Raw genomic sequence first — 288,358 nt, 5'->3', positions numbered from 1 at the left:
GGGAGGCTGAGGCAAAAGAATTGCTTGAACCAAGGAGGCAGAGGTTGCAGTGAGCAGAGATTGTGCCATCACACTCCACCTGGGCAAAAACAGCAAAACTCTGTCTTAAAAAAAAAAAAAAAAAGAAGTTCACTTAGTATAAAATCTCACATGTAGGTAGAAAAGGAGCCTGAGACCATCACACCACTGCAACAAGATACAGAGTTAACAGATCAGAATCCAACTAAGCTAAGGCTCTGGCAAGCACACGACTCAGCAGTGCCTGCACTGAGACGCCAGAAACAGAATCACTCTATTGCCGCTTCTGTGAGATGGAGACTCAGTCAAGGCAGCCACTGCCAGGTAATCATGTGTTTACGGCCATCTGTGCAAGAAGAGCAGGAAAACCTACAGAAAGAAAGGTAAGGAGGACCTCTGGTCTGTCTCACAAAGGTTCCCCCAAAGCTTAGTTTTCTCCAGTATGGCATGGAGGATGAGTCCACACCCAGTCTCTGAAGACACACAGCCCTAGGTTCAAATCCCAACTCTTTAACGCCTACTATCTATATGCTCTTAAGCAATCATTTAACCTCTCTGAGCCTCAATTTTTTATTTATAAATGGATAATATAATAATACCATCCTACAAGGGTTGCAGTGAGGATTGAATAAAACGATTTACATAGGCCAGGCCTGGTGGCTCTTGCCTATAATCCGAACACTTTGGGAGGCTGAGGCGGGTGGATCACTTGAGGTCGGGAGTTCGAGACCAGCCTGACCAACATGGAGAAACCCTGTCTCTACTAAAAATACAAAATCAGCCAGGCGTGGTGGCGCATGCCTGTAATCCCAGCTACCCAGGAAGCTGAGGCAGGAGAATCGCTTGAACCCGGAAGGTGGAGGTTGCAGTGAGTCGAGACCGTGCCATTGCACTCCAGCATGGGCAACAAGAGCAAAACTCCGTCTCCAAAAAAAAAAAAAAGATTTACATAAAGGGCATAGCCTGCTTATACCTATCACATGTCACTTCAATGGTCATTGTAGTCACTGTTATTAAAAATCATTATATTGTTGCTGCTATTATTAGAAAGACCAGCCTTAGAGTGAGAATTATGTTATTTTAGGAGGAGAATTTCCAAAATCCCCCCCTACCTACTGCCTAATGCCTTAAATCTCTTCAATGAAATAAAGACTTTTATTTTAGAATCAGCAAAGCATCTTAAAATGAGACTATTTCTCTGGAATTGTGACACATTGATTTATTTATTTTTATTTTTATTTTTTAGAGATGGAGTCTTGCTCTATTGCCCAGGCTGGAGTGCAGTGACATGATCTCGGCTCACTGCAACCCCCGCCTCCCAGAGTCAAGCTATTCTCCTGCCTCAGCCTCCCGAGTAGCTAGGATTACAGGCATGTACCATCATGCCTGGCTAATTTTCTGTAATTTTAGTAGAGACGGGGTTTCACCATGTTGGCCAGGCTGGTCTCAAACTCCTGACCTCAAGTGATCCGCCTGCCTCGGCCTCCCAGCAAGTGCTGGGACTACAGGCGTGAACCACCGCACCCAGCTGTGACACATTGATTTAAAATTTACACAAAGACTTAAATGCCTACTGTAAAATTCCTCTTCTGAGTGGAGATTTTAAAAAAGGATGTTGTATTTGTCAGCGTTCTCATTCAATTCTACAGGCCCCCAAGATCCTTAGGATGATATTTGAGCCCCCAGGGCTAAGCTGGGGAAGGGGGGAGGTGGAGGGAGACCAACAGGAGCTAACATCGGGGCTCTTGCATAGGTAAGGGTCCCTGGTTGCTCCACTTTCACACTACTGAATGTGGCCCCCAGGAGAGAGGGAACGGTATCCCAAAGGGAATTGAGGCATTTCTAGTAGCTCAAATGTAAAAAGAGAGAATGATCTATACAGTCTGAGAATTCCAAGATTGGGGGTAGAGAATGCAGAGCAGGCAGGAAAAGCATCTTATCAACAGCAAAGTTCTATTTGCAGAATAATAAAAATAATTAACACTTAGTATGTGCTCACTGTGTGCCTAGCAGTGCTCTAAAGGCTTACTTCCTTTAATCCTCACAATAACCATACCAGTATTTGGTAGTCTTCTCCTCATTTAAAATTTGAGAAAATAGATGAACAGAAAAATTAAGTAACTGGCTGAAAGTTGCACCGCCAGTAAGTATTAATAGCAAAGGCAGGATCCAAAGACAGACATGCTGGCACTGGAATCTAGGTGGGCTAAACCATAAGGATAGCAAACATTTATTGAGACCTAGGCTCCAGGAATTGCACTAAACATCTGTTTTACGTGGATCATCTCATTTGATGATCATGGTAACCCATATGGCATCGTTAAACCCCATGTCGCAGATGAGTTAACTGAAGTTTGGGTACATCAAGTGACTTGTCCCAGATCCCAGAGGTCTACTTAGTCCAGGTTTACAAAGAAGAAAGCTACTAAGTGGAAAGAACCTTTTTGCCATTCCATATCACAAACCAGAAATTTTGGTTTGAGTAGACGTGAGACAGTTTTGCAGCATCTACTTCAAGGGAGCTTCATTTTTGTTGTTTATGGATATCAGGGTGTATTTAAACAAAAAGGATCTATTTCAGGAGACAGAGTTTTCATGATATGCTTTTTTGTTTCACTGTTCAGTAAAAATCCCATCTGTTTATGCTGCATCACACCATGATTTTATTTTTTTTTTTTTGAGACGGAGTCTTGCTTTGTTGCCCAGGCTGGAGTGCAGTGGAGCGATCTCGGCTCACTGCAAGCTCTGCCTCCCGGGTTCACGCCATTCTCCTGCCTCAGCCTCCCAAGTAGCTGGGACTACAAGCACCCTCTACCATGCCCGGCTAGTTTTTGTATTTTTAGTAGAGATGGGGTTTCACCTTGTTAGCTAGGATGGTCTTGATCTCCTGACCTCATGAGCTGCCCGCCTCAGCCACCCAAAGTGCTGGGATTTCAGGTGTGAGCCACCGCACCCGGCCACACTATGATTTTACTTTGCTACTTCTACCCCAGATGTGAAAGACATTAGCTAATGAGGACTGTGCTTATGTCAAAGACGGAGACTTAATCATTCCTTAGAACTGTTCTATTGGCAACATTTTCAGCTTCCTCTGATCATCCAAAATCCATCCCACCTAATAAATTTTGCCTATAGTAAATGAATCCAGTTTTCTTACTGACAAAACACAAAGCAACTCTTAAATTGTCATGCTTGCCCTTTTTTTTTTTTTTTTTTGAGACAGGGTCTCGCTCTGTTGCCCAGGCTGGAGTGGCAGTGGCAGTGGCATGGGCAACAGAGCAAGACCGTGCCTCCAGAAAGTATGAAAATTTAAGAGATGCTTTTTTTTACTGCAGCCGCAACCTCTTGGGGTCAAGCGATCATTCCACCTCAGCCTCCCAAGGAGCTAGGACTACAGTCATGCGCCACCACACCTGGCTAATTTTGTTTATTTTTTATAGAGGCGCAATCTCCCTATGTTGGCCAGGCTGGTCTCGAACTCCTGGACTCAAGCGATCCTCCCATCTCGGCCTCCTGAAGTGCTGGGATTACAGGCATGAGCCACCGTGCCTGGTCAGATTTCCATCGTTTTGATGTATTTCTTATTTTTTTCTGTCTGCAACTGGTCTTTGGCTGCTCACAGCCACTCCTCAGACATGTTCTCACTCCTCTGTGGCTTGCTCAAGAGCCGTGAGGTTTTGGTATTTTTGGTTTGGAGTATGAGGTAGGGGAAGTTTCAGGGAGGAAACAATGAAACGGTCCAGTGATTTCTTCTTAAGTCATGTGCATAATTGACATTGACTCTGAAAAAAGAGAAATTCAACGCAAAGGTGGTCAGCTAGGCCCGCCTGGCTCTGACGTAGGACTCTGAGGTAAGCCCCACCAGAAAACATGATTTGCAAAAGACACGACTGTGCTTGAGGGTAACTTCATTTTGAAAAGGGAAGAGAAATATTGTTTGGGAGAGGAAGGGTTTTCTTGGGATTTTTTCCCACGGGATCCAGTGAGATATGTCAGGTCATCTCCTGAAGATCACTATTGCTGATCTTCTGTAATTCCAAAATCATGCTGGGCCTTGTCCTAAACACTCAGACCCCCAGCCCAGCTCCGGCAACCTGCAGGACCCAGACATGCTGACATCGCCCCCATACGCCCAGCACCTTACCATTGAGAACTTCTTTCTGGTGCCCAATAGCCCTTGGATAGAACGAAAGATTAGGAGCCAGACATGCCAAAGAAAATCAGTCTGCTCTTGGAGCTCAAGAAAAAAAGCAGGACCAATAAATGGTCTCAGCATTTTCTTTTTTTTTTTTTTTTTTTTTTTTTTTTTGCAATGGAGTCTCACTCTGTCGCCCAGGCTGGAGTGCAGTGGCACGATTTCGGCTCACTGCAACCTCTGCCTCCTGGATTCAAGCAATTCTCTGCCTCAGCCTCCCAAGTAGCTGGGATTACAGGCGTCTGCAAGCAGGCCCGACTAATTTTTGTATTTTTAGTAGAAATGGGGTTTCACCATTTTGGCCAGGCTGGTCCTGAACTCCTGACCTCGTGATCCCCACCGCCTCGGCCTCCCAAAGTGCTGGGATTACAGGCATGAGCCACTGCGTCCGGCCCAGTCTCTGCATTTTCAAACCCCTTTGCTTCCATTTTCTTTCCCCAGGCCTTTTTCCTTCTCTCTCCTTTATAGACCACCTTCTCTGTGCTTCACTTCTGGAAAAAAAGACCTCTTTCTATTCCTTGTCTGTGTTCAAGTCAAGCGAAGGAACATTTACCTAAGGCTAGGCCCTATGGGGAATGCAGAAGTTGATGTGAAAGAGCCCCTGCTCTCAAGGGGTATACAAACCCACTGGGGAGACATGGTGAACACAAGGGTAATACTCAGGGACAGCCAGGGCCAGCACTAATCCACTGATGTTTCCTGAGAATTCAGAAAGGCACCAGGGATGCTACTGGCATGGAGAAGGGAGCATGGGCTGGGTCTCCGCTCCCACTCAACTCTTTGGCCAGGTGCCCTTGGGCAAAACAAAAAATGCACATCCATGGGGTACAACCCTGGGAAAAATAATCACAATGTTCAGCCCATTTTATGAATGTAATCCCCTGCAAACAGGCATGGTACAGAAGCTGTCTGGCACAGTCCAAAAAGGGAGACATAAATGTTGGTTAGTTTTATCAGGAAGACTTTGTGTAAGAGGTGGAGTTTGGACTGGTGGGGTGAGCTAGAAGGTCACTACCCTGGATAAGGAGTGCATTCTGAAGAGAGAAAACTGTATAAGCAGAGACACAGGGATGAGAAGGAAGAGGATGGCCGGGAACGGTGGCTCACGCCTGTAATCCCAGCACTTTGGGAGGCCGAGGTGGGTGGATCACAAGGTCAGGAGATCAAGACCATCCTGGCTAACACAGTGAAACCTCGTCCCTACTAAAAATATCAAAAATTAGCTGGGCGTGGTGGCGGGCGCCTGTAGTCCCAGCTACTCAGGAGGCTGAGGCAGGAGAATGGCGTGAATCCGGGAGGCGGAGCTTGCAGTGAGCTAGGATTGCACCACTGCACTCTAGCCTGGGTGACAGAGCGAGACTCCGTCTCACAAAAAAAAAAGAAGGAGTTCCCATGCTTCTTCAAGCCCTTTCTTTCTCCTTTTTGCTCTCATTTGACTTCATTTAATTGCATTAATTCATCTTTTTTTCCCCAGATCCCATTAGTAAGGATAGGCAGGCACTCTGCATGAGGAAGCCTGTTCTGATTGTGTCAGTGCTAAACCTCCTCAGTGGTAAATAAATCACACCAGTCTCCATAGTTACTAACCTCGATCGTGTCATGAGCTTCAGACACACAGTAAAAAATAAAGATACTTGAGGATGCACAAACATCAGACTTGGTGAGCTTTTGAGGTGACCTCAACCCAGACAGCTCAGTTCCCAAAGTCTGATTTTTCGTAATTATTCTCTTGTTCTTTGTCTCTCTGTGTAACTGGTATTAAGAGACATGGCTGAAGTATAAGAGAAATCAACACCAATGTACTATGACTAGTAAGTAAACAGAATTAAGATTGACAAAAACATATCAATGAGTCATTCATCTGCCACCCAGCCTGAATAATATTTTTCAAATGGAATTTTGTTTTCAGATTTCAGCCCTAGTTAGCAAACTGATAAATGAAAACACAGCAGGTTGCCAGCATATTTATATGTTTGTTTCTTTCCCAGTCTAATACAAATAAAATAACAGTTATGGAAACCAGTAAGATTGTCCAGTGTCTTTTTCCGTACTGGAATCTTTGCTACAATACCCCTGAAGGACGATTATCTAATTTCCACTGGAAAAGTTGACAACTTTGGGGGGCTAGCCCTTCCATTATTGGAAAGTTCTTGCCAGTTTTTTTGAAAAATTTTTATATTGAATTCACTGCCTTCTGCTTCACTAACACCCATCGGCCCTAGGTTCACTTTCCACAAAAGCACAGGATGTCTTATGTCATTGAAAGAACACTAAACATAATTCAAGCGGCCTGCATTCTAGTCCCAGCATCTCCACTTAACCACCATGCTACTTAGAGCAAAATGAAGTTAATCTCTTTGAGCTTGAGTTTCCTCCTTTATAAAACGGCTTACCATTTTATAAAGGTCTACCTCACAAAGCCAATATAAGCATCAAATTAAATAATAAAAATAAAGGTGCTTTGGAAATTGTGAGGTGCTACCTAAGTTAAAATGTTACCATTATTCACACGTAAGTCCTCCAAGTATTTGAAGGCAGCTGGTATTCCCTTGGTCTTTCCTGGCATTATAGTTTCTAAATTTATTTTCCATGCTCATTGTCCTAATCTACAAGCCTCTCACTTGTCTTTGTCTCTTTTAAGCTTGGTTCTCAGAATAACACCCCAGAGATGGTAAAACTGGAAAGGAGAAGAGAGTGATTCTTTTCCCTGGCCCCCAGGCTGAACACAGTATAACACTTCCATTACATTGCATTGGTGCATCTAACAGCCTTTACAGACTGTTGCTATATATTAAGTTAAGGTCAATTAATACCTCTCCTTTTTTTCCTTTTTTAACAACTGTACATTTTAGAGAAGCTTCAGGTTCACAGCAAAATTGACTGAAAGGTACAAAGATTTCCCATATTCCCCCTGTCCCCATACATGCATTGCCTCTGTGTCTTTTTCACATGAGCTGCTGTCAAACCAGGCCTACCCCTTCCTGAACCCGTTTAATGTTAGGGTTAACATCAATGAACACTTTTATATTTATGTGCATTGACTTTATCTCTGTTGAATTTCATCTGATTGCTATCAGCTCATAATCAAGGAATAGAGGACTATTCCATTATCCTTCAGCTACTTCAGCTGACCTTTGTGTATGGAAAGGGGGTTTCTGTAGCAATGTGTCACAGGAAGACTTCTGAGAAATCTCAAAATGTTCAGTAAACAAAAACACTTGGAGAAAGATCTATGGATTGCAGAAGGAAATCTCCCTAACCAAAGTCTCATAACTAGCATTCCTGTGGTGAGAAAAGACTGTTTTAATAAGCTTTTATTATTAAGATGATTGATCTAGTATTTTTAGCATTAATAGATATCTCTATTTCTAGAAAGCTGCAAACATAATTGCAGTTCCAAAGTTTGAAAATACTTTTCTATGTTCTGAACATTTAACATGGATTTTTAAAAATTAAAACACTTTTTCAATAAAACAACACCTACAGATGCATATTATCCATCATGTGAAACAGAAGTGTTGAGACTTTTTCCAAAGGATGCACCAATTATTGAGTGTAAAAGCATGGGTGTGCCAGGCATGGTGGCTCACACCTTTAATCCCAGCACTTCAGGAGGCTGAGGCAGGAGGATTGCTTGAGGCCAGGAGTTTAAGAGTACCCTTGGCAACATAGCAAGACCCTGTCCCTACAGGAAAAAAATTTTTTTAATTATCCAGGCATGGTCATACCTGCCTGTAGTCCCAGCTACTTGAGAGCCTGAGGCAATAGGATGGCTTCAGCCCAGGAGTCAGAGACTGCAGTGAGCTAGAATCACATCACTGCACTCTTCCCTGGGTGACAAAGCAAGACCTTGTCTCTAAAAAATAAGTAAGTAAATAAAAGCATGGCTGGGAGTGCTGAAGGGACACGGAAAAAGGCTACTTTATTTTTGGCCTCTCCTAAGAAAGTTAGAGGTGGCCAGCAGATAGGACATGGTACCCTTCACCTTCAACAGACAAGGATTAACCAGGCATCCTTTGGGTGCAAGTCACATAAACCCATTAACAATGGCTTATGCAAAAAAGAATGCATTGATTTTGCAGTAATTAAAATGTCCTGAAGTTAGTATTAGCAATTCCATTTCTGTGTATATCCCTAGACCTGCATGAAGATGTCAATGACAGCATTGTTCATGGTAGTCGGAGCTTTAGTGAACCTAGGAGCTCTACTCACAGTTGGGCCAATGGGTTATACAGTAATGTGGTGGGAACTTTAAAACACAGTACTGGGTTAAAAACAAAAGAAAGAATCTCAGTGAAATCTATAATACAATGCCATTTGTATTACCTTTTTATTTAAATTTATATTAAAAACAAATATATACACAAAACGATGCCAATATATGTTATTGGGTATGTATGTATCTTTGAAAAATACATAAACCCATTTAAGTGGTGCCTGTAGTAAGAGGAGAATGAGAGAGGGAATGCTGGATGAAGAACATAATTTTTTAAGTGAATGGTGTCTTTTACATACCAAGTAGTGATGTACGTCAAGAACTGAGGAGTATGAGTTACTCAACTCCGTGCAACATTGGTCCAAGACTTTTAAAAATAAAAAATAAAGGCCAGGCACAGTGGCTTGCACCTGTAATCCCAGCACTTTGGGAGGCCGAGGCAGACGGATCACGAGGTCAGGAGATCAAGACCATCCTGGCTAACACAGTGAAACCCTGTCGCTACTAAAAATATCAAAAATTAGCTGGGCGTGGTGGTGGGCACCTGTAGTCCCAACTACTCGGGAGGCTGAGGCAGGAGAATGGCGTGAACCTGGGAGGCGGAGCTTGCAGTGAACCGAGATCGAGCCACTGCACTCCAGTCTGGGCGAGCGAGACTCTGTCTCAATCAATCAATCAATCAATCAATCAATAAAACAGATCCCTGAGTCTTTTTTTTTTTTTTCCATCAATGCAATCATGAATCAGGTGGACTCTGTTTCTGTCTCTCAACTCACTTCTCTCTGAATTGGCTTCATTCTCCAGCAAGCTCTCACCACGTGAAGGGAAAGACAATTCTGGACGCAACAAGTATGCATAGTGTTTACAGTTCATGATCTCAGGAAGAGAAAGACTTTTGCCATTCCTAACCCTCTCTAGACAAGGACTCTGCTTGGCCCTGCTTGAGTCATGTGCCCACCTCCGGACCCATCACCGTCACCTGGAAACAGGTTGTCCTAATTGGTCAGCCTGCACATACACCTACTTTTGCAATGGGGGAGGCAAGGCCCTTTGACTGGCAGCCCCACTAGTGGATGCCACCTCCCAGCTACAGTAAGGCACCTCTAGCACAGTTCCAGGGGTAAAGAAGCCCTAAGCAGTCCGAATTCAGAGATAACTTTACTCTGACAAAAGCTTGTTTATTAATCAGGTGGGACCCCATAAAGTGCAGTCAGAAAATGGCTTTATTTTCTTTTTCTGCCATGCTTGTGCTTCAGACTTGCTCTGTCCAATCTCTCTTTCCTGACCCCAGACAATACCTTGAGCAAACCCTGTAACTTTTCCAGTGCTTTTCACTTTTGTAATAATCTTATTTCAAGATACTACATGGGACCAGGTACGGTGGCTCAAACCTGTAATCCCAGCACTTTGAGAGGCCGAGGCAGGCAGATCACTTGATGTCAGGAGTTTAAGACCAGCGTGGTCAACATAATGAACCTCATCTCTACTAAAAATACAAAAATTAGGCATGATGGCACACACCAGTAGTCCCAACTACTTGGGAGGCTGAGGCAGGAGGACTGTTTGAACCCAGGAGGTGGAGGTTGCATTGAGCCGAGATGGCACCACTGCACTCCAGCCTGGGTGACAGAGTAAGACTCCATCTCAAAAAAACAAACAAACAAACAAACAAAAAACAAAAAAAGATACTATACAGGTTCAGCCTTCTTCAATATCCAAACTTCACTCTTTCCTTTTCCTCAAGTCTTCCTCTCTTACAATCCAGGTCAGGTCTTACTGGGTCCCAGTAACCTGCAGTAGGGAAGTGGAGCATGTTCTTATTCCAGCCACACCCCAGTCACTCTGTGGTTTGTTGTTCCTCCCCAGTGAGGGATAGAGGAGAAAGGAGAAGTAAAAAAGCAAAAGGTTCTTCATTATTTAGCTGGTGCTGTTTTCTTTGGCCGTTGGTATGTTCTGTGGGACAGATGTTCAAATGCCAGCTGACTCACTCTTGAAGGGAGCTTATGTGTGTTTTTTAGAAAAACCCTCAACCTCCACTGGGGATCTCCAACACTTTCCTTTTTTTCTCAGATGGAAAATATACTCCCCTGCTGACCACTCATGATTCTCCCCTAGCTCTGGGTCAGACGATAATGCACCACACAGATAGTATTCTTGGGCAAGGTCTCTTCAAAATGGTTGTGTCTTCCACAGTGTCCACTCTAGTCTTCGGAAAACACAACACTTACCCTGATTACTGTAGAATTGTGGCTTACTCCCACTACAGTCTCGGCTCTCCTCTTTGCTCTAAGGCGCAGCTCCAGCCAACCCCATGTCTAGGGAACAGACTTCATACTCTATGCTCAAGGAACAAGCTTCAGGGAACAAGGTCAAATTCTCCTAAGACCACAAAAAAAAACATGTAAATGAATGTTTATAGCAGCATCTTCATAAGAGTCCCAAAGTGGAAAAAATGCAAATGTCCATCAACAGATGAATGGATGAGTAAAATATGGTATATCTTTACAAAGAACTATTATTCCACTGTAAAAAAAAAGTGAAATACTGATACACACTACAACACAGGTGAGCCTTGAAAACATTATACTTTTGTTTTGTTTTGGTTTGGTTTTAATTATGGATTTTGAGACACAGTTTCATTCTGTCACCCAGGCTGGAGTACAGTGGCATGATTTCAGCTCACTGCAACCTCTGCCTCCCGGGTTCAAGTGATTCTTGTGTCTCAGCCTCCCAAGTAACTGGGATTAAAGGTGCAAGCCACCATTTTTGTATGCCAGGCTAACTTTTGTATTTTTAGTAGAGACAGGGTTTTGCCATGTTGGCCAGGCTGATATCAAACTCCTGACCTCAAGTAATCTGCCCACCTTGGCCTTCCAAAGTGCTGGGATTACAGACATGAGCCACCACACCTGGGCTTGAAAACATTGTTCTCAGTGAAAGAAGCCAGGCACAAAAAGTCACATATTGTATGATTCCATTCAAATGAAACATCTAGAACAGACAAATCCATAGAAACAGCAGATTAGTGATTGGCAGTGGCTGGGAGGAGAAATGGGGAGTGACTGCTAATGAGTACAGGGATTCTTTGGGGGATGACAAACATGTTCTAAAATTAGACAGTGGTGATGGCTGCACAACTCTGTGAATATATTTTAAATCACTGAATTACACACCTTAAAAAGGTGAATTTGATGGTACGTGATTATATCTCAATAAAGTTGTTGTTTAAAAAAAAAATCTGCAAAAGAACTCTCTTGTCTGAGGTGGGTGGGGGCCACAGGTTGTAGAAACTGTTTTGGGCACCTGTTAGCAAGCCCTGATGTTAGTCTAGATCCTTTCCATGAGATGGGGAGGTACTTGTCCCCTATCGTGCTCTGCTCTGCAGTCTCAAGCTGAGACCACAGGAAATTCTCCTCTAGCAATTTTATCTTGGTTCCCTTTCTGGGCTCTCAGGATAATCAAGATGCTTATGGTATCCTCACCAACCTCCATATGGGATACTCACTTCTCAAAATATTCAGCAAAGGAACAAATTCTTGCCCATACAGAAACTATCACTATCTGTTCAAAAGCCAGGGACACTCCACTGCTTTGTGATCTCAGAAATAAAGGCAGGATATTCACTAAAGAATGATGTTTTTTGTTTTGTTTTGTTTTGTTTTTTTTGTCTTGAAACAGGGTCTTGCCCTCAGACCCAGGCTGGAGTATAGTGGTTTGAACATGGCTCACTGCAGCCTCAACCTTCTGAGTTCAAGAGATCCTCCTGCCTCAGCCTCCCAAGTAGCTGGGACTACAGGTGCCCGCCACCACGCCTGGCTGATTTTGTTTTTGTATTTTTAGTAGAGACGGGGTTTCGCCGTGTTAGCCAGGATCTCCCGACCTCGTGATCCGCCTGCCTTGGCCTCTCAAAGTGCTGGGATTGCAGACGTGAGCCACCGCGCCCGGCCGCACTACACCTTTTCAAGAGCAAATCATCTCTTCCTACATGCTCAGTTCCCTGGTTCTCCCAGCCCCCTCACTTCAGGATTGCTTATCTCAACTCTTGGGCCCAAAGGAGTCCTTGATGTATGTGTGTGTGTGCACGTGTGTGTGTGTGTGTGTGTGTATTCCTCACCTATCAGCGGTTGAGTAGGGAAGGTTAATATGAATATGCCGGCTTAAACAAACATCACACAGACTCAGAACTGCAAGAAACCCTAAATTTAAGTCCCTCATTTTTCAGATGAAGAAACAAACCTTGAGAGTTTAAGTAACTTGCCTAGAGGCATGCAGTTCATAGTCAACAATGCCAGAGCTGCAAGCAGTGCTTAATCATCAGGCTCCTTCTCTTATGCACTTTTTACTTTATTCTCCCACAATCTTTTTCCGTGCCATTATTTTCTCGTCTGTAGCATAGGCATAATAACAGTTCTGTCTACCTCACAGGATTGTTGTGAGAATTAATGAGATAGCATATGTGAATGTGCTTTAAAACCTTTGCAAATGTCAGATGCTATTTAAAATGAAAATTATTTCGATCAAGAAAATAAATGCATACCATAAAAATGGATAATAAAATAATTCACAAATGAGAAATACTCTGCAGATGACTTCTAGCACTTATAATTAAGTTTGCAATTAACTGTAAGTACCAAATAGAGCTGAAGGGAAAATAAGATCGTCTTCTGTGCATGGGGCTAAAAGATATCAGTGTGCGCCTAATGGAAATAAGGCAGCTACATGGGACTGAATGAAAATTAGGTTATGTTGCTAAGAGCTGGGGATTATATTATGCCCTTTATTCCCCTTCCACTATTGACTCACTTTCATGACACCTTCGTCAGTAATGCAACTTCGAGATTATTATCGTAATTGAGATGATTAGGTTTTCTTATGCAAGACAAAAGTGGCCATGTTCAACAGAAGTGATTCCAGGTAAAGGGAAATTCTTTGGGCTGACATTGACTATAACCAAGTTTTGGAAAACTCTGAGAGGTAAAAATAGGAATGATGGGGAGCAGAGGGGAAACCATGACGTCCTAGAATGTTTAGCCTGCATGCAAACACTAAGAATGAAAAATACGTAGAAAGTACTGAACTTGAAAGCCCAGAACCACAGTATTATGACTTCATTAGAGTAATTTAGCAGCAGTGGGACCGCACATAAAACTGATTATTCAGGGAGGACTGGTTATTCAGGAAGATAAATTAGTAAAGGAATTTCCTTAACTGGGGCATCAAGAAGAGAAAGTCTTCACAAAGGAAACTTTGTAGAGAGCAAGCCCCTCCTAATTACACATGTGACTATGCATAGTTATTTATGATAAGCTACCCCCAATAGATACACCCAAAAATTCCTTGGTAAACTAAACTAGGTCACTTGATGAGCAACACAGAGTGTCTCACTCAGCCGTTCTTCCTTGCCACCTTCTTTCTCGTCAGTAGGGAAGATTAAGTGGTGGCCGAACAAGGCATAAGTGAGATGATAAGATCAAACACCTGTCCCTAAGGGCCAGGCAGCCACATGGAAAACAGGCAATTAGAGACACCGGCCGGGTCAGGTCATAGTGTCAAGAGAGTAGAATAATGGGCAGATGGGTGGCTAAATGCATGGAAGAAGCATAGCAATGGGGACTCCTAGAGCAAGTAATATTCAGAAACTCAGGCAGCAGGCAGGCCTGGCAGCTGGTAGCTGGAACTCTGCTTGGAGAGTGGAGCTTATGGGCAGGCAAATTAGCAAGATCAAGGCAGAACCTCTGTTCCAGAAGAACTGAGGACTTGACCAGAAATTAAGGCAGAGACTAAGGATGCAGGAAAATAGGACAAACACTCATTTACTATGACAAAGATACCAGGTAGAAATTTGACCCAAGGAAAAAGACATTGGACAAGGTACTCCTATAACACCCTGTATATAGCTCGATTGCTGCACTTATTTACTTAAATGTTTACATAGCACTTACTGTGTTTCAGGCACTCCCCTACATAGTCATAAATATTAACTCCTACAACAACCCTAGGTACAATGACAGTTGCCACTTGACAAATAAGGAAACTAGGCATAGAGAAGCGAAGTTGCTATGAAGTCCAAGGTCGCACAGGTAGTAAGTGGCTGAGTAAAAATTTGTACCCGAACACTCAGGCTCAAAGTCCATGTTTCTAACCATGACCCCACACCATTTTGCTACCTTTGTCATATCCACCTGTGTTTCTCTTCACCTCCAGAGTCTAATATGTGGTCATGAGGTGCTATCAAGACTTTAGTCAGGCTAAGCATAGTGGGTAACATAGCAAAAAATAAAAATAAAGGGCTAGCTGCGGTGCTGTAATCCCACCATTTTGGGAGGCCGAGGTGGGTGGATCACTTGAGACCAGGAGTTTGAGATCAGCCTGGGCAACATGGTGAAACCCCATCTCTACTAAAAATACAAAAATTAGCTGAGTGTGGTGGTGCCCACCTGTAGTCCCAGCTATTCAGGAGGCTGAGGCACAAGAATCACTTGAACCCAGGGGCAGAGGTTCCAGTGAGCTGAGATTGTGCCACTGCACTCCAGCCTGGATGACAGAGCGAGACTCTGTCTCAAAAAAATAAAATAAAATATTAACTGGGAGTCTTAGTTACTTGGGAGCCTAAAGCAAAGTTGTGGGGAGTGGGGAGAGTTGGGGGAGTCGCTGAGCTCAGGAGGTTGAGGCTGCAGTGAGCTATGATGGTACCACTACACTCCAGCATGAATGACAGAGTGAGACCCTGTCTCAAAAAAAAAAAAGAAGAAGAACTTCGGTCATATTTACATTCCCAGTGCTTAATGCAGTGCCTAGTGTATAGTGGGCCTTAATACATGCCTAAGGGATGAATTAATAAATGAATATCTGCTCCACATATTAAATCCACAAACTACAGGTCCTTGACAGAGGGAGCAACAAGGAGATACTAGATTCACTTAGCATAATCTCCAACACTGTATGACACAGCCAGCCTCCAAGACAAGAAGTGGCTACTGGAGCTGCATGGAGGAGGTGCTGGGGTATGGCTCATAGCAGAGGCTGTGGGTCAGTACCTTAAAAAAGTAGCTGAGGTCAGAGGAGGCTGGGGCACAGGAAATGGTTGTACAATGATCTGCTACTTATAAATGCCCCACCTCCCACTCACTGTGATATTTTAGAGGTTCTGCCCCACCCCTGAGAGAATATATGGATTTAGTCAACCACAACTTGTGTACAGAAATGATTGTTGCCATAGATCATTTTCAGTAGTCTTACATGATTGGCACAGGACCACCTATGATTAAGAGTCAGCTATAATAGGCACAATTTGAATTCAACCATCAAAAGGACAGAATGATATTTAAATATAGAATTGATCTGCCTAACAGCATAAAAGCCAGGAAAGTCTCTTTTGAGAAAAGTCTTCATAAATGTGTGAGCATTTAATGGGCCTTTTTTTTTTCGGCTTTTATACACAGATATGGATACACCTAGAAGTAAAAGTGGACAGATGGCACATCCACACATTTCTCACTCCCTTATAAATCCCTCACCAGCCAGAAGCATCAAGCTAGACAATGAGCCAGTAGTCATTGAGCATCGCTTGTAATTTCAAGAGAAGGAGAAAATAAAAACAGCTAACATTATTGAGCACTTACTTGTTCCTGAGTATTAATCTAAGTGCCTCACATATATTAACATTTCAGAGGCAGAGAAAGAGGTATAGTGAACTTATGCAATTTGTCCAGGGTTGATTGCCAAACAATTGGTAGAGGCAGGATTCAAACTGAAGGCAGTTTGGCTCTAAAGACTCTGCTTAGAACTATAACTTGTATAAATAATCCACTTTGTACAGCTAATATTTGAATGACTAGAATGAAAACTGACTTCTAACATCCACACTCAACTCACCTTCAGACACCCATTTGGAGCCCATGAACTGTGTAGATAAATGCTCATGACCATGCTAAATTACCCAAGTTGCTTATCCTCTTGGTTTAATAGATGCAAAGGAGTGTAAGAATTTCAAAGGGCTTCCATACATGCAAGTATAGTTTCAGGACAGAGCCTTTTCTGGTTAGAGGTGGAGCAAAAAAAGATCCAAGAAATGTTCTGTCCAGGATATGACAATGAACTTTGCTCCATGCTACTGGTCAGCACAATCTACTATTTAAATCGACTGGTTTTGTTTTTTTTTTTTCAAGGCACTACTACCATGCCTGCAGCTCTCCAACATACTTTCTTTAGGTCAACTTTATTCTAATTAGAGGATGTCCAGACAGGACTAGGAAGCTTTTGGCACTGAATTTCCACCTTGGCAAGAAACCAGAGTAAGAAAGTCCTCCTCAGCCAATGAGGACCAAGCACATCCAAAGCAAACAGTTCCCATAACTGTTTACAGTAGAACAAACTTCTTCCTTTAAACAGGACGAATGTGGAAAATCACCCAGCTAGACACTGCTTGTTATTTTAACACTTTTGAAATTCAAGGAGGAGAGAGATCTAGCCCTCTAGTCAAAAGATCTAACCCTCTTCAAGAGGGAAGTGCGCAAATTTGGAAGCCAATCAAATATCCTATCAGAGGCTATAAAGATTTCACTGTTTCTCTAAAAGCTCCTTTTTATATAATCACTTAAACTGTGATTATGTTTAATATCTCTACCTAAATAGCACCTCCTGGCCCGGCTTTGAAATTCTCCTTGCTTTTCTGTGATACTGCCCAGAGGAATTTCATAATTTGCCTGTGTTCCTCTGGCTTGGCATTGGCAAAACCAGCAAAAGACCATGGTGAGTTGCCTCCTATTCATTGGCTTCCACTGTTGGATTATCCTAGTTTTATTAGTGATAAATAAAGACTATTACATTATTGCTGAAATATTCTAAGGCAACCCGTAACATATGCTAAATTATCTAAGAAAACATCTGTGGCTGGGTGCTGTGGCTCACGCCTGTAATCCCAACACTTTGGGAGGCTGAGGCGGGCAGATCACGAGGTCGGGAGATTGAGACCATCCTGGCCAAGATGGTGAATCCCTGTCTCTACTAAAAATACAAAAATTAGCTGGGTGTGGTGGCACGTGCCTGTAATCTCAGCTACTCAGGAGGCTGAGGCAGGAGAATTGCTTGAACCAGGGAGTGTCGGAGGTTGCAGTGAGCCCAGATCGCGCCACTGCGCTCCAGCCTGGTGACAGAGCCAGACCCTGTCTCAAAAAAAAGGGAAAGAAAAGAAAAAGAAAAAAGAAAATATTTGCAAGTATTCACAGACCAAAGTCTGAAATGTGGTGAGCCAAAACAAGACATCTGGATGATATGCAAGCTAGTTGACAGTTTCATGAACCACAGGGTAGAGTCAGGTTAAGGACTATGGCATAGGCCAGTACATGAATGATTTGAATGAAGCTACATGGATTTGAACCGTTGTTGTTTTCTAGTTTCCCAAGTGTCAGGAATCCCTGATGCAACCTTGATTGAGCCTTTGCTACTTTAAATTCTGAAATGACTAGCCCAATTAAAATAATTGACGGTATTAAATATATTGGGAATAGCAAAACAATATTCAATTCTTATTTATAATTCAATTCAATTTATAATTTCTGGACCTGTTCCAGAAATGAAAAAGACAGTATACAAAGAGAAAAATTACCCACTTCAATCACCATGTTGCTACATTATTAAAAGGGAGTGGGTTGGGGGGATGGGGCGGGCAGCATGAAACAGCAATCTTTAAGAGGGTTTTACTTATTCAGGTTTAAAATAAAGTAGGCATTCATTCAGATGCCTTACAGGGGTTAATTCATGATTACTTGAGATCCTGACAACTAACCATCCAGGAAAAAGGAATGACCATGGGAACCCCTGGCTTTACCCTTCTACGTGTTCAGCTAAGAATGAGAAGGCCCTTTGGCATCATGTGCCTTTCTTTGCCCCGAAAAGCTGAGAGTAGACATCAGCTCTGCTGTCAGATTGGCTAATGAACGTGCTGGCATGAGCCAGCGGCAGCTGCACGTGCTTCCAGAAAACTCTCCTCCCCACAAATCAGCCTTTGTATTCCTAATCCTGGGAATCAGGGTGCCATGCGTGGAACTACAGCCGCTGCTGTATCAGTCTAGGAAATAAACAGCACTAACTCCAGGCCACAGAGCTGTCGATCTGTTTATAATTCCAAAAAGCCCTAAAAATGCTAATATATACCTTTTTATATGTCTTTTACATAAGCATTGGTTGAAATGTAAAAAATGTACTTTACTCAGATGTTGCTGCTCTTTTCTTTTTAGAGAAGATAAATTGTAAAGAGCCTTGGCTATTTTTTTAAATAGAATTTTTAGTTTCTTTTTGTTGTGTTTTTATTTGTTTGTTTGTTTGTTTGTTTTTTTGAGACAGAGTCTCACTCTTTCGCCCAGGCTGGAGTGAAGTGGCACGATCTCAGCTCACTGCAACCTCCGCCCCAGGGGTTCAAGTGATTCTCCTGCCTGAGCCTCCCGAGTAGCTGAGATTATAGGCATCCGCCACCATGCCCAACTAATTTTTGTATTTTTAGTAGAGACAAGGTTTCACCATGTTGGCCAGGATGGTCTCAAACTCCTGACCTCAGGTGATCCACCTGCCTCAGCCTCCCAAAATGCTGGGATTACAGGCATGAGCGGCCACACCCAGCCTGGGAATTTTTAGTTTCAAACAGAGGGGAAGCATTAAAAAAAAAAAAGTTTACAATAAATGCTAGATTATTTACCATTACAAACAGAATTTGCAGGCATATGCAATGAGTAGTTAATACTGTAATGTCTATTATTGGCATGTTTTTATTTTGTTTTGTTAAAACAGTTCATACTTGTCTCTATTCACTATTGAAGGAAATAAAAATATTTCACCCCAGAATATATTTATTTGACATATTTTGTGATGGCTCTTCAGAGGGCCTGCAAACAGAAGTAGCCCTGGAAGGCTGTCTATTGTGGGGAAGATATGCATCTGGAAGCTATACATTGCTGCAGCCAGGCTTTCTCTGAGACTTTTCCTTGGCTGGATCTAGGAAAGATTAACTGGAAGTCTGACACCTTCAAAGGTCTGAAGGAATCATTTACCTTCTATTCTCTCTGAGGGCTGCTACCCGGCAGGCAAGACTACCTTTGCTAGCCAGGCCTGCTCTTCTCCCCATCCCATAACCTGTTTTGTCACCATAAACTGTTTTGTCACCATAAACTGTTTTGTCACCATAAACTGTTTTGTCACAATCCAAGGCCCCCTTCTTTGTGTAAGCTCAAGACGGCTTATAAGGTTCTGAACCCCACTGAGGGATCAGGGTAATCACTCTGCAGTTCTCGTCCATGTACACATTAACACATTTATATGCCTTTTCTCCAATTAATCTGCTTTTGTGAGTTGACTTTTCAGCCAACCTTCAGAGGGCAAGGGGGAAGCTTTCCCTTGGCCCCTACACTGCCACTTCGTACCCTTATTTATAGAGCACTGTCATAATCATTCTATTAATCATATGATTAGTGCAAGTCCTCGACACTGTACATGATATTTTTAGACAGTGTTGAACAGTGATTGCAATCTTTTAGTAATTTCATAAAAGTAGAGACCTCAGCTTTCTCTCTTGGGCTACATTAAATACATTCACCACATCAAACCAGAGCCACAAATTTCAGTTTGAGTCAGTTGTGTTTGTTTTCTGTTTATTTATAAACCCTGCCTCTTCCCAGAAAGGATTTGAGGCTGTTCTTACAGTTGGTTAGTCACACCAGTCCTTCTGAGACCAACTGTTGGTAGAAACCAGTATTTCTGGTTCCTTACTGCCTGTGGAACCTTACGAGTGCTGATTCATAGCAATCAGGGACCTGTGCAGGCTGGCTCAGATAACCACCAGTAGAACTGGCCATGCTGGCTTGCTTCATCAGCCGAGAGAAGTGCCAGCCAAGGTCTTGAACTCTACAAAGCCTATGTCTTTCTTATCAGTATAGAATAGGCAATCACTTCCACCTCGGTCTCTTACTCTACTAGGAAAAAATATACCCAACTTAAGAAGAGTTTCTCAAAGACATCATGTCCTGGGCTCTGACTGTCAAATGTCAATATCGTCAACATAATCACACTGCTGCCAACTCACGGGATACACATCTGTGTTCTGTCATCAGTGTACTTTCTTCTCATACAGACAGCTTTCCAAATCTAGCCTTCCCATTCACATATTTATACTGTTCATTAGGAGCCAGAGATTTTTAACGGAATACCCTGCTAAATGGCTGGATGGGTGATCAATGTTTTGATAGCCCAGAGACACAATGTTCCTTCTGCGTTATGAGCTTGTCACCCCTCATTTAACTCTGGACAGTTCTTATATAAGGGCTTTCAGAGACAGAGAGAAAGATCTGATTCCACAGACTGGGGTTGATGATCCAAGTGGCAATTTTCTCCCTTGAGTAAGAATTAAATCAACACACTAGTTGAAACATGACCAGTCCTGGCATATTTTGATTTTCTGAAAATGCACCATTGCTTGAAACCAACACCAGAGTACTTTCAAGGTTTTCAAGGAAAACTCTTCCCCTCAAAATTATATTATTTCTTTTCTTCCCTCAGAAAGTCTTTCATGAAAGAAAGCAACTCCATGTTCCCAGATCCAGTACAATATCTAGTACATAACTCATAGTGGTATCAATAAATGTTAAAGGAATGGATGACTGAAAGAATTCATGAATAAATGAGTCTCTTCCTCTTTAACTGCCCCCGCCCCTGCTTTTATCTCCAATCTCTTGAACATCCCTTCTTTAACTCTAAATACCTCAAACTGTTAATCCACCAGGTAAGGGCTTTTATAGAAGAGTTGCCAAATTGAAAGAGCGAAAATATCTTCAGGAATAAGATAAAGTCAAACTGTCTCACTGTAATCCCTAACAGTGTTGGAACATTCCACTTTCAGTGTTAATTTTAATAAATAAAAATAATTATCTAATTTTACCCCAGTGATGTTTCCATTGTTTGTTTTTTTACATATAGTATCCATGTGGAGTGTTTACTCTTATGTATATCACGGATTGTTTATCTAATTATCTGATCTCTATCAGCACTTAAGGTTGTAAAAAAAAAATAGTGTAGTAATATTGTCTGTCTACATATCTTCAATCCAAAGAAGAAAAATAGCCTTAAAAAAGAAGACAGCATTTACAATCGTGCTGAAAGTCAATAAACAGATTATATATTCTCTCTGCGTATTTATTCCTATCCAAAAGATCTCTGTCTATCCCCACAGGACTGATTTGAGGTCAAAAGGGAGCATGCATGCAAATGGCTTTGAGAGGTACAAAGCAATACAGAAATAAAAGATATTGTGGGCATGTCGCTAGTCCCAATTACTAGCAAGGCTGAGACAGGATGACTGCTTGAGTCCAAGAGTTGGAGGCTAGCCTGGGACACATAGCAAAATCCTATCACTAAAAAATAATAAGTTTTAAAAAAAGAAATAAAATATATTATTGTTGCAATCTTCTTTTGTTTCCATAATCATCAGCTAGTTAATTCTACTGAAGAAGGCAAGAGGGAGGTTTGTCATACAGTTTTGTAGCGATAGTCCTATTGTTTCATCTGTAACCACTCAAAAACACCATCAAAGACAAATGCTTGGAGTCCAAAGAGAAGTGTACACCAACCCAAATGCCCATCAATGATAGACTGGATAAACAAAATGTGGTATACTGTGCTGCCATAAGAAGGAATGAGATCATATCCTTTGCAGGGACATGGATGAAACTGGAAGTTATCATCCTCAGCAAACTAACACAGGAACAGAAAACCAAACACCACATGTTCTCACTCATAAGTGGGAGTTGGACAATGAGAATACATGGACACAGAGAGAGGAACAACACACATCAGGGTCTGTTGAGGGATGGGAGTTGAGGGTAGGGAACTTAGAGGACAGGTCAATAGGTGCAGCAAATCACCATGGCACGTGTATACCTACGTAACAAACCTGCACATTCTGCACATGTATCCTTTTTTTTTTTTTTTTCCAGAAGAACTAAAGAAAAAAAAAAAAGACAAAAATTTAAAAAAAAGAGAGAGAAGTGTACAAGTCAGAAGGAGAAATTGGCACTCCAAGACAGAAAAATCAATGACTAAAGTAGCTTCATACTAAACCCTTTGAAGTGGAATCTTCTCTGCTATGTTTCCTGATCTACTCCAGACATCCAGCACTTCTGGTGTCTAGTGATACCTGGTTGCTATTCCATTGTATTAAAAAGTGTGAATAGCAAGTGTGAAGACCAGCCACTCCATTATCTCAAAGAAGGGTTTACATTAGCACGTGTGAGAAAGACTCAGATAACCTCCCCACATGGCGTGTGTGTGTGTGTGTGTGTGTGTGTGTGTGTGTGTGTGTGTGTGTTTGAGACAGAGTTTCACCCCGTCACCCGGGCAGGAGTGCAATGACGCCATCTCGGCTCACTGCAACCTATGCCTCTCGAGTTCATCTGATTCTCCTGCCTCAGCCTCCTAAGTAGCTGGGATTACAGGCGCACACCACCACACCCGGCTAATGTTTTGCATTTTTAGTAGAGACGGGGTTTCACTATGTTGGTCAAACTGGTCTTGAACTCCTGACCTCATGATCTGCCCACCTCGGCCTCCCAAACTGCTGTAATTACAGGCGTGAGCCCGGCCGGCAATGTTTTAATGCTTAATCCATTATGGAATAATTTTCCCTTGCTGTTGCATTATTTCCCTGACATTAAAGCACAGAGCAGTTGTCCTAACAGGAAAACTTGTGATCTTTATGTCATTTGTTTTATATACTTCAGCAAATGTTTAATAATTAATCTAGTTTTACCCCTATCAATCGCTCTCTTATCAGTCTCTTTCTAATCGCTAAATCCATTTTCTTCTGTCCTCATCCTCCTTCAAGCTTTCAATTGCAGTCCTCAGTGTTGCTCAACTTCTTCCTGAAATCCTTTCTTAAATGCTATATTGCACTGCACGCTCCAGTTTCTCCTACTACTCAAACCATTAATTCAGGATCTTATTATCACTTCCTCTTCTTTCTCCTGTCCTCTAAAATTGGGTTTTCCCTAAAGGTTTCCAGTGCTCTTTTTCTCTCTATGTAGTTTTTCTTGGTGATCTCACCCATTCCACAACTTCTACTATTATCTCTGCATGTCTATCCACATTCCCAGTCTCAAATTCTCTCTAGACAGGATTTCACCTACCTCGAAGACATTATACCCACCATATTTCACTGAAATCCCAAACTTGACGCATTCACAGGCAAACATGCTCTTCCTGCCAACTTCCCTATTTCCATGAATGGGGCCACCATCTTCCCAGCACCCAGAGTTTTGAAGACACACACCTATTTCCTCCATTTAACATTTCCTGGACATTCTTCTGCTTCAAGTCCCCATGGTGTACGGCCTGCAGGCTCACTTACGGCATGGAACATATCTCCCTGGCGTGGCACACAGCCTGTCTTGTAATCCAATCAACTGCCTTTATCTTATGTTCCCTACCAGATACAAGCTCCTTAAGAAAAAGACTATGCTCTACTCAATTTTGTACACCCTGCAGAGTCTAGCTCAGAGCCTCATACATAGTACATATATTTAGTTAAAAAGGTAAAAGCAAGCATTATTTGATGTATTTATTCACATTTCCCACTATCCTTTGCCATCTACAATCAGCAACACTGAGCTAAAAATTATACGTCACCTCAATACTCTGGGGAAAACAACCAAAGAAACATTCTAAGTAATACTATAACATGCGGAGTGCTCGCTACACTGAATTTATTGTGTGTGTGTGGCCCACGTTTTCAGTCATTGGCACCACATGAAAAAAAATCTGTATTTGGAAGGGACACAAATGTGTGGGGAAAAATTCATGTCTTGTGTAAAAGCTATTCCCTTGGTCTGCTTCCTCAGTAGTGGAATCCCTTCTCAAGTTCCCTATAATTTGCTTGTCCTATTATTACTCCCACACTTGGTTATGGGAGCTCTGTGTTGGTAAAAGCTACGTTCAAAACACTGCAACTTTAATTCAGCGAAAGCATGCACCTCTGAGGATGAATCATCATTGCAATGGTGCACCCGCTCCTGCTTTTGCTGATCGCTTCACCGGCCTGGGGTTGTTGTTGCCTGAACTTAACTAAGCACATGCAACAATTTTTGAGTTTAAGGGTTTTTTTGTTTGTTTGTTTGTTTGATAACAGAACCAGCACCCTCACGGAAGGCAACATGGTCAAGCTGTCTGATTTCCTGGTCTGCATTCTAGTGCCAAATGCATGGCTTTAAATCCACCAAGAGGAAGACAGCAGATGTTGGGTTTATCATACATAGCCTGGGGAACTGAAAAGAAGCTTGCACTAACCTGCGTTCTGCCACAGACAGAGGTTTAAGAAAATTTCAACAAATCATTCCACTGGTCTCATATTGCTGAAAGGGATATAAACAATGAACAGAGCTCTACCTCTGTCCTGAGCATTTTTCCATATTTATCATTTTTATTTTTATTTTATTTATTTATTTTGAGATGAGATCTCATTCTGTTGTCCAAGCTGGAGTGCCATGGTGCTATCTCAGCTCACTGCAACCTCCGCCTCCTGGGTTCAAGCGATTCTCCTGCCTCAGCCCCCCAAGTAGCAGGGATTACAGGCACATGCCACCACGCCTGGCTAATTTTTGTATTTTTAGTAGAGACGGGGTTTCACCATGTTGGCCAGGCTGGTCTTGAACTCCTGATCTCAGGTGATCCACCTGCTTCAGCCACCCAAAGTGCTGGGATTACAGGCATGAACCACCACGCCCGGCCCAGATTTATCATTTCATAGGGAAAAAATATTCTATCCATGCTTGAGGCATTTTCAAGAGAACTTTATCCAGCTCACAGTATTTTTGTTTGTTTGTTTGTTTAAATGTCTGGCTAGTGGACAATATAAAGCTAACACATATATACCAACACCATTCATCTGTGAAAAGTTTATTAAGTCAATCAGGAATGCTACAACTACAGAATTAAAAATGCATTTACAACCCAAATTTGGTTCATATTTAACGGCAGACAACATCTCAAGCTAATTTAGTGTTTGGACATTCGCCAATTGTTTAACATTGGCTGAAAATAGATTTCGCCCTGAAAGAGTGCTACCAGATTGTTTTTAATAAAGCAAAGTTCAGGTGGTATCACTCATCTGTTTACTGCTCCTCACTTCCTACTGCCCGAAGTCTCATTACTTCTCCTACCTTATTTCCAACCCTTCCCCTTCACACTCCCACATCCAGACAACTAAACAATTCACTTTTCTCCCTCATGGATTTTTGCTTCTACGGATTTGATATATGTGATGCGCCATTCTCTGATCTCACTCTCTAATCTCAGTTCAAACGTTACCTCCTCCAGGGACCATTCCTTGACTCTCCTTCTGACCAGTTATTCTCTTTATCTGTACCTCTCAAATAATTTTTATCACTTTCTACTTTATATTTTTCTTGTTATTTCTGCCTATCTTGATTTCCTCTGCTAACATGTAAACTCCCTCAGGGCAAATTCCAAAGAGAATTCATTTTTGTATTTTTAGAGCATATGCCACAATTTTTACATATAGAAGTCATTTTAAAATTTTTTTAATTTTAATTTTATTTATTTATTTATTTATTTATTTATTGAGGACTCTTGCTCTGTTGCCCAGGCTGGAGTGCAGTGGCGTGATCTCAGCTCACTGCAAACTCCACCTCCTGGGTTCAAGCAATTATCATGCCTCAGCCTCCCAAGTAGCTGGGATTACAGGCTCGTGCCACTACACCTGGCTAATTTTTGTATTTTTAGTAGAGACAGGCAGCCGGGCGCGGTGGCTCACACTTGTAATCCCAGCACTTTGGGAGGCCGAGGCGGGTGGATCACGAGGTCAGGAGATCAAGACCACGGTGAAACCCCGTCTCTACTAAAAATACAAAAAAATTAGCCGGGCGTGGTGGCGGGCGCCTGTAGTCCCAGCTACTCGGAGAGGCTGAGGCAGGAGAATGGCGTGAACCTGGGAGGCAGAGCTTGCAGTGAGCCGAGATCGCGCCACTGCACTCTAGCCTGGGCGACAGAGCAAGACTCCATCTCAAAAAAAAAAAAAAAAAAAAAAAAAGTAGAGACAGGCTCTCACCATGTTGGCCAGGCTGGCTCAAACTCCGGATGTAAGGTGATCTGCCCGCCTCAGCTTGTCAAAATGTTGAGATTACAGGGACAAGCCACTGTGCCACGCCAAGACATCAGTTAATATACCTTGGTATAAAAATATAGGCTGGGTTCTGTGGCTCATGCCTGTAATCCCAACACTTTGGGAGGGCAAGGTGGGTGGATCACCTAAGGTCAGGAGTTCGAGACCAGCTGGCTAACATGGTGAAACCCCATCTCCACCAAAAATACAAAAATTAGCTGGGCATGGTGGCAGGTGCCTGTAATCCCAGCTACTTGGGAGGCTGAGACAGGAGAATCGCTTGAACCCAGGAGGCTGAGGTTGCAGTGAGCCAAGATCGCACCACTGCACTCCAGCCTGGGTGACAGAGCAAGACTCTGTCTCAAAAAAAAAAAAACACAAAAAAACCCAAATGCTTCCAAAGTTATAAATGAGAGTAGAAAATCCTTGGTGGTTTGACTATACCTTGCAGGTCAACCATCTATGAGTCCTCCCCTTGGGTTAACCATCATTGATACTATTAGCATGGTCTCTTAAGACTTTCTTTCCTTATAAGGAGCCACTTCATGTTTGTCCTGTGCCAGGCTTCTTCATTGTCAGTGGCTGTTCTTCAGCGTACAGTGGCGTTACTACATAATTTCCATAAGCTGTGTCATAAACAAGCATGAGGCACATGTTTTATAAGTTGCCATAAAAAAAGAGCAAAAAAGGCTGGGCACGGTGGCTCACACCTGTAATCCCAGCACTTTGGGAGGCCAAGGCTGGTGGATCACCTGAGGTCAGGAGTTCGAGACCAGCCTGGCCAGCATGGTGAAACCCCATCTCTAGTAATAATACAAAAATTAGCTGGGAGTGGTGGTGCACTCCTTTAATCCCAGCTACTTGGGAAGCTAAGGCAGAAGAATCACTTGAAGCCAGGAGGCAGAGGTTGCAATGAGCCGAAATTGTGCCATTGCACTCCAGCCTGGGGAACAAGAGCGAAACTCCATCTCAAAAAAAAAAAAGAGCAAAAAACTACCAGTAAGTAGCAATTTCATTCATTCTTCCTAAGGCAATGCCAGCAATCTTGAAGCAGCCAGCACACAGTTACTAATGTCTTGCCAACTCTTCTTACATTGTCACCTCCACTGATATCAAAGCCAGGCATCATAATTGTCTCCTATTTATTCAGTTGCCACAAAATGCTTGGCATCATACTAAGCACTTGAGTAAAAATGTACCTGAATTGTCAAGAGTACAGTGCTTAAGTTCTTGGAATTTCTTTCTTAGACCATGTTGGCATGAACTATCATTAATAAGTTATAAGACTGCATTTTCATAAATGAATTAGAAGTTAAATTTCTAAAGCAGTTACCTTGGAAAGCAGTGTCATTTCAATGATGTTGGCATTGCCTGAAGTTATTTCAGAATTCCACTTCTGATTTGTTTTTAGAGTCAATTTATGTGCCATATTCATCATAATCTTTTATTCTATTTTATTTTACTATTTTACTTATTTATTTGAGACAGAGTCTCACTCTGTTGCCCAGGCTGGAGTGCAGTGGCCGATCTTGGCTCACTGCAAACCTCCACTTCCCAAGCAATTCTTGTGCCTCCGCCTCCCTAGTAGCTGGGACTACTGACGCATGCCGCCACACTGGGCTAATTTTTTGTATTTTTAGTAGAGATGGGGTTTTGCCATGTTGGCCTGGCTGGTCTCGAACTCCTGGCCTCAAGTGACCCTCCCAAAGTGTTGGGATTACAGGCGTGGACCACCATGCTCGGCTTTTATTCTATTTTATAGTTATCAGATTTTGTTTTGTTTTTACCTCAAATGGAACTATCCAACTTGACTATCAAGACTTGACTTCAAATGACCATTGGTGATTTTTTTTTTTTTTTTTTTTGAGACAGAGTCTCGCTCATTCACCCAGGCTGGAGTGCAGTGGCGCGATCTCGGCTCACTGCAAGCTTCGCCTCCTGGGTTCACGCCATTCTCCTGCCTCAGCCTCCTGAGTAGCTGGGACTACAGGTGCCTGCCACCACGTCCAGCTAATTTTTTTGTATTTTTAGTAGAGACGGGGTTTCACTGTGTTAACCAGGATAGTCTCAATCTCCTGACCTCGTGATCCACCTGCCTCGGCCTCCCAAAGTGCTGGGATTACAGGTGTGAGCCAGTACATCTGGCCGACCATTGGTGATTTTTTAAAATCACATTCATCTTCAAAAGATGAAGATTTTTCATAACTGAGGATATTGCAAAGAACATTCCAGAGGCCCTAAAGGCTATTCTAGAAATACTTTGAATAATAGCAGCATTAATAGAATAAATGTATAATCTTACTGGGAAGGGAAAAAACTTATGGCTGGGCACAGTGGCTCACGCCTGTAATCCCAGCACTTTGGGAGGCCCAGGAGGGTGGATCACAAAGTCAGGAGTTCGAGACCAGCCTGGCCAACGTAGTGAAACCCTGTTTCTACTAAAAACACAAAAAATAGCCGAGTATTGTGGCTTGCACCTGTAGTCCCAGCTACTCAGGAGGCTGAGGCAGGAGAATAGCTTGAACCCAGGAGGTGGAGGTTGCGATGAGCTGAGATTATGCCACTGCACTCCAGCCTAGGTAACAGAGAGAGACTCTGTCTCAAAAAAAAAAAAAAAAAATTAACTTATGTGGGAGCCAAAACATTGAATCTGAGGTCAAACTGGACTCAGTAAAACCTTCAGGCATATCTCACAGGAGTGGAGCTGTTGGAGAATGGTCCACAAATGCTAGCTGTTTCTTATGATGGGGTTTAATTTGGTTTTGATGCTATAGGATCCCTCTCTTTTTCTAAATCATGCCCAAAGTTTAATGAATTAACGCCTTCAGCATGGATGTTTTGCATCTTTGCAGACATTCTTCAAACCTGGCACATAAGCACCTGAACCTTAGCTCTACTTGAAATATGGGGACATTAAGGTGACACAATCTCTGCACCCCACAGGGTATTTGAGATACCACAGCTGGATCACACCATTTGACCACATTATGCTGTGACATGAGGGGAAAGATCAAGGACCACAGGTAGAAAAACAGACCCAGTTTCTGGTGTAATGTAAATGTGTATTTTACAGGCATGTGTTACAAATGCTTTTAGCCTTTTTTTTTTTTTTTCTTGAGGTAGACTCTTGCTCTGTCACCCAGGCTAGAGTGCTGGGGTGCCGTGATGTGATCTCCACTCACTGCAACCTCCACCTCCCGGGTTCAAGCGATTCTCCTGCCTCAGACTCCTGAGTAGCTGGGATTACAGGTGCACACCACTATGCCTGACTAATTTTTGTATTTTTAGCAGAGACGGGATTTCGCCATGTTGGCCAGGCTGGTCTCATACTCCTGACCTCAGGTGATCCGCCCACCTCAGCCTCCCAAAGTGCTGGGATTACAGGCGTGAGCCACCGTGCCCAGCCTCCTTTAAGCTTTTCTTTTCTTTTCTTTTTTTTATTTTTTTTTTTTTTGAGATGAGTCTCACTCTGTCACCAGGCTGCAGTGCAGTGGCCTGATCTTGGCTCACTGTAATCTCCGCCTCCTGGGTTCAAATGATTCTCCTGTCTCAGCCTCCCAAGTAGCTGGGATTACAGGCAGGTGCCACCACACCCAGCTAATTTTTGTATTTTTAGTAGAGATGGGGTTTCACCATGTTGGCCAGGATGGTCTCTATCTCTTGGCCTCGTGATCCGCCCGCCTCGGCCTCCCAAAGTGCTAGGATTACAGGTGTGAGCCACCGTGCCTGGCCCTTTTATTTATTATTATTTTTTTTTTTTTTTAGCTGGAGTCTTGCTCTTATCACCTAGGCTGGTGTGCAATAATGCGATTTTGGCTCACTGCAACCTCCACCTCCTGGGTTCAAGCGATTCTCCTGCCTCAGCCTCCTGAGTAGCTGAGATTATAGGCGCCCACCACCACGTCCAGCTAATTTTTGTATTTTTAGTAGAGACGGGGTTTCACCATGTTGGCCAGGCTGGTCTCGAACTCCTGACCTCAGGTGATCCTCCCGCCTCGGCTTCCCAAAGTGCTGGGATAACAGGTGGGAGCCACCATGCCCAGCTTAGCCTTTTCAACTGTTTAGTTGAGCTAATCGAATATGAGGACCCTACCTAGGACGGTAAAAAACATCTAAGTTATGAATAGGCTAAAGAAAGTCCTACAAGTAATATAGTGCAATTGGAAATGTGCAGAATTATTATTATAAATATTATCTTTTTATAAATGATGCCTTAAGAAAACATCTTCAGTATTATAAAGGTAATTATTTGATGAGGCATTTTAAATCTAAACTAATTATAATAGTTCCATTTACCATGCACCTATTCTGTACCCATAGTGCATACTTGCAGGTAGCTATTAAGTGTCCTCATGTGACATGTGGAGCAAATGAAACTCAGAGGCACACAGCTGGCAAATGGCAAGGTCTATGATGTTTGTCTAGACCCAACATGAAGGTCTTCCCTGATTTCTATAAATCTATCTCGGTCCTCAAGAATAATAGGGGTGGTAACAGGGGAAAGAAGGAAAGAAGAGAAGGAAGGGAAAAAAGGAAGGAAAAGAAGAATGGGGGAAAGGAGGAAAGGAAGGAATGAAGAAAAGAAAAGAAAGGAGGGAGAGAGGCTGCAACACCATATCTGTTGTAGATACCCTATCCATGGTTTGAATTATTCCATCTGTGAACCCACAACGTATATACATGCTATTAGTTTTTGTTTTTGCTAAGCCCAAGGGAGTATAGAGCCGTTTGCCAAAGTGAGAAGATGGCTGTGGCTGGTATAAAACAATGCTAGCTCCATATATTATGGTCCCTGTCTTCCGGGAGTTTATATTCTGTGAGAGAATATGTCTGTTTTCTCACTAACATGTCCCCAGCATTTGGCACAGTGCCCATCACAAATTGTGCCCAATAAATACTTGTCACTGAAAGCATATTGAATGGAGTTTTTTGAGGGGAATATGAATAAATTTAGGGAAATGGCTGCTTGAAACAATCGAAGAGCAACAGAAACTGCTGCTATCCAAAAGAACCTCTCAGAGACATTCTATCACTCAGAGGCCTAATTGTGTTAATATATTTCTCTTTGAAGAGGTAAGCATAGCAGTCATTCACACCTTGGTGTCAATGCGTTTATTAGATAAGCATCTTTGTGAGGGGGACATGGGAATAAAAGAGATGGGGATTAGAAAGTGAAACTAAGAAAAAGTAGAGGGGTTCACACCTGTAATCCCAGCACTTTGGGAGGCCGAGGTGGGTGGATCACCTGAGGTCAGGAGTTCGAGACCAGCCTGGCCAACATGGTGAAACCCTGTCTCTACTAAAAATACAAAAATTGGCCAGGCGTGGTACTGCGCACCTGTAATCCCAACTACTAGCAGGGGCTGAGGCAGAAGAATGGCTTGAACCTGGGAGGTAGAGGTTGCAGTGAGCCGAGAAGGTGCCATTGCACTCCAGCTTGCATTCATTATGATAACCTATTTCCTCTTCTTCCTCCAACTTCGTGCCCACTTCACTTCCAACTTTTAATGAGTCATCTCCTTGGGCAAGACAGTCCTTTATTAAACAAGACTGAAAACCATCTGGTAGCATCATCAATGCTACAGTAAGAAGGTATCTCTTTTCTTGGTCAATAGCTACCTTTATCTGGACCAGACACACACAGATCAGATAATACTACCAACAATCAGACCAATATAGTTTGTGAACAAAATGGACAAAACCAGAGATAACTAACTGGGACCTGTTGTTTACTATCTTTTTTTTTTTTTAGGGTTGGCCCTGAGTACAGATTTAGAGAAAGATAATGGAACACCAAGCACTAATGTGCTTCTTAACCTAGGTTTTCTAATCTAATCTTAGCCTAGATTTTGAATCACCATTCACTGCTTACTATTTTAACCATTGTTTTAATTGTATAGCAACATCTATGTCTGAAGCCGTGATTCTTAACAAATTATTTTCCCGTGTACACAGAATATAGATATATATAGTTATTGGTAATAGAAAACATGGTGCAAGATAATTTGCATTCTTTAAAATAGAAATTGGTTTGTCCCAAGGCTTCAGTGGTATCATGTCAAAAGTTCATAAATCTTCAAGTCCTAGTCCTCTATTTGTTATGTGTTTGACCTTGAACACGTCATTTCTCCTTGTCTGTAAAGTTTCATAATAACGCATACCTCACAGAGTTGTTTGGAAACAAAAGGTGATAACATGTGGGTAACTGCTTTGAAAACTATAGAGCTCTGCACAAATATAAGGTACCATTACTATTTGAAGAAGCGGAATTATAGGAGTTAGATAAATTTGGGTTCCAATCCTGGTTCCACCACTTTAGAGCTGTGTGACATTAAGCAGTTATATTATCCAAATTTTCTTCATTTGTTAAAGTAGAGATAATAATATATCTCACAGGTATGTTGTGAGGTTAAAACAAGAAAATGTTCCTGGAATACTGCCTGGAACATGGTAGGTGCTCAGTAAATGTTAGCTCCTTTTCCTTTCCCTGCTGCAGTTCTAAATGCCTGTATTTTCCTTAAATCAGAATAACTTCCACCATTCTTTGTTGCTCAAGGATAGCCAAAATGAGGCATGACAATAAAATGAAGCAACAAAGCAACAAGTCAACAATATGTTAAATATGATATGAGCAATATGATAAATCATGGTATTTTCCCATCCAGTCATACTCTCTAATTTTGCCGGAACCATCGACAGCAAATTGCATCAAATGCCAAATAAACAGCCAAGGAGACAGCAAGAGGCAACCATAGCAAGGTAAACCAACTTGGAAAATTACCATAAAAATATGAGGGATAACCCTGGAAACATCCTTATTTATACTCAAAAGATAATTGCAAATTGCTTAAGCAAACAAGTTATGTTCAATTAGAGTCTTGAAATTCTACCAGACAAATGGTTTTGGCTTCCTAAGACCTTGTGATGCACAAAGCTATTGTGCAATTAATCTGGAATTGTTTTTTACCACAAACAGTCCAAAAAATGCATAATATTGCATACTCTGCCACTAAGCTCTATTGTGTGTTATTTCCTAATTAAGGATGCAGACAGGCTGCGCAGTAATGATGATGGATGTCTGCTGCATGTCTTAGTGAGGAGCAAGGTGAGAATGAGCATTAGCTCCAGCCCACAGGAGAAAGGAGTGATTGCTATTGCTCACTGCACTGCAAATCACATCTTCCTGGAATTACAGAAGAGGCACTTAAGACTAGAGAATGATCTTGCATAAAATTGCAGTTTTGCTCATCCTGAGGAACAAGCCTAAGAAGAACTGTTTTCCATTAATTTCAGTAGGTAAATTAATGACAATGTAATTCTTATTTCATTTCAGTTGGGTCATCAGAATACCAACAATAATAATCATGGTTTATTTTTGACTTACTGACATGGACTTCTTTTCATCTCCTGTGTTTTAGACTTATCTTTGTGTCTTGAGATTTGTCGGTCTTTTAGTCTGTACTTACACCTGCTAGCTTGAAACCAGCTATTTTAATGGTAATGGTAATGGTAATAACTGTCCTTGAAATAATGAGAAACAGTCAATGACCAAAAAGCAAGTTTAACAGTCAGGCACTGGATCTTGGCCTACTCCCACCATCCTGTGGCTTGATGTCTCAGTAACTCACTTCTTTCCTCAAAAATGAAACACATTAATTACCACCAATTAACAAATGCCAAGCACAGACAATACATATAACTGCACCAGGTATCATGTCGATTTCACAGCATAGGGAAGGTTTGCCAACAGAGACAGTTCCTGTTACTTCCCCAAGAAGCACAAAAAGGGGTCTTTGCTTAGAAGGAGATCTGTATTCTATCCAAAGCTAATCTTGTAAAGCAGACTTTCTAAAAAGTGTGGGTTCTTATCTATCCTCTCTGACTTATCCAACTAAGAAATAAAAAGTGGCCGGCCGCGGTGGCTTACACCTGTAATCCCAGCACTTTGGGAGGCCGAGGCAGGCAGATCATGAGGTCAGGAGATCGAGACCATCCTGGCTAACAAGGTGAAACCCCGTCTCTACTAAAAATACAAAAACTAGCCAGGCATGGTGGCGGGCACCTGTAGTCCCAGCTACTGGGGAGGCTGAGGCAGAAGAATGGCGTGAGCCCGGGAGGCGGAGCTTGCAGTGAGCCGAGATTGCGCCACTGAACTCCAGCCTGGGCAACAGAGTGAGACTCCGTCTCGAAAAAAAAAAAGAGAAAGGAAGCAGAAGTGGGATGAATGGAAGAGCTCATTTATATATAGAGAGAGAGAGGAATAGGAGAAAAAATGTGAGTACATGTGTTGGATGTTTCTATGGATTGAAAACATCTGGAAGGATATAAAAAGAGGGTCTTTGTACATCTTCATCTACTTATTTGCCTTGTTCACTTATTATTATTTTTTTAATCTGAAAAAAGTGGGGGCAGCTTGGGTCTATAGTTCTCCAAGCTCTGCAAATCAGTTTTACCCTACTGCTGCTTTGATCAAGAACAAAAACTCTGTTCCAATACGAATTCTGTACTTGTTTGTTTTCTCCCATGGAGCACACTGGTGAACGGACAGAGGCAATAGGCCTGGCTTCTTTCTGATCATGACATGAAGTGTCAGAAAAGGTGTTTAATTTACATTTTGCCTAATGATTTTCAGAAATCAGAACGAACACAGTATCTGGATTTCTTAAGGAGGCTAGCTGGTTTTTTAAGGGCCAGGGATGGTGGTTGGATAAACTGGCTCTACCATTGGAAGGGGTCCTGAGTGAATCAGAATCAGCCTTTGGTAAACTCAATGCTCCCTTTAAAGGACAATTTTGTCCCACTCTGAAAAGAAAGGAGAGAGGAAATCAGGGATGTAGAGCCCCATAGAGCAGATGAAATTGAGGCATTTGGGGCTATTTCATGCTCAAAGAACAGAGTGTCATTAAAGAGTAAGTTCACAGACATGTTTTTAAAAATTTAAAAGCTGAGTACAAGCCAGGCTAGGTGCGGCTCAAAGTGGAGCAAATCTAACCACAGGGATTTTGCTCCTTGATCTGGAACCACCAATCACCTGAGGCAACTCAAGACTAGGCACAGAGCTGAGCAGGAGTTAGAGAGTTGCTTTGGGAGCAGGCCTTTAAGCATTCTCCCTTTACAGAGACAAAAATGTCAGGACAGCAAGACTCATTGTTACACTTGCCCAGTTTACCTCACTTTGCCTGCTCTTTCTTAGCAGAGATGTGGAAATTTGGAGTAGAACAATCCCCTCATTCTACCAATGTGTAAAGGCAGGCTGGGGAAGGGGAGTGATTTGCTCAAAGTCACACAACTAGCTATTAGTACTGAGTGGTAATTAGAGTTTTGATGCCCTTAGTCCCCTGGCCAGCTCTGTCTACTGTATCAGTGGCCTCCTGTGCTTAGGTCTCCTAATGTTTCCCAAAATGAATGAATTGCTTATTCCTAAGGTGCTAACAGCAGGCAATGGTCCAATGTTGCATTTCATCCAGAGGCTCCTGCATTTTAATCTGCCACTCCTGAAATAAAATATTTTACTTCAAAGGAGTGAATATCAAATGATGAGAAGTCTAGAGTAGCACATCTGTCTATTACCAGGGCTTCCTTATATTTCTTTGCCTGCATCCACTGAGGTTACACAGCCAGCAGTGATGTTAACAAATTTGTACTTAATTGAGTTGGAGGGCTGATGGCATGAGTTTCCACAAGCAGTTCCAGACTTCAAGGTTGCACAAATTATGTATGATTTTGTAACTAGTGGAGTTTCCAGCTGGTGCCAGTATTCTTTTTCTGAGTCAGTTTTATTACTTGGAAAATACATAAAAGAAGTATTTTTGTTTTCAGAGATATAATCTTAAATTCAGATGTTTAGAAAAATGTCTCAAAAAGCAACTGCAAACAGATACAAAATTATAGCTAGATAGGACAAATAAGTTCTAGTGTTCTATACCACTGTAGAATGACTATAGTTAACAATAATACATTAAAAGTTTCAAATAACCAGAAGGAGGATATTGGATGTTCCCTACACAAAGAAATTATAAATATTTGAGATGATAGATTCACTAATTACCCTGATCTAATCACTAAACATTATACATAAGAAAACATCACTATGTACCCCCATGAGTATGTACAATTATTGTCAATTTAAAAATTAAATTTAAAAAACTGCAGACAAAAAACAGACATTGCATATTAGCATTCTCAAGCAGAACAGGGAAAAGCTATTTTTTTCAATAAGGGATTTATTTACACATGGAGAAGAATGACTGCATATTGACATTGTTCTTTACTATAATTAGAATCATATACACAAAAAGTCTAGATGTCAGACAAAAGCAAACTTAAAGCACTTCTCTTTCATGTGTACAATAAGAAATGATGCCTTAGAGTAGCGTGTTACAAATATGCAATCCTCATCATTCTGAATTAGCAAAAATTATCCAAGATTCTTCATCTGTAGAAAGATGATCTCTAAGGCTCTCGAGCTCACAGGCTTCTCTTTCTTCCATGGGGAGGGGAAAAAGAGTTTGCCAATTAGATAATTACAATGAATCAGTGGCAATATGACTTTTACCTTGGGCAATTCTTTTCTATTTTGCCATGTTAATAAAGTCCCTGAACTTAAATGAAAACCCAGATGGTTTAATTTGTACCTTAAGAAATAGGAATAATATTTTTTCCCTTATAACAAGCCATTTATCTCAGAAGGCAGGATATCTGAGAAACTTCCAGATCTTTTTATGCTGTTTTTATAGCTTCCATTGTGTTAAAATGTATTGATTAATGATTCAAATAGAGTAGTGTCACAGAATAGATCCCCTTGTAGATCATGTGGTGTTCAAGAAACATAGAAAATCATTTTTGGTAAGAATATTGCCTTCCCAAAGCAATACGTGAATTCCACTCCCATAGAAAAACAGAACCATTAATGCAGAAGGTTACATTCTTTTGACCATTTCTGTCTTTTCCTTCCTATCATGCTTGACTTTCTTTTTTTCTTTTTTTTTGTTTGTTTTTTTGAGACGGAATCTCGCTCTGTCACCCAGGGTGGAGTACAGTGGTATATTCTCGGCTCACTGCAGCCTCTGCCTCCTGGTTCCTATGACTCTCCTGCCTCAGCCTTTCAAGTAACTGGGATTACAGGCATGTGCCACCACGCCTGGCTGACTTTTGTATTTTTAGTAGAGACAGGGTTTCACCACTTTGGCCAGGCTGGTCTCAAAATCCTGACCTCAAGTGATCTGCCTGCCTTGGCCTCCCAAAGTTCTGAGATTACCGGTGTGAGCCACTGTGTCCGGTCGGCCTTCAAAATAAGTACTGAAGAGTGTTAGTTTGTTTAATATACTTCCCACACAATTAAATGCATAGCCTAGGTGGAAGGAAACTTACTACCATCCCAAATTTTGGATTGCAAATATAATTATGATGCTAATTTGGTGGAGGGGAGAATAAACTTAATAATGCCCTATAGCTTCTGCGATGGTTTGAATACAGTTTGTCCCCACCAAAACTCATGTTGAGGCAATCTGCCCTGTTTATCTTGAGGGTAATAGGGATTCATTGAATGGTTTTTAAATCCAAACTTCTTACCATGCCACACAAGGGTTTTCTTTGGCCACTCCCTATTTTTCATGTAATACTATACCTAAGTAATAACAAACCTTTATCATTTTGTTATATGCCAGGCACTATTCTAGGCAATCTAAGCACTTGTATGTATCAGGTGTATTACTCCTCACAACAATCCTATAAGGCAGGATCTATTATCATTCCTATTTTACAGATGGAGAAACTAAGGCAAAAAGAGATTCAGTATCTTGCCCTACATCACACAGCAGCAGTCAGAATTCAAACTTAGGTGGTCTGGCTTTGAGATCGTGATCTTAACTACTATGTTATGCTGCCAAACAGAGCTACTTAAGAGCTCCTGGAAGATGCTGTGCTTCATGTATCCTCTGGCTTACACACACCACACACACACACACACACACACACACACACACTGTCTCTCTCTCCTTCCTTATGTGCTTAGGTAACTCCTACTTATCCTTCATCTTTCTACAGAAACCAACTCTTCTGGGAAGGCTTTTCTGACCACTCCTCCACCCCAACCCAAGGTTGGTGCCTCTCCCAGGTCTCCGAGAGTCCCATGCATGCCCCTGTCACAGCCATGGTTGGTCATTGGTTAACTTGCCCATCTAACTTTCTAAACCTAAAGGCTCTCAAGGTAAGGACTGTGTCTTGGTATGATGTGTCTCCAATACTTCACACAGTGCCTGGCATATGGTAGGGGGTGGGTGGTAGGGGATGGTAATTGCCGAATAAATACAAGGAGAGTGTTAAAATGGCATCAGCAGACAGGCTGGCTTGAGGCTGAGTTGTCTAGATACTGGCCTAAGACTCTTTAAATTCTCCCAGCCCTGACAGAGAGTTGTTCCCAAATATAAACATAGGGCTGAGCCTACAAGTGAGGGCTTCAGGATCCCAGCTGTTGGAGCTAAAAACAGGAGATCGCAGAGAGCCAGGAGGAGACTAAAGCATTAGCCCTGATGGAAGCCTGAACAGATCTTATAAAGTGGATTAGGCTATAAGAACAAATGAAAGCAGATAAGCAGGAAGGAGAGCAAAGGATTAGAGAGAACGTTATTCTGGGAGGTTAGAATCAAGGGAGGAGTGTGGGAATTTGATATAGAAGCTTGATCTAAATTTAAACTAGATAGTTTAAGGTTCCCAACCCCACACAACTGATTTGGAAAATGCAACCAACCCAAATAGTAGTCACGGTGCATTTAGAGTAAGCATTTTTGTGTGATTTGGAATGTGCTCTGCTAACTTGTAACTATTCAATTCTTGTAGGTCTGGGCAGACCTGGTATTTTCTGTTTCTTTGCCACTCTAGAGAGAGTTGGAGTCAACATGGCAAAAGATAAAACCCCTGTTCTAGTTGAAGTTCCATTAGCAACCCTTGGGTATGCTTTCTGGATGAAGATTGATCTTAGGTTATAATCACTCCATTCACTAACTCTCTTAATAGGATGTCTGAGGTCAGGTGCAGTAGCTCATGCCTGTAATTCCAGCACCTTGGGAGGCTGAGGCGAGAGGATTGCTTGAGCCTAGAAGTTCAAGACCAGCCCAGGCAACATAATGAGACCCCTCATCTCTACAAAAAATGTTTAAAAATTTTAAATTAGCCAGGCATGGTGGCATGTACTGGTAGTCCCAGCTACTCAGGAGGCTGAGGCTGGAGGATTGCTTGACCCCAAGAAGTTGAGGCTGCAGTGAGCCAGGGTTGTGCCACTGCACTCCAGCCTGGGCAACAAAGCAAAACTCTGCCTCAAAAAAAAATTATTAAAAAAAAAAGATAATACATAAAAAGCATTTAAAATAGGCTGGGCGTGGTGGCTGGCACCTGTAATCCCAGCACTTTGGGAACTCGAGATGGGCGGATCATGAGGTCAGGAGTTCGAGACCAGCCTGACCAACGTGGTGAAACCCCGTCTCTACTAAAAATACAAAAATTAGCCTGGCATGGTGGCTCGTGCCTGTAATCCCAGCTACTACGGAGGCTGAGGCAGAAGAATCGCTTGAACCCGGGAGGTAGAGGTTGCAGTGAGCTGAGATCACACCACCGCACTCCAGCAGGGGTGACAGAGTGATACTCTGTCTCAAAAAAATAAATAAATAAAGTCCAGCAGAACATCTTATTGGAAATTTTTAGTAAATGACAGTAATAAGGGTACTTGTATTGCTGGGGTACCACTAGCTGCTGTAACTAAGAAACTTCTATTGTCTTACAGCTATTACACATCTTGGAGCCTATTTTGCCCCAAAATAGGTTGACAGGCAACTTTCTTCCAGATGGTGATTTGGGGACCCAGGGTCTATGCATCTGTGGCTCCACTTCTCTAAAGCCCCATCATCATGTGCCTCCAGTCAGATGAAGGAGAAGGAAGAGGAGATGGCAGAGGATAGAAAAGGAATATCTGCTTCTTAAAAGTCTTGGCCCAGAAGCGACATTGGTCACTCTTGCTCACTTTCCATTATCTAAAACTATCGCATGGCCACACCTAGATTCAAGGGAGGCCAGGAAATCTAGACCCTGACTCAGGAGTCATGTCCCAGTAATAGCTATAACTGTAAGAGGGAAAGGTTTTGGGGGGACAGCTGGCCATCTCTGCCACAGAACTTGAAAATAATGTCTAAAAACGTTTAATATTAATTTCAGACTTCTTAACAAATCAAATTGGCATTCTCTTCAGTAAAATGTACTGCAATTGGCAATATCCTACAAAGTTACTTTAGAATTATCTTTTCTTTTTTTTTTTTTGAGACAGAGTTTTGCTCTTTCGCCCAGTCTGGAGTGCAGTGGCGCGATCTCAGCTCACTGCAACCCCCGCCTTCCAGTTTCAAGTGATTCTCCTGCCTCAGCCTCCCGAGTAGCTGGGATTACAGGCACCCACCACCATGCCCGGCTAATTTTTGTATTTTTAGTAAAGACGGGGTTTCACCATGTTGGCCAGGCTGGTCTCGAACTCCTGACCTTGTGATCCACCCGCCTCTGCCTCCCAAAGTGTTGGGATTACAGGCTTGAGCCATGGCGCCCGGCTAGAATTATCTTTTCTTACAATTTTTTTCCTTATACTTCTGTCATGTCCTTCATTTCCACATAGCGTACTTTTAAATGTGATTTAAAATGATTCAAGGATCACACAACTCTTTTCTAAACATTAATATATATGAAGCATTCAATAGTGACAAAAATGGCCTCCAATACTTTTTTCTAGCTATAAAAATGTGTCATTTCATACTGTGCTCACAGCATATGTTGAATGTGCACAAGGAAAAATAATGTCAGCCAAATTTCTATTTAATTGATACAGAATATTCACTTATTTAAATGTCTGCCTTTGGCTTTCACATCAAATTTATAATGCAGTAATTTTTGGATAAAAGATACACTTTAAAATATGAAAAAAAATCATTTGCTCAAGGATTAAAATGGAAAATAAAAACTCCTGAGTTGGCATTGAAGGTGAGTTCCTAAGAAGTAAAAGTAAATGGAGTTAGGGCATCACAAATGTGAGGAGAGAGGATGGGACTTCCACTTCCTCCTATTTGAGAAAGAGATTGAATCAACAATTTGGGTGAATCATCTGAATTTGCTTATTTTGTAGGTTTCTGTCATTAAGTAATATGTGCATTTGTATTGTCATCATTATCATTTTAGTTAGCAGAAATAACAATTAAGGCTGGGCACAGTGACACATAACCGTAATGTTTACCCTTTGGGAGGCTGAGGCAGGAGGATCACTTGAGCCCAGGAGTTTGAAACCAGCCTGGACAACAGAGTGAGACCCCGTCTCTACACAAAATTGAAAAATTAGCTGGATGTGGTTGTGTGTGCCTGTTGTCCCAGCTATTTGGGTGGCTGAGGTGGGAAGATCACTTGAGCCTGGGAGGCCAAAGCTGCAGTGAGCCATGATTGTGCCACTGTACTCCAGCCTGGGCAACAGAGCGAGACCTTGTCTCAAAACAACCGACTACAACAACAACAACAACAAAAAATAAATAGCAATAACAATGATGAAATAGTAGCTTACTATGTAAACCTGGACCAGTTCTGTTTGGAATGAAACTGCTTTTTAGTGAAGTTGTGATTTAAACTTCGCTAAAGTTTAAATCACAACTTTTCTACATAATAAGTAATAATAATAATAAATAATAATTTTCTACATACTTTTCTTCATAATAAGAAGTGTGCATTGTGCAACTGAAAAGCAATATTCTTGAGTAGAATAAATGACATTTGCCTTTAGAGTCCCCATCTCCCCTCTCCCCATTTTTTTTTTTTTTTTAAGAAGGAGTCTCACTCTGTTGCCCAGGCTAGAATGCTGTGGTATGGTCTCAGTCCGCTGAAACCTCTGCCCCCTGGATTCAAGCGATTCTCATGCCTCAGCCTCCTGAGAAGCTGAGACTACAGGTGCATACCACCACACCTGGCTAATTTTTTGTATTTTTGGTAGAGGCGAGGTTTCACCATGTTGGCCAGGCTGGTCTCAAACTCCTCACCTCAGGTGATCCGCCCGCCTTGGCCTCCCAATCATCTCCCCTTTTAATAAGACTCATTCCAGTCTTCCTGTTCTATGTAGACCTGTCTTCACCTCATCATCCACTTCAAGGAGTCATGGCTTCCGCCAAATCAGTCACTTAGGCTCGTTAATTAATTGGCCTATCACTGTGGTATGAATGAGCTTCAGTCAAGATACCTCTTCAACGAGGCATTTGTCTTTTATCTCTAATTGTCAATGAAAAGAGCTGTCAAGGAAAGGAATTTCAGCATAATCAAGCAGGTAAAGAGATCTTTGTGGGGACAGGGAGACTCTGGCATGGCCTATGCGTACTCTGAATGAAGAATTAATTATTTTCCTGTATGATAAATGTGTCAGGGTCTCCACAACTAAATGCTTGTTCCTGGCCTTGAAAGAACAATGACTTTAGACTGAGGATTCCTCTGACAGGTGGAGGACAAGCCTCCTCAACCAAATTACCCAATCTCCTGAGAAAATGGTCACTTCTGTGCAGCTCCCGTTTAGGCTTGAAGATAAGGCCTCCCTTTCAGTCATGTTTCTGATCAGATTTCTGGTTGGAGCCAACCATTTGGTCAATAGCTGAACATTGGCTGAAGAGCTCTTTGGGAAACCCATTGAAAGAACGAAGTCTGAAATAGAGTAAGGTCTTTTTAACAACAAAATGACTTTGCATGGATGTAAAGCCAACCAACTAGGTCAGACTTTCTAGAAATGAACTTCAGTAGAATTTAAACTTTGTTAGAGACAATTCACACGTCAGTCTCTATCCAGTGGATCAAGCTCTTTCTGGATGAAGCTCTATGTATCCTAGTAAATCACAGCTTTCTTTGGGTGGGCCTGGAAGTTTGATATCAAGAATAACCAGCCTGTAATCCCAGCATTTTGGGAGCTGGAGGCAGGAAAATTGCTTGAGGCCAGGAGTTCGAGACCAACTTAGATAACATAGCGAGACCTTGTCTCTACAAAAAATAAAACATTAGCTGGGCATAGTGGCACATGCCTGTAGTCCCAGCTACTTGGGAGGCCGAGGCAGGAGGATCACTTGAGCTCAAGAGTTAAAAGTTGCAGTGAGTTATGATCATGCCACCTGCACTCCAGCCTGGGTGATGAGTAAGACCCTGTCTCAAAAAAAAAAAAAAAAGAATAACCAAAGTCAGGGGAGTAGTCATCTATCCAAGATTGAGCCCAGGCAGTCATCAGGGTCCCTCTGTATCCTAGACCTTCTCCCTACCCACTTCTACACAGGCTATGTCCTCACTTCTCAATCCTAACTTTACTCTTTCCTTTTATTTTATTTATTTATTTCTTTATTTTTTGAGATGGAGTCTCACTCTGTTGCCCAGGCTGCAGTGCAGTGGCATGATCTCGGCTCACTGCAACATCTGTCTCCCAGGTTTAAGTGATTCTCCTGCCTCGGCCTCCCGAGAAGCTGGAACTACAGGTGCCTGCCACCACGCCCGGCTAATTTTTGTATTTTTAGTAAAGACAGGGTTTCATCATGTTGGCCAGGATGGTCTCGATCTTTTGACCTTGTGATCCGCCGACCTTGGCCTCCCAAAATGCTGGGATTACAGGCATGAGCCACTGTGCCCAACCTACCTCTTCCCTTTTTTTCCCCAGGATTCCCAAATATAGATAGTGGATTTCCAGAATATTTTCTTTTATTCCAGTTAGAATTTAATTACATATTCAGATGACAAGTCTTATTTTGCTACATTTTATACCTCCTATATACTTTTTTTTTTTTAAGGCAGAGTCTCACTCTGTTACCTAGGCTGGAGTGCAGTGGTGCAATCTCGGCTCACTGCAACCTCTGCCTCCCAGGTTTAAGCAATTCTGCTGCCTCAGCCTCCCAAGTAGCTGGGATTACAGGTGCGTGCCACCACACCCGGCTAGTTTTTGTACTTTCAGTAGAGACAGGGTTTCACCATGTCGGACTGGCTGGTCTCAGACTCCTAACCTCAAGTGATCTGTCCACCTTGGCCTCCCAAGATGCTGGGATTATAGGCGTGAGCCACCGTGCCCAGCCTCTCCTATATACCTTCTACTTTTTAATAAGAAAGGCTTTAATCATCTTTAAATGTGATTCATTTTCCTTGCTAATATAATACTATATTTATTATTATTGTCATATTTTTCTCAGCTGAATCACAGGGCTCCATAGGTGTTAGTTCTGTAAGACCTCTTGACTCTCATTTTTGTAATTTATATCAATCACTTTAACAGGTATTTTAGTCAATCTATCAATGAGGAAATACACGTTGTGATTTTCCAAAAAGAAAATTAGTATTTATTTTTTGGTTTGTATGATGAAAGACATGATCTTGGAGCTTTCAAACAATGGGATAAAATTTTAAGAGAAATTTGACAATAGAAGACACAGATTTGGCTCCTTCTCTGCCCTCGAAACTCTCCATGCCTGCTGGGCACAGTGGCTCATGCCTGTAATCTCAGTACTCTGGGAGGCCAAGGTGGGAGGGTCACTTGAGCCCAGGAGTTCAAGGCCTGCCTGGGCAACATAGTGGGACCCCATTTCTACAAAAAACTTTTTTAAATTTTTTTATTATACTTTAAGTTCTGGGATACAGAATGTGCAGGTTTGTTACATAGGTATACACGTGCCATGGTGGTTTGCTGCACCCATCAACCCATCATCTACGTTAGGTATTTCTCCTAATGCCATCCCTCCCCTAGCACCCCACCCACCGACAGGCCCCCGTGTGTGACATTCCCCTCCCTGTGTCCATGTGTTCTCATTGTTCAACTCCCACTTATGAGTAAGAACATGCGGTGTTTGGTTTTCTGTTCCTGTGTTAGTTTGCTGAGTCTCCAGCATCATCCATGTCCCTGCAAAGGACATGAACTCATCCTTTTCTATGGCTGCATAGTATCATATACACCATGGGATACTATGCAAAAATTTTCTAAAACTTAGCCTGGGACAGGCATAGTGGCTCACACCTGTAATCCCAGCACTTTGGGAGGCTGAAGGTGGGCGAATCACCTGAGGTCAGGAGTTCAAAACCAGCCTGGCCAACATGGTGAAACACCGTGTCTACTAAAAATACAAACATGAGGCCAGGCGCAGTGGCTCACACCTGTAATCCCAGCACTTTGGGAGGCCGAGGTGGGCAGATCACCTGAGGTCAGGAGTTTAAGACCAGCCTGACTAACATGATGAAACCCTGTCTCTACTAAAAATACAAAATTAGCTGGGCATGGTGGCACATGCCTGTAATCCCTGCTAATTTGGAGGCTGAGACAGGAGAATCACTTGAACCCAGGAGGCGGAGGTCGCAGTGAGCCTAGATTGCACCATTGCACTCTAGCCTGGGCAACAAGAGCGAAACTCCATCTAAAACAAAACAAAAACAAAACAAACAAACAAAAACAATTAGCTAGGCATGGTGGTGGGTGCCAGTAATCCCAGCTACTCAGGAAGCTGAGGCAGGAGAATTGCTTGAACCATGGAGCCAGAGGTTGCAATGGGCTGAGACCACGCCATTGCACTCCAGCCTGGGCGACAAGGGCAAAACTCTCTCAAAACAAAAACAAACAAACAAACAAAACACACTTAGCCAGGTGTGGTAGTGTACACCTGTAGTGCCAGCTACTCGAGAGGCTGAGGTGGGCAGATTCCTTGAGCCTGGGACATCAAAGCTGCAATGAGTTCTGATTGCACCACTGCACTCCAGCCTAGATGACAGAGACCCTGTCTCAAAACAAACAAACAAAACACCTCGCCATGCCCTAATCTAGACGCTTTACCCCTCTCCCGGGTTCTGAGCCCAACCCTGTTTGGTCATAGGGTATCTAAGAAACCTGAAAATCAGCCGGGCGTGGTGGCTCATACCTGTAATCCCAGCACTTTGGGAGGCCAAGGCAGACAGACCACGAGGTCAGGAGTTCGAGACCAGCCTGGCCAATATGGTGAAACCCTGTCTCTACAAAAAATACAAAAGTTAGCCGGGCATGGTGGCGTGTGCCTGTAGTCCCAGCTACTTGGGAGGCTGAGGCAGAAGAATCACTTGAACCCAGGAGGCGGAGGTTGCAGTGAGCCAAAATCATGCCACTGCAATCCAGCCTGGGTGACAGAGTGAGACTCCGTCTCAAAAAAAAAAAAAAAAAAAGAAATCTGAAAATCAGCCTTCTGCCTGTTGTGCTCTGCCTGATCCTTATCACTGAGTTTCACCCTAGTTTCCTGCATCTCTCATCTCTTACTCCCACCTCAATAGCTAAATCCCCACAGCCATCTCATTATTTTCCATAGAGTTTTAACCTTGGTTTCTATTTCAATTAGGTATATGTTTGACAGGAAGCAACAGAAATCCCAATCGTGGCTTAACCAAACAAGTGTTCCTTTTTTTTTTTTTTTTTTTCACTTGACAAGATGTCTGGAACAGGCAATCCAGGGCTAGGACTATGGCTGTCCAATGTCAAAGACCTAGCCTGCTTCTCTCTTCTTCTTCCACCATCCTTGGCTTGTTGCTTTTGATCACTATATACTACTGCAGCATGTAGCACGCTCATATTCAAGGCTGGAAAACAAAAGTAAGAAAAAATGTTCTTGCCAGGAATGCTTAACCCTATTTATCAGGAAAGCAAAAGATTTCTCAGAAGCCTGCCCCTTACTCCCAACAGACATCTTTTAATAGTTCTTGCATTAGAATTGGATAACATGGCTACCCCTCACAGCAAAGGAAGGAGGCTGGGGAAGCTTTGGGGTGGTAAACAATACTATCCTTCGTAGTTCTCACCCTAGGTACTCTAGGCCTGTGATCCATCTGGCTCTTGACCTCTTGGGAAAAGGAATAGCACTACCACAAACCAGGGCAGTGCTACCCACTTCCAGGCCTCCCTACTACAGACCACCTGCCTGAGATTCTACTCTTTGCTCTGACATGACTGCACGGCTGTTACTCTCAGGAGACTGTCTGGTTGAACAGCTTCCCATTGCCTTAGCCCTCAAAGCACCCACCCTATGCCAAGTGGTCAGTCTGAAACTCAGAGCTACCTTCCCTCACCACCACCACCCCAAACCAAGTTAGTTAGTAGAATTGAGCTCCCACAGTGACCATGGGACACAATTCAGCATTTTGGCTGTAGACTGCATTTGCTTTTATACTTCTAAGAATATACCTGATTCATAGTAAGCTCTCAATAAAAGTTTTTTGGTGAATCAATACATGATGGATGAAGATTAGAGTGACAGGTCAGGCAAAGCCAAAAATCCAGAAGAAATTATCTATGGTAATTCTTTGTTCTGTATAATACTCTAGGAGTACACATTTCTATGTGATAAAAATTTTGATGTAGATGATTTGTTCTTCAATTGCTATGCCACTTAGACAATGCTGGAGGAAAAAGGTTTTTCTCTCCTTTCTTGGAATCTTAAGGAAAAAGTCAGACACACATCCTCACGTTACACTGACAGCTAATTGCTGGCTTCCATCTGTGCAGTTTTAATGTCCCAGATTCTATGAACCATGATATATAGACATGGGTAATTAGTGGCAGATGTATATATCTTTTTCTTTAGAATAAGTTTAGGGAAATATAATTAAGGAATAGTTTCAACAAACATTGATATTTATTTGTTTTATTGTGGGGTTTTTTTTTTTTATTTGAGACACAGTCTCACTCTGTCACCCAGGCTGGAGTGCAGTGGCGCCATCTCAGCTCACTGCAACCTCCACCTCTCAGGTTCAAGCGATTCTCATGCCTCAGCCTCCCAAGTAGCCGGGATTATAGGCACGTGCCACCACGCACAGTTGAAACACTGATATTTAATTAAAAGCCATGTTCCCTTTAAATAATACTTAAAGGAAATAATGTTTCTGTTAAATAAAATTATAAAATATAAGTAAGAAAAATGGTAAAAATATTTAGGAAAGAAATCTTTCACTTAGCACATGGTAGGGATTTGACAAATATTCTATGTAGATGGCCCTTTAAATAGAAAAATGCATGGAAAGCCCTTGTGGTTTCCCATGATTTGTTGTGGTAACAGCAAAGAATCTCTGTTTCAATATATATACATATACACACACACACACACACACACACATATTACTCATCCTACATTATCATATATTCTAATTATAACTTTTACTTAGCATTGTTATCATATGCATAAATGTATCCAAAACTAAAGCAGAAGAACAGAGAAGTCTCCAGACAAAATGGGGACTCCTATGTTTCCCTTTGTCAACGCATGAACTTCTAGGAAAAGAAAAGCAATAATTACAGAGCAAAAGTTATTACAGAAGTTGCAAACATATCACTGAAGAAACTGCCTGTAGTGACTTGCCTTGCTCTTTACCAGATTATTTTAGGAAAAAAAATCAGTGGATGTAAGTTAAATGTAAATATACATGAGAGTAGTTACTACAAATCATCAGGTGATTCTTCTTACAGTACAATCGTAACTATCTAAATTACATTCTCATTGACATTTTTAAAGGTAGAGTCATGCTCTGAAAGGACAAAATACCTACTGGAATTTTCTAACTTTATCAATTGACCCTGATTACAGGTGCTCATACTTTTAATATTTTACCTACTGGAATTAAACTTGTAGGAAAAATAAATGTAAACTATGAAAACAATTTTACACACCCATTTTATTCCTCTGACCTTTGACTTTTCTTTCCCAATCAGAATTTCTAAGTGAATTTGTAGAGGAGGATAGGTATCAAGTATAATAGCTTACTGGTGATTGACCTGTTTGCAGGTAAAAGAGTCTCCCTGTTAACTCAGCTGAGCAAGTTTGCGCAATTTGACTGTGTGAGAGGATGGAGCTTTTGAGAGGTATTTATGGTGTTCTCTGTGTATTTTCCTCTTTCTTGTCCCATATTCAGGAAGATAGTAGGCCCCGTGGTTCTTTGCTGCAGGGAATATCAGTACGTCACAAGGAGGAAAGCAGAAGTGGCTTGCAAGATACTTCCCTTCTTGGTCTTTTTTTCCAAACTCCTAAACACAAAGAGAGGTCTATGCTGGATTCCATGAGGGAAAAAGAGAAGTGGGTTTGCTTTTGGGGAAAAAGAGAAGTGGGTTTGCTTTTGGGGAAAAAGGTGGGTATGTCTTGACAATGAGAGATGTTTGTTTTTCTGTGTCATTCTGAAGTCCTACTAAATAAGAAAAAAATTTTTTTAAATACATGACAAATTAATATAAGAAATTTTAAATTTTTTTTAAAAAGAGAAAATGAGAGCTGTCATGCACACTTGTTCTTCTCCTGCACTTTCATCCCTGGTAGTGCCTTGAAGATGGGGCCAAGCATTTCTGGCTCGCCAAAGGCTCTTTTACCCAACGGTGGTATAAAAGCAGCAGAGTCCTTGGATCTGAGGGACTCTGAGGACTAAAACAGCGGGTGCCTTCCACGGAACCCAGTGTGGGCAGATGAAGGAAGGGACCTCCCTGTGCTTGAAGATATGTAAGGCCTCTGCAACTCCCTGGCAGGGGGTTGGGAACAACAGGGGAGAGGAGCCCCAGGAATGACTGATCTTGAATTTCTAACTGTCCTTGTAGAAGGGGAGACTTGGAGTCAAAGTTAATTTAATTTGTGAAAACTAAAAAATATGACATTTTTCACCCATGAGAGTTTGAGGATTGAGATTCATAGCCAGAACAACTAAATAGAGACGCTTGAAAGCATAGAAAAAGAAGATATACCTCCTTTCCCTACTGAAAAAGGGTAGTGGTCCCTTTCACCAACAGCTGGTATTCTTTAGAACTAGCTGTGTTCATCTGAGAATGTGATCTTTAAGTATATATGAAACATTAGGTGTACCAGTGCACACCAAATGTATAATATACATTTATATGTTAAATGTATATATTTATACATACTATATTTATAATATAAATGTATAAATACCTGATATATTAAATATACAGTCCTGTGTCATTCCTCAAACCACCCCATTCATTCAAGCAATTATTTCATTCCCCCCATTCATTTGTTCCCTGAGCTCACAGACAACATTCATTCCCCAAGTGTATTCTCCATTACATGCTCCCATAGAACCGTTTTACTTGCCTTTGGTAATACTTACTGTCTAACTTTTGTACTTGGCTGTAATGTCCATAAGAAAGGGCTTTGAAAGGAACTATTCTTTCTGGAGAACTGGTAAGCCCATTATTTGTTCCAGTTTTAAAATACAGTGTAATGACAAGAACAGGGAATGAAAACACTTTATCATTATCTGTCCATGATCCAGCTTTGATGCCAATATTTTTACCCAAATAAAGGTTGAAATGGATACTGAGTTGTTGCTGTAGAAATAGAAGTAGAAAAGGAAAGGGTAAAGTTTGCCATAAGTATTATAAGTTACTTATGGAGGACAATATGGTGTTCTCCCCAATATTGGCACAGACTGAGTAAGCAAAGTCACAAAAAATATTCATGGCTTCAAGTTTAATTTATTTCCAATGAAACTCTGGTCATTACAGCAATAAGATTTTTTTTTTCTTGGATGCTTAAAATGTAGGAGAGACAGTTTACTACAGATAGATAACCGTTATGCATAATATTCTTAACAAAATATAGCAATATAGTTATTTTATGCTTCCTTTCTTTTCCCCAACTAAGTACTAACTCAGGCGTTTAGAATTACTTTTTTTTAATAGGCTATTTTTGGAGCAGTTTTAGGTTTACAGAAAAGTTGAATGGGAAGTACAGAGTTCCCATATTCTTCCTTCACACTTCCTTCCTAGCTTCCCCTTTTATTAACATCTTACATTACTGTGGTTTATTTGTTACAATTGATGAGGTAATATTGATATGTTATTCTTAACAAAAGTCCATGGCCGGGCGTGGTGGCTCACGCCTGTAATCCCAGCACTTTGGGAGGCCGAGGTGGGCGGATCACGAGGTCAGGAGATCGAGACCATGGTGAAACCCCGTCTCTACTAAAAAATACAAAAAAATTAGCCAGGCACGGTGGCAGGCGCCTGTAGTCCCAGCTACTCAGGAGGCTAAGGTAGGAGAATGGCATGAACCCTGGAGGCGGAGCTTGCAGTGAGCCAAGATTGCGCCACTGCACTCCAGCCTGGGCAACAGAGCAAGACTCCGTCTCAAAAAAACAAAAACAGAAACAAAAAAAAACAAAAGTCCATAGTTTACATTGGGGTTCACTCTTTGTGTTGTACATTCTGTGGATTTTGACAAACGTGTAATGTCATGTATCCATTATTACAGTATCAGGCAGAACAATTTTATTGCTCTAAAAGTGCCCTATGCATTACCTACTCATTCCTTCCCTGACCCCAGCCCCAGATGTGGGCTGGGGCATATCATTGGTGCCCTACTGGTCCTGATGCACAGTACTACACAGAGTTGGGCTCTGTTTTGTGTTAATGTTAGAATTATTGGGGAAAGGGTATCATTGTCCAGGCAGGGAATATTGTTGAGTGTTTTTAATACCTGATTTGGACTTAAAATTTGTGCTTCCACTTGATGCAAAAAAAACAGATATTAATATAATTTCATAAGCAGAAATATGGTTACGACTGAGCCTAGTTAAGTTTTCCCTTAGAAGCAAGCAGATAAATAGATCAAGCAAAGGTTTTTAACTTATCCCTATATGTATTTGGAATAAGAGATCCTCCTTTTGTGGAGAAAATGATATAAGCATCTGCATATGGGGAAACATTTAAAAACTGTTCTCCCTTCTGCATAAAAGTCTTATAAAGTAGATTCTCAGCGTTTGTAAGAAATTTTTGTGGCCATCTTATTCCTTATTTATTTTATTTATTTATTTTTTTTGAGATGGAGTCTCCCTCTGTCACCCAGGCTGGAGTGCAGTGGTGCAATCTCGGCTCACTGCAACCTCCTCCTTCTGGGTTCAAGCAATTCCCTGCCTCAGCCTCCCGAGTAGCTGGGATTACAGGTGCCCACCACCACACCTGGCTAATTTTTGTATTTTTAGTAGAGATGGTGTTTCACCATCTTGGCCAGGCTGGTCTTGAACTCCTGACCTCATGATCCACCAGCCTCGGACTCCCAAAGTGTTGGGATTACAGGTGTGAGCCACCACACCCAGCCTCAATTCCTTACTTTTAGGCAAAATTACCCTTAAGCCATTTTAAAAAGACTTTTTTAGAACTACCATAGAAATACATTATACAGGCCTGGGATGGTGGCTTACGCCTGTAATCCCAGCACTTTGGGAGGCTGAGGCAGGAGGATCGCTTGAGGCCAGGAGTTTGAGACCAGCCTGACCAACATGGCCAAACCCTGTCTCTACAAAAACTACAAAAATTAGCTGGGCGTGGTGGCACACACCTGTAATCCCAGCTACTCAAGGAGAATTGCTTGATCCCAGGAGACGGAGGTCATAGTGAGCCAAGTTCTCACCACTGCACTCCAGCCTGGGCGATAGAGAGAAACTCTGTCTCAAAAAAAAAAAGAAGGCCGGGCGCGGTGGCTCAAGCCTGTAATCCCAGCACTTTGGGAGGCGGAAGAGGGCAGATCACGAAGTCAGGAGATCGAGACCATCCTGGCCAAAATAGTGAAACCCCGTCTCTACTAAAAATACAAAAAAATTAGCCGGGTGTGGTGGCAGGCGCCTGTAGTCCCAGCTACTCCTCGGGAGGCTGAGGCAGGAGAATGGCGTGAACCCAGGAGGCAGAGCTTGCAGTGAGCTGAGATTGTACCACTGCACTCCAGTCTGGGCATCAGAGCGAGACTGTGTCTCAAAAAAAGAAAGAAAGAAAAAGAGAAAGAAATACATTATACAAAGTTCAGAACTCATTTTATTGTTTGACACCCTTGTGGTGAAAAATCTATCTAGACATACTTAAATTTCGTCATGTGATTATATGCTTATGCCCCACCTCATTCTTAATTCCTGAGGAGGAAGAACGCTATCTTCTGGATAGCAAATTTCCACAAATGTTAAGATTGTCAGGTCCTCTTCCACTTCTTCTTCTCACAGCTAAATAATTCTGGCTTCTTATTTCCCCATCAGGTCTTACTTCCCATTCTTAAATTATCTTTGTGGAAATGATGAGAAAGCATACAGCATAAGAATAACAACTTAGTGTCATGAAACTGTCCTCCAATGTACTAGGCCATTTCTCACTTACAAATGTTCACAATGTCCACTGCACTTTCTTCCACAGAGGACTCTCCCTTAATATTTCTGAGCTTTTTCTTTTTCTTTTTTTTTTTTTTTTTGAGATGGAGTCTCGCTCTGTTGCCCAGGCTGGAGTGCAGTGGTGTGATCTCGGCTCACTGCAACCTCTGCCTCCCGGGTTCACGCCATTCTCCTGCCTCAGCCTCCTGAGTAGCTGGGACTACAGACGCCTGCCACCATGCGCGGCTAATTTTTTGTATTTTTAGTAGAGACGGGGTTTCACCGTGTTAGCCAGGATGGTCTCGATCTCCTGACCTCGTGATCCGCCCGCCTCGGCCACCCAAAGTGCTGGGATTACAGGCGTGAGCCACCGCGCCCGGCCATTTCTGAGCTTTTTCTTAACATGTGATTGAATTAATCAGCATGCACAGGTAGCTCTATGAGTGCAAAATGTAAGACATGGTATAGTTCTAGTCCTCATGGGGTTTATAATTTCTTTGGAGTGACCTCAAACCATAAAAAGTGGGCATAAGGGCCAGGCACAGTGGCGCACGCCTGTAATCCCAGTACTCTGGGAGGTTGAGGCGATGGATCACAAGGTCAGGAGTTCGAGACCAGCCTGACCAACATGGTGAAACCCTGTTGACATGTGTGATGTCATGTATCCATTATTACAGTATCAGTCAGAACAATTTTATTGCTCTAAAAGTGCCCTATACATTACCTACTCATTCCTTCCCCAACCCCAGCCCCAGATGTGGGCTGGGGCTTATCATTGGTGCCCTACTGGTCCTGATGCACAGTAGGTGTGCATCACCTACTGATTATTAGCTGGGCGTGGTGGTGCATGCCTATAATCCCAGCTACTCAGGAGGCTGAGGCAGGAGAATCGCTTGAACCTGGGAGGCAAAGGTTACAGTGAGCCGAGATCATGCCACTGTACTCCAGCCTGGGTGACAGAGCAAGACTCCGTCTCAAAAAAAAAAAAAAAAAAGACATAGGTGTGGAATGTGGAATGCATGATATAGACCTTGCATATTATAAACATTATGAAAGGGAATTCTGTGGCTGATTTGGTGAATGTTTCATTGATGTGTACTGGGAGTGGCTGGGAAGGTTGGATTGGATTTGGATGGGCAGGGAGGGGGAAATGAAGATAGTCCTGACAAGGAGACTAACAAGAGCAAAGCCACAAAAGCAAACTCCATAAACTGAGTAAGAAAAGATGAGGTCAGCTGAGTGGAGGCAGAGAAGGAGGGGGTTATGACCAGCTTTGAAGCCAGTCAGAGGAGCTAATTGGAAACTGTTACAAGAAACAAGGAATTGTTGCAGGCTTAAAAACATTGCTATTTTAATCCTCACTCTTGTTGCAAATGATACAAACAGCCAGTTTTGGCAGAAAAGGGAATCTATTTGTTTATATATCCAAACCTAGGGAAGGAGGGAAATAGAATTAGTCCTCCGACAACCTGAACCAAGGATGCAAATACAGATAGGATTCTCTCTCTCTCTGCTTTCCTCATCTTTGCTTTGCTCTCATGTTTTCTATGCCATTAGAGCCATAGTCACCAACATTTTCTGGTTTGCATTTTCCTGAGAGTCTCATCATAGAATTTGTTTCCTAATTCCAGCTGAAAGATAGAGAGAAGGAGGAGGAAGAGGAGGAGAGAGAGAAGGGGAGGAGAGGGGAGGGGACGGAAGAGGGAGGGAGGAAGGAAGGACAGAAGGAAGGAAGGAAGGAAGGAAGGAAGGAAGGAAGGAAGGAAGGAAGGAAGGAAGGAATGTGGGAATGCCTTTGGTTACCTTAGTGTGGATCACATGTTCTCCCCTACAACCAGGGTAAAGAAAGAGGTACTCTGATTGGCAGCATCCCTAAGAACTACAGGGTTGAGTTAGGGGCTGGGTTGGGAGGAGCAGTTCCAAAAGAAATGTGCTGTCTCCAGAAGAAAAAAGAGCAGGGCAGAGGAAACAGCAGATGTCCCCTATAGTAACATTTATTGAATTGTTTTTTGTTGTTGACGCTCTCTATAAATACAAAAGTTATGCAAGATCATTTTGAAAACGAAATATTGCTCAAACACAAAGAAGTAAAAATTAAAATCACCTAAAGTTATTAACTTAGAAATCATCAACCCATTAGTATTTGGTATACTTTCAGTTTGTTTTTTCACGTATACTGTGCATTGGTGTGTACCTGTGTATGGGAGTGATAGACTAATGCCCCACCCCACAAAAGATATCCATATTCTAATTCCTGGAACCTGTGAATGTGGGTTTGTTTTTCATGGCAAAAGAGATTTTGCAGTTGTAATTAAGTTAAGAATCTTGAGTTGGAAAGATTATCCTGAATTGATTGGAGGGCCCAGTGTAATTGCTACTGTCTTTATAAGAGGGAGGCAGGGGGGCAGGCGTGGTAGCTCACGCCTGTAATCCCAGCACTTTGGGAGGCCGAGGTAGGCAGAGCACAAGGTCAGGCATTCGAGACTAGCCTGGCCAACATGGTGAAACCCCGTCTCAACTAAAAACACAAAAATTAGCTGGGCGTGGTGGCAGGTGCCTGTAATCCCAGCTACTCAGGAGGCTGACGCGGGAGAATCACTTGAATCCAGGAGGCGGAGGTTGCAGTGAGCCAAGACCGTACCATTGCACTCCAGCCTGGGCAACAGAGTGACTCCATTTCAAAAAACAAAAAAAAGAGGGAGACAGGGAAGTCAGAGTCAGACAGAAACTGGAAGATACTATGCTACTGGCTTTGAAGATTGAAGATGAAGCCCTAAGCCAAAGAATACAGACAAACTCTAGAAGCTAGAAAAGGCAAAGAAAGGAATTTTCCCCTAGAGCTTCTAGAAGAAATGAAGTTCTGTTGACACCTGAATTTTAGACCACTGAGACTGATTTTGGACTTCTGACCTCCAGAACTGTAAGATAATAACTGTATTGTTTCAAGCAACTGAGTTTATGGCAGTTTGTTACAGAAGCAATAGGAAATTAATACAATAAATATATATTCGCCTTTATGGGCTTGGGTTTTTCGTTTTCAACAATATCAGACTCATACTGTACATGGTGTTTGCTGACGTGTACTTTTCAAAATAAAAACATTGTACATCTTTTTTGTTGTTGTTTTTTTAACAGAAAAATGGTGCGAAAGTGGTCCCAGTAGTGCCAGATTGATTAGGAGTGTTTCACAGGGAGGACCAGCCCACAGGCTTCTGCAAACCCCTGGTATAAGATGACGAAGGTTTCAAGAGAGGTGGTGGCAGAGAGAACAGTGAGGAACAGACAGTCTAGGGATATTTGAAAGGCATGACTGATGGGACTCGGTGACAGCACTTAGGTGATGTCACGTTCTTTGGCATAGCCTTGCCTCAAAGTGTATAACTGAACAAAAGTTCTAGTGATCAGTTATGCATCTGTTTACTTTGTTTGTTTTTCCGTGATATATTTTTCAAATGACCTTTCTCAAGTAGTTCAAAGAATCATACAAACATGACCATGAGGCACTTATCACTCCTCTAAATGAATTATAAAGGAAAAATGTGTTAAATGCTAAACGTATAATATTAGGGGAACCTAAAAATGCTTTTCATTAAATAACAGGACTTTGAAACTTCCATAAAAGCACATTTTGCTTATATGTTGCATATATACAGGCTGAACATAAAATCTGGAAACCTAGATAATACTTCATTTTTTTTACAGATTGAACCTCCATGATTACTTCTTCTGGGGTATACTAAAGATAGTATACTTGGCCAGGTGCGGTGGCTCACGCCTGTAATCCCAGCACTTTGGAAGGCTGAGGCGGGCAGATCACCTGAGGTCAGGAGTTCGAGACCAGCCTGACCAACATGGAGAAACCCCGTTTCTACTAAAAATACAAAATTAGCTGGGCATGGTGGCACATGCCTGTAATCCCAGCTATTTGGGAGGCTGAGGCAGGAGAATCGCTTGAACCTGGGAGGCAGAGGTTGCGGTGAGCCAAGATCACACCATTGCACTCCAGCCTGGGCAACAAGAGCAAAACTCCATCTCAAAAAAAAATTATAAATAAAAAAAAAAGATGTACATTTATTCAGTGAAAATCTCAGACACAAATCATCTGAAGCAAAGAATCTCTGATGAATATGCAGGGGTTGATGAAAAGACTGCGTTAATGAGCCACATTCATTGCAATTTTGTACAGTGCATTTACTTATTATTTTTTTAAATGAATCAATTTTATTCCAATTCTTCAAAATTTATACATAATATGCTGTTTCCAAAATGTAAGTCACCCTTTATATAATAGTTTTATTATTTCATCTTTCATTTATAGTTCTTTTTTTTTTCATCTTTTCTTTATGGTTCTTCAGTAGAAGCCAGAATCTTGAGTTGCCCAGTTAGGAGCCTCTGACCTGCTATTCTGATTAAGTTTCTTCTCAATATTCATGGCCAACATCTGGCTTCTAAAGGAAAGGCTTTTGGTCTTTTCAATCACTTGCTGATAGGGTGAGACTGCATTGTTATCCATAACCATATGACCTAATTTAGACTCAATCTTGGCATCCAGTCTTGCATTTCTAATTAAATTTATAATCCACCTTTCAGCTTCTTCTGGAGTCATGTTCAATTTATCTGCCAACATGTTAATGCTGATACATGGTGGATGCGACAGAAAGTCTCAAATATGAAGAGACGGGCATTTTCAATGAAATCCTCAAGACAAGCCACCAAGAAGAAGTCATTCACAAGCACTGATTCACATTCCCTCAGCTTTTTCTGAGCCCCATCAAAGTCAAAGTTAGCATATAAACATTCAACAAATTCTGTAATTGGGTCTTTATATGTGTAAGACTCCTTGAATAACTTTAACTAGATCTTTTAGAACCTGCCGACGTTTTCGAACATCCTTGTTTGTTATGACTGCTGTAGTCAGATAGCGAAGAATGTGTGGACACATTGTCTGAATTGCATGAAGATATTGTGGCTGATAAAGGAAGAGGTCAATAATATTATCGCGACCTTTGGGGTGATTGAAGAAAACAGAGACTAGTGAATGAGCCATGTTCTCTGCTGAAGAGACTGAAGTGGAGAACTCACAGAATTATTATCTATGGTCTCTTTTAACCGTGTAAGGTCTTCCATGGCTGCATCCCAATTCTGCATTAAGATTTCAGAGGCCAGCTTTCCCCAGAGTGAACTTAAAGCATTTCTATCTGTTGCTGGAACCAGCACTCTAAAAAAATAAAGATATTCTGCTGCTCCTGAGTAATTCCCACATTCGTACTGGAATTTTGCATATCTGTAGAGGGTATCTAAATATTACTGCCTAAAACCATGTTTGTCCGCCAGGTAGTCAAAGAGCATCCTACCATCCCTGGTTGACTGCATTTGCCTTGTAGTTTCTGGATCTTCAAACATCTTCACAATTGGTTCTGTTTCTGCCTGAAGCTGTTTCAGTTGTGCAACCACTGTGGTTCTTTTCTCTCTCAAAGCATGAGGAATATCATCAGAATAAAGGTTTTTGTATACATCCATAGCAAAGTCTACCATGTCGGTATCACTAAGAAGGTCCAATTTACCTTGTAATAATTCCTTTTCATTATATATCTCCTTTACAGAGAGAAACTCAAGAAGCCGAAAGACTAGATGCCGATCCAAAAAGTGCGCGATGCGAGTAGTCAAGTCGTACTCCGCCATCTTGCCAAAGAAAAGGGAGTCTGTCTACTTATTGTTAATAAGGAACAGCACTTTAAACATATGTAATGTCATTGAACATATCATATATCAATAAACCATTTATTATATAGACTATACATGTATATGTGTACCTGTATTTCCAGTCTTTACGGCCACCATCTATGGGTATTTAACTCTTCATTCTTGACTTTTCACCATGGAAACACACCCTTCAATTCAACAATCTTTATTGGGTAACTGTTACAAGCTGAATTTTGTCCCCCCAAAATTAGTTTGCTGAAGTCCTTACCCCTAGTACCTCAGAATGTGACTGTATTTGGAGATACAGCCTTTAAAGGGGTAATTAAGTTAAAATGGGGTAGGTGGGGTAAGCTCAAATCCAGTACTATTGGCATTCTTTTAAGAAGAGATTAGGATACAGAGACACCAGACACATGACTGCATAGAGGGATGATCATGTGAAGACACAGGGAGAAGACGGCCACCTGCATGCCAAGAAGAGATGCCTCAGAAGAAACCAAGCCTGCCAACAGCTTATCTCGGACTTCCAGCATCCAGAACTGGGAGAAAGTAAATTTCTGTTGTGTAAGCAACCGAGTCTGGGTCTTTTTGTTATAGCAGCCCTAGGAAACTAACCCAGCGATGTCTTAGACACTGTGATAGATGGCAGAGACTGGATATTCAGTGATTAAAAAGACACAATTCTTAGCCTTGAGGACAACCCAGTTCTTTATTTCCAGCAAGCTAAACAACAGATCCACTTGGATGTTCCACCATTACTTCAAACACAACTTGTCCAAAACTGAACTCATATGCCTCTCAGCTGTCCTTATGGTTAGCAGACACTTCCCTGTGGCTTCCCCATCACTCGGCACAGTGCCTTGAGCTCGACAAGCACTTGGTATCTATCTGTTGATTCAGTGATGCTGTCAGTCCTCTGCTTTCAGTATTCTTCTCTGTCGCCCAGGCTGGAGTGCAGTGGTGCGATCTTGGCTCACTGCAAGCTCCGCCTCCCGGGTTCACGCCATTCTCCTGCCTCAGCCTCCCTAGTAGCTGGGAGTACAGGTGCCCGCCACCGCGCCTGGTTAATTTTTTTTTTTTTTTGTATTTTTTAGTAGAGACGGGGTTTCACCGTATTAGCCAGGATGGTCTCGATCTCCTGACCTCGTGATCCGCCCACCTCAGCCTCGCAAAGGGCTGGGATTACAGGCGTGAGCCACTGCACCCAGCCGGACTTTTCTTCTTCTCACCCTTGTCCAATCTGTCACCTATGTCTGTCAGTTTTTCCAAATGTAATTCAATTTCCCTGGTTTCTCATTTCTCATCATTTCATGCCTGGATTAATACAACCAGCCTTCTGATTGTTTTCCTTACTCCGATCTATCTTCAAAATGTTGCCAGACTTCTGCTGGGCACGGTGGCTCACGCCTCTCATCCCAGCATTTTGGGAGGCCGAGATGGGTGGATCACCTGAGGTCAGGAGTTTGAGACCAGCCTGGCTAACATGGTGAAACCCCATTTCTACTAAAAATACAAAAAATCAGCCAGGCATGGTGGCGCACCTGTAATCCCAGCTACTGGGGCTGAGGCAGGAGGATGGCTTGAACCTGGGAGGCAGAGGTTCGCAGTGAGCCGAGATTGCATCATTGCACTCCAGCTTGGGCAACAAGAATGAAACCCTGTCTAAAAAAAAAAAAATATATATATATATATATGTGTATATATATATGTGTATATATATATATGTGTATATATATGTGTATATATATATGTGTATATATATGTGTATATATATATGTGTATATATATGTGTATATATATATGTGTATATATATGTATATATATATATATATAGCCAGACTTTTCTTAACCATATCTCTCATCATCCTTTTCTTGACAAATACTGCTGAACTTTTCTGTGTACAAGACAACATGCAAGGTGCTTAAGAAAATATATGTCTGAGTAAGTCACAGGCTTTGCCCTTTGAAGAACTCATGGTTTTTCGGAGGACTCGGATGCATGCACAAAACGTTCTAATACCAATGTGCAAAGTTTTTTGAGAACATATCATAGGATGTAGCAAATAGCTTTATCTAGGGGAACTGGGAATGAAGGAGGAGACAGCTGAACTGCAGTGAGTAGGAGCAGACCAAACAGAAGGAAAAAAGGACATTCTAGACAGAGGGAATGAATAGTCATTGCAAGGGTGTGGAGTTGGGAAAATGGCTGGCACATTTAAAAACGGATTCTACTGCATTGATTATTAGACCTCTTCAGCTCTAATAAAACAATTTTTCCCAGTGTTTACTAAAAAAACAAAAAAGATGGAAGTTCAGGTTCTGCCATTCTTTCCCACTGCAGGCATTTTTGAGATGGGTGTAATATTTTTGGTTTATTATTAGGTACTAAACACAAGTCATTCACTCACTCTAATATGTATAAGCTAATACTACTAGTAGCAGTTTAGTTATCACCTTGGAAAGCTGGCTTAATAATTGCACTCTAACTTGTGTGTGATCAGATAATTGCTGAGTTCTGGTTGGTTGAATTCATTTGTGGTCTGACTGGTATGGACGTCAGAACATTCACAAGGGTTCAGGTTATTGTGATAACTGCTCTTGCATAATAGTTTGTATTAGTTCTAAGTAAATACCTGGAAATGTCCAGTTTTATAGATTTTGCAGATAAAAAGCCTCCCCAAAAGGAATACACTTTTTTTTTTTTTTTTTTTTTTTTTTTTTTGAGACGGAGTCTTGCTGTGTCACTCAGGTTACAGTACAGTGGAGTGATCTTGGCTCACTGCAACCTCTGCCACCCGGCTTCACACGATTCTCCTGCCTCGGCTTCCTGAGTAGCTGGGACTACAGGTGGCCTCACCATGCCCAGTTAATTTTTTGTGTTTTTAGTAGAGATGAGGTTTCAGCAATGTTGGCCGGGCTAGTCTTGAGCTCCTGACCTCAGGTGATCCACCTGCCTCGGCCTCCCAAAGTGCTGAGATTACAGGCGTGAACCACCGCGCCTGGCCCAAAAGGGCTACTCTTTAGAAGAAAACAGCTAAAATAATTGTTTTATTAGGTGTACGTATGTCATACTCTGTTTACTACATATTTATATTATGTAGGGTATTTAAATCTCACATGCAAGAAGCAGAAATATACTTAAAGGCAAGGATCAAGTGTTCCACAGTTGTTAATGTTTGACTGGGAGGAATGAGACGTCTGTGATTTGGGCCATAGGAGGCCCTTGATTCACCCCTCTATTACTACCCCTAACTCTGTTTCTCTTCTTGGCATTCAGATTCTAAGTGTCAGCTAAGTATCATTTTTTTCCATGAAGTTATCTTAACCTGCTCTAACGTCTGCTGAATTCCCTCTTCCCTTAACTCCTACTGTACTTACAGTCTGTATCAGAGCTTAATATTTAGTTGTTCTCTGGTTATTTCATATGTTCTCGTCCCATGGTAAAATTTCTTGAATGTAGAGATCCCCTTTTAAAGTAAAATCAGCTGGGTGCAGTCGCTCAAGCCTGTAATCCCAGCACTTTGGGAGGCCGAGGCGGGTGGATCACGAGGTCAGGAGATCGAGACCATCCTGGCTAACACGGTGAAACCCCATCTCTACTAAAAATACAAAAAAATTAGCCGGGCATGGTGGTGGGCGCCTGTAGTCCCAGCTACTTGGGAGGCTGAGGCAGGAGAATGGAATGAACCCAGGAGGCAGAGCTTGCAGTGAGCCGAGATCGCACCACTGCACTCCAGCCTGGGCTACAGAGCGAGACTCCATCTCAAAAAAATAAAATAAAATAAAATAAAGTAAAATCAACTATTTTTAAATAATATACATTTTATATTGTTGTTTTCCTCAACATTTTAAAAGAGATTTATCTTCATAAATATTGATTTAGTGCAATTCATTTAATTGTCAATTAAAGAATACAAATTTGTTGTTAAAAGATAAAGTAGGAAAAGAAAGTACCATAATCATACCACTCTGCAATAAACACTTTGTCATCTTGAATTTCCTTCTAGGTTTTTCCTATATGTTTTCTCATGGGTTCATATTGTATATAATGTTTATAACTTTTTTTTTTTTTTTTTTGAGACGGAGTCTTGCTCTGTCGCCCAGGCTGGAGTGCAGTGGCGCAATCTCGGCTCACTGCAAGCTCCGCCTCCCGGGTTCACGCCATTCTCCTGCCTCAGCCTCTCTGAGTAGCTGGGACTACAGGCACCCGCCACCACGCCTGGCTAATTTTTTTTGTATTTTTAGTAGAGACGGGGTTTCACTGTGGTCTCCATCTCCTGACCTCGTGATCCGCCCGCCTTGGCCTCCCAAAGTGCTGGGATTACAAGCGTGAGCCACCACGCCCGGCCAATGTTTATAACTTTTTAATCAACATATTGTGAACATCTTTTCATATCAAAAAATTCTACAAATCATCATTTTCTTTCTTTTTTTTTTTGTTTTTGAGACAGAGTCTCACTCTGTCATCCAGTCTGGAGTGCAGTGTGCAATCTTGGCTCACTGCAATCTCTGCCTCCCAGGTTCAAGCAATTCTCCCACCTCAGCCTCCCAAGTAGCTGGGATTACAGGTGCATGCCACCACACCCAGCTAATTTTTGTATTTTTAGTAGAGATGGGGTTTCACCATGTTGGCCAGTCTGATCCTGAACTCCTGGCCTCAGGTGATCTGCCCACCTTGGCTTCCCAAAGTGCTGGGATTACAGGTGTGAGCCACCATGCTCAGCCTTCATTTTCTGTGTCTTTTTTTTTTTTTTTTTTTTTTTTTTTGAGACAGAGTCTTGCTCTGTCACCAAGCTGGAGTGCAGTTGCACGATCTTAGCTCACTGCAACCTCTTCCTCCCTGGTTCAAACCATTCCCCTGCCTCAGCCTCCTGAGTAGCTGGGACTACAGGCATGCACCACCACGCCTGGCTAATTTTTTTGTATTTTTAGTAGAGATGAGTTTCACCATGTTGGTCAGGATGGCCTCAATCTCCTGACCTGGTGATCCGCCGGCCTTGGCCTTCCAAAATGCTGGGATTATATGCATGAGCCACCGCACCCAGCCACAGCCTTCATTTTCTTAAACAACCTCCCATGGCTAGACATTTAGGGGCTTTCCAAATATTTGCCATCATCCCACAATATCCTAGCTAATGTTTTGTTCTTACTCCTTTGAATATGTTGCCAAACTGCCCTATAGAAAAAGGTTGCAATGATTTATATTCCCACTTGCAGGTGTGAGAGTGCCTATTTCTTCCCATACTTGTGAACAATGGGTGGAATCATTTTTAAAAATCAGAGACTATTTCATGTATTTCTCTAGTGATTCTAGACACAGCTGGAGACACAGTGAACATTAAATAAATAAATGCAATTGATTTGATAAATGGATTAATAATAGTGTTTTTGCACTGGGCGTGGTGGCTCACACCTGTAATCCCAACACTTTGGGAGGCTGAGGCGGGCAGATCATGAGGTCAAGAGATTGAGATCATCCTGTCCAACACAGTGAAACCCCGTCTCTACTAAAAATACAAAAAATTGGCTGAGTGTGGTCGTGCGTGCCTGTAGTCCCAGCTACTTGGGAGGCTGAGGCAGAAGAATCACTTGAACCCAGGAGGCAGAGGTTGCAGTGAGCTGAGATCATGCCACTGCATTCCAGCCTGGTGACAGAGCGAGACTCTGTCTCAAAAATAATAATGGGCGCAGTGGCTCATGCCTGTAATCCCAGCACTTTGGGAGGCCTTGGCGGGCAGATCACGATGTCAGGAGATCAAGACCATCCTGGCTAACATGGTGAAACCTCGCCTCTACTACAAATACAAAAAATTAGCTGGGCGTGGTGGCATGTGCCTGTAATCCCAGCTACTCCGGAGGCTGAGGTAGGAGAATGGCGTGAACCTGGGAGGCGGAGCTTGCAGTGAGCCTAGATACCAGCACTGCACACCAGCCTGGGTGACAGAGTGAGACTCCGTCTCAAAAAAATAAAAAATTAAAACAAATAAATAAAATAAATAATAATAATAATTGTGTTTTCTCCATGACTTATAGCTACTGAAGTTTTAAAGTAATTAATTACTGGCTGGGTGTGGTGACTCACACCTGTAATCCCAGCACTTTGGGAGGCCGAGAAGGGTGGATCATCTGAGGTCAGGAGTCAAAACCAGCCTGGCCAACATGGTGAAACCCCATCTCTACTAAAAATACAAAAACTAGCTGGGCATGGTAATGCACGCCTGCCGTCCCAGCTACTTAGGAGGCTGAGGCAGGAAAATCGCTTGAACCTGGGAGGCAGAGGTGGCAGTGAGCTGAGATTGTGCCACTGCACTCCAACCTGGGCAACAGAGTGAGACTCTGTCTCCAAAAAAAATAAAAAATAAAAAATAAAGTAATTAATTATTCATTCACTCAACATATTTACACCGCATATGATGGTCTTGATCTGCCTACTAAAAATGAATATAGCATTCAGAAATGAAACAAATACTTTATAAAGTACGAAACATAAATTAAAATGCTGATAACTTGTTTCAAAGGTAATGTGTATAGAAGCTAGCTACTCTTAAAATTTGTCCCAGAGTCCTAAGAGGTCTCCTGAAAAAAAAAAAAAATTGTCTCATTTTTCTAAGAATAGGAAGTACTAAAATTCCTCCTTTGAGAATTAAGAATATGAATTTAGGATAAGAAAACTCTCTCACCCATTAGCTATTAGAGTTTTCAGAATCAGGGGAATTGTGCCAGAGAGGAAGTCAAAATCTGGTGTGGATTTTCATAGTACCAGATATTTCCTTCCATGTGCAGGTGGAATAAAATCAACACTAAAATTTGGCCAGGTGCGGTGGCTCACGCCTGTAATCCCAGCACTTTGGGAGGCCAAGATGGGTGGATCACGAGGTCAGGAGATCAAGACCATCCTGGCTAACACGGTGAAACACCGTCTCTACTGAAAATACCACAAAAAATTAGCCGGGCGTGGTGGCGGGTGCCTGTAGTCCCAGCTACTCAGGAGGCTGAGGCAGAAGAATGGCGTGAACCCGGGAGGCGGAGCTTGCAGTGAGCCGAGATCGCACCACTGCACTCCAGCCTGAGCGACAAAGCGAGACTCCGTCTCAAAAAAGCAAAACAAAACAAAAAAAACTAACATTTTTGGGGAGAGTTTTAATGTTTCTATCAATTCCTGAAAGCTTATTTTATTTAAAGCTACTTCAGGGATAGGACGACTAGATGAATGTTCTATTTAGTTAGGCAATTTAATTTTATAAGTCTCCTGTTCAATTATCAGAAAGATCATATGAAGGTGATAATCGGTCCCACTTCTCCAATGTACAAATCTTTTTATCTTATGTAAAATATTAACCATTAAAAATTAGCATATCTTTAAAAATGACTGATTGGAAACATCATTTAAAACGATATATTCCATAATTTTTTATTCCTCTCCCTATGATTGGTAGAAAGTGCTGGAATTGAGTTTGTAACTCGTAAAGCAATATGTACTGGAAAGAGAATGTGACTGGGGTCAGAAGATACTGGACCTTAGTCCAGTATCTTCTAGTAATAGCTGTTTCACTTTAGACAAGTCACTTCATGCCTTAAGCTACAGCTTCCTTTACTATAAACCAAAAATCTGGTTTAGGTCAGCATTTCCCAAAGTGTGTGCTGTGGAACACATGTCTTATAAGATGTTCCATTGGAAAAAGGGTTTCATGATTGAATACATTTGGAAAGCGCTTGTATATAATATCTACCTCAGAAATTCCCAGTGCGCATTAAAATATTAAAACCACCAGAAACCTCTCTAGTTTAGAAACCCATTGAACAGTTTGGCATTCTCATTTGATTAAAGGAACTTAAAATTTTGAGGGGGAATCACACCTACTAAAATCCTGTGGGACTAGAGTTCCAAAGAACACACTTGGGGAAATGATGGACTAAGGTGCCTGGATTTATGGTACTATTCTTTCTCATACAGGTATTCAGCCAGTTCCCTGAAACCTGCTCTTTTCCCATGCTCTTTATTTCAGAGGTCACCACCATTCAGTCACTCTTCTAAACCAGAATCCTGAGGGTCATTCTAAATGTCTCCGTTGCATTCACTCCCTCATATCCAGTTATATATTCTGTAGATTCTACCTCTTTAACATATCTCCCATCTAGTCCCTCCTCCCCATTTTATGACCTCTTGCTTTTGTTGAGACCTGCAGCACACATCTCATTAGGATTCAGGTTGTTGACATCACCTCCTAATTTTCTTCTGCTCCAGTCTGGTCTTCTTGGTCTCCAAAACACAAACTCAGTTGTTCTGGAGTTAAAATACTTCAAATATTTTATTATTTACTACATTTCCCAGAGTATCAAATTCAAATTCCTTAGTTTAACATGAGCCCCTTCATGAATGAAGCCCTTCCTACCCTTTCCTCCAACCTCTTTGACTCTTCTCTATGCCTGTTCTGACAAAATGGAATTACTTACTAATATGGTTTGTCTCTGTGTCCCCACCCAAATCTCATAGCTCCCATAATTTCCACCTGTTGTAGGAGGGACCCAGTGGGAGATAGTTGAATCATGGGGTGGATCTTTCCTATGCTGTTCTCGTAATAGTGAATAAGTCTCATGAGATCTGATGGTTTGAAAAATGGGAGTTTCCCTGCACAAGCTCTCTTTTTGCCTGCTGCCATCTATGTTAAGATGTGACTTGCTCCTCATCACCTTCCACCATGATTGTGAGTCCTCCCCAGCCATGTGGAACTGTAAGTCCATTAAACCTCTTTTTCTTCTCAGTCTCAGGTATGTGTTTATCAGCAGCATGAAAATGGACTAATACACTTATGATGCCTCTAAAGCATGGTGATGCTTGGTGCTTCCATACACCTGCATAGATATTGTTTTCTTTGTTTGGAATGCTTGTTCTCTCCTTCTTCTTGTTAGCTCCTCCCTATCATTTAACATTCAGTTCAAGAATCTCCCCATCAGGAAGGCTTTCCTGATCTGGGAATGGACTTTCAGTCTAACAATGACTTCCTTACCTGCTTTACCCACTAGACTGTATGCTTTTTGTGGGCAGGAAGCATCATGTCACATCCTTCTTGTCTTTGTATTCCTGGGCCTTAATTGGAGCTTAATAAACTCCGATTGAATGAACGAATGATTTAATGGTTTAAAGAAACTGATGAGAACACTCTTTTCTCAAAGACTGAAAGTGACCTTTTTTCTCTTTTAATTAGCCTTGATCTTAGGCTAAGCACTTGGAGGAGAGTTGGCTAAGACCTATGTAAAAGGCACTCAATGGTCTATTTTTGTGTGTGTGTGTGTGAGATGGAGTCTCACCCTTGTCACCCAGGTTGGAGTGCAACGGCACGATCTCGGCTCACTGCAAGCTCCGCTCCCAGGTTCAAGTGATTCTCCTGCCTCAGTCTCCTGAGTAGCTGGGATTACAGGCACCCGCCACCATGCTCGGCTAATTTTTGTATTTTTAGTAGAGATGGGATTTCACCATGTTGGCCAGGCTAGTCTCAAACTCCTGACCTCAGGTGATCTGCCACCTCAGCCTCCCAAAGTGCTGGGATTACAAGTGTGAGCCACCACTCCTGGCTTCAATGGTCTATTTTTTTAAGGAGGTTTAAATGAATCATCTTCCTTGTAAGGTATCACAAGTACATTTAATGACAATAGGATTCATTAAGTTTGGCACCCAGCTGTGTCTAATGTCAACAAACTTGGTCTCAAGGGAAATGAGGTGAAAGACTAGATACATTTGTATAAAATTATCACTTACGAAAAATTTTAAAGCATTTAATTTATAAATACTTATAGTGCAAGATACTATGCTAGATATTGTGGAAGATATAAGGATGAATAAAGTGTTGTATTATATTCACTTTTGGAGGATAACTTCTTGAAATAATTAGGTGGCAAATAATGATTTCCACAAGAAAGGAAGAGAAGTCTAAAAGAAGTTGGTCAGCAGGATCATCTTCATTTATAAGAGATAGTATTATTCTTTTTTATTGTTATTATTTTTTATTATACTGTAAGTTCTAGGGTACATGTGCACAACGTGCAGCTTTGTTACATATGTATACATGTGCCATGTTGGTGTGCTGCACCCATTTATATTAGGTATATCTCCTAATGCTATCCCTCCCTCCTCACCATCCCCCTGACAGGCCCCAGTGTGTGATGTTCCCTGCCTTGTGTCCAAGTGTTCTCATTGTTCAGTTCCCACCTATGAGTGAGATCATGCAGTGTTTGGTTTTCTGTCCTTGCAATAGTTTGCTGGGAATGATGGTTTCCAGCTTCATCCATGTCCCTACAAAGGACATTAACTCAACCTTTTTTATGGCTGCATAGTATTCCACGGTGTATATGTGCCACATTTTCTTAATCCAGTCAAGAGATAGTATTATTCTATACAAGAATATTGACATATCTACTGAACTTAAAATACAAAAGTGCAGTTATGTTTCAAAAGTACAGATATCTAAAGTGTGAAAGGCAGCCAGTATCTGTATTGTATGGTTCTAAATACCAGTTTGAAACAGATTGTGTACCAGTTTGGAACAGATTGTACAAAAAAGACTGAAACCACTTGAAAGTCCTCAAGAATATCAGGAAGTAAGAATGTAATTAACCAAACCAGGATTTGGCCCCGGGACAGAGAAATGAACACTATCATTCTTAGAGAGGGAGCTAGGATTTCAGGAATGTACAGTCAATGCTTTGTGAAAATTTAAGATAACAAATTCTTAGCAAGCAGATGGGAAGACACGAAAAAGCAATGTTCATTGCAACCAATTTCAGGTCACATTCCCAATTTCTCAATTGTTTTAATGCTGTCAACAAACTTGCTTTGCATGTAGCCAAGCAAACATAACTTAGTTCCATTTGTTCCTTTCTTTGATCAACTTTAGGTGAAGGTCAAAATAAGGACATAACTTAAAATCTAAAAGTCTGCCAAAGTCAAGCCTGCATCTAAAGAGGCAGCAGCTGAGCTTAGCGATAAGGAAAAATGCCGACACCTTACTATTACACAATTCCGATGGGGTGGGGGGAAATTAAGGAGGCAGGATTAACAGATTTCGAAGTTTAAAAAGTAAAGGTCATCGAAATGTCCCGTTTCTAAAAGTTTCCCAATACATTGCATGAAACTGCAGAGACTTTTTGGCCAATGGGATTTCCTAAAGAAGGGCCTCACAGATCTCAAGGAGAATGGTCCTGTAAGTGACCGAGCCAACCCCGGACGCGTTTCTGGAGTCTCTGAATACACACACGGACAGCGTATAAAGGTGGATGCGTACAGCTCCCTGACAGACCTGCTCGAGGCTGCTGTGCCTCCCAGGGCGCTAGGACAGAGGCTGCTGGGCCCGCTTCCTAGGAAAGGCGAGCAGGGGGTGGGGCCGCACTGGGATTTTCCTCCGTACTCATTCATTCTCTGATTCACTCGTTCCTGGAGGCGGCTCACAGGGACGTGCGGAGGAAAGGCGAGGCACGAGCGGAGCCGCGGCTGGGTGCGGCCGGGCGCCAGAGGGGAGGACGGAGGGCGGGCTGGGGGCGCGGGCTAGGGAAGGGCGGCGGGCGCGGCGGCCTGCGCCGGAAGTGAGTGGTTGGCGGCGGGCGGGGGCAGCGCGCGGTCCCGCGCGAGTCGGCCCTACAGTCGGCAGTCCGGCCCTCAACCCCGCCTTCTGCGTCTCGGCTGGACGCGACCACACTCGGCTCCGCCGCCGCGGGGTGCTGCGGCCGCCCCGCCCTCGCCGCCGCTCCCGCCGCCGCCCGCCAGTCAGTCAGTCAGTCAGTCACCGAGCGCGCGGCGCGGGAGCTGCTGGCACTCGCTGCGTCTCTGGCGACGGAGCACCGCGCCTGGGGAGGAGGCGGAGGCAGCGGCTGGAGGAGCGCGAGCGGCGGTTTCCTTGCCGCGACGGTAACGGGGGCCGCGGGAAGGCCGACCGGCTGCCACGGTGAGTGGTTCGCCTCGCCCTCGGGGCCAGGGGAGGGAGCCGGCTGGGCGCGGGGCCGTGAGGCACTCCTGCCGCTCCCGCCTCCATTTTCCCGGCGCCCGGCCCCGCCATCCGGGTGCGGTACGGTCGGCGGCAGCCTGGGGCGGGGTCGTTGCCAGGTTGGGGCTCGGGCCGGGGCTGGCTGGACCGCTCCCGGCTGGTGAATGGAGGTCGGTGGGGCCTGGACTGCACCCTGCTCCCCTGGGGACCGCGACGGAGGGAGACAATGAGATAAGGGGCTGCCTGGGAAGGGTGCGGTTAGGCTTCTCCGACCCAGCAGCCGGGGCTGGTGGCCCCGGACCGCAGGGAGGAAAGGACTCTCCCCCGCCCAGCTGCAGAAACCAGCTACTTGGTTGTCGGGTTGCTTGGGTTTCGATGCCCCCATCTTTCATAGATGAGTTCAGTGCAGAGATTTTGAAAGGCGGGGCGCCTTCTGTGTCTTCTTTCTAATTAAACAGGCTAAGTAATTGCTTCATTGCTTTTTAACCCCGTCTCCTCTTGCGGTGTGTATTATACATTCCCGCCGGAAATCCAAACTGCAATTCATGGCGGGGGGAGGTGGACGGAGGGAGGGGGCAGTGTGATAGTATTAGGATGCCTTCGTGTTAAGACAGGTTGAAAGATAAGGTTTTCTTAAGGCAGTGACTTAGGGTGTCCTCACTGTGTGAGCTGGAAACCGCACAAACCTTATTGCTTATAAGCTCGAAGACATGGTTTAATATGAAATAAGAGCCTTGGGGGAGGGTGTAAGTGTTACATGTGTCTTGCGTGTGTGCATTTATTAAATTCTTTGGGAAGATCCGTTGGGGAAATCCGGGAGAATGGAAAAGTTCTTCACTCAGTCTTCCAATAAGGGTTGATGTTGTCTGCAGCATTTCTCAGGGAAATGTGGAGAGCTGCTTACGTAGGTAAAGTCCGCCGTTAAGGAACAGTAAAGGTAACGGGTTAGGGATGAGGCGTGATCGGATTATTAAAGAGTCAGTTCATGGGGATATTAAATTCAGGAAATATTTATGGAATACCTACTCCGTCATTTAGGCTGAGGGACACCAGGTGAACAAGCATGGGGTGGTGGAAAGAGCTCTTCGGAGTGGGGGAAACCGTACGCCCTGGAATTGGCTTGCAACGTGATGTTGGATAAGCTATTGAACTCTGCAGTACGTTCCCTATCAGTAAAATGGGAAAACACCACCTGTTTACCTACTCAGATGTTTTTCATGTAGATTAAATGATATAATGTATGCAAAATGCCTCGCACCTTGCCTGGCATAGAGGTGTTTAACATCACCTTAAATTCCTTTCCTCTTCGGGGTGGTTTTTTTAGGGGTGCGGTGCGGGGGGCTAGTGAATGTAGGTAATTGTAATACAGTGCATTATATAATAAAATGTTGAGGTGTAGAATAGGAGAGCGAAGAAGAGAGATTAATTCTAAATTGAGGGAGGAATGCATGGAAGCGTCGGCATTTAAGTGAAACCTTTAAGGATGAGTAGGATTTCAGCAGATTCAGATGGGGAGGAAGACATTTCACATGGTGGTGCTATCCTTTGAGAGCCGAATTGAGGGGGAGGACCTTTGGGGGAGGGGCAAAATAGAGACGCTCAATAGCTTTTAACTCTTGTTGAGTCTGACCTTCAAAGATTGTCTCCGTTATTTTGCTTTTTGTGTGGTGAATTTCCCAGAAACCAGATACAGCCCTACTCAAGTAAGTACAAAAAGCTTAATTCATGATTTTTTGGATTAATAATTTTGTATAATTTAGATTGCTGTCTCCTGTTTGAATTTAATAAAGAATTATTTGTAGATGTTGCCTTGTGATAAACATTAGCTTTATTTGGTAGAAGCAGCAGCTTATTTTTCAGACTCACTCTGTCTCACTAAGATTATAGAGTATGTAACTGGGTGAAAGGAGTGGAGTAGTGGGCACTATTGAGTGTGTTTTCACAAATATTTAACACTATTTTCCAAAGAGGTGTTTTTAACCATTGTCTTTGAGGATAATTATGTCTTTTGGTTTTGCTGCCTTTTGGTTCTCACCCCATAAATACTTATTAGATTGGCATCGTGGATAACTGTCACACTATTCACAGATTCTTGGATACACATTATAGAATCTCATGGCTTTGGTTGCCTTGGTTTGGAAGTAGTTGAATGTCAACATTAGTATTGTTAATCCCAAACACTTAATTTTAGGAAAATTAATATTAGTGAAACAAGATGTGACCTCAGGCAGATAACTTATCTTGGACTCTTAGTTCCTTTACCTATAAAATGAGAAGTTTGGATTAGATCACTGCTTCTTACTGTTTCACTGAACTTGAGAATTTCAAAGATTCTGCAGATGTTTGACTTAAATCTCAATAAAAATGTATCTTAAACTTGTAATAATATAAAGTGGCCACTATATGACATACACTGTTTTAAACACTTTATATGTGATAATTTATTTAATTCTCACCATAACCCTATAAAATAGAGTCTATTATTTGAGAAAATAGGCACAGACAATAAGTTGCCCAAAGACTGCAGAGCTATAGTGGCAGAGCTGGATTTGAAACCGGGCAGCCTAATTCTTAAGCTTGTATTCTTAACCATGTTTTTACACTGCCACTAAAGCAACACACGCATATACTCTTTGAAAGAAATGTGGTAAAGTATGCATAACATACAATTTACCATTTTAACTATTTTTAAGTGTACAGTTCAGTGGCTTAAGTACATTGTTGTGCCATCATCACCACCATCTCCAGAACTTTTTTATCATCCCAAACTGAAATTCTTCCCGTTAAACAGTAATTCTAGAAGCCACAGTGTGCTATGATCATGCACACTGGGTGACAGAGTGAGACCCTGTTCAAAAACAAAACAGTAACTATTCACTTCCCTCCCTCTATCCTACCCGACTAGTAACTTTTCTACTTTTGACTCATACAATATTGATTCTTGTGTCTGGCTTATGTTACTTAGCATACTGTCTTCAAGGTCATCCGTGTAGGATGTATCACAATTCCATTCCTTTTTCAGACTGATTAATATTCCATTGTATGTATATACCACATTTATGGGTATTTGGGTTGTTTCCACCTTTGGGGTACTGTAATGCTGCCTTGAGTGTTGGTATACAACTGTCTGAATCCCTGGTTTCGGTTCTTTTTTCAGTATTTCTGTATACCCAGAAATGGGATTGCTAGATTGTATGCTAATTCTATATTTAAGTTTTGAGGAAGTGCCATATTGCATTCCACAGCAGCTGCACCATTTTACATTCCCGCTAGCAATGCACAAAGGTTCCAGTTTCTCCGTATCTTGCCAACACTTCTTTTCTAGTGTTTTTTTCTTTTTATGTTTTTGATAATAGCTCTTCTAATGGGCTTGGGGTGGTATTTCATTGTGGTTTTGATTTGAATTTTCCTAATGATTAGTGATGTTGAGCATCTTTTCATATGCTTATGTCCACTTGTATATCTGCGGAGAAATGTCTATCCAAGTCTTTGACTCATTTTTAAAGTAGGTTGTTTTTTGGTGAGTTGTAGGAGTTCTTTGTACACTCTGGATATTAACACCTTATCAAATATATGATTTGCAAACATTTTCTCCCATTTTATGGGTTGTCTTTTCACTGTCTTGATAGTATCCTTTTGCACAAATTTTTTTTTATACTTCAAGTTCTGATGTACATGTGCACAACGTGCAGGTTTGTTACATAGGTATACGTGTGCCATGTTGGTTTGCTGCACCCATTAACTCGTCATTTACATTAGATATTTCTCCTAATGCTATCCCTCCCCCAGCCCCCCACTCCCCAAACACAGAAGTTTTAAATTTTGAAGAAGTTCAATTTATTTTTTCTTCTGTCTGTGCTTTTGGTGTCATGTCCAAGAAATTGTAGCCAAATCCAATGTCATGAAGGTTTTCCCTGTTTTCTTTTAGGAGTTTTATAGTTTCAGCTCTTATGTTTAGGTCTTTGATCCATTTGGGGTTAATTTTTGCAAATGTGTTAGGTAAGGGTCCAACTTTATTCTTTTGCATATTCAGTTTTCCCAGCTATTTGTTGAAAGGACTGTCCTTTCCCCGTTGAATGGTTCTGGCACTCATACTCATTCATATATACGCATGTGTATATTTATATGTATGCATGTGTGCATATAATTTTTTTTTTTTTTTTTTTGAGATGGAGTTTTACTGTGTTGCCCAGGCTGGAGTGCAATGGCACAATCTCAGCTCACTGCAACCTCTGCCTCCCAGGCTCAAGCAATTCTCCTGCCTCAGCCTCCCGAGTAGCTGGGATTACAGGCATACACCACCGTGCCCAGCTCATTTTTGTATTTTTAGTAGAGACAGGGTTTCATCATGTTGGCCCGGCTGATCTTGAACTCCTGACCTCAGGTGATCTACCTACTTCGGCTTCCCAAAGTGCTGGGATTACAGGTGTGAGCCATCACGCCCGACCTAAATTTTTTTTTAACACATTGAAGACCATAGTGCTACATGGTTATACGTGGTTAATTTTGGGGGTGCGATGGGCCAGACATTCCTAAGAATAAAGCTTTTCCTTTTATTGTTTAAAACATTTGGATCAGTGTATTTGAAGAGTATCCTGAAGACTGTAGATGGGACTGTTAAGAGCTGCAACTGCTTACCTGGGTGAAATCAAAGCATACAAAAATAAATGGATTGTTTAACATCTCTAACCCTTAATTTATCTCTTTACTTGAGTTTACAATAAAATAACAATGTATTTGAACATAAAATAGCAATGCTTTTGCCAGCTTTATATATTTGAGAGGCTGTGTAAAATTTCATCTGGTTGAGTTTTGTTGTGAAATAGTTTTTAAAACCCCAGATTATATGATCTCTAAAGCTTTTTCATATGCTCTTCTTGCTATTAAGGTATTTTTCATGCTTTAAGGCAGATGTCTTAAACTATATCACTTATGTCTTATAAATTGGCTTTTTGAAAAGTATATATGTATTTGCTCTTAATAAAATGCATACTGTTTTTCTGCTCTAAGCAGAGCTACGCATAATAGAGAAATCTAAGATAGGTATTCTGTTCTCCACAATAGAGAGGATGCCAGTTTAGGTATAAAATATGAGGAATCAGTAGAAGATGACACTGAAGAAGCAGGGACCACAAAGAAGCAGAAGGGTCTATGAGTTGAAAATGGGTGAACAGATAAGGTTTAGAAAAGGAGGAACAAGTCATCCCTTTAGATGAGAAGAAAAACAAGATCAGGAAGCCAAGGACTTACCATTGTGTTACACTATTAAAATTTAAGCCCTGTGATGAAGAATGGTGATAGCTAGCAAAAATTGGACTGTAAACATATTCAGTAGGCCCAGTATTATTGTAGAATCTTAAGTCAATTTTGCAATGGTATTTAAAACTTTGGCCGTGTGCGGTGCCTCATGCCTGTAATCCCAGCACTTTGGGAGGCCGAGGTGGGTGGATTGCCTGAGGTGGGGAGTTCGAGACCAGCCTGACCAACATAGAGAAACCCCATCTCTACTAAAAATACAAAAAATTAGTCGGGTGTGGTAGCGCATGCCTGTAATCTCAGCTACTTGGGAGGCTGAGGCAGGAGAATTGCTTGAATCTGGGAGGTAGAGGTTGCGGTGAGCCGAGATTGCGCCATTGCACTCCAGCCTAGGCAACAAGAGCAAAACTCTGTCTCAAAACAAAACAAAGCAAGTAAAAAACTTGGATGCTTTTTTGGAAATTAGTTTTAGAAGGATTTTACTGAGTTTGATAAGTGAAGAAAAGTATTAGCTAAATCAGTAGAGCAGGCCAGGTGCGGTGGCTCATGCCTATAAACCTAGTATTTTGGGAGGCTGAGGCAGGTGGATAGCTTGAGCCCAGTTTGGGACCAGCCTGAACATGGCAAAACCCTGTCTCTACAAAATATACAAAAATTAGGCAGGCATGGTGGTGTGTGCCTGTAGTTCCAGTTAACTCGGGAGGCTGAGATTGGGAGGATCACCTGAGCCTGGGAGGTCAAGGCTGCAGTGACAGAGTGAGACCCTGTCTCAAAATAAATAAATACAGCAAAACAACCAATAATATGACTTGAAAATATATTCTTTATATATCCCAAATTTTGCATGTTTCCCAAATATAATTTGTTTTAATTTTCCAATAATGTTTACTTTATAAAGAATAATTCTTTCTTGGCTCATTTGGTTTATTTCATATTGTAACAAATGACATTGGAAACTGGTAAAGGAAATCAGTGATCCTACTTATCTGTGAATAGTGTACTTAATAAACAGTAATGGTTCAAAATGTTTTTTACCCTAAGTTTTTAGAATAAACATATACAGTTTAAGGCAGCAGCAATGAATATGAAACATTATATTTGAAAAATCTTGGTTATAGTACTCATTAACACAGAAATTTCCAAATCTGGCTCTTGAATCTGTTTATTATGTTACTGGTTTTTAATGCTTCTCTTAGCTGACAAGGCAGCTCATGTAGGAACATATATCCAAAAAGAAAAAGTGCCTCTTTGGCTGTACTTTCTATTAGGAGATACTGTTAAGTTTGTATCCATCAATTGTGCAGATTGGGCTAGTACAAAGTTTGCTCTCCCTATTTGTCAATCAGCTATTCTTGCAAATCAGTGTGAGGATTTGTATTTATAAATTTTTAATAAATGGATTCAAAATCCACCAAAACTGTGTTTGGAAGGCATTTAAAAAGTTAGAAATGGCTTCTCTGTTCTTAGAGTGTGCAGATATGAGTATTTTAAGATGACATACTTTTTTTTTTTTTAGAATACAGCTATTTTCTTACCAAGTGTTAAAACGTCTCATTTACCTTTAAGGTACAGATGCATTAACCGTGTTTTTGTTTTTAAAAACTGTGTCTAGGTAGCATACTGCCACAGCACAGCCACTTGTCAGAGAAATTCAGCAAATTTAGAACTCTACTCTTTTTATAAAAGATAAACGCTTACTTCATCTTTAAATTGCACAATTTTTTTAATGATTTGCCGTGAGACAAACCTGTTTGGTACAAAATACCATGATCACTCCTTAACAACATCAGTAACAACATCCTTTAACACTTGGCTCTGTTCTTCCTTCAGTTTCTCTTTTGTTCTGCTTTGCCCTTGGACTTAAACCTTACCCTCTCCTCCAACTTTGTTTCATTGAAGTCAAAGCAGCTGCTTCATGAAGGATTATATAATACAGTTTTCTATACTTTTTTTTTTTTTTTTTTTTTTGAGACGGAGTTTTGCTCTTGTTGCCCAGGCTGGAGTGCAATGGCACGATCTTGGCTCACCGCAACCTTCGTCTCCTGGGTTCAAGCGATTCTCCTGCCTCAGTCTCCCGAGCAGGTGGGATTACAGGCATGCGCCAATACGCCTGGCTAATTTTTTGTATTTTTAGTAGAGACGGGGTTACTCTATGTTGGTCAGGCTGGTCTCGAACCCCTGACCTCAGGTGATCAGCCCACCTCAGCCTCCCAAAGTGCTGTGGTTACAGGCATGAGCCACCGCAGCCAGCACATAAAACGTTTTTATTGAGGAAATCATTTACTGTTGAGAATATGTCTTCTCTGGAATACCAGTCTCTTGTAGAAGCTTATAAAAGGGTAGATCCTTTATTATTGAAAAAGAATCAATATATCAAAATAGTAACTACTATCACTCTGGCCTCACAATACCTAGAATTATTTAATACCAGAATACTTATGTTACTTTATATGATGTGTGATTCTGTGACAGGTGGCCATGGTGAAGACACCAGTGTCTGTATGTTAAGGATAAATATGTATTATATATAAAATACATGTGTGTATTAAGATAAGGATTAAATAAAAATAGAACTTCTAATAAGAGTTCTTATACCCCAGTGAATCATCACTCATACCTTCTGGGGTATAAATGGAGGTAACCACTTTGGAAACCACTATACAGTCTTACTGAAGTATTGTTAGGCCAGGGCACGGTGGCTCACGCCTGTAATCCCAGCACTTTGGGAGGCCACGGTGGGCGGATCACCTGAGGTCAGGAGTTCTAGACCAGCCTGGCCAACGTGGCAAAACCCTGTCTCTACTAAAAACACAAAAATTAGCTGGGTGTGGTGGCATGTGCCTGTAATCCCAGCTACTCAGGAGGCTGAGGCAGGAGAATTGCTTGAACGTGGGAGGGAGAGGTTGCAGGAGCTGAGATCGCACCACTGTACTCCAGCCTGGGTGACAGAGCAAGACTCCGTCTCAAAAAAAAAAAAAAAAAAAAAAGAAATATTGTTAATAATGAGCTTTTCATATTAAGTTCCACTTCATAGTGTATAGGTGTATAGTATTCTTTTTTTTTTTTTTTTTTTTTTGAGATGGAGTTTCACTCCTGTCTCACTGCACTAGGCTCACTGCAACCTCTGCCTTCTGGGTTCAAGTGATTCTCCTGCCTCAGCCTCCCAAGTAGCTGGAATTACAGGCGCCCACCACCACACTCGGCTAATTTTTGTATTTTTTGGTAGAGATGGGGTTTTACCATGTTGGCCAGGCTGGCCTTGAGCTCCTGACCTCAGGTAATCTGCCTGCCTTGGCCTCGCAAAGTGCTGGGATTACAGGCCTGAGCCACCTCGCCTGGCCAGTGTATAGTATTCTTACATGAAGTCATCTTAAAGCACTTGGGACAAGACATTCTGGTTCTAATACTAATTGGAAAGTAATGTTTGTGGAAGAAAGTAGATAATTTCAGCAAAGTGAAATCATTCCACATTATATCAGAAATCGTAGTATCACTTTGTACCCCATAAATGTATATACCTATAATTTTTCAACATACACAGTAATAAAACGTTTTTTAAAAAACGTTAGCAAATTGAGACTTTAATAAAATTTATTCTTCAACACAGTTGAAATTACAGGCTTATTTCAGAAGCCTAAATTTGAATTTTGCATTATCTTTTTAGGACTTATTCAAGGTGAATTTAAAAGGACCCTTAATTAAAAATAAAAAATTAAGTACTTAACTTAGTAATTGAGTAGTGTTTTATAGGCTCACAATTTTTTCATGTCCATAGTATTTTTTTTCTGAACACCTCTAGCAAGGTATACAACATTTTCCATTACCCTGCTCTTTATCTTTTCCTTCTCTCTGCTTTCTTTGCCTATCCCCAAAGCAACTGCAGTCATAGTTGCGTAAGCACAGGTAAGTTTTGCCTGTTTTATAACTTTGTATTAATTAAATCATAACCATGCTTTGGTCTCCAGCTTCTTGCATTCAGCATGTGTATTTTTTGTTTTGCTTTGTTTTTCTGAGACAGAGTCTCACTCTGTCACCCGAGCTGGAGTGCAGCGGCCCAATCTTGGCTCACTGCAAACTCTGCCTCTCAGGTTCAAGCAATTCTTCCACCTCAGCCTCCCAAGTAGCTGGGATTACAGGTGTGCGTCACTGCGCCCAGCTTATTTTTATTTTTATTTTTTTGTATTTGTAGTAGAGATGCGGTTTTACCGTGTTGGCCAGGCTGTCGGCATATTTTTAGATTCATCCATGTTGTTGCTTATATCAGTAGTTCCTTTTTAGTGGTAATATTCAGTAGTAGTAATATTCAGTTGTATGAATATGTTAATATGGCCTGGCGTGGTGGCTCACGCCTGTAATCCCAGCACTTTTGGGAGGCCAAGGGGGTGGTGGATTGCCGGAGGTCAGCAGTTCAAGACCAGCCTGACCAACATGGTGAAACCCCGTCTCTACTGAAAATACAAAAATCAGGCGTGGTGGCGGGTGCCTGTAATCCCAGCTACTCTGGAAACTGACACAGGAGAATCGCTGGAACTCAGGAAGCAGAGGTTGCAGTGAGCCGAGACTGTGCCATTGCACTCCAGCCTGGGTGACAGAGCGAGACTCTGGCTCAAAAAAAAAAAAAAAAGAATATGTTAATATACCAGATTTCTTATCCATTTTCCTGTTGGTGGGCAACTGGGCTGCTTCTAGTTTGGGACTATTCTGAAGAAAATGGTTATGAACATTTTTGTACAAGTCTTTTTATGGACAGATGTTTCATTTATCTTGGATAAAGGAGTGGGATTGCTAGGCCGTTTAGATAGATGTTCTTCCCTTTAAAAACTTTGTATTGAAGAACAATACATAATCAGAAAATTGCGTATATCAGAAGTGACTTCTAATTCTGCTATAAAGTCTTTTAGGTTGCTTGTTTCTTTAAAATTTCTTTATTGCCTTACTGAGGTATAATTTCTATATAATAAACTGCACATATTAAAGTGTACAATTTGGTAAGTTTTCATACAGCCATGAAACCATCACTATAATCAAAACTGAACATTTCCATCATCTCCCAAAGTTTCCTCATACCTCTTTGTAATTTGTCCCCCTCTACCCCTGTCTTATGGCAATCTGTCACTATGGATTAGTTTGCATTTTCTAGAATTTTATATAAATGGAATCATACAGTGTCTTGTTCCCTTCTCCTCCTAACCCACCCAAGTCTGGCTTGTTTTCATGCAGAATAATAATAATTTTTAGATTCTTCCATCTTGTTGCTTGGATTAGTTCCTTTTTATTGCTGAAGTATTCCATTATGCACATATGCCACATTTTGTTTTTCCAGGCACTTTGATAAACATTTAGGCTGTTTCCATTTGTGGACAGGTTTTCATTTCTTGAGGATGAATACCTATGAGGATGTGTTAGGTTATAGGGTAGGTATATTTTTAACTTTAATTTTAAAAATGGGCAAATTTTTCCAAAGTTGTATCATTGTATATCCAACAGCATTATATGACACTTATAATTGCTGTATATCCTAAGACTTGGTATTGTCAGTCTTTCTCATTCTAGCCATTTTAATGGGTATGTAATGATATAATTGTAGCTTTAATTCACCTTTCTCTGATTATTATTGTTGTTGAGCAACTTAATGTTCTTAGTCATTTGGGAAGTGACAGCAGGTCTTTGCCCATTTAAAAAATAAGATTGTATATCTTTTTTAAATTTAGTTTAACAATTATTTACTATAGATACAAGTTCTTTATTGGATATATTTGCAAATATTTTCTCTTGTCTGTAGCTTAGCTTGTCTTTTATTTTATTTTATTTTATTTTTGAGACAGAGTCTCGCTCTGTTGCCCAGGCTGGAGTACAGTGGCGTGATCTTGGCTCACTGCAACTTCTGCCTCCTGGGTTCAGGGGATTCTCCTGCCCCAGCCTCCCGAGTAGCTGAGACTACAGGCGCATGCCACCACACCCGGCAAACTTTTTGTATTTTTAGTAGAGGTGGGGTTTCACCATGTTAGCCAGGATGGTCTCGGTCTCCTGACCTGGTGATCCACCTGCCTCGGCCTCCCAAAGTGCTGGGATTACAGGCGTGAGCCACTGCTCCTGGCCGTCTATTTTTTCAATGGTGTTTTTCAAAGAGCAGAAGTTTTTATATTGGGCTTCATCAAAATTACCAATTTTTCCTTTTATGGTTAGTGTTATCTGTGCCCTAATAAATGTTTGCCTGCACCAAAGTTCAGAAAGTATATTTCCATATTTTCTTCTTGGAGTTTATAATTTTAGCTTTTACATTTCAGTCTACAATCCATTTTGAATTAATTTTTGTTTATGAGTGATATCGAGGCCTCTCCCCCATTTATATCTAGTTGTGCCAGTGTCATTTGTTAAAAAACACCTTCCTCATTGCCTACTTCAGTTCTGACATCCTTTTTTTTTGAGACAGAGTCTCGCTCTTTCACCCAGGCCAGAGTGCAGTGGCGCAATCTCAGCTCACTGCAAGCTTTGCGCCCCCGGGTTCACGCCATTCTCCTGCCTCAGCCTCCAGAGTAGCTGGGACTACAGGTGCCTGCCACCACGCCTGGCTAATTTTTTGTATTTTTAATAGAGACGGGGTTTCACCGTGTTAACCAGGATGGTCTGGATCTCCTGACCTCGTGATCCGCCTGCCTCGGCCTCCCAAAGTGCTGGGATTACAGGCGTGAGCCACCGCGCCTGGCCTCTGACATCCTTAATGAAAATTGTTTGACATTTTATGTGTGGGTCTATTCCTGGACTTTCCATTCTGTTACATCGATGTGATTCTCTATCCTTTTGCCAGTACTACATTGTCTTGATTATTCAGCTGGATAGTGAGTCTTGAAATCAGGTAAAATTCGTTCCTCCCCTACTCTTTTCAAGGTTCTTTTCTTTCTCTTTTCTTTTTCTTTTTTTTTTTTTTTGAGACAGAGTCTTGCTCTCTTGCCTAGGCCAGAGTGCAGTGACACAATCTCAGCTCACTGCAATCTCCGCCTTCCAGGTTCAAGCGATTCTTCCACCTCAGCCTCCCGAGTTGCTGGGATTACAGGTGTCTGCCACCATGCTCAGCTAATTTTTGTATTTTTAGTAGAGATGAGGTTTCACAATGTTGGCCAGGCTGGTCTCGAACTCCTGACCTCAGGTGATATGCCTGCCTCGGCCTTCCAAACTGCTGGGATTACAGGTGTGAGCCACTGCACCCAACCCTTTTCAAGGTTCTTTTGGCTATTCTAGGTCATTTGCTTTTCCGTATAAATTTTAGAATAATTTTGTCAGTTTCTGTAAAAAATGCCCACTGGGACATTGGTTGTAATTACATTGAATACCTAGTTCATTTTGGGGGAGAATAGGCATTAATAATATTGCATCTTCTAATCTATTAAGATGGCATATCTGTCCATTTATTTAGATCTTACACAGCAATGTTTATATTTTTCAGTTGCCTTACAATATATTACATAAACACTGCATGCTGTCCTATTTCATTTCCTACAGCCAAATTATTATTTACACGTGGCTTTATTTTTATGATATAAATCGAGATTTGGTATGGAGATTTTTCCATATGATAACATTTAATGCATAAAGGGACCATCTACTCTGATGTGACAATGCTAGAAATACAGGAGACTGAAACAGATATCTTTTGTTATGCAAAAGTAGAAGTTTAAAGCTGTATAGTTTATTGGCACAATTCTTTTGGCTTGTATGGTTTTGGATATTAATATTTAAAGAGGCCAATCTTTAAAGATAGTCTGATACTTTTAGAATCAGAAGTAAAGTAGAATCTTGTCAGGTGAATTGGTGCATAAGTTTTTACCCAATGATGATTTTGAGTTTGCATTTTGTAGTTTCCTTTTTTCTTTCTTTCACTAATGATATTAATGGAAATATGCAACACAGAGAAATGTATAAAAAAGAAAATAAGACTTAATCCTACCATTCAGAAATGACTACAGTTAAAATTTTTGGTATATTCTCCTCATATGTGTGTGTACATTTTATAGTTCATTGTTGCATGCACAATTTAGTTATTTAAATATATCATTAACTTAAAACATCTGCCTTATAATAATATAATGTGGGGGAGTGTTCTCTTTATGCTTCCATGTTTAAAGTTACTGTACAATAAGCATATGTTACATTTTTATTTAGAATATTTTTTAAAAACAGAATTTGTGTTGAAACATTTTAAATCAAAGTATAAAACATGATAGACATCTACATATTCACCACCAGTAGTAGCCAATTGTTATACTTTGCTCCAAATAATTTCCTTTAAAGAGGTGTAATGTATACACAGTGAAAATCTTCCTCCAGGTAATTTGTGGTGTTCCCACCATGTTTTAGTCCATTTAATACATCCATAAAATTTTACTTAATATTCTTCTGTGCTTTTGAATTTTATATAAACAATATATATTTATATTTTTCAAAAATCTGCACTTTTGGCTGGGTGCAGTGGCTCATTCCTGTAATCCCGGCACTTTGGGAGGCCAAGGTAGGCAGATCACCTGAGGTCAGGAGTTCGACACCAGCCTGGCCAACATGGTGAAACCCCGTCTGTACTAAAAATACAAAAATTAGCTGGGCATGGTGGCACCTACCTTTAATTCCAGCTACTCAGGAGGCTGAAGCAGGAGAATCACTTGAACCCAGGAGGCAGAGGTTACAGTGAGCCAAGATTGTGTCAGTGCACTCCAGGCTGGGCAACAGAGCAAGACTCCATCTCAAAACAAAAACACAAAAACCTGCATATTTTACTGATCATATGATTGACATGATTTATACTGGTTCATAGATCCAGTTCATTCTTTTTATCAGAATGAGCCGATTTTTCCATTCCCCTTTTGGGGGACAGTTAGATAGTTAGGATGCCCCAGTGAACATTATTTTACATTTCTCCTGGTGCTCCAGTTGGACACTTAGAAGTGGTATTGCTGGTTCATAAGATATGTGATTTTCAAATGGCTCTCCAAAGTGATGAAGAATATATGTCCTACCAGAATGTTCCTATTGTTCCACATCCTCACCAACCCCTGGTTTTATCACACTATTTTTGCCAACTTTATGAGTCTGATGGTTTTTTTTTTAAACCTTCTTTAGCATGTTTCTAGAAGTATGGTTATTAGAAATCAGGAATTCTGTAGTTTTTTTTTCTTTCCGAGACAGTTTCACTCTTGTTGCCCAGGCTGGAGTGCAATGGCACAATCTCAGCTCACTGCATCCTCCACTTCCCGGGTTCAGGCGATTCTGCTGCCTCAGCCTCCCGAGTAGCTGGCATTACAGGCAAGTACCACCATGCCCAGCTAATTTTGTATTTTTAGTAGAAATGGGGTTTCACCATGTTGGCCAGGCTGGTTTCGATCTCCTGACCTCAGGTGATCCACCCGCCTCAGCCTCCCAAAGGGCTGGGATTACAGACGTGAGCCACCATGTCTGGCGTGTTTGTTTTTTTTTTTCGAGACAGGGGCTCACTCTGTCACCCAGGCTGGAGTACAGTAGTATGATCACAGCTTACTGCAGCTTCGATTTCCCAGGCTCCAGTGATCCTCCCACCTCAGCCTCCCAAGTTGCTGAGACCACAGGTGGGTGCCACCAGGCCTGGGTACTTTTTTTTTTTTTTTCTTTTGGTACAGATAGTGTTCCACCATGTTTCTCAGGCTGGTCTCGAACTCCTGAGCTCAAGCGATCCACCCACCTCAGCCTCCCAAAGTGCTAGGATTACAGGTGTTGAGCCACTGTGCCTGGCCTCTGTGGTATATTTTTTAATCCGTGGAAACAGTATTATTTCAAGTGTCATTAAGAAATTCCAATCACAAAGCTTTTAAAAGAATTTTGAATAAAAGCACTGTTTATGTTTATTCACTCACTGTAGGGTTAAAAGTGCTTTCTCTAAAGAAAAATGTTAGCTGTTGTGGCTGTATGAGTGTTTGATACTGGAGAATTGCCTGAAATGCATTAGCTCCCATGTTGTGACATCTGTGTAGATAACTTAGATGATTATTTGTCAACAGGACCCATGGCTGCTTTTTTTCCTGTCATTTTTTTGTTGCGGAACATATTTAATTTTTGGTAATCATGGATACTTGAGTAAAAATATCATTATGGTTGGGCTTTTATTTTATTTATTTCCTTTTATTATCTTATTATTATCTTGTTATTTCCAGTATGATATTGAAAAAGAGTGGTCAGAGTGGACATCCTTATCTTGTTCCTGATCTTAGTGGGAAAGCTTCAAGTTTCTAACCATTAAGTGTTATGTTAATTGTGGGGTTTTTTTGTAGATATTTTTTATCAAGTTGAGGAAGTTCCCCTTTATTTCTAGCCTACTGAGAATTTATGAATGAGTACTGGATTTTGTCAAATGCTTTTTCTACGTCTATTGATATGATCATGTAATTAAAAAATTTTTTTTAGCCTTTTGATGATGGATTGTATTAATTGATTTTCAAATGTTAAGCTAGCCTTGCATACTTGAGATAAATCTCACTTGGTCATGGTGTATAATTATTTTTATACATTGTTGGGTTCAATTTGTTAGTATTTTGTTAAGGATTTTTGCGTCTATGTTCATGAGAGAGAATGGTTTATAGTTTTCCTATAATGTCTTTCTCTGGTTTAGGTATTAGGATTATGCTGGCTCATGAGTTATGACGTATTATTCCCTCTGCTTCTATCTTCGAGAAGAGATCGTAGAGAATTGGTATAATTTCTTCGCTAAAGTTTGATAGAATTCACAATGAACCCATCTGGGCCTTGTGCTTTCTATTTTGGAATTATTAATTATTGATGGAGTTTCTTTAGTAGGTACAGGCCTATTCAGATTGTCTGTTCTTGTTTGAGTTTTGACAAATTGTGTCTTACAAGGAATTGGTTCATCTCATCTGAGTTATCAGATTTATAGGCATGGAGTTTGTTCATAGTATCCTTTTTTTTCTTTCTTTAAAGAGACAGGATTTTTGTTCTGTTGCCCATGCTAGAGTAGAGTGGTGGGATCATAGCTCACTGTAACCTTGAACCGGGCTCAAATGATCCTCCTACCTTAGCTTCCCAAGTAACTAGGACTATAGGCACATGCTGTCACACTCAGCTAATTTTTAAATGTTTTTGTGGAAAAGGGGGTCCTGCTATGTTGCTCAGGCTGGTGTTGAACTCCTGGCCTCAAGCAATCCTCCCGCTTGGCTTCTCAAAGCACTAGGATTGTAGTTGTGAGCCACCACACCTGGCCTATAGTAGTTTTTTGTTTTTTTTTTTTTTTTTGAGATGGTGTCTCACTCTGTTGCCCAGGCTAGAGTGCAGTGGTGCAATCTCGGCTCACTGCAACCTCCACCTCCTGGATTCAAGCAATTCTCGTGTCTCAGGCTCCCAAGTAGCTGGGATTCCAGGTGCCTGCCACCACACCTGCCTAATTTTTATATTGTTTTAGTAGAGATGGGGTTTCACCGTGTTGGCCAGGCTGGTCTCAAACTCCCGACCTCAAGTGATCTGCCCACCTTGTCCTCTCAAAGTGCTGGGACTACAAGTGTGCACCGCTGTGCCCAGTCTTATAGTAGTATTTTCCTTTTAATGTCTGTAAGATCTGTAGTGATGTCCCCTCTTTGATTTCTGATATTGGTAATTTGTGTTCTCTTTTTTTTTCTTAGTTAAGCTACCTAGAAGTTTATCAATTTTATTGATTTTTTTAAGTTAAATTTTATTTTTTTAAGAACCAGCTTTGGTTTTGATTTTTCTCCTTGATTTCCCATCTTTGGTTTCAGTGATTTCTGCTCAGATTCTTATTATTTCTTCTGCTTATTTAGGATTTAATTTGCTCTTGTTCTAGATTTCTAAGGTAGAAACTTAGATTGTTGATTTTAGGTCCTCTTTTCTAATGCAGTCATTCAATGCTATAAATGTCCCTCTAAGCATTGTTTTTGTTGCATCCCACAAACTTGGTAAATTGTGTTTTCATTTTCATTTTATTTAAAATATTTTTAAAATTTCTTTTGAGATTTCTTCTTTGACCCAGGTGTTATTTAAGAGGTTGTTGTGTAATCTCATGTATTTTGATATTTTTTTCCAGTTATGTTTGTGACTGATTTCCAGTTTAGTTACATTGTGCTCTGAGAGCAGACATTATATATGGTTTCTATTCTTTTACATTTGTTAATGGTGTGTTTTATGGTCCAGAATGTGATCTGTCTTGGAGTATATTCAGTGTGAGCTTGAGAAGAATATGTATTCTGTTCTTGGATGAATTAGCGCATAGATGTGAGTTATATCCAGGTGATTGATGGTGTTGTTGAGTTCAACTATATCTTTACTGATTTTTTGCTTGCTGAATCTGCCTATTTCTGATAGAGAGGTATTCAAGTCTCCAGCTGTGATAGTGGATTCATTTCTTTCTTTGCTGTCTTTTTTTTTTTGCCTCGCATAGTCTGATGCTCTGTTGTTAGGCACATATGCATTCAGGATATGTGTCATCTTGGAGACTTGACCCTTTATCATTATGTAATACCTTTCTTTATCCCTAATAACTTTCCTTGCTTTAAAGTCCACTGTGAAATTAAGTTAGCTCCTCCTGCTTTCTTTTGATTAGTGTTAGGATGGCATATTTTTCTCTATTGGTTTACTTTTCATCTATTTGTGTCTATATTAAAGTGGGTTTCTTGTAGACAACAGAGTTGGGTCTTTTCTTTTGATCCACTTTGACAAAAATTTTTTCTTTCTTTCTTTCTTTTTTTTTTTTGAGACAGAGTCTTTCACTCTGTTGCCCAGGCTGGAGTGCAGTGGCGCGATGTCGGCTCACTGCAAGCTCTGCCTCCCAGGTTCACGCCATTCTCCTGCCTCAGCCTCCCGAGTAGCTGGAACTACAGGCACCCACCACCACGCCCAGCTAATTTTTTTGTATTTTTAGTAGAGACGGGGTGTCACCGTGTTAGCCAGAATGGTCTCGATCTCCTGACCTCATGATCCGCCTGCCTTGGCCTCCCAAAGTGCTAGGATTACAGTCGTGAGCCACTGCGCCTGGCCATTTTTTTTTTTTTTTTTTTTTTTTTTTTTGAGACATAGTCTCACTCTGTTGTGTAGGCTGGAGTGCAGTGGTGCTATCTCAGCTCACTGAAACCTCTGCTTCTCGGGTTCAAGTCTTCCAAGTAGCTGGGATTACAGGTGCACACCATCAAACCTGGCTAATTTTTGTATTTTCAGTAGAGACAGGGTTTCACCATGTTGGCCAGGCTGGTCTCAAACTCCTGGCCTCAAGTGATCTGCCTGCCTTGGCCTCCCAAAATCCGGGATTACAGGGGTGAGCCCATCATGCCCGGCCAACAAAAATTTCTTTCAATTGATGCGTTTAGACTGTTGATGTTCACAGTGATTATTAATATAATTGGATTAATATCTGCCATATTTATTACCATTTGCTATTTCTTGCCCTTGTTTTTTGATTCCATTTTGTGTTCTACTCTTTTTCTGCCTTTTGAGCATTTTATATGATTCAATTTTCTCTCCTTTCTTAGTGTATCAGTTGTATTTCTCTTACCTTTTTTTAGTGGTCACCCAAGACTTTGCAATTTACATTTACAACTAATTGAAATCCACTTTCGGATAATAGTGTACCACTTCATGGGTGTAATGTGAGTACCTTATAACAAAATATGAATTCTTCCCTCCTGTCTCTTGAACCATTGCTGTAATTCACTTATATGTAAGCATGTATATATTTATACATAAGCTTACCTAATCACATATATTGTTGCCATTATTATTTTGAACAAACTATTATCTTTAGATCAATTAAGAAGAATAAAAGTTATACCTTCACTGATTTCTTCTTTGATGCTCTTCCTTTATGCCAGTTTGAGTGTCTTAACTATATCATTTTCTTTATTTCTAATGTACTTCTTTTAATATTTCTTGCAAAGCACTTCTACTGGCAACAAATTCCTCCAGTTATGGTTTATCTGAGAAAGTATTTCTCCTTCACTTTTGAAGGGTGATTTTGCCAGGTACAGAATTCTAGGTTGGTTGGTTTCTCTCAACACTTTAAATGTTTCACTCCACTCTCTTGCTTGCATGGTTTCTGAGAAGTTGGATATAATTTATATGTTTGTTCCTCTGTAGGTAAGTTGATAGAACTACTCAGTGTTTGAGTTGGGATTCCAACTGAAGTGGTCTAATAACTAGACAGCCCGGGACGTTCTTAACAGAATGAAGTTCATTTTCTTCAACTGGCAATGCATACCAAACAGTGATACAATGAAAGACACCAGCTTAGCCATTTCTGCCAATTTAGCCATCTGTGGAATGATATAGTCAAACCAGAATGTCATTTTAGCATATTATGGATATGAGGCCATTCATGTGAACATTTTCGCTGTGATCAAAAACAGGGCACTAAACTTGACACTGCCTGACCATTATTAGTTCTAGCCAATGTGGCAAGATTAGAATCGCTGATATTTTGAAAATCCCCTTCTCTTTTTACACAGCATACCGTCCAAACAGAACTTGCAATGGTTATGCGTTGTTAATGGTTTATTGTACATTAGTTAAATTGCAGATTTTTAAAGTTTTGCTTAAATTTTATTGAGAGGTTAACACAAAAGATAATTATAAGTAGCCTATAAAATATTTTTAATATATTAATCTGAGGCTGAATGTCAGTTTCCTCATTATAATAGGATGGAGATGATACCATCTACGTTCCTACTTTTCAAAACTGGAGTATTGTACCCTTAGGTCCCCTCAGAGTGTATGTACACATGCACACAGGGTTCGGGATTGGGAGGGAGAGATTGGGAATGCAAAACCACATAATAAATATGGCAGCATTATTCTGAAGCTTTAGTTTTACTTAGTTTTAAACACTTTTTCTATTCTAATTGGTATTATATGAAGCAGAATGTGGAATTGATGTGGATTTTTAAGATTGTTAAATGAAAAACAAATTTGGCCAGGTGTGGTGGCTCATGCCTGTAAGCCTAGCACTTTGGGAGGCTAAAGCGGGTGGATCACGAGGTCAGGAGATTGAGACCATCCTGGCTAACACGGTGAAACCTCGTCTCTACTAAAAATACAAAAAATTAGCTGCGCGTGGTGGTGGGCGCCTGTAGTTCCAGCTACTTGGGAGGCTGAGGCAAGAGAATGGCATGAACCCGGGAGGCAGAGCTTGCAGTGAGCCAAGATTGCGCCACTGCACTCCAGCCTGGGCGACACAGCGAGACTGTCTCAAAAAAACAAACAAAAAAACTACACAAATTTTAGATGTGCGACATGCTGCCCACCCTAGGGGGATACTGCTCATTGTCTCACTGGTAGCCACCCTCTAAGCTTCCTGGAATCCATATTTTGTTGTACACTAAGTTGAATTTTATTCTGTCTCATAACCATGACCATATTAGCTATTCAAACAAATGAATACACAGAGAATAAAACCAAAAACAAAACAAAACAAAAAACCCTAAAAGTATTAAATTAGAAGTCAAAGCATCTCAGACAATTTCTAAACTCCTGAGACTTCATTTGAACTAGGGCAGAGCAGAGATAACTGTGGCTATCTTTGGACTGTGAAGGTGGGAAAGCTGGCTCCCTAAACTGCTCCCTCCCCTTAAGTAATAGAGTAAAGAGTAGCTGGCAGCAGATACCTTACTCCGGAATTAAGATTGGAGAGAGGGCCAGGTGTGATGGCTCATGCCTGCAATCCCAGCACTTTGGGAGGCCGAGGCAGGTGATCACTTGAGGCCAGGAGTTTGAGACCAGCCTGGCCAACATGGTGAAATCCTGTCTCTATTAAAAATACAAAAATTAGCCGGGTGTGGTGGTGTGCCTATAATCGCAGCTACTCTGGAGGCTCAGGCAGGAGAATCACTTGAACCCAGGGGGTGGAGTCTGCAGTGAGCTGAGATCACACCACTGCACTCCAGCCTGGGCGACAGAGTCTCTATATAATTTTTTTGGTTGTTGTTGTTTTTTTTTTTTTTTTTTTTTTTTTTTTTGAGACTGAGTCTTGCTTTGTCTCCTGGGCTGTAGTGCAGTGGCGTGATCTCAGCTTACTGCAACCTCTGCCTCCGAGGCTCAAGCGATTCTCCTGCCTCAGCCTCCCAAGTAGCTGGGATTATAGGCGCCTGCCACCACACCCGGCTAATTTTTGTATTTTTAGTAGAGACGGGGTTTCACCATGTTGGCCAGCTGGTCTCAAACTCCTGACCTCAAGTGATCTGCCCACCTCAGTCTCCCAAAGTGCTGGCATTACAGGTGTGAGCCACTGCGCCTGGTCTTTTTTTTTTTTTTTTTTTTTTTTTTTTTTTTTTTTTTTAAATAGAATCTCGGGCAGGTTATAATGTGGTGGATTGTAGTCCCAGCTACCTGGGAAGCTGAGGCAGGAGAATGGCGTGAACCTGGGAGGTGGAGCTTGCAGTGAGCCGAGATCACACCACTGCACTTCAGCCTGGGCGACAGAGCGAGACTCTGTCTCAAAAAAAAAAAAAAAAAAAAAAAAGATTGGAGAGAAAAGACTGATAAATAGGAAGAAAATTGAGAGTGAAGTCAGTAATTAAATAGTAGAAATTCAGACAAAAATAGAATGGGTTGGAGGAGTGGAGGAAATCTTTGGTATCAACTAGTTCATCTATTCCCCGCCCCATTTTTCTGCAGATTAAGAAAATGAGGGCTAAGGATTTAAATGCTTTAACACAAAGTTCTAGCTAGTTAGTGGCAGAATTAAGAGAAGAATTTCAAGTCTCCTGATTCCTTGTTTAGTCCTAGATAACTAGGGAGATCTGGCAAACTGTTTATTAAACTAACCTTTTCAATTGTGTAAGATAATGAAAGTCTGTTTTTACTCATTCAAACTTAGGACATAAACATGAAAGATTTACCTATTTGAGATTTCTTATGAACCAGAATTTGTGTTAAAATGTTAAGGGATGGCTGGGCGTGGTGGCTCACACCTGTAATCCCAGCACTTTGGGAGACCAAGGTGGGCGGATCACCAGGTCAGAAGATCCAGACCATCCTGGCTAACACAGTGAACCCTGTCTCTACTAAAAAATACAAAAAATTAGCCGGGCGTGGTGGCATGTGCCTGTAATCCCAGCTACTTGGGAGGCTGAGGCAAGGAGAATCGCTTGAACCTGGGAGGCGGAGGTGGCAGTGAGCTAAGATCGCACCGCTGTACTCCAGCCTGGATGACAGAGCAAGACTCTGTCTCAAAAAAAAAAAAAAAAAAAGGTAAGGGATGTTTAGCATGTGTCGTTTAAATACCCAACAAACTCATTCCAAAAATTTCAATAACTTTTTTAGACTATTCTTGTCACCCAAGGCAATTTTCGACTGTTAAATTCTATCTTATTTCCATTCGTGTCTCATTAATGTCAGGAATAATGATCCATCTCTGGTTGGATTTTTTACTCCTGGTGGAATAAAATGTTAAGGCATACAAACATGGAGGGAGAATTTCTGTTTGTTTTTTTGTTTTTTGGGGTTTTTTTTTTTTTTTTTTTTGAGACAGACTCTCACTCTGTCACCCAGGCTGGAGTGCAGTGGCACAATCTTAGCTCACTACAACCTCTCCCTCCCAGGTTCAGGCAGTTCTCCTGCCTCAGCCTCCCAAGTAGCTGGGACCACAGGTGTGCACCACTACACCCAGCTGATTTTTGTGTTTTTAGTAGAGACAGGGTTTCATCATGTTGGCCAGGCTGGGCTCCAACTTCCGACCTCAAGTGGTCCGCCTGCCTGGGCCTCCCAAAATGTTGAGATTATAGGTGTGAGCCACCACCCCTGGCCCATATTCTGCTTAATTCTTTTTTGTTTTTTTTGGGACAGAGTCTCACTCTGTCACCAGGCTGGAGTGCATTGGTGCGATCTCGGCTCTCTGCAACCTCTGCCTCCTGGGTTCAAGCGATTCTCCTGCCTCAGCCTCCCGAGTAGCTGGGACTATAGGTGCACGCCACCACACCCTGCTAATTTTTTTTGTATTTTAAGTAGAGACAGGGTTTTACCATATTGGCCAGGATGGTCTCAATCTCTTGACCTTGTGATCCTCCCACCTCTGCCTCCCAAAGTGCTGGGATTACAGGCATGAGCCACCGTGCCTGGCCAATTCTTAAAGTCTCTTTTAGCGACTGTGTGGATTTTGGTTTTTCATATGTAGGAATTGGGAGTAGCTTTTTAAAGGGATACTGAAAGAGAACTCATAGGTTAAAATGGGGAGACAGCAAAGACATGGGAAATGGAAATGTAAAGAAGGTAGAGAATTTTGGAATGAAACCCTGGAAGGGAAGAGAAAGGGAGATTAAAGAAGTGGAGAGGACAAACATTGTGACAAATGTACTGATAATTATACTTTGAATAGATGCCTTGTTAGAACTAGTTTGAGTTGGGTTTCTGTCAGGTGCAAGATCCCTTACTAATAGTCATTTGTTAATTTTTACCAGAGAGTCATTAACACAGCTATTGAATCAAATCATATGCCTTGAAATAGCCTTATAGAAATATTATTAAAATATTCTTCTGAAGCTAAAGTGCATTGCAGAATTTTCTGATTTTTCCTAACCATTCCTCTGTTGATAGGGAAATTAATTTTGGAATGTGTTGGTTTCTTTTGATTAATATTTCTTTAAACTAGAACCAGATAAATTGGCCACTTTTTTTTTTTTAAGAAATGTACCTTTAGCTTTGAGTCATCTTAAATTAGAAATATTTGGCAGAAAAAAGTCAAAATTTGCATCAAGAAAATATATTTCTGTGGTAGTTGCTCTGGGGTGAAAAATGAGAACCATATGGTCTCTCTCTTTCCAGAGCTTGCAATCTCGTTGGGTGTGGAGGCTGATAAGGCAAGTGCATAAATAACCACCACATAATACAAAGCTGATTAGCTATAAATGCCATAGAGAGGTACAAAGTTCATGGGCTTCTCAGAGGAAGTGGTATCTAACTCTTCTCTTCTTTAACTAGCACACATTTAAACTTTTAGTTTTTTTAAATTGAGATATACATAATATTTACTCTTTTTTTAAATTTATTTTTTAATACAGACAGAGTCTCGCTATGTTGCCCAGGCTGGTTTCGAACTCCTGGGCTCAAGCAATCCTCCTGCCTCACCCTCCCAAACATTTACTCTTTTAAAGTGTACACTCAGTGAGTTTTATTACATTCACAAGGTCATGCAACCTTTACCACTCTCTTAATTCCAGAATAAACTTAAAAAAAGAAAAATTCTAGTGTTTTTAGCTGAGGTATGCTGTCACAGTTCTCAGACCTCACCACTCCCTATTGGTTTATATCTAACTACCACCACCAGTATATATATTGGCTGCCTGACCCCTGCAGGTATTTGAATTTGCATCCCAGGCTTGAGAGTTGTTTTTGTAGTTTCAGTGACCCTGGAAGAAAATGTCTTAATTGCCTGGGGGATGCCACCCTGGAGAATACTCTCTGCTGTCCTGCAGAGCATCCTTTTTCCCATTTCTATTCTCTTAATCCTATGGCTTCTTTATGAATGGTCCCTACCTCTACTACAGCCTTTGGTAAGGGATTACTTCATATTACCCTCAAGAACCTCAAGAGGACTTTTTTTTTTTTTTTTTTTTTTTTTTTTTGAGTTGGATTCTTGCTCTGTGGCCCAGGCTGGAGTGCAGTGGCATGATCTCGGCTCACTGCAACCTGCGCCTCCCAGGTTCAAGCCATTCTTCTGCCTCAGCCTCCCTAGTAGCTGGGATTACAGGCATGTGCCACCACGCCCGGCTAATTTTGTATTTTTAGTAGAGATGGGGTTTCTCCATGTTGGTCAGGCTGGTCTCAAACTCCTGACCTCAGGTGATCTGCCCGCCTCAGCCTCCCAAAGTGCTGGGTTTACAGGCGTGAGCCACTGTGCCCAGCCGAGGACTTCTTTAGTATAAAATCCAAACTCTTTTTCTCAGTTTACAAATCCTTGCGTGATCTGTCCTTTGCCAAATCTGTACCCTCTACTTGAAGTGCTCTTCTCTCTGAGCTTTGCATGTCTGATTCTTTCTTGTCATTAGTACATTAGTATCTCAGCTGAAATATCACAACTCAGGCTTTCTCTGTTGATCAAATCTAAAGCAGCCACCTGGTCACTCTCCACACCCTAGTTTAATTATCACACTTGTCACTATCTTTTTTGTTTTATATTTCTCTCCTTTGACTAGAATGTAAGTTCAATGTCAGCACGTCCCTCACTGTAATATTTATAGCTGTACCTGAACTCCTAGAGCAGTGAGCGTTTGGCATGTGGTATGTACTTAAGACATATCTGTTGAACAAATGTTGAGAGAAAATGCTTGCTCTGAGCAGTGGCTCTTACTGTTTTGGTTCATCCGTCTGTATGATTCTACCTGTTTTTGTCTTCCAGAAATTTGCCAGAATCTCGTCTGTTAATGCCTTTGCCATCTCCTGTTTCCATGTCCTTACAAGTTTATTCTTTTTTGAAACTGTTTATTGTCATTTTAATGGTATTTTGGGGAGGCAGAAATGCTTTCTGTGACTTTTTTTTGACAGGTTGAGATGTTGCAGTCAGGTTGAAAATTTAAAAGTCAAATTGAGAAAGCATGGCTTATATTTGGAGAATATGATTGAAAATTTACATCAAGCCCGTGTCAGAGAGAATCTAAAGTCATTTGATGCAAAGTTTATACTTAATTCAGAATGTCACGAGGAACTGTTTTGGGTGTTTGAGCACAATCATGACGTGAAAAGAGTCTTCAAGAAAGATTAATCTGACAGTGATGGATTAAAGAAGAGAGGTCAGTTAGGAAGTTGCTAGAATAATCTGAGGATAATATAACATAGATCTGAGCCAAGATAGTGGTTATAGATAGGAAAAGAAGGCACGGAATTGGAAAAATAGTTGAACCTCCTGGCACCAACCCTGATGAATTGCTGTTAGTTTAGCAGTGTGACTTTTATTTTGATGATTTGGTTGATTGTGTGTTTCCTCCAGACCCTTTGCTATCTCTCATCTCCCACCCTCTTCCCCTGGGCAACCTCTGTTCTGATTTCTATCACTATGGCTCAGTTTTGCCTGTCCTAAAACTTTATTTTATTTTATTTTATTTTATTTATTTATTTATTTATTTATTTATTTATTTATTTATTTTAAGGCAGAGTCTCACTCTGTCGCCCAGGCTGGAGTGCAGTGGCACGATCTCAGCTCACTGCAACCTCCACCTCCCAGGTTCAAGTGATTTTCCTACCTTAGCCTGAGCAGCTGGGATTACAGGCAGGCGCCAACAGTATTAAATGTATCTTTTATCAGTAATGAGTGGTAAAATGTCTTTCCTAGGAATTTTACATTTATGAGATAGAAACAGAAAGCAGACATCTTGAAGCTTTTTTGGTTGTATGTATTAGGCCATTCTCATATTACTATAAAGAAATACCTGAGACTGGATAATTTATAAAGGAAAGAGGTTTAATTGGCTCATGGTTCTGCAGGCTATACAGGAAGCATGATGCTGGCATCTGCTCGGCTTCTGGGGAGGCCTCAGAAAGCTTATACAATCATGGTAGAAGGTGAAGGGGGAACAAGGCAGGTGATGTGGCCGGAGCAGGAGCAAGACTAGTGGGGAGGTGCCACACACTTTTAAATGACCACATCTCACAAGAACTCACTATTGAGAGGACAGCACCAAGGGGATGGTATTAAACTATTCATGAGAAACCACCCCCATGATCCAATCACCTCACACCAGGCGCCACCTCCAACATTAGGGATTACTATTTGACATGAGATTTGCAGGGATACCTATCCAAACTATAGCAGTGGGGGATATTTGATCAACTTTAGTAATACCTACTATCTGGATGTTGGGAAGAGGTCAGGAAATATGTTAATGAATAATGCAAAATAGTGTTTTACTGTTTTACTCCTTTTGTTCTGACAGTAACAAAAGTAACACAGTTTTAATAATCAAAACATCTTTAAAAATACCCATCTTGAAGTCTGTATTTAGTGTAGGCATTTCAATTTAATTAAATACTAGCTTTGGATTTGGAACCGAATTCTGATTTTTTTCTGACCTACTTGTGATGTTAACGAACTTTTAAAAAAATTACTTATTTTTTTAGGGCTGGGTGTGGTGTCTCATGCCTGTAATCCAGGCACTTTGGGAAGCCAAGGTGGTTGGATCCCTTGAGGCCAGGGGTTTGAGACCAACATGGCAAAATCCTGTCTCTATAAAAATACAAAAATTAGTCAGGTGTGGTGGTGCGCGCCTGTAATTCCAGCTACTCGGGAGGCTGAGGCACAAGAATCACTTGAACCTGGGAGGCAGAGGTTGCAGTGAGCCAAGATGGTGCCACCACACTCCAGTCTGAGTGACAGAGCGAGACTCTCTCTTAAAAAAAAAAAAAAAAAACATTATTTTAAATCTGAAGGTTAGAAATGATTCTTTTTGCATCTGTGAAAGGATATCTGATGAATAAATATTTTTCTAAGTTGCAAAATTTTTATAAATAAGCTGAAAAGGTTAAAGTAAGCAAGGCAAATATACTTTAGGAAAGGGAACGTGTGCATACGTAATAAAAACCATATATTGGAGAAATACACAATTATTTTTCAGTGTCCTTAGACTAAACGTATTAATTTAGTAAAAGTGTTTTATAGCTTTTTTCCTTTTCCTTAAATTTATTTCTGAAATTTAGATGATCTATTTGTTTTTCGTTTTTTGTTTTTTTTTTTTGAGACAGAGTCTCACTGTCACCCAGGCTGGAGTGCAGTGGCGCGATCTCGGCTCACTGCAGGCTCCGCCCCCCGGGGTTCATGCCATTCTCCTGCCTCAGCCTCCCGAGTAGCTGGGACTACAGGCGCCCGCCACCTCGCCTGGCTAATTTTCTGTATTTTTAATAGAGACGGGGTTTCACCGTGTTAGCCAGGATGGTCTTGATCTCCTGACCTTGTGATCCGACCACCTCGGCCTCCCAAAGTGCTGGGATTACAGGCGTGAGCCACTGCGCCCGGCCTAGATGATCTATTTGTTAACACACTGTTTTCCTAATTATAGCTTTCTGAGGGTAAAGACTGTTTTTTCTTTTATCTCTCCTCCTTCATCTCTCTATCTCTTAATTTATTTTGATATACTGTTGACACTTGAACAACACAGATTTGAACTGTGTGGGTCTGCTTGTATGCAGATTTTTTTTCAACCAAACATGGATCATTGTGGTGATGTGAAACCTACATATATGGAGGGTTTACTGGACTTGAGTATGCATGATTTGGGTATAGGTGGAGGTCCTGGAACCAGTCCCCCTGGTGCCAAGGGACAACTGTAATTTCAAACTTACAGAAAAGTTGTAAGAAGAATATAAACAACCTCCAGGCCAGGCGTGGTGGCTTACACCTGTAATTCCAGCACTTTGGGAGGCCGAGGCAGGCGAATCACCTGAGGTTGGGAGTTCGAGACCAGCCTGACCAACGTGGAGAAACCCTGTCTCTACTAAAAATACAAAATTAGCTGGACATGGTGATGCATGCCTGTAACCCCAGTGTGTGTGTGTGTGTGTGTGTGTGTGTGTGTGTGTGTGTGTATATATTTTTTTTTTTTAGACACAGTCTCGCTCTGCCACCCAGGCTGGAGCGCAGTGGCACTATCTCAGCTCACTACAAGCTCTGCCTCCCGGGTTCACGCCATTCTCCTGCCTTAGCCTCCCGAGTAGCTGGGACTACAGGTGCCCGCTACCACGCCTGGCTAATTTTTTTGTATTTTTTTTTTTTTTTATTTTAAGTAGGGACGGGGTTTCACCGTGTTAGCCAGGATGGTCTTGATCTCCTGACCTCGTGATCTGCCCGCCTCAGCCTCCCAAAGTGCTGGGATTACAGGCGTGAGCCACCGCGCCCAGCCTCAGTGTATATTTCTTAAGATCAAAGATGTTCTCTTATGTCACTGCAAAACTGTTATCAAAATCAGGAAATGTAACATTGATTCAATACTGTGGTCTAATCCACAGTCATATTTTGTCAACTGTTCCAACATTGTCCTTATGGCTATGTTTAGGTATTTTCCCTGGGTCTAAGATCCAGTCCAGGTTCAAGCATTGTGTTTAGTTGTCATGTCTCTTTAAGTTCCATTGAATATGGAACATTACCTTAGCTTTTCTTTGTTTCTTGGCCATCACATTATTGAAAAGTGTTGGCCAATTATTTTGTAAAATGTCTCTTATGATTTGATTCAGGTACTGCATTTTTTGCAGGAATACTACAGTGATGTTATATCCTTCCCAATGCATTATAACTGGAACCCTCTGATGTTGGTTTGCCTCTGTAGTGATGATATTTTGGTCACTTGGTTAAGGTTGTCTTCTGAGTAATTTGTGGGGAGATATTTTGAGAGTATATGTCATCAAATTTTCACCTACTAGTTTTAGCCTCTATTGATGATTCTTGCCTTGATTTTTTAAAACTTAGCAACTTGGTTTTTAAATTACTTTTAAAATAAATACTTAGTAATTATAACAGTGGTTGCAAAATGGTGATTTTTTTTTGTCATTTCATCTATATTAAGTAGTTGACATTCTACAGTAAGGAAGAGCTTTCTTCTTTACTGTATATATTTTATTTAATTCACTATGGATTTTATGGCCAGGCACGGTGGTGCACACCTGTAATCCCAGCACTTTGGGAGGCCGAGGTGGGTGGATCACCTGAGGTCAGGAGTTCAAGACCAGCCTGGTCAACATGGTGAAACCCTGTCTCTACTAAAAATAAAAAAATTAGCCGGGTGTGGTGGCAGGCGCCTGTAATCCCAGCTGCTTGGGAGTCTGGGACAGGAGAATCACTTGAACCTGGGAGGTGGAGGTTGCAATGAGTTGAGATTGTGCCATTGCACTCCAGCCTGGGCAACCCAGAGTGAAAGTTCATCTAAAAAAATATATGTATATATTTTATATATATATATTTATATATATATTTATATATATTTATTTATATATTTATATATATATCATATACATATATATAAATATGCCATAAATATACCCAAAATATAAATATATATATGGATTTTATTCAGTGGATTATAACTTGTTTCTATCATAATTTATTTCAATATTTAACTTTTCACAGATTAGGCCTCTGATCTGGGCCTTCAGGCTAGTTCCCATGTCCATTTGACATGTGCCTATCATTAATTGAGGACTTTTTTGCCATGAGATGGTGTTCTAGAGGCTCATCTTGTTTTTGTTTGTTTGTTTGTTTGTTTGTTTGTGACGGAGTCTCTGTCACCCAGGCTGGAGTGTGCAGTGGCATGATCTCGGCTCACTGCAAGATCTCATCTTGTTTTTTTCCCTGCCCAGCCCTGGAATTATTACTCCAGGTACCTGTTACTTTTTGTGTAGAGTATATACAGTATTTTGAAACCTAAAACTGGGAACTAAGTGTGCTAATTAATTACCTGGTGTCATTGCCACCAGGCTTTTTCAGTGGACATACCTACAAACACATATACACATATCTCTGTCTTTATTTCTGTCCATCTTTTTGTCTGTTTGAAACCTTGAGTTTATTTATACTGATAATTCAATACCTAATCCAAATGACTTCCAAGCTATAGGCTACAGCTATTTGGCACCCCCTTTCCTCTCAAAGCATGGGTTGCCTCTGGGATTGGATTTCTTGCCAGTGCATTTGGCCATCTGGTAGGGGAATAGGTAGGACAAAACTGAAGAAAAATACTGCTGCCTCCCTCGTGAGGCTTTCCATAGTTTCAAGACCGTTTTCGGTAAGAGTGAATGAAGTTGCAGCTTCTACTTCTAGTTGAGGCTGGAGTGGACATGCACAATATCAGCTGTCTGCAAAAATAACTGAATAGCTACACTATGTAGTATAACAGAAAAAGGTCTGAAGTGTGGAGCAGCCGTGTGTGTGTGTGTGTGTGTTTGTGCGCGTGTGTGTGTGTATAGTAACTATTCATTTGCTAGGGCTGCAGTAACAAATTACTGCACACTGAGTGGCTTAAAGCAACAGAAATTTACTGTCTCACAGCTCTTAAAATTGGGAAGCTGGAATATAAACAACACAATCTTAATTATTTGTTGTTTTTCAGTTTTTGTAGTTTTTTATCTACTGTGGTTTCAGATAATGTTTTATGGCATATTGTGTAATAGTTAATTATAAGATAATCAGAACTTTTTATTTATAGGGATGTTAGGGGTTTCTTTGTAGAGCATTGAACTAAATTGTTTTTTTCCACTTTAGTGATATGGTTTGGCTGTTTCCCACCCAAATCTCAACTTCAGTTGTATCTCTCAGAATTCCTCTGTGTTGTGGGAGGGACCCAGGGGGAGGCAATTTAATCATGGGGGCCAGTCTTTCTTGTGCTAGTCTTGTGATAGTGAATAAGTCTCACGAGATCTGATGGGTTTGTCAGGGGTTTCTTTCCACTTTTGCTTCTTCCACATTTTCTCTTGCCACCGCCATGTAAGAAGTGCCTTTTGCCTCCCGCCATGATTCTGAGACCTCCCCAGCCATGTGGAACTGTAAGTCCAGTTAAACCTCTTTTTCTTCCCAATCTCAGGTATGTCTTCATCAGCAGCCTGAAAATGGACTAATGCAGTAAATTGGTACCAGTAGAGTGTGGCATTGCTGAAAAGATACCCAAAAACGTGGACATGTCTTTGGAACTGGGTAACAGGCAGAGGCTGGAACAGTTTGGAGGGCTCAGAAGAAGATAGGAAAATGCAGGAAAGTGTGGAACTTCCGAGAGACTTGTTGAATGGCTTTGACAAAAATGCTGATAGTGATATGAACAATAAGATCCAAGCTGAGGTGGTCTCAGATGGAGATGAGGAACTTGTTGGGAACTGGAGCAAAGGTGACTCTCATTATGTTTTAGCAAAGACACTGGCAGCATTTTGCCCCTGCGCTAGAGATTTGTAGAACTTTGAAATTGAGAGAGATGATGTAGGGTATCTGATGGAAGAAATTTCAAAGCAGCAAAGCATTCAAAAGGTGACTTGGGTGCTATTAAAAGTATTCTGTTTTAAAAGAGAAACAGCATAAAAGTTCAGAAAATTTTCTGCCTGATGATGCAGTAGAAAAGAAAAACCTTTTTTTTTTTTTTTTAGGAGAAATTCAATCCAGCTGCAGAAATTTGCATAAATAGCAAGGAGCCTAATGTTAATCCCCAAGACCATGGGGAAAATGTCTCCAGGCCATGTCAGAGACCTTCACAGCAGCCCCTTCCCATCACAGGGCCCAGAGGCCCAGGAGGAAAAAGTGGTTTCATGGGCCGGGCCCAGGGTCCCCATGCTGTGTGCCGCCTAGGGACTTGGTGCCCTGTGTCCCAGCCACTCTAGCTGTGGCTGAAAGGGGCCAACATAGAGCTCAGGCTGTGGCTTCAGATGGTGGAAGCCCCAAGCCTTGGCAGCTTCCACGTGGTGTTGAGCCTACAGGTGCACAGAAGACAAGAACTGAGGTTTAGAAACTTCAGCCTAGATTTCAGAAGATGTATAGAAACACCTGGATGCCTAGGCAAAAGTTTGCTGCAGGGGCAGGGCTCTCATGGAGAACCTCTCCTGGGACACTGTGGAAGGGAAATGTGGGGTCGGGGCCCCCACACAGAGTCCCTACTGGGGCACTGCCTAGTGGAGCTGGAGGGCTATTGTCCTCCAGACCTCAGAGTGGTAGATCTACAGACAGCTTGCACTGTGCACCTGGAAAAGCCTCAGACAGTCAATGCCAGCCCATGAAAGCAGCCAGGAGGGAGGCTGTACCCTGCAAAGCAACAGGGGTGGAACTGCCCAAGACCATGGGAACCCACCTTTTGCATCAGCATGACCAGCATGTGAGACCTGGAGTCAAAGGAAATCATTTTGGAGCTTTAAAATTTGGCTGCCCCACTGGATGTTGGACTTTCATGGGCCCTGTAACCCCTTTGTTTTGGCCAAGTTCTCCCATTTGGAACGGCTGTATTTACCCAATACCTGTACCCCCATTGTATCTAGGAAGTAATTAGCTTGCATTTGATTTTATAGGCTCATAGGCAGAAGGGACTTGCCTTGTCTTAGATGGGACTTTGGACTGTGGACTTCCAGGTTAATGCTGAAATTAGTTAAGACTTTGGGAGACTGTTGGGAAGGCATGATTGGTTTTGAAATGTGAGGATATGAGATTTGGAGGGCCGAATGGTGTGGTTTGGCTGTGTCCCCACCCAAATCTCAACTTGAATTGTATCTCCCAGAATTCCTGTGTGTTGTGGGAGGGGCCCAGGGCGAGGTAATTGAATCTCAGGGGCCAGTCTTTCTTGTGCTAATCTTGTGATAGTGAATAAGTTCATGGGATCTGATGGGTTTATCACGGGTTTCCACTTTTGCTGCTTCCACATTTTGTCTTGCCACCGCCATGATTCTGAGGCCCTCCCAGCCATGTGGAACTGTAAGTCCAGTTAAACCTCTTTCTTCCCAGTCTCTGGTATGTCTTTATCAGCAGCATGAAAACAGACTAATACAGATGGGGAGTTCCTGTTTGGGGTTTAATAGATTAAGAATATCCAATATTATGAAAATCTAATGTAAATAAAGGAATGCTTATGCTTATTCTCATTAAAATATGGTTCATTTTTTGTTGTTGTTGTTTGTTTTTGAGACAGAGTCTCGCTCTGTCGCCCAGGCTGGAATGCAATGGTGGGATCTCGGCTCACTGCAACCTCTGCCTCCTGGAATCAAGCGATTCTCCTGCCTTAGCCTCCCAAGTAGCTGGGATTACAGGTGCCTGCCGGCCACTGTGTCTGGCTAATTTTTGTATTTTTAGTAGAGATGGGGTTTCACCATGTTAGGCTGGTCTTGAACTCCTGACCTAAGGTGATCCGCCTGCCGCGGCCTCCCAAAGTGCTGGGATTACAGGTGTAAACCACTGTGCCTGGCCTAGTTCATCATTCTGTAAAAGGAATTCTTTTTTTTTTTTTTTTTGGGATGGAGTCTCACTCTGTCGCCTAGGCTGAAGTGCAGTGGCGCGATCTCGGCTCACTGCAGGCTCCACCTCCAGGGTTCACGCCATTCTTCTGCCTCAGCCTCCCAAGCAGCTGGGACTACAGGCACCCACCACTACGCCCAGCTAATTTTTGTATTTTTAGTAGAGGCGGGGTTTCACTGTGTTAGCCAGGATGGTCTCAATCTCCTGACCTCGTGATCCGCCCGCCTCGGCCTCCCAAATTCTTTTTGTAAGGGGTTCATTTAAGTGCCTGATAAATAAAACATTAACAAAATTGCCTTTGAATTTGATTTATAACTCTTAGGCATTACAATCTCTACCAACTGTTAAAATACTTCTAGTTTGTTTTTATGCTTCATTATATGATCTTAAATTACTTCACAGTTAATATAGATGATAGTGAAGAGGATGTGTTAGTTACATCCTGGGTTGTCAGAAATGAAGGTTTAAATCAAAGAGATGGCATAAGGGTGTAAATCATCTTTCCTAGTACTTCTCTGTCCTCTGGGTAAAGAAGAATTTACCATGACTGGCCCAAGAATAGCATACCTCTCTGTTAGGAAGGTTTGGTTCCATGTGGCAATTTTACAAAACTGAGTTCCAGGTGTCACCTCACTGTGAGGACCAGGCCATCCATGCAAGTTCCCTGGTAGCTAGTTAACTCAGGCTTGCTTCTATGAAGCCTCTGAATAGCATAGCACATTGCTTCCTTCTTAGTACCTTTCAACACGTAGGAGACAGTAGCTTCCTTTAAATTTGCTTTATGCACTGGTCTACAAAAGGAACTTTGTTGCTAGAGAATTTGTTAATCAGGATATCTTGCATCTGTCATCCCAGCTACTCATGGAGGCTGAGGCAGGAGGACTGCTTGAGCCCAGAAGGTCAAGGCTGCAGTGAGCCCTGTTCTCCCACAGTTAGTATTAATGTTCTTTGAAGTTATGAAATTTGTTTTTTGCCTTTTTTTTTCGCATAATGCTTAGCTTGATTCTTTGTAGGCAGAGTATTTTCGAAGGTTTGGATCCTAAGTAGAACCTTTCTGTAGGCCCTTTCTATTGAGGGTCACTAATCTACAGAGGAAACTTCAGTGATGGACATATAAAAAGCAACTTTTAACTTTTTTTTTTTTTTAACTCATCTACCTTATAAATTAAGAGCAAAAGTTATAAAATTATCTTTATTTTTTTAAGAGATGAGGTCTCACCGCCGGGCGCGGTGGCTCACGCCTGTAACCCAGCACTTTGGGAGGCCGAGGCGGGTGGATCACGAGGCCAGGAGATCAAGACCATCCTGGCTAACACGGTGAAACCCCGTCTCTACTAAAAAATACAAAAAATTAGCGGGGCGTGGTGGCGGGCTCCTATAATCCCAGCTACTCAGGAGGCTGAGGCAGGAGAATGGCATGAACCCAGGAGGCGGAGCTTGCAGTGAGCCGAGATCGCGCCACAGCACTCCAGCCTGGGCCACAGAGCCAGACTCCGTCTCAAAAAAAAAAAAAAAGAGATGAGGTCTCGCCATGTGGCCCAGGCTGGTCTCAAACTCCTGGGCTCAAGCAGTCTGCCCACCTTGGCCTCCCAAAGTGCTAGGATTACCAGCGTGAGCCACCATGCCTGGTCCTGCAAATTCATTTTTAAAACTTCCCAGACTGTTTATTAAATTCCCAGTTTCCATTTGGGCAATTTATAAATAATAGCACTTCATTCACGGCAGAACTAAAGGTCTTGTTTTAAAATAGTGTAGTTGTAGGTCATGAGAGAAAGAAACCAAGCATACCAGGCACTGCCCCATCTGATAAGTAATTAATCCCCTACAATTCTCTTTCCATTTCACATTATGAATGTCCTACTTCTTTCCTTTCCTTTCCCTTCTCTGCTCTGACTTCCTCTCTCCTCCTTTTGATAAGTCCTCTTCCTCTTTTTGTGCCTTACTAAATTTAACATTTTTTTTCTTATTGTTTCTCTTGTCTGATTTAGGTTTCCTTCCTCTTGCTTTTATTTTGCAACAGTTGTAACTTGCACAGTTGGGGTACTCCTTGAACATGGAAGTCTTCACCTCCCTCCTGCCCCTTTTTCTAGTGCATGTTTTTCTTTAGAATTATTTTTCAGGTTAGAACAGCATAGGAGGTGTTTCTAAAACCATTTTTGTGAGAAAGCTACTGAAATGTAACTGGAAATAAAGAACTAAAATTTATTTGTAAATGAATAACTATGAGAGGAAGCATGAGACTATGGTAATGGAAGAAGAGTAATTGGGGTGTGTTAATGATGGATCCTCATGGTACCTAATTTCCTTATGGTTTTAAGGAGTACTCATTCTAATACTCATTTAAGGAGTCCACATTTACCTTTAACCAAATTGTGGTTACACAAAATGGCATTACTTATTGTCTTGCAAGAGCTCCCAGTAATTATTAAACAACATAGTTGTTTATACTTTGTTAAACTTAAGTGGGTATAAGCAATACCCTGGGTAACTTGTTGAAAATATTCCATCCTCTTGACATTAGTATTCAGTAGATCTTGAGTGGGCCATTTTAAAACTGACTTTAAAAGATGCACCCCAGGTAATTTTGATGCAGGCCATCAACAAACCACAATTGGAATAACATTGCCGTACAGGATAAAGTCCAAAGTTTTTGGTATGGCTTAGGATTTTGCCGCTTCCTCCTCTCCAGCCTCATTTTCCATGAGTCTACACCACCCATCCTATGCGTCAGAAATGCTAAGTCACTTTGAGTTCTAACACGTTGTTCTCACATCTTTATACCCTTGTATATGTTGGTTCCTCTGCCTAAAACACCCTTCTCCTTTCTCTTACATATTCACTCTTCAGGTCTCCACTGAAGCATCACCACTTTCCTATCTTCTCAAACTGAGTTAAACTACGCTCACTTAACATACCTCTTGTATAGCACTTAACAGAGTGTTTCATCACTGTTGGTTTCCTTTTCTGTTCCCTACTAGATTATATGTTCCTTGAGGACAGAGGTTGTCGTGTTCATCTCTGTTCCTCCAGTGTCTGGCACATAGCAGATGTACTGTGAATGTTCAATGAAATCAAAGCTTCTCTTGTGTCTTTGGAACATTGAGCACTCTAGACCCATTTCCTATTAAACCCATGGAAATGGCTCTAATAGTACTCTGCTCTCCTGTATCTGAGAGTGTTCATATGGTTTTAAGTTTAGAGTACTTATTTTTGCAAAAAGCAATTTTTTTGAATTATTAACAGGACCAAAAGAGCTCAATAATTAAGGCACCCTGACTATATGCCACGTAATTTTCTTGCTACTCTGAGTATGTGACTTGCGTAAGTTGTATTTTCGCTCAGGACTTCAATTTTGTGAATTATCTCTACCTAATGTCTGCAGTAGCCTTCTAATGGTCTTTCCCTGCTCTAAAAACTTTTTTATTCAGCCAGGCCTGGTGGCTCATGCCTGTAATCCCCAGCACTTTGGGAGGCCGAGGTGGGCAGATCACCTGGATGGAGGTCAGGAGTTTGAGACCAGCATGGCCAACATGGCGAAACCCTGTCTTTACTAAAAACACAAAATTAGCCGGGCATGGTGGTGCATGCCTGTAGTCCCAGGTACTCAGGAGGCTGAGGCAGGAGAATCACCTGAACCCAGGAGGCAGAGGTTGCAGTTAGCCGAGATCGTGTCATTGCACTCCAGCCTGGGCGACAAGAGCAAAACTCCATCTCAAAAAACAACAACAACAAAAAAAAACTCTTTTTTTTTTTTTTTTTTTTTTGAGACAGAGTCTCACTCTGTCACCCAGACTGGAGTGCAGTAGCACGATGTCCACTCACTGCTACCTTTGCCTCGTGGATTCAAGGAATTCTTATGCCTCAGTCTCCCGAGTAGCTGGGATTATAGGCATGTGCCACCACACCCTAATTTTTTTGTATTTTTAGTAGAGATGGAGTTTTGCCATGTTGGCCAGGCTGGTCTTGAACTCCTGGCCTCAGGTGATCCACCTGCCTCAGCCTCCCAAAATGCTGAGATTACAGGCGTGTAAAAACTCTTATACACAGTTGTGTTCTCTGATAAAATGCGTTTCTGCCCCTGACTCTTTAATTTCTATGCTCAAGAATCCAGTTGTTGGCTGGGTGCAGTGGCTCACGCCTGTAATCCCAGCACTTTGGGAGGCCAATGCCAGAGGATTGCCTGAGTTTAGGAGTTCAAGACCAGCCTAGGCAATCTGGCGAAATCCCATCTCTACAAAGAAGTACAAAGGATTATCCTGGCGTGGTTGTGCATGCCTGTAGTCCCAGCTACTTGCGGGGGCTGAGACAAGAGAATTGCCTGAGCCTGGGAGGTCCAGGCTTCAGTGAGATGTGTTAGTGCCACTGCACTCCAGCCTGGGTGACCCCATCATTTTAAAAAAAAAAAGAATCCAGTTGCTTCGGGCAAAAAAAAGTAGGCTTGGCTTTCAAGATCCCACTTTAGTTCTCTTTGAATCAATCTCATGACATTCTCGCAAATATACATCTTGTCTTTTGCCGTTTATAATTGCTCTATACGTAATGTATTTAACCAAATTTTTAAGCCCTAATCTAAGCTCAACCTTCTTGATAATCACCGTTTTGTTTTACAATGAGGATATTGAGTAGTAAACCAAAATATCTCCTGAGAGGAAAGTTAATAGGGAAAATAGGCTTGAATAAATAACTTCATGGAAAATTTAGCAGGAATAATATTGTTTCATACTAAAGAATACTGAATAGATAGCTTCATTATGCATAGTGGAGCTTACTATATACAGGTTTTAACCTGTAATAATTGGGCACAGTTACTTACTGTTATTGGTAAAATGAAACCAACCAGTGTATAAGCAGTAAGTAGATCATTCTCCCATTATTTCTGTTTTTCATGAATAAAGTACATGTAAATGAGTTTAAAATACTAGTTAAATCATTATTAGCTGTATTCTATGATTTTTCTGTAATATGGTTTCAAAATAATAGATTAAACTAAGCCTTCATATCAGCTGAGTCTTAACCTTTCCTCATAGTTTTCCTAGTTGGATGTTTGCTAGACATCACTACTCTATCTTCAAAACAGAATCCAACTCTTCCCCCAACTTGCTTCTCACTAGTCTTAGTCGATGTTATCACCACCCACTTACTAAAACCAGAAATCTAGGCATTATCCTTGATTTCTCTTTTCTTTCCCCCCATTTAGTTTTTCATTAAGTTCTTTTGACTTTACTGCAGAAAAATATCCTGAGTTTTGCCACATTACTTCATTTCATCTCAGGGAGAGACAATATTATACAATAGTTAAGAACCTGGGTAGTAGTGATAACTGTCTTAAGTTTGAATTCTGCCTCTGCAGCCATGGCAACCTATGTACCTTCTCAGTTTCATCAGTAAATGGCTTAATAGTACCTACTTTATAGGGTTATTATAAGGGTTAAATGAATTAATACATGTACTCCACTTGGAATAATGCCTGATCCATATTTATTCAATAAATATTAGCTATCATCATCGTCTTTATCTCCGTCGTTCATCTCCATCCACTTAGTTGAGGTCTTTATCATTTCTCAGCAGGACCATTGCAGTAGTCTTCTTGGTCTCATCTAGTTCTTACCATCCTTACAGTCTTTTCACTGTAAAGCAATTTGAGTGATCTTTTTAAAAAGCATGAATGCCATTATACCAAGACCCTGCTTATATGTAAAGAAGGGACTTAGAATAAAACCCTAACAGTTTACTAAGCTTACTAGGTCATAGATGCTGTATTCCCTGTCTGCCTCTCTGACTTCAGATTCTACTACTCTTTTACTAGGTCACTGGGCTCCAGCCATAGTATAATCTTGCGTTGAATATACATGGCTTATTCTTACCTTAGTCTTTGGTTGTTTTCTATACTCATTCTTCCCTAAATTTCTATAGCTGACTCTCCTTCATTCTTCATGCCAATAGACTAAGGATCCACTAGGAAAGGGACTTTATCTCACTTGTTTCACTGCTTTTCTTAGTACCTATAATAGTGCCTGGCCTGTGGTAGCTGCTCAGTAAATAGTTGTTGAATGAATGAATAAAAGTTATGGGTTTTTTGGTTTTGTTTTGTTTTGTTTTGTTTTAGCATACCCTTTTCAAGCTCATCTATGCGCATGGTGGCTGCTAAATGGACCTCTTTGGGAGTTTGAAAACCAGTGATAACAGAAGAACAAGTCAAACACTTGATTCAAAATTCTTACACTGTTGTTGACTAGATGTGAGCCTTGGGAAACGTTACCTAATCTTTCTTAGCCTAATTTTCTTCATTTATAAATCAGTAACAACTGTCTCAGAGTTATTGTGAGATCAAATGACAAGTTCCTTATAAAGGACCTGGTCTTGAAGAATAGCACTCTGTTAATGTTCATTTCAGTCCTTTATTATATTGATTTTTTTGTGTGTGGATTTTGGCCATGCTAGCTCTTTAGAGACCTTTCAAAAAATGTGCATCCTTTATATATATGTATTATATATGTATATATATAATATATATATACATATATAACTATATGTGTGTTTGTATGTTAGATACTCATTCAGCAGATATTTAATGACACCTGCCAGGCACCATTCCAAGCATTGTAGATACAGAAGGAAACCAAAGTCCTTGCTCTCCTATGGAGCTTTCCTTCTAGTGGAAGAAGAAAGACGATGGGACAGATGGTGATCGGTGCTGCGAATAAAAAAGACCGGAAGTATCAAGGAAGGTGGACTCTTTTGATAGAATGGTCACATAAGCAGACTTGAATAAGTGAGCCATGCAGCTGTCTGGAGGAGAGAGTTCTAGTCAAAGGATCTGACATTGAAAATGCTGGACGTTGGAGCAAGTCTTTGTTCCAAGGATTAGCAAGCAGGACAGTGTTGCTGGAAGGGGGAGGAGGGGAAGGCGGGAGGGTGGTAAGAGAGATCCCTGAAGGTTAGGATTGGACAGGCCATTGTCAATCTGTGAATGACTTTGGATTTTATTCTATCTTCAGTACATCTGTGCTTTGGGGAGTGAACTTTATTTGTGGTAGGGTACGTTTACTCTTTCAGGACATAGTTTCCCTTACATGTAATGGAGCAAGGAATTTAAGTAAAACCTCAATATATTCCCCCCAAAGTACCTAATATTATAATCATAGAATAATAGGATTTGTTATAGTATGCATTATAGTTTCCTTGGGCGTATTTAGATACCTTTAAGGAAGAGCATTATGTTCGAAGCTATCCATTTTTAAATCCAAATTATTTTTTTGATGATTTTATAAGTTGTTTTCTTTAATTTTTCTTCCCTTTGATTGGAAGGACAGTTGACCGTTAGATTATTTTCTGATGTCATTGTTTCTAGTAGGGGCATTATGTTTGGAAAATTCAGGTATAGAATGGTGATTTATTTGGCGATATGTAGCAATTATAATACAAACGATTTTTAGGATGGGTAGGGTGTGGATGTCAAGGAATTGGCAAGCAGAAATGCATTTCCCTACTAGATTTGCTGACCCAAGATGGTGCCCAGCCTATAAGAAAATGTCTGGGTGCACCTCATTTGATGTGTATGGTTAGTGGAAATTAAGCTGTATTGGGGAATTAGAGAATAAAGTTCATCAACATCAGCATTTAGAGAATGGAGAGTGGTTTTAGAGCGTGAATTCTTTAAGAAATGTTGTAGGACCTAAGTTTTTTTGGGAAAGTCTGTGAGTAAGTTTCTTAAGTTTTTTTTTTTCTTTGAGATGGAGTTTCACTCGTCGCTCAGGCTGGAGAGTAATGGCACGATCTTTGCTCACTGCAACCTATGCCTCCTGGGTTCATGCGATTCTCCTGCCTCGGCCTCCCAAGTAGTTGGGATTACAGGCGCCCACCACCATGCCCAGCTAATTTTTGTAGAGACAGGGTTTCACCATCTTGGCCATGCTAGTCTCGAACTCCTGACCTCAGGTGATCCATCCGCCTTGGCCTCCCAAAGTGCTGGGATTACAGGTGTGAGCCACTGCACCCAGCCAGTTTTTTTGTTGTTGTTGTTGTTAAACTAATCCACATAGGGACAAATTGAAAATAGGACAAAATTGGCAAAATAACATAAGTAGTTAATGTTCAATAGATACTTCCAAAATTTCTGTTAATTTTATGTTTCTGTCATTGCTGTCATGTTCTCTAGCGATATTTTCCTTAAGTCGGCAGTAGTAGTCGAGATCAAAACAAAACTATAAATGAAAATTTTTTTGCCCTTGCGATAGTTTACTGAGAATGATGTTTTCCAGTTTCATCCATGTCCCTACAAAGGACATGAACTCATCATTTTAAAACACCAAACACCGCATGTTCTCACTCATAGGTGGGAATTGAACAATGAGAACTCAGGGACACAGGAAGGGGAACATCACACTCCGGGTACTGTTGTGGGGTGGGGAGTGGGGGGTGGGGGGAGGGGGGAGGGACAGCATTAGGAGATATACCTAATGCTAAATGACGAGTTAATGGGTGCAGCAAAACAACATGGCACATGGATACATATGTAACAAACCTGCACACTGTGCACATGTACCCTAAAACCTAAAGTATAATAATTTTTAAAAAAAAATTTTTTTTAAGGGATTTTTAAAATAGCCTGTTTGAATAGTAGGAAAAAACTCAGTTTAAAACACGCTAGCTTTGGATGCAGAGTCTGTACAGTCATATGTCATTTAATGATGAAGATACTTTCTGAGAAATGCTTCATTAAGCAATTTCATTGTTGTGCCAGCATAATAAATTGTACTTACACAAACCTAGGTGGTATAGTCTACTCCACACTAGGCTATAGAGTATAGCCTATTACTCCTAGGCTGCAACCTGTACAGCATGTTACTGTACTGAATACTATAGACAGTTGTAATACAGTGGTATCTAAACTTAGAAAAGGTACAGTAAAAATACTTACGGGACCACCATTGTATGTCATTGATCTGAACATCATTATGAGCACATGACTGTAGTTCTCTTTGGCTCCATTGTAATTTAAATTATTCCTTTATTTTGAACTGTTTTATATTTGTCTTACAATGTTATTTTCGTGTTGTTTTATTTTTCCCAGTATGGCTTTTTTTTTTTTTTTTTTGAGACGGAGTCTCGCTCTGTTGCCCAGGCTGGAGTGCAGTGGCGCAATCTCGGCTCACTGCAAGCTCCGCCTCCCGGGTTCACGCCATTCTCCTGAGTAGCTGGAGTAGCCTCTCCGAGTAGCTGGGACTACAGGCACCCACCACCACGCTCGGCTAATTTTTTTGTGTTTTTAGTAGAGACGGGGTTTCACCATGGTCTCGATCTCCTGACCTCGTGATCCGCCCACCTCGGCCTCCCAAAGTGCTGGGATTACAAGCGTGAGCCACCACACCCAGCCGGCCGAGGTTTTTCTTTTCAGTAACATTTTATGTTTTTCATAGGTAGATCACTTAATGAACTCTGATACCAAGTTTCTATTGAGATTGACCTATCAATTACACAGTAATGAATAAAATCTTAGAAATAATATTGTTACAAATTGTAAAAACCAAATCTTTCTAAGAATCAGATTTATGAATTGGGAAATTGGCAGATCCATTTTTCACTTGCCAGGGTAGAATGACCTGATTTATATATGATTAGAGTGATAAAAGATTAAGAAATGGAAATTGCCGGGCGCGGTGGCTCACACCTGTAATCCCAGCACTTTGGGAGGCCGAGGCGGGCAGATCACGAGGTCAGGAGATCGAGACCATCCTGGCTAACATGGTGAAACCCCGTCTCTACTAAAAATACAAAAAAATTAGCCGAGCGTGGTAGCGGGTGCCTGTAGTCCCAGCTGCTTGGGAGGCTGAAGCAATAGAATGGCGTGAACCCAGGAGGCGGAGCTTGCAGTGAGCCGAGATCGCGCCACTGCACTCCAGCCTGGGCGAGAGCAAGACTCCGTCTCAAAAAAAAAAAAAAAAAAAGAAAGAAATGGAAATTATCAGTTTTTATTAGAGATATTGGTTAGCTGTGGTTCTTCCCAGTATTAGAATTAGAAAATTATTTCCCCTAAGTAATTAAATGAGATCTGATTTTCAGCATCTGAAAACTAAGTTCAGTTTAATTTTGTAACATTATTTGACCCTTTTTGCAAAATTTTATATAGTGAAATAAGATTGAAAATTTAACTTCATGACACCATGTCAGATAATTAGATTCCTTACATTGTCTCCTAACCTTTAAGGATCCCAGATATAATTTTGTGGATTGCTGCTTTGAAGATAGCAGTGCATGTGTGCTGCTGCAATAAAATTCCTGAGACTGGGTAGTATGTAAAGAACAGAAATTAATTTTCTTACTGTTCTGGCGGCTGGGAAGTACAAGATTAAAGCACTGGCATTTGGCGTCTGGTGAGGGCTTGTTGCTGGCTTCCTCCACAGGGAGGCATGAGATGTGCTCTTGCATAGCAGAAGAGTGGAAGAACAAAGGTAATCCAATGCTTCATGAAATCTCTTTTATAAAATCCTTAATACCATTAATAAAGAAGGAGCCTTTATGGCCTAATCACTTCTTTAAGGCCCCACCCCTTAATACTATCACATTGGCAACACTTGAATTTTGGAAGGGACACATTAACACCATGGCATATGTATATCAAGTTAGTAAAGATTAGGCATATCTTTTTTAATGGAATGCCCATGCATCATATATAATCTTGGAGGAATTGCTTAAACCAGCTGACAGGCTATATTCCAAATATTGCCTGGATCTACCGTAACAAAATTCGTGTTTTAGAAATGTGAGTTGAGTATTTAATGTAACATATGGTGACGATATTCATTGTGTCCCTGGGACAGAAGTTGAAGGAAAAGGGATTGTGGTCAAATAACAGGAATATGCTGGTTTTTCTTCCAGAAATAAAATTTTATCAGATTTTAGTCAGTAACTATGATATTAAGAAACATAAAATACCTACCATAACTTTGTAAACCAGGGATTATAATCTGCTAACTTGAAGAAAAAAAAACATTTAATTTGTTTCAAGTTCATACTAACATGCCTGCCTGATTTTAATTTTAATTTTGGAATATGCTGATTGGTTTAAGCAAAGCTAGTGTTTATTTGAAGATTTCCCAGGGCCTTTAATATTGAAAAATTATATTTATCAGATTAATCAGTCATCGATCTTACATTGTTTTATGTAATTTTCCTTCCCATCTTCCCAAAATAATGTGCAAGTTCCATGTCAGATATCACACTATTTTATTTTATTTATTTATTTTTTGAGACAGAGTTTTGCTCTTATTGCCCAGACTGGAGTGCAGTGGCATGTTCTCGGCTCACTGCAACTTCTGTCTCCCAGGGTCAAGTGATTCTCCTGGCTCGGCCTCCCAAGTAGCTGGGATTACAGACATGCGCCACGACGCCCGGCCAATTTTGTATTTTTAGTAGAGACGGGGTTTCGCCATGTTGGCCAGGCTGGTTTCGAACCCCTGAGCACAGGTTGATCCACCCGCCTCGGCCTCCCAAAGTGCTGGGATTACAGGCACGAGCCACCACACCCGGCCACACTATTTTATTAATGGGAAGAAAGAAAATAATTTATTCTTTCAAGGGACTTATATTTGAAAAGTCACCACATACAGGATTTGGATCTGGATTTAGAAGTTTTCAATTCTGTTTCCTTCTTGGGTTTTGTTGGAACTGACAAGGAAGTAAGGTAGAGAACAAAGACAAATGGGATAGAAAGTGAGGGTAGGAGGGTAGAATAGAGAGAAACAAAACTAGATTAAGATTTTTGTTTTGTCAAATTTTCTCTTAAATACTTGTTGGACTAAGATTTTGCAGGGTACCTATTGGTATCTAAACAGATTTTTACAGAATAAACAGGACAATAACTTGCTCCATTAAAGTCTTCTGAAATGGCTTCTTTGTAGTGTTTGGGTGTCCTAGGATCTAGTAGTGGAGAGAACTGTACTACTGTTATGTCCTCTGCTGATTGAAAGGAGTGTTCTGTTAATTTTTTTAGCGATGTTGTGATTCTGGTCATAATTTGATACTGTTGGCTTTTCTTTTACAGTTTCCTAAAAAATTTGAAACTTTATTCTTTGTTTCTACTCACTTGTGAACACTGTCTCCATTAATGACTTAAGATTTTCTTTTAGAATGTAATTTCTAGTTTTGAAGATTTGACTTCAGAGGCTTATAATAATATCAGAGCATATACGGCATAATTTTTCAAGTTAAACCTGTAACTTAGTATTCATTCTACACAAATATCTGTATTTCAGATGGAGCAGCTATCAGATGAAGAAATTGATCATGGTGCTGAAGAAGACAGTGACAAGGAAGATCAGGACCTGGACAAAATGTTTGGAGCCTGGCTTGGAGAACTAGACAAACTCACTCAGGTCAGACGTAGTGGTTGACAAACTGGTTGAGGATTTGAAGTCATCATTGTGTTAAAAGTTTAATGTGCAGAAGAGGATATGGATATAAGTTAAATTTTAAAATATTGCCAGAAAGGAAGAAATGTTCAAAGTATTGACAAGTAAATGAAGTCATTCTAGAACAGAAGATGTTAAGAATCTATGGTTATTTTAAGGATGTTAAAAAAAATACTTGTGAGAGAGGCTCTGTTCATCTAGAGGGGTTACTTAATATATGTTTCATAAATATGAGATAATCAGCTAAAAACTTTTAAAGCCTGAAATTCAAAAATCTAAATTTTAGAAAACCCTATTACCTTAGTAAATTTGAATACATTTTCAACATAATTTCCTTCCACGTAAGTATTTTCTTTTTTTCTTTTTTTTTTTTTTTTTTTTTTTTTTTTTTTTTTTTTTTTTTTTTTTTTTTGAGACAGAGTCTCGCTCTTGTCATCCAGGCTAGAGTGCAGTGGCGCAATCTTGGCTCACTGCAAGCTCCGCCTCCGGGTTTCACGCCATTCTCCTGCCTCAGCCTCCTGAGTAGCTGGGACTACAGGCACCCACCACCACGCCCGGCTAATTTTTTGTATTTTTTAGTAGAGACGGGGTTTCACTGTGTTAGCCAGGATGGTCTCGATCTCCTGACCGCGTGATCCGCCTGCCTCAGCCTCCCAAAGTGCTGGGATTACAGGCGTGAGCCACCGTGCCCAGCCCCATGTAAATATTTTCTATGACATGATTGCAGAATACTGACAAAACCTAATTCTGGGCTGCATTTTAAAACAGTGGCAAAATCTTTTCATTTTGCTTTGTTCGATCTTGGGTTTTTAAAAAAGGTGACCTTGTCCTCTAAATCAGCACACTTTTTAGAATAAAAGGGTACTGTTATTATTGTCCCAGTAATACGTTATATTCACTATATGAAGATAGTTATGTTTATTAAATAAATTTAACTTCATGGCAATGAGAATATTAGAACAAAACTTATTTACTCATAAATAATGTCTTTGGAAAGAACATTTGTGTAAAATTGCGTAGGTATGAGATTCCTTAACTAAAGGAAAAGTAAGGTGGGCAAGGTGGAAGCTTGAATTACTAGCAGCTTATTTCTGTAGCAATCTAGAATTCAAAGTGATAAACTCTTTGTGTAATTCTTGCTAGATCACTTTGAAAGGCAGACATCTTTGTCACCTTAATCTGTTAATACTGTATTTTGGGGGGATTTTTTTTTTTTTTTTTTTTTTTTTGCGCGACAGAGTCTCACTCCTGTCGCCCAGGCCGGAGTGCAGTGGTGTGATCTCGGCTCAGTGCAACTACCGCCTCCCATGTTCAAGCAATTCTCTTGTCTCAGCCTCCCGGGTAGCTGGGATTACAGGCATGCGCCACCATGCCCAGCTGGTTTTGTATTTTTATTAGAGATGGAGTTTCACCATGTTAGCCAAGCTGATCACGAACTCCTGACCTAGGTGATGCACCTGCCTCGGCCTCTCAAACTGCTGGGATTACAGGTGGGAGCCACTGCACCTGGCCAGGGGAGAATGTTTTCAACTCCTACTAGGATTTCATAGGTATCATTCCCTTCATCTCTAATCAGAAGAAGTGACATTTTTTGTCAGAGATGTCTTATGTCTGTAATTGCCAAATTCTTTCTGTTTCAATTCTTAATTTATAAAAAGGGTGATTTAGGCATAGAGATTATCACTAGGCTATGCAGTTCTACGCTGGGAGAGAGAGGAAGCAAAGAAGAGCAAATAGAAAATAATAATGCATGGAGAAAAGTATGCAAGGGCCAGCTGACATGTGGGGTGTTCTTGACCATGTGGTTTTATTGTCCATGCTTGGGAGGAGGGGCCCAAAAGAAAAAAGGCAGGTATATATTGGTCCAGCTGCTCTGGGTGGAATAGGAACTACATGATGCTGCCCTGAAAATGGTGTTTCTGCTGGTTTTGTACCTTGTACTTTCCCCTGTATTTTAAGTTGCCTGACATAAAAGTGTGAAGAGCCACTAATGATGTGACTGTTCTTTTCATTATATAAATCTGTCTTTAGAGAGAAAAAAAGATTAAAACTGTTGCATAGTGTAACTCACTGCTAATATGTTGCTTTGTAACACTTGGGACATTTTCAAGGGATGTTTGACTTATGAAGTTTGTGGCTAAAACCTCAAGTTTCTTGTTTATTTCATTACTTTAGTTCATTACAGTGTTATCTGTACACCTGTATCACGTACTCAGTGGTATGGTATTTTCAACTTAAAATTAAAACAAGTTTAAGTTTTAAAGTTTTAGGTAGTTGGTCAATCTTCTGAAATAATTTGTAAAATTTTGTATGTATGTGCATTTTTCTGGAAGAGGGTTCATAGCTTTTATAAAATTCTCAGCAACCCCTTTAAAAAGGTTAAGAGTTCGTGTCTGGGCAACAGAGCATGACCTTGTCTCAAAAAAAAAAAAAAAAAGATAGCATTATAAACAAATAGAATATCCAGCATTCTTTTAAAATTTGAAGCTTGTTTAGTGCTTACTGTAGATAGAAATTAAAGTTTTAAAACACTAATCCTTATATTTTGTGAATCTATTAAACAAACAATAACTACTGACCCTTTCTCTGAATTTCTCTGTTGTAAATATCTTTTTTCCTTGCTGTAGAAAGGTTTGAGAGGAAAAGAGTATCATTTAAACTTACAAGTGTAACTTACAAGTCACCCTACCCAAAGTATACAGTATGATTCAAGATTTGTCACAGGCAGTGTAGCTGGGTTGCAATTTGCCCTCATTTTGATAGAACTGGAGAAGGACAAGAATATTTCATCATTGTTTGAACTTGTAATCACTTTCCATTAAAATTAGTGAGTCTTGGGTCTCAATAATTTTAAATCCAGAGCTGTCCGTTATCTTCAGAGTACTTCATATAGCAAAGATCGAGGCTTTCCCGGACCTAAACCAAATCCCTTTGAGGAAAGAAAGAACAGAACTCTCTGTGTGGTTTCTGTGTCTTTTTTTTTTTTTTTTTTTTTTTTTTTTTTGAGATTGAGTCTCACTCTGTCGCCCAGGCTGGAGTGCAGTGGCGTGATCTCGGCTCACTGCAACCTCTGCCTCCCAGGCTTAAGCGATTCTCCTGCCTCAGCCTCCCAAGTAACTGGGATTACAGGTGCCCGCCACTGCGCCCAGCTAATTTTTGTACTTTTAGTAGAGATGGGGTTTGGCCCCGTTGGCCAAGTTGGTCTCGAACTTCTGACCTCAGGTGATCCGCCCGCCTCTGTCTGCCAAAGTGCTGGGATTACAAAGTGAGCCATCACACCTGTTTCTTAGCTTACCATGTCCATATTCACTTACCTCACTTATTTTATAGTGCATGTATATAAAATTAAGTCAGTCACTATACTTAATATATTTGAAAAGATATTTACTCTGAACTATAACAATCTCAAGTGCCTTTAAAAGTAAGCATAGGCCGGATATAGTGGCTCACACCTGTAATCCCAACACTTAGGGAGATGGAGGTGGGCAGATCACTTGAGGCCAGAAGTTCTCAACCAGCCTGCTGACATGGTCACACTCTGTCTCTACTAAAAATACAAACATTAGCCGGGCATGGTGGCACATGCCTATGGTCCCAACTACTTGGGAGGATCCCTTGAACCCGGGAGGCAGAGGTTGCAGTGAGCCAAGCTTGTGGCACAGCACTTAAGCCTGGGTAACAGGACGAGACTTCATGTCCAAAAAAAAAAAGTAAAGCATGTATCTGAAGATTGAAATAAGTATAACCAAAATAATAATGTGAAATACAATTATACTTTTCCTTAAGTCTATTACTTAGGAGAACTTTGGTTTTATTAATTATAGTGTGGCAGTTCACTTAATCATAAAACAAACTTCATCTTTTTTATATTATTGAAACCTGAATTTAATATGACTATTAAACTTTCTTTTTATAAAGAGTTTGGATTCTGACAAGCCCATGGAACCAGTAAAAAGATCTCCTCTTCGCCAGGAAACAAACATGGCCAACTTTTCTTACCGCTTCTCCATATACAACTTGAATGGTAAGATATAATTGGAAATAAAATGTAAAATAGTATGCTAAGTCACATAATGTAGGAGCAGTACAACTGCAATTCCCAATATAAAAACTCAATATAAAAGCTACATGCATAACTTGACCAAGTTCTTAAATTTCTTTTTTCTTTTTTTTTGAGACAGTTTCGCTTTCATCGCCCAGGCTGGAGTTCAGTGGCACAATCTCGGCTCACTGCAATCTCTGCCTCCCGGGTTCAAGCAATTCTCCTACCTCAGCCTCCCGAGTAGCTGGGATTACAGGCATGCACAACCACACTTGGCTAATTTTGTATTTTTTTAGTAGAGATAGGGTTTCACCACGCTGGCCAGGCTGGTCTCGAACTCCTGACCTCAGGTGATCGCCTGCCTCAGCCTCCCAAAGTGCTGGGATTACAGTCTTGAGCCACTGCGTCCAGCCCTTAAATTTCTTGATTTGTGTATTTTATTAATATTACTAATTGAAAATATCACAGAAAAAAGCAAACTGGAACATAACTAAAAGATAGTTGGTTTTATTAATAATTAACAAAGTACATACCTAGGTGGAACCCCATAGCAAACTTAATTGCATTGTTTTCTCACTGGATTAAAGTCCAGTGAAGTTACTTGTTAGTAATTTTTAAAGCAGCCACTGTGGCCTTTATCTATGATATTACACCTAGTCAAGTTTATAATATTGATCTGTCAGTCTGTAATTTTTTAGACTTTTGACTTTTCTTTTTAGGCCCTCAGCTCTTTCGGTATTAACATCTCTACCAAAGCATTGATCATATTAACAATACATTGAAGCCTGTGGTAAAAAGTTGCACAGAGGAATGTGGTTAAAACCATGGAACAGTATACGATTTTTGTAGGGTTTTTGTCTTTGGACTCATAATTTATTCTCCTCTGATTATTACAAGCCTTAAAAGAGGAGGACTGTGTACTTCTAAAAATTTCTCTTGGAATTTAAAACAAAAACCAGAAATACTTAATTTTATTTGCTTTAGGCCCAACAGAATATATTCTTTTGCTTCATCACCTGCATTTATTAACTGATTTGTAATAGAATGTATAAATTCTGGAAACATTATGTGTTGTTCATTGCAGAAGCTCTGAATCAGGGAGAGACTGTGGATCTGGATGCCTTGATGGCTGATCTTTGCTCTATAGAGCAGGAGCTCAGCAGCATTGGTTCAGGAAACAGTAAGCGTCAAATCACAGAAACGAAAGCTACTCAGAAATTGCCTGTTAGCCGACATACATCGAAACATGGCACCTTGAAAGGATTATCTTCTTCATCTAATAGGGTAGCTAAACCTTCCCATGCCAGCTACTCCCTGGACGACGTCACTGCACAGTTAGAACAGGCCTCTTTGAGTATGGATGAGGCTGCTCAGCAATCTGTAGTAGAAGATACTAAACCCTTAGTAACTAATCAGCACAGAAGAACCGCATCAGCAGGCACAGTGAGTGATGCTGAAGTACGCTCTATTAGTAATTCCTCCCGTTCCAGCATCACTTCTGCAGCCTCCAGCATGGACTCTTTGGATATTGATAAAGTAACACGCCCTCAAGAGCTGGATTTGACACATCAAGGGCAGCCAATTACTGAGGTAAATAGATGGAACTTTTTCCCTGGTATTTTGTTACTAAAATAAAGGAGAAATTATATTAAAATAATGTAATTTTAATTAACTTCTTAAATTCTTCTACATTTATAATTTGTCAAAGATACTTCTGACATAGGTTTCAAGAGTACAGAAAATATATTATCAGATATGGTAGTGGCACAAAGATGATTCAGAAGAAATTTAGTTTCTTTTTTATTCTCGTGACTGTAGTATTTGGAAGTTCTTGAATGGTATTTTTTATTGTAATATGAGTCATTTTACGTGATTTGAAAAATTAAAATGATTCGCAAAGCCATTTAGTTATTTAATGTATGTTGATTTAAAGTAAAACTTTAAAACACTCACATCACCATTGTGGTCCTCCAAGATTCTAGTTTACAGAGTTAACTCCATTTCATTATCTTTTTTTTTTCTTCTTCTTTCTTTCTTTGAGATGGAGTTTGTACTCTTGTACAACTCACGCCCAGGCTGGAGTGCAGTGGCGTGATCTCAGCTTGCTGCAACCTCCACCTCCCAGGTTCAAGTGATTCTCATGCCTCAGACCCCCAAGTAGCTGGGATTACAGGTGCTCACCACCATGCCCAGCTAATTTTCATATTTTTAGTAGAGATGGGGTTTCACCATGTTGGCCAGGCTGGTCTCAAACTCCTGACCTCAGGTGATCCAACCACCTTGGCCTCCCGAAGTACTGGGATTACAGGCGTGAGCCACTGTGCCCGGCCCTCCATTTCATTTTCGAAAAGTCATTATGGTATATTGGAAAGGGCCACCAGGTGTGGAATCAGGAAACTTGATTCTGAGTTTTCCTTGCCACTCACTACCCATGGGACCTTAAGTGAGTTATTCTCTTAAATATCAATTTCTCACAAGTAAAATGGAGTTCATAGTACTATATCTGCCTTCCTGATAGGGTGGTTCAGAGAACCGTAAGTTATTCATGAACAGATTTTTAAAAGATGGAATTTTTTTCAGCGTGTGACTGGATAAGATAGGGAATAGATTTGTGATAACAAGTTCAACAAAAGCTGAGTTTGGTGAAAGAGAATCCTTTATTGAGTTCTTTTCATCAAAGAGATGGTAATTCTGTCATAGGGTAGCAGCAAGAAAGAAGAAAAGTGGGGCAAAGTTAAGTCAACCTTTCCAATAAGCTTGTGTTTACAATATTCTAATACGAGACAAAAGAATCTATTTATGAATAATCAGTACTAAAGTAAAATCTTGAATTTTAACTATTACTTGACATCACTGATTTTTTTTTTCCTAACTTATTTAATTATTTGGATTAATTTCCATCAGTCAGTAACTCTTGGTACCCACCCATGTGCGTAGCTTTGTTTTTGGTACTGTGGAGCACAAAAGGAGTATGAATCATGGTGGTTTGGAGATAAACTTGAATTATTTTAAAGAAAGCGAATCTTATCAATATGAAGAATAAACTTTCATTTATTTAAAATGAAACTTATCTAAGTGGTATATATTCTATAGAGAACTTGAAAACTGATTTCTAGGCCAGGCGTGGTGGCTCACACCTGTAATCCCAACACTTTGGGAGGCCAAGGCGGGCAGATCACCTGAGGTCAGGAGTTTGAGACCATCCTGGCCAACATGGTGAAACCCCGTCTCTACTAAAAATACAAAAACAATTAGTTGGACGTGGTGGCACATGTCTGTAATCCCAGCTACTCGGAAGGCTGAGGTAGGAGAATCGCTTGAACCAGGGAGTCGGAGGTTGCAGTGAGCCGAGATCACACCACTGCACTCCAGCCTGGCGACAGAGCAAGACTCCATCTCCAAAAAAAAAGGAAAAAAAAAAATGATTTCTATTTTGTGATACCTGGGAATTATATTTAGCACCAGCTACTTAATATGTGTCATTTCATGTCCTTTAGATTTACCTGCTAGGATATGAGCAATATTGGGGATGTGCTTTCTTGGCCATTCTTTGTTTTGTACATTGATATTACTTCCAATCAGTTTACAGTATTTTGAGTTGGATTAAGATGCATGAGGACAAGTTATAAACTAATCACAAAGGATCTTCTAATACCGTATGCATGTCTATCTTTCTGTCTGTAAAATGTGCTCGTTATAAAAGTTCATACAATATAGGGGCAAATTGAAGTAAAACATGAAAAGTTCCTCTCTCCCAGCAAGCACACTTCAAATGGTATCTAGTGGTATCCATGGATATCACTGTGAATACTGCAAAGATACCAGTACTCAATGGTATAATGTTTAATATAAGAGTTTAATGGGCCGGGCGCGGTGGCCCACGCATGTAATCCCAGCACTTTGGGAGGCCGAGGCGGGCGGATCACGAGGTCAGGAGATCGAGACCACAGTGAAACCCCGTCTCTACTAAAAATACAAAAAAAAAATTAGCCGGGCGTGGTGGCGGGCGCCTGTAGTCCCAGCTACTCGGAGAGGCTGAGGCAGGAGAATCGTGTGAATCCGGGAGTCGGAGCTTGCAGTGAGCCGAGATCGCGCCACTGCACTCCAGCCTGGGCGACAGAGCGAGACTCCGTCTCAAAAAAAAAAAAAGAGTTTAATGTAAGGTTTGGTGAGTAAACCAGGACTATAACAGGGAAAAGAGTTAAAAAGCCTTATCTAGCTAGCCTGTTCTTTTGCCTCACCTAGGAGTATAGAAAGGTGGTTTAACAAACCCGGAACTTGCTTCCGTTTGCTTTTTTCCTAGGTCTAGTCTGTTCTGATTCAAATAAAGTAAACTGAGGCAAGCTTAATATATCCTGAACTCATGTATCAAATTGTCTTTAAATGCAACTACAGTTTTAAAACTATTTTAGTTTTTCATGCATTGCGTTAAATAGTTCTATGGGATATGTTACAGAAAACTATCCTCTACTCACATACACATCATATTCTGCTCCCAGAGGAAAGCAGTTTTTGCTCGTTTAGCTGATTCTTAGGGAATTTACCTCTTTATCATTAAATCTACATACACATTGCCATTTCTTGATTTTTTTTTTTTTTTTAGTGGTATGTATTACCTATTGACTTCTCACTCTACTCCAGAAGATGGAGGATATAGCTGTCTGTCTACAACTTCTTCTCACTTCTGCCTTCCTGTTTTTCCATTCTCCAAATATATTTTGATTGAGCTAATATTCAGTGTTTATGTTAAAATGACTATATACTTGCAATTTACTGCTAACCTCCATATACTCTTATGACTACATTCCCTTTCTGGAATATCATTTTACTTTTACTGGAATGAATATATTTTTTAAAATATTTAATTTTCTATATGGTGATCACTATTTCAACTTCAGACTTTCTCCCAGTTGATTAAATCTCTCTGGTTCAAGCCAAATTAGTGTTCCATTAATTGCATCTTCTTAAAATTCTCTTTATTTTTTTCTTTTTTTTTTTTTTGTAGTCTTCAGGATTATCCTTAGGTCTTTTTTCTTAGGCTGGTGAGCTTCTCTGGAGAAGATTCTTCCAGTCTTCTATGCTGGCTGCCAGTGTTTTAGTAGCCCATTTGGGAAAGAAGGGTTGGAACATGAGGATGGTCCCCATTGTTCCAGTCTGTGAACTTTCATCAAATCCTTCTAGGTCAGGGTTTCTCAGCTATCAGCACTACTGACATTTGGGCTAGATAGTTTTCTGTTGTGAGTGGCTGTCCTATGCACTGTAGGATGTTTAGCAGCATCTTTGGCCTATACACACTAGATGTCAGTAGTACACATACCTTCTTCAGTTGTGACAACTAAAAACGTCCGCAGACATTGTTACATGTTCCTTGTAGGACAAAATCCACCCCCAATTGAGAATCGCCACTGCTGTAGGTAGAGAGGGTTAACAGTAGGTCTGAGTCCTTTTCTTCGTGGAAAATGACCTTGGGTTTTCCTTCACCTGGCATTCTTTTCCTGGACACATACTGGATTAAGAATTAAATATAGAATATCTCCAGGTAATATTGTTTATTGTGAAATTGATCCCTGTTGGTGAGTGTATATGGACCAGGACGACTGTCCATGAATGAATAAATTAGCCTATGAAAAGACACAGACCTTGACTTCGTGGTGTGCAGTTAACTCTTTTTTTTTTTTTTTTTTTTTGGAGACAGAGTCTCACTGTTGCCCAGGCTGTAGTGCAGTGGCGCAATCTCAGCTCACTGCAACCTCCGCCTCCCAGGTTCACATGGTTCTCGTGCCTCAGCCTCCCGAGTAGCAGGGATTACAAGCGCATGCCACCACGCCTGGCTAATTTTTGTATTTCTTTTTTTGAGTGGAGACAGGGTTTCGCCATGTTGGCCAGGCTGGTCTCTAACTCCTGACCTCAAGTGATCCACCTGCCTCGGCCTCCCAAAGTGCCGGGATTACACTTTGGGAGCCACTGCACCAGGCCAGCAGTGTAACTCTTATAAATGAGCATGAACATGTTCTTTAAGGGGCCCTGGAACTTACCCTTATTGGCTGTTAAAAGGTACTGCTGGTTCCCGTGGAGCATGAAGTTTCCCTAAGCCAGGGTTTTCTGCACTTACCGTGTGGTCTCTTTCCCTTACAATGAGCTATTTATGGGCCCAAAAAGGGCCTGTGGTGAGCTGTATGGACTCCCTCAGAAGATGGCGTGTCTCTTTCTTTATTCAGAACTGAGTGAATCTGGCTTCAAGCTATGGTCTGTTGGGTCTTGTGAGTGAATGTTAATCTGTACCTGAGACCACTGCTGGTGGGCGAGTGAGTAAAGGAGGGAATCTGAGAATTAGCTGCTTTCTTAAATGTGTTTTCAACCATTCTTCCTGCTTTTAGTCTCACCATCACCTGTCTACTCTTGCTTCTGGGGACTTCTGAGGTTACACGATATAAATTGAGTGCTCCTCTGCTTTTCTCCAGTGCTGGCCCAGCATTCAGCTTTTCTTGGATTTGCTAAATTGGTTACCACTCAGCCATATGCTTATTTTCCCCATCTTCCCACCACCATTTTAATCCCTGTAAAACAATGCTTCACAACTTGGGCTACTTTGCCCTGCTGGGGATATGCAACATTTTTGGTTGTCCATCAAGGGAGTGTGCTACTACTGGCATCTAGTGGGTAGAGGCCAGAGGTGCTGCTAAACATCCTACAGTGCACAGGACAGCCCACATGAAGGATAATTATCTGGCCCAAAATAGTGCCAAGGTTGAGAAACCACATTTTAAATCATGTGGCACCTGTTAGTCACAATCAGCAAGGTGGCAGTTATAGTATGTTGTATGAAGTCCTGTTGAAAGTTTCTAATAAAGATCAAGAAAGTACCAGCATCAAATCTTCTTAGATTCAAGGAAATATAGGTATCTTTGGCCAGTCCCTCTCTCCTGAACTCCAGGTGCATATATTCCATCTCTAATCAATATCTCTATTTGGATGTCTAACTGTGTATTATATTTCTCCAGAGAGATAGAACCAATAGGATATGAGTGGGGATTTATTATGGAAATTGGCCCACACCATTATGAAGGCTGAGAAGTCATATGATAGGCTGTCTGCAAGCTGGAGACCCCAGGATGGTGGTAGTGTGACTCAGTCCAAGTCAGAAAGCCTCAGAACCAGGAAAGCCCATGGTATAATTATCAGTCCTAGGCTGAAGGCCTGGGTACCCAAGGGAGGCTGCTGGTATAAGGCCTGCAGTACAAAGACTGGAGAGCCTGGAGTTCTGATATCCAAGAGCAGGAGCAGAGTGTCCCACCTCTAGGAAAGATAGGGAGGAAATCACCTTTTCTCTGCCTTTTTTGTTCTGTCAGGGGCCCTCAGTCAATTGGATAGTGCCTACCCACAATGAGGGTGGATCTTCCCCACTCAGTCCTGGTTCACACACCATCTCCTTTGGAAACACTCTCACAGACATACCCAGATGCTTTGCCAGTTCTCTAGGTATTCCTTAATCCAGTGAAGTTGATACCTAAAATTAACCATCGTAAATAGATTGCTCAAATTTAACTGGTCTAGACCTAAACTCCTGCTCTTTTTCTTCAAACTTATTTCTCCCACTGTCTTCTCTATCTCAATTAATGGATATTCCATCCGTCTAGTTCATCAAGCAAACTCTTTGGAGTCTTTATCTACTTATTTTCTTTCTACCTCCCTTCCAATCCAGCAGCAAATTCTGTTGGCCTTATCTTCAGAATATATCTAGAATGTGATCATTTCTTACCACCTTCACTGCCACCAAGCCAACATCATCTTGATCTAGATTTTTGAATAGGCTTCCATCTGGTCCTTCTGCATTCACCTTTCTCCCTTAACAGTCTATCATCCACACTGCAGCCAGAGTGATCCTTTTGAAAGGTAAGTCAAATCATCTCTTTTCAAACCTGAAGGATTTGCATCTCAAGGTATAGCCCAAACCCCTATAATGGCCTATAAAGCCTTGCCTGATCTGCTTTCCTGTTACCACCTATTTTTCTTCCTTCTGTCCCTTACCCCACTAGCCATACTGTCCCATACTTGTTCTCAGCCAGTAGCCAGAGCCTACCTCTTAGCCTTTGCACTTATTCAACCCTGCCTGGATGCCCTTCCCCAGTCTTCTATATAACATACTCCTAGCTACCTTCTGGAATTTGCTCAAATGTCACTTTCTTATTGAGGCATTCTTTGATCATGCTATTTAAAAATAGAGCTCCCCTTACTCTGTCCTATTATTACCTTTTTGTTTTGTTTTGTTTTGTTTTTTTGAGACAGATTCTCGTTCTGTCACCCAGGCTGGAGTGCAGCGGTGCCATCTTGGCTTACTGTAACCTCTGCTCCCTCGGTTCAGTGGATCCTCCTGCCTCAGTTTCCTGAGTAGCTGGGACTCAGGCATACGACATCATGCCCATTTAATTTGGAATTTGGAATTTTATACCTGACAGTGTATTTTTAAAATGAAAATACTTTGTAAAGCTATTACTTTAGTTTATAACAGATTCAAAGGATTTTTTCATCATAATATACATAATATAATCATCAAGTTTTCTTAAGATTCAGCAAAACCTTTTGCTAAATTTAAAGGAATAGGTAAGGTTGGCACAGTGGCTCACGCCTGTAATCCCAGCACTTTGGGAGGCCGAGGTGAGCGGATCACCTGAGGTCATGAGTACCAGACCATCCTGGCCAACATAGTGAAACCCCATCTCTACTAAAAATACATAAATTAGCCAGGCGTGGTGGCGGGCATCTGTAATCCCAGCTACTTGGAGGCTGAGGCAGGAGAATCACTTGAGCCTGGGCGGCAGAGATTGCAGTGAGCTGAGATTATGCCACTGCACTCCAGCCTGGGCGACAGCGAGACTCCCTTTCAAAAAGTAAAATAAAATAAAGGAATAGGTATCAGATGAAAAAAGAGGCTGAAGATCTAGTGAAATCCAAGGGAAGAGCCTAATTCACACAAACATATTTCAAATACACCCCCACAGTAATCACTGGCACATATGCCCTGACTCTTAATGTTTGTGTTTCTTGGAAATCTGTGTGTGGTTTTTTTTTTTTTTTTTTTTTTTTTTTCCTGCAGAAGTAAAAAGCATCTCTAGGTGTAGGTCTGTTTTTGTTTTGGGTGTGTGGAGGGCTGGTAAAGGACCTTTTTTTAGACAATAATAGAAATATATTCATCTGGCCTGGTGCAGTGGCTCACGCCCGTAATCCTAATACTTTGGGAGGCTGAGGCGGGTGGATCACTTGAGGTCAGAAGTTCGAGACCAGCCTGGCCAACATGGTGAAACCCCGTCTCTACTAAAAATACAAAAAAAAAGAAAAAAATTAGCCTGGCGTGGTGGCAGATGCCTGTAATCCCAGCTACTCGGGAGGCTGAGGCAGGAGAATCACTTGAATCCAGGAGGTGGAAGTTGCAGTGAGCCAAGATAATGCCACTGTACTCCATCCTGGGTGACAGAGCAAGACTCCATCTCAAAAAAAAAAAAATGTGTATATATATATTCATCTATTTAAAATGAAATAGGGGCTATAAAACAAAAAGAAGTAGTTTTAAAAACATTCACAGATTTACTGGCTATATAATATCCAGTAGAAGGAGAGCAGAATAAAGAGAAAAGGGGGCAAAATAGAAAAATTGAGTGCTTGTTCTGTTAGCCATTGTGCTTTATGTCTTAAGACACATTGTGCAGAGCCCAACACCTTGTGGAGGACACGATTATCCCTCTTTTACAATGGAAGGAACAGAGGTAGAGAGTGACTAAATAACTTGCCCAAGGGTTTGAACCCAAACATACTGGTTGTAGAGCTCATACCACCATATCATGCTACTTCATCACAGAACTGAAGGAAAATCAAGATGAGTAGACTGGCCAGTGCTCTCAGAGCCGGACCTAGAGACAGAACTACATGGGCAGGAGAGAAAAACGCAAAGAGATGTATGTAATAATATCCCATCTTGTGTTGTTTTTGTATTTTTTTTAATATTTTAAGGAAAATTAAGTTAAACTCTAGCTCTAAACTAAATCTTAAAATTAAGATGAGGGCTGGCAGGTTCCCACTCTTAGTAGTAATATTAATCATTCATAATTTTTATACCAACCTTTGAAGATAAATGCTGTGATTACCCCCATTTTACACGTGAGGAAACAGATTAAATGATAGGCCCAGAATCACCTTGCCGATAAATGGCCACGCTGAGGCTTGAACCCAGGCACTCTAGCACCAGGGTCTCCATTCTTAACCATCATGCTATGCTTACTTTCGACATACTATTTGTGGAAAATGCATACGTGTGTCAGTAAAGATGATGGAAATCTATTTTATTGAAACACTAATGAGTGGTCATAAGCCTCCACTTCTTTCCAGTTGTAATCTAAAGTGTTAGCTATCACAAGGAAGTGTTTTATTTGTAACCACTACTTTGGTACAAGCCATTTCTTTATAATGGTTTGGCTCCTGTGTTCAGATAAATGGTTTTTACTTTTTTAACTTTTTATTATTTATTTTTTGAGACAGGGTCTTGCTCTTTCGCCTAGGCTGGAGTGTGGTGGCGCAGTCTCAGCTCACTGCAGCCTCCACCTCCTGGGTTCACGCAATTCTTGTGTCTCAGCCTCCCTAGTAGCTGTGACTATAGGCGCACACCACCACACTCAGCTTGTCTTTGTAATTTTTTAGAGACAGAGTTTTGCCCTGTTGGCCAGGCTGGTCTCGAGCTCCTGACCTCAAGTGATTCACCCACCTGGGCCTTTCAAAGTGCTGGGATTACAGGCATGAGCCACTGCACCTGGCCAGATAATGCTTTTTAATATGTGCATTCCCACCCCAACCCCAAGGACTCTGGCTTGTAAATGGCACTTTGTTTTAACATGTTACAGATACAGTTCAAGAAAGTAGTGATTCATAACTTACTTTGCAGAGATTTGTGGTGAGTTTTTATAAGATTGATAGAAAGTTTTTATCAAACACAAATGATGCAACACTTCATAATACAAATGAAAGCTTTCAAAACTGAGAAAATGTATAGCAAAATTTATACAGAGAATTGACCTTTAAATTCATTTTTTTCCCCATGGGAGACTCACTGGACATTTTTGTTACATATTTTGAGCACAGCTTTTAGATTTATGAAAGTAGTGATAAAGAGTAGGTAAATATTAGACTTGGAGCAGATATTTTTTGGTAAGAAAATAAGTACTTTATGGAAATAAACCTAATTAATATTAAAAAGCTATATTATTCTATAATCCCTTTTTATTCATGTTAATGTAACCTAAATTTTTAATCTTTGTTTATTTACTATTTTGTATTGTTTTTGTCATTTCACATACATCCTTTTCTGGTAAGGGTACACTGAATAATAGCTATAGTATTCTGTCATACTGTTTTACATGTAACATAGGCAATCATCTCTTGTTGAATACTTCAGATTTAATTTTTTTTTTTTTTTTTTTTTTTTTTTTTTTTTTTTTTTTTTTTTTTGAGTCAGCCTCGCTCTGTTGCCCAGGCTGGAGTGCCGTGGCACCATCTTGGCTCACTGCAACCTCTGGCCCCAGGGTTCAAGCAATTCGCCTGCCTCAGCTTCCAGAGTAGCTGGGTGGGACTACAGGCACGAGTCACCATCCCTGGCTATTTTTTGTATTTTTAGTAGAAACGGAGTTTCACTATGTTGGCTAGGCTGTTCTTGAACTCCTGACCTCAAGTGATGCGCCTGCCTCAGCCTCCCAAAGGGCTGGGATTACAGGCGTGAGCCACCGCGCCCAGCCCAGATTTAGGTTTTTAAAATGTTTAGCCAGTAAGCGTTTGGAAATATAATGGACACTTGGGCAAGACTGAGTCCGGAAAGAATAGATTTTTTAAAAAAAAATTATTTTGCAATAATATTATACTTACAAAACCTTTAAAGAATAGTACAAAGAACTCATGAAATTCATTAGCCAGACTCAGTAATTTTTAACATTTTACCACATTATTTTTCTATGTCTATATTTCTTTTTCCTGAATCATTTGAGAGTTGGTTGCGTTTATCATTCCCTTATATTCGTTAATACTTCAGTATCTGTTTCCTAAGAACAGGGATATTGGCAGTATAGATTTGATAAGCCTCCTGTTGATGTAGTAATTGAAACAGAATATGCTTAATGAGAAAATACATAGGGAAAAACAAAAACAATCTTGGTCTGGCCAAGCATGTGGCATGCAGGCCAAGCAGAAAGTTATTCATATATTCTGTAAATATTTGAGTGCCTGGGGCACTGTGGTGGGGTGTAAGGGATAAAACTGGAATATAATACACAATGTTGGCTGGGTGCGGTGGCTCACGCCTGTAATCCCAGAACTTTTGGAGGTGGAAGTGGGCGGATCACTTGAGGTCAGGAGTTCAAGGCCAGCCTCGCCATCATGGTAATATCCCATCCCCACTAAAAGTACAAAACTAGCCAGATGCGGTGGTGGGTGCCTGTAATCCCAGCTACTTGGGAGGCTGAGGCAGGAAAATTGCTTGAACCTGGGAGGCGGAGGTTGCAGTGAGCTGAGATCGTGCCACTGCAGTCCTGCCCGGGCAACAGAGTGAGACTCCATCTCAAAAAAACAAACAAAAAAAAAAACAAAAAAAAAAAAACTGATGTCCTTATGAAGTGATAATTTATTGTATGGAGGGAAGGATATAGACAACCAAACAAGTGATTTTGGTACAGTGTGATAGAAACTATGATGGAAAATAACCTTTTTGGTTAAAAAGTTCTTGATGACAAGCCGGGCGCGGTGGCTCACGCCTGTAATCCCAGCACTTTGGGAGGCCGAGGAGGGCAGATCACGAGGTCAGGAGATTGAGACCATCCTGTCTAACATGGTGAAACCCCGTCTCTACTAAAAATACAGAAAAATTAGCCAGGTGTGGTGGCGGGTGCCTGTAGTCCCAGCTACTCGGGAGGCTGAGGCAGGAGAATGGCATGAACCCGGGAGGCGGAGCTTGCAGTGAGCTGAGATCGTGCCACTTGCACTCCAGCCTGGGCGACTGAGCAAGACTGTGTCTCAAAAAAAAAAAAAAAGTTCTTGATGACTTTGAGAATGAATTACAGAATACGTTATAACTCAAAGGATGAAGGCTTTAGGGAAGAAATTGCAAGAAATTAAGGGAAAAATGAGTGACTGGGAAGTGGAGGAGGCACCTTCTAGCATGAATTCAGGGAATTTGGCAGTGGAGAGGAGAAACAGTTTAACAAGAGGAGGGTACCCAGAAGAATTGAACATTTTCCTCTTCTCCTCACCCCCAATGTACTGATTAGTTGAGTATCAGAGACTAAAGATACTTTCTCTTTAGGAGGGGGAAATGAATGGGATCTAGAACATGCTTAGCTTTGGAAGGGGAAACAAAACACATTATTCATCTAGAATTCGAGGAGAGGATAAAAATATGGGTATAATTACAAGGTACATTCTAATGATGAAGATCCTCATGATAAATGGATGTAGCTTTCTCACATGGAGGGAAGTGCAGTCATGAAGAGAGGGAAGAGGGAAGCTAGAAGCCTGAAGAACATGGAGACTTAGAACAGGTATAACATAAGGGGAAAAATTAAGAGCACTGCCAAACAGTGGTTAAGGGCCAGTTGAGGTTTGTTAGCATGAATTGGTATTAGATATAATGTTTCTTCACAATTATTTCATAGAACTCTACTGTCCAGAAGTGGAGTGAGGTTATCCTTAAATTATCAAGGGTTAGGATCATCTCGGTCTTACCTTTATAATTTTTGCGTATAAGAGAATGAAAGGTAATTGCATGCAACTTTTCATTACTATTTTGTTTCATTACTGTTTTGTTTCACTTCATTGATCTTTTTCTCTTCCTGCATGTAATGAGAGCTGCCTGTTTCACCTCCTTTACCTATCATTTTCTTCCTTACTGCATTTTCACAGCATGCTATTTCTCTGAGATGTTCCAGCAAGCAGGCCAAGCGTCATACTGACTTCACAGAAGAACAGGCTGAGCTGACACCTGTAAGTTCTATAAACATGCCATGGCGTGACTTAATGAAGAGGAATGCATTCATTAGAACTTCAAATGATGAAACCTTTTCATATAACTTCAGTTTTTCAAATAAAAATTAAACCAAACTTAATAAATTAGCAAAAACAAGCAATTTTAGATATGGTACCATTGAATTTTAATACTCCTGGTATGCTTATGTAGGTGGTAGCATAATTGATGTAGACGATTTTTGTATGAGAACCTGAAATAACATGCCTTCTTTATTCTGAAACTAAGGGCTTCTGTAAATTTCTTAAGATACTAACAAATTTAATTGTTCTTTACAGCAGAGCTACCAAATGGAATGATTCTTCTGCACTGATGCTTAACTGAAAGCCTAGTTTCTTTCTTAAAAAAATGTGTTCTTTGGTCAGTGGTTGGCAAATCTGGATGCTTCAGAGGTGTACTGTCCCATATGGTAGCCACTAGCCACGTGTGCCTATTAAATATTTAAAATGTGGTTAATCCAAATTGTGGTGTGCTGTAAGGATAAAATACATACTGGACTTCAAAGACTATGAAACAAAAATGTAAAAAAAATCTCATGGCTGGGTGTGTTGGCTCATACCTGTAATCCCAGCACTTTGGGAGGCCGAGGCAGGCAGATCACTTGAGGCCAGGAGTTCAAGACCAGCCTGGCCAACATGATGAAACCCCATTTCCACTAAAAATACAAAAATTAGCCAGGCCTGGTGGCACATGCCTGTAATCCCAGCTACTCAGGAGGCTGAGGCAGAAGAATTGCTTGAACCCAAAAGGCGGAGGCTGCAGTGAGCCAAGATGACAGCAGTGAGCCAAGATCACACCACTGCACTCCAGCCTGAGTGACGGAGCAAGACTCAAAAAAACAAAAACAACAAAATATATTTGTATTTATTACTTGTTAAAATTTTGGATATTTTTAGTTAACTAAAATATATGAATATTTCAGTGTTTTCTTTTTACACTTTTTAAAATTAATGTGGCTAACAGAAGATTTTAAATTACCTTTGTGGTGATTTCTAACACCATCTTTACTGTCCAAGTGAAATTTGTAAATAATATAACCTACTTACATACCTACTTTTTATATGAATGTAATGCCCCGACACCTATGAAGGAGAAATAACGAAAAAGTAATTTATAATAAATAATATATCTGTTTTAGTATGTAAATGCTTAGCTGCCACTATTAAAAAACATAATGAGGTAGTCAAACCTTACACCTACCTATAATCAAGAACTTTGGGTTTAAGAGAAGTGAGATCAGAAGGCTTTTTTTTTTTTTTTTAAACAAGTGTAGGAAAAAGAACAGAAATATGAGTGGACCCTAGAAGTGAAACATGTTATAAGTGATAGCAGATAATGACATACTTGTATATACTGTGAGAAAAAGGGAAATAATCTTAATTGAAGTAGGGATAATGTGCTAAGACAGTTTATAGGCAAGTAGAGAAAATGGGAGCATGTAAAATTCTTGCAGATGAGATAAGATTATTTATAATTGTAATAACAAAATAATTTCAGTGTTATAATGTGGGATGAGATGGTAGTAATAAAATCATTTGATATCTGATTTTTTTTACAGTGTAGATTTTTCATCATGCTATATATTTTATTTCTTTTTTTTTTTTTTTTTTTTTTTTTGGAGACAGAGTCTTGCTCTGTTGCCCAGGCTGGAGGGCAGTGGCGCGATCTTGGCTCACAGCAAGCTGTGCCTCCCAGGTTCACGCCATTCTCCTGCCTCAGCCTCCCGAGTAGGTGAGACTACAGGCGCCTGCCACCTCGCCCGGCTAATTTTTTGTATTTTTAGTAGAGACGAGGTTTCACCATGTTAGCCAGGATGGTATCGATCTCCTAACCTCATGATCCTCCCTCCTCGGCCTCCCAAAGTGCTGGGATTACAGGCATGAGCCACTGCGCCCGGCCATATTTTATTTCTTTAAGATTGAGTCTTGCTCTGTTGCTCAAGCTGTAGTACAGTGGTGCCATCTCGGCTCACTGCAGTCTCTGCCTCCTGGGTTCAAACGATTCTCCTGCCTCAGCCTCCCAAGTAGCTGGGACTACAAGAGTGCGCCACCACACCTGGCTAATTTTTGTATTTTTAGTAGAGATGGAGTTTCGCCATGTTGGCCAGGCTGATCTTGAACTCCTGACCTCAGGTGATCCACTTGCCTCAGCCTCGCAAAGTGCTGGGATTACAGGCTTGAGCCACCACTCCCGGCCTTCTGTGCTATATATTTTAAATATGACAATAGTAGTATGAAATATTTTAAAACAATTTTTACTAGTAACGTTAATTTCATGTTTTCACTAATTTAATATTATTTAGCTTTTAATTGTGTTCAAAGGAATTCCAAATCTCTCCTATCATTTACTGGCATGTGACAGAGTGTACACTGCCAGTTGTGGTACTAGCAGCTCTTACTTCAAGCCAGTTTTCCATCGGTGAAATTATTTTCCAACATTACGAACAGCTCCTTGTAAGCTCAGAACAAAAGAAAGTGCAGACTTCTTTCCGTTTATTTTAGAGGGTAATAGCATCCTGGAAAACTCATTCATTATTAAAATTATGCAAAAATACTTTTTAGATGTAAAATGAAATTCGATTCTAAGCTCAGATTGTTATAAACAAGATTTCCCATCTCTACGACTCTCCGTATAAGGACATTTAACAATCGTGGAATGTGGGACTTTTGTTGTTATTGACATTGTACCATGCTTGCAAGGCATCTTGCATTTTCGACTTCCCAATAAATACCAGTAACTCTCTCTTTCCTCTTCATTGTGGCAGCCCAGAATGTCCTCAACATTTTCTGAAATTACTGCTTGAGGACAGAGCTACCCTCTTTTGAGAACCACTGGTCTCAAATATCCCTTTACCCTCTGTTTCTACCCTGCCACGCTCCCTCACACCGCGACCCCAGCAGCCTCTTAATCATCCTCCAGGACTGTAGCTTTTTCAGAATTACTTTATTAAGCCCCTAATTTGGGGTTAGATACCCTTCTCCTTGCTCACCTACCACTTAACACACTGTTTTGTAGTTGCAAGTTGGTCTGCATCTCCCTATTAGACTACATTCTGTGAGGCAAGGAATGCCCATCTTGGTCACCTTTGCATCTCTAATGCTGGCATGGTTCCACACTCAAAAGTTGGAACCTAAGAAATGGTTGAATACATGAAAAGGAAAAGAGAGAAATAAAATAAATCAATAAAATGGATTGAAAATAAGCCCCTGACTTTGTGTTTATAGTTGGTAAATAAAATATAAGAAGGCCCTGTTTATATGAAGCCGTATGCATTTTTGTTAACTCACAACATAAACCAAGACTGAAGGCTGATTGGATGCCATGCCCAAACCATAATTTTTTTTAATTAAATGTTTAAAATATATTTCTAAACAGAATGGCCTTACTCAGTTACAGTAACTGCTGATCTCCATAGCAGAGCAACCCGCAAAGACACAGCTGATTATTTTTTCCTGCAATCAAGAGTGAAAAATATACAACTTGTTTCTGAACCAAAACCACAATTTCTGCAGTTTAAAATGTTTCACTGATAATACGGCCCTGGTAGAAATTATGTAGTTTTAAAACTACATAATTTACTCTCCTTAGTCCTTCAGCTGTGCACCACTCTTCTCATCCCTCTTGCATCCTTCCAGTAACCAGTTTCACCCCACCCCTGCCCCTTTTTTCTGAAGAGCAAGGAATTCTAGGATCGATGTTATGACTGGTACCAGTTGGAAGAAGATACTTTATTTTTTGAGACAGGGTCTCGCTCTGTTGCCCAGGCTGGAATGCAGGGCATAATCCTAGTTCACTGCAGCCTTAAGCTCCTGGGCTCAAGTGGTCCTCCTATCTGAGCCTCCGGATTAGCTGGGATTACAGTTCAAGCCACCGTGCCCAGTGGAGTTTGCTGCTTCTGGTTTCTACATGTTTGTTGTTTCTGCTACAAATAACCTATCGTTTAAATAGAACCTGGAGACCTAGCCTTCCTCACTGCTAGTAACTAAATAGTGAATAGCTACGTAACCATCCATGCAGGACATAATTTATGATCATAATGTTTAGCTATTGTTTGTGGTCTCATTTTTTGAATGTGGCATATTTTGGGACCACCAACCATAATGATTACCCTCTTTTTATTTTAAGCTGTTTAAATATTTAATATTTCAAAATGGACTTCTATTTCTGTGTCATTAAACAGATACAATTAAATATTGCCTCATACCAAATTAATCAGTTTTTTGGTGACTTGAAGTTTTGAGGTCATGAGTTTGAGAACTGATTAAATCTTGTGTTTTTAAGAATTAAATTTGAATTAAATTTGAATTTGATGTTTGGAATTACATTTACCAAATCATAGTTTGTTTTGATGGCCTGAGGCAGATTTTATTTTTTAAAATTTGAAATATAATTATCTGAATATAGATAATCTACTCACTTGGAGATCATTTTTCTAAAAAAGTAACTTTTATAAGATAAATAGTAAGTTTTCAAGAAAGTAATTTCTTGAAATACATGTTATATGTTTTACATAGTAATTGTGTAGCAGTACATGTTTCCCCATTATATTTGAACAGCTAAAAATGAAGGAATAAGCAATGAAAGTTATAGTTGCTCTTTTATTTTTAAGTGAAAGCAAGTTTATTAGAGAAGTAAAGAAACGTGGCTGGGCACAGTGGCTCACACCTATAATCTCAGCACTTTGGGAGGCCAAGGTGGGCGGATCACCTGAGGTCAGGAGTTCAAGTCCAGCCTGGCTAACATGGCGAAACTCTTGTCTCTAATAAAAATACAAAATTAGCCGGGTGTGGTGGCCTGTGCCTGTGATCCCAGCTACTCAGGAGGCTGAGGCAGGAGAAGCGCCTGAAGCTGGGAGGCAGAGGTTGCAGTGAGCTGAGATCACGCCACTGCACTCCAGTCTGGGTGAGAGAGGGAGACTCTGTCTCAAAAAAAAAAAAAAAAGAAACCAAAGAATGGCTACTCTTATAAATTGTGCTTTTCGTTCTTTGTTTTTCCCAATTCCCTCCCTCCTCCTTGGCTGTGCATTAACCTCAAACTAAATTGAATTTTCAGAAATTACTACTTACCTAGTGTCCTTTATGGAGGAGCCAATTAGTCTTACCTTTAGGAAGACTACACAATCTAGTTAAATGAGGACCTAAGGATAGTTCTCTATGTTCTTGTTATTGTTTGACTTTGTTAGTGCTAATCTTGATGAATATGTCCAATTAAAAAAATTGGACCTTAGCTTTCTTTTTTAAAAAAAAATAAGGAATGGGTGAGAGGGCCAGGTATGCTTATAAAGTTTACCTTGCATTAAAACACAGCTTTAAAAATGCAGGCAATAAAATACCATATAGCAAACTTAACATAGTATAGATGTGAGCAAAGATTATATTGTCTTCTGTAACGTGTTTTTAATCTTGAAGTAGTGTATTTTATCTATGACCGTGTATGTACTTTTTTTTTTTTTCTTAAGTCAAGAGTTTCACTTGTCGCCCGGGCTAGAGTGCAATGGCACAATTTCGGCTCACTGCAACCTCTGCCTCCCAAGTTCAAGCGATTCTCCTGCAGCAACCTGCTGAGTGGCTGGGATTACAGGCTCCTGCCAGCACATCCAGCTAATTTTTGTATTTTTAGTAGAGACAGGGTTTCACTATGTTGACCAGGCTGGTCTTAAACTCCTGACTTCAGGAGATCTGCCTGCCTTGGCCTCCCAAAGTGCTAGGGGCCATGTACTTTCTTATAGGGGGTGCCGCTCTAGTATTTGTTTGCATTAGTTTCTTTCCAAAGAATTTCCAAGAATAACTTGACCTACATTTAGATTTATAAAATATAACATTTTTTAAAATGGTGATTAGTAACTATGTACTGTTAAATACTAATTTGGAATTTTTTCATGAGAGGCCAGTCCAAATTACATGTATATATCAAAACAACTACAATTTAAGGATAAATGAAATACAATTGTATTAACTTACAACATGTACAAGGGGAGAATGATAGGGACCATGCCATTACAAACTATTTTCTAACGAAAACAGTTACTTGAATTAATTTAAGTGTGTGACACTTCTGAATATTTTGTTCATGGCATTCATTTGCTCTGCAAATTCTTTACTGTGCAGTGTACTCCTATTTTTATTCTGATAATAATGAGTGGGTTAATAAAATTTTACTGAAAACGGGTGTATCCATTAGGCAAAATATGCATGGATATTTTTTGTCTTGGTGCAGCTATCATTGAATTGATCAGAAATAACTTGGAGAAGCTTTTAAAAATGATGTCGTCTTATTCTAACCAAAATATACTATTTAAAGCTATATAGGTCTTCATAGGCTTTAACAAGAAAAAGGAAGTTTAGTCATTGGTCTCTGACATGCATTTATTTGTGTGCTGTGCACAGCATTCATGAGCATTGGCCTAGAAGGCAGACTGGCTTTGCAGTTTTTGCATGTACTACCCATTTTCCCAAAGAGGGAGGGATCAGCAGGAGTCAGCTGGGACACGCCTACGGGCACAGATGATGTCTTCATCTCCCTGCTCCTTTTCTTTTTCTTTTTTTACATTTTCTTTGTGGACATATTTCACTCAACTTAGGGAAAAGATATGAGATTAATTATAGAGAATCATTCTTGCTTTGTCTACTTTATGTTTTAAACACATAAAACCTTCACTGACTTCTGTTATTGCCTTTTTTTGTTTGTTTGTTTTTCTCTTTTCTGAACAAGCACTCCTATCTGGACAGGGAAACCTCCCTTCTTCTGAGAAACATTGCAGGAAAACCTTCTCATTTGCTGACCAAGGTGATATTTCTTTCCACATGCATGTAACTATTTACTGCCTTGTAGGTAGAATATGATTTCTGTTTTTGATCATGCTCTTATATTATTATTTTCTTATTCTAGCATCTTTGTCATTAATAGAGATACTTTTTCTTTTACAGATGGTAATTATTTACTGATCTTAATGACTGTCAGGCAATATTGAGAGTATAAAATATATTCATTAATTTTCACTAGTTTTTAAACTTTTATAAATGCCTAACAGTCTTCCCAAGTATGTTGCATTTTTTCTAGTTTAACACTGTTGCATTTTAAAGTCTAAAAAACATTGCTTTAATTGTAACTTTTACTACTAATGGTTGTCCATACTCTGGGTTTCTTTAGCAAACTTTGCTTCCTAGTTCTTGTTTAGATTATTACCACCTCATTTAATTAAAACATTTACTCATATAAACAGAATCTTAGTTAATATTAACTTAGTCAAATTGGAAGAGGAAGCTGCAATTTTAATTGCCCGCTTCTCTGCCCTTGGAATGTTTTGAATCAGTCCAGCCAGATTCTCACTGGGCTGGTATTTTATATCCATTTAAAATATTTTAGCCATTATCATCATTAACTAGGGAATAATACAGTAGGGAAGCTGAATTGCTTTCTACCTCTTTTTAAGTCATGTTTTTATTTCATTAGCTTATTTAAATAATGTTAAATTCAAGAATATCAGACTTATTTCTGAAAAATATACAGTTATGGGTAATGTCTCTAAGTTGTTGTTATTGTATCTGAGGTTTGTTTGCTTTAATTTCTTTCTAACCTTGTACATTTATGAAAGAAGATGGTAGACCAAAATTAAAATCTCCCGAAGAAGCAGCTCAAAGAAAAGACCCTTTAACAAAGTCAGTAGTGGGACCCTTTCTCTACCCTGAGTTTCTCTTTTTAAAGCAGATCTATGACTGGTGGTAGAAATTTAAAGATCAGGGAAGTGTAGAAGTCTAAACTGGTCATAGCTATTTTTCCTTTTTCCTCAGCTCTCCCCTCTTCATTCTCTATTTACTCTCTTTCCTTAGAGTCCACACTTGTATCTTCAGCTACAATCTCTATTCTAGATGGATCTGTCTCCCAAGAGCACATTTCCAAACAGCTGTTAGGCATTTCCTAGAAGATCACCAACATCTTACAAGCACCTTAAATCCCACAGGTGTTTAGCTTACTTACCTACATTATCCCTGGGCTCCATAATTTATATCTGTCATCATCTTTTCTGTTTCTGTTTAGGATGCTGACATTCTTCTAATTACCAGGTTTAAGCCCTCTGATCATCTTTGCTACCTTTCTTCTCATTTAATGTCTCCAATGTCTAATGAAGATTGTGTTAATCTGCAGGATTTACTGAGCTCACCCATTTGTTGCATTCCCATTACCACCACTCTACTACAGGCTCACTCTTAGCTCTTTATTATTGCCCATGCCCCTTCTAATCCATTTTATACACAGCTCTCAGATGAAGTTTGCCATTTTACCATTTTCATTGCCAATTCAACAATATTTATTGAGCCATGAAATTCTGGGTGCTGGGATAGAACATTGGATAAAATATACCTATTCCTCACCCTCGAGCTCACAGTCTGTTTATGAAGATAGATAATAAACGGTGACAAGCAAGCATGTAAAGAAGTTCTAAATCATGTTAAGTGCTATGAAGGAAACAAAGGAGTAGAACATACTGGGAAAAAGATTAGGGGTACATTTAGATGATGAGATCAGCAGGTTCTAGGAGGGTAATATTTAAGCTAAAGCCTGAAGGATGCAAAGAAACCAGCCTGGGGCTTAAGGGAGTGTTCCATGTACATAAGTCAAGGAAAAGAGCTTGGCATGTTTGAGAAGTTGAAAAAAGACCATTTTGCCAGAGTCACCCTAGTTGAGTGAAAGTACAAGTGTCTTGATTAGGGTTTGGGGAGGTAGGCAGGAGGAGCCAGATCACTCAGGCCACACCGAGGCTTTATTTTTCTCTAACTGTAGCTGGAAACTATTTAAAAGAATAAATAACTTCATTTATCCATTCGACAAATATTTACTGAGTATCTACTATGTGCCAGACAATGTTTATGACTCTGGAGATACAGCAGTGAACAAAGTTCCTACCATAGGCATTGTTATTCTTTGCAAGTTTTGGATCAACATGGTCAGTGGCTCATGCCTGTAATCCCAGTACTTTGGGAGGCTAAGGCAGGTAGAGTTCAAGACCAGCCTGCCCAACATAGTGAAACCCCATCTCTATAAAAAAATACAAAAATTAGCCTGGCGTGGTGATGCATGCCTGTAGTCCCAGCTACTCAGGAGGCTGAGGTGGGAGAATCACCTGAGCCTGGGAGGTCGAGGCTGCAGTGAGCCATGACCACACCACTGCACTCTAGCCTGGGTGACAGAGTGAGACCCTATCCCCCTGCCAAAAAACAAAAAGTTTAAAAATAAACCACAGTCATTCCTTGGCATACACAGGGAATTGCTTCCAGGACCCAAATTGATACCAAAACCAGCACATACACAAGTCCTGAAGTTGGTCCTGAGACCTTGGACATGAAAAGTCTTCCTCTATATAGCGAATTTAAAAAAATTTTTTTTATTATTTTGAGACAGAGTCTTGCTCTGTCACCCAGGCTGGAGTGCAGTGGTGCCATCTTGGCTCACTGCAACCTCCACCTCCCAGGTTCAAGCAGTTCTCCTGCCTCAGCCTTCTGAGTAGCTGGGATTACAGGCATGTGCCACCACGCCCAGCTAATTTTTGTATTTTTTTTTTTTTTTTAGTAGAGATGGGGTTTTGCTATGATGACTAGGCTGGTCCTGGACTCCTGACCTCAGGTGATCTGCCCGCCTCAGCCTCCAAAGTGCTGGGATTACAGGTGTGAGCCACCATGCCCGGCCTGTATAGGGAATTTTGCATCCTGAGAATACTGTATTTTTTATCTGAGTTTGGTTGGGAATGCAGAGCCCTCCGGTATGGAGGGTCAAATGTATTTATAGAAAAACATTTGCATATAAGGACACTAGTAGCTCAGACTCACGTTCAAGGATCAGCTATAGTTGTTACTGTTAATTATTTTGATTCTAAGCAGTGCTATTTAATGACCCTTAAGCTGTTTATATCATTCCAAGTTCTATTTAAATCATTTTAATTTACATTGTATTGCAATCTATGAATTAAACTAGATCCTGAAGGAATTCTTAACCACTGTTTAGCCCCTTAATTTCAACTGGGTTTGTTCTGAACCCACAAAGCTTAAGCTTCCCAGTTGAAGGAACAACTTAACAACAGTAGCACTTTCTGTAAGTATTCTAATTTTTACACCATAGAGAAAGTTCTAACACTTAGTAACCACAGTGTTGGCTTTCATTTAATCATAGGATCTTCACCTAGTTTTTGTCCTTTACGTAAATTTGAGGAGGCTTGGCGTTGGTGGTTATTCATAGCCACATAGGAGTTTTTCAGTAGAAAGTAGATTGTCTCTTGCTCTTTTAAGAGAAGGTATGGGGGAGAAATTTAAGTTTTTACATGTGTGAGGTATTTTTTACTTAAGTTTAATATAGTTGTGAAGAAAGGGATAGTCAAAGGATATGGGGCAGAAGACTTAACACCTGACTTTGGCAGTGGAACATGAGATGAATAAAGCTTTGTCTTTTGTATTAAACTTGGGCTGTAAACATTGAATGTAGATTTGCATTGCCTTTATAAATAAACTACTGGAGGTGTTCTAAGTATGTCATCTAAACGTATTAGCAAACATTTATTTTTCCTGTATTATACAACACCCCGTGAGCTTAAGACAATTTCTATTTTTCCCAGGTTGTTAATAGTTAAAAGATATGGTGATTGCTTAAATACAGTAGACACAAATAGCACTCTCTGAGAAAGAGCTTATTACTCACAGGAAGCATAAAAATATTAGAAGTCTTGCAATTTGACATAAACATTTTCATTTCCAGTTTTGTTCCAGGGATGATACTCATACTCTAAAAGAGGTATCATGATCAGTTCTGTTTCTTCCGAAAGCTACTAGCAAGGGTTATCCTTTAATAAAACTAGAGAAGTATAAACTAAAATATGCCTAGGTTGAAATTAAACCAGCTCTTAATTTCATAAAGGTTTAACATGGACCACTTTATGTAAGCATAAAGAGTAGCATTTTGAGCAAATGGAAGAGCAGCTGGATTTGGATTTGTTAAAATAGCCGCCATCTAGCTGCTTTATAAAAATTTCTTATTGACAGTTAGGAAATCTAATTGGTTTAATGTATGTTAGTTGGTTACACAGGTCTCTTTGTTTAATCCCTATGTCCGTTGTGTCAACTTTTTTTGTTGGTTTTTTTTTTTTTTTTTTGAGACGAAGTCTTGCTGTGTCACCCAGGCTGGAGTGCAGTGGTGTGATCTCTGTTTACCGCAACCTCCGTCTTCTGGTTTCAAGCAATTCTCCGTTTCTCAGCCTCCTGAGTAGCTGGGATTACAAGCGCCCACCACTGCACCCAGCTAATTTTGGTATTTTTAGTAAGACAGAGTTTCGCCATGTTGGCCAGCCTGGTCTTCAACTCCTTATCCTCCCACTTGGCCTCTCAAAGTGCTGGGATTACAGGCTTGGGCCACCATGCCTGGCCGGTGTTGTACATTCTATGCATATTGGCAAATATATATGATAACATGTATCCACCATTGTATTATCATACAGAATAGTTTCACAGCCCTTAAATCCTCTGTGCTCTGCCTATTCATTCCTCCTCCTTCCTTAACCCCTGGCAACTACTGATCTTTTTATCGTCTTTATGGTTTTGGCTTTTCCAGTGTCATGTAGTTAGAATTGTACACTAAATAGCTTTCTGAGATTGGCTTCTTTCACTTAGTATTACACACTTAATGTTCCTTCATGTCTTTTCATGGCTTGAGAGCTCACTTCATTTTAGTGCTGAATAATACTCCATTGTCAGGATGCACCATAGTTTACCTGTTACTTACTGGGTGACGTCTTTGTTGCTTCCAAGTTTTGGCACTCATGAATAAGGTTGCTGTAAACATCCATGTACATGTCTTTGTAGGCATCAGTTTTCAACTCATTTGGGTAAATACCAACGAGTACAATTGCTGAATTGAATTGTATGGTAAGAATACATTTAGTTTTGTAAAAAACTGCCAAAACTGTCTTCCAAAGTGGCTGTACCATTTTATATTCCCACTAGCAATGAATGAGAGTTCCTATTGTTCTACATCCTTGCCAGCGTTTGGTGGTGTTAGTGTTTTGGATTTTGGCCATTCTGATAGGTGTGTAGTGGTATCTCATTTTACTTGTAATTCCCTAATGACAAATAATGTTGAGCATCTTTTTATATGCTTATTTACCAGCTGTCTTCTTTAGTGAGGTATCTTTTCAGGTCTTTTGCCTATTTTTAAAATCATGTTCATTTTTGTTTTACAGAATTTTAAGAGCTCTCTTTTTTTTTTTTTTTGTAACAGTTCTTTATCAGATACGTCTTTTGCAAATATTTTTTCTCCCAGTTTATGCCTTGTCTTCTCATTCTCTTGAATATTCCTTTTTTTCTCAGAAATATGTTCAGCTTTGAGGGCATCTTCTAAACTTTTAAAATGTTAAATTTATAGATTATATAATACCATAAAGAATTTGGCCTTTTAGAAGTTCATGTTTGGCTGGGCATGGTGGCTTATGCCTGTAATCCCAGCACTTTGGGAGGTCTAGGCAGGTAGATCACCTGAGGTCAGGAGTTTGAAACCAGTCTCGCCAACATGGCGAAACCCCGTCTCTACTAAAAATACAAAATTAGCCGGGCATGGTGGCAGGCACCTGTAGTCCCAGCTACTTGGGAGGCTGAGGCAGGAGAATCGCTTGAACCCAGGAGGTGGAGGTTGCAGTGAGCCAAGATCGTGCCACTGCACTCCAGCCTGGGCAACAGAGCAAGACTCCATCATCTCAAAAAGAAAAAAAAAAAAAGTTCATGTTTATATTCCAAATATATAAAACATTGATTCCACATATCAGTTTTTCCTCTTCAGACTTTAAATTTACTTTTCAGGGATATGAAGTGAAACTTGCAAATATACCTCGGTAAACTTTCTTTGCAATTCATGCCAATACAAGGATGCAGCAAATGAGCCATGAGGAATATAATAAGATCATTATCCCATTGAGAAAATATTCATGAAACTTCTGCTTTCTTCTTTCTCTTCCCCTAAATTTGTCAAGTAACTGATTTCATAAAAACAGCTGGAAAATGCTAGTATTGCAGATTCCTTTATAAAGTAGTGCTGTGTTCATCAAAAACGCATATAAGTTTTGCTAATTTACCTAACAATTTGTTTCTCTAAGACTCATAATTCTAAAAACTGAGAGTTTTAATGACAGTAATTTAGTTTTCTCGTTTCATTGCTTGCTTTAAAAAGAGAAAAATTTGTATCTTAAAATGTAATCAACATGTTTTATAATTCTGCTATTTGTTTATTTGCATAAAGGATTCTTTAAAAATAGGATGATTTAATCTTTTAGTCAGAGGAATACATAATAGTATAGGAATTCAGTCTTGTCTTAGCCCTCTCCATTTTAAAAATAAAGTTCTTTGTTTTCTGCCTTATTGAGTTTACAGATAGTATTTCCAGACCCTGATTATTATGTTAATTTATTGGCTCCTTTCATTGGAAGGGATCAGATTTCTAGCAACCAAGCCCACTGCCTTCCCTAACCACTGTTTTCTTCTCTCTTCCACAAAATAGTAAATACTAAGCTTGAAATGATGGGAGACAGCCTAGAGTATAAAATAGAAAGAAAAGCAGTTCATAAATAAGAAAGCCAACAGACTTTAGGCAGACAGAATAAATCTATGAACTGAATTGAGTTTCTCTTTTTGTTTTTTGCCCTGGAAGCTTTAGCTTTTTAATGAATAACGTATGGATTGTGGTTTTCATCACAATGCAGAGAGGATAAAGTTTGGCTGATATGATTAGGTTTTTTTCTTCTTAGACTTAAGGAATATTTAAGGTGGAAGTTTCCATTTTTCTTTTTTTTTTTTTTTTTTTTTTTTTGAGATGGAGTCTCGCTCTGTTGCCCAGGCTGGAGTGCAGTGGCACAATCTCAGCTCACTGCAGCCTCTGCCTCCCAGGCTCAAGCAGTTCTCCTGCCTCAGCCTCCCAAGTAGCTGGGGTTACAGGCACACACCACCAAGAGCAGCTAATTTTTGTATTTTTTAGTTAGAGACGGGGTTTCACCAAGTTGGCCAGGCTGGTCTCCAACTCCTGACCTCAGGTGATCTGCCCTCCCCAGCCTCCAAAGTGCCAGGATTACAGACATGGGCCAACGCGCCCAACCAAGAAGTTTTTATTTTTCTTAGATATTTTCCAGAGTAATCAAAAGCCTAGAAATAGAAAATAATCCTTTATGAACAAAAGTTTACTTACACAAGTTTTTTAAAATTGGAGATTAATGCCACCGCATATTATGGCCTATTGCTGGAAATTACAAGTACCAGTATTAGAGTACTGTATGCTAATTCAGAAAAAAAACAGACAAATGGTTTTATATTTTTAGTTGTTACAATTTTTATTACTCTTTTTAATCTAAGTTTTCTGAGGTAGAAGTTACTAGAAATTTTAAGTTATTTGGAAAATCATATTTAGCATTTAAAAATATTGTCAGTGAACTAATAAAAACAAATTTTGAATTTACTGACGTAAGACGTTGATTACATTGTATGATTTTCCAAAACAGAGTGAAACTTAACGCAATAAGGCAGCTTCTTATATTTGTATTGGTATATTAATGAGATTGTACCTACATTTTTATTTTTTAAAGGGTTTTTATATGGTTGTAAATAGGTAGCTATTGTTTTTTGTTGCAGATATTTTTATGACAGTGGTATACTTTCAGTGTAACAGAACAGAAAATTAGTATTCAAAGGTTTGCCCTTACTTTGGAGGGAGTGTAAATTCAGAGTTGAGGGATTGTGCAGGTAAAACAAATTGTCAGGCCCAAAGATGGCCACTATACATTAATTTTTCTCCAATCCCAGAACCTGAAATTCATCTGCTTCACATTGACAGAATCAAACTTGGTAATTTACTACATCACAGAGTTCTTTTTTTGCTCTAGAATATTGGATGTTAGAAATGCCTATTATAAGACATCTTCAAGTCTGCATCTATAAAATGTTTCTTTATAATATGTCTGCTCTTTGTGAACAGTTATTTTTTAAATGTGCTCTGTGTGTGAAGTTATATTCTTAATGCAATTCATTGCTGGGAGCATCCTTAAGGATAAAAAAGATTTCTTAAATATTTCATCATCTTACTAGCATTGTTTATCTGAAATGCTTTGTGTTCACAGGAAGAACAGGCAGCAAAATTGAAAGCTGAGAAGATCAGAGTTGCCCTGGAGAAAATTAAAGAGGCACAAGTGAAAAAGGTGATATGTGGGCCTCTTCCTGGTTTGGGATTTGTTATCAGTTTTATGGATTTGTAAAGAATTGCCTTGTTTATGTAATGTACCTCTAAGATACGGAGGGATACAGGGGCATTTCTCCCTAGTAATATATTTTTCACATGTAGTATTTTTTGTGGGTAAAATGCATTATAAAAGGAGTAATTCTCTGGTTCTGAATTCTCCTAAAGGAGTACTCATAACATTATAACCTTATCTGTTATATTTTTAAAATGCTTTAAATTTACTTAAACAGGTTATTTGATGTCTGATTTTTAGCCTATATTTTTGCATAATGAAGTCATTATTTGTGTTTTAATTTATATACAAATACATTAATCCAAATTTTATTTGATATTGGATCAGTGCCTTTCCTAGAATGCCATTTTTTAGTGTTCATTTACTTTTCTTTTTACCTGTCATAGCTGGTGATTAGAGTCCACATGTCTGATGACAGTTCTAAAACAATGATGGTGGATGAGAGGCAGACAGTAAGACAAGTACTGGATAACCTGATGGACAAATCCCACTGCGGTTATAGTTTAGACTGGTCACTGGTAGAAACTGTTTCTGAATTACAAATGGGTTAGTAATATCATTGCTTTGCTTTCTAATTTTTGTGTAATTTCATCAGTTTTCATGTTGATGAAAACATTTTGTTATCTTTATATATATATATATGTTTTATTTTATTTTATTTTAATTTTTTGGGGGATGGAGTCTCACTCTGTCACCCAGACTGAAGTGCAGTGGCACGATCTCGGGTCACTGCAGCCTCTGCCTCCTGGGTTCAAGCAATTATCCTGCCTCAGCCTCCTGAGTAGCTGGGACTACAGGTGTGCACCACCACGCCCAGCTAATATTTTGTATTTTTTAGTAGAGATGGGGTTTCCCCTGTTGGCCAGGATGGTCTTGATTTCCTGACCTTGTGATCCACCCACCTCGGCCTCCCAAAGTGCTGGGATTACAGGAGTGAACCACCACGCCTGGCCTCATCTTTATATATTTTTTCGATAAAATTACCTTTCATAATTTGGCTTCTTTACATTTTTTTCTGAAGTGTTTTAAGAGTTCTTTGAATACAAGGTCATTTCCAATTCACTTCAGATTTTATAATGGCTAAAACAAAGTTTTTTAAAAAGGTAACAAAATAGTTTTTTTCTTCAAATAAGAACTGGATAGACTGATGCATTTACTAAAGATTATTATGTTAACTTGAATTTCTACTGAAGTCTTTAAACCAGCATTTGACTCGGGAAACAAAACACATTAACAAATTTCAAAGAATCCATATCTAGAATGTGTTCTTTAACATATGTTCAGTATACAGGACATGTTCTTTCATTTCTAATTTGGAAATTAGAAAATATATCTATGTTTAAGATTAAACAACAGTCATGGATCAAAGAAGAAATCATCTTGGAAATGTTTTAAATGCCAAGAACTAAATAGGAAATACTTGATATCGAAACTTATAAGATGTAACTAATGTTTTATTTTTAAGGGTGGGATGGGAAAATGTTTAAGACTGAAGAATGGTGTCCTGCAAGTCAGAAAGCCTAGATTCTAGTCCTAGTTCTTCCATATATCAGCTGTGTGACATTGGTTATGTTATTAACATAATTAAGGCATATTTCTTTGTTTGAAAAATTAGGGAAGACCAGATAATTTTTAGGTGCTAAAATGTCAGTTAAGATTCTGTGGTTCTGAGGTTAACTACTTCGCAAAGTTTCATGTCTTTCATGCAACTCTAATGAATACTAACAAAATATGGATATTTTATTTTGGGACAGAGAGAATCTTTGAAGACCATGAAAACTTGGTTGAAAATCTTCTTAATTGGACAAGAGATAGCCAAAACAAGCTTATATTTATGGAGCGTATAGAAAAATATGCACTTTTCAAAAACCCACAGGTAAGACCAAACAACTTACAGAGATCAGGATTTGTAAATATGTCTCCTATTTTATTCAATTACTGCTAAGTTAATAGAGTTAAAAGACTGGTAAACACCTGGTTGGAGCGATACACCTGCAAAATCCCATAGGAGCATCATCTACTACTGCTGCTGCTGCTGCTGCTGAGGTGGAAAGTCAGCTGGTGCCCACACGTTAGGCCCCAAAGAGGTTCCCAGTCCTCCAGAACCAGATGGGGTGAGCCCTTTTGGAAGCAGAAGTATAGCTCTAGTGAGTTACCGGGTCTTTTGGCTCTGTAATCCAGAGCTGTGTTGAACCCAGCTGTTTATTTGGTGAGTTTGTCATCTCATCAAAGAAAAGTACTTCTCTACTCCAGCCATTTATCCAGTTGACACTTATTTTGGAATTACTTTTTAAACATTCCAGTAACCTTGATTACAAATGGCTCTACATTCTAATAAACATACTTTGATTTATTTGACATCTTTCCTTATTCCAAAATAATGTTTGAGTTAATACTTCCCAATACCTAGACATTTTACAAAATTCAGTAGGTGAGGGAAAACAACTCCACAATAAAAAGTAGTAATGAGGAAAAATAGCAGCAGTGTTAAAGATATTGCGTAGTTATGCTTCAGATGGCTTAACCATGACACATCTTTTCCGGATGTTTTAGTGAAGAATACATATTTGGGGGTATCAACAGATCTTTTTCTAGGCAGTTATGAAAGATAATTACAGGCCAGGTGCAGTGGCTCACTCCTGTAATCCCAGCACTTTGGGAGGCCGAGGTGGATGGATCACAAGGTCAGGAGATCGAGACCATCCTGGCTAACATGGTGAAACCCCATCTCTACTAAAAATACAAAAAATTAGCTGGGCGTGGTGGTGGGCGCCTGTAGTCCCAGCTACTCGGGAGGCTGAGGCAAGAGAATCGCGTGAATCCGGGAGTCGGAGCTTGCAGTGAGCCGAGATTGTGCCACTGCACTCCAGCCTGGATGACAGAGCGTGACTCCGTCTCCAAGAAAAAAAAAAAAGAAAAAGAAAAAAAATTACAGTCAGCCCTCTATATCCATGGGTTCTGCATCTGTGGATTCGCCCAACTGCAGATCTAAAATATTCAGAAAAATAATTCCAAGTTCCAAAAAACAAAACTTGAATATGCCACGCTTGAGTACTGCATTGAATTCATGCAAGTTAAATGATATGTAGGCATTGTATTAGGTATTATAAGTAATCTAGAGATTATTTAAAGTACAAGGGAGAATGTGCATAGGTTATATGCAAATGTGACCCCATTTTTATAAGTGACTTAAGCATCAGCAGATTTTGGTATACAGAGGAGGTCCTAGAATCAATCTCCTATGGACAACAAGGGATGACTGTGTACTAATGAGTAGACTTTAGTTTGATTTGTTTGTTTGTTTGTTTGTTTTTTGAGACGGAGTCTCGCTCTGTTGCCCAGGCTGGAGTGAGTGGCGTGATCTTGGCTCACTGCAACCTCCGCCTCCAAGCGATTCTCCTACCTCAGCCTCCTGAGTAGCTGGGACTACAGGTGCGTGCTGCCACACCCGGCTAATTTTGTATTTTTAGTAGAGATGGGGTTTCACCGTGTTGGTCAGGCTGGTCTCGAACTTCTGACCTCGTGATCCACCCACCTCGGCCTCCCAGAGTGCTGGGATTACAGGTGTGAGCCACTGTGCCCAGCCAGAATTCAGATTTTTAGTTGAGTCAAGTAAATGAGATTATTAATAAATGAGTCCCAGAGAATACAGGATTTCTTCTTAAAAAGCCAGAACATAAATTTTCTGCACCTAGATCAGTATATTTTAAGGAAATATGCCTTACTTGTTGTACTTATGAATTTCTAAACCTTTCAGATCCTTTAACTGTAGCTTTCATTAGATATCCCAAAACATATTTGCCAGCTGTTGAATGTAATACCACCTCACAGTCTGGGTAAGGACAGTTTATGACAAGTGGACAGGCAAGGAGGAGACTGGTGTTAAGCATTTTAGTGATGATGCCCATATACAGGTAACTTTTCAAAGTTTATTCTACCCTATACCAACAGAAATTAGAATTGCTATTTCTCTAGAAGAAAACATACACACACCTGTGCCAAGGGAATAACAGAATGGATTTATGCTTTAATCTTCTTCTTTTCTCCCCTACCCATCCCTTCCATATATTTGTTTTTCCAGAATTATCTTTTGGGGAAAAAGGAAACAGCTGAGATGGCAGATAGAAACAAAGAAGTCCTCTTGGAGGTATGACACCCCCCATTTTCCTGCACATTTAAAAATTAAAATATTAGGCCAGGTGTCGTGGCTCACGCCTGTAATCCCAACACTTCAGGAGGCTGAGGCGAGTGAATCACAAGGTCAGGAGTTCAAGACCAGCCTGCCCAAGATGGTGAAACCCTGTCTATTAAAAAATATAAAAATTAGCCAGGTGTGATGGTGGGTGCCTGTAATCCCACCTACTCAGGAGGCTGAGGCAGAGAATTGCTTGAACCTGGGATGCGGAGGTTGCAGTGAGCCGAGATCGCGCCACTGCATTCCAGCCTGGCAACAGAGTGAGACTCTGTCTCAATAAAACAAATAAATAAATAAAATAAAAAGTACCTTTTTGAAGTCAAGTATGTCAGTGTTCTATATTTGTAGTTACAATTTTAACTAAAGAAGCCTGTGTATTCTTTGATAGTATGAGGGAGAGACTTCAACTGTGTGAACGTGTTAGGCCACTGAAGACCCTTTTAAAAACAATTATTTTGCCAAGCCATATTCTAGTGATCTAAGAATAATGAGCTTTTAGGGGCTGCCAAGTGGGAGAGATGGCTGGTCAATGAAGGATGTGGTTTTGCTGTTTTTATCTGCTTACTCAGAGAGAAATTTGAATATAATTAGCTGTTCACAAATTATTTCCAGCCTTATCCTTAAATAATTAAATAATTTTTAAAATCATGATCTTTTTTGGAAAAACGTAATTGAATTTTTGGCTGATTTTAAAGAACTAAAATCAAATAAGTTAGTATACTTGAAAACCTGAATAAACCCTTACTTACCAGCAAGGCAATTAGGAAGCGAAGATCGACATTCAGTTTTCATAGTGATACTAGCTACAGTTTAGTAAAAATCCGCCTTATAATTCCTAATTTTTCTGTACTTTGAGGAGAAAGAAATTAATTTAGGCCCAAATGTCCTATATTAGTGTTTTCTGAGGATTTCTCTTTTCTTTCACAAATACATGATTGATTTATTTAATATTAGATTTTTATCAAAGCATGGTGTTTAGAACTTAGAATTTTGAGTGTTTATAGTCCTTTCAACTTAGTATTAAGTATTTTTTAAATAAATGCCCTCTTTGTCTTAGAGTCACGTAAATGGATAGTTTTTAAATTCTTAAAGTTTAATCATACACTTAGCACGTTGCATTGTTTTAAAATATATTCCTGTTTAGTTTGACAGCTAATCTAAATGTAGAGAAAAAATAAAGTCTAATGCTTGGTTTGCCCTGACAGTTTCATTAAATTTAGTGTAACTATGCTGTTTACAAAGGTATTTAACTACTGTTATATGCAACTCAGTTAATGTGTCAACTTAGTTTTTCTCCGAAACAGTGTTTTAGTTAAAAGTTTGTAGGTAAAAATTCAGTATTACATGTATGACTGGCATTTTTATTTAATAAACATTTTAGGATTGCCATAGTAGTTCCAAATTCATATGGTGTTTAGAATAGAAAGTGTTTTTTGGTTTTGTTTTTGTTTTGAGACAGTCTCGCTTTGTTGCCCAGGCTGGAGTGCAGTGGTGCGATCTCAGCTCACTGCAATCTCCGCCTCCCAGGTTCAAGCAATTTTTGTGCCTCAGCTGCCCACATAACTGGGACTACAGGCTCGCGCCACCATGCCCGGCTTTTTTTTTAAGTAGAGACGTGGTTTCACTATGTTGGCCAGGCTGGTCTTGAACTCCTGACCTCAAGTGATCCGCCCGCTTCGGCTTCCCAAAGTGCTGGGATTACAGGCATGAGCCACTACACCTGGCTGGAAAGTTCTAATTGAGGTTAAATTAGCAGCTTGGTTTTAATATAAAACCATTTTGGTTTAATAACTGTCATGCATTTCACAGGAGTAAACACAACTTTGTTCTGAGAATCCAACGATCATAAGTCTTTCCAAATAATCTTGTTATTTTAGGAATGTTTTTGTGGAAGTTCTGTAACTGTACCAGAAATTGAAGGAGTCCTTTGGTTGAAGGATGATGGCAAGAAGTCCTGGAAAAAGCGTTATTTTCTCTTGCGAGCATCTGGTATCTACTATGTTCCTAAAGGAAAAGCAAAGGTGTGTCCCTTCTGTTGGAATTTGAACTTCCTCATTATGCTAATTGCTTTTCATTTGTATTGAGTATGCTGATAAGGTGAACCCAGGCTATGATTTGTTTCAATTCGTGGAAGACATAGAATATTGCTTTATTAATCTATTATAAAGAAGAAGAAACCTGAAAGTTCTTACTTCTCTGGTCACTAGTTGAGCCTATCTCAGTTCTCTTTACCAAATTTGAAATCATAGTTTTATTTGTTGTTTTGGGGGGACTCTTTCTGGAGTAGTTTTGTTTATTTTTGTTTGGGAAGAACAGCACAGCTCTCCGGGATTACAGGCTTTTTTATCTTGTTTGGGTAATATGCTTCTTCTGCTAAGGGCCACCCTGATGTAGCTATCACTTCCATGCTTATTGGCACCAAGACTGTTTTAAACTTTTTTACAGTATTAGCTCATCTAGTCTTCACAACGGTCCTATGAGCATATATTGTTGCCCCTATTTAACTGGTGAAAACCTCCCCCCAACCAGTTGCAAATCACTGTACTTTACATATGCATTATAGGCACTGAACTACCTTTTCTTGTTCTTTCCAGAGAGCTCTATCATACAATATTGTTTTTAATGTGCTAGACTATATTAATAGTATCTTTAAAATGCCAACACTCCTTAACAAGTTAGTGTTCATTGTGAATGACAAAACAATAAGTAAAATGGGCTGCTTTTTTTGTTACGTTAATGATTAAAGAAGAAACATTTATGGAGCATTTCATTTTCTTGTGTAAATAGCAATAATTTCTATTTAGTATTAGCAAAAGTAGTTTTGATTCTCACCTAGAAAATGTTAACCAGGTATATTTGCTTGTTTGCGCATTATTAATTTTATCTTTTTGGTGTTTTTATCTTAGGTCTCTCGGGATCTGGTGTGCTTTCTCCAGCTGGATCACGTCAACGTTTATTATGGCCAGGACTATCGGAACAAATACAAAGCACCTACAGACTATTGTCTGGTGCTGAAGGTAAACACATATTTCTTTTTAGGAATTTTAATTGATGTTAGACATAGAGCAGGTTATTGGACATTTTAGAACTGTTGAGATTCCACCAATTATACTGTTTTTGCTTTATTCTCAAAGTTTAAAAAGGAATGGTGAAGTGTGGTAAGGAAAAGAGGCATGTGCTATATCATAGCAGACCCTGAGCCAAGTATCTCTAGGTAAGGAGTGAATATTAGATTGTAAGCTTTGAGTTGTGAGATATAAAATGTATTTGATTATAAATTTGAGATTCTCATTTAACACCAGGCTTATTTTAGGAAAACTTAGAGCCGAATGTAGGTCATAAATGTGCTTTAGTTCTTTTCCTGTACTTACTCAGCAAACCATCAGAGGGCACTGTGTCCAAGTTCAAATCAGACTGGCTGTCATCTGGTCCAGAAATAATTTTTGTCTCTTTTTTTTCCCTGAACTATAGTCACGATAGTCCATGCATGTATTGTGACCTGAGCTGTTTTTAGGAAGGTTTTTTTTCTTCTCTATTCAAGCTTTTGTACTTCTTGCAATGATTATATCTGTACTTCTGAGAAGAACGGACATTTTAAGCAAATTTATAGTGATCTATTAGAACACTGATAAAAATGACATACAAAATTCAAGAAAATTAGGGAGATAATTTTTTTTTTTCATTAGCTCCATCTTTGTAATTCCTTGGTAACTACTTAGGTCTACATGTTCATATCATCATGTTTAATTTCACTTTTCTCTGAGAATTGTCACTTTAGTTTGGGGACTGCCATTAGTTTGGGAGTTTTAGGATTTTAGGATTTTGGAGTTTTGATTGCTTTGATAAAGTTCAGTACATTGTAATAGCAACCTTTTTTTTTTTTTTTTTGAGGCAGGGTCTTGCTCTGTCACCTGGGCTGGAGTGCAGTGGCGCAATCACAGCTCACTGTAGCCTCGACTTCTCAGGCTCCAGCGATCTTTCCAGCTCAGTCTCCCAAGTAGCTGGGACTTCAGGCACATGCCACCACACCCAGCTAATTTTTGTGTTTTTTTGTAGAGACAGGGATTAGTCATGTTGCCTAGGCTAGTCACAGACTCCTGGCCTCAAGCCATCTGCCTGCCTAGGCTTCCCAGAGTGCTAGGATTACAGGCAGAGCCACTGCTCCTGGCCATAATGGTAACCTTTTATTACATAATTGTGTTTTGGGGGAACACCACTGTATCATTTTAGGTACCTTTAGGTGCAAATAATTTTTTAAAAGTCAGTACAAAGTAGCTTAATTCAGCAGTTTTCAAAATGAGGTCCACAGTCTGCTGAGAGTCAGTCCCTAAGACCATGATGTCAAAATTATTTAATAACGCTAAGATGTTATTTGCCTCTTGAACTTTCATTCTCTCACATATGTATATGTTTTTAAGAGGTTATATGACATGTGATGGTATCTTCACGCTAGTGAAGTCAGTGTTGGTCAGGCTGGCCTCAAGTGATCCGCCTACCTCAGTCTGCTGAAGTGCTGGGATTCTAGGCATGAGCTACTGTGCCTGGCCTGGCCTGTGTATTCTTGTAGTTTAATTTTTTCTTAGTTTTAATTTATAATGTAAGTATTGCTGGGGTGGAAAAACTTCACTTCCATACTCTTAGGGTCCTAGCTGGGCACACAAATTAAATTGACATAAGAGATCAACAGGAGAAAAGCATAATTACTTGTATACTGGATTGGACAAAGAATAAAAAAATTATATGTGAAGCCTTAAAGATACGAGTTATTTTAACAAGGTCTGTACAGAATTCTGTTGGTTTCAACTTCTCATCCCTGAGGAGAAAGATATTGTCGCTTTCTAGTATTGAGAAGGCATCTTTTGCATGGTAATTTCATCTTCTAAGGCTTTTTAGAAATAGCATGAAGGTCAGAGTGATCTTCTGTACCAGCTGTTTTTCAAGTGTCTTTTAACGTAGTCACTATATGCCAGGGTGGTACATTTTTAACTCCTTCAATATCAGTAGACATAGTCCACATAAAAGAAAGTTATTGGGGGAATCTCATAACATGAAAACAGTAAGAGTTGGTTGGTTATTTCAGTGGCTCAAGATTGTCAGTGAGAACTCAAATTCTTTCCATCTTTCCTTGTTCTACTTCCCGCGTATCAGCTTATTCTCAGGCTGATTCACCTCACAGTCCCAAGATGGCTGCTGCAGTTCTATGCATCACATGTAGACCCAGTAAAATCCAGCCAGCAGAAGAGGGATTATTGCTCCCTGTATTTGTCTTTTATAAGAGGAAGGAACTATTTCACAGCAGTTACTCAACCACCCTCCTTTTGAGAGTTACTGGCCCAGAGTACATTTTCTGCTGACAAGCCGATGACTGACAAGGGAATAAAACTACTATGGTTGGCTTACACCAGTCAGAATTCACACCCTATGGGATATAGGTGAGAGGTAAGGCTCTGCCAGGAAAGAAGTGGGGAGGAGGGGCTGGCCATAGGGGCCTGCACTCAACCTGTCAGCGTCACTTTAAAAATGAAATGTTGACCTTTCTTTCTTAATAGGTAGTCATCTGTTTTGGGAGCAGTTTCATTATATGTTCTCTGGACTCTCTTAAGAATCTAAATGTGGAGCTTCTGGTTTTTAGCAATGAATGTCTCCTCCAGCCTTCCTCTTAACCCTGGTATAATTTTTAAAATGACAGCATAATATTGTGGGGAAAAATGGAGCAGAGGTAGCAGATTCAAAGGGGCACATTTTAATAAGGCAGTAGTATGAAATAGTAGTTAAAAGCATGCACTCTGGGATGAGATTGCATGGGTTCAAATTCTAGTACTACCTTTCACTTATCGGAAGCAATTTTGAGTGCTGTTTTAACCTTACTCTGTGCCTTGCTTTCTTCTTGGAACGTGGAGATAATAATATGTAACTCAGAGGGGTTTTGTGAGTATTTAATGAAAAATGTGAAGTATGTGAAATATTTTACATAGTGTCTAGTACATAGCAAGGGTGCAATAAATGCCACTTTTAATAAAATAATATATTAGCAGAACAGACAATCTGCAGAAGTACTTGTACAGAGCCTGGATGACCATAAGGAAAGTAATGAATGCCTTTATTATGTGAGAGAATGAAAAAATGTTTTGAGGTTCTAAAAGGAATTTTAAACTAGCAGTAATCTGATACTTGACTTAAAAAGACTCATACTTACACCATAGTACTCTTCAGGTTATTATCTGTATTCCCCGGTTAGAGAGATGAGGAGAACAGGGTGGAAGATAATTTCTCTTTGATTTTCCCAGATGTTGTTTTGATTAAAAAAAAAAAACCTCTTTTTGTGCAGAACGCATAGAAGCACACATGCACACTTGGGCTTCTGCTACAGTTGAACACCCATGCAGTCGAGTTTGCAAATCACCATGAAGGGAGGGGGTGGTGATGCAGTTGTGAGCCATCTAAAGCAGCTTGCTAAGATCTCTGAACCTTGCCCTGCAGACAGTGCCTCCATGAAGCAGAACAGTCTCTTAAGCCCTCACTGGCAACACTAACAGAGCTCTTTTCAGTTAGCCTATTTTATCTTCTGCACAAACTATAGCTTTTGTTTTGCTCATCACTAAACCTACTTGAAGCACCTGGCAAATAGTTCTCACTAAGTATCTGTTGAATGAATGAATGAGGTAAAACCCCCCTTCCTCCTTTTATAGAAGAATACATACTTCTCTGTCTGCCCTCCTTTGCTTTTTCAAGATCACTATTATGGTTTATTATAATGTAATTTACCATGGACAAGGAGCATATTCCAAGAGAGGGCCTATATTATCAGGAGGGAAGACTGTTAGGTATTATTTTGCTAACCTCTTATTGTTGAGGGTTTATTGTTTAAAACTGACTATAACCTTCAACAAGAAAATTGGTTTTGGTATTAAATGTTACAGGAGCTGAGCTCTGAAAAAGAATAGAATTAATGGGTTTCTTTTTTTTTTTTTTTCCTCATTGTAGACCAAAGTGATTGATCTTTAACAATGCAGATACATAACTTCTGTTGGTGGCCATCTATTCTTGATGCATTGAACACTTATTTAAATTGCTTATTTTATTGAGCTCATGGATTTTCACAACAAATGAATATGATTGGGGAATTTTGGAAAACTAAATTCTTTTAAAGCTTTTTTTCTTTTTCTCTTTTTTTTTTTTTTTATTGAGATGAAGTCTCGCTCTGTCACTCAGGCTGGAGTGCGGTGGCACGATCTTGGCTCACTGCAGACTCTGCCTCCCGGGTTTAAGCGATTCTCCTGTGTCAGCCTCCTGAGTAGCTGGGATTACAGGCATGCACCACCACGTCCAACTAATTTTTGTATTTTTAATAGAGACGGGGTTTCACCATGTTGGTCAGGTTGCTCTCGAACTCCTGACCCCTTGATCCACCCGCCTTGGCCTCCCAAAGTGCTGGGATTACAGGCCTGAGCCACCACGTCTGGCTTTTTTCTTTCTTATAACTGAACACAAATTTAAAATTTTTTCCAGGCAAATTATAGCCATTAGTTTTTTGGTTTTCAGAATAGTTGAAAAGAGATGCGGTAATCATAAGTCATTACATTCAGAACAAGTGTGATTTAGGGCTTTTCTGTCCAAGGACCTAGTGGTTGAGGCTCAGTGGTGTTAAAAATCCTTAAACATATTCCTAACACCTGGATTTTGTAGCCAAGGTTAAGTCAGTCACCTCTCATCCAAGCCTCAACTGAAAAGTAAAAACTAAATGTGATGATGCTGTTGACATCTACGTGTCCCCTGGAGGCAAGTGCTGCAGCCCTGTAGTTTGGTAGAGAGTGGGGCCTACAGGGCTGTACTCACCTGTGACAGGTGTGACTGTAGATTCTTGTCCCAGGTGCTGTGCTATAGGCTTGGTGTACCCAGCCCAGTAATTCACCTCACCTCTAGACACTGAAGCTTTGTCAAAGTCCCTCTCTGATTTGGAGTCTTCTGCACCCATAATTTCAGTGGGTTGAAAGTGAAATTAAACGTTCTCTTCCTTTTCCATAATCTTATAGATGGAGAATTCTATGGACTTTGTTAACCTTGATGAACTTTGTTTCTTTGAAATGTAGAAGGAATGTTTGGGAATTTCTCAAGATGTGAAGATCTATTTTAACTTGGACATCTTGACCTAAAATTTCACAAAAGTTTCTTTCTCATTTACTTTGTAAAAATTCTTATGGGCTATTTTATTTGGCCTTATGGCCATATAAGAAGCATAAATGTATTGGCCATTACTCTAATGACCTATAACTTGTCAGAATATGTTTAAGCTTTGATAAAGTTTGTTTTTCTTTAGTTCTCCAAGGGACTTAGTTGGATTTTGTCTTTAATCTTGCAGCATCCACAAATCCAGAAGAAATCTCAATATATCAAGTACCTTTGTTGTGATGATGTGAGGACACTGCATCAGTGGGTCAATGGGGTCCGCATTGCAAAGGCATGTCTCCTTTTGATTTGATGATGGAATAATGAGGTGTTTGTCGATGATATAGTTTTCGTTGTCATGACAACTATTCTGACTATTTCATGTTCATGGATTTGCCAGTGCCTAGGTTTTTCAGGCCTAAGTTTCAAGTTTTAAATGTTGTCTTTTTTCCTTGTTTATAGGGATAAACTTTTAACATTTGGTATACTTGGAATAATACTGCTGGTAAAAGCTTGTGTAGTATCAAAGTGATTTATTTTGGCTTTGGAGAATGCATTATATGATTCTTAAATAGTAGAGTTTAGCCTAAGCAAAGTAAGTTTTGGAAAAATTAAATTACCTTAGGTAATGATCATTTACCAACCACATTTGGAGCAGTATCCTGAAGAGTGCTAAAAAGCTGCCCTTGGATCAAGAATTTGGGGTGAAAAAACGTTAATGTTTATAATGAATAGAATCAAGTGTTGACTTCTTGCTGCCCCTCTAAAAATGAGGAGAAATAAGAATAGATTATAATTTATGGTATTAGAGGAATTTTTGAAGTATCATAGGTATTAATTTTAATACAGACCATCAATCATTAAACAGAAATATGTCCCCCATTTTACCTTATCCTTCTGTATCATACTCAGTAAAGTTTAGATGTCACCATTTCCTGTCTTCTCTTTAGTATGGGAAGCAGCTCTATATGAACTACCAAGAAGCCTTGAAGAGGACAGAGTCAGCCTATGATTGGACTTCCTTATCCAGCTCCAGTATTAAATCAGGATCCAGTTCTTCCAGCATCCCAGGTAGTTCAACATGCTTCAAAGCACTATTTTGCGATTAATATGAAGGTCTCTGCAGAGACTGATAGACCTGGAAATTTCAACTTGATTCTTAAAAACCGGAGCCATACTTAATTCCTAAATTATAATCAATAGATGCCTTTTTAAAAGTTGCTAGAGGGTACAGTATCATGGGCTAGTTCACAAATGTATTTGAAGTGAAAAATCAGTATATAGATTTCTAAAGCCAGTTTTGTTATTTATATTTATAAAATTTATTCAAAACATACATACTGCTGGACACTGTTAATGCATAATTTGGGATAAAACATTACTTGGAAAGAATCTTTGTACTCAGAATCCATGAAGAAGCTGCACTCCTTCAGATTCCTATATCCTTTAAACAAGTGTGTGCTATGATTACATCTTAACATAAATCTTCTTTCAATTCAAAATGTTTCATGAATGAGATCCATGTCATCTAAAAGCAGAATTTTTAAATTTTTGCATTGGATGTGATGAAATAATAACTTTAGTAGTATATTTAAAAGCTGTATGACTATTTCATCTCTATTAAGTAAAAACAAATTTAGAATGTGTATATACACATTTCCTAGTGCTGTCCACTGAGGACTAGAAGCAGTGATACCCCAGGAACAATGAGAATACCCAGTCCCTAGATCATAGAGGTTTCTTTTTGTTTTTTTGTTTTATTAAATTTTGGCCAAGGATGCTGCTTAAATAGATCATGGTTTCTAATACCATTCTTAAAAAAAAAAAAAAAAACCCAAGGCTGTCAAGAGAAATAGAGAAATGGCTGATTATAGGGCTGCAGGAGCAAATATATACAAGATGAGCCTGGAGCATCTTGTAATGCCAGAAAGTAAGGGAATGCTTAAAAAACAACAGTAGGGCCAGGTGCAGTGGCTCACGCCTGTAATGTCAATGCTTTGGGAGGCCTAGGTTAAGGGATCACTTGAGCCCAGTAGTTCAAAACCAGCCTGGGCAGCACAGCAAGACCCCATCTCTACAACTTTTTTTTTTTTTTTAATTAGCCAGACTTGGTAGTACACATAGTCCTAGCAACTCAGGAGGCTGAGGCAGGAGGATTGCTTGAGCCCAAAAGTTCAAGGCTGCAGTGAGCTATAATCACACCACTGCGCTCCAGCTTGTGCAACAGAACGAGACCCTGTCTCACAAAACACAAGATGAGAATATGTCAAAGGGATACACAGAGGAGCCAGTCTGAAAGCTCCAAAGGTCAAAGCTGGAACAATTTGAGCAATACAATAAGTAATGTAGTATAGGATTGTAACCCATGGACATAAATATCCATGAGTTTATACTGATGTAAATAAATCATTGAATAAATAAATGGGGAAGAGGAGACAACTGTCCTGTGTAGATTTCTAAATGATTGATGAAGACACTTTGTCCTGAAGGAAGTGGAGCTTACCTCTTCAGTCCTCAAGTGTGGACTGTGCTTAGTGACTTGCTTCCAGTGATTATGGAGCGGGGATTAGGGGTAACTTCACAGTGGAGAAACCTGACAAACACTGCCACAACCACGTGGTCAAGGTCAATATCTAAGTCATATTGGTTATAGGGACCTTTGACATAGTGTGTGAGAATGGCTTTTCTCCTCTATGATCTTCCTCCGAGTTCCATAAACTCAGACTAATCAAGAGAAAAAGCATCAGACAAACCAAAACTGAGAGACAGTCTACAAGGTACCTGACCACTATTCCTCAAAACTGTCTAAGTCATCAAAAACAGGAAATTCTGAGAAGCTGTTATAGGAGACATGATGACTAACTGTAACGTGGTGTCCTGGATCAGAAAAGGCACATGAGGGAAAAACTAGTGAAATCCGAATAAAGTGTGGAGCGTAGTTAATAGTAGCAGGACATTTCCTTAGTTGTGACAAATGTAGTATAGTAATGTAACATGTTAATAGTGGGGAAAAGGGAATAAAATTAAAAGAGGACACTTTTTTCCCAAAGGAGAATTTCTTTAAAACCAAACATATTGCTAAATGGGTAAACTGGATGCCGGGTATATAGGAATTCTGTGCTAAAACTCTTCTCATATTCAAATATCTAATATGTAGATATCTTAAAACTATTCTAAGAAAATATTTATTAAAATGGAAAAAAAAAACAAAAAAACAGCAACCCTTCCAGAACATGGTTCCCTTTCCCTTTCCTTCCTTTTCCTTCCTCCCTCTCCCATCACCCAGGCTGGAATGCGGTGGTGTTATCATAGCTCACTTAAGTCTCCTGGGCTCAAATGATCCTCCCACCTCAGCCTCCTCGCTCAGGCGGCAAAGAGACACTGTATGCTCACAGCCATTCCCACCAGGCCCCACTCCTTTCAAAACTTTTTTGTGCCTTGCTGACAGGCCAGGATACAGCACAGCTGCCACCCTATGGGGCCAATACCTAAATCCCTAGGAAACACACTTCCCACTAGAGGGTCAAATTCTAAGTATTGTTCATTGCTAGAAGAAAGGAAATAATCATTGTGTATAGATCTGAATTCCTAAGTTACAATTCTGGGGTGACCTTAGGGCAGGGGTATTAAAAAGGCTGATGCTGAATGTAATGCAGACATGATTGAGAGACTCCTCTACTGATGGTTCATTAATTCTTTTATTGTTTAGAGTTGATTTCATGCAAGACTGGATGTCAGGATACCAATAATGTTATGTGAATCATTTATTACAATTATCAGTCTCTCATGGTGAAGTATTTAAAACTAATCTGAGATTTCTTATTAATTCCAAGGTAAGGGAAGTTTTCTAGTAGAAAATACTGGCTGTGTTTATGATGAAATGAGCAAAATAACTTGGTGCTGTTCTACACAGCACTTGACCTTGTGTAAAAGATCTAACTAGACATACATATGAATGCTGTCAGAATACTGACTCTTTTAAACCTATGTTTAAAAAACTATTTTAAACAGAGTCTCAGTCAAATCACTCCAATCAGTCTGATAGTGGAGTTTCTGACACCCAGCCAGCAGGACACGTCCGTTCCCAGAGCACCGTGAGCTCCATATTCTCTGAAGCCTGGAAACGAGGCACTCAGCTGGAAGAGTCCAGCAAGGTAACAGCTTCGTTTTAATTTACGTTGAAAATTCTGTGGTATTCTTTTGGGTTTAAATTGTTGCTCTGTCATGTCTTTATCGGGGATCTTATTTGGCCTTATTTTGGTCTCCTTTGTTAATTTTCAATCTTCCTAATTGTAATGGGTAAAGACAGTTCAGAGAGACCTGTTGATTTGACTTCCCCTTGGAAATGAATATTTACAAATTAGCTCTAATGACTTAAAATCTCAAAAAAATTAAAAAAAAACGCAATTTGTTTAATTCTTTTATCAGTGGCTCAGATTTTTAAGAAATAACAATTTCTTCCTTTCCACCCTTAAGCAGTTTGGATGGCAAAACACCATCTATTGCGAATGCCCTAAATTCTAGAGAAGCTGTTTACAGTTGTCTCTCCTTTCCTCTTTTTTTTTTTTTTTTTTTGACAGAGTCTCACTCTGTCGCCAGGCTGGAGTGCAGTGGCGCCATCTCAGCTCACTGCAACCTCCGCCTCCCGGGTTCAAACGATTCTCCTGCCTCAGCCTCCTGAGTAGCTGGGATTATAGGCACATGCTATCACGCCCAGCTAATTTTTGTATTTTTAGTAGAGACAGGGTTGCACCGTGTTGTCCAGGATGGTTTCGACCTCTTGACTTCGTGATCCACCTGCCTCAGCCTCCCAGAGTGCTGGGATTACAGGTGTGAGCCACCGTGCCCAGCCTCTTTTTTTTCTTTTCTTCCTTTTTTTCTTTTCTTCCTTCCTTCCCTCCTCTCACTTCTCTCCCTCCCTCCCCTTCCTTCTCTTCCTTCTGTTCCTTCCTTCCCTTCCTTTCCTTCCTTCTCCCCTTCCCCTCCTCTCCCTCTCCCTCTCCCTTTCCCATCACCCAGGCTGGAATGCAGTGGTGTTATCAGGGCTCACTTAAGCCTCCTGGGCTCCAATGATCCTCCCACCTCAGCCTCCTTGCTCACCTCAGCCTCCCGAGTAGTTGCCTGAATAGTTGGGACTACAGGTGCACACCACCATGCCCGGCTAGTTTTTTATTTTTTGGTAGAGGCAAGGTCTGGCTATTTTGCCTGGGCTGGTCTCAAACTCCTGGCCTCAAGCAATCCTCCCATCTCGGCTTTGCAAAGTGCTGGGATTACAGGCATGAGCCACCATATTCAGTCCAGTTATTTCTTTACTGGTTAATTTATTCAGACTCATTCCTTACCTTTTTTTTTTTTAATGCTTTTGCCATTTCTTTGGGCATTGATGAATTTTTTCAAATTATACTTTATGTGGAAGGCTAAATTAAAACCATTTCCCTTAAAATTTTGGATTCCTGAGCCTTGCATAGTAGATTGTGCAGTGAGACTGAAGGATGAGTATAGTTATTACAAGACTATAATTAGGAAAATAGAGAGGTTCTTTAGTTCATTTGAAAGACATCATGGCCTTCTATCAGACATCATCTGTAGTTGTGTAGGCAAGGATGTGTCCTGGCTGTAGTCACCATTTCAATATGCAAGAGGTCACTCCGTCATTGAGGAACCAGTGGCACCCTGGGCTCAACTATTTTATTTTTACTAATAATTGTTTTTATTTATTTATTTATTTATTTTGGTGGGGGGTAATTTGGTCTGAATCACTTATACAGGTACATTCATGAATGAGAATAAATGGACATTTTTCCTTTTATTCCTTCATTCGCATATGTGGTTCACTAACTGGGCTCCCGCAGGGTAGAGAAGGCCTTAGTAGCACCATGTGGGGCTGAAGCCCATTCCTTCAGAAATGAACATTTGAGAATTGGTTCTAACAATCTAAATTCTCAAAACACTGAGTTTAACGCCCTTATTAGAGACTCAAACTTTTAAGAAATAATTCTCTCTCCCTTCACCCATTTAATCAATTTGGATGGAGCTAGTACTCTAAAAATGTACTAGAGAAGTTGGTTTACAGAATTCAGATGGCTAAAGAAAAACCCCTTTGCCTTACCAAATTACTAATGGTGAGATCCGTGTGCATTTTAAGTTACGGAACCTAGGGAAAACAAAATCACAGACCCAAAATGTTCTGTGATTAAGCAGCAAAGTCCATCATTGCACAGAGTTTCAGAAGAGTAGGAACCCTGCTGTCAGCAGTAATGATTTAAGGCTTGATCACTCTGTGTTTCTTCTCCTGTTACCTCAGTCTCAGGTGCCAAATGAGAAGGCCAGCACAGCTAAGGCCTGCGCCCCTGAAGCAGCCAAGACAGGGTCAAGTTAAGGTCAGGGGTTGTTCTCTGGAAACACATTAACCTCGGTGACGCCTGTAACCCAATCTCACAGACTAATCTTTTTGTGTAATTTTAAAAGAAACATGTGAATGTCCTGATGGCCATTAGAATTCAGCCCTATAATGAGCCTTCTAGTTCACTAACCCATGCATTCTCGATGTCATTCATAATTGAAAACAAATGGTTTATCTTGGATCTTCAAAGTTTGTTCAAAGAGCCTAAAAGATGCACCTAAAGTTTTTAAAACAAGGGTCCTTCCTTTCCTCTTTTCAAAGTACCTGAACCACCATCATGCATGATTAGCTCCATGAAATAAACTACCAGATGTGATCATTTCAGCTACCCAGATGAGTTGGTTGTTGGCAAATGCTAGCTTCCATTTCTTGATACATTTTCTTTATTCTAGCCTTCCAGAGCTTCCTCTTAATTTCTTCTGGCTTTTTCTGTATGATATTTTTACAGTCTTTTGCTGTAATGTTTACAAAGCATTTCTTTATGTATTTTCCAGTAAAACAAATGTAAAGAATGTCCCCCCTTTACCTGCATTGCTGGACTTCTGTGCATGTTGGATGCAATTGTCTCACACGAACACGAGTGTGTGTGTCAAGCTTATTCATTCCTGTGTGACTGTGCACGCCTGCTCAACATTCTCATACTCTCCTGTGTCAGCTTACTAGCATCAAAAAGCCATCCTCATTCCACCGGGAAGCCCTCCTAAACCCAATTATAGCATCTGCTTGATGTGGATGCAGTCATGAACTGAAAGGTGAACTGGAGCCATCACATCTCCCCTTGCAAGTCCAGTGCTCAGAGGACCGCCACAGAGGGTTCCATTTAGGGCAGGCTGTGTCAGAGTCATACAGCCAAGGTCAGAAGTCATGCATCCTGTCACCATTCAAACAGCTTTTGCAACCGGACATTTTTCCTAGATTGTTAGGTGGTCTAGCTGTTTTACTGTGGGGTAAAACAAGTTTTCTGTTTCCTTCTTGCCCACAGAATCAGATTTTAGCCTTCCTGACATTGTCCATCTTCATGATCACCACCAACTTCTGCATCCTTTTCATGCATGTCCCAGACTCCCTGCTTTTTAGTTTTACACAATCAAAGCTTACCTCTGTAACTGTTTTGTTTGTTGTGTTTTTCTCTCTCCCACTCCCTTTTTATACTCCTTTTAGGCCAGAATGGAGTCTATGAATCGGCCCTACACTTCACTTGTGCCCCCTTTATCTCCGCAACCTAAGATAGTCACCCCCTACACTGCTTCACAGCCTTCACCACCTCTACCTCCTCCCCCACCCCCACCTCCTCCTCCACCACCCCCTCCACCACCCCCTCCTCCCCCACTCCCCAGCCAGTCTGCACCTTCTGCAGGCTCAGCAGCCCCAATGTTCGTCAAGTACAGCACAATAACACGGCTACAGAATGCGTCCCAGCATTCGGGGGCCCTGTTTAAGCCGCCAACACCCCCAGTGATGCAGCCACAGTCAGTGAAGCCTCAGATCCTGGTACCCCCGAATGGAGTTGTTCCACCACCCCCTCCCCCTCCTCCACCCCCAACCCCAGGCTCTGCCATGGCCCAGCTAAAGCCTGCACCATGTGCCCCATCCCTTCCACAGTTCAGTGCCCCACCTCCTCCACTGAAGATCCATCAAGTTCAGCATATTACTCAGGTGGCTCCCCCAACACCCCCCCCACCTCCTCCTATCCCTGCACCCCTCCCTCCCCAAGCTCCCCCAAAACCCCTTGTGACCATCCCCCCACCAACCAGCACCAAGACTGTGGCACCTGTTGTGACTCAAGCTGCACCACCCACACCTACTCCTCCAGTGCCCCCAGCAAAAAAGCAGCCAGCTTTCCCTGCTTCTCACATTCCACCCTCTCCCGCTACCCCTCCTGTTCCAATACCCCCGCCAACATTACCCAAGCAACAGAGCTTCTGTGCAAAACCCCCTCCCTCTCCACTGTCACCAGTGCCCTCAGTCGTGAAGCAGATAGCCAGCCAGTTTCCACCCCCTCCAACTCCCCCCACCATGGAATCTCAGCCCTTAAAGCCTGTCCCAGCAAATGTAGCTCCACAGTCCCCTCCTGCAGTAAAAGCAAAGCCCAAGTGGCAGCCCAGCTCCATCCCAGTCCCTTCTCCGGACTTCCCTCCTCCCCCTCCTGAAAGCAGCCTGGTGTTTCCTCCTCCACCCCCATCACCTGTCCCAGCCCCACCACCACCACCTCCACCCACAGCTTCTCCTACCCCTGACAAAAGTGGATCTCCAGGCAAAAAGACCAGTAAGACATCCAGCCCTGGGGGAAAGAAACCACCCCCAACCCCACAGCGCAACTCCAGCATTAAATCCAGCAGCGGTGCAGAGCACCCCGAGCCCAAGAGACCCTCGGTGGACAGTCTAGTCAGCAAGTTTACACCGCCAGCAGAATCAGGGTCTCCCAGCAAGGAGACCCTACCACCTCCTGCAGCACCCCCCAAGCCTGGAAAACTCAATCTTTCTGGAGTCAATCTTCCTGGAGTTCTCCAACAAGGGTGTGTGTCAGCAAAAGCCCCTGTTCTGAGTGGGCGTGGAAAGGACTCTGTGGTGGAATTTCCTTCTCCTCCATCTGATTCTGATTTTCCACCCCCTCCACCAGAAACAGAGCTTCCTCTGCCCCCCATTGAGATTCCAGCAGTTTTCTCGGGAAACACCTCTCCAAAAGTGGCAGTCGTTAATCCTCAGCCACAACCATGGTCTAAAATGTCAGTGAAGAAGGCCCCTCCACCCACACGACCCAAACGGAATGATAGCACCCGCCTCACTCAAGCTGAGATTTCTGAGCAGCCAACAATGGCCACAGTTGTGCCACAAGTGCCCACCTCTCCCAAATCCAGCCTTAGTGTCCAGCCTGGATTCCTGGCTGACCTCAACAGGACACTGCAACGAAAGTCCATCACTCGGCACGGCTCGCTGTCCTCCTCCCGCATGTCCAGAGCAGAACCAACAGCCACTATGGATGATATGGCATTGCCTCCGCCACCCCCTGAACTGCTGTCTGATCAACAGAAGGCTGGTTACGGAGGCAGTCCTGTATCAGGCTATGCAACGTTGCGGAGAGGACCCCCTCCTGCTCCCCCCAAAAGAGACCAGAACACCAAGCTCTCCAGAGACTGGTAGCCACCATAGGACTTCATTTTCATGGTATCTGTAATCACTTCTACAATCAGCTCACCTAATCATCTGTGAATTCAGGTGTTCAGAGCCTCCTGGTATGATGTTATTCAGGTAGTGTCCAGCTATATGTGTGTGTGTACACGTGCATGTACACACAGCTGTACGGTGTATGTGTGTATATATGTATACATATATGTATGTGTATGTGTATATAGAGAGAGCTGAGAGTTATTTATTCCTTTTCTCTCCTAATCTGAAAATGGGTGTTCTGTATTTTGGGTGGAAGAGGCATAGAAGGGGATGTGTGTTGTCTCTGAAGATTTCTATATCATGTGGATTGGACCAAAAACTTCTAATCACTTATTTAGAAGGTATTTATAAGTGTCTGTCCATGTGTAGCCTATTTGTGCATGTTGTGTATTATATAACTAAGGAATAGATGTAGAATGTGCTATTTCTGGTTGAGAAAAATCACCAGAATGTTTGGTGTATCTATAAGGCTTTTGTGTTTGTTTTTCCCCAGTTGGCTGAAGTTAAAATTGCTTGACTGACACTTCATTGCTATACATAAAGGGGCACTTTAAATCAGGAAAATCTCTCAGCTTCATAGAACGGGTAACTAGTGCAGGATGGGGAGATGTTCACAGACATCATCTGTATGTGGTTGTGCAGAGAAAGTAAATACATGGCGTAATTAACTCAGCTGTTCTAGCTGCAGTACTGCTGCAGTGATCCACCCACATTTAGGATGTGCTGACAGGTAAGCTCTTTGCCTACAATACATGGATAATTAGTGCTATAATTCTGGATAGTTCCTTTTTAGTACTGTTTTATGAAGCTTTATCAACTTGGCTTCATGATCCTCACTTTGATTGATTTTAAGAGGATGGACAACACAGTTATCTCTGTAATGTTCTGTCCCAGTATGTCTTTGGGTCACCAGTTACTTTCTTAGAATATGTGCTTTAGGTAGATGTTATTACATATCTGTACACAATTGGTATATGAAATATACACATCCTGTGCCCCAATATGGGGCATCATTACGAAAAACAAAATCATTTTCTAAAATGCATTTTTTGAGCATTGCTCTATAGAAGGGAAGGGTGATGAGAGAATAAAACTGGCCCCTGTACAGGTGTCATTAATCTGGTTATATATGGGTTATAATATGTAATACAAAAAACTCATTAAGTATGGGACTACATGGAGAGGGAAGACAATTTCATTTATAGCTACTGGGGCTACTAGGGCCCTTGCTGACTGCAGCCTGGTTGTGATTAGTTCAGGTTACTAGGTGTTCTGATGGAGTGGGACAGTCCAAGTCCAGTAACTGGCGTTACGTTTTATGCATGTGCAGTTTGGTATAACATGGAGTCAGTGCTCTAACGACACACTATACTTCTATATGCTTTTTTCTGTGAATTTTCCTTGGTACATGAGAGAAATAAGTACTGTCTCATCGACTTATGATAAATTGGACTCTTAGGAATAAAACAATTTTAGAGCAGCTCCCAAACGAGAGAATAAAAATGGGCCATCCCAGCACTTATAAGGGGAGCACGTCTTGTAATGAAAGTCTGTGCCTATTGTTAATGATTACCAATGCAAACTGCAGAAATCAGTTGACATTGTCCCACAAGGAAAAAGTGATGCCAGTAAAGTGGGGGAAGAGATGGTAAATAATTCTAGAATGAGCAAAAGTGCTTAATTAGTACAGTATACTCAAGGTCTCGCATAACCCACACTCCACGAAAACCGCATCATAAACAGAATGAACAGCACCTCTCCATTGCTACATCTCCAGAATATTGTTCAGTATATTCATGTGGTTATGGAGCAGTAAGAATATATACCATTAACTTTTAGGGCTTTCAGATTGTTCACCAAGTTTTGTATTTGATATTTATGAAGTGATGTTTAACACATCTGCATTGTTAATTTAAGCATGCACAGAAATTTTGGTAATGTTTGAGTGGATTGCCAAGCGCTACTGTGATTCATGAATGAATTTCTCAGTCTTCTGCCTGCAGTTTTATAGTTTGAGGGGCACCCATATTTGTGGGTTAGAGTTAATAAGAATATGAATCCAGTTATCAAAGTACTCATCCCTGGGTTTTGAGTTTTATTGTGGTGGTGATTTTCTTATGAGAAGGTAGACAACTTCAATTTTCCTTGAGGGGGAAAAATGTACCCCCCAACCTTTTTTCACCCATGATTTGAGCCCTAAAACAACAGCCTTTGTTGTTTTCAGTACAGGATTTCTTGGAATTTCTTGCATGTATCAATCCTGATGATAGCCGTCCTGAACAGATGCTTCTGGTCTGTTTTCCTGGAAGAGCAGACATCCTTTTGAACACTAACGATGCCAGGAAGAGAGTAAGGCTAGAGGAGGAGACTGTCATTTTAACCCCAATCCAGTGGCTTGTCCGACAACAGGCCATTTCCCTTTACATTCCTCCACAGACAGAAATGGCTGTTAATTAAAAATGTATTAACCTTATGTATGAACTGAATTTAAAAAACCACTAAAGTGATACTTTATACTTCTGTTTTACTCCCTAGTGGGTTTTCTTTCATTTGGATTTTTGTTGGGATGTAGCTTTTCCTAGACTGTATTTCTGTAGCTCTTTTTCTCTGGTGTATTCATGGAAAGCACCTACTGCCGGATGACACTAGTACTGTGCCTTCTTTCACTGCCCTCTGCAGCTCTCACCCAGCTTGGCTGCTTCAAGTCTGTGCAGTTGACTTGGCTGTACTGAAAAGTGAACAGCATGGATTAACTCATCCTGCTGCTGAGGGCAGTGCAAACAGGTGCTTATTAGAGGTAGTGACTTGCTTAGTGACACTCTTAATTTCTACTATAGATAATTTCAAAATAGAATCACTCTATGCTTAAAGTTTTGGCACCAATGCTGTAGGGCAGCAGAATCTATTCTCAGTAAAATAATTAAGGTTTACTAGATATTCTGTATTGGATTTTGCCAGCGTGACTTTTACTGCTCAAATGCTTCCCCCCCCCCACCCCCCCCAGATGCTGTAACTCTCTTGGGAAGAGTAACTATTCTTAAGGTTTTTACAGATACCCACCTTAGTTGTAAATTGGATAGTTTAAATTTCTGGGACTTTTTAAATGAAAAAGAATGTGGAATGTTAAGTTACAAAAGACTATTTTCATCAGAAAATTTCAAACGAAGTAAACATGGTGTTTTATAGTCCTCTAAAATCTAGGTGCTCCCGCCCACCAAAGGCATATCCTGCAAAGGGCTGTGAACTATCTTGGTGAACTGTCTTGGGTCCCCTTTCCATGTATGTTTTCTTGTCACTGAAAACAATGCTGAGTTTATCAAGAAAATTTAAATTGGGGGATCATAATAATTCCAACCAAGTGACAACTCTGACGTCAAGGTTATTAGGAGCTGTACATCCAATTCAAGTTTTATTTGCTGCTATTCTGGGAGAATAAACTTGTATATGGAGAATAAACTAATAAACTTGTATCGAGGAAATCCATAAAGTTATAAATTAGCCTGAAAAATATTTCAGGTAATGGTGTGGATTGGCCTGCTTTGACTATCAGCCACCAACAGAAATCTTTGTCACCTTTGTTCCTCAGCTAAAAGTAATTTTGTTACAAAGTGATTTTAAACAGGTAAAAAAACCATTCCTATTTTTGTACATTACCAAAAGTTTTTCATATGCCCACAGAGCTAACTAATTATAACTGATTTAATCCCACTCAAGTTTAGACCAATTAAACCCATATGATCCTGTATGATTATCAATGTGATGCCTTGCTTTTCATAAAATAGGTATAATTGGGTCATACACTTGACAAGAGGGTGACTGTTTCTGGGGGAAGAAAACCCTTTAGATTGCAGGTACCTTTCACTTTGATTTTTTTTTTAATATACACTTTACATTTGTATAAATTATGCAGGGTACTCCTAACCCTGTAGGAATATGTGACCTCTCACAAAGTTGAGATTTGATCCAAAGAGAAATGCAAGTATAAAAGAATTAGATACCTATTATCTTTTAAGGTTTTTTTTTGGTAGAGATGGGGGTCTCACTGTGTTGCCCAGGCTGGTCTCAAAACTCCTGGTCACAAGTGATCTTCCTGCCTCAGCCTCCCAAAATGCTGGGATTACAGGCGTGAGCCACTGTACCCAGCCTTTCCTTTTAAAATTCAAAGAGAAAATTTCTACACCTTTATCCCTCAAACACCTTTATCGCTCAAATAAAACAAGTGCTCAGTTCTTACCGTGCCCTTGCAAGGTCTATATGTAAAAGATATCTGAAATTTAGCTGTAGAATAAAACTTGATAAAAAGAAAAAACATACATTTCTCCAGTTGGTTTGCTCTTTGCTTGTTGAAGTAATAAACCATTTTAAAGAGAAAATACTTGCTGTAAACCCCCAGTGCCTTCAACTCTTTTGGCAGAATATTTTTAAAGAAATCCAGCAAGCAAACTTTGAGGTGCTAATGAAAGTAAAGGAAGGTAGTATTTCTAGTTTTGGCAGAAATGGAAAGTGTCTCACAAGAGACATCACTACCCACATGGGGTCTGGCTGCTTTCTACCAAAGACATTTAGAGAAGTGAATTGAGTCAGGGTGATGGTGAACACTACATATTTTATAGATGGTTAAGTCGAGAAGTAATTATGTTTATCATGGATAGCTACTAATACCAAGCTCATGATTGTTGAAGCCTCAACGTCTTAGGCAGTAAAACTTGTCTGCAGCACTAAAGGGGGAGAAACCCTTATATTTTGCAAACTGTCCATTCGTTAAATTTATTGTGACCTAATACCAAAAACTGCCATTTTTCATATTTCCCCACCTCCTACATTTTTTTTTGCTACTTGTAAAATAACCCCTTCTAGAAAATAAGCATTAACTGGAATGTTTCAAATAATTTTGCTTCATTTTACTATCAGCCACTAGTGAACTCTTACAGAGATGTACATTTAAGATAAAATTAGCTTGTGCTAAGTGTTGTAAAAACATTGTTTACTGTTAAAGGAGAATTGCACATTATATTTAACTGGGATTGCTCCCTCCCTCAGTTCTTTAAAAAACAGAGTCAAGGCTCACACTAACTTGTAGGCTGTGGGAGCTTTGCCATAAGTAGATACAATGTAGAAATATACTTTTTTAAAGCATGAAAAAGACAAGGAACTTCATTATAATGATGTACCAGGTAGAAGACATTATTATTCAAAGGATTATGCACAGCTCAGTGAAGATGAAGTTACAATTTTTCTTGCAGCTTTGTTGCTATTATTTTCTTCTGCATAAATGTATGCTCATTTCATTATGTGCCTTGCTCCGATTGTGCAAAGCTATATATATATATATATATAGATATAGATATAGATATAGATATATAGATATATATATGAGAGAGATATATTCAGTACTACTGAGGATGTTTTTGTTCTGCTGGATTAAGTTATTTTCCAAGTTACTCTTGCCAGTTATGTCAGTAAACTATTGTGATGGCTTAGCACACTAGTCGTACAGTCAGTGTAAATGTTTTTCAGTTACATGTTTTCATTATGTCAGCTTATCAAATCCTTAATAAAAAAATTCATAGATTTCATTTAAACATGGGGACTTTGAGTGTTTGTGGATCGGCACCATTAAGAACCTGGTTTTGCGTTTCATGTCAGGGTACCCAAAACATAGGCCATACACAGAAGAAATTAATTAAGTGTGGTAAATAAACTAGTTTGATATGTTCAATTTGTTAACTTTTAAGAGTAGTTTATACCACCTAGGGAAATTTGGCAATTAAATACATTGGTGATTAAGTGACAACAGCTTTTAAAGAAAGATTTTTCTTCTCGGCTGGGTGTGGTAGCTCACGCCTGTAATCCCAGCACTTTGGGAGGCCAAGGCAGGCGGATCACGAGGTCAGGAGATCGAGACCATCCCGGCTAACACGGTGAAACCCCATCATCTCTACTAAAAGAAGTACAAAAAAAAATTAGCCAGGCGTGGTGGCGGGCGCCTGTAGTCCCAGCTACTCAGGAGGCTGAGGCAGGAGAATGGCATGAACCCAGGAGGTGGAGCTTGCAGTGAGCTGAAATCGCGCCACTGCACTCCAGCCTGGGCAACACAGCAAGACTCCATCATCATCTCAAAAAAAAAATAACAGTAAAAAAGATTTGTCTTCTTTAAACAAAAAGAACTGAGTACAAACTAATACAAAAAGGAATGCCTTTTGTTTCAAATCTTTGGAGTCACAATTACGTGTTGGACTGCCCTGTGAAGGTATGTATAAATGTATAATGTGTTTGCAATCACTTTATGTACCAAACTAGGGCGAAAAAAGTGGAAGCCTTCCCCTTTCGTTCACCATCTGTCAATCATACGTGACTGTGGAAACTGCACCTGTACTTAGGCCTTCAGAAGCAGCAGTGTACACAGGCTGACAGGAAAACAGAACGCATGGCATATGCCCCAGATCCACAAAGCCGTTCAACCAAATGTGTTAATTCCAAAGTAACCCAAAAGAGTCAAGCAATAGGATCATTAACAAAAGATTGGATACTATCTATCTTTGAGACAAGACTGCTCTGACTCCTAAAATCCTATTCACAAATACGAGAAACCCATAAATGTTTTAGCTGGGTATTTCAGTTTCCTACATTATTCTTCACCTTGCCTAATGATACCAAAATAATAAAGGTACAGAAGAAATAGGAGGGGCTTGAAAAGTGAGAAAAGCTGAAACATTATTTTGGGTATTGTGAAGACAAACTTGCTACCCTCAGATACATCATTAGAAAATTTATAATCTAGGCTCTCATTAGCAACAAAGCACAGGCTAGTTAGTGGTTTGTCTTTTAGATTCACTTCTGACGAACCTGCAATATTTTTTAGTCAGTCAACATCCATCTTCAGTGTTTAAAACTACATTAACAGAATTAGATTTGGAGAAAAGTGGTAAGAAAACCCCAGGTGCGAGTGGAGCAAAAACAGGATTAGAAAGTTCTTAATTAGAACAGCTGTCTTGAGGGAAGAAACTTGAGGTCAAATTTAAAGCTCAACATTTTAAATCTTTGAAAATTTAAAAAGACTTCAGTAATAAAAGGCAGCTCCCTGGTTTAGAGCAACAGAAAAGTCGGATTATCCCTAACACGTAAAACTCAGATACAACCTTAGAAAAAGAGGTTATTTATATAAACAACTTAGTTAACAAGACACCTGAATATACTTTGTGGGATTTTATTTAGGTCAAGTTCTTAGTACACGGCAACAATTCCAAATACAATTAAAAAATTAAAAAGTGATGTCCCTCCACTCATCTGGAGGTGGTTTAATGGCACACAAGGAACATTACTGGCAATAGACTGCTCCCTCAAGTTCCCCTGGATGGTTTTTACTCAACTCAATAATACACCAACTCTCCCTCTGGGAGCTAAAAGTACAACTGGCCAGATCACAAATTGTTTACATTCTTTTTTGTAAGCCATTTTAAGAAAAATGGTGCATGGACACAAAATACGATAAAAACTGCTTTTCCATAGAATTCTTGAGTTGCAAAAGAGGTTTCATTTTAATGTGAAAATAAGCTTTTTTTGTTGGTTTTTCTTTTTTTTTTTTTTTTTTTTTTTTACAAAAAACCTTCAGATATTCAGCAAGAATCATTTATACACAGCTAGGCCCCGTCATTTCGTTGTAATTTTTTTTTTTTAAGAATTATATGAGATTCTCAAAACAGGAACAAAGGTCAGCACAAAGTAAACTTAAAGGTAATGAGCTCAATGCCTCCATTTAATCACTTTTATAAGGCTCTCTCCAATAAGGCTGCTGTGCTTTTCTCCTGCCAGTGTTGAATTAATATAACATATTTACTGCACACACCTTATGGGAAAGTGTTTATACTGAGTGTAGTTTTAGGAGGGGTAGATGAAGATTATTTCCACGAATTAAGGTTGCAATTAGTACACGCCTTTACACAACTCTGATGGTATTTACCAAAACATGGCATGTCTTTTCAAGTATATTCCTGAAAACACCAAATAACTTTTAAAGAAAAATACAGCACATTTAGTTAAGACAGTTGTGGTGCAGTGGAAAATTAAGTACTGAGCACTGAGTGAGAACTGCTGTTATTAACTAGCTGTTCATATGAAGAAAACTCACATCAGTCTATAGACTATGAGACAACCAGAAATTTTAAAAATCTCATCTAGCTCAAATTCAGTGATTCTAAATCATATGGGGGAAATTACCACCTTAACACCAACTCCTGTTCCCGGCCAAAAAGACCAGAAGTGAACAGATCCCATTCTTTTCAAAGACTTGTCAGTCACCTGTGAATTCCTCCATCAAACCTTTTTCAAAGGCAAAGGTGACCTTCAGGACATGTCATGCTCTCTCCACAAAGGAGAAATGGTAGTAAAAGATAAAAACAGTTCTTAATGCAGAAAGGTCACCTACTAAAAGAAAATGAACATAAAAAGATAAAAGCAAACTACCATCATTTTGATGCCTCTCCCAAAGAGAAAAATCTTATCTTCAACATAAACTGCCAAGGAGCGCAGGTACAGTCCAGACATCACGGTAAAGATGCATAAAATATTCTCTAGCTGGATAATAAACACCAGCAGTAGGAAAAAGGAGGGGATGAAAATGTCTCACCCAGTAACTTTTAGGAACATAGCAAAATTAGCACTGTCAAAATTACCACTGTCAACTCTAAAATGGGAACAGCAGGCACCTCTGAGGGAGATAGGAAGTAGCTAAATGATGGAAAATATTAAACAAGATCGCTTAGAAGATTCATATTTATTCCAAACAGGAGGCTGAATCTCTCAGATGTAGATTTTGACACATTGGCACTATTTTTGTTTCTGATTTATTGCCTTGGCCATAAGGTCAAAGGCAACAATAAAGTGTACTTTCATTAATATCACCATGGACTTTCGAGTATTAATATGACAAAAGACAACTATTCATTTTTTTTTTAAGGGGATTGGACACAAACTTCAGGAGGGAAGAATCCCCTCTCCCATTAGAATCCCTCTATCCTGATAAAATGGTTGCTTTATTGGTCAGATTTTGGACTTGGATCGTCTTTGTTATTAATAGTACACAGCATGTAAGATTTTCTGCAATCATTTGAAATTCCTAATACCAACCATCTTTTAATTTATAAAAGAAGAGGGAAACTTACAATAAAACAAAAAATACTACCCTCACAATTAATAGCATGCAATCTATGAAATATTACATTAAAAGTCTCCAATTACTGTGCGCCTGGCCCATCACACAGTATCCTTCCAAGACAATCTATAGAATTCAAAACTGTACAAAAATTTTAAAATATGCAGAAAACCCAAAAGGTATTGTTTGTAAAAGAAAGATCACACACACATTAGTACTAAACAGGGGAAAAAAATCAGCACACCCATGGACTCCCCCTGCTCCCAACCGCAGGTCTTCAGTATAAAGGACTTCAGCAGTGTCTTCTGCACCCCCCCCATCCAGTAGGGGTCCAACAGACCAGCTGCATTCCTGCTGACCACCACCAACTCTGTTTTCTGCATAGTTGTCTTCTCTGCTTCTGTAGTGGTGAGCTGTGGGAACTTTTTTTTTTTTTTTTGGATGGAGTCTTGCTCTGTCACCAGGCTGGAGTGCAGTGGCACAATCTCAGCTCACTGCAACCTCCACCTCCCAGGTTCAAGCGATTCTCCTGCCTCAGCCTCCCGAGTAGCTGGGACTACAGGTGTGCATCACCACGCCCAGCTAATTTTTGTATTTTTATTAAAGACAGGGTTTCACCATGTTGGCCAGGATGGTCTCAATTTATTGACCTCATGATCCACCCACCTGGGCCTCCCCTGCTGGGATTACAGGCGTGAGCCACCACACCCAGCCTGTGGGAACTATTTATTGGATTTCAAAATACCCTCTGCCTCATTAATCTCAGCAAAAAGCTGTTTAAATAAATAATGGGAACATATAATTTCAAAACAGTTTTTCTAATTATAGACCAGTACACTAAGAAGAGCTTAACTTATCCAAGTATAGTCTAGTTTGGGTCCATAATGGAGCTAAAGGCTCAGAGGACATTCAGGGCCATTACACTGCAGGAAAACAAGGAATAAGGGATGTAGAAATGACCTAAGAAAAGCACGAAGTGGAATGTATACTGGAGGCAAGTTAATGAAAGCTAATAAATACAAAGTGCTGGGAAAAAATCTAAAAGCAAAATAGCTATTGTAACTTGCAATGCATTAAAAACAACTTTAAAACCAAAAAGTCTTGATAAGGAAACTCTATAGCGGGGTCTCAGTTAAATGCTTATGATTTTTTATGCTAAGATAACATAAGTGGAATATTAACTTCTGCATCCGACACCATCTGAATTTTCTCACACACTACTACACTTGTTCACTTTTCAATCAAGTTCCTCTTTCTGAACTTGTTCAAGACCTCATTTGAAATATATCCAGCTATTGCTTTTCCCCTTTCACCTAGCACAGGGCAGTTACCTGGCAAAGCTCCATTCTGGCCAAGTCACTGGGACTGAGTAGAACCCACGTTAGCAGCTCTGGACCTGAACAGGAGCTGGCCCACCATCGCAGTGACCACCCACAAAGAGATAAGCCCTCCTGGAATTTTTTCAATATTTCTTATACTGACTACAGTAGTGATGATTAAAGTCATGTGCCCTACAGACTCCATTGAATTTGAAGCTGTATTTATTGTACAGATGGGGGAAATGTGTTTTATTGTGTCAAAGTTATATTTTTGTCAATGTGATTAGATACATATTTTGGCCTATTAATCTTATTCATTATATTCTTAGTCTGAGATGGGTTTTAATTCTGACTAACAGCAGCTACTTAAGAGTCCAATCATACAAAATCAGGAGAGTATTACCCTTTCTACAGCTAAACGAGTCAATGATACAGCAGCAACTAATACTGGCCATTAATAACGTCCAGAGAGCACATTAGCAAACCTTTTACTCCCAGTGACTGTCAGGAGACTTGAAAATAACTACTATTCTCTTCCAAAGTAGAATAGCATTTTTCTAGATAGTGAAAGAAATGATAGTCATAATTGGTCTGAACTCCAAGATCCTACTACTCAAAACAGCACCGAAGGCAGGGGTTCGGGATGCCTGCTAAGAGCATTTCCACAGTTCAAGTCTCTTCAGAACCTTAGGGACCTTCATGTCTAGCTTCACACACCCACCTCCACAGATGAACCAGCCTACCACACTTCACATCTGGGTACACTGGCCATTAGCAACAATGCAGTCTCATACAGCAGCACATTACAATCAAACGGGTGGCAGTCGTTCACCACCCTCAGAGTGTTGGGAGACTTTCACATTTCATCATCCTTATAATCCACAAACAGAAACATGAAGGGATGCAAGTGAGTTCAGCATTCACTCGTGTGGTGCACTCAAGTGCTGAGAGAATGCAGAATTTACAGTGTTACAGAGGAAAAAAAGCCATCTGAAATAATTGTAAAAATGGTTAAGTGTGGTATTTAAATGTTGGTTCCCTCCTCTTCATACAAGTGGAAGAAAAGGAGGGGCTAGGGTACCCACTGGGCCATGAGGTTAACCCCTTAGCACAGGCAATGAAGAACATCCAATGCCACAGATTCTGCAGGAGGAGAAATCCCAAGGGTATACAGTATTCCTGAGAAAGATCCCAGATTTTTCTGAATGAGTCTTAATCTGATTTTGTTTTGGCTACACAGTTATGCTGTTATACCTTTGACATATATAAAAATGGTCATTTTATTTCAATCCAGACAGCTCAGCATTGTACAAATGATGGCAGAAAGATCCATTTGTTCAGACTCAGCTTGCTTTGTTTTTAATACTGGGGAATAAACCAAAAAAAAAAGTGTAATTTTTATCATTTGTATCCTTCATTCTACTTTACTGGAGTGGAATCCCCAGGGCCTTCAGATAATCTGGGAAGACCTGACTATTCCTGTGAGGCAAGCACAGCCCTGCTGAGCTTTACTCAGAATAATGCATGATAGACTCAACATAATTCCCAGGAAAAAGCCCAGTCACTCCATTCATAACTCCCTCATACCAACCATCATCATTCTTCTTGATGACATAAATAATGGCTCCTTCCTGAAAGGACAGCTCATCTTCCTTGTCTTTTGTATAGTCATAAATTGCCACAACTAGGAGAGAAGAAAACAAAACAGGATGTGAAAGACAGTAATATTCCTAGAAAGACAGAACCAAGCCGGTGAATAGCTATCTGTTCCCAAATCCTGTAGCACCCAAACACGGTGACTTTCTAAACACCAACCAAAACTTACATGTTTTTTTTCTAAGTAATACCCAGTCATATACAATGAAATTGAGTACAAATGGGGAAAAAGCACATTTAATCAAATGTGCTTTTGTTACCTTTCAAGAGCCTACAGGGAAGTACCTCATTGAAGAGGTACACAATCCTAGAATCAAGAAAGATGGCTGTTTCTTCATTTGAGTTTGTGTTGAGATACCATATTGTGTTTTTTTTTTTTTAAAAAAGCTTTTCTTTACCTTAGAATTATACTAGGGCAATGAGATACACTATGAGAGTCAAGTGAGAAACCAGACAGACTAATGGAACAGCAGATTTCTGTCTCCTTTCTCACTCTCTCTGGAGCCTATGCCTCTTCACTAAGTAGAATGGTGGTTGGATTTCCCCAAGTTAAATATATGAATGATGGGAGTCCGCTACATATATTTTTTCAAAACATACGCTGTACTATGTCACCAATTTAATATGACTATAATAACAGACTAAAAGTGCCAAGAAAATCAGATACCTATAAGCCCTCCTGTGATTTTCATTGCTTAAATCACTTGGTAACTTGGCTCTTTCAGCCACTATCTCAGTGGTTATTTCAACTGTTATCTTATTTCAACCAGATAATCTCTGGTTCCCAAGTATTATATCAACTTCAACAGTTTAGTTATACTTGGATGCCCTGTAACTTGCTCAAATCCACTTGAAGAGTTATCCTTTGCTCCAACCTCTTCATCTCCTATACCTTTTTTATGCCACTCAATGAAATCTCCACCTGTTCCAAGACAAATACACCGTTCCAAGACAAATCCACTGTTCCAAGACAAATACACCGTCTTTGTTAGTTTCTCATGCAACCTTGTGCCTCACATAAATAAATAAGAAGCAAACTACAACAGGGACTTTTGATATAATGTAATGTGCCCTAAAGAAAATTTGTTTCTGGCCTGTTTTAATAAAAATTAAATAGCTTCCTTAAATTGTGAATATTTTCCATTATAGTGATACTGTAGGAACACCAGAATTTTTTTTTTTTTTTTTTTTTTTTTTTTGAGACAGTCTCACTCTTATCGCCCAGGCTGGAGTGCAGTGGCACTATCTCGGTTCACTGCAACCTCCACGTCCCAGGTTCCAGCGATTCTCCTGCCTCAGCCTCCCAAGTGCTGGGATTACAGGCGCCCACCACCATGCCCAGCTAATTTTTGTATTTTTAGTAGAGACAGGGTTTTGCCATGTTGGCCAAGCTGGTCTTGAACTCCTGACCTCCGGTGATCCACTTGCCTTGGCCTCCCAAAGTGCTGGGATTACAGGCGTGAGCCACCTGCACCTGGTCAGAAAATACTTTAGAAGATCCTTGCTAGGAAGAGATCAGTGTGCATTTCTCAATATATAACCAAATGCCTGAACACAATCAAATGTAGTTAAATGGCATACAAATTTAAATATAAGAAAATAAAAAAAAAAACAAAATACAATTTAGAATATTTAGCATTTCTATTCAACCTAATATTTTCTAGTGTTTTTTAAAGGAAAGACAACTTTCCTGATGCTTAAAGAAATGCAAATCCAGCCAGGTGCGGTGGCTCACACCTGTAATCCCAGCACTTTGGTAGGCCGAGGCAGGTGGATCACAAGGTCAGGAGATCGAGACCATCCTGGCTAACATGGTGAAACCCGGTCCCAACTACAAATGCAAAAAAAATCAGCAGGGTGTGGTGGTGGGCGCCTGTAGTCCCAGCTACTCGGGAGGCTAAGGTGGGAGAATGGTGTGAACCCAGGAGGCGGAGCTTGCAGTGATCACGCCAGATCACGCCACTGTACTCCAGCCTGGGTGACAGAGCGAAACTCCATCTCAAAAAAAAAAAAAAAAAAATGCAAACCCTTGGCTGGGCACAGTGGCTCACGCCTGTAATCCCAACACTTTGGGAGGACAAAGCAGGCAGATTGCTGACATCAGAAGTTTGAGACCAGCCTGGCCAACATGGTGAAAACCCGTCTCTACTAAAAATACAAAAATTAGCTGAGCGTGGTGGTGGGCGCCTGTAATCCCAGCTACTCGGGAGGCTGAGGCAGGAGAATCGCTTGAGTGAGCTGAGATCACAACACTTCCCTCCAGCCTTGGTGACAGAGCGAGACTCTTGTCTCAAAAAAGAAAAATAAGAGAAAGAAAAAGAAATGCAAACCCATGAAAAGTAATTCAGAAGAGAATATGAAGCCTGTTGTAACAGAGATGCTTAGAAGTGGAAAGTTAGTAAGCTCTATGTACATTCATTTTATTCTTTAAAATGTAGAAATTGCCAGCCTAAGCAACATGGCAAAACCCCATCTCTACAAAAAAAAAAATACAAAGAAAAAAAAAAATTAGCCTGGCATGGTAGCATGTGCCTGTGGTCCCAGCTACTTGGGAGAATCACCTGAGCTCAACAAAGTTGAGGCTGAAATAAGCCATGATTTTCCCACTGCACTCTAGCCTGGGTAACAGCGTGAGACTCTATCTCAAAACAAATCAAAAGTAGAAACTAGATTAGATAGAATTTACACTAAACATGATTCCAGAGACTCTGTTTGTAATGGTATAGGGCTGAGAGTTTTAACAACTGTTCATTTTTTTTTCTTTTGCCAAAATTAGTATTCACTATTTTAAAATTAACTTTTTCAAAAATCAGAAATATGCTGTTAAGAATATTCATTTTCTGGCTGAGCACTGTGGCTCACACCTATAATCCCAGAACTTTGGGAGGCCGAGGCAGGAGAATCACTTGAGGCCATGAGTTCAAGATTAGTCTGGAAACATAACAAAACCCTGTCTCTAAAAAAATAAAAACAATAAATTAGCCAGGCATGGTGGTACACGTCTGTGGTCCCAGCTACTCGGGAGGCTGAGGCGGGAGGATCGCTTGAGCCCAGGAGGTTGAGGCTGCAGTGAGCAGCAAACGTACCACTGCACTCCAGCCCAGGTGACAGAACAAGACCCTGTCTCTAAAAAATATAAGTAATTTTTAAATGAATATTCATTTTCACTCCAGGGAAAGATATACACCAGTAGTTTACTTCATCTAATTCTTTACTGTAAAGCCATTCATCAAAAAGGAAAATACTCTTGATTTAGTGCAACAAACTTTTATCAAAGTAACTCTAAAGCAGTGTAATAAAGTATCTTACTGTGTTTTCATCAATATTCAAAATACTGATGTTGAGAAATGTAAAATCTGTCTAGATTTTATTTAGTCTGGAAAATTGGTTTTGGCAATAGGGAAGAAAGTCACTTTTTCCAATTATGCATGTATATCACACATAGTATCAAAATCATATGGGGAACTGATAAAGCACATGTAAGAAAAAACTTAAAATGCTAGACATCTGGTTTTTGTGCAGTTATGATTGAAACAGAAAAGGACTTACATTGTTTTTCTAAATGTTTCTGCTAAAGTAAAAATACATTCTAAATTTCAAAGTACATTGTTCATATTTAGCATTTCAATTGAAGACATTCTAGAATATTTTATGAAGGTCTGTAAAACTGAAGAAAACTTCTCAGCTTAAATGTTTCTCTTTTTAATTTTAATCCTATAATTTTATATGAAGTATGCTGCAGAGTTAAAGATAAGCAAAGAATAATGGTACCATGCCATCAGAAAAGGACCCAGATTGGGCCGGGCGCGGTGGCTCACGCCTGTAATCCCAGCACTTTGGAAGGCCGAGGTGGGCGGATCACAAGGTGAGGTTAGAGACCAGCCTGGCCAATATGGTGAAACCCCGCCTCTACTAAAAATGCAAAATTTAGCAGGCGTGGTGGTGGGCGCCTGTAGTCCCAGCTACTCAGGAGGCTGAGGCAGGAGAATGGCATGAACCTGGGAGGCGGAGGTTGCAGTGAGCCGAGATCGCACCACTGCACTCCAGCCTGGGCGACAGAGCGAGACTCCGTCTCAAAAAAAAAAGGACCCAGATGATCTTCTCTCTCCTAAAATAAGTAAATTGAAACAAAGAGGAGCAATCTAAACATAAAACTCTCTACACTATAAACTCCTGGAGGTAAGGGCCCATCACTTACTCATCTCTGTGTATCCCTAGTGTCCAACACAAGGCCTAGCTTTTTGGATACTTCTAAATACATCTATATTCTATATTATTCAGTTACAGAGTCAGTAATAAATGTAACTTAAATACATATTGGAGAAAAAATTAAGGTAATACTAAAATAACAATGTAAAACAAAAAGGTCCAAAAGGAGCATGTTACAGTGACTGATCTGAACTAAAAAGACTGACCACCAAATATTGTAGGGTATTAGCAACCACAACCTAACAATTAAGTACCCTAAACTAGCAAGCCACTGGAAAAATCAAAATGCTAGTAAGATTATCCATTTCAATATACTGTTTGTATTAAATTACATATTGTGAGTTGACATCATTTTATTTATATGGAAAATAAAAAGTTCATCCTAAGCCAGCAAAACATTTAACATACTTTGGAATTTATGTTATAACCTGTCCTGAGGTAGAGCAAAGTTAACCTGGACACTATCAATGAAGAGTTGGTTAAACCACTTAATGTATTCTAAGAAATGTTTTAGAACCCACTGGAGATGCTGTTTCAATGAAACTAATGCTGCTTAACTAATACAGCCATATTCCTTCTGCCCCTACCACTCTAATGAAACTATTCACTTGAAAAAAACTGGCCTTCTACTTTTGAGACTCTTCTCAGTTCTTTGCCTAATGTTCCTGTAGTGTTTGGCAATGATGATTACCTCTGCCTGCTTCCTGACATTTTCCTCCATGGCTTCCATGACAGTGTCTTCTCCCAGTTCTCTGATTACTATGCTTATGTGGAGCCAGGAAACTAGGAGTCATCTTTGCCTTCCCCTCAGTCACCTTCCCCCACATCCCCAAGTCCTATTAATTCCACCTTCTAAATCCCAAATACCAACACTCGACTTCTCTCCATCATCATGGTCACTGCCCTAGTTAGTGCACCCATCTTTAAAATTGATTACATTTATCACTCAGGGTACCTGAGATTTTCTAAGCAGTGTGGGTAGCAGATAGTTTACAGAGACTCTCGAGATTTTTTTTCTTTTTATTGAGACAGGGTCTTACTGTCGCCCAGGCAATGGTGTAATTGCAGCTCACTGCAGCCTTCAAACTCCTGGGCTCAGGTAATGCTCCCACCTCAGCCTCCGGAGTAGCTGGAACTACAGGCATGCACCACCATGTCTGGCTAAGTTTTCTAATTTTTTGTAGAGACAGGGGTATCGCCATGTTGCCCAGGCTGGTCTCGAACTCCTGGTCTCAAGCAATCCACCGGCCTCAGCCTCTTAAAGTGCTGGGATTACAGGTATGAGCCACCACATGCAACTGGCTCTCTTTCTAGATTTTCTTTTTTTGAGACAGTCTCACTCTGTTGCCAGGCTGGAGTGCCGTGACAAATGATCTCGGCTCACTGCAAGTTCCACCACCTGGGTTCAAGTGATTCTCCTGCCTCAGCCTCCCGAGTAGCTGGGACTACAGGCGTGCACCACCACACCCAGCTAATTTTTATACTTGTAGTAGAGGCGGTGTTTCACCATGTTGGCTGGATGGTCTTGATCTCTGGACCTTGTGATCTGCCGGCCTTGGCCTCCCAAAGTGCTGGGATTACAGGCGTGAGCCACCATGCCCGGCCTCTTTCTAGATTTTCTAATCTTAAGTACTGCTTCCTAAAATTGATCTGCTTGAGATCATACCTTCAGTCAAGCAGTCATCCAAGTTTTTATATCTTTTTTGTCCTTCTACTTAAAAAAAGTACAGTGGTGCACTGTCTTAAAGTACGAAACACTGGGTGCCAAAGGGACCATTCAAAATAATGGTGTTCATATTAAAAGAATTACTCCACCAAGTAACTCAATCCGTTTGCAAATCAGGTGGTTCTTATTCCTTTGCTTTCAACAAAATTTAAGAAAGACTTTGATGATACATCATCAAACATGATTTTTGAAGATAGATTATTTGATTTTTGGCAAATAACTTTGAAAAGTGGAATGACAATGCCACTTGAAAAATCCTTCTATTTGTATCTGCTTATTTATGTGAACAATGTTTTCAGCACCACTACCTCAGTTGAGGCCCTCATCCCTTGCTTCAAAGTTTATCCAAAATGGTCTTTACAACTCCTACTTTTCCTCTCCAATGCACTCTACACTATTATCAGGTATCTCCAAAAAAAGTTACATAAGTAGATGAGATATTATCATTAACCTTTTTAAAAATCCTCCATAATTTCCCTCTACTAACAGATTTTTTTTTTTTAATCCAACACCTTGGCATTGTCATTTTTAGCCACCCACCACCTAATTACAATTCATTCCCTTTGCGTGCTCAAATCACCCTCTCTCCCTACAACCCACCCCCACCCTCATGCACTGGACACTGCTCTGCCCCAAATAGCCATGCCCTCTCACTCAAGTGATTCCCTCAGCTTCGAAGGCCCTTCCTTTCTCTCTTCTCTGCCTGAGAAACTCCTATTCATCATTCAAGGCACCACAAATGCCATGTTCTCTGAGAAGCTTTCTAGGAATCCCCCAGAAAGAATTAATGGCACTATTCATTTTTTACCAATCATTAATAGAGCATCCATGCTGACTTTTAGAGGTATGAAGATGAACCAGATAAGGGACTGTCGGCCAGGTGCGGTGGCTCACACCTGTAATCCCAGCACTTTGGGAGGCCGAGGTGGGCGGATCACAAGGTCAGGAGATCAAGACCATCCTGGCTAACACGGTGAAACCCCGTCTCTACTAAAAATACAAAAAAATTAGCTGGGTGTGGTGGTGGGCACCTGTAGTCCCAGCTACTCGGGAGGCTGAGGCAGGAGAACGGCGTGAACCCGGGAGGTGGAGCTTGCAATGAGCAGAGATCGTGCCACTGCACTCCAGCCTGGGCAACAGAGCAAGACTCCGTCTCAAAAAAAAAAAGGGACTGTCACAGTTTTGTGAAGACAGAAATGTTATCTGACAATTCCTATATATCATTTATATTTCTAGCTAAAAGCTGTATCGCTGAGCCAGAGGAACAAAAGAATAGATGGCTTTACAAAAGTTAAGAGATACAAAATGGGCAGTAAAAAAGAAGTTTTCCAGGGAGGACTTAATGCTCATAAACTGTAAAGCCAAGACTCAATCCTAGGTCTTCCAGATGCCAGAGCTCACATTTAGGACAACGGTTAAGAGAGTGGGGTCTAGAGTTATACTACCCAGTCAAATTCCAATTCTAACACTTAACTATTATAGTTTACAGTACATACTTAACTTTCCTAGGCTTCTTTTTATTCAACTATATAATGGGAATTATAATAGAGCTAACATTTCAAAGCATGTTTTTTTTGAAGATGGAGTTTCACTCTTGTTGCCCAGGCTAGAGTGCAATGGTGTGATCTCAGCTCTCCGCAACCTCCGCCTCTGGGGTTCAAGTGATTCTCCTGCCTCAGCCTCCCGAGTAGCTGGGATTACAGGCATGCGTCACCATGCCCAGCTAATTTTGTACTTTTAGTAGAGACGGGGTTTCTCCATGTTGGTCAGGCTGGTCTCCAACTCCCAACCTCAGGTGTTCGGCCTGCCTCAGCCTCCCAAAGTGCTAGGATTACAGCCCAAAGCATTCTTATATTAAACAACGCAATCCACATAAAATACAAAGCACAGGCTGGGCGCAGTAGGCTCACGCCTGTAACCCCAGCACTTCGGGAGGCAGAGGTGGGTGGATCACGAGGTCAGGAGATTGAGACCATCCTGGCTAACACGGTGAAACCCCGTCTCTACCAAAAAAAATACAGAAAATTAGCCGGGCGTGGTGGCAGGCGCCTGTAGTCCCAGCTACTCGGGAGGCTGAGGCAGGAGAATGCCGTGAACCCAGGAGTCTGAGCTTGCAGTGAGCCAGGATCGCACCACTGCACTCCAGCCTGGGCGACAGAGCGAGACTCCGCCTCGTGGCTCACGCCTGTAATCCCAGCACTTTGGGAGGCCGAGGCGGGCAGATCACGAGGTCAGGAGATCAAGACCACCGTGAAACCATGTCTCTACTAAAAATACAAAAAAATTAGCGGGGTGTGGTGGCGGGCGCCGGTAGTCCCAGCTACTCGGGAGGCTGAGGCAGAAGAATGGCGTGAACCTGGGAGGTGGAGGTTGCTGTGAGCTGAGATCACGCCATTGCACTCCAGGCTGGGCAACAAGAGCAAAACTCCATCTCAAAAAAAAAAAATCTTTAATTTAGGAAGGATATTTTTGCTAAGTAAAGGACACTGGGTTGACATTTTCCTTCATTACTTTAAAGATTTTGCTCAATTCTCTGACTTAACAGCTTTTTGATGAGAACCATGCAGTCATTCTTATCTTTGTTCCTCTGTACATAATATGTCATTTTTCCTCTGATTATCTTTAAGATTTTCTAAGGTACTGGTTTTTAGCAAATTGATTATGATGTGACTTGGCAAGATTTTCTTTTCCTCTTTTTGGGGTTTATTGAACTTCTTGGATCTGTGAGTTTATAGTTTTGTGGGAGACAACTTCTAAAACAGCTCCCAATGATTTCTGCCTCATAGTATTCATGCCTTTAGGTAATCCCTACCCCTTCAGTGTTGACTAATCCTATTAACTTGCTTTAATGAACAGAAAATGGCAAAAATGACAGATCATCACTTCTGGCTTAAGGTAAAAAAAGGACTAGTGTCTTGCTTGCATTCTCTTTCTGGCGCTTCTTGCTTGTTCATTCTAATGAAGTTAGCTGCCATGTTGTGAGCTGCCCTACGGAGAAGCCTATGTGGTCCAGAATTGTGGGCAGCCTCTGGCCAACAGCCAATGAAGAAGCCGAGGCCCTCAGGCCAACAACCCACAAGGAACTAAATCCTGCCAATAACCATGAGTGAGCCTGAAAGCAGCCTCCCTCAGTCAAGCCCTGAGATCACTGCAGCCTCAGTTGATACCTTGATTGCAGCCGTGTGAAGAGTCCCTGAACCAGAGGGCCCAGCTGAGCCACGCACAGAAACTGGGAGATAATGGATGTTTTGTTTAAGCCACTAAATTTTTGGAATAACTTGTTAGGCAGCAATACACAACTAATATAGTTTTCATCAAATGTGGAAATATTTTGTCTATGATTGTTTCAACTCTTTTTCCTCTCACATCTCCTGCAGACTCCAATTACACATACATAAAGACTATCTGATCTTGTTTCACATTATCTGTTGCTCTGTTTTCCTTTTTGCCTTTTTTTCCACTTTCTTCTCTGTGCCTTATTTTGGACAGTTTCTACTGTCATGGCACCAAGGTTGCTAATGCTTTCTTCTGCAGCATGTGTTTTTCGTCTCCAGAAATATTATGTTTCTCTTTCTCTTTTTAAAGATATATTCCACATCTCTCTCATGTTCATGTTTTCCTTTACCTTCTTGATCACGTGTGGCATTTATAGTAGCTACATAAGGGAAAAAAATTTATTTCCTTCTCTCCAGTGCCTGTTGTTCAATGTCTGAAAACCATTATTTTGTGGGGTTTTAAAATTCCTGTTTTAGGAGGGAGGGTAAACCTGATTACTGTTGCTCTCTCTTGGCCAAAAGTGGAAGCCTATTATTTTTTTATAAAAGCTCTCCAAATGATTCTAATGTGTAGCCAGCTTTGAGACTCAGTGGGTTAGTAGCTTTGATTTTCTTAAAAGAAAATTTCGTTCCAGACAGCACACATTTTTTTCTGAGCTGATTAGTCTTGATGGATTTGAAAGCTTGTATCCCAAAGTGCTACATCATAATTAGCTAATATCAAAGAAGCTTTTCACTAAAAGAAATGCCCAATATTACTTGGCAAAGAAACTGAGAAACCATTATTCTGTGGAAGAAAGTTTCATGTGGAGACATTTAAACTGAAGTATCTGATTATAAGGTGACACAAAGTAATGTTCTAAAGCATGGAGATACGAATAATAATGTGGAAAAATAATCTTCCTGAGGCCAAAGGAAACAGAAAAACACTGATAGAAACCATTCATAAAAAGCATGTTCAATAGGAACAATATAGATAACCATCAGTTTTTTAAAATCAAATATTCACAGAATTTTACTAGTGTAACTTTCAAAATCATGAACCTTGTAAACTCAGTAAAAATGCACAAATACAAATAAATAAAACTTCACTTAGTAAAAAATAAACAAGATTCTCTTCAGTACCAGCAAATTTCATTTCTATGTAGAGGTTTCTTCCCATCTATCCAGATATCCTTCTGAAACTTACCCTTTTCCAAGTAAGAACGTGGAGCCCACGGTGGGTCCTCTTCAGCATAAGGATCACTATACTCAACCACAGCAGCTTCCTCCTCTTCGTAATCTTCTGGGGGAGGAGGAGGTGGGGGAGACTCATCAAAGACTGGTTCTTCCACAGGTGGCGGTGGAGGTGGTGTATCTGAAACTAAGAACGTATCAGGCTGACAACAAAACTGTATGTTATGCAAAGTTCAGTATTTCCTATCCAAGGGTTCATGGAATATAAACCTAGACTTGAAAATAAATGTAATATTCCTTCAGAAAATGAATGAGCAAGGGAAGTCTTCCCACCAACTATAATGTTCTAGAGCTCCAAGTATGACGTTCTCCCTCTCTTGCACTTGGATTAATGCTAATGGACACTGAATAAAGTTTAGACAAAATAATTATTAACTGAGCCTCTGGAACCTGTTTATACTAACACAAATCCTCTTTCCAAAGAGATCAGTATGGCCAGGAGTGGTGGCTCGCGCCTGTAATCCTAGCACTTTGGGAGGCCGAGGCGGGCGGATCACCTGAGGTCAGAAGTTTGAGACCAGCCTGGGCAACATGGTGAAACCCTGTCTCTACTAAAAATACAAAAATTAGTCGCACATGGTCCTGGGCGCCCGTAATCCCAGCTACTCAGGAGGCCAAGGCATGAGAATTGCTTGAACCGGGGAGGTGGAGGTTGCAGTGAGTCGAGATCATGCCACTCCAGCCTGGGCCATAGAGCAAGACTGCGTCTCAAAAACAATAACGCAAAAAAAAATAAAATAAAATCAAAAAACCAGAGAGCAGTACAATACAGCGGAGCTTTACACTGTATTCAAGGATAAGTTATCAGAAATACACTGAAAACCATATATCACAAATTCTTAAAATATTTTTTCACTTAAATGAGTCCAGGGAATAGTAAAATTTTAATAACCCACTGCTTTCCTCTTAATGAATTTTTCTAAAATAGCATTTTACCAAATTCAAGAGGAAAAAAATCATCAACAAACGGGTTACTTCATCTATGAAGATGTTTGTTTACTTATAGAATTTCTTCTAATTCAGACTATAATTCAGAATTTCTTCAGGCTAAATGTCCAAGTGTACTATCAGAGTAATTTAAAATATCTCCCATGGAGATGTGCTTCCACAGCTTGCATACCAATATATAGTAACATCAAAAAGATTATCTTCAAACTCAGCTACCTTAAGCTTTCAAAATGGTTGGTACATACTTGAGCACAGCTGAACAGAATGAAATGAATAAACCTGTTTATCAGCTCCCCAGGTTTAATGAACAACACTAATTCTTATTTATGAGGTACCAGTATATTCCCATGTGATTCTCTGAGCAATCCAATTTATTTAGTATTTTTTAATCTAAGCCTACCAATTGAATTAAATGGATTTTTTTTTTTTTTTTTGAAACAGAGTCTTTCTCTGTCCCCCAGGCTTGAGTGCAGTGGCGCGATCTCGGCTCACTGCAAGCTCCGCCTCCCGGGTTCACGCCATTCTCCTGCCTCAGCCTCCCGAGTAGCTGGGACTACAGGCGCCCGCCAACGCACCCACCAACACGCCCGGCTAATTTTTTGTATTTTTAGTAGAGACGGGGTTTCACCGTGTTAGCCAGGATGGTCTCGATCTCCTGACCTTGTGATCTGCCCACCTCGGCCTCCCAAAGTGCTGGGATTACAGGCTTGAGCCACCGCGCCCAGTGAATTAAATGGATTTTCGAAGATTGCTGATGCCTGGTGGGAGCAGCAACATCAACACCATGTTGTCATATCAGTATTCTTCCCATCTGCTGTGCCCCAGTATAGAATACTGATCTACTTTATAAACTTTAAAACTTCAGTCATTAAATAGAATGTCTTTCATCCTAATAGTTTTTATTAATAAACAAAAGATATAGATATGTGATTTACCATATACTTGGGTGAGAAAGAGCAATTTAGCCTATTTCCATTTGTAAGATAAAAAGACTGACTTTAAACAACTGCACAGAACCACAGATCCAAAGGAACTTTCAAAACAATAACCTTGAGAAATGACACTACAAAATTACTCAAAGATGCTGCCATTGGTCATTTTTACTTTTCTTGTAACTGCCAGTTTAATAAGCTACCACTTTTGACTTAAAATGTTCCAATTACTCAGCTAGTCCTTTGTAATGCATTATTTCATTTCATCTTTATATTAGGAGGTGGTATTTTTCATTTTATAGATGTGGAGACTGGCTTTCCAAGATTAAGTATTCCGACAGCAAGTAAGTATTCCGACAAAAAGCACCTGAACTCCAATGCCTATTATCTTAAAAGCTACACTACTATGGGATGAGATAAATTTAAAAACCTTCAAGTCATGCTTCATTAGTATTTATTCAACAAACATTAAATAATATGGCTGGATATTATGCTCAGCATTGAGAAAAGGGCAGTAGGCAAAAGTCATGAAGACATGAACGACCAAACCTTCATTTACAATTGAGTGTAGTGTGTGTTTTAAGATACTATAGGAGCACACAGCATAAACCACACTTGTTATGTGGGTCAGGAAAGGCTTCCTGAAACCTGAAGGAAGAGTAAGAGTTAATGGGGAGGAAGGGGGGAGGGTAGGATGGCATAGGGATCAATATTTCATGTCAGATACAAAGAACAAAACAAGGCCAGGCGGGGAGGCTAATGCCTGTAATCCCAGCACTTTGGGAGGCTGAGGCAGGCGGATCATTTGAGCTCAGGAGTTCAAGCCCAGCCTGGCCAATATGGCAAAACCCCGTCTCTACTAAAAATACAAAAATTAGCCGCATGTGGTGGTGCACGCCTGTATTCCCAGCTACTCGCAAGGCTGAGGCATGAGAATCACTTGAACCCAGGAGGGGAAAGTGGCAGTAAGCCAAGATCGCACCACTGTACTCCAGCCTGGGTGACAGAGTAAGACTGTCTGAAAAAAAAAAAAAAAAAAAAAAAAAAACAAGGACAATACAAGTACAAAGGTAAGAAAGCAAGAAACTTTCAAAGAACTGCCCAAAGTTCAGTAGCCAGAGACATGAGAAAGCTGAAGAGGATGAGGCAGGAAGGGCCTTACAGCAGTTTGGACTCTATCCAAAGAGCCATGGGGAGCCACAGAAAGATTTTAAGGGGAATAACAGGGTCATAGCTGTACTTCTTACTCCAGCATAACTGGGTCACTATAACTGGTTCCAAATTATTCCAGACTTCTTCCAAACATCAAACTTAATGCAGAGTGAGTATTTGCTATCACAGAATATCTTCAAAATAATATACCTGGAAAGCTTTGAAGATAATTCCAAAGAAATATCTTTGAAGATATACCAAAAGAAATGTATGTATCTTTCCAAGGTGAATGTTTTAAAGTTTAAAGACTTAAACATTATTTGAATGTCTAAGTCTTGCCACGTCTGTAAAATTAGTTCACAGCACACCTCAAACACAATTTTTTTGTACATTGTGTACATGAGAAACGTATACAATTGTAGGAAAAGATGAAAAAGACTAATCCAAAAGGCAATCAACTGTGATAGGGTGGCTAAATTAGGGAATGACTTTTTAAAATACAGGTAGTGCTGCTATAATAATGTTTTGCAGTCATCTACTTAAGACATCTCTAAGTCTTAAAGTGATATTCATGCACTTTACTATTAAATTAAAACAGTACTTCTTAGGTTTGGTTCATGAAACATTTTGCTGTTTCTACAAAGTTTGCAGCTTTCACTGGTGACTGGCGAAAACCAATGACATCCTGCTTTAAATCCTATTCAACTTTCAAGTCTAATTTTTTGCTGAGAAAATAACCACTTAGTTGCTATACAAACATTTGTGTTTCATTAATGGATTAGTCTTCAATGTCAGTTTCAAAATCTGGCCTTTACTCTAGAAGCTGCTCAGAACCACTTTTGTTCAGAATGAATGACAATATCTCACAGAACATGCAGTAGCAAATGATTGGCAGAATTCTCTAAGGTGTATGCTCATCACAACAGTAAAAACAGAAAAAACTCCCAGGGTATTATTCAAGTGACTACCATCATTAATCATTGTGATTAAACTGTATAACTGGATTTGTGATGGAAGAAAATTCTTTTACTGTAATGACATTTACTTAGACTTTCCACCTTGTATGGAGTATGCAGAATGGAACCAGCATTGGAAAGTCCTTCAATTCTGGTACTGTAATTAAATCCTTTTCTACTTGGTACTTACCCTGTTTGGATGCAGCAGACATTTTTTAAAACCTGGGAACAGTGACCTTGTATCCCACACTTGACCTCACAAGCCTGGCAGAGGATCACACTATGGCTGTGCTTGGCACATGCTGAACTATTAATAGTTGAATCTTGCTGAGAGGCAGTTTTCTCCTCAAGCCAGTGTGGGTCACACCCAAGCTAAAGAAGAGGGGGCCCCAATAGCATAATTTAAAACATACGAAATCAACCTAATTATATGTGAAAACAGCTCTTAATCTCAACAAAACATCTTACGAAGTCACAGTGTGGTAAACATTACAGGTGTTCATGGAGTACCTTCCAACAAACAAAAGTAAGTAAAATAGACTATTTTCAGAAATTAGCAAATAGAGATGCAAAGGCACCTGAAAGACACTGAGCCCTTAGGCCAGTAAGACTGAATTATTAGTAAAAATACAACCACATCTAGAAGAATGTGCTGATAAAAGGGGGGCATTTAGTCAGCTACAGAAGCAGAAAAAAGGGGGGACCAAAAGTGCCTGCTATATGTCAGATGCTTTTCCAAGTGCTGGGGAAACAGCTAGCAAGCAAAACAGGCAAAACTCCTTGCTCTTATAGAGCTTACATTCTAGTATTGGCAGTGCCCATTTCCAAATAAGCAGGAATCCTAAGCCAGAGATTGCAAATATTTCTACCCCACCAGTGAAGTCATCCATCCTTGTTATGAGATATATACACTGGACTACTTTGGTCTGATGACATGAGATCTTCAATATCATTCTCCTAGTTCAGATTCATGCAAATCATGTAACCTTATTATTGTGATGTGGCCCTCACAAAGACTGCCCATAAGAAGATGATTTGTCCGTCATACAGTCTATGTTCACTGGTCTCTGTGACAGGAATTCCTCACTGAATGTTGATACAGGCCTCCTGATTTGTCATCAGTCTCCTGAGCTCCCTTAATGCTTCCCAAGAAGACTCAAGGTATCAACAAAATTAGTTACCTGAACAGGCCAAGGGAAATTCATTGCCAACCTATGAGGCTTCTCGGGAGACAGACTGGCAGCGTGGTCCTCTGAGCCCTACCATAAAAGGCCCTTCTGATACCTGGAATCACAAAACTGGAGGAAGATTCTCAGACCACCTATAATACCCGTAAAACTCCAGCGATAAGAAACTAGACTACCACTTATTTGAGCAACCCAGAGAAAAAGACGGGATATCTAGTGATTAAAGATACCTCCTCAGTAGGATGTGATCTTTCTTTTCTTATATGTGCCTTATTTTATATGTATTTGTCTTATGTCTTTACTACTAGTTATTTAAAAGTAGAAAATTTCTCTATTTTATCTCCACTAGCCAGACAGTGACTTGTTCATAATATTGAAATGTTGAAGTATCAGCAAATGAATGACTATCCAGTCAATCACATATAAATGACATTTTATGCCTATAATCTGATCTACAGCATAAAGAAGACATAAACTTACTATTTTCTTGGACTCTGGCCACAAATCCCATTAAAGGTAACTGAGGAGTTACCTGTAGGATGGAGGGAGGAGGAGGAGCAAGAGATACTGCAAAAACAAAAAAGGTGTGGAGGATAAGGGATAAGGGCGAGTTACATTAAAAGGAAAGGATAATACAATAAAATAAACACATAAACGAGGGAAACTACTATTCACAAACATTTTATCAGTGATCTCAAGGATCCCCTGTTGAGGGACAACTCATTAACACATGAAGTACTGGGGGAATTTTTAGTAAGTTTTTGAAAATCACAACAGGAGGCATTTATTATACACAGATATGTTAAATATATATATAACAATCATGTTTTATATATATAACATAATCATATATTTTATATATATATAACATATAATTGATCTTTTTTCATATCATAACATCATGCCTTCTCAAGGAAAGCATTTCTGCAGATTACCATGATGTTGTTTTCTGAATTTTACCTTGGAAGGTTACAAGTTTAAATGTTTGTCAATACAGAGAGAAAAAAATATTACATCCCAACACTCTAAATGTATACTTTTTATTACTCTAATTGTAGGCAAGTAAATTGGTTCTTCATTCATTAATTAGACAAATACTTACTGACTTCCTACTAAGTAAGTGGCAAACACCTGCTAGGAAAACAGTATCAAAACTGTCCTCTGGGAATCAGGTGCTATGTCATTACAATTTTTCATAATCCCAACTCATTGGTACATTTCCTCCCTGATGGTATAGAAAAGTGCAGGCCTTAATCACATCATTCCACTCTCCTTCCCAAGGTGTATTTCCCTGCACCTCAATCACCTGGCACAGTGCCTAGAACTAGTAAACTGTCAACAAATGTTTAACATATATAAATGCACTAATAAGCCAGGTATATGTGGAAACTAAAGAGGCAAAAAAAAGAAAAAAGATTACAGTTACAGTTTCCTTTAGAATGGGTACAAAGTATGATATGCATTTTCTTATAAAGAGAAAATGCCTCTATTAGCTCCAAAATACAGTTAAGACTAATAAAACTAAAAAGATGAACATGTCTGTGCTCTCAAGGAGATCACATTCTATTGAAACAGAAGAATACATGATAATCTTAACCCAACAATATTTGTAGCAATTCCCTGGAAGTAGTGGTGGAGGTGAGGAGGGCTACAATGAAATGACCTCTCAGCAGGGACTTGAAGAAAGGAAGCTGCCAAGCTGACAGAGGTTGAGAAAGATAATCAAGTTGAGAGAAGCAAGTGAGGGTGAAGGCTCAGAGGCATCAAACAGCATAACCAGTTCACAGGACCAGAAATGTTTCCATATGGCTAGGAAAAGATACCCAAAGAGAAAGTAAAAAACCCAGAAATAGAAATAGGGAAGGATCTTATATGCCTGGTGGAAGAGTGCTTAGTGGAAAGAGGTTGGATTTTCAAGTCACTCAGCCTCAAATCTCTGATCCATCATTTTCCTGGCTGTTTGGATAGCTAGTCAATTAACTTCTTCAGGCCTATTCCATAAATGTGATATGAAAACAAGGTAATGCAACCTACTTCACATAGTGGCTGCAAAGATTAAAAACAGACAATGGATGTGGAAAGCCTAACCCAGTGGCTGGCACGTAATAAATCAAAGCAGTTTCTAGAAAAGGAGAGAACATTGAAAGTGTGGGAAGAGAGTACTTGGCAATTAATGATTTAGCTAGCATATCAAGGACAGCAACAAGCTGAAGGTCATTCTTAGATTTTTAACCTTCATAACTACGAAGATGGAGATGTCATTAACTATGTTAAGCCTGGTAGGTAGTAGTGGGAAAGAAATGGGATGGTAAACAGGTAAGTCAGGGAGAGAGATTGATATGATACATTTGGGTTGAGATTATGCAAAATATCTACAATTGATGCTATGGATAGATGCAGGGAGGACATATAAATGCACAGACAAGAGTTAAGCACATAATCTTGAATATCTAGATGCAAAGAACAGAGCAGTATAACCCTAAAAATTGGTACCTTTCTTAAAAAGACACGTTTGGTTAGGTTTTTCCCTAAAGTCATAATTCTTGGCAGTAAATCCTTGACTTGTGTGTCTGCTTCCCACTCAGAGGCTTACAACAACTGTTGGTATGTTCATAATATTGTTTCCAAGGGTAAGCAGAAGACAGTGAAAAGAGAAGGGGCACAGAAAAAAAAGATAAAACTGAGAAACAGTAGCAGGCAGCAACTGGCACTAGAAGAGCAGAGACAAGGCACGTGTTCACATCCAAGATGAAATGCTCCTCTTCTGTTGGCATGTATCCTAACCTTCTGTGTAACAGAAAAGTGGGAAATTTCCCACTTCAGTCACTGTTTCTCTAACAAATATAAAAAATGACCTTTTGGTACTCAGCTAAAAAAGAATGATTAGGTGCTTAACCTACAGCAGTCTTTTTGTGGGTAGACTGAGGTTGTTTTCTTTTTTTTAAGATGAATATGCTTATTTCCTTTCTACTTCTGAAAGTGAAAATCTGAAGCCATAGTGGTTTTAAGAAGTACACCAGCAGCCAGGCACGGTGGCTCATGCCTGTAATCCCATCAGTTTGGAAGGCCGAGGGGGGCGCATCACCTGAGGTCAGGAGTTTGAGATCAGCCTGGCCAACATGGTGAAACCCCGTCTCTACTAAAAATACAAAAATTAGCCAGGCGTGGTAGCAGGTGCCTGTAATCCCAGCTACTCGGGAGGCTGAGCCAGGAGAATCACTTGAACCCAGGAGGTAGAGGTTGCAGTGAGCCGAGATCATGCCATTGCACTCCAGTCTGGGCAACAAGAGCAAAACTCCATCTCAAAAAAAAAAAAAGAAGTCCACCAGCAGCCAGGGAAAGATCAATGGCAGTTCTTCCTTAAAAGAATGACTTGGTAACAACTTAAGACTTTTTTCAAAGCTAGTCTAAGGCACGTTCAAAAATTCAGTTCCGTCCGGGGTTATCCCAAATTCTACTTTTCTCCAGGACAAACCTTTAACAAGGTGGTCCAAATTAATTCAGATACCACATCATTTTCTTTTTGGACCATGTAAGATTTCATCTGACAAGAATGTCTGTGAGCCAGAATATAGTGTCTTTCTTGGAGTTGAGCTGAAAACAAACCATTTTAAGTGAATTTAAGCAGAATTTTGAGGAAAGAATTGTTGCAATATTCAGTTCTAATCCTAGTCATTTTGTGAACAGGCAAAGAAAAGCAGGAAGCAAACTTGTTTTCATTTCATTTAGCTAAAATGATTCTTCATAAGACAAGACTCTTTCTCAATAACCACCAAAAGATCTCCAAACTTAGATTCTGTTATGTAATTTTCACAATATACAAGAATGTTTAGATATAAACAGTAAAAGGCTTTCCAAGCAATCCAAACCTAAATGATGAGTCTGTGCTGATGAAATGTACAGACTTTCCAAGTACAACCTTCCTGGTTATTTATAAAGCCCTTTGAAGCATCAATGAAGCTTGTATTTTAAATGTCCAATTCAAAAAGTTTGGAAAAGTAAAACTAAGCTTTTACATCTTATTTTTACAGCTTTATAAATACTCTGAGAATATTAGACAAAATAAGCACTCTAAAAACTACTTCTAAAGTCATTACTGAACATCACATTTAGAGGAGATACATATATTATATAGCCCATGAGAGTTGAGATGCTTATGTTTTTCTCCCAGTGAAGGAAATAAACAATGCATAAGTGTAGTATTTTCTAAACATGAATACCAACTTAGAACAAGAGGTATGTAAAAGTGAATTCAGGCTGGACGTGGTGGCTCACACCTGTAATCCCAGCACTTTGGGAGGCCAAGGCAGTAACAAAATGACTAGGATTAGAACTGAATATTGCAACAATTCTTTGCTCAAAATTCTGCTTAAATTCTCTTAGAATGGTTTGTTTTCAGCTCAACTCCAAGAAAGACAGTATATTCTGGCTCACAGACATTCTAGTCAGATGAGATCTTACATGGTCCAAAAAGAAAAGGATGTGGTATCTGAATTAATTTTGACCACCTTGTTAAAGGTTTGCCCTGGAGAAAAGTAGAATTTGGGATGACCTTTGTAACCCCAGATGAACTGGATCACTTGAGGTCAGGAGTCGGAGACCAGCCTGGCCAACCTGGTGAAAGCTTGTCTCTATTAAAAAAAAAAAAAAAAGAGCCGGGCGTGGTGGCATGCACCTGTAGTTCCAACTACTCGGGAGGCTGAGGCAGGAGAATCGCTTGAACCCAGGAGGCAGAGGTTGCAGTGAGCCAAGACTGTGCCACTGCACTCCAGCCTGGACAACAAAGCAAGACTTTGGAAAAAAAAAAAAATCTTCCTGCTCCTGCTCTGTATTTATACTTTGCTAAAGCCCCATCACATCAGTATTCTTCTAGACGTTTTAGACATTTATGGCGATGCTGTAACTTCACAAATCATTTAGAGAATATGTGAAATGGCTTTTTATTTTGGAATAGCACCATCCCAACATTGTTTTCTATTTTTTTAGTCACTTTTAAAACCACTCAGGGATTATTAAGCCTGACACTTTCTCTTTGTGAAACAGCATACCCATTCAGAAACTCCTATATCTCATAGAACTATATATAGATACATCTCTTGGAACCAACATTCACTTTATGAACTAGATTTTTTCAAAAGCTTTTAAGAAAATATGAGCAGTAAAATACAGGCTACTTTCTCCTAAAGGCTTCAATACTTATATGCTACATTACTGATTCCTTAACAAACAAGGCTTATGTAAGTATATGTAAACATACTCACATGTAGATATATGTATATTCTTCTTGACCACCAAGGTGCTTCATATTTACATTTAAAGTAGAGACTGTTAACTCATAATTAGCCCTATGTGTTTCTATGACCCCCCCCCCTTACCACTGGCAAGATGAATGATAAATTGGTATTCCTATTTCATTGGATTAGATTAAGAAATAATGAGAACCAAAGGGATTTCAGTTATGCCCTGATCAAAGGGTTCCTTTCAATAACTTGTTTCTGAAATAATCCCATGAAAAAACAATTATTGTGCTCCTAAGACTTGGCACTAGACACTAGGTGTTCCATATTTTAACTATGTTATAAGTGCCCTTTTTCAAACTCAGATCAAATTGTACATTAACAAATATAGTAACAGCACTGCTAGGTTTACACCTCACAGAACCCCACTGAATTTATATTCACATGAAACCTTCCAAAGATTGTCAGCTCACTTCCTCAGAAGCATGCAACCACAGCAAGACTCCAATTACCCAAAAAAAAAAAAAAAAAAAAAAAAAAAAAAAAAAAGCTCATAAAACACACACTTCAGATCATTTTTGTTAAATCAGAGAATTGGTTACTTGAGAAAGCACAACAAATATTCTCACTGTAAATATGAAAAAAATAGGGACAATTGCAGAGCCAGTGGGAGTAATACAGGAGACTTACATAATTATTTTTTTTGAGACAGGGTCTCACTCTGTTGCCCAGGATGGAGTACAGTGGCACAATCTCGGCTCAATGAAACTTCCATCTCCTAGGCTCAACCAATCCTTCTGCCTCAGCCTCCTGAGTAGCTGGGACTGCAGGCACCTGCCACAGCACTTGACTCATAAATAATATTGTAATGAATATAAAATAAAAGTACATCTAACAGCCTTAGAACACTGATTCACAAATCATTAAGTCTTGCAAAAAGAGCTTTTCCAAGAAAATGGTTTCGTTAAAAAAAAAATTAGTTTACAAAAAGTACTCTGATTAACCAACTAAAAATGCTGTGGCCACCCACTTTAAACAGTTATCAAATCCCTGGAGATGAAAGGCAGAACTTAATAGAGCAGAGTACAGAAAAACAAAAAAGCGCAACTAAATTGACTCACACATTATGCAGAAAGCCTAACAATCCCAATTCACCTTACTTCCATGAGTGAGAAAAATACTTTTCATTAAAATCATTCCATAAAGTGGGGATATTTTTACTTTAACATATACTTTCAAGCATTTGAAAATCAGATTTACAAAGAAACTATTGAAGTATGTATTATAAAATACATTTAAATATGTGCTTAAACAGCCTTCAAATAAATTCTACCTACAGGGTTCTCATAGGACTATTTTGGAGCATACACGAACAAAGCATGAAATATCCCTGTATAGGCCGGGTGCGGTGGCTCACGCCTGTAATCTCAGCACTTTGGGAGGCCAAGGTAAGTGGATGACTTGAGGTCAGGAGTTCAAGACCAGCTTGGCCAATATGGTGAAACCCTGTCTCTACTAAAAATACAAAAATTAGCTGGGCATAGTGGCAGGCGCCTGAATCCCTGCTACTTGGGAGACTGAGGCAGAAGAATCGCTTGAACCCGGGAGGCAGAGGTTGCAGTGAGCCGAGATTGTACCACTGCACTCCAGCCTGGGTGACAGAGCAAGACTTTGTCTCAAAACAAAACAAAACAAAAATTAGCCAGGTGTGGTGGCAGGTACCTGTAATCCCGTGCTCCTGAACAAATGTAAGTTTGAAAATGTGGTTTAAAAGGCAAATGTATAAAAAGGGCAGTTCTGTCAAAATTTAAGTTCAGAATGATTTAAAAAGAATGGCAGAGCCAAAAACACTAAATGTGATAAAAGAAGAGAAGTATATATGAATTAAGGCAGCTGGTATTCACACTATGGTTTGCACTGGATGGACTACAAATACAGCATTTAATTTACAAGAGGGACCCAGAACAGTGAAGGGATTTGGATAAATAAACAAGGGATTCATTTGGCATTCAACAAACAGTTCCTGAGCAATATTCCAGGATGTAACTGTATAAAAGACTGACAAGGTCTCAGGCTTTCATGCACTTTATATCACATCCTTTCATCCGCCTTCCCCTCCAAAAAAGAGAAGACTTGGGAGGATAAGAGAAAGATTTTTTAAATGTGTAGGTAGGACAATAGAAAGAACATGAACTGAGGCCAGGCACGGTGACTCACGCCTATAATTCCAGCACTTTGGGAGGCTGAGGTGGGTGAAACACTTAAGGTCATGAGTTTGAGACCAGCCTGGCCAACATAGTGAAACCCTGTCTCTACAACAAAATACAAAAATTAGCTGGGTGTGGTGGTGGGTGCCTATAATCCCAGCTACTCAGGAGGCTGAGGCAGGAGAATCTCTTGAACCCAGGAGGCGGGCGTTGCAGTGATCAGAGATCACACCACTGCACTCCATCCTGGGCAACAGAGCGAGACTCCATCTCAATTAAAAAAAAAAAAAAAAGAAAACCAGAACGAAAGAACATGGAACTTAGAGTCAGAAAACCTAAATTCAAATCCTAATCTGACCATCACCTCAGCCTCATTTTTCTCACCTATAAGATATATAAGAAAATGATCACCAATCTTATTTTGTACATGATTCTAAGAATCAAATGAGATAATATTAAAACATTATTTAAATTGTTTATGTTGGAGGATCAAATTTCTTCTGCAAGACTCTTTCAAAGAATATCACTATAGGTCATAGCCACAGAGACAAACTTCAGCTCCACAAAATTCAAGGCTTATCAAAAATGGAATGAGTTGAACCCAGTATCAGAGGTGTTCACACATAGGCTTACTGGCTTCCTGGCAAAAATACAGAAAAAAGAAGTTGACATACCATGTCCACAATAGCCATGGTGTCTAATATTTGTTCTTGCCCTCTCTGGGGAGTAAACAAAATAATTATTATTAAATAGGTTCCTGATTAGTTATTCTGCATGCATGATACAACCAATTATTTAGTGTAATTATTATATCTGATTCAATTTACACAACTCCTAGTTTTTCCACCATGGGTTTGGTATGAGAGTTGTACAAGCTAGTATAATTCCTTAGCACAAAGTAGCTTCAAAAATGTTCTCTTTTCCTCTGCCACTTCTAAATTCTGTTCATGTGCACCCAACTTTCATTATTTATTATTTATAAAGTAAGGATGTCTGATTAAATAAAAAGGAAATACCATTCACCACAATGTTATTTTAAAAAGCAAATAACCACTAAAATATTCAAAAAAATTCTGCTCAGAAAAATTAAGCTGTATGACTTTACATGGAAATCACGTACTGATTTTATTTTTAAAGAATTGAAAGATACAGTATTAACAACCTACAATTCATTCATTCTCCCATTCATTCAACAAAAGGTGCTAACTACCTACCATGCACTATTTGTAATTAAGGGATTTTTGTAATTGAAGGTTTTTAATTAAATACATTCTATAGAATGCAAAAAAAAAATCTAACCTGGATTCTGGCTATAAAAAGGCCCTCCATTCATCTGATTCTGAAGGCTTGTTTGTGAAGTAATGGAAGGAGGGCGTCTATAGGGCAACGAGCCCCCTATTGTTGGGGGAGTATGGCGAGAGGCAGGCCTATTCATGCTGTAGAACTGTACAGGATGACCTGAAAAAGAGATAGAACACACACATGTCATTAAAAGAAAATTATCTCAGATCATTAAATACTTTATGTACAATGCCTAAATCTTAATAATTAAAAATAACAGCTAGTTTAACTGGTATCTGAAATACACAAGGCAAGGTGAGTTATTGTTCGCTGATATTGTATCAGAGTACAAAAGCGGAAAAGCAAACAAAAATATGATTAAGTTTGGAAAGCTATGTCTAAATGGTTTACTAACTAGGGCCGAGTGCAGTGGCTCATGCCTGTAATCCCAGCACTTTGGGAGGCCAAGGCAGGCAGATCACTTGAGGTCAGGAGTTTCAGACCAGGCTGGCCAACATGGTGAAACCCCATTTCAACTAAAAACACAAAAATTAGCCAGATATGGTGGTGTGCACCTGTAATTCCAGCTACTCGGGAGGCTGAGGCATGAGAATCACTTGAACTCAGGAGGCGGAGGTTGTAGTGAGCCGAGATTGCACCACTGCACTCCAGCCTGGGTGACAGAGTGAGACTGTCTCAAAATAAATAAATAGTTTGCTAGTTAACACTATTATTTCACTAAATTAAAAATCTGATGGGGTTTCAAAATCATCACAATTAATTAAAATTTATCTACTCCACCCCCAAAATATAGCCACTAAATGCTGAAAACTAAAATCGACAAGAATGATGTTTGGGAAAGCAAGAGAAAAAATGTTTGACACACAGTCTTATTCCAAAATAATAAATAATAATAAACGTAAGGTAGCAAAAAAGTTTGGTTAAAGGAAAATAAAGTATTTCAACAAAAGGTTAAATGACATAATTTCAAATCAAACATTTCTTTCATTTAATCAAAAAAATCTACCATGAAAGCTACATTATTTTGTCTTAAAATTAAAATCTAAAAAATTAACAATCATGAAAAAAATTAAGATATAAAAACAGGGTCAAAATATACCTTATTTTTAATATCATCCCTAAGTCCATATATAGTTATCATCAATTTCACTGTACTTTGCTCTCTTGAGAGTTCTTCCACAGCTAATGTCAACTGGAGACATGATTCCATAATCCATCAATTTCCTAATAATCCACTCCCTAAACTTTACCTTGACTTCACTCCCACCTACATTAAACTGACAACTTTTTCTTACAGACAGAGCACTACAGCACCCATGAGAGAGCACACTAGCAGACAAGGGAGAAGGGGAGGGCAAGAGAGAAGAGGAGGGGGAGAAATAAGCAGGTGGAGAAGAAAGCGGAAAGGGGACAGGAAGCTAGAGGAGGAGGAGATGAGGGTGGAGGAGGGCAAGAGGATAGCGGAGGGGAAAGGAAAGGAGAAAGAGAAAGGGAGAAAGGGAGGAGATAAAGTGAAAAAGAATAAAAACACTTTTGCTAAACCCAACAGGAAGCCAAAGGGCAAAAGAATCCATTGAAGCATTTCATGGAGGTCAGCCTACTGGAGAAGAGGGGAGAGTTAAGGAGGGGGGACTGGAGGAACAGATGATACCTGGCACACTCATCTATCCATTTGTGCCTAAGGTTACCCTGAAATTTTTTAAATTCTAAAATAACTACTTGAAACACAGTGAGATAAGACTTATGTAATGTAGAATTTGATGAATGCTTGATTTGTTCAAATCTTCATGATCAAACACTGCAGTCATATCCTCTTCCAGGCTTCATATTTCTCAGCTGAGTCTTACCATCTTTATTCTACTTTAATGTAAGACTATCTTCTTGGTAATTTTAATTAAAAGTATTAGAGGAAAAAAACACTGACAATTTTTCATCTTGTCTATGATTATAAAATAGTTTTACATAACTAAAATTGCTCTACAGGAGGTCTGAAAGTTTATCAAGCTTAGATTCATATGGAGTCATATAAGGATTATAAGAGCACTCAAGGCTTGTTATAACATTTAATCATCTTACATGTGTATCAAAAACTTAAGCACTCAAGCTTAAACATAATCCACTATCAACTGAGAAGCCTCTGTAACCATGATAAAAATGAAAATGTATAAACTATGACTTAAAAGGCATATTTAGTTATTTGAACCACTGAATACAATTATTAGCATTTCAGTAATTAATCTATAGCAAACTAATACAAACCTAGGATCAAGTTAAAAACATCTGGATTAACATCATTATGAATTTTATATAGTTAGATCTAGTCTAAAACCTCACATGGGCTGGGCGTGGTGGCTCAGGCCTTTAATCCCAGCACTATGGGAGGTGGAGGAGGGTGGATCATTTCAGATCAGGAGTTCAAGACCAGCCTGACCACCACGGTGAAACCTTGTCTCCATTAAAAATACAAAAAATTTGCTGGGTGTGGTGGCTCACGCTTGTAATCCCAGCTCCTCAGGAGGCTACGGCAGGAGAATCGCTTGAATCCAGGCAGCGGAGGTTGCAGTTGGCCGAGATCGCCACTGTATTCCAGCCTGGGTGACAGAGTGAGACTCTGTCTCAAAAAAAAAAAAAAAAGACACTATTCACACTACTAATGAGTCGATTTACCATTTGGGGTTTTAAAAATATATATACCTAATTATCATAAACCTAACAATAAAACCTGAAACTAAAAACTTCTAGAAGAAAACACAGAACAAAATCTTTATGACTTCAGGTAAAGAGTTCTTAGATATGCCACCAAAGCACAATTCATTTAAAAAAAATTTGAAAAATAACACTTAATAAAAATGAAGAATTTCTGCTATTTGAAATACAACATTTAAAAAAATAAATGAACAGGCTGGACCCAGTGGCTCACGCCTGTAATCCCAGCACTTTGGGAGGCTGAGGCGGGCGGATCATCTGAGGTCAGGAGTTCAAGACCAACCTGGCCAACGTGGTGAAACCCCATCTCTACTAAAAATACAAAAATTAGCTGGGCATGGTGGTGGGTGCCTGTAATCCAGCTATTTGGGAGGCTGGGCAGGAGAATCACTTGAACCCGTGAGGCGGAGACTGCCATTGCACTCCAGCCTGGACGCCAAGAGCGAAACTCTGTCCGCCCGCCCCCGTTCCCCCCACCACAAATAACAGAAAATAAGCAAACGAATCACAAAATGGAAGAAAATATTTGTAACTCATAATCTATAAAGGACATATATTTAGAATATAAAAGAACTCAATGATAAGAAAAAAAAACCCTATTAAAAAGGTGAGAAGGAGCAAAACATTTGAACAGATACTTCACCAAAGAGGATATACACATGGCAAATAAGCACATGAAAAAAATGTTCAATATCATTAGTCACTAAGAAAATGCAAATCCAAACCACACATGTAATGAGAAACCATTACACATGTATTGGAATGGCTAAAGCTAAAAAAGGCAACACCAAGTGCTGACAAGGATGCAACTGGAAACTCACATATTGCTGCTGGGAGTGTAAAATTATACAGCCATTTTGGAAAACAACTTGGCAGTTTCTTATGAAGTTAAAAATTTACTTATAACCCAGCAATTCTATTCCCTAGGTATTTACCCGATATAAAAACCCATGTGCACAAAAAAAAAACCTGTATGTACATGTTTATAGGAATTTTATTCATAAGCACTCAAAACTAGAAAAATCTAAATGTCCTCTGAGAAAGGGATAAACAAATTGTGATACATCCCCATACAATACAACACTACTAAGCAATAAAATGTAATGAAATACTTAAACATGCAACAGCATGGGTAATTCTCAAATGCATCTGGCCAAAAAAAAAACAGATCAAAAAAGCTACATACTATATGCTTTCATTTATGTGTTATACTTAAAAAGGCACAACTTTAGAGAAAAAAACACATCAAGGGCTTACCAGGAGCTGGGAGTGGAAGGGAAGGACCGACTATAAAGGGGGCATGGAGGAAATTTTTGCAATGATAGGACTATTCTATATCTTGATTGTGGTGGCAATTACATGTCAGTACACCTTTGCCAAAACTCACAAACATATATGGTATAAAGGGTGAATTTTGCTGTACATAAGTTATACCTTAGTAAAAAGAAAAACAATTGCTTGGTAACTCAGGTACTGTATAAAAGAGACTATCCTGATATAAATTATTAATAAGGCATTTACCTTGCTTTTTGTTTTAAAAACCACAGTTAATTATCCCCTCACATAATAAATGTTTATTTGGTGAACACTGAGCCAGGCACCTGTTATTCAATTAATATTTAATTACTAAAACATAGACTCTCAGTTGGGGGTGATTTGTCCTTTCTGATGCATTCTTTATCAAAGCAGGAGCATAACGAGATTCCTATACTTAACTAATTAGTTTGGCCTAACAGTTGTATTCGGATCAAAAACCAGCCCATGTTTACATTTATCTACTGCAGAAAGCTTTTCTTTAAAAGTCATATAGAAGGAATCCCATATGACATCATCCAAAATCCATTTTGGCTAAAAGTGTCTTTTAAAACATGTAAAGATCTTATATATGATATGTTTAACATGTATAACAGCAAAGCTGAATATAAATGCCATGAAGTTCTTCACTGGCAAGTGGAACACTATGGTGATTGATATGATTTGAATCTGTGTCCCTGCCCAAATCTTGTGTTGAACTGTAATCCCCAGTGTTGGAGGTGGGGCCTGGGGACAGGTGACTGGATCACAAGGGCAGTTTCTCATGGTTTAACACCATCCCCCTTGGAGCTGTTCTTGCAATAATGAGATCTGGTTGTTTAAGAGTGTGTAGCACCTCCCGCTTTGTCCTCTTGCTCCTACTCTGGCCATGTGACCAGTGTGCTTCCCCTCTGCCTTAGGCTATGAGTGTAAGTTTCCTGAGGCCTCCCCAGAAGCCAAGCAGATGCCAGTATCATGCTTCCTGTACTGCCTGAAGAATCGTTAGCCAATTAAACCTCTTTTCTGCATAAATTACCCAGTCTCAGGTATTTATAGCCATGTGAGAACAGACTAATACAGTGATATATGTCCAAACACATACATTTTATGGCAGATAAGAACCTGTTTACTAGCCAGCATCATTAACCGTACAAATATATTTTGTAGCAATTGAGTCTATCTCCTCCCCAATCAAAACAGATTTTAGATTGCAATTTTAAAACACCAACCAACTTAAATAAACCTGAAATTCTTTAAAAGTCCATTGTCTATGAGTTTCCAATGCTGCTATAATAAGCAACAGATTCTGTTAAAAATAGACTTACAGAGGCTTTCCATTTGTTGTATCAAATATTTCCTATAAAATATACCTTAGAATTATTGTAATAGACTTTTGTTAATCACTTAACCTGTAATAAAAATATTTCTAATGATAATTTCCAAAAACTGTATAGAAGGTAGCTCCATATTAAACTTAAAAATCTCTAATAAATGAAATTCAAGCAATAAAAAAACATAAATTTATGCTACCCTATTGGAAAAATGTATGAGAAAATTTACCTCAATTTTCTCAGGAAATGCTAATCTTTGGTCACATACTTTCTGGTTAGTACATTATTCTTATTTTTTTTAATACAAACTACAACCAAACCAAAAACAAACAAAAATCAGAGGTGCAAGTAAGAGAATAGCCAGATGACTGGATCTGCCTGCCAATGACTAAGCAAATACTTACCTGTAGGGGGAGTGGAAGAAACAACAGGGGGAGTTGGAGAAGTGAAGCCATCAGCAAGGGTCTGGGCACCCCCAGCAGCACCATCTGGGGCAGTGGAGGCAGGGACAGTAGCAGGAACAAGAGGGGCAGGGGCAGATGCAGAAGTAGCAGGAAGGGGAGGAGTGCCAGCAGAGACAGCAGGGGCTGAGGGGAAAGAGGAGTAAGAGGCAGCATTAATGAGGCAATCACATGAGGCAGGATTAGAAAAGGTATTAGAGTATTTAATGTTAGATATTCAGTGCTTAACACTAACCAAAAGAACAGAGTTGAAAAAAAGAGTAAAACTTATGTTAAAGGATTACTATATAAGCAGCAAATAATTCAAGATGCTCAGGGTAATGTGCAGATTTTTTCAATTCATTAAAAACAAACATTCCTTTTTATTTGAAAGCACTACTCCAGAAGAAAAGTGTTCCCTTCATATTATTTTTAGCATAACATTCTGTATATAGTATACAAAACTAACATAATACACTAAAAAACAACAGTTTTCCATTTTGAATTACACAAATCAAAAAAGACATATTCCAGATATCAGATTAAAAAAAGTTTTTTTAAAACACAAATCTTTATGATTTTTAAAAGGCATTATCTACTTGTTACCATAAGTAAATTAAGTATGTAACATTCTATTAATGTATTTTGTGTCATGTTTTTAAAACTAAGTTTTAAGTGTGCATCTCCTCAAATCAAATAAGCAGATTTTTCTGTTTCAGAGAAAAGAGAGTAGTATTTTCAGAGACTACTAAATTCCAATACATCCCCTAAATTTAACTGTCAAAACTACTTGTTATATCTGCCCAATCGTTTGTTACTAATATGGTTCTCACACTGAGTTCCCACTGTGTCCAAAGACTGCACTGTCATAACACTAGCTGGAATTAAACTTGTAACTCATAACAAAGTGTGATCTGAAACCTCAAAGCAGCAACTGAGCCACATCACCAAAGGCATAAAGAGAAGTGCAAAGTGAGCAAACACTTACAAATCCCTTGCTTACAAATAACAAATATATAAAGACTTCCCAATATTTATGATTCCTAAAGAAAAAAAATCCTGATTACGAAGAAAGCCCACCATAATTAAATCACAAATTGAATCAAATTTGAAAAGAAAAGTGAAGACGAGGCACCATGAATGTTTTACCTGGAAAGACACTGGGAGGAGATGGAGTAGGAACAGCAATAGGAACCCCCACACTACCACTTCCACTGTTCTCTCGACTGCTGCTCCGACTACTTGGGTGGCTCCCTCCACTACTCCCACTGCTGCTAAAGAAATAAGAGCCACCAAAACATGAGTATTTATAAACAGTAAGAGATCATCAGCACTTCCCGACATTTTCTGAGATGAATGTAGCTACAATAAAGGTAATTCAAAAGCATTCCGCTTCAAAAAAAAAATTTCCTTGAGCTCCAAGTCAGTGACAGGTTAAAAAAAAATGTGTGTGTGTGTGTGTGTGTGTATATATATATATGTATGTATATTTATTAATTAATAAAGTTGAGGGAAAAACTGAGTTCAATAAGCTTGTTTTGACCACATTTTGAAAAAATTATCCATAAATGTGATAAATGTTGAGGTTTAACATATTAAAACAATAAATATTGCCTTTTTATATTCCAGTTTAATGCCTATCTGAAGAAACTTCTATTATAATAAAATAAACACATTTTCCTAAACAGATTTGAGTAATTTTAATTAATAATCATACTTTGATGTACTATCCCATATTAGTGTTTTATTATGTATAGTTTTTCATCTGTAAAGTTCCACCAAAAAACAACCTGACATTTCCCACATTTGGTCCATAATTTTTTTTCCAGATCAACTGAACTCTTAAAACTTGGAGAGAAGTCTGCACTTTGAGATGTCTGTTCTTTATCAACTTCCTGACTGCTCAAAGTTGAATTAGAACATGAGGAGAGAGAGGTGAAATCAGATGAGGTTTGGGAGAATAGAGTGAGGAAAAGAACTTAGTGCTTGGAAAATGAGAGATTTACCTGAAGTAATCTGAACAGATTATGGTACTATGACCATCACATTTTGCACTGAGGTAGAGAAAATACCTGTAAGTTCGATTTCTTTGATTCACAGAAGCTGTCCTCACAGGGCTCTGCTGCGAGGGAGCCATATTACGGGTTGGGCTAGGTACGTAATCATTTGGTACCACTGGAGGACGCACTGGCTCCAGTGTGCGATAGGGGGAGTGCCGCCTACAAAAAGAAGAGCGTATGTATTGTATGATTAAGCAAGTTTCGGCACAATAAATTCAAAGAGTTGCCAGCAGTGAGATACAATTTGTAATCAGAGATAGGAAATGTGTTTTAACATAACCCAGCTACCAATTTCAGTCTTTACTAATGTATCACTTCTCCACCAGTAGGGTTTTGGTGAATATTGTAATTTTTCAGTCTCCAACCTCGTTTCCCTGTGCTAATGCAATTTTGCTCATTTATTCTCAATGAGCACAAAGGTTCTCTACCATTTAAGCCAATGTTTCCCAGACCCTACTCTCTTCTTAAAAGAGCTGGAATTCTTTTAGTATCATATTAAAGTCTCCCAACTGTACTTCATGAATGCACTAATTATTCTCCTCTCCCTTCTCTCCCTAACCAAAGATATTCAAAGACAGGAACTACAAATCTAGATTTCGGATCTATAACCCCCACACTGATGATCAATACTAGCCATAATAACTCATTTCCCTTTCTATATACCAAATATACAGAAATTAAAGTACATCTGTATACAAAAATACACACTTTAATTTCATCTTCCATTCTCACTTTCTCCCTCAACTTTCACCTTGATCTCTCTTCTCTTTCCCTCCTCAGAGTTCAACATTTACAAAGGTAGGGGGAAGGGAATGACCACCACAACAGCCTTTCTATATTATTTACTTTGAACTGTAAAATACAAGCCAGACTGGATTTATTAACACATATTTCCCGCCTTTTCCCAAAATTTCCTCGTAAAGAGGATGAAAAGAGGAAGAAAGGAAATATGACAGGAAACAGGATGCACATGGGGAAATTAGTGATTATTAAATTAGTTCTCATTTCTACTTAGGTTTCCAAATTCTTTATGACAATGATAAAGTCAATTGACATATTGTAGATGAGATCTTGGTCACTAAAAGAATAAGAACTGATCAAGATGTGAAAATTAAAAAGCTTTCTTTTCCTGAAATGATGTTGCTCTACTGACTTATGTATGGATCCCAGAGTTCCTTTAACTATTGCTCTCCTGGGGCACTCAAGTTATGGATCACTGATTTTGGATGAGATCACTTTGCAATTTACTCTACTACCCTTCAAAGTCTCCTTACATATATATATACATTAGTAATTAAAAATAAAATAAGGGACACTGGATGAAATCTTGGGTCAAAAGAGGAAAAAGTAATGTCAGGACTTTGGATTTAAAATACTAAAAGGAAGTTCCGGCATCTCTTAAATTATAATGCAAATATTAAACAATAAAATGGGAAACATTAATTTCTCCAACATCTAGTTTTCAGACAATTTTTCCCAGGCAATAAAAATGTTTTGTTGCGGCCAGGTGCAGTGGCTCATGCCTGTAATCCCAGCACTTCGGGAGGCCGGGGCGGGCAGAGCACTTGAGCTCAGGAGTTTGAGACCAGCCCGGCCAACACGGCAAAACCCCATCTCTACTAAAAAATACAAAAATTAGCTGAGAATGGTGGCGCACACCTGTAATCCCAGCTACTCAGGAGGCTGAAGAAGGAGAATCACCTGGAGGCAAGAGAATTGCCTGGGCACAGAAGGCAGAGGTTGCAGTGAGCCAATATTGCACCACCGCACTCCAGAGAGACTCTGTCTCAAAAAAATAACAAGCTCTGTTGCATCCAAGCAAAAATTCTTTGAGAACTACAGAGTGAAGGCAATGATACAAATAAGATTTTTTTAAAAAAAAAGGAGCAAAGGAACAAAATGTGGTGACTAGGCAAAGACTATGTGGAAAAACAGGTTATAGCCATCAACTAGCAGAGTGGGCCTCAGCAACTCTGGTCCCCAAGGATCCTGCAGAACCATTGCTAATATACAAGGAAAACAAACACTGGTATATGAGCAAATATTCAAAACTTGAAAATAACACAAAGTTCCATTTTTCTAGGGACTTTCTAGGGACTAAGTAGCTTATCTTACTAACAATCTTGACTTAAAACCCAACAAAATCCATAAGGCACTACACATGATACAAATGTAAATGTTTACATAGGAAAATAAAAACAGAGTTTCTCTTCATCTCTCTACCCCGACCCCTGGCACCATTATACACTACTATGCCATCTACATTCTACCTTGAAGTTTAAATCTTATTTGATCCACTAGATTTTCTCTCTCTCTAAGCAGAATTATTTTGTCCACCCCTAATAAAGTCATCCTATTCCTGGTTAGAATTTATTTTTATTCTTTGGTCTCCTACTGTCCTATTATCTCTCTTCCAGCACTATCCTCCACTATATCTCAAATCATTTTGTCCTATCCTGATTCAGTGCTTGATTGGGTTTCAGTTATTTGAAGGTTTGTGGTTGTTTTGTTGTTGTTGTTGTTGGTGGTGGTGGTGGTGGTGGTGGTGGTGGTGGTGGTGGTGGCGGCGGCGGCGGTGGTGCTGAGGAAGCCAAAAACAAGACTGTCAATTAAAAACTTGTTTAGCATATATCATAAAGCCAATGGTTGTCAAAACATTTTGTCTTTGTCTTATACATTTTTAAACATCCAATTTGTGGTACAGTGACCCTAAAAAATTGACAGAGGACAAATATTACCCCCCTTTTACAGATGAAAAAACCGAATTCTTGGCAGCTGACTATGTAGGAATTATAAAGTAACAGCACAGCTGAAACAGAATTTTAATCACCTGGCTATACTAATGCCAACCTAATCATAAATCTCAATCACAGTAAGTCAAGTTTATAATACGATGCTCTAGAAGAAAAAAAGTCAAGCTTTTCCATTAATTGGCCATTTTTGCCAAAAGTCAAATCTAGAGCCCAACTCTGTAGGACCAAAATAAAGCTCCATATTCTTTTTTTTTTTTTTTTTTTTTTGAGACGGGGCTCACTCTGCCACCGAGGCTGCAGCACAGTGGCATGATCACGGCTCACTGCAGCCTCAACCTCCTGGGCTCAGGTGATCCTCCTGTCTCAGCCTCACGAGTAGCTAGGACTACAGGTGCGTGCCACCACACCCAGCTTATTTTTGTATTTTTCATAGAGACAGGGTTTCACCATATTGCCCAGGCTGGTCTTAAACTCCTGGGCTCAAGTGATCTGCCCACTTTGGTCTCTCAAAGTGGGGATTACAGGCATGAGCCACCACACCTGGCCTGAAGCTCAATATTTTATAATCTACACAGCTTAAAAAGGATAGTTGGAGTTAAACTGTAATATAAAAGACTATATAAATTTTCTGAAAGAAAAGGAATTAAAATTAGACTGCAATTTACAATAAACCATGAACTTGGGCTAGGATTTTACCTCAAATTTAAAATTCACTAGAAAAATAATTCCTCAACAAATCTTTTTGAAGTATAAAAATGTGTTTCCTAAGAGAAGAGAAAGTTATACACACAAACAACAATCCTACAAAGAAAATGGTCTCTCTTCAAATATTCAAAAAATAATTTAAATGTATGTTGTGCTTCATTTTTAAACAATACTACACAAAATGGTTTTCAATTACTACTTATATACTCACCCAAGTGTCCCTTTCCCTGACATAGGGGGACTAGGGGGCTTCTGAGTTGGAGGTGTTGTACGCGGCAGCCCACCCATCTTCATGTTCTGGGTACTCACCTAAAAAATTTTAAGGAAAACTCAACTTGTATGCAGTGAAACAAAGTGGCACTTTTGGGAAATAATGCTACACTACGTAACAAAGGAAGGGAAGGTTTAAATACAGGGAAAAAATTAGAGGCCATGCATTTCATATGCAATCTCTACTCTACTATTATTCTACAGTTGTACTCAAAGGACTCTTCCTAACGTGAGATTTTCAAATCATTATAAACTTGTATGCAAAGACTTTATTTGCCATTAGGCCATCACACCAACAGATCACTGGTTAGACTATTTGATATTACATTCAATTAAAATTAAATAGAATAACTACAAAATTTTAGTTTTAATAAAGAGTAACTCAATCAAAAACAATAATGCTTTTAAGCAATTCCTTATTTTTAGAGATAACTTTTTTTTTTTTTTTTGAGATGGAGTCTCGCTCTGTCACCCAGGCTGGAGTGCAGTGGCACGAGCTTGGCTCACTGCAACCTCTGCCTCCCAGGTTCAAGCAATTCTCCTGCCTCAGCCTCCCAAGTAGCTGGGACTACAGGTGCATGCCACCATGCCCAGCTAATTTTTTGTATTTTAGTAGAGACGGGGTTTCACCATGTTGCCCAGGCTGATCTCAAACTCCTGAGCTCAGGCAATCCGCCAGCCTCGGCCTCCCAAAGTGCTAGGATTACAGGTGTGAGCCACTGCACCCGGCCAGTAACTTTCTTTAGATAGTAAGCATATCATAAGCAAAATACATTTCCCGAATAAAAATATGCAACTATGTATATGATCCACTGTAACTAGAGAATATAAAGACAAATCATGTAATATATACAGAAAATATTAGTTTTTTAAGTTGTGGGCCAGCCTTATAAGTCCGATTTAGTTAGTATCTTCTTATGAAGGAACCACCTACCTGAAAACTGCTAGAAGTTCAAGCCATGTTCCTAAACATCTGAACCAGAAAGTTAGGGCTGAGGTATCCCATTCAACTGGGAGCAGCACAAGGGCCACAGGCAATGTCCTAGTTCCAATGGGAATTGGACCCACTCCGGCCCAAACTGAAGGTGAATTCAGGCATGAGAAAGATGTAACATAGTCCTAAGTCAGAGCTGGACCGTAACTCTTCTCACTATTCTATCCCCAACTGAAAATGCAAGTGTGGGAAAGATGGGTAATCTGGGAATAATGGAGGTCACCAAAGGAGTATGTTAGCACTTATACAGAAAGCCCTGGCTATCTCAAAAAGCTAAGAAAAATCACTCACAAGTGTAGTTCAAATGCAGTCTCAAGTTGAGACTACCAATGGGTTAATGTTCACCACACAGGTTCATATATGATTCTATTTTAAGACCCTAATATTTTGAATTGCCATCTTCAAAACATATTTTGAAAAAGGACCTCAACTTTTCTAAAAATAATATGGCTAGAGTAGTCAAATTATACTTTCTAAATAAAATTGCAAGACATTATACCATTGAAATCAGAATATATTTATAACTGTAACTTCAGAATATAAATTTTAAGAAAGCAAATCATAATTGTATACAGAGAAGTGAGGCTATCAAAACCAACCCTGGCTTAAGTGGAATTGTTTAAAATCCTAAAATACTACTTGTTATTTGAATAGGCAAGAAATACTATCTCAAGAAACAAATTCTTCAAATGAATAGCCCAGTGAACAAGTTGTGTGTGATGTTAAAACAATCTTTAATGACAAATGATACCTTTGAAATGTCAATATTTTAAAGTGAAGCATTTATCTGTAATCCTTTTGTAGTTGCTTTTAAACAATAAAAACAAACAAACATTATCAAGTAAAAGTAAAGATTAACTTATCCTTGCTCTCCCTCTCATTAATAAGCAGAGGGTATACTACTCGTATCTTAAAATGAAAATGCCAGAAAAAGCTTTTTTAAAAAAATCAATCCACATTTGGGGAAAATTTTAGGAGTAATATGACAAATAATGAATAGCTTTTAAAACTGCATATATTAATTTCTGAAATCAGAAGATTTTTTTAAAGTGGTAACCAAAGTCCTTTAAGCTCAACCTTAAACAACATAAAACCCAAAGTTACTTTAAGTGATGAGGGAGAAGTGAACCAAACACTAAAACTACATCAATTTGCTGAGAAACAGGAAGGAAAAGGAGCAGGAATTTAAGAGAGAATTTTATTCTATACATGGGATAGCTAAAATATTTGAAAAGAGCTTTCCAACTTTTATTTGTTTTAGGTTTTGGTATGCAAGGTGTTTTTGTTTAAATTGCAGTATCTTCTGTAAGTCTTCAGACCTACCCCCCACCCCCCAAAAAAATAGCATAAAATAAGCAATCTCTATATTAAAATCTGGTGGACATTTATTATTATTATTATTTTTTTTTTTTTAGACAGAGTCTCGCTCTGTCACCCAGGCTGGAGTGCAATGGCCTGATATCAGCTCACTACAACCTCCACCTCCTGGGTTCAAGCGATTCTCCTGCCTCAGCCTCCTGAGTAGCTGGGATTACAGGCGTGCCACCACGCCCAGCTACTTTTTGTATTTTTAATAGAGATGGGGTTTCGTCATGTTGGCCAGGCTGGTCTCGAACTCCTGACCTCAGGTGATCCACCCATCTCGGCCTCCCAAAGCGCTGGGATTACAGGCATGAGCCACCACGCCTGGCCAACATTTCTATGAGTATAACTTGGTACATTTTATGATCTGTAGAATCATCAAATGACTGTATATTTGTTTGGCTAATGGGATTGAATGACTAACCTAAGTCACTTAAGAAACAAGAGTCTCTGTAGAATGTTCAAACAACCTAATTTTATACCTCACTAATATTTCATTACCTTTCTATTAAAAGTTTTTCAATATTTCCTCAAGGCATCTTTTCCCTTGTGAAAAATGTTTCTACGCTAAGTAAAGCAATAAACATGCTATGCAGGATATAAATACTGCCATCAAATTTGAAGAAAAGGAAGAACAGAAATAAATGCCAAACAAAACAATTTTTATAATAGGTAAAATCTACATCATAATTAAAGTTAAACTATATTTCAGAACTAAAATAATCTGGTAAATATAAAAATATATTTACTAGACAGCCATCATGATTGATCCTAAAACAACTATTCTGAGAGAAGTATTTAAGAGATAAAACATTTCCTGACAAGTAGCAAAACACATGAGATCTCTATGTGCTGATGGAGAGCAACTTAACGAGAGCGAGAGAGAGAGAGACAGAACACATATCATAAACTCAAGACAAGGAAAACAAAGCAATACTGCAGCCACTTCATAATAGTAATTTCACTTGAAATACTTTTTAAAGTTACAAACATAGCAGAACTATCATCAGGCACATACAACAGTTTAGGAAATTAGAACAATACTCTGGTGGCCGGTACCAATCATAATTTTGTTATGTATTTTTTTTATTTCATAAAATGAAAAGATCTCAAGAGCTAAGTGAAGCAGGTATTAGGTACAAGAAAGAAAAGTTGGAAAAGTCCCCACTTTTTCCCTACCAGAGAGAAACCTCCAAAACAGAAGAAATATTTCATTTAGGTGATGAAAATTAATGCATGGCCACAGCTCAAACACTTTCCCACTAGGCTATGATGAAGGAATGCAAATACCACCGGAGGTAGAAACAGTTCCTTTATGACCAGGCTTTGGAGATCACTACAACTGGCAGCACTCATTAAGCCAATTATTGTGACTTAATACTTTTTCTACAATGCTCCTACCTATACTGCTCTACCTTCTTTGGTACATTCAATACTTCCTTGAATACTGATATAATATTCATTATAAATATCATGCCTGGACAGCCAAGTATCTCTAATTCATAGAAGACATCACCTCTGCTATGAAACCTCCCATTAACAGATGACCTACTACAACAGAACAGTGGCAGACGCATCCTAAAATGTTATGTGCAGTATACCCCTCATATATTAATCTCCTACCAGACCTCTAGGCACAAGAGTAAAGGCATGTGGGGAAAAAAAAAAGGGAGCCTGTGGGGGAAAAAAAGGAGACAAAACGGTCTATAGAATGATTTCTCTGCTTTAAAGGTATTTTGAAATAAATAAGACTTACATGCCTAAAATAAAAAGCAACGTCTGGCTGCGCATGGTGGCTCATGCCTGTAATCCCAGCACTTCGGGAGGCCAAGGTGGGCAGATCGCCTGAGGTCAGGAGTTCGGAGACCAGCCTGGCCAACATGGCAAAACCCTGTCTCTACTAAAAATACAAAAATTAGCTGGGCGTGGTGGCAGGTGCCTGTAATCCCAGCTGCTTGAAGGCTGAGGCAGGGAGAATCTCTTGAACCCGGAAGGCAGGGGTTGCAGTGAGCCATAGCGCTACTACACTCCAGCTTGGGGTGACAGAATGAGACTCCATCTCAAAAAAAAAAAAAGAAAAAAAAGAAAAAGCAATGTCTACAGATTCTATAGAAATAAAAAAAGAAAAAAAAAAGAAATACCAACGTGGGAAGAAATCGTTAGAAAAACCAGCTCCGGTTTTTCTCTATGAAACTTCCCTAATAATTTCTTAAACTTGTTAAGTTTTAAAAGAACAGGATTCCAGACTGGGCAACACAGCAAGACCACATGTCTTTAAAAAAAAAAAAAAAAAAAACAGCCAGGAGTGGCTGTAGTCCCGCTACTTGAGAGGCTGAGGCAGGAGGATCACTTGAGCCCAAGGATACAGTGAGCTATCATGCCAGTGCACTCTGGCCTGAGCAACAGAGCAAGATCCCATCTCTTTAAAAAAAAGAAAAGAGAATTTAAATATACAAATAGAAGAGGGGAAGTGTGTGTAGGTTGTGTCTATATGTGAAATAGGATGGGAAAAAGCTGAGGTCAGTCACCTTTGGGCCCTCATTCTCTGTTCAGTTTTGTTCCCCATTATAGTCCCATCTAGTACATAATTATTTGGCCTTCTAGAGACCTCTATCCCTCTCTTCAGAGGATGTATGTTCCTACTTCAATTCCTAAGGGACACCAGGAAAAGGACCAAAAGATCCTCTGAGGAAAATCAAAGCTGAAACCAGGAATTAGAGTACAAATTCAGGACAGAGGTTAAGATTTTTAGTAAAAGGGTTAAAAGACAAAAAAGCCTATCGAGTCGAGAGTCCAATAATAAAACATAGAGAATAAGGGAATATAAGATTAGGAGTAAGAGGAAAGAGAAACAGGTAAAGAAAGCAGAAGAAAACAAGAGAAATAAAGATGGACAAACTCCTGCTTGATTTTGAAAACAGATTCTAACAACTGGCTTTTGTCAAAACAGAATTGATGGCTTAAGGTTGGAACTTATAGGCAAAAACAGATGGGTCTCTCAAAGGTTGATGTTACTATAAAGCTTTTCTTCCAGGTGCTGTGTTGGATAAACTTTTAAGAGTGCACCTTCAACTGTACCTGAAAGCTAGAAATATAAGGGGAATTTATCATATTTCTGTAAGGAATGACAAATACTTGCTAAAAATAGTACTCAAGTGAAAACGGTCCATTTTTTAAACATGGGGCTAAATGATGGATCTTCAAGATCTTAAGCAAAATTTTTAAAAGTATTATATTCTTAATTTGCTGGTTGTAAAACCCTTAAGCCCTGCTCATTAATTATTAAGAATCTGAGCCGGGTACGATGGCTCACACCTGTAATCCCAGCACTTTGGGAGGCTGAGGCGGGTGGATCACAAGGTCAGGAGTTTGAGACCAACCTGGCCAATATGGTGAAACCTCGTCTCTACTAAAAGTACACAAATTAGCCGGGCATGGTGGCAGGAGCCTGTAATCCCAGCTACTAGGGAGGCTGAGGCTGGAGAATCGCCTGAACCTGGGAGGCGGAGGTTGCAGTGAGCCGAGATCGTGCTACTGCACTCCAGCCTGGGTGATGGAGCAAGACTCCGCCTCAAAAAAAAGAAAAAAAAAAAAAAAAAGAATCTGCTTGGGTGATGTTGAACTGAAATAATACATTAAAAATCAGAAGTTTTTATTACTTTTGATTAAACTAATATGCTTATTTTAAAAATACTTAAGTTTAGCTTCATTAGTGACAATTTTAATGCTTTCAACAGAAAAATTCATTACAAACACATCATACTGACCTCAGTAACAGGGTCTTAAAATTCTTTTTACTACTAAAAGAGTACTAGCCAGGCATGGTGGCTCACAACTGTAATCCAAACATTTTGGGAGGCCGAGGTGAGAGGGGGGCTTGAGCACAGGAGTTCGAGACCAGCCAGGCCAACACAGTGAGATCCCATTTCTACAAAAAATTATTTAAAAAATAGCCAGGCATGGTGATGCACACATGTAGTACCAACTACTCAGGAAGCTGAGGCAGGAGAACCACTTGAGTCAGGGCAGTCAAAGCTGCAGTGAGTCGTGATCACACCAGTGCACTCCAGCCTGGGTGACAGAGTGAAACCCTGTCTCCAAAAAAGAAAAAAAAAAAAAAAAAACAAGAGTAGGGAACAGGAACCAGTTCAAGGTACATTCCACTTTTATGTGGCCTTAGGTATATATGAAAACACCTCCAATATGGCATTCTATCCACTGACCTTGTACGTCCTTTGCTGTAAAACTATTACCATACTGTTTTTAAAAATCTTATGAACTCTTAAATTTGTAACTTGACTGAAGAAAAAGTTAATCCAAATTTCAGATGACAAGAACCATTAAGCATCAAACATGCTGTATAAAATAGTAAAAGTTAAACTTTTAAACAAGGAGGTCTCTTCTGAGTCAAATCCCACATGTCTGGTCCTAAAGTATGATGACTTTCTCTAGAGACTGTCTGAAAAGTAAAAAAAGTATGACAGCAATGGGAGCAGCAAAGACAGAGCTCAAAAAGTGCTGAGAAAGAGAAAAAGAGAAGTAGAAAGAAAAAGGACTAGGTCTTAAATAGGTTTTAAATTTTAAACAACATTTATATCAGCTACCCTGATTTAAATGAGGATAAGGAATCCACAATGCTATTGCTCATCAGGAGACTTCTAAGACACTTGCTAGAATCCACAGGTCTCCAAAAAGCTCAGGGATCTTATCTAAGCGTGATTCTTCATTAGATCTTTCTAGGAGACTCTGTTTGGCCTATCTCTCACAATGGAAACAGATCCTGACGCAGGAACATCAAGAAGGAATCATAGTGGGGCTTAGAGAAAACAAGCATGAGATAGTGGCTTGGGCAAGCTAGTCTAAACTTTAAGGGTAAAGAATTTGTGTGTTTCTGTATTTTTTCTTCAGTTAAACTTTCCACGTATTTCTATCACTTTGGAGGTTAACACATCAATGGTCAAAATTTGAATACAGACTTTAGGGTAAAAGGACCAAAGCAGCCACAGTCTGCTTTTGGTCTAGTTCACTGCAACCCACTTATTTCAAGCAAAAGGAATTTCTTCACAATTCCACACTTACTCACCATGACTGAGGATTTGGAACCAACAATCCAATCAATAATACAGGAGTCCATATGCCTGGGCTCTTCCAATCAAATCTACCTACCACGGGCAGGTGAAAGTTGTGTGGCCATAGTTAGTACTAGTTAATGATTCAGAGCTCAGTCATCTTGTCATCACTTTCTACACTAAAGATATGGCAAATAATGGGTGTTAGATGGGAGGAATATATATTTGAAAATAAACTATAAAACTCACCTACAAAAAAAAATCAAAGAAGAAATGCATGCTAAGTTTTGTATATAATTTTAGTAACCTTGTATTTTAGGCAGGCTTCTTGAATATAGTTGAATTTCTTTTATCACGAATCCTCCACGATACCAAAACGTTATTGAAAGGAATCATAACAGGAAATATCTCTAATTCTTAACTGATATTCTGTTAAACATTATCATGAGCTTTTGATGTTTTGCATATAATTATATTCACCTTTAAAAGCTCTTACAGTTTATATTGAAATATATTCTTTATACAGCTATTTGGAAAAAAGAATAATTTTTCTACAAAATATGATACTGCAACTTAAAAAAAAAACCCGTGTCACTGAATATTTTCTGCTTCTCAATTTCTTTACACTGATTAAAAGATAATGACATATTGTCCATAAGGTATATCAGAAAGCACACCATTTATAGAATAAAAAGGCTATTACACAGGGGGAGGGTTAAATAAAGCACATTAATTGGCCCTCCGATTCATAACAAAGTCTCTATATTTATAAAAATCCACCTAATTATATTTCATAATATTTTTATGATAGGGTAGCTTACATTTCAGTTTCACAAAATATATTAACATTACAAAATAACCATTCATTCAACAAATATTTACTAAGCACCTAATGTGTGTCAGGTACTGTTCTAGGCACAAAGGATAGAGCAGTGAACAAAACAGACAAAAATATCTGCCCTCAAGGAACATGAAGACACACCACAAAGTTGCATGACAAAAAATAAAACAAAAAGGAGGAATTATTTATTGGGTTTTAAAAGGCCAAGTGTTAACTATCTCTTTAACTCCCCATATGTAATATTCTACATAAGAACAAAGAATGGAAATCCAGCCCTGGAATCTCTTACCTTAAATCTAAGCAACCACTTAATGCATAAATGGAGCAAATAAAAGAGGTAAGGAAAAAAAGCATTGAAAGGTTAGTTGAAACTTCAGGATGTGAAGAGAAAGGAAAAAAAGAAAAAACAAGTTAAGCATTCAGCATTAACAAAATAATGTTTCAGTAGATCATAGAAAGAGTGGTTAAAGCAGAATGTGTCATGAACAGAAGTTTCTTTGATGAATTTAAGATACTGTTTTATTCCAAACTTTAATTTTATTAAAGATTTCTTCAAATTAATGACCCTTAAACACTGAAAGTCAAAAAATGAAGGGGCTAGAATCCTGAAAGAAAAACATTTTACTTCGAAGATTATAAGAATGGGGGATGTAAACCTATGAATTATATATTTTTTTAAAATGTGATTACTTTTTTCTTATGTAATTGGGCAAACACAAATGTCTTATTTTATATTCTAAGTGTCTTTTTGGCATTAGATTCTGGAGGTATTCTAAAATATTCCATTAGCAGTTGTTAGCCTTGAATAAATTTTCCCAAGTTAGAAGAAATTTCAGTTATTAACTAACCATCCAATTACACATCTTATTTCAACATGCTCTTATCAGTAATCTAAATGCATGTAGGTATTGGCTATAAAATTAAATATTGGGCAGGCATGATGGCTTACACCTGTAATCCCAACATTTTGGGAGACCAAGGTGGGAAGATCACTTAAGGTTAGGAGTTCATGACCACCCTGGGCAACACAGACAGGCCCTGTCACTACAAACAAAAAATTTAGCTCAGCATGGTGGCACGTGCCTGTAGTCCCAGGGAAGCTGACAAGGGAAGATCACCTGAGCCCAGGAGTACAAGGTTGGAGCGAGCTATGATTGTGCCACTGCACTCCAGCCTAGGTGACAGAGTGAGACCCTGTCTCAAAAAAGTTAAATTAAATATCATATTCCAGATAATGGTGCTTGCATCGAAACTCTGAAGAGAAAGAGATTTTAAAAATAAACTTACAGTGTATATTTTCTTTTTACCTAGATCTACATTAAATTTAGATTTAACTGATTTCCACCCGTAACAGTGTGTTTTTTAAGTATGCTTACATTAGAAAAAAAAATCAACTACATGAACTGTACAGTATAAGCATGTATGTATATTTATTTAGTCAAATCTGGTAAGTCACGGTCTTTCAAACTACTGATCAGACATAAATTAATACTCAGCTAAAGCTCTGAATCATTAAGTTCAAACACCAATTTAAATGAAATTTGCATGTTCTAGACACCCAAATACATCTTAAAAGACAGCCAAAATATATAATAGTTACACACTCAAAAGCAGTGGCAATATTAATTCACCTATTACTTTTACCTAACACTATTTTTGCCCAAAATGTTGGGATAAAATTATTTTAGAAAAATTCGAAGTACATGTTTATTAATATATGTTGTTTTTGAAAACTAATGCCAAAAGTCTGCTGATAAATACTTGAGATAAGGTAAACACTTTCATAATAACATGATGAATGATTTTTTAATCAGTCAAATTAAAATTGGAAAGATTACACTACACTTATTTACTCAAACCATAGGAGGTATTAGCATAACTAAGCAAATATAATTCATTCAAAGATGATTGTTTAAAACTTGAGAATACATCACTAAGAAAAAGCAAGAAGGGTAAAACAGTTATAGTAGCAAGGAATCTTCACAACCACAACTGGGTCAAGACTTTGTCCTCTAGGAAAGAAAGATAGATAAAAAGCTTAATTTTCTCAAGAGTTAGTTTCATTATAGGTTACTACTTTTAAAAGCTTGAAAAAAATTATACCTACCTTTACTCCATGTCCAATATCATCTAGAATTGTATAGTCAATAGGTTTTCTAATATAACGAACTGGTCGTTCAAGGTTGGCTGGAGCAATAATCTTATGTGTCCTTGAAGTGTTTTTATTGGTAGTCAAAATACCAATTTCTCTTCTTGCAACTTTCTCTTTATGAATATCAACTGTCTGCAAAATATAATGTAAAAAACAACACAAAAATGTATAGTTCTAATATCCACAAAAATCAAAATATATATGCCTAGAGATTTAATATTGCTACTCATATTCTAAACTATGCTTGCTAAATTTTATTCTTCTGGACTACTGATTTTCTCCATTTTTAGGTTAAAGCAAGGGCTGGTAAACCATGGCTCACAGGCCAAATCTGGCCCATCACCTGATTTTTACAGACCACAAGCTAAGAGTGGTGCTTACATTTTTTAATGTTTGGAGAAAAGAACAACAAAAAAAAACCTTCACGTGAAAGTTATATAAAATTCAAATTTGCTTTTCCGCAAGTAAAGTTTTATTGGAATACAGCCATGCCGCTCACTTGCTTATCTGTCTAGGCTTTACACTATAATGGCAGAGATGAGCCACAACAGAGATGGTATGGCCCACAAAAACTGAAGTATGTATTAGCTGGCTCCTTTACAGAAAAGGTTTGCCAACCCCTGAGTTAAAGCATGCTAATTTTTGCCTCTCCATTAAGATTTAGACTAATATAGTGATTAAGAAAGCCCCCGAAATTAATCTAGTTACATTTTTAATGACCTATTAGTATAATTTCTATTCATGTTTAAACATCTTTTTATTTAAAAAGAAAGAGGGCTGAAATATAATGTTAAAAATAAAGCCAGGCACAGTGGCTCAGGCTTGTAATCCGAGCACTTTGGGAGGCCAAGGTGGGCAGACTGCTTGATCCCAGGAGTTCAAGACCAGCCTGGGCAACATGGCGAAACCCCGTCTCTACAAAAAGTAGCTGGGTATGATAGCATGTGCCTGTAATCCCAGCTATTTGAGAGGCTGAAATGAGAGAACTGCTTGAGTCCAGGAGGTCAAAGCTGCAGTGAGCCATGAATGCACCACTGCACTCTAGCCTGGGTGACAGAGCAAGACCCTGTCTCAAAAAACAAAAAAGCCATTTTTTGACCCCAAAAGACCAAGTTGCTTGGGCAAAGCTGCTTATATTTTATCATGACAAAATGCCTGTAAAATATTTCATTAATTTATTTATATTTATTAAATGCTCACATAGGACATAAGAGTAAGAATGTATTGTAATTACAATCTTCTATTTGCTAACAGAGCGTGACTTTCTCCACATACACAGGTAATTAGTACACTAAAGCAAAATTTGTTAAACTGCAAGCTGCAATTTAGTGGTATGTAAGCAGCAATTATTTCAAACCAAATAGAACAGAAACATCAGACTGCATGTACACATAGTAAGGTAAAATACTGTTTCTTGAAAAGTCTGTTTATTATATATATAAATAGATACATGAATTAAGTGCTGAATACAACGTAAAAAAATTTTTTTTCTGTGTGTTGCAGTCAAAAGAGTTTGAAAAATCACTTCACTAAAATGGTTCACATCTCTTACCACCGATTCCTGACTCAAGCAGCAATCAATAGACACATTTTTTGCTAACTTCTCCCCAGTCCCACTTCAATGTCCTACTTCAATTTCCCCTTTCTAAAAGAATCTGGTACTAACAATGAAAAGATAATCATCATGACATTATAAAATACTGCTTTAAGAAATCTGAACACTGATCATTTATCCTTCTAAACTGCCTCAAGTATGAGGTAAGCTTGAAACAAATTCAAAGCCTCTTATTTCTCTACAACCAAGAGATCTTAAAAACAACAGGATCTATATGTTCCAGAGCTAACGAATGTACAAATGGAACATCAAATAAAAAACTAACCATGGTGGTAATCTTACAATTTTAAGTATTTCTTTTTAAGAAAAAAAAATCTCGGCCAGGCGTGGTGGCTCACGCCTGTAATCCCAGCACTTTGGGAGGCCGAGGCAGGCAGATCACAAAGTCTGCAGATCGAGACCATCCTGGCTAACAAGGTGAAACCCCGTCTCTACTAAAAATACAAAAATTAGCCAGGCATGGTGGTGGGCGCCTGTAGTCCCAGCTACTTGGGAGGCTGAGGCAGGAGAATGGCATGAACCCGGGAGGCGGAGCTTGCAGTGAGCCAAGATTGTGCCACTGCACTCCAGCCTGGGCAACAGAGCAAGACTCCATCTTAAAAAAAAAAAAAAAAAAAAAAAAAAGAAAAGAAAAAAATAATCTCTAAACTTTTCTACGCATGTTAGGCTAATTATGAGAATAGCTTTCCTCTTCAACTGCTTGGGAAAACTGTAACAGAAAAGTTAAGTTTGCATATTAGTGATGATATTGGAATTCACTTAATTTTTATAGAGAAATGGAAATTAATCACATTTTGATTAAAGTTTATTTTTATGAGACAGTATCTCACTCTGTCACCCAGGCTGGAGTGGAGTGGCCCAATCATGGCTCACTGCATCCTTGACCTCTCAGGCTCAAATGATTCTCCCGCCTGAGCTTCCTAAGGAGCTGGGACTACAGGCATGTTCCACCATTCTGGCCTAATTTCTGTATTGTCTGTAGAGTTGGGGTTTTTCCATGTTGCCCAGGCAAGTCTTGAACTCCTAAACTCAAGTGATCCACCCACCTTGGCCTCCCAAAGTGCTGGGATTACAGGAGTAAGCCAATGTACTGGCCTTGAATAAAGTTTAGTGAGTCATTCTAAATCATTAAAAGTATGGGCTAGAAATATTATTTCATACCATCAAGTATGCTTCAAAAAACAAAATATGACACTTTTTTAATAAAATGGGTCTTTGTCAGATCAATAAAAGGTTCATCAGAAAATATAATCCTCAAGACATTGTTTTTATTCTCCTCAGTTTTTAGAAATGTACTTAACTTATTCAGAAATGAAACTATAAGAGTGTAAACCTGACCAGCCATAACAGAATTACAAGCTCATAGCTTCTATTTCAAATCTGCATACTATAAATATACATTTTTTTGCAACAGGGTCTCACTCTGTCACAGAGGCTGGAGTGCAGTGGGACAATCATAGCATACTGTAGTCTTAAACTCCTAGGCTCAAGCAATCCTCTCACCTCAGCCTCCTGAGTAGCTAGGACTACAGGCGTGCACCATCATGCCCAGCTAATTTTATTTTTTGTAGAGATGGGATGTCACTGTGTTGCCCAGGATGGTCTTGAACTCCTGACCTCAAACAATGCTCCTGCCTCAGTCCCCAAGTGCTGGGATTATAGGCATGAGCCACCGTGCCTGGCACATACTAGAAATATTAATAAATCTCCGGAGAATGAACAGGGAGAAGTAATCTTCCACTTATTATTTACACTAACACACAGTAATATTTTATAACAAGCACATATTTCTTAATTGTTTGAAAAATTGAGACTTTAAAAAAGCATTAAAATATAAATTAGAAATCTGTTCATTTGATCTTATAGAGATGTGACTTGGTCTAGGGATTGGGGACATTTATATATTACCCGTATGTTCTCTTCATATACACATAAATACACTTAGCCCAAACCCACAGACCATAACAGTAAAAAAAAAAAAAGGAAGACCAATACAGTAAATAAAAAGATAACAATAATCCTAAAATAAGGGGTCATTGTTATAATAGAGCAAAAAAAATGGCACTAAGCCTCAAGGGAGAGAAGGCAAAGTAGAAACATAATGAGTTATGAGGAAATATATCAAGTCATAAGGAAAGTGAAATGTTTCCCAGGATTAAATTCTTTAAAAATATATTTGTTGTTGCTTTTTATATCAAATCTCAGAAAAAACTGAAGGCATGTTTTTTAAACATAATTTTTTAACAGCATAAGTATACAGAAAGTCAAAATAATTTAGTTTGGCTATATTATGTTTTTAATTGTCTACTTCAAAGAATGCCTATATCTTAGAAACACTAGGGGCAGGGTAACTCAACAGCGGCACTATTGACATTTTGGGCTTGATAATTCTTTGTTGTGAGCAGGGGTGAAGGCTGCTGTCTTGAGGATTGCAGAATATGGAAAAGCATCCAGGTAGATAACTGTAGCACTTCCCCACCATGAGATGTGACAACCAAAAATGTCTCACATTGCCAAATGCCCCCTTGGGGGCAAAACTTCCCTGGTTGAGAACCAAAGATCTATAGAGGAAATTCTAATTAGCTGGTCCCTTACCTCATTCAATCTCAAATTGCAATTGTTTCCAAATTTGTTCACAAAAGTCGATTCAAGATCAACACCTCTAATTTGCCTAAGTATAGATATTTGAAGTAAATAACTTTTAAAAAACATCTGTAATAATAAAGGTAATCTAACAAGGGTATAATTTGTATTCTTGCCATCATACTACCACACGGGGTTGAACTGCAGTAGTGCCTGTGGGCAGAAGAAAATATGCCTTTAGAAAATGGCTATGGTTCTATTCGGAGTTTGAATAATTTGACAGAGAGCACTAAATCTATTTCATAAACAAGCAGAAGATTCTCAGGTTGGTCCAGAAGATTCTAAGGTTTTCAGCAATCATCTGCTTCAATTTTTTTTATAGCTTTCACTTGTAGAAAATAAGCATATTCAAATTAGACAGAATAATAAACACTCCCTCCTCACATCTATCATGCAGCTTTAACATTCATAAATTCATAGACAATTGTCAGTTGTAAAAGAAATTTAGGAAAGCTCCTGTAACATATTCTTAAATAAAATATGGCTACTATATTTTTCCTAAATCAAATTCACAGCTATCAGTAATTATGGCATTTGCCTTCATGAAATTCTTTGACATTACAATGTTAAATTTCATTAAGTTAAATTTTGGAAGTACAAGTTCAACACCGATATTTAGGATGAATATTAAAAGTAAGAAAAGTATTTCAAATTTATTCTGGGTTTTTTAAGTTACTAGTTATACGACAATAAACCTACTTATTTAGAAGAGACCTCAATAACAGCACTCACCTGTGGCAAGTAAAAAATGTGTTCTGCTAGCAATCAAAGACGACCAAAACTAATTCAAATACACAATTAATATAATTAGTTTGCTACAGATCCCATTAACCAAAAAACACACCAAGATATATCACTGCAATTGTGTAGGACTTAATAAACATCTATTCTCCTACAGTTCCTTAGTAATTAGCTTCCCCATCCTTCTCACTGATATTGCCAAGCTGATCTTGCATGCTGCAGGCTTTCCCCATGACACTTCAGCCACACAGTGCCAAACCCAGGTTCCTTAAGGATACCTCTTATGGCCTTGAGATAATCATACTGACTCCCAGCTCCTCTGCAAGCCTGAGCCCCACTCCCACATCTCCCTCATGAACCCAAGCACATGCTCAGGCCACAGCAGATGACAGGAAGGTACTGCATAAAATATTTTGTTTTAGGATTATCCATGCATTGTCATTTCCCATTACCACAGATAAAATTGAGAGTTGACTGTACTGGATAGCACTACCTCAGTTAGCTGCCCATCAGTGTGGGAAAACATCTGCAATCAAACAGTTACAGTGGATTAACCCAACTAAATTGGGTGTTTTAAAATATGTCTCAATTTTTTTATTAGTAAGCTAATGTTTAAAATAAACACATTTAAATTACAATTATGCTTCAAATTATGTATCATTCATAAAACAAATTAGTTACTAACAAACTGAGTAATTTTCAGTTTTTTTATATAAAGATATAAAAACTACATAGGAAATTGGGAAGTATAAAAAGTCTACTTTCTATGCATAATTACATATTGATAACCTTCAGTGTATCTCCTTAATTAAAATTGGAACTTTTTTTTTTTTTTTTTTTGAGACAGTCTTGCTTTGCCACCCAGGCTGGAGTGCAGTGGCATGATCTCAGCTCACTACAACCTCTGCTCCCAGGTTCAAGCAATTCTCCTACCTCAGCCTCCAGAGTAGCTGGGATTACAGGTGCCCACCACCACACCCGGCTAATTTTTGTATTTTTAGTAGCGACAGGGTTTCACTATGTTGGCCAGGCTGGTCTCGAACTCCTGACCTCAGGTGATCCACCCACCTTAGCCTCCCAAAGTGCTGGGATTACAGGATTGAGCCATGGAGCCTGGCCAAAATTAGAAGTTCTTAAGCAAGGCTATCTATATAAAGTTTTTTGTTTTTTGGGTTTTTGAGACAGTGTCTCACTCTGTTGCCCATGCTTGAATCCAGTGGCATGAACATGGCTCACTGCAGCCTCGACCACCTGGGCTCAAGTGATACTCCCGCCTCAGCCTCCTGAGTAGCTGGGACTACAAGTGTGCATCACCACACCTGGCTAATTTTTGCATTTTTTGGAGAGATGGGATTTTGCCATGTTGGCCAGGCTGGTCTTGAACTCCTGACCTCAAGGGATCCGCCTGTCTCGGCCTCCCAAAGTGCTGGGACTACAGGCATGAGCCACCACACCCAGCCTAAAGTTTTTAGACAGTAAAAGCTACCCTACTTGTTGGATTCTTAAGGTTTAGACCTGCCACTGCCTTTCAATACCTAGCTCTTGAGAATAATTACTTCCAATTTTATATCATTTTATGATAATTATTTTCCAGCTCCTTGTTACCTGCGAACTAATTTAACACCTGGCCCAGTAAGTCCTACTCAGCCCTTGGGAAGGTGGGAAGAGCACTACTTTCTTAAGTTCTTTATGCTGCCTTTTGACCTTGCTTAATCTTTTATTCTAAGCCATGACAAACTTGAACATGGACAAGTACTGACTAATTTTACTAGCTAAGAAAAAAGATGGGCCTCGCTTAGAAAAATTTTAGTTTGCAAACTGATAAGAATTTTAGTTTGAAAAGTGTTTTGCAAACTTTTTATTTAAAAAAACTTACCAGAAAAGGACACAAAATAATGGGCACAGTAAGCAACATTCATCCTTATAATAATGTTACACTATACTGACTTAAAGGTATGTGTATCTGTACAAGTATTCAGTAAAATTACGTTTGCTCTGATAAGTATATATTTTGGGGAAATAGTTAATGTTAATTTAACTCCACTATCAGTTTGAAGAACAAAATTTTCATTTGTTTTAATAATATGCTTCCAAAAAATGGATAGGATAACAGCAACAAAGCCAGGGATGGAATTTCTTTAAAATTTACCAGCCCTAAAATACATAACATAATCCATGTTAAGAACCAACCCTAATACTGCCTTACAGATATGATGAATGTAGTAAAAATTAGTATACTACTTAATATTATATTGTCCTTTTAATACAAAAAAGTGTCTGACACTATATATTCCTAATCAATTAATATCTTGTTTTTGAAAACATTTGACATTTAGAAAGAGTGGGTTATTACTTTGTTTTGTTGAAGTTATTTCTCCCCGATACAGAGTAGAGTCAATGGAATTCCCATCCTCGGATTACAATTCAGAGTAATTTGGGAAACAGTTCAGTTACATTAAAGTAATAGAGGGTTGAGACCAGTGGACACAGATTGAGGTAAAGAGCAAAACCAACAGAACAGAATGGAAGCAAATAAAATCAAGCTCATTTGTGAGAATCGCAAAAATAAGGAATTCAAGATGGAAGACAGCTAAGAAATTATCTAAACAGTCCTATCTTACAGATGAAAAAACTTAAGTTCAAAGAAGTCAAATGTCACACAAGTCAGCAGAAGAGTCAGGGTAAAACCGAGATGCTCTGATCTTTTTCAGGCCAATCCTATTCAGCGTTCATTTTCGTTAAAATGGACGAAAGGGCTAGGAGGCTGAAAGGTGGTAAAGTTCTTACCCAGGCAATGGGGAAAAAAATACTAACGGGAAAAGAAACTGAATACCCTAGATAACTAGTATCTACTAGTCCTAAACAACTCTACCCTTACAACTCTTGAGGCTTATTGCCATTCCAATAAATGTGTGATCTTGTCTTTGACCTGACTGAACCCTCCATTCCTTCAACTCAATCTTCTCTACAAACTCTCAGAATCTAGTATTTTTGCCTAAGTTGCACAAAAATCTGGTCTCAAGAACCCCCTGGTTCCCTCTAGAAACATACAATAGTTTTAATAATAATACAAGCATCATAATAAAATTTGACACTCAAACATTTGGAAAAAGTATTTTAGAGCAGGGGCTGGCAAACTAAGGCTCCATGCCAGAATGTGGCCCGCTGCCTGCTTTTATATGGCCCAGAAGCTAAGAATAGTTTTAACATCTTTAAATCGTTGTTAAAAAATACACACACAAAAAAGAAAACGTAATTAAAATGTCTCTCAAATCTGTCCACATCTCTATCCTTACATGCAATGTCATCTCTCTTTGCTGGGCATAGTGGCTAATGCCTGTAATCCCAGCACTTTGGGAGGCTGAGGTGGGAGGATCACTTGAGACCAGGAGTTCAAGACCACCCTGGACAACATCATGAGACCCCCATCCCCCAACCAAAAAAAAAAAAAGTACACACACACACACCACCCTGGACAACATCATGAGACCCCCATCCCCCAACCAAAAAAAAAAAAAAGTACACACACACACACAGAGAGAGAGAGAGAGAGAGAGAGAGAAAATAATAGGAGAATGACAACATACGTAGCCCACAAAATCTAAAATAGTTATCAACACATGGCCCACAAAACCTAAAATAGTTACCATCTGGCCTTTAATTTAAAAAAAAGTTTGCCAACCCCTGTTTTAGAGTATTTACTATTTGTTTTGTAAGCAGAAAATGTTTTCTTCTACACTCGAGAATAATATTCCAGTCTGAAGAATATCAAATAGTTTTGATATTCAACTGACTTTTTAAATAAAGAATTCTACCTGTAAACACAAGTAAAAAAAAAAATTTCAATCCTTGAGGCAAATGCTAGAAAATAAATTTTTAAAATTACTCTTATTTCTTAAATACAGACTCTATCAGCCTATTTCTCAGACTTGATCCTTTATCCAACATAATAATTTATATTCTGTATAAACTTAACAGCCACTGAGAATTGCAGATCTATTACCCCTCCAACTATTGCCCTCTAGACACTCAACTCTGAAAAAAGAAGGTTCGACGTATTCCTGACAGTTTTGACTGAGGCCTCTGTAATTTCCGGTTTACTAATCTCTATCCATTCTTCTGTTTTTTACTTAATCCATTAAAATAGCTTTAAAAGATAGCACTAATTGACCACATTAATTAAATGCCAATTTATATGATACTCCTAAAGAAAATGTTCTCAATAACTGAATTAATACATATACTCAAAATCTAGGGTGGCTGAGTATTCACCTTCCTCCTTGAGCTTGCTAACACTTTTCTACCAAAGTACTACAAAATTCTAAACAGAAAATAAATTATTATCCTTCATTGCTATTTGCTTGTTGTCATCATTTACCCACATAATCTCTCCTACTCTCCCCTAATGCCTAATAAAACTTGTTCCTCCTTTTTAGGAACTCAAATATACTAGTTTCTCTTCTATATTTGTTCTTTTTTTTAAAGTTTCTTTTTAACATCCTTTGCTAATGCTTCAAATATGGAAAAATTTTAGGATTCTCAAGAATAGATCTTGAAATTCTATATCACATTAGCAATTTGTCAACCTCACTCCTCCTATAGAAAACCAAGTTCAGGCCAGGAGTAGTGGCTTCACAATTGTAATCCCAACACCTCGGGAGACTAAGGTGGGAGATTGCTTGAGCCCAGGATTTCAGGACCAGCCCCAGCATGATGGCAAGACACTGTCCCTACAAAAAAATATATATATATATATATCAGCCAAGCATGGCACGTGCCTGTAGTCCCAGCCAGCTACTTGGGAGGCTGAGGCAGGAGGATCCCTTGAGCCCAGGAGTTCGAGGTTGCAGTGAGCTGCGATTGTACAACTACATTCCAGCCTCGGAAACAGAGCAAGACTTTGTCTCTTAAAAAAAAAAAAATTCATCTATTTCGTCATTTAAAATCCCATTGATTATTTCCTTCAGGAGGCCTTTCCCAACTGAATACCTTACACTCATTAAAATGCACCAATTTTTTTTTTTAACTTAAGATACACAATATAACAAGCAATAAATGATCTGTCTGCAGAAGTTTGTATAAAATGTGAAGAAACCCTTATAATGGCAAATTCAGATTTCAGATTAAATAATATTAAATAAGAAATCTCTCTAAATTGGTCTGATAAATTTTCAAAAATACCGTATCTGATTTTATTATCTGGACTATATTTGGTCTAGTTATACAAATTTGCTAAACTTTAGACTCTCAAAGACGGTTAGTTCATTTGAAAAGAGCCCTGAACTCTCAAGACATTAAAAAATAATAATAATATGCACATTTAAAAATTATTTTTATTCCAAAATAGTTCTAATCATTTAGGTCTAAAAAGAGTGTTAAATAATACTAAATCATTCAAATGACAAGAGTGCTAAAACAGAACATTTCAAAGATCTCTTCAAAAAAAGGGAGGCAGACCAAAATCTTTATCATTTTTATATTTTTTAAATACAATTTAATTGGTTTTTCACTGCAGTATTATTTTAAATGGCCCCAAAATATGGGAATGATTATGAAAGGTACAACATATACATGCAACATTATGCAGCCACTGAGAATGTTTATGAAGAACTTACAACATCAAGAGATTATGTTTGCTTTAACGCTAAGTTAAAAAAGCAGAACCCAAAATTCTATACCTATTCTATAACTGACTCTATTATAATCCTGGCTACTTTTTTTTTTTTGGAGACAGGGTTTCACTCTGTCTCCCAGGCTGAAGTGCATGTCATAATCACAGCTCAATACAGTCTAGACCTCCCCATGCTCAGATGATCCTCCCACCTTAGCCTCCCAAGTAGCTGGGACAACAGGCGTGCACCACCACACCTGGCTAATTTTTGTATTTTTGGTAGAGAACAGGGTTTTGCTATGCTGCCCAGGCTGGTCTCGAACTCCTGGGCTGAAGCAATCCTCCCACTTCAGCCTCCCAAAGTGCTGGGATTACAGATGTGTGCCCAGCCCACAGTTACATTTAAAAAAAACTACTTACAGGAAAAAGCATTACAAGGAGCTATACCAAAATATTAACAGTGAAAAGCTTGGGAAGTGGTAAAATGGTTTATTTTTCTACTTTTTTTCTTCTTTTACTGGGTTTTCATGAGTATGGCTTTTATAATGAAGACAGATTAACGTTTTTTAAAAAACTTTTACAAGCCCATGAAGTGATACATCTTTTTTTTAAGTTATATATAATAAAAATAATTTTGTAAGGTTTGCTACTCTTTCCATTATTGCAGGTATGGTACCATCCCAGTAAACATAAATCCTACCAAAAGAAAACAAAATTTTTGAACAAACCACCAATCTATCAAGTTTATCTTTTTAAATTGATAAAGAAGTATGAAATTTGTTTTAAAAAAAAAAAAAGGCGGGGGGAAGAACGAAGTTTCATTATAGGGCTGATTATGTTACCATGACAACTGAGTTTTAATAAAATTCATTATGATTTACTTTCCTATCAAAATCACAGAGAAGATAACCATCCCACAAAAAGACAGAATCTAAAAACAATCTAAGTTTCTATTTTCCAAATCGTACATGTGCGTTAACTTACATAATAAAAGCTGCCAGCATTACAGACAGCCTGTGTTTATTATTAAGGGTTCCTCATAGGCAAATAGGAAAATATTGTGGTCTCACTTGTGAAATATGATTGATTGAAGATTCCATCCTTCGTAGCTGGGATGCCTGGATATCCAGCATCTGCAGGACATTGTTGGCCAAGGTGTTTATCAGATAGGCAACACTTGCTAAGGATTGGGTGGTGTAGGCCTTGGTTTCTTCTAGGGCTCTCTGCTTATCTGCTGACTAGGAAAAAAAACAAACCAGTGATCATTAATTCAAAGATAACCCATTTCTAGCAAACTAACCTACCAAAAAACTCATCACAACTATTCTGCTGAGTCCACTAGAAAGTAAAAAAACTAATCCACCAGAATTGAAAACTACTGGTATCACATAAACCCCAAACCAAACTATTGCCTGAACTCACTAATGTTTTCATGTTGGAAAGACACATCTTTGTACAGATGCAAATAAAACCCTAAAGCCATTACCTAGAAAATGAGATCCAATGGACAATTTGAGCAATGGCAGCAAAGTATATACTGCTTGGAAAGGTAGCACTGATTTGAATGTATAAATTTTGACACACTTTTTTCTGCTTTTCTGAATTCCTCTTTTCCATTCACTCTAATATGTGAAATGTGTCCATAACATAATGTCTGATTAAAGTGATAATGTTTAACCCTATACGAGCGTCCAGGAAAAAAAGTTTTTAAGAAAAAAATTATACATAATATGATAAATACAATGGTAATAATAATTATGATAAACTAAAAGTAATAAAAGAATCCTTCCTTCCCAAACATTGTAAGTGTTATAACCCTACAAGATGTAAATTGCCATGTTGCCCAAGCTGGTCTCGAACTCCTAGACTCAACTGATTCATTGGCCTGCCTCGGCCTCCCAAAGTGCCAGGATTACAGGCATGAGCCACCATGGCCAGCTAAACATTAAGTAATTTTTAAAATAAATTAAGTTGACACATGCAGTCAGACTCATTCTTCTTTTCCATTTTAAAATTAAGATTTCTATCCATTAATGACGTCTAAGAAATACTATGACAGTTTATCTATGAACATGAAAAAACCAATATGGAAAAAAAACACAAAAAGTAAAAAAATTTAAAAAACATAAACAAACAAAGATAAAAATACAAACAAAGTCCTGTAAGGATTAAGATAACAGCCCCGGGTGGGCACGGTGGCTCACGCCTGTAATCCCAGCTCTTTGGGAGGCCGAGGCGGGCAGATCACGAGGTCAGTAGATTGAGACCATCCTGGCTAACACGGTGAAACCCCATCTCTACTAAAAATACAAAAAATTAGCCAGGCGTGGTGGCAGGCGCCTGTAGTCCCAGCTACTCAGGAGGCTGAGGTAGGAGAACAGTGTGAACCCGGGAGGTGGAGCTGGCAGTGAGCCAAGATCATGGCACTGCACTCTAGCCTGGGCAACAGAGTGAGACTCTGTCTCAAAAAAAAAAAAAAAAAAAGACAACAGCCCCAGAAAACATGTAGCCTGAGAGAGATAAATATTTTTCCTGATCTTGATCCCACAGAGTAAGGCTTTACTCAATGAAATGGAAATAATAATATTCAATTTTGTAAAAAATTTATAGATGGCTTAGCAATTATTTTCATTAATAGAAGAAGCAAACAAATCTGGTCCCATCCTCTATAAAATAAAAGTAACAGAAAATGTCAGGAGGAAATTCTAAGGATCAGTGCTACAATGAAAGAGAGTATGTTTGTTCCCCCCCCCCAAAAAAAAAGGTGACACGTTCATTCAATATAATCCACAAGTATCTACCATATATACAAAACATTGTGCTCAGAGCTGAGCAATTTGAAAACATTGTATCTGCTTTCAAGGACTTACTACGGGAGAAGATTCATATAAATTACTAAGGTGAATTAAGGTGAATAAAAATAAAATACAGGCAAAATAAGAGTAACATGATGAGCAGTATGAAGAAAAAGCAGGTTGAGAATATCAGTGATGGCAAATGTTCACTCAGATTTTTAACCAATTTTTTTTTTTTTTTGAGACGGAGTCTCGCTCTGTCGCCCAGGCTGGAGTGCAGTGGCGTGGTCTCGGCTCATTGCAAGCTCCACCTCCCGGGTTCACGCCGTTCTCCTGCCTCAACCTCCCGAGTAGCTGGGACTACAGGCGCCCGCCACTGCGCCCGGCTAATTTTTTGTATTTTTAGTAGAGACGGGGTTTCACCGTGGTCTCGATCTCCTGACCTCGTGATCCGCCCGCCTCAGCCTCCCAAAGTGCTGGGATTACAGGCGTGAGCCACCACGTCCGGCCAGATTTTTAACCAATTTTCAAAAATTGAATCCTTAACAGACTCTACACAGCTAATTCAGAAAAATAAAAGTAATTCTCAGATTATTTGTCCTGTATGTATTTTCTAAATCAGTATACCATTTCAAGACAAGTCAAATAAATGTGTAAAAAAAACCATATCCCCACTAATCTTCAAGTAAAATTTTCAGTAAATTTCTACTTCATTATTACTTTTACCAATAACCAAAACAGGTCCACACTGGGGACCTGTAGCTTTACCATAAGTGAAACACTATAAACAACCATATATAGAATTTTTTTTATTTGTAAAAAGCCTCTGTCTTGGCTTCCAAATCATGACACTAACAATAAAATTATAACATTCATAAATCTAAGTAATTTTTTCTTAGCCATTAATTTTACTGCCGATGTATTACCAAAGGGCATCTTGGAGATGTCATCTCCATCATTTTCCCCACCAGCTTTCAATTATTGTGTTACGAAAATACATTTTCAAATTTATAGCTACCCCTAAAAATGCTCCAATATAGCAATTCTGGAACCACTTCAGTATATGACTGAAGCAGTAATCTGAAACACCTGAGACTGACACTATGAAATACAACTCTCTGGCTTCATACCAACACCTTGGCCAGGCACAGTAGCTCACAAGGTCAAGAGATCAAGACCATCCTGGCCAACATGGTGAAACCCCATCTCTACTGAAAATACAAAAATTAGCTGGGCATGGTGGTGTGCACCTGTAGTCCCAACTACTCAGGAGGCTGAGGCAGAAGAATTGCTTGAACCCCGGAGGCGGAGGTTGCAGTGAGCAGAGATCGCACCACTGCACTCCAGCCTGGGCAACAAGAGCAAAACTCTGTCTCAAAAAAATAATAATAAAAAAAAAAAATACCAACACCTCAAGGGCTTCAATATTTCACTCTGAAGTTTTACAAGTTCCACTACATTTGTAGCTTTAAATTACACAATAATGAAATAAGAAAAAGGTACAGACAAGAATATTCATGTTCATGAACTCATTTAATGATGAAAGAGAAAAAGCATGAGGCTGACTAAACAATACATTCATACAGTACATTAATGCAGTAACTTAAAATGGTATTACTATGCATTACTGCTATGTAAAGGTATCTACGATATAACTAAGTGAAAAAAAGCTGGTTACAAAGCATCTTGAACATAATCCTCATAATTCTGTATGTGCCTGTGTGTAAATATGAGCACAAGAAAAATGTCCAAAAAGTAAGCTCCAAAATGATAACCTAAGTTTTCTCTGAATGTTGGAAATAAAGTTGATTTGGATTTTTAAAATGTTTTCAATATGGCTTACTTTTTTTTCAACTTGGGCACATATTACTTCCATTATCAAAAAGAGTAAAGCATAACGCTGGCCAGGCGTGGCAGTTCATGTCTGTAATCCCACGACGTTAGGAGGCTGAGGCGGGAGCATTGCTTAAAGACAGGAGTTCAAGACCAGCCTGGGCAACATTGTGAGACCTCAACTCTACAAAAATTTAAAAATCAGCCAGGCATGATGGTGGACCCCTGTAGTCCTATCTACTAGAGAGGTTGAGGTGGAAGAATGACTTGAGCCCAGAAGCCAAAGATGCAATGAGCCATGATCATATCACTGTACTCTGGCCTGGGTAACAAAGCAAGACCCTGTCTCTCGAAAAAAAAAAAAATTAATTAAAAAAATGTATGTGCATTAATAGAAAAGAAACTTAAAATTAAGTAGTCTATCCTAGCCAACTATAAGGAATAATTATAAAGCATAAGAGGTCCAAAAGATTTTTAAATCTTTCTGAAATGTATTTTACATTTGCATGCTTGTCAAAAAGTTATTTGGGGCTCAACGGTCTTTTCTTGTTATTGCCAAGTTCAAGATGAAGTTTAAAGGACCAAGGTTGCCGTTCGTTTACCTGCTGTATGGATAAGTCAGTTCAATGGTGGTTCAGTGGTAGAATTCTCGCCTTTCATGCAGGAGGCCCGGGTTCAATTCCTGACCCATGTACAAGTATCTTTCCCTGCCAGGCACAGTGGCTCACACCCGTGATCCCAACACTTTGGGAGGCTGAGGCGGGCAGATCATTTGAGCTCAGGAATTCAAGAGTAGCCTGACCAACATGGTGAAACCCCGTCTCTACTAAGAATGCAAAAATTAGCTGGGTGTGGTGACAGATGCCTGTAATCCCAGCTACTCAGGAGCCTGAGGCAGGAGAATCACTTGAACCCAGGAGGTGGGGGTTGCAGTGAGCCAAGATCATGCCATTACACCCCAACCTGGACGACAAGAGCAAAACTCTGTCTCAAAATAAAATTTAAAAAAAAAAAAGATGAATGGATAAAGAAAATATGGTACAGGCCAGGTACGATAGCTCACGCCTATAATTCCAGCACTTTGGGAGGCCGAGGTGGGCAGATCACCTGCGGTCAGGCATTTGCAGATCACCTGCGGTCAGGCATTTGATCCCAGCCTGACCAACACGGTAAAACCCTGTCTCTACTAAAAATACAAAATTAGCCATGCATGGTGGCACATGTCTGTAATCCCAGCTACTTGGGAGTCTGAGGCAGGAGAATCGCTTGAACCCAAGAGGCAGAGGTTGGAGTGAGCCGAGATCGCACCATTGCACTCCAGCCTGGGCAACAAAAGTAAACTCCGTCTCAAAAAAAAAAGAAAAGAAAAGAAAATATGGTACATATGCCCAATGGAGTACTATTCAGCCATAAAAAAGAATGAGATTCAGTCATTTGCAACAACATAGATGGAACTGGAGGTCATTACATTAAGTGAAACAAGCAGGCACAGAAAGATCGCATGTTCTCACTTACTTGTGGGAGTTAAAAATTAAAACAATTGAACTCATAGAAATAGAGAGTAGAAGGATGGTTACCAGAGGATGGGAAGGATGGGGGAAAATGGGGAGGTAGGAGGAGGAGGTAGAGGGAAAGATAGGGAGGTAGGGGAGTGGGGAGTAGGGGGAAAGCGAAAATGGTGGAGGTAGGGGTAAGTGAGGATGGTTAATGGATACAAAAAATAGAAAGAATGAGTAAGACCTAGTATTTGCTAGCACAACAGGGTGATTTCATAAAAAATAATTTAATTTTACATTTTAAAATAACTGAAAGAGTATAGTTGGATTGTTTATAACACAAAGGGTAAATGTTTGAGGTGATGGACATCCCATTTACCCTAATGTGATTATTACACATTGTATGCCTGTAACAAAATATCTCAGGTAACCCATAAATATATACACCTACTCCTATATACTCACAAAAAAAAATTTTTTAATGTAAAAGCATTTAAAATACTGCCAGGTGCACTGGGCCACACCTGTAATCCCAACACTTTGGGAGGCCAAGGCAGGCAGATCACTTGAGGCCAGGAGTTCAAGACCAGCCTGGCCAATATGGTAAAACCCTGTCTCTACTAAAAATACAAAAAATAGCTGGGCATGATGGTGTATTCCTGTAGTCCCAGCTCCTCAGGAGGCTGAGGCAGGAGAATCGCTTGAACTCAGGAGGCAAGACTGCAGTGAGCTGAGATCATGTCACTGCACTTCAGTCTGGGCAACAGAGTGAGACCATCTCAAAACAAAAAAGTATTTAAAATATAGGCTAGGTGTGGTGGCTCACACCTGTAATCCTAGCACTTTCGGAGGCCAAGCCAGGTGGATCACCTGAGGTCAGGAGTTCAAGACCGGCCTGCCCGACATGGAGAAACCCCATCTCTACTAAACATATAAAAATTAGCCAGGCACGGTGGCCCACACCTGTCGTCCCAGCTACTTGGAAGGCTGAGGCAGGAGAATAGCTTGAACCCAGGAGACAGAGGTTGCCGTGAGCCAGGATCGCGCCACTGCACTTCAGCCTGGGCAACAGAGCGAGGACCCAGTCGCAAAATAAATAAATAAATAAAATAAATAAAATACCAGTAGAAAAAACAAAATATTCAAAATATAGTAAAACTCAATATTTAAAATGTAGTGGGACCCAAAGTTAACATACTCCCAATTACATGAATGTGAATATAAAGCAACTACCCCCAGAACCTCCAAACAACATGACCTTGTACTGCTATATTAGAAGTTATTAAAAGAAAATAAATGTTCACAGTGAAAGTACAGGTTATTTTATCTAACATTATATATTCCTCTTATAATTAAAAACAATTTTTCAATATCATTATTTCATGCTTAGATGAAAAACAGACCACAACATCACATTCTGGATGCCACATTATCTGTACTTCACTTGTTTCAGTACAAAAGTTTTTTTTGCCACAACTGTGGATATGAACTAGCTGAGCTACTGCCAGAATAACTGAGATCACAGGAACTATGTCATCCAGGGTCCAGCATACAAATGAACTAGAAATATATTACTATGCTGATCAACTGCAGAGCTCTTTTCTTTCCAAACTGATCTGTCAACAGCAGAACTCATTAGAAATGTTTCTTCTAATAAACAAAAAGTTATTTTTAGCTAAATCTCCTGAGGATTCATGAAGGACCACAAGCGAAGTAATTATTTTTCACTAGCCTTCCTCACTAATATAGTACAATCACTCAAAATTTCAATTCCTGCAAACTTAGCACAGACACAGCTTTGAGAAAGGGTACCTCGCTCAATAAATGACACTATAAGACACAGGACATCATTCAATCTAGGCAAAAGGATGGAGAATGTCTACGTTAATGGCCCTTTTAAATTTTCCTGTATTTGCATAGAACAGTCATGTTTTAAGTAGAAATAAAGAACTGTCTGGTTGAAAACAGGTCATTCTTCATCTGGTTTTATTGCCATGCAACACAACAGGCTCTGCCTTTCTCCTTTTTTTTAGTTTTCATTCTGTTTTCCTTAGCATTCTGTCAACTTCTGTACTGTCTCCTAAAAAAAAAGAAAATTCAGTGCAGCAAACTGTCCCCTGCCACAAAAAAATTCAGTGCAGCAAACCACCATTATAGAGAACTTTTTTCTTTTCTGAGACAGGGTCTTACTATGTTGCCCAGGTTAGACTCCAACTCCTGGGCTCAAGTGATCCTCCTGCTTCTGCCTCCCAAGTAGCTGGGACGAGAGGCACACACTATGACACCAAGCCAAACATTTTCTTGTTCAGCATCCATTACTGTTCTCTAGTAACAGAATTTCACTTTCATATGGTGATTTAAGCCCGAGAATTGACTCCCATCCCCTCAGGAAGGGACACATGACCCAAGCCTGCCAAAAGTATACCAACCTGTTGGCCATGGACAGGCTAAGGCACTGACTCAAGACAGGCCAACAGGAGACTTCTCTGGGACTTTTCTAACAGTAATGGAAAATTTTATTTCAAGCAAGGATTGCTGTGGCAGCCAGACACATATATTCAGATCTCCTTTCAAGAGAATATGCTTTACAAAGCACTGACAGCCATCAGCCACACCTGTGGAGCTAGTGCTCGTGCTGAGGCCACGCTTCTCCTCAGTAATGTATTACTCTTGAATAAACAGAGCATAGGTCATCCTTGAAAGTTGTTACCCTAATTTTGGTCCTTGCTGATTTCATAAATGATATTAGCAACAGCATAAGAGTCAAAGGAGACTAAACAAGAGTCCCATTTAACCTTGTGTTGATTCAATGTTCTAAACTCAGAAGTTTCCTGATCTTGGAAAGCCATGTCCCTAAATATTGGTAGAATCTCTGGTTTGCCAAGCAAACTTCTTTTCTGCACGCTGGGCTTCTCACTCATCATCTGTTGTTTCACAGCTAGGCCATATCTTGAGTCCCAGTTAGACTGATCTCTAGGCAAACGTCACTTACTAGCCTGAATCAGGTCATTCCAGGTATCTAAATTCTCCATTTTGGCCTTCTTGCTAAACTGCTTCTTTAGCCTGTTCATCTCTCTCTATTCTTACCATCTCTGTCCTCCACTACTTACACTGCTTTAATTCTTCTTACCTCATGTTTACAGTGCCTCAACTGTTCTACCCCAAACCACCAAATGTGTTTCCCTTCATCATATCTCATTTCCCCTTTCCAGCTTCTCAAAAATCTAAGCCAAATAATCTGCTCCACCCAACACTTTGCCTTGTGTTTAAAGCATTCCTCATCCTCTTACCAATAAGAACCTTTATCATTGATAACCAACCTCACATGACAACACAAATTGTTTTTAAATTATTTTGAAGTTTTTTTTTAATCCTAAAATAAAATAGACCACATTAACTAACTTTAAAAGGCCTTTAGGGTACAACTGCTTAATTTTTTTTTTTTTTTTTTTTGAGATGGAGTCTCGCTCTGTCACCCAGACTGGAGTGCAGTGGTGCAATCTCGGCTCCCTGCAACCTCCACCTCCCAGGTTCAAGCGATTCTCCTGCCTCCTGAGTAGCTGGGACTACAGGCATGCGCCACCACGCCCAGCTAATTTTTGTATTTGTAGCAGGCACGGGGTTTCACCATGTTGGCCAGGATGGTCTCAATCTCTTGACCTCATGATACACCCGCCCCGGCCTCCCATAGTGCTGGGATTACAGGCATGAACCATCACGCCCGGCCAAAACTGCTTAATTTCTAAATATTCATTGCTATAGTCTGAATTTTTGTGTCCCCCCGCCAAAAAAATGTACATGTTGGAACCTAACTCTAATGGTGATGGTGTTAAGAGGTGGAGCCTTTAGGAGGTGATTAGGCAGAGCCTTCATGAATGGGATTAGTGTCCTTATAAAAGAGGTCCAAGGGAGCTTGTTTGTTCCTTCTGCCAAATGAGGACACACAGAAGGCACCATTTATGAGGAACAGGTCATCACCAGACACCAAATCTGCTGACGTCTTGATCTTGGACTTCCCAGCCTCTAGAACTGCGAGCAATAAATCTCTGCTAAGTTACCCCAGCCTAAGATATTTTGTTTTAGAAGGACCAATGAACTAAGACACACACATTTATGTACTTGCACATATTTGAATATAACCTGTATATTGTCTAACTACAACAGATTAAAAAAATATTGATTCTTTCACATTAAGCAAAGTACAGATTTGGGATCTTTGTACATTCTACAAATGAGAGAAACTACAGGCTGAATACTCTAAATTAAGACATCACTCATAAGAACTCAAGTGAAAATGTAATCAGTGAAAATTCTATCAACTTGGGAATTAGAAGTCTTCAGTTCATATGAAAATGAATGAAAATATAAAGGCATATATAAAAAGACTGATTATGTTATTAAAAAAAACCTTAATGTGCCATAGTAGATCACATTTGTCTCAGAAGCATCTTGATTAAAAAGGAAAACAAAATGCCTTCTCTCCATCCCACAACCCACAGTCTGACCTACGCTAGGGAAATTCCAATATTTGGCCCACTTTAGGCCCACAGGGATTTTGTTCAAGCAATAGGACCATGACATAGATCCCTCCCTTGATTTTTCTTTTGTTTTTATTTTTGTTTTTGTTTTTTGAGACAGAGTCTCACTCTGTCACCCAGGCTGAAGTGCAGTGGCACGATATCGGCTCACTGCAACCTCTGCCTCCCAGGCTCAAGCAATTCTTGTGCCTCAGTCTCCAGAGCAGCTAAGATTACAGACATGCACCATTACCCCCAGCTAATTTGTGTTTTGTTTTGTTTTGTTTTGTTTTGTTTTAGTAGAGATTAGGTTTTGCCATGTTAGCCAGGCTGGTCTCAAACTCCTGGATTCAAGTGATCTGCCCACCTCAGCCTCCCAAAGTGCTGGAATTACAGGTGTGAATCACCGTGCCTGGCTGGATTTTTCAAACTGATTCTAAAAGAGAGAATGCTTTTGTCTTCTGATGTCAGAACTATTAATATACAAGGCCCAAAACACATGAAAGGATATCTCACAGAAAATGGAGTATGCCCGTCTGAAAGGATGAAGCCAACATGCATAAAGAAGCAGAAATGAGACACAGAATTCTCAAGGTGTTTGAGTTCCTGATTCCAGTGATTTCTGCTCCTTCACATGGTTTAATTAATAACTAATAAATTTACATTTTGTTGTTTAAGTTTGTTCAAACTACATTTCTGGCTGGGTGTGGTGGCTCACACCTGTAATCTCAGCACTTTGGGAAGACAAGGCAGAAGAATCACTTGAGGCCAGGAGTTCAAGACCAGCCTGGGCAACAGAGAAAGACCCTGTCTCTACAAAAAATTAAAAAAAAAAAAACAAAAAACTTGCCAGGCATGGTGGCATACACCTGTAGTCCCAGCTACTTGGGAGGCAGAGAAGGGAGGATCACTTGAGTCCAAGAGTTCAAAGCTGCAGTGAGGATGTAGCGAGCTATGACTTTACCATTGCACTCCAGCCTGGTCAACACAGCAAGGCCCTGTCTCAAAAACAAACACACACACACACACAAACAGGCCAGGCACAGTGGCTCATGCCAGCTTCAGGAGGCTGAGGCGGATGGATCACAGGAAGTTAGGAGTTCGAGACAGCCTGGTCAATATGGTGAAACCTCATCTCTACTAAAAATACAAAAATTAGCCAGGTGTGGTGGCCCACGCCTGTAGTCCCAGCTACTTGGGTGGCTGAAGCAGGAGAATCGTTTGAACCCAGGAGGCAGAGACTGCAGTGAGCCAAGACTGAGCCACTGCACTCCAGCCTGGGCAACAGAGTGAGACTCTGTCTCAAAAAAACAAACAAACAAACAAACAAAAAAAACCCCAAAAACCAAATTCAGTTTCTGTCACTTGAGATCAAAGAATCCTAAAATTCTTTAAATTGTCCCTTTTAATCATTTAACATATACCAGCTTCAGTTCTCAATAACATGACACTTTTAAAATACATTATATCATCTGCCTAGACAATATATGTATAGACAAACTGGAAATAACTGAGGCAGGTTAACTTGATATTCACATACACACCAAAAGTGTCAGAGGAGCATCTGAGAAAAAGGAGGTTACTTAGAAATAAAACAAATGATCAGAGGTTAATCTTCGTGAGATTCAGAACATAAAGTCACCTGGGTATTTGCTACATTTGTGGTTGACTATTTTGAGTAAAACCTATCACATTAAAGCCTTAAGTGAGGTTTCTAGAAATGCTGTGGATATTAGAATGGATAAGGGCATCTGAGTTATTGTTCTAGCTCTGCTACTATCTTACTTGCTCTTAAATAATTATACTCCCAAGGACTCAGTTACCATATGTTATATTAAAAGGACTGGATTTTTAGGTCATTTTCAGCTATAAAATATCATGATTCTTTCCTGGAACACATTTGGAAGTTGGTCATTTTAGACTGGACTATATATGCTTACATAAAAAGTAACAAATCACAAATTTTATATCTATTTTATATTAGGAAAAAATTGAGTTTGGTAAGAAACCTAACATGAAACTTGCTTTTTAAAAACAGACAAAAGTTTTAAAAACACTTTCCTCACTATTTGAAGAAGTAACCGTTTTTAAGTTTGTTTTTTTACTCATTTGCCTTTAACATTCCCAATGCTTTCCGTCATTCCCTCCCCCACAAAAAAGACATGGACAATGTGAAGTATACACTGTACCATATGTAAGCATGAAGGTTCTTATAATCCTTACAATACATCATATTACCTAAAAAAAAAAAATTGTGTAAAGCCAAAAACTTTTAGAAATAACTGCATTTTAAAATATGCTGCCGAGTGTGGTAGTTCATGCCTATAATCCCAACACTTTGGGAGGTCGAGGCAGGAAGATTGCTTGAGCCCAGGAGTTCGAGACTGGGCAAAATGGCGAGACATCATCTCCACAAAAAATTTAAAAATTTGGCCTGGAATGGTGGCTAACGCCTGCAATCATAGCACTTTCGGAGGCCAAGGTGGGCGGATTGCCTGAGCTCAGGAGTTCGAGACCAGCCTGGGTAACATGGTGAGACCCTGTCTCTACTAAAATACAAAAAACTAGCCGGGCGTGGCAGCATGCGCCTGTAGTCCCAGCTACTTGGGAGGCCTCTGAGGCAGGAGAATTGCTTGAACCTGAGAGGAAGAGGTTGCAGTGAGCCAAGATCACGCCAATGCACTCCAGCCTGGGCAACAGAGCGAGACTCCATCTCAAAATAAATAAAATAAAATAAAATAAAATTTAATTAAATTTAAAAATTAGCCTGGTGTGATGGCACATGCCTGTGGTCCCAGCTACTTGGGAGGCTAAGGCATGAGATCCCAGGAGTTTGAGGTCATAGTGAGCCATGATTGCAACACTGCCCTCCAGCCTGGGTGACAGAGCAAGACCTTGTCTCAAAAAAAATACAAGTTAATTTTTTCAGACCTGAAAAGTATGTCTCCACTAAGTGCACTCATTAAGAGCGCAGTACAATTAATGAAAAAGACCCATAGGAAGGATCATCATCATGAGGAATAAATGATTCTTTAAGCTTTCAGAGAGAGAGAAAAAACTATATACAAAGAACTGAGAATCAAAACAGTACTTGACTTTTCAAAGGCAACACCAAAAGCTAGGAGACAATAAACTAAAAGAACGCCTTTACAATCTGGGGAAAAAAATATTTCCAACGTATAATTCTACATCTAGTCAAACCAGCTAGTGAAAGTTGAAGATTTTCAGCACACCAGGGGTTTCTTGGTGGTTTTTTTTTTTTTTTTTTTTTGAGACAGAGTTTCGCTCTTGTTGCCCAGGCTGGAGTGCAATGGCGTAATCTTGGCTCAGGCAACCTGTGCCTCCCAGGTTCAAGCGATTCTCCTGCCTCAGCCACTCGAGTAGCTGGGATTACAGGCACGCGCCACCACGCCTGACTAATTTTGTATTTTTTTAGTAGAGACGGGGTTTCTCCATGTTGATCAGGCTGGTCTGGAACTTCAGACCTCAGGTGATCCGCCCACCTCGGCCTCCCAAAGTGCTGGGATTACAGGCATGAGCCACTGCGCCTGGCCTCTTGGGTTTTTTGTTTTTTGTTGTTTTCTTTTGTTGAGACAGGGTCCTGCTCTGTCGCCCAGGCTAGAGTGCAGTGGTGCAATGACAGCTCACTGCAGCCTCAACCTCTCAGGCTCAAGCAATCCTCTAGCCTCAGCCTCCCAAGTAGTCTGGACTATAAGCATGCACCACCACGCCTGGCTAATTTTTATTTTATTTTTTATTTTTAGTAGAAACATCTCACCATGTTGCTCAGGCTAGTCTTCCCACCTGAGCTCCAGCAATCCTCTTACCATGGCCTCCCAAAGTGCTAGGATTACAGGAATGAGCCACCGCACCCAGTCTTCTTTTTTTTAACTTTCCATGTATTCTTTGTCAGGAAGCACCAGAGGATATACATTGTCAAAACGGAGAGCCTAGAAAGAAGAAGCATGGGATCCAGAAAATAGGATCTACATCAAAGAGGAAAAGGGAAATCCAAGGTTGACAGCAAAGGAAACTTTTGAGATGACAGCTGAGAAGCAGGACTAAAATGTTAATCCAGACAATCCAGATTGGAGAACGGCAAAGGGGACATACTTATGTCTTCTGGTGGGGAGGAGGGATGAAACTGACATTAGAAGACAATTTTCCATAGGTCTCTGCAGTCATGTGAGCAGAAGTACTGACTACCTTTATTCCACACCATCTTTTCCAGAATGTTTATATCAAAAACAGTCCCTCTGGAGCAAAGGGCAGGCATGTTTACAGACCAATATAAAAGATTTAGGTTACCTAAATTCAGGGTTCTTCCCTGTAATACAACCTTTGCATATACAAGTATCACCTGGGCCTCTTCTTATCACACTATGTGAACTGGGGCCTTGGGAACCAGTGTAGTGGGAGAAAATGCTAATATGCTGGCTATTACTGTTGTTGTAATAAAGTCCTACGCCTTTGACCCAGAGGTCTCACGTCTTTTGCCACAGCATCTATGAAACTCCCTGGCTAACCTGTTAACTTCCAGATAGGGTAAAAATTCAGTCCCTTCGAAGGTCTTGACAATTGGTAGATTACTGGTACGTTTCAGTAGGTTCATATAAGATTCATACATCCAGAGGAGAGTTTAGAGATGAATTAAAGATAGATTCACAGGTAACTACGCAAGTCAAAAAAAATGAATTATTAGCGCCAAGGAAAAGAAAAAATTTAAGAAGTCTAATTGGCTGGGTGCAGTGGCTCACACCTGTAATCCCAGCACTTTGAGAGGCTGAGGCGGGAAGATCACTTGAGCTCAGGAGTTTGAGAAACACGGCGAAACCCTGTCTCTATAAAAAATACAAAAATTAGCAGGGCATTGTGAAGCGCGCCTGTAGTCCCAGCTACTTGGAGGCCAAGGTGGGAGGTTGGCTTGAGCCCGGGAGGTGGAGGTTGCAGTGAACTGAGATAGCGCCACTGCACTCCAGCCTGGGCAACAGAGTCAAACCTTGTCTCAAAAATAAATAAATAAATAAAATCTAATCACAATCCACTCTATGCTTCAGCTGTGATTACTTATATAGATATAATGGATACAATGAATAAATCTAAAAGTTGCTAAATCTACGTTAGGAAGATACGAAGAAATGTAAGAAAGCTAAGTTACCATATCTCATAGTAAAAATGTCTGAATCTCAAAAAATAGCAATAGGGGCATATCACATGGACATATGGAGATAAATACCAGAAGAAACAGATAAGAGTTTAAAGTACCTCTGGGCCTGGCATGGTGGCTCACGCCTGTAATCCCAACACTTTGGAAGGACAAGGTGGACAGATCACTTGAGGTCAAAAGTTCGAGACCAGCCTGGCCAACATGGTAAAACCCCATCTCTACTCTATAAAAATATAAAAACATTACAGGAATGAGCCACCAGCCAGGCATGGTGGCACATGCCTGTAGTCCTAGCTACTCAGGAGGCTGAGGCAGGAGAATCACTTGAGCCCGGGAGGCAGAGGTTGCTGTGAGAAAAGACCATGCCACTGCACTCCAGTCTGGGCGACAGAGTGAGATTCTGTCTCAAAAAATAAATAAATACATAAATGAAGCGCCTCTGGACAGAGGGAAATTAGAGGTAAAAGAGGTACTCTTTTTTTGTTTTTATTGGGTATCTAATAAAACTGCAATGTTGAAAATAATCAAATCTGTGCTACTAAATATGGTAGTCACTAGCCACATGTGCCTATGAAGCACTTGAATGGTAGCTAGTGGAAATGCAAAATGGAATTTTAAATGTAATTTTAATTCAAGTTTAAGTAACCATGAAAGATCAATATACAAAATCAATTGTATTTTTATATGATAATTGTAATCTGAAAAAAAATTACAAATTCCATTCACAATAGAAAAAGAATAAAATATTTAGGAATAAATTTAGAAACAGAAGTAGAGTCATGCATCACTTAACAAGGATACATTCTGAGAAATGTGTCATTAGACAATTCTGTTACTGTGCAAACATCACAGAGTAAACTTCGCAAATCTGGATGAAAGAGCATACTACACACCTAGGCTATATGGTATAGCCTACTGCTCCTACATGACAAACCTGTATAGTATGTTACCATACGGAATACTGTAGAGAATTTTAACATAATGGTAAGCATTTGGATATCTAAACATAGAGAAGGTACAGTAACAACACAGCATAAAAGATAAAAAATGGTATACCCGCATAGGGCACTTACCATGAACGCAGCTTACAGGACTAGAAGATGTCTGGGTAATAGGAGGGCCTAGGACATTACTGTACAGTACTGTAGACTTTAAAAACACTGTGGACTTATGCTATGCTAAATTTATTTCTTAAATTTTCTCTCTCCAATAATAAATTAACCTTTACTGTAATTTTTACTTTATAAACTTTTGACCGTTGTAATAACAAATACAGTATGCAGCTGTACAAAATTTTTTTCTTTATATCCTTTTCTCTTTTTTCTATTTTTAATTTTTTTTTCTTTTTTAACTTTTTTTGTTAAAAACCGAGACACACACATATTAGCCTAACCCTACACAGAGTCAGGATCATCGATATCACTGTCTTCCACCTCCACATCTTGTCCCACTGGAAGGTCATCATGGGCAGTAACACATATGGAGCTGTCATTTCCTCTGATAACAATGCTTTCATCTGGAATCCTCCTGAAGGACTGCCTGAGACTCTTTTACAGTTAACTTTTTTTTTAATAAGTAAGAGTAAACTCTAAAATAAAAAGTACAATATCATAAATACATATACCAGTAATAATCTTTATTATTATCACTGTAACCTTGAACTCCTGAACTCAAGCAGTCCTTCCATCTCGGGCTCCCAAAAAGCTGGGATTATAGGCATGGGGGCAGCACTGCACCCAGCCTGGAAAACCAGCTGCTACATCTATATGTGTATCTGTATGCCAGTAGCACAGTGTCTTTATTATTGTACTTTCACAGTTTTAAAATTGTGATGTGTGTGTCTTCCGCCTTTGCTCTTCTATAATGACTAGCAGCGAAGTAGGTTTGTTTACACCAGAATCACCACAAACACAAGAGTAATGCATTGTGCTACAACATTAGGACGGCTACCATGTCACTAGGTGTTAGGAATTTTTCAGCTCTGTTATAATCTTATGGGACCACCATCATATATGCTGTCCATCATTAACCAAAACATCATTATGCTGCGCATGACTGTACGAGACTGAAACACAGAAAACTGGCTGGATGCGGTAGTTCATTCCTGCAATACCAGCACTTGGGGAGACCACAGTGGGAGGATTGCTTGAGGCCAGGAGTTTGGGACCAGCCTGAGCAATGAAGTGAGCTGCTGGCTCTACAAAAAATACGAAAATCAGCTGGGCACAGTAGCACGCACCTGTAGTCCCAGAAAACTGGGAGACTGAGGCAGGATGATCACTTGAGTACAGGAGTTCAAGGCTGCAGTGAGCTATGATCACACCACTGCATTCCAGCCTGCATGACATACCAAGACCCCATCTCTAAAGGAAAAAAAAAAAAAAACTAAACACTGAAAACTACAAAACATCATTGAAAGAAATTTTAAGATGATGTAAATGAAAAGACATCCATGTTCATGGATCAGAAAAGTTACTATCATTAAGATGGCTCCCCAAGTTTATCGACAGATTCAATACAATTACTGTCAAAATCCCAGCTGCCTTTGTGGCAGAAATTAACAAATGATCCTAAAATTTATATGGAAATTCAGGGGCTATAGAATAGCCAAAATAATCCTGAAACGGAAGAACAAAGGTAGAAGATACACAAATCACAATTTTAAAACTATAAAAGTACAGTAATAAAAACGCTGAAGTACTGGCATACAGATAGACATATATATCAATGGAATTCAGAGTCCAGAAATAAAACTGTACATTTATGGGTAATTTTTGACAAAGATGCCAAAACAATTCAACGAGGGAAAGAAAAGACTTTTAAACAAATGGTGTTGGGTCAACTGGATAGTGACATGCAAAAGAGTAAATAAGAACCCCTACTTTACAACATATGCAAAAATTAACTCAAAATGGATCAAAGATCTAAATGTAAGAGCTAAAACCATAAAACTCCTAGGAGAAAATCTTCAGAGACTCTGGATTAGGCAATAGTTTCTTAGATACAACACCTAAAAGTATGCATACACACACACACACACACACACGCACGCACACAAAACACACAACAAAAACAAAGAAAAGGCCAGGCACAGTGGCTCATGCCTATAATCCTAGCACCTTGGGAGGCAGAGGCGGGTGGATCATGAGGTCAGGAGTTCGAGACCAGCCTGGCCAAGATGGTGAAACCCCGTCTCTAATAAAAATATAAAAATTAGCTGGGCACAGTGGTGGGCACCCGTAATCCCAGCTACTTGGGAGGCTGAGGCAGGAGGATTGCTTGAACCCGGGAGACAGAGATTGCAGTGAGCCGAGATTACGCCACTACACTCTAGCCTGGGCGACAGATTAAGACTTCATCTTAAAAAAAAAAAAGAAAAAGAAAAAATAGTAACCAGATGTGGTAGTGTCTACCTCTAGTCCTAGCGACTTGGGAAACTAAGGAGGCTTGCTTGAGCCCATGAGTTCCAGATTACAGTGAGCTTATGATCATGCCGCTGCACTCCAGCCTGGGTGACAGAGACTAACCCTGTCTCTTAAAAAAAAGAGACCATTGGCCAGGCGTGGTTGGTCACGAGGTGAGGGGGATCACCTGAGGTCAGGAGTTCGAGGCCAGCCCGGCCAACACGGTGAAACCTCATCTCTATTAAAAATACGAAAATTAGCCGGGCATAGTAATGCATACCCATAATCCCAGCTACTCAAAAGGCTGAGGCATGAGAATGGCTTGAATCCGGGAGACAGAGGTTACAGTGAGCCGAGATAGCACCACTGCACTCCCACCTAGGTGACAGTGAGATTCTGTCTCAAAAAATTTAATTGAATTTAAATAAAATAAAGACACAGTCCATAAATGCTGACAACAATGTGGAGAAACTGGAACCCTCACACACTGCTGGTGGAAATGTAAAATAGTGCAACTACCTGGGAAAACAGGCTGGCAGTTCCTCAAATGGTTAAATATACAGTTACCATATGATCCAGCAATTCTACTCTTAGGTATAAACCCCAAAGAAACAAGCACATATGTCCACACAAAAACTTGTACATGAATATTTATAATGTTATATGTTATTATTCATAATTGGCAAAAGGTGGAAAAATCAGAATGTCAATCAACTGACAAATGGGTAAACAAAATGTGGTATTATTTATGTACTAGAATATTATTCAGCCATAAAAAAAAAAAATGAACAGCCAGGCACAGTGGCTCACACCTGTAATCCCACCACTTTGGGAGGCCAAGGCAGGCAGATCACCTGAGGTCAGGAGTTCGAGACCAGCCTGACCAACGTGGTGAAACCCTGTCTTTACTAAAAATACAAAAACTAGCCAGGTGTGGTGGCACGTGCCTGTAATCCCAGCTACTCGGGAGGCTGAGGAAGAAGAATCGCTTGAACCTGGGAGGCGGAGGTTGCAGTGAGCAACGATCGTACCATTGCACTCCAGCCTGGGAAACAAGAGCAAAACTCCACCTCAAAAAAAAAGAAAGGATATCACTGGAAAACATGGCAAAATGTTAATGGAGACTTCAGGATTAGACAGTGGAAATATATCAATATTATTTCCTGATTGTTATGACTATTTTGTGATTAATCAGGAAAACATTCTTGTTTGTGGAAAAAACACACTAAAGTGTTCAAGAGTGATAGGGCACCAGCTGGGTTCAGAGGCTAATGCCTGTAACCCCAGCACTTTGGGAAGCCAAGGCAGGCAGATTGTTTGAGTTCAGGAGTTGGAGACCAGCTTGCGCAACAAGGCAAAAGCCCGCCTCTAAAAAAATACAAAAAAAAAAAATTACTCGGGCGCAGTGGTGCATGCCTGTAATCCCAGCTACTCAGGAGGCTGAAGCAGGAGAATCACTTGAACCCAGGAGGTAGAGGCTGCAGTGAGCCGAGATCACACCATTGCACTCCAGCCTAGACAATGGGAGTGAAACCCTGTCTCAAAAAAAAAAAAAAAAAAAAAAACTTCAGCAAGGTTCAGGGGGCTTTGTACTATTTTTAAAAACAATTTTTAATTAAAAATACAAGAAACTTGGGGTGATAACAATGTGTAGATTCATCAATTGTAATGATGTACCACTCTGGAGAAGGATGTTAATAACTGAGGCGGCTGTACATATGTGATGGGAGGAAGAAAATACATGAGAAATCTCTGTACCTTCTTCTCAATTTCACAGTGTAAACCTAAAACTGCTCTAAAAAGTAAAGCCTATTAAAAAAATAGTAAGAGAAAATAAACTCCTCATTTCACCCAGGTGGGGTGATATTACATTATTGTTGAATGTTTTTAATTGAGGGAAAATTTCCATTAACTTAACTATCATTAAATTTTGGCTTATAAATCTACTTTTAATTATCCTGTCAACATATAATTGACCATATGAAAAATAACTCTTTCATAGCTGCATCATGTAAAAAGGCTTGTATATAAATTACGCACGTTTTCCACCATTGCATCTTAAGCTAATTACCTCCTGCATGCTTCATACCAATTAGAATGATCACTGAGTTTTGAAAAACTCTTCATGTTTAATGTGGGAACTATTACTCCCTAGGAATAAATAAACTTTGAAATACTAAGCTGAACCTTTAATACATTTATTTTCACATAAAATATTATTATTTTGAGACAGAGTCTCGCTGTGTCCCCCAGGCTACAGTGCAGTGGTACGATCTCTGCTCACTGCAACCTTCGCCACCCGGGTTCAAGCGATTCTCCTACCTGAGCCTCCCGAGTAGCTGGGATTACAGACACCCGCCATCATGCCCAACTAATTTTTGTATTTTTAGTAGACACGAGGGTTCACCACGTTGGCCAAGCTGGTCTCGAACTCCTGACCTCAAGTGATCCATCCACCTCACCCTCCCAAAGTGCTGGGATTATAGGCATGAGCCACCTGCGCCCAGCCCAAATCATTTTTTTCATGCTTTATTTATCACCTGGTTAATGATCAAATCCTAAATATCTAGAAAGCATTGAAACTGCAGGATTCTGAAAACATTACAAAAGGTTAATCCTACATGTAAATGTTCCTGAAACAACTGCCAGGCCTTAGACAAACTGCCAAACCAAAAAGCCATTAATTACCAAGACCCAATAACTAAACAAGCAACTACAATTTCCCAGCTGGAAACCTAAGTGTCATAACAGTTATGTGTTGTATAATACACAGTTTGCCCGTGCAGAATAAACCTACAGTATTATAAAAATATCTCAATCCTTATATCATTTCTATTTCCTGTTCTCTAAAACAGAAACTATTTTGTTATCTCTCATCTCAGCTGCCCAGAAAGGCTTGGCACATGGTGGAGATTGATAAACGTCTTGTCAAATTGAACCATGAGTTTCCAATGCACATTTTCCTTGGGTGGTAATGTCATCATGCCATTTACTACATGCTACATGTACTAGCTACTACATGCTAGAAGTATCTTCATAACAAGAATCACAAGTTTACTGATTTTTTTCTAAATTCCTACGCCACCAGAAATTTCACACAAAAGAACAAAAGATTAGTTGAAAAGCAGTGCACCTTTATCTACGAACAAAACTTGCATAAATTGGGAGTCAGGATATCATCCTTCCCATTTTCACATGGAAAAATAGAGCAAAAATGAATTACTCAACTCACCTCTATGGTTTGACCAGAGACCAAACCTATCACTTCCTTGCTTTCTGTATGATCACTCATTACCCTGTTAGGACATGCAATGGCTCCAATAAAACCAACTGCAACACAAAAAAGTACCTGATGCACATGTTAGGGCAATCATCATAGTCTAATAGCTTAGTTTCAACTCTATTATATGAAACTCATGCAAGAACACAAAGTCCTTCCTAAATAAGGAAAAACTATACAAAATTATAACAAATTCAAGTTATAAGATAAGAAATGAATGGCTGAATAAATTTTAAAATGCACTACAGCACATGAAGTGGGGCAGCACGAACAAGGGCCTAGGTTTAAGGTCTACTGGATCCATTTTAACAGCTACCACTGCAAGAATATAAAACAAAATAAAGGAATGACATTTCATCATACATCCCCTCCTTTTGGCCACAGGTTTATTATTTTGTCCCTGCTCTCTTTTTCCTATTTCCCTCAAAGTATTTAATTCACTTCGCTTAAAGAAGTTAATTCATTCCCCTCAAAGACAAGATGTTAACTAAAAGACAACAGAAACATGGAATGAGGAAGAGAACAGCACAAGTTTACATTCCCTAGAGTTAAATGTGGTGGGGGAGAAAGAGTTAATTCAACTCAACGGACAATAAAGAAGAGCTAAAAGCTACAGGAATTATGACAAGAGAAAACGTGCAACTCCAGTAATGGATAAACCCAAAACACAGACCAGTATTTCTCAAATTCTCACCTTCCTTCTTATAGGTGATGTGTTCATTCAGGCAGTAATATGGTATCATACACACTGGTGATACACATGCTTATTAGTCCCATATATTCCCAAGCTGCATAAATATTTTCCTCTAATATACAAACAAAAAAAAATAGTATTTTGTGGTTGTTAGCAAAAACCTGAAAAAGATACCAGATACGAAAGTAGCATCCGGTAGATCTATCTGGTTTGCACATCTGCAACAATAAAATCCTCAAAGATTTAAATAGTTGGGAAATAGCTTACTATTCTGAAATCTTACTTGGAATCAACATAGAATTACAAGCAATTTTTTTTTTTTTTTTTTTGAGATGGAGTTTCTCTCTGTCACCCAGGCTGGAGTGCAATGGCATGATCTCCATTCACTGCAACCTCCACCTCCCGGGTTCAAGCGATTCTCCCGCCTCAGTTTTTTTTGGGGGGTGTGTGTTTGTGTATTTTTAGTAGAGACAGGGTTTCACCATGTTGTCCTGGCTAGTCTCAAACTCCTGATCTCAGGTGATTTGCCCGCCTCGGCCTCCCAAAGTGCTGGGATTACAGGCGTGAGCCACCGTGCCCGGCCAGAAGCAAATTTTTGTCAAAAGCAAAACTCATCTGATTAAAAAAGAAAATACTGCTGGGCACAGTGCCTCACGCCTGTAACCCCAGCACTTTCGGAGGCCGAGGCCAGCAGTTCACTTGAGGTCAAGAGTTTGAAAACAGCCTGGCCAATGTGGTGAAACCCCATCTCTACTAAAAATACAAAAATTAGGGCTGGGCGCGGTGGCTCACGCCTGTAATCCCAGCTCTCTGTAAGGCCGAGGTGGGTGGATCACCTGAAGTCAGGGGTTGGAGACCAGACTGGCCAAGACGGTGAAACACCATCTCTACTAAAAATACCAAATTAGCCGTCATGGTGGCGGGCGCCTGTTGTCCCAGCTACTCGGGAGGCTGAGGCAGGAGAATCGCTTGAACCCAGGAGGCGGAGATTGCAGTGAGCTAAGATTGTGTTCGGAATTGGTTCCTTCCGGTGGGTTCTTGGTCTCGCTGACTTCCAGAATGAAGCCGCGGACCCTCGCGGTGAATGTTACAGTTCTTAAAGATGGTGTGTCCGGAGCCTGTTCCTTCAGATGTTCAGATGTGTCTGGAGTTTCTTCCTTCCAGTGGGTTTGTGGTCTCACTTGACTTCAGAGTGAAGCCGCAGACCTTCGCAGTGAGCGTTACAGCTCTTAAAATGGCGTGTCTGGAGTTGTTTGTTCCTCCCGATAGGTTTATCGTCTCACTGGCTTCAGGAGTGAAGCTGCAGACCTTCAAGGTGAGTGGTACAGCTCATAAAGGTAGTGCAGACCCAAAGAGTGAGCAGCAGCAAGATTTACTGGGGAAGACCCTAAGAACAAAGCTTCCACAGCATGGAAGGGGACCCCAGCGGGTTGGGGTAGCCAGCTTTTATTCCCTTATTTTGTGATGCCCATGTTCTGCTGATTGGTCCATTTTACAGAGCACTGATTGGTCCGTTTTTACAGAGTGCTTATTGGTGCATTTACAAACCTTTAGCTAAACACAGAGCGCTGACTGGCGCTTTTTACAGAGTGCTGATTGGTGCGCTTACAAATCTTTAGCTAGACACAGAGTCCTGATTGGTCCATTTTTACAGAGTGCTGATTGGAGCATTTACAAACCTTTAGCTAGACACAGAGTTTTGATTGGTGCGTTTACAAACCTTTGGCTAGAGACAGAGTTTTGATTGGTGCATTTACAAACCTTTGGCTAGACACAGAGTGCTGTTTGGTGTGTTTACAATCCTTTAGCTAGACAGAAAAATTCTCCAAGTCTCCACCCAACCCAGAAGCCCAGCTGGCTTAACCTCTAAAGATCACGCCATTGCACTCCAGCCTGGGCAATAACAGCAAACCTCCATCTCAAAAAAAAAAATAAAAATACAAAAATTAGCCAGGTGTGGCGGCAGTCGCCTGTAATCACAGCTACTCAGGAGGCTAAGGCAGAAGAATCGCTTGAACCCAGGAGGCAGAGGCTGCAGTGAGACGTGATCATGCCACTGCACTCCAACCTGGGCAACAGAGCAAGAGACTCTGTCTCAAAAAAAAGGAAAAAAAATTTTATTTAAAAATGATATTGTTCTTGATTTTTTCATCAGGAAATACACCATTAGTACTTTAAAGCAATTACTGGCATTGCTGGGGTTTTATTATTAAAGATTAAGTTTCCTTTCTATGAATATTATTAATGGCCTATAGTCTTTTCTTATAATTGTAAGATGGTAGAGCTTATGCTACTCAATAAGACTGTCTCTAAACAAAGTTTAAGTGCAAAGCTTTACCAAGGAGTAAGAACCAAATGGAAATATATAAATGAATAGTAACATTTGACATTTCAAGCACTATCAAGGGTCACTGCAGCCTCCAACCCTGAGCTCAAGCAATCCTCCCACCTCAGCCTCCCAAGTAGCTGGGACACCATCATACACCTCTATATCCAGCTAATTTCTTAATTTTTGTAGAGACGGCGTGTCTCTCATCTTTTTGCCAAGGCTAGTCTCAAACTCCTGGGCTCAAGCAATCCTCCCACCTCGGCCTCCCAAAGTGCTGAGATTAGAGGTGTGAGCCACCACATACACCAAGAAATAGTGTTTTAACTAACTTGGACAAAAACTGTTACTTTTGGAAAGGCAGAAAGGGGACCTGATTAGTGGCCAAAGAGGACATGATTTAATTAACATATTTTTGTCAGAAGAGCCTATATGCAAATAACATCAAATAGTCTTAAACCAATCTCAATTAATCAGAGAGCTTTAAATCTACTTCTAAAAACATGTTTTTAAACCTCATTAATAACTCTGAAGTGCTGGGCACAGTGGCTCACACCTGTAATCTCAACACTTTGGGAGGCCCAGGCAGGAGGATGTCTTTGAGGTCAGGAGTTGGGAGCTCAGCTTGAGCAACCCCATCTCTATTTCAAAAATAAAGAAATAAATAGTCCTAGAAATTCGATCTTTAATCACTCATTTCAAAAGAAGGAAAAAAAACCTGGAATATAATGCCTTGTCATTACATGCACATATGTTTGTACCACAAACTAACCTGCTAACATTAAATTTTTTTGTTTTTTGAGACGGAGTCTCGCTCTGTCGTCCAGGCTAGAGTGCAGTGCCGCAATCTCAGCTAACTGCAACCTCCGCTTCCCGAGTTCATGCGATTCTCCTGCCTCAACCTTCCGAGTAGCTGGGACTACAGATGCATGCCACCACATCCAGCTAATTTTTGTATTTTTAGTAGAGACAAGGTTTCACCATGTTGGCCAGGTTGGTCTCAAACTCCTGACCTCACATGATCCACCTGCCTCAGCCTCCCCAGGTGCTTGCTTTTGGTTTTGGCCGGAGGCTCCACTTCCCAATCTGCAGGCTGTAATCCTCTATAGGAAATAAAGCTCTCCTTTTTCTTCTTCCACAGATCTCATGGTCTTTTGTTAACGGTACAGACTGTATTATTTACACGTGAATAAAATTCATAATTATGCATGCTAATACATTATAAACAAATGCGTGAATGATTAAAAAACTAGAAATAATATAAATTTCATGTCAATAAACTTAAACTTCCTTTTCTCTCAAAAACAGTGAGGTGTGTGTGTGTATAGGTATTATATCAAGCCAAGCAATTTAAATTTTTTTGTCGACCTAGCCTGCTCTCCTAGATTCAGAATAAAAGGTTTTGAGGGAGATTAGCCAGGCACGGTGGCACGCACCTGTAATCCCAGCAGTAGTATTAAGGAGGCTGAGGCAAGAGGAGTGCCTGAGACCAGGAGGCAGAGGCTGCAGTGAGCTGACATTACACCACTGCACTCCAGCCTGGATGACAGAGTGAGACCTTGTCTCAAAAATAAATAAATAAATAAATAAAAGGTTTTGAGGGAGACAAGGAATCACTATTTAAGCACTATCTGCTGGCAGAAGACTTGTGGTACTACATATTGAAAGAAGCTGGCATCCCTTGGTGGCTTCCCCTATTCAACTTTGTTTCGTAGGTTCCTAACAACCTATCTCCTTGCCTTTATTCAAAGTCGTCAACAGATAAGTGGATAAGGCCACAAAACAGCAAGGAAAACAAAAAAACGGTCCCATATTATACGCAGTTCAACTCCATTAATTCAAAATTTACAACAAAGGTTCTTCATAGAAATCAAAATGGTAACAGAACTAGACTTGGTCCATGAGTTACTTACCACTGACCTCACAGAATGGAAAGATGCTCAATAAATATTTTTGAATGACCAGGAAGGAAAAAAATATAATAAAATAAATGGTATGAGTCATAAGTTCATTTTACTCCACGAAAATTTATTGAACACTAAGAAATGAGGACATAACAGGCAAAAAAAAAATGAACATAATTCCTCTCTTCACAGAATTTTAGTTTAGCAGAGTCAGACGTAAACTTGAGTTGACTCATCTAATTTGTTATAATAGGACTATCTCCCTTGCTTATACCTCCCAGGAAGCTGTAGATCAGTTCAGACATTTGATGAGCTTCCACTATCGAGTAAGTCCTGCACTAAGTAACTGTAAATAAACTACTTAGCCCTAAAGCACCAACCATATGTGGAATATTAGTGTCAATTCTGTTGGCCATATCTACATTAAATATTCTGGACAAATAAAAAGTATTTGCCAACTTTCATTTTCCAGAGCATAAATCTATCAACTCTTCAAATTTGCAAAACTAACTTTTTTTTTTTGAGATGGAGTCTTACTCTGTTGCCCAGGCTGGAGTGCAGTGGTGCAATCCAGGCTCACTGTAACCTCTGCCTCCCGGGTTCAAGCAACTCTCGTGCCTCAGCCTCCCGAGGCACTACTGGTGCACACCAACAAACCCGGATAAATATTTTTGTTTGTTTTTAGTAGAGATGGGGTTTTGCCACGTTGGCCAAGCTGGTCTCAAACTCCTGAGCTCAGGCAATCCGCCTGCCTCAGCCTCCCAAAGTGCTAGGATTATAGGAGTGAGCCACTGCACCTGACCCAAAACTAATTTATTTCACTGCCCTCTGACATTTTCTAATGCTTACTAGAAAGATCTAATTCGCTCATTTAGCAAATATTTACGGAGTGGCTATTTTGTGCTGGGCACTGTTCCAGGTACTGGAAATGATTAAGGGACAAAAATCTCTGGCCGGGCGCGGTGGCTCAAGCCTGTAATCCCAGCACTTTGGGAGGCCGAGGCGGGCGGATCACGAGGTCAGGAGATCGAGACCATCCTGGCTAACATGGTGAAACCCCGTCTCTACTAAAAATACAAAAAATTAGCCGGGCGTGTTGGCGGGCGCCTGTAGTCCCAGCTACTCAGGAGGCTGAGGCAGGAGAATGGCGTGAACCCGGGAGGCGGAGCTTGCAGTGAGCCGAGATCGCGCCACTGCACTCCAGCCTGGGGGACAGAGCAAGACTCCGTCTCAAAAAAAAAAAAAAAAAATATCTGCCCTCACATACCAGGGAGGGAAAACACACAAATAAATAAGAAACACTGTATGTTCAGAGAAAATATGTAGGCGTAAAAAAAAGCATGGAAAGATAAGTATAAGCAAAGGGAGAGTGGGCAATGGGCAGGAGTATGTTATAATTTTACACAGAGTAGCCAGGAAGGGGTCATCAAGAACGTGATCAGCAAAAGCTTGAAGAAAGTAAAAGAACCAATCATGCAACTATCTTGGAGTAGAGTACTCCTGGCAAAGTGCATAACAAGTACAAAGTAAAAAGGCCCTGAGGCAGAAGTATGCCTGGTATGTTCAAGAAAAGGAAGCCAAAGTGGCTGAAGTTGAGTGAACAAAGAAGGGTATAGGAGTGTAACAGGAGATGATGGCAAGGCTAGATGCTGATTGTTTGTGGCTTGCAGGCAATATTGTTTTGGTTCAGTTTGCTTTGGGGTTTTTTTTCCAGCTTTGCTGAGGTATAACTGACAAAAACTGTATATATTTAAAGTGTACAACATGATGACATGATACACATATAAACTGTAAAATGGTTATCACAATCAAGATAATCATTTCTTGATTATCTTTGGTGGGGGCGGGGAGTGGGCAACACTTAAAATCTACTCTGGCCAGGCAAATGGTAGCTCACACCTGTAATCCCAGCACTTTGGGAGGCCAAGGTGGGTGGATGGGTAGAGCCCAGGAGTTTGAGACCAGCCTGGGCAACAGGGTGAAACCCCATCACTACAGAAATTAGCCATGTGTGGTGGTACACACACATAGTCCCAGCTACTCGGAAGGCTGAGGTGGGAGGATCACTCGAGCCTGGAGAGGTGAGGCTGCAGTGAGCCGTGATCATGCCACTGTACTCCAGCCTGGGTAACAGAACAAGACGCTATATCAAAAACAAACAAACAAACAAAAAAAACTACTGACTTAGTAAATTTCAAGTATACGATATTATTAACTATAGTTACTACACAGTACATTAGACCCCCAAAACACATTCATCCTGTAACTACAAGTTTGTGCCCTGTGACTAACATCTCCCCATTTCTCCCCACCTCCCAACGGCCCCTGGCAAACACCATTCTATTATCTGCTTCATTCTATGGGTTCAACTTTTTAGATTCCTCATATAAGTGAAATCATACAGTATTTGTCTTTCTGTGCTTGGCTTATTTCACTTACCATAATGTTCTCCAGGTTCATCCATGTTGTCACAAATAGCAGGGTTTCCTTCTTTTTATGGCTGAATAATATTCTATTACATATGCAGTTGACCCTTTAACTGTGTGGGTCCAATATACAGATTATTTTCAAACAAATACAGTATTCATCCACATATACAGATGGGCAGATGACTTTTCATATACACGCGTTCCACAAGGGTGACTGCAGGATTTGAGTATATGCAGATCTGGGTATACTTGGGGGTCCTAGAACCAATGTAGACTGAGGGAGAACTGTGCATACAGTACACATTTTCTTCATCCATTCATCCACTGACACTTAGGTTGTTTCCATATCTTAGCTACCATGAATAATGCTGAAATGAACATGGGCGTGCAGATGTCTCTTTGAGATAATGATTTCATTCCCTAGGGATATATACCCAGAAGTGGGATTGTATGTTTGCCCTGTTTTTAATTTTAGGGAGAACTGGGTTTTTTTTTGTTTGTTTTTTTGAGACGGAGTCTTGCCCTGTTGCCCAGGCTGGAATGCAGTGGCGTGATCTCAGCTCACTGCAACCTCTGCCTCCCAGGTTAAAGCAATTCTCCTGCTTCAGCCTCTGGAGTAGATGGGAATACAGACACCTGCCAACCATGCCCAGCTAATTTTTTTATTTTTAGGAAAGACAGGGTTTCACCATATTGGCCAGGCTGGTCTTCAACTCCTGACCTCAGGTAATCTGCCTGCCTCGGCCTCCCAAAGTGCTGGGATTACAGGCATGAGCCACCGTGCCCGACAGGAACCAGTTTTTCATAACGGCTGTCCCAATGTACATTCTCACTGCATACAAGGATTCTCTTTTCTCTACCTGCTTGCCAACACTTATCTCTCTTTTAATAGCCATCCTAACAGGTGTGAGGTGATAGCTCCTTTTTGTTCTGACTCACATTTCCCTAATGATTAGTGATGTTGAGCACATTTTCACATACCTGTTGGACATCTGTGTGTCTTCTTTGAAAAATGTCTACTTAGGTCTTTTTAAAATCTGGTTATTTGGTTTTTTGCTATTAAGTTGTATGAATCCTTTATATATATATACACACATACACACACACACACACAGATATAAACCCCTTATCAGATAGATGTATGGTTTGCACATTTTCTCCCATTCCATAAATTGCCTTTTCATTTTGTGTCCTTTGCTATACAGAAGCCTTTTAGTTTGATGTAGTCACTCTCATCTTTTCTTGCTTTTGTTGCCTGTGCTTTCGGTGTCATATTCATAAAAACCATTGTCAAGACCAGTATCAAGGAGCTTTTTTCCCTATGTTTTCTTCTAGGAGTGTATCAATCCATTCTTATGATCGTATGAAGGAATACCTGAGGCTGGGTAATTTATAAAGAAAAGAGGTTTAATCGGCTCTTGGTTCTGCAGGCTTTACACAAAGCACAGTGCTGGCACGTACTTCTGGTGAGGTGTAATCATGGCAGAATTGGAGCCAGCATGTCACATGGTGGGGGGGCTCCCAGACTAATTTTAAACAACCAGTTCTCACGTGAACCAAGCGAGAACTCACTGATCACCAAGGGGATGGTGCTACACCATTCATGAGGGATCTGCCCCCATAATTCAATCATCTCCCACCAAGACCCACCTCCAACACTGGGAATCACATTTCAACAAGAGATTTGAAGGGAACAAACATCTGACCCATATCAAAGAGTTTTAAAATTTCAGATCTTACATTTAAGTCTTTAATCCATTTCTAGCTAATTTGTGTGTGTGATACCATGATCTAATTTCATTCTTTTGCATGTGGATATAGTTTTCCCAGTACCATTTACTGAATTATCCTTTCCCCATTGTGTACCTGGTGCCTTTATCAAAGCTTAGTTGCCTGCACAGATGTGGGTACATTTCCAGGCTCTATTCCGTTCCATTAGTCTACATGTCTTTTATGCCAGTAACACACTGTTTTGATTACTATAGCTTTTTTTGAGACAGAGTCTCGCTCTGTTGCCCAGGACGGAGTGCAGTGGCATGATCTCAGCTCACTGCAACCTCCACTTCCTGGGTTCAAGTGATTCTCCCAACTCAGCCTCCTGAGTAGCTGGGACTACAGGCGTGTGCCACCATGCCCAGCTAATTTTTATATTTTTAGTAGAGATGAGGTTTCTCCACGCTGGCCAGGCTGGTCTTGAACTCCTGACAGGTGACCTGGCTGCCTCGGCCTCCCAAAGTACTGGGATAACAGGCATGAACCACCATGCCAGGCCTATAGCTTTGTAATATAGTTTGAAATCAGGAAGTATGATACCTCCAACTTTGTTCTTACTCAAATCTGCTTTGGCTATTCAAAGTATTTTGTGGTTTCCTATGACTTTTAGGGTCTTTCTGTTTTTGTGAAAAATACCATTGGAATATTGATAGAGATTGCATTAAATCTGTAGATGGCTTTGTGTAGTATGGACATTTTAACAATATCAAATCTTCCAATTCATGAGCACGGGATATCTTTCCATTTATTTGCATCTTCTTCAATTACTTTCAAAAACGTCTTATAGTTTTTAGTGTACAGATCTTTCACCTCCTTGGTTAAATTTATTCCTAAGTATTCTATTCTTTCTGCCGCTGTTACAAATGGAAATGTTTTCTCAATTTCTTTTTCAGATCGTTTGTAGTTAATATGTAGAAACACACAGATTTTTGTATGTTGATCTTGTCTCCTACAACTTTACTAAATTTGTTAATTAATTCTAACAGTCTTTTGGTGGAGTCTTTAGGGTTTTGTATACATAAGGGATCATGTCATTTGCAGAGACAATTTAACTTCTTCCAATTTTGATGCCTTTTATTTATTTTTCTCTCTTAACTGGATGGCTAGGACTTCTAGTACTTTGCAGTACTTGATTAAATAGAACTAGCGATATTGGGCACCACTGTCTTATTCCTGATCTCAGAGGAAAAGGTTTCAACTTTTCATGGCTGAGTATGATGTTAGTTGTGGGCTTGTCATATATGGCCTTTGAGACAACACTAACAACAGAATAGCTAAAATTTTAAAACCTGACAAAACCAAATGCTGACAAAGATGAAGAACAACTGGATCTTTGCTGGTGGGAATGCAAAACGGTACATCATTTCTGGAAAAGAGTTTGGCAATTTGTATAAAACTAAACGTACATTTACCATATGGTAATAATCCCACTATTAGATATTTATTGTCAAGACAAAGAGAAGGCAATGTGACAGACCTGCCCAAGTGCTTGTTAGGTTCAGAAAGCCTACCATTTACATGGAGAGCAGAAGGAATAGTAGTAAAAGATACAGCCCTTGTGCAGAGCAATACCAAAACAAAAGGAGCCAGGTAACTACAACATAGATATGACACTCTGTTGTGGAGGAGCCAATGCCATGCTGCAACTACAGTCTTATGGCCTGCAGCTACTACCTAAAAGGGTACAACAGAGAGCCTCATCTCATCGGAACCAGGAGGTAATGAGGCACTGTTATCATGTACAGCCTCCTCGGCAGATGAAGAGATTGAGAAAGGGCTTCACATAAGGTCCTCGCAAACTTCCCATAATCTCATATTCCAAGAGGATCACAAAGTGCTCAGCCAAGATTCAGATCAGACGCAGTTCAAGCGCTGGCCTATGCAGCCTATGTGGATATATCCACTGTCACCAGGGTACAATAGTGGATCTGTTCCCTTAAATTTACCCAAAAGAGTGAAGACTTAGGTTGCACCAACACCTGTATACAAATGTTTATAGCCGTATTCACCACTGCCTAAAACTAGAAACAATCCAGAAATCCATCAGTTGGTGAATGGATGAACAAATTATGATTCTTTCAAACTCTAGAATATAACTCAGTAATAAGAAGGAATAAAGTACTGACAAAACACAATAACACTGGTGATTTTCAAATGTATTAGGACTTCTAGTACCAAGAAGTCAAACGCAAAAGGCTACACACTATAAAATGCCCTTTATATGGCATTATGGAAAAGGCAAAAACTAGAGGGACAGAAAATATATCAGTGTTTACCAAAGGCTAGTAGTGGAGGGACAGGACTGACTACAGAGGGTACAAGGAAAATTTTACATTGTGGTGGTTACATGACTATGTAAGTTTATTGTAATTCATAAATCTTTACACCTAAAAAGGGTGACTTGTACCATATATGTATTAAACCTCAATAAACCTGACTTTAAAAATCAAATGAGAAAAAATTCGTGTTGTAAATGATTCAAAACAAAGCCGTTACATCATTCAAATTTTCTACAAAGTATATTACTTGTTTAAGAAGAAAAAAGCAAAACTATGTTCCTTGCATGAACTATACAAATATGAAAAGTACTGCAAAACTTTACGGAACATAAATGTCACCAAAAAATCAAATAGGAAAAAACTTGCAAGGTAAATTTACAGGTAAGTATATCCTACTTGTAAAATAATTCAAGGCAGGCATGGCAGCTGACAGCTGTAATCCCAGCACTTTGGGAAGCCAAGGCAGGAGAATTGCTTGAGCCCAGGTGTTCCAAGACCAGCCTGAGCAACATAGTGAGATCCCATTTCTAACAACAACAACAACAAAAATTAGCTGGGCATGGTGGCACAAGCCTGTAGTCCCAGCTACTTTGGGAGCTGAAGTATGAAGACTGAGCTTGGGAGCGCAAGCTGCAGTGACCCATAATCGTGCTACTACACTCCAGCCTGAGTGACAGAGTGAGACCCTGTCTCAAAAAAATAAATAAATAAAATAAAATAAAGTAATAAAATAAAAATAATTCAGTGCATAGGCTCTTGCATATTCAAGTCTGTATTTCTTATATTCAGCAACTATTTAAACATCCTACAGCTAATGGGAAAATATAGAAATGTTTAAGAAATGACTCCATCTTCTAGGAGCTTCGTATCTGGAAGGAAACACAAAGTAAATGAAAAATCCAAAATAGAATGTGTCGCCCTACACGCTACTTCATGAATCCAATCTATTAACCAACCCCATAAAAATTCAACCATAAGCTATCAAAAGTCTACAACTAGGCCAGGCACAGTGGCTTACACTGTAATCCCAGTACTTTGGGAGGCCGAGACGGGCGGATCACCTAAGCTCAGGAGTTCGAGACCAGCCTGGCCAATATGGTGAAACCCCGTCTCTACTAAAAATACAAAAATTAGCCAGGTGTGGTGGCGTGCACCTGTAATCCCAGCTACTCGGGAAGCTGAGAGAGGAGAATTGCTTGAACCCAGGAGGTAGAGGTTGCAGTAAGCCGAGATCGCACCACTGTACTCCAGCCTGGGCGACAGAGACTCTGTCTCCAAAAAAAAAAAAAAAAAAAAAAAAAAAAATCTACAACTAGCCTAATGTAACTTTCAGAATATTCACAAGGTAGAGTCAAATGGTGTCTAGATTGGCTTTGTCTTCTCTATTGTTTTTTTTTCCCAGAATCTCTGGACAGTGAGTAGGGTGCTGCAAAATGGATTTGGGGTGGGTGTAAGCAAATCACAGCATATTCATCCACCAAATATATTTCATCCACCAAAAGATTACCTTACACACACTGAAACTGCATACTATTAAATTCCCTGCATTTTAAAAGAAAAAGTAACACCAAAAGCACCTCATGCTCAAAAAATCTCTACTACATATTTTACACATAAGTAAATCAATTTGGTTTATATATTATTCTCTGGGTGAGAAAAGATGACTCTAAATAAAGTAAACCTATCATACATTCTCACATTACCCACACCAAGGTAAGAAGAAAAAGTAAATGAGGCTGGACACGATGGCTCACACCTGTAATCCCAGCACTGTGTAAGGCCAAGGCAGGTGGATCACTCGAGGTCAGGAATTCGAGACCAGCCTGGCCAACATGGAGAAACCCTGTCTCTGATAAAAATACAAAAATTAGCTGGGTATGCTGACACGCGCCTGTAGTCCCAGCTACTCAGGAGGCTGAGGCAGGAGAATTGCTTGAACCCAGGAGCCGGAGGTTGTAGTGAGCCGAGATCACGCCACTGCACTCTAAACTGGGCGAAGGAGTGAGACTCCATCTCAAAAAAAAAAAAAAAAAGGAAAGAAAAAAGAAAAAGTAAATGAACAGTTTATTAATTAATTATTTTGGTAAAGAACAATTTTGAACCAGGAAGCTCTTCAAGGAAGGGCGAAATGAGGTGAGACTGGATTTCTTGGATCAATAATGGAAATTATGAGGTCACTTAAGTTCCTTGGACAAGAAGGTGTAGGAAGTGTACAAATGACAAAATGTTTAAAAGAGCAAGGGGCTCAAATATAAATTAGCCTGTTTTTGCAATCCTGTCAAAGGCCTTGAGGATGACTGATTTGTCACTGAAAATCTATTCACCAAATGTCTCTGCTGAGGGTTAGGGACTAATTTCTTGAGGAATGGTAAGCCTTGATCAATTTCAAATGAGTTGAGTCATCTTAATCTATGGGGAATTCAGTCTCCCAAATTCTACTCAGTCTCCTTACTCTCAACTGACCTCTGTCTCCTTCATTCTAGGTATTTTAAGATTCTCCCACTTGCAAGAACATACAGAACTCGACCTATAAATATAACCAACCTCCTCCCAATATACTATATGACATCCATTTAAAAAGAAAGTCAAGCCCAGCATCCTTAAAAGTTTCTTTTAAAGGTATAGAATATAGAACATAAACCCATTTCTACAAAAATATTGATATATAGTTGTGCATACAAAAAAGATTTAAAAGTATGAGTACCAGATATATATTCAAGATGATCGGGCAATTTTCTATTTCTTTCATAATACCTACTTGTATTTTCTAATAATTTTTTAACAATAAGCGTGTATTCTAATGATTTTTATTAAATAAAAATTTTAAATCTTTATATCATTTTAGTAATTACTTTTTATGAAATTGACTGATAATATCCCCTTGTAAACCTCTCATGAAGGTTTTAGTGAACTCTGGGAGTATCCACGTTGATTAAGAGAAGAAAAGGAAAGCTACTAATATGTCTCCTATTGTTCAAAAATATTTCAGGTAAAAATTTGAGGTAAATTCTTAATTTCTTCTCTTTTGAGTAAATCCATATTATGGGATCATTCTACTCTTAATCCAAACAATAAGATTTTACTATGCATCTATGTGAACTGTCACTCACAAAAATCAGTAACTTTTATCTAACAAAAAGAAAAATGTACATATCAATAAGTTGGCTTTTCAGATTTCAGGAAAGTAACAAATACGGAGTTATGTTGGCCGGGCGCGGTGGCTCAAGCCTGTAATCCCAGCACTTTGGGAGAACGAGGCGGGCGGATCACGAGGTCAGGAGATCGAGACCATCCTGGCTAACACAGTGAAACCCCGTCTCTACTAAAAGTACAAAAAATTAGCCGGGCGTGTTGGCGGGCGCCTGTAGTCCCAGCTACTTGGGAGGCTGAGGCAGGAGAATGGCGTGAACCCGGGAGGCGGAGCTTGCAGTGAGCCGAGATTGTGCCACTGCACTCCAGCCTGGGGGACAGAGCAAGACTCCGTCTCAAAAAAATAAAATGAAATAATAAAAAAACAAATAGGGAGTTATTTCATCTACCTAAACATTAAGGCAACTACACTGTAATAAAAATTCTTCTATTTGTAAAAACGTAGATTCCAAGTTAACCAAAACATTTTTAATTCCTGGACACCTTCAAACATATTAGGCATTATATGTGTAATTTTTGGGTTTTTTTTGAGACACAGTCTTGCTCTGTCGCCCAGGCTGGAGTGCAATGGCATGATCTTGGCTCACTGCAACCTCCGCTTCCCAGGTTCAAGTGATTCTCCCACCTCAGCCTCCCAAGTAGCTGGGACTATAGGCACACGCCACCATATCCAGCTAATTTTTGTATTTTTAGTAGAGACGTGGTTTCACCATGCTGGCCAGGATGGTCTCGATCTCCTGATCTCGTGATGTGCCTGCCTCGGCCTCCCCAAATGCTGGGATTACAGGCGTGGGCCACCGCACCCGGCCTAGATGTGTATATTAATAAATGAAGAAAAGACACACGGGTCTTACATGTATCTCAAAAAAAAAAGTCTCTACCAACTACTAAATCCTTTGTATAGGCAAGAAATAAAATCAATCTGATAAATATCAGCAAACTGTAGTTATACCTGTTTATCATATTTTAGAAAAAAATATTTTGACTATCCCATTTTCTAGAGGTTAGAATAACGAAACTATCTAAATTTTTATTAAAAATGACTCTTAGGGGGCCAGGCGCAGTGGCTCACACCTGTAATCCTAGCACTTTGGGAGGCCGAGGTGGGTGGGTCATCTGGGGTCAGGAGTTTGAGACCAGCCTGGCCAACATGGCGAAACCCCATCTCTACCAAAAATACAAAAATTAGCTGGACGTGTTGGCACACACCTGTAATCCCAGCTACTCGGGAGGCTGAGGCAGGAGAATTACTTGAATCCGGGGGGCGAAGGTTGCAGTGAGCTGAGGTCGCACCACTGCACTCCAGCCTGGGCAGTAAGTGCAAAACTCCATCTCAAAAAAAAAAAAAAAAAAAAAAATTTTTTTTAGGCCAGGCATGGTGACTCACGCCTATAATCCCAGCATTTTGGGAGGCTGAGATGGGTCGATCACCTGAGATCAGGAGTTCATGACCAGCCTGGCCAACATGGTGAAATCCCATCTCTACTAAAAATACAAAAATTATACAGGTGTGGTGGCGTGTGCCTGTAATCCCAGATATTCAGGAGGCTGAGGCACGAGGATCACTTGATCCCTGGAGGCAGAGGTTGCAGTGAGCCAAAGTCGTGCCATTACACTCCAGCCTGGGCAACAAGAGCGAAACTCCATCTCAAAAAAAAAACAAAACAAAAAAACATTTTTAAACATATTTTTGGAGACAGAGTCTCACTCTGTCATCCAGGCTGGAGTGCAGTGGTGGGATCATGGCTCACTGCAGCCTCCGCCTCCCAGGCTCAGGTGATCCTCCCATCTCAGCCTCCTGAGTATGTGGGACTACAAGTATGCTACCAGGCCTGGCTAGTTTTTTTTTTTTTTTTTTTTTGTAGAGAAGGGGTTTTGCCATGTTCCCAGGCTGGTCTCGAACTCCTGGGCTTAAGCCATCAACTGGCCTTGGCCTCCTAACATGCTGGGATTACAGGCATGAGCCACTGCTCCTGGCCTTAATTTCTAACGTTAACTGCATGAGTAACCTAGAAAACAGCTATTTACAACCCTGCTCTATTTGTAGATTTTGTGTGTGTGTGTATGTGTGTGTGTGTGTCTGTATGTGTATTTCAATACAGGAATTATCTGATCACTCCTAATGCTGATTGTATTTCTGAAAGGTCCTTTTTTTTTTTTTTTTTTTGGAGACGGAGTCTCGCTCTGTCGCCCAGGCTGGAGTGCAGTGGCGCAATCTTGGCTCACGGCAACCTCCGCCTCCTGGGTTCACGCCATTCTCCTGCCTCAGCCTCCCAAGTAGCTGGGACTACAGGTACCCGCCACCACGACTGGCTAATTTTTTTTTTTTTTTTTTTTTTTTTAGTAGAGACAGGGTTTCATCGTGTTAGCCAGGATGGTCTCGATCTCCTGACCTCGTAATCCGCCCACCTTGGCCTCCCAAAGTGCTGGGATTACAGGCATGAGCCACTGTGCCCAGCCTCTGAAGGGTACTTTCCTAAGACACAAACAATTTAAACAGACTACAATTATTTTCAGGACAGCACAATTATTTCCCTTCCTTGGCTCAATTTTCATATAATCCACATTTAGAATGTTATTTACCTTAAATGTTTTGATGTTCCTAGGCATAAAACCACTTACTTAAGAACACAGGCCAGGCACGATGGCTCATCCCTGTAATCCCAGCATTTTGGGAGGCCAAGGCAGGCAGATCACCTGAGGTCAGGAATTCGAGACCAGCCTGGCCAACATGGTGAAACCCTGTCTCTGCTAAAACTACAAAAATTAGCCGGGTGTGGTGGTGCGTGCCTGTAATCCCAGCTACTCGGGAGGCTGAGGCAGGAGAATCGCTTGAACCCAGGAGGCAGAGGTTGCAGTGAGCAGATACCACGCCACTGCACTCCAGCCTGGGCGACAGAGTGAGACTGCGTCTCAAAAAAAAAAAAAAAAAAAAAAAAAGAACACTGAGCAAAAACACTTATTACATATGATAAACAGATTTTTTTTCTACTTTATAGGCAAAAATTACATTTCCACACAATAAAATGAGTGTTGGGTTAGTTACCTCGAGCTAGTGGCTAAGACATGATGCTATTATAAGGCTAAATTGGCCAGGTGCAGTGGCTCATACCTGTAATCCCAACACTTTGGGAGGCCGAGGCAGGTTGATCATCTGAGGCCAGGAGTTCCAGACCAGCCTGGCCAAAATGGGGAAATCCCATCTCTACTAAAAATACAAAAATTAGCCAGGCATGGTGGTACACGCCTGTAGTCCCAGCTACTCGGGAGGCTGAGGCAGAAGAATCGCTTGAACCCAAGTGGCAGAGGTTGCAGTGAGCAGAGATCAAGATCGCGCCACTACACTCCAGCCTGGGCAACAGAGCGAGACTCTGTCTCAGGAAAAAAAAAAAAAAAAAGGCTAAATTGACCATTTGATCACTGATCCTGTGAATTAACTTTCATCTACTGCGGGGTCCAGGGAGCATCAAAACCCCTGCTGGTCACGGTCTAGGCAGCATCAAAACCCCTGCTGGTCAGCCAAACGTACAGCTGGATCAACACAAATCCACTATCACCACGTCTATTTATCAACTTTCCCAACAAATCATGTAAGAGCTATCATCCTGACAGAGTGTACCAATTATATACCCAAGGCATCCTAAAATAAATGATAATCAAAAAAGAAAAAGTGTAAAATACACTTCAGATGCTAAATTGAAGAAATAAACTATTTTAAAATATAAGTTCATTTCTATTAAATTAATATTAATCAGTATTTATGCTTTAAATTTTAAAATGTTACCACACTAAATTTTGAGTCCCATTGCTAAAACAGAGACTGATAGTAGTAATATTTTTCTCTTTTCAACTGGAGGAAATGTATAAAATATTTAAAAAGACAACTGCTGCTTCCTTTAACCTTTCAGCTTTAATAATCCTTATCCTTTTACCTTTATATAGCAATTATAACTTAAGAGGAACTTGTACCTTCAAATTACAATAAAAAATCATCTTGCAAAACAGAGAGAAATCTGCTTATTTTTTCTTACTGGTAATAACTGCAATCCACTTTTCCACCCTCAGTTTCTCTTCTGACCTGCAACTCTTTCCCCATAATATGCTGCACAAGGCAATGGAATTACCACTTCATTCCTTTAGGTTTTGCCTCTACTAGAGATTGTGAATTCCCTCAGAACAGCATTGCTTCCTCCAGTCCTCCTTGGTACCAGCAGTGCACTAGAGAGTGTAAATTAACTACATGGTATTAATTTCCTCCAAGATCAGCCTCTCCTACTAGGTATGTACCATCCACCCCTCACACAGTTCTAGGCCATAAAAGACCTTCAATTTTAGCGAAAAATTGAGAAACTGAACCTTTTTTTTTTTTTTTGAGATGTAGTCTCACTCTTATCGCCCAGGCCTGAACTTCTGAATCTTTTCTACCCCACTTGTATCAGCAAAGTACCTTACAAGTGGACATTTGTAATTTTTTGTATTAATCTTGCCTACATTCCTTTCCTAGTAGCCATACTCGACTGCCTCTTTCGAGGGAACAGGTTTATACAGTGGTTCATTCTCAAATACAAATGTTGTCTACAAGATAATAGTATGTCTAATGAAACGAAATCTCACTTCCGTGATCAACAATGTGGCCATTACAAAATTTACGAACCTATAAAATTGTAACACCTGTTTTTTAAAATTTACACTAAGACATGAAAATGCTTTCCTATATAGCTAATGTTAAGAAAGGTGCCTCACGCCTATAATCCCAGCACTTTGGGAGGCCGAGGTGGGTGGATGACTTGAGGTCAGGAGTTCGAAACCAGTCTGGCCAACATGGTGAAACCCCATCTTTACTAAAAATACAAAAATTAGCCGGCTGTGGTGGCGGGCGCCTGTAGTCCCAGCTACTCGGGAAGCTGAAGCATGAGAATTGCTCAGACCCAGGAGGCCGAGGTTTCAGTGAGCCGAGATCGCGCCACTGCACTCCAACCTGGACTACAGATCGAGGTTGTCTCTCAAAAAGAAAAGAAAAAAGAAGGATCCCTGGAGAGATGGAGGTGGGAGCAAGAAAAAAGGAAAAAAAAAAAAAAGGGACTGTGAAGAAACAGTTTAACATATTGCTTCCATTTCCATCTTTATCCCAAGAGAATTTAAATGGGAAAGAAAAAAAAATGGAGGCAGAACCCATAATTCAAAATAACCATAAAAAAAAAAGAAAAAGATTTTGGATTTTGCACTGTGCATTTTAACCTGCTATCCTTTCAAGTAATTTTTAAAGAAAGATTTTTTTTAATCCACAGAATATTTTGCTTCATCCAGGAGCAGCTGGATCTCATATCATCCAGTATCCCCCGCCTCCACACACACACGCCGCTACCACTATCAGCCCCTGTGCCAAACGATCCATCACGGTTAAAAAAAAAAAAAAAAATTAAACCAGGAGGTTCATCTTCCCAATTCTCTCTAAGAAACTGTCATAGTCCGTCCTCCTCCCACCCCCAGGAAAATTGCCTATTCTAAAGGAACTAGGAGGGAGGGGGGAATCAGCTCATCATCCTTCTCCATAGGGAGAAAAAAGGCATTAACTTCCAACAAGAAACTGCTGCTCTTCTACCGTATCCCCTTTAGAACATAAAATATTAAGGAAGGGTTTCTGAAGCATTCACAGGAACAGAAAACTGAAGCCTGAAGCACTTCACTTTGCAGCAAGATAGCCACTTAAAAATCGTCCAGAATTTGGGGGATGGAGGTAACCCGTCAATACCCGCGACACCCCTACCCTAAGGTGCGGAGCAGGATTCTGTCAAACAGAAAATGCCACTCTCTGCCCCCTCCGCCATCCGGAACGCTGACCCGCGCGGAGTGCGGGGGCGGCCGAGGGCGGGAGCGGCGAGGAGGCGGGACGCGACACACGCACCACGCCGAGAACTGCTTCACCGCTTTTTAAAAGGTTTTAAAAATACAGTTTCTCCAGCCGAGAATTCCCACCCATTCACCAGCCCCAGCCCTCACCCAGCTCCCCACCCCCATCGGGGGCTCCGCCGGGCCGTGTCCCCGCGGCGGCCTCGGCCCCACGCCCCGAGGCGCAGCAGCCCCCGACGCGGGGGTCCCCCTACGCGCCCCTCACCGCCCCGAGGCCCGACGCGCCCCAGCGGGGGATGCTTCGCACCTGGATGTAGTTGTTCTCGCAGTAATCGGCCACCCGTTCCAGATTTGTGTAGCTGTCGAAGAGGGCCCGGCGGCCCCCCGGGATTTCCTCTTCCAGCAGCATCTGCAGCTCCGCCATCTTCACATCCTCCTCCTCCTCCTCCTCATACAGGTCGCAGAGGGAGCGGCGGCCGCAGCGCCAGGGAAACCCAGGACCGGGAGAGGAGGAGCGGCGGTGACGGCGGCGGTAACTCGGGAGGAGCGAGAAACAGCCCCAGCGCGCGACAGGGGTGGGGGCGACGGGGGCGGGGCGCGAGCCGACGGACTGCGAGGACGGTCACCGCTGCGACGGACGGCCGGGCGCGCGCACGCGCGCTCCACTCCCTCCGCCCCCGGGAGCCCGAAAAAGATTCCCACCCTCGCCCGCGCCGCCGGCCCCTCCCCCACTTCCGGCGTCTCCTAGCGACGGCCGGGGTAGGGGCCGGGATGCGTGCGGGAGTTGGTGGCGCAGTTAACCCTTCCGCCGCCCGCTTGCCCCTGGAGCGGCTGGAGAAGCCCCCACCTCCCGGCGGCCTTTGTTAGCCCGGCGGGAACACACCACCCTGCTCTGCTGGCTTCCCGCCGGCTCCCTCCGGGACTCATCTCGGCTCTGTCCCCATGGAGGTCATCGGCCTGGGGAACTTCTCGAGGCTTTTCTCCCTCTGCTGCTGACAGGAGGCCGAAGGAGGGCACAGCCTCCACTCTTGGGACCCTCCTCTGTGAAAGATCACACCTCAACAGGGCAGGAATAAAACAAACTTTCACGCAGCTTTCAATGCCACCTGACTTCATTTTTCTCAAATTTGACCTCATCCTCTTTGTTGCAGTGAATTGCAGTTTCCTGACCCCAGCTTTCCTGCGCTCCTGCCTCTTTGCACTTCCCTACTAACGGCGTTCTCCCCTGCCAGGTTAGCCCCTTTCTCTTCTGGTTTGCGGTGCCGTGGGCCTCAGCTTTTTATGTTTGCCATTTCTACGATTCGCTTCCTCACTCACAACCTTTTCTGTCATTTCTGTAATGCTATCAACTTCGCTGTCCTTTTTCCTATTCATGGATTCAGTATTTAAAATTTTGAAAACGATTTTGCTTGTAGTAATTGCCTTCTTCACAGGGCTGTTACATAGGTAAAATCAACGTTTATTGTGAAAACACCTTGAAAAAACATTAAGTGCTACAAAAATTCAAGGCAGATAATTTTGCTCTTGCCGAGTTGTAATTCTGCTTTTATTCTCCAGATACTGTGTCTTGTTTTCCTAAATCCGAGTACCTCACACAATGTAATCTGGAAAAACTAAAACTCCTGACCATTGCTGAGATATGAAGCCATGACCGTTATTTGTGCTGTGGAAAATCAAAGTTGACTCCAGGCAGTACCATCTTAGACTTGTGTAGTTAGAACAAGATCCATTGTTTCAACACTGTTCTTAATCAGGTGATCTCTTGGCCCTCCTACAGTGAATTTTTTTCATTAAGATAATGAGGAAGCTTACACTTTCAAAAAAAACCACTTTAGGCCGGGCGCGCGCGGTGGTTCACGCCTGTAATCCCAGCACTTTGGGAGGCCGAGGCGGGCGGATCACGAGGTCAGGAGATCAAGACCATCCTTGCTAACACAGTGAAACCCCGTCTCTACTAAACATACAAAAAAAAATTAGTTGGGCATGGTGGCGGGCGCCTGTAGTCCCAGCTACTCGGGAGGCTGAGGCAGGAGAATGGCGTGAACCTGGGAGGCGGAGCTTGCAGTGAGCGGAGATCGCGCCACTGCACTCCAGCCTGGGCGACAGAGCGAGACTCTGTCTCAAAAAAAAAAAATCACTTTAATACCATATCATTACAAATTTCTGGAGCAAACCGTAATGTTATATTGGCTCCATGATACATAATATTAGCAGAATGTATGAGTTTTCACTGTGGAACCTAAATTAAAGGATATTGAAAATGTTGGTCTAGTCCAACTAGTTTTATTCTTAAGCACTTTAACCATCTTCTGTAGTAGTGGTTCTCAAACTTAAGTGTGAGGAGCTTGTTAAAAATGAAAGCTGCAGGGTCACGCACACTAAGATTCATTAGTTTGAGAGCACGAGTGATGGAAAGGAGTAGTTACTTAAATGACACATCAACTTGCTTCAATGAATAAGACATGAATAATCAAGTGAATAAAACAAATGTTAGATGAAGCAAACTTTTCTTTCAGACTAAACTTCAATAGATCAAAAAATAATGTTGAACTTGAAGAAGCCCATCAGGTGAGTTAAATGGTAGACAGACTCTTCCCCCATCATTACTTATTCCCACCCAGCATTTTTTCAACTACTGCTTAGCAATTAGCCCAATAAACAAATTTCCCTCTGGGATGTTTCATCATTCTAGAAATTACCTAGAAAAGATTCTAGTATTTTCTCTAATTAGTGACAATCTCTTTGGGCCTAGTTTCCTTATCAAGAAATCAAAGGGTGAGGCCAGGCACGGTGGCTCTCGCCTGTAATTCCAGCACTTTGGGAGGCCGACACAGGTGGATCAGTTGAGGTCAGGAGTTCGAGACCAGCCTGGCCAACATGGTGAAACCCCGTCTCTATTAAAAATACAAAAATTAGCTGAGCGTGGAAGCGGATGCCTGTAATCCCAGCTACTCAGAAGGCTGAGGCTGGAGAATCGCTTGAACCAGGGTGGCGTAGGTTGCAGTGACCCAAGATCACGCCACTGCACTCCAACCTGGGCGACAGAGGGAGGCTCTGTCTCGAAAAAGAAAGAGAAATCAAAGGGTGAAACTCAG

General features: G+C 40.1%; 2 protein-coding genes and 1 pseudogene across 33 annotated transcripts; 1 reads left to right on the top strand and 2 right to left on the bottom strand.

Annotated features, from left to right (window-relative positions):
• Positions 1 to 57,944: 57,944 nt before the first annotated feature.
• LOC100605256 lies at positions 57,945 to 59,436 on the bottom strand (annotated as a pseudogene). The gene has a single exon (XR_120877.4). The product of XR_120877.4 is annotated as a eukaryotic translation initiation factor 3 subunit E pseudogene (transcript).
• Positions 59,437 to 71,059: 11,623 nt separating this feature from the next.
• On the top strand, positions 71,060 to 178,869 carry RAPH1 (Ras association (RalGDS/AF-6) and pleckstrin homology domains 1). 5 transcript variants are annotated; one of them, XM_030802822.1, is made up of 16 exons: positions 71,060 to 71,375; positions 117,843 to 117,962; positions 121,917 to 122,022; positions 123,125 to 123,630; positions 135,970 to 136,050; positions 142,802 to 142,876; positions 151,224 to 151,301; positions 151,742 to 151,901; positions 153,110 to 153,231; positions 155,437 to 155,502; positions 157,428 to 157,571; positions 158,457 to 158,567; positions 163,910 to 164,008; positions 164,667 to 164,787; positions 167,728 to 167,870; positions 171,281 to 178,869. In XM_030802822.1, exons 2-16 carry the CDS (start codon positions 117,843 to 117,845, stop codon positions 173,258 to 173,260), a joined length of 3,912 nt encoding a protein of 1,303 aa, XP_030658682.1. In that variant the 5' UTR covers positions 71,060 to 71,375; the 3' UTR covers positions 173,261 to 178,869. The 5 variants fall into 5 exon arrangements, with proteins under 5 accessions (XP_030658682.1, XP_030658684.1, XP_030658685.1 ...); XM_030802823.1 differs by lacking the exon at positions 71,060 to 71,375 and adding an exon at positions 105,026 to 105,051; XM_030802824.1 differs by lacking the exon at positions 142,802 to 142,876.
• Positions 173,371 to 286,141, bottom strand: ABI2 (abl interactor 2). Of its 27 annotated transcripts, none has more exons than XM_030802827.1 (13): positions 285,571 to 286,141; positions 243,437 to 243,604; positions 231,712 to 231,888; positions 229,894 to 229,911; positions 221,280 to 221,377; positions 217,623 to 217,769; positions 216,700 to 216,824; positions 215,515 to 215,697; positions 209,778 to 209,936; positions 201,515 to 201,601; positions 195,813 to 195,986; positions 185,349 to 185,441; positions 173,371 to 175,589 (listed from the first exon to the last, which is right to left on the bottom strand). In XM_030802827.1, the coding sequence occupies exons 1-13, from the start codon at positions 285,685 to 285,687 to the stop codon at positions 175,423 to 175,425; spliced, it is 1,713 nt and encodes a 570-aa protein (XP_030658687.1). In that variant the 5' UTR covers positions 285,688 to 286,141; the 3' UTR covers positions 173,371 to 175,422. The 27 variants fall into 27 exon arrangements, with proteins under 27 accessions (XP_030658687.1, XP_030658688.1, XP_030658691.1 ...); XM_030802828.1 differs by having other exon boundaries at positions 216,700 to 216,821; XM_030802831.1 differs by lacking the exon at positions 201,515 to 201,601.
• Between the last annotated feature and the right edge of the window lie 2,217 nt (positions 286,142 to 288,358).

This window comes from Nomascus leucogenys, chromosome 22a (assembly GCF_006542625.1).
Source record: "Nomascus leucogenys isolate Asia chromosome 22a, Asia_NLE_v1, whole genome shotgun sequence".
NCBI classification, from domain to species: Eukaryota; Metazoa; Chordata; class Mammalia; order Primates; family Hylobatidae; genus Nomascus; species Nomascus leucogenys.
This window is presented reverse-complemented; position numbering and strand designations above follow the sequence as displayed.

What these genes read in the sequence shown, in the direction of transcription:
- ABI2 (XM_030802827.1), bottom strand. Translation starts at nt 285,687, where the DNA reads ATGGCGGAGCTGCAGATGCTGCTGGAAGAGGAAATCCCGGGGGGCCGC. An exon ending in TCAGGGAAAGGGACACTTGG is followed by an intron (nt 217,770 to 221,279) that starts GTGAGTATATAA and finishes TTCTTTTTGTAG; the next exon opens with GCGGCACTCCCCCTATCGCA. An exon ending in ACGTTCTTACTTGGAAAAGG is followed by an intron (nt 185,442 to 195,812) that starts GTAAGTTTCAGA and finishes CTTCTCTCCTAG; the next exon opens with TTGTGGCAATTTATGACTAT.
- RAPH1 (XM_030802822.1), top strand. Translation starts at nt 117,843, where the DNA reads ATGGAGCAGCTATCAGATGAAGAAATTGATCATGGTGCTGAAGAAGAC. An exon ending in TTCCTAAAGGAAAAGCAAAG is followed by an intron (nt 157,572 to 158,456) that starts GTGTGTCCCTTC and finishes TTTTTATCTTAG; the next exon opens with GTCTCTCGGGATCTGGTGTG. An exon ending in ATGGGGTCCGCATTGCAAAG is followed by an intron (nt 164,009 to 164,666) that starts GCATGTCTCCTT and finishes TCTTCTCTTTAG; the next exon opens with TATGGGAAGCAGCTCTATAT.